At 33.4% G+C, this 270,337-nt stretch overlaps 8 protein-coding genes across 17 annotated transcripts; 4 read left to right on the forward strand and 4 right to left on the reverse strand.

Annotated features, from left to right (window-relative positions):
• Positions 1-9,114: 9,114 nt before the first annotated feature.
• On the forward strand, positions 9,115-159,187 carry sim (bHLH transcription factor single-minded). 10 transcript variants are annotated; one of them, XM_072530537.1, is made up of 9 exons: positions 87,344-87,439; positions 92,632-92,765; positions 137,598-137,798; positions 144,487-144,662; positions 145,435-145,632; positions 148,924-149,126; positions 151,969-152,075; positions 152,689-152,836; positions 153,094-159,187. In XM_072530537.1, the coding sequence occupies exons 2-9, from the start codon at positions 92,690-92,692 to the stop codon at positions 153,701-153,703; spliced, it is 1,719 nt and encodes a 572-aa protein (XP_072386638.1). In that variant the 5' UTR covers positions 87,344-87,439; positions 92,632-92,689; the 3' UTR covers positions 153,704-159,187. The 10 variants fall into 10 exon arrangements, with proteins under 10 accessions (XP_072386645.1, XP_072386643.1, XP_072386644.1 ...); XM_072530539.1 differs by having other exon boundaries at positions 137,601-137,798; XM_072530538.1 differs by lacking the exon at positions 87,344-87,439 and adding an exon at positions 87,449-87,663.
• A 16,215-nt stretch (positions 159,188-175,402) lies between these two features.
• Positions 175,403-189,667, reverse strand: Paics (PAICS bifunctional enzyme). Its single transcript, XM_072530549.1, has 5 exons — positions 189,508-189,667; positions 188,623-188,826; positions 188,270-188,527; positions 180,622-180,747; positions 175,403-176,137 (listed from the first exon to the last, which is right to left on the reverse strand). Exons 1-5 carry the CDS (start codon positions 189,524-189,526, stop codon positions 175,473-175,475), a joined length of 1,272 nt encoding a protein of 423 aa, XP_072386650.1. The 5' UTR covers positions 189,527-189,667; the 3' UTR covers positions 175,403-175,472.
• A 219-nt stretch (positions 189,668-189,886) lies between these two features.
• LOC140440204 (amidophosphoribosyltransferase-like) lies at positions 189,887-202,268 on the forward strand. The gene is made up of 9 exons (XM_072530548.1): positions 189,887-190,024; positions 190,238-190,463; positions 195,819-196,089; positions 196,209-196,458; positions 196,520-196,739; positions 196,914-197,061; positions 197,774-197,879; positions 199,275-199,511; positions 201,240-202,268. Coding segments are annotated over exons 1-9 (1,623 nt in total). The 5' UTR covers positions 189,887-190,023; the 3' UTR covers positions 201,404-202,268.
• A 978-nt stretch (positions 202,269-203,246) lies between these two features.
• On the reverse strand, positions 203,247-210,114 carry LOC140440206 (xaa-Pro aminopeptidase 3). The gene is made up of 8 exons (XM_072530550.1): positions 209,956-210,114; positions 209,678-209,904; positions 209,307-209,623; positions 208,609-208,817; positions 206,411-206,581; positions 205,896-206,137; positions 205,428-205,548; positions 203,247-203,486 (listed from the first exon to the last, which is right to left on the reverse strand). Exons 1-8 carry the CDS (start codon positions 209,996-209,998, stop codon positions 203,320-203,322), a joined length of 1,497 nt encoding a protein of 498 aa, XP_072386651.1. The 5' UTR covers positions 209,999-210,114; the 3' UTR covers positions 203,247-203,319.
• Positions 210,115-215,653: 5,539 nt separating this feature from the next.
• Positions 215,654-216,931, reverse strand: Fdx2 (Adrenodoxin-like protein 2, mitochondrial Ferredoxin 2). Its single transcript, XM_072528168.1, has 2 exons — positions 216,504-216,931; positions 215,654-216,108 (listed from the first exon to the last, which is right to left on the reverse strand). The coding sequence occupies exons 1-2, from the start codon at positions 216,620-216,622 to the stop codon at positions 215,772-215,774; spliced, it is 456 nt and encodes a 151-aa protein (XP_072384269.1). The 5' UTR covers positions 216,623-216,931; the 3' UTR covers positions 215,654-215,771.
• A 720-nt stretch (positions 216,932-217,651) lies between these two features.
• Positions 217,652-218,209, forward strand: RpL37A (ribosomal protein L37A). Its single transcript, XM_072528169.1, has 2 exons — positions 217,652-217,785; positions 217,868-218,209. Exon 2 carries the CDS (start codon positions 217,891-217,893, stop codon positions 218,167-218,169), a length of 279 nt encoding a protein of 92 aa, XP_072384270.1. The 5' UTR covers positions 217,652-217,785; positions 217,868-217,890; the 3' UTR covers positions 218,170-218,209.
• A 23,195-nt stretch (positions 218,210-241,404) lies between these two features.
• On the forward strand, positions 241,405-241,995 carry LOC140439006 (protein mono-ADP-ribosyltransferase PARP12-like). Its single transcript, XM_072528638.1, has one exon. It carries the CDS (start codon positions 241,405-241,407, stop codon positions 241,993-241,995), a length of 591 nt encoding a protein of 196 aa, XP_072384739.1.
• A 21,872-nt stretch (positions 241,996-263,867) lies between these two features.
• On the reverse strand, positions 263,868-267,252 carry LOC140438510 (uncharacterized). The gene is made up of 4 exons (XM_072528170.1): positions 267,057-267,252; positions 266,638-267,001; positions 265,259-265,420; positions 263,868-264,159 (listed from the first exon to the last, which is right to left on the reverse strand). Exons 1-4 carry the CDS (start codon positions 267,131-267,133, stop codon positions 263,917-263,919), a joined length of 846 nt encoding a protein of 281 aa, XP_072384271.1. The 5' UTR covers positions 267,134-267,252; the 3' UTR covers positions 263,868-263,916.
• Between the last annotated feature and the right edge of the window lie 3,085 nt (positions 267,253-270,337).

Genomic DNA, 270,337 nt, shown 5'->3' on the forward strand with positions numbered 1-270,337 from the left:
ACGGGTTCATGATATTGCCAAAAAAGGTGTAAAATAGAAATTAAAAAAAAGTAGGTGCAGATACTTTTATCTTATATAATGTATCTACTATTTCTGGGGTGCCAAGAAATCGACCAAAATTTATCAAAAGCAGTTCCGTAAATAAATTAATAATAAAAAAAAAGACTCAACTTACCACCAGTATTTACTTACTGCTGATTTACTTGAAGTTTGTTATTACGGTTTAGTCTCTAAAGTCAATTTACAAAATTATAAGAATAACACTATTCCAGTATTTAACACACGCACAAAGTTGTTTAATATCACTTTTAAAGTTTCCGATATATGAAGTCCATCATTCTTTCTTTTTTGTTTGAAAAGTTTTCAATCACTTTATTATTAAAATTATCAATGCCATTTATTTACAAAATGATATGATATCAAAGACTTGTATTATATTTTAAGCGCCTTGTTCAAATTCAAAATAGCGCGCGATTTAGTACGATGCGATGCGATGCTAGTAGGGGCTAGTATGCGCTTCGGTTTGGTTTTCAAGTATGTTTAATTCCATCGCCAGTAGTCGCATGTCTCGCATGTTTCATGGATGTGAAAAAATTAACAAACAATGTTAGAATTCGTCTGGCCCTATGGGATTAAAGATCAAAAGACTATCACAATATTTTCTTTTTTGATATGTTAGTGTTCGTTACTTTCCCCTCTCCAAGTGATTCTGTTGCTGCATGAATTATGTTATTTTTGTTTGTTTATTCTTTTCCTGTATAAGTATTCGTATAAAATTTAATGAGCAGAAATCAGTTCATATTAACATTACTAACAAGAAAATCAATTAGCTTAACAGCATTGTTTCTCATAAAAAAACAGCGAAATACCTGGGTTCAAATCTGAACGTCAAACTCAAATGGAAGGAGCATGTTAAAAAAAAACTGACCAGTTGAAGATACTGTACAAAAATATGTATTGGCTGATAGATAGGTACTCTCAACTTTCCATCCAGAAAAAAGTACTTACTGATTTAAAAAAAACTGACCAGTTGAAGATACTGTACAAAAATATGTATTGGCTGATAGATAGGTACTCTCAACTTTCCATCCAGAAAAAAGTACTTACTGATTTACAAACAGATATTGAAACCGGTATGGACCGGCAATGTGGAAAAGCAATTATTGAAATGTAGAAACGCTCCAGAACCAACTAAGGAATATTGTAGGTGCTCCTTGGTATATTCGAAATGACGAATACGAAGTACTTTAGCTTCTTGTCAACCAACCCCAGATGCGAAGGCTCAAGAGGACTAAACTGTAAACGAGCTGTGCTGTGCTCTGTAACCACAACAAAGAAGTGGGCATTTCGTGTCAAAAAAGCTAGAGGTGACATCTAGTTTACAAACAATCTTAGGAAAATTAGATTAAAGAAAAAATGCTGATTAATCTTGTAGAGTAGGTGTATTATTGTTAAAAATAAAAAAAAAATATCATAGAAACGTTAGGTAAGATTTAAATATAATTTTCCATGGATCGGTCAAAGAAAAGTAATTTAGTGACCAGCCAGATCACACGACTTGACACCACTTTGTTTTTTTCTCTGTGATTACCTGAAAACTCATGTTTATATTAACAAACCAACTAAATTTGTCAACTATATAGTGAACCAAACTGCTCGAAAGTAGCCTCAGAACACTAATACACTTTTGTCCTTTGAAATCTCCATTTTCCATAGAAGTTTACAACTATGAAAGTCAGGGAGTTATTTCTAATGGTAACAAATTGAAAAAAAACTCGAATTTGTTCCCAAACAGAATTAATTTTTTTTTGTAACTTACTTAAGTTAAAATATATAGTCTGACAACTTTTTTTTTTTGTTTTTTTTTTGTTTTTTTGTTTTTTTTTTTGTTTTTTTTGTTTTGAACCTATTCTGTATCCTTCCATTGTTGGATGTAGGTCTCCCCCAGTTCTCTCCATCTTTCCCTATCTTGAGCTGTTCTCTGCCATGTGGGACCTCCTTGTTTCCTGATGTCATCTTTCCACCTCATCTGTGGTCTGCCTCTTGATCTCTTTGCATTGTATGGACGCCACTTTCCGATGGCATTGTTCCATCGTCCTTCTTGGAGACGTTCATTGTGTCCAGCCTATTTCCATTTCAGTTTTGTTGCTTGTTCTATCGCGTCTACTGTCTTTGTTCTGGTTCTGATCCACTGGTTACGTTTTCTATCTTTAAGTGATATACACAACATTTGTCTCTCCATCGCTCTTTGTGCCTTCCTTATCCTATCCAAATTGGCCTGTGTAAATGTCCATGTCTGTGCTCCGTAGGTGAGCACCGGTATTATACAGGAGTTATATACCTTGCTTCGTAAGTATAGAGGGACTGTTTGATTTTTTAGAACGTAAGAAAGTTTGCCGAACGCTGCCCGTCTGACAACTTATTAATTACAAAAAAACATTAAAATAATTTTATTTTGGTTTAATTTCGGCCTAACCCAAATTTAGCCTTGATTTGATTTGATGATTTAGATTTGATTTTTTTTTTCTAGAATCTTGGTCAGAACTAAAAAGCATAAACGAATGCAAAGAAAAAAATATTCACAATAGCTACTGGATCCGGCCCTAAATCACATGAAAAATGGCATGTCCGCCTATAAAGCATCCAAGATGTATGGTATACCAAAAAGTGCATTGAAAGTTGAAAGATGTGAATGCAAAAGTATGTGTACGAAAATATTTGATGACAACCAGTTTTAATTAGTGATGAGGAAAAACTAATCGTAAAATGGATATTTTTTTGGCTGTCGTGGGTTTTCCGCGACACGCTATCAGCTTATTAACACCGTAGCAGCGGTAAAAATCTAAAGACTTAAGAATGGAATTTCTGGAAAGAGATGGTACCAACATTTCCTAACCCGGCATCCGGAAGTAAGACCTCATGTATCGCAAAATCTGACGGCTAGTCGTTCCTTCGTTACAGAGGAAAGGATAAGAAATTGGTCCAAGAAAGGATATGATTATTTGAGTCAAAATGGCATCACAGATGTGTTGGAAGATCCAAGCCGAATATTCAACTGTGACGAGATAGTTTTTTTTCATGGCTTTACACGACAAACAAGCGTTAGTTAAAAGAGGGTCTAAAACTGTATATAACAGAACTGCTTACGAGTGGAGATATCCCACCACCAATGGGATATCCCCATACAAGGCTACCAAAACATTTAGTTCCAATTATGCCAGGTTGTTGTTGCTAGGTTGGGGAATCGGATACAATGAAAGTGGATGGATGAATACAGAAACGTTTTATGTAGAAAAGTATGTCGCAAACTGTTTTAATAAATGGTTAAATGAAAAAACATTAAGAGACCTGTTGTGTTATTTTTGAATGAATACCTATGTAGCCATATATATTTGGCATTGAGCGAGTTTTGTCGTGAAAATGGAATTAGTTTGGTAGCACTGGTTCCAAATTTCATACATATCATGCAGCCGCTTAATGTCACTCCTCCAAAATTTCCAACGCCATTTAAAAATGCATTTTATTTCCCCAGAAAAATATCTTAAACGTCCAAAAGAAAGGCTACACAAAAATTAACACCTGTAGTAACGATTGCTGATGATTTTATGGAGCCTACCAGAGAAGAGCAGAAGCTGATAAAAATGAAAAGGAAGCAAGGAAAAAACAAAAGCTTGAAGAAAAAAAAGCACCTAACATCACGAAGGAAAATGCAGAATCTGATGGCAAGAAAACAGAAAAAATTAAAATTTCAAAAGCTGTCAAATTAAACCTAAACATTGAGAAGGAAGAAAAACAAAGAGGAGAGATAGATGAAGCAAATAAAAAAGAAAACGTAATTTTAAACAAAAATGTTGGTTCTGACAGGTGAAAGAACTAGAAAGCCGAAAGCTCAATTCTATGGATTTAGAGGTGGGCGACTACGAACTAGGTGACTACGTTATTGTAGTTTACGAAGAGAAACATTTTCCAGGACTAACAGAAGTAATAACAGAAGATAAATTAAAAATCAAAGCTTTTAAAAAAATAGGATATCATTGGAGATGGCCAGAGACAGATTATATTATTGTTCTGAAGCTATTTTCTTGTGGCATTTTAAATTAATTACTATTTAAATGGGAATAAGCCACAATTAAAGGTTAAAATACGTTTATTGACGTTTCAATTTCCACTTCGGAAATCGTTCTCAAAATACAAATATTAGTAAATTTTAAATTTTTTAATTTTGGCTTATTCCCATTTAAATAGTAATTAACAGATTATATTACATATTTGGTATGATCCAGAGGAAATTGTTTCTTTAATTGCACCGCCTCAGCAAACTGAAAAAAGGTGTCTTTTTTCTGTACCTGGGTAATAAAAGGGGTCTTTTTCTGTACCTGAGATAAAAATGTTGTGGATCTTTCATAGCTCTTTGCTCTTATGCAATCCTAAATGGAAAAAAAGACTTGTTAAGTAACTTAGGGTAAATCCGGGAGAGATGGACCACTGGGAGAGATGGACCAGTCCATTATTTCCGAACTGTGACGCTCGAGCGCTACCATCGTTTGTTGTGAGTATGCTTCAGTTACAGTGAAGACATGCTGTTAGTTGTGTGGTGTTGTTGTTAATATTTGTTGAGAAAAACGCCATTGTCTGTTTTGGTAAGTCCAAAAGTTTTTTAACGTAGTAGCATAGTTTTAGTTTTCAGTTTAAGTTTACGTGATATCGACGTAGGATTCTTGTAGCGATGTCAATAAACATGTAGGTAGTAACCTAACCTAAAAAGGCCGCCATGTGTACGTTAAAAATGCGAATTATGAGGTGGTCCATCTCACCCGGACTTTTGGGAGAGATGGACCAGTACGTTTTGGTAGAGATAGACCACGTATGGTTCAATACGGGAGAGATGGACCAGTACTAACGTTTTTAAATGTTACTTTTATTAAAACGACTTATAGTGTAATTACTAACTAAGTAGCTGGTATTTTTCTGTTTCAGAAAAGTGCCAACTAACTGCATAAGAAGGGATATCAGTAGAGGAGCGTGGACGGAAGATGCATTAATACAAGCGGTTAATGCGGTGGAAAATAAAGAAATGGGTGTCAATGCTGCTGCTAAAGCTTATCAAATTCCTAAGACCACTCTTAAAAGAAGGATTAAAAAACAACAGTTTACGAAGGACAGCTTAGGGATTTCTTCCATTTTAGGAAGAGTAAATAAACAGAAGATTGTAGGCCACATAAAAAAGATACAATCTCATGGGTTTACTCCTTGCAGGGATTCAGTGAGAAGCATGGCATTTGAACTTGCTGAAGAGCTAAAACTACCTCACAAATTCAACAAGAAAACTAGAAAAGCTGGTTATGATTGGCTAAACTCTTTTCTTTTAAGAAATCCTACTCTTCCTATTAGAAAATCAGAAGGTGTATCTATATCCCGATCTAAGGGAATGAACACGAGGTGTGTGGAAGAGTACTTTAAGTTACTCGAAAGTGTTATTTTGGAAAACAATTTGGTTGAAAAGCCTGGGCACATTTTTAACATGGACAAAACCGAGCTTCAACTGAACAACAAGCCAGGAAATGTTGTTGCCATTAAAGGTTCCAAAAATGTAACTTCCATTACGTCAGGAGAAAAGGTGAAACTGTTTCTTTTCTAGCTTGTGCTAGCGCTGAAGGTACATTTCTTCCCTCATACTGCATATTGAAGGGCAAAACTTGAAAGTTGAATTCATGGACGGGATGCCTCCTGGCTCAGTTGTAAAAATGTCACAAAAATCTTCTTATGTCACTAGTGAAATTTTTCTGCACTGGTTAAAAAGTCATTTCCAACCTAGAAATCCTCCCGGGAAAGTACTTCTCTTATTTGATGGTCACACTTCACACACCAGTTCCTTGGAAATCCTAGTATACACGGAGCAAGAAGGAATCATTTTAATGAGCATTCCACCCCATACTTCGCACTGGCTACAACCTTTAGACCGATCCTTTTTCAAATCACTTAAGTCCTACTTTTATAGTGCTTGTAATTATTTCATTACAAACAATCCATTCAGAAAGATCAATCGTCTGCAGTTTGGAAAACTTCTCAACTCTGCTTGGACCAAAGCTGCAGGTGTACAAAACGGTGTGAGTGGATTTCAAGCTTGTGGCATAGTCCCTCTAGATATGTCTGTATTACCAGCCTACGCCTACCTAGAGCCCGATTCCTCCGGTGCAGTGACCATTGTCCAAGTATTGGCGCACACTCTCGCTAGTGCACCAACCGGCGAGGTTGATCCTGTTGCCTCCAATGCAGAACTTATCGGCCAACACGTCAATGCTGTAACTAGTGTGCCAACAAGTGACACTGTTGATTCTTCTGTCTCCTGTGCAGTACCAAGAACTCAATTTGATCTTGCTAGTATCCCCAGTACTTTTAGTAGCCTTACACCGTCAAAAATGACTCCTTCTAAACTTCTAGAACATATATCACCCGTCCCTTCTCTCACGCAGAAAGTAACCGTTAAGGGATGTTTGACGACTGTTTCAAAAGTATTAAATTCAGCTCAGAACATTGCTGTTGTAAAAAGGAAGGCAGTTGAGCAAGCAATGAAAGATAAACAAAAAAAGAAAAAGAAACAAGATCAACTGAGAAAAAAATTGAATCAAAAAAAAAGTTTCTCAAGCCAAAAAAGGAACCATCTGGCAAAGTGACACAGTTTGAAAGTTCATACTCAGAAAGCTATGATTTTGCAGATCTAGTCCAAGATCTGCAGAATCATAGCTTTCTACGTCCCAGACACGTCCGTATGAGAGGGACCATACAAACTTTTGGAAAAAATGCAATGTAGCCTTTATTAATAATATTCAATTAGAAAGTAAACTCTTAAGGGTATAAAACTAAATTCTTTACCAAACGCTTAAATAATAATGTTAATAAGTTGACAAATATAATTTTATTGAGCGTCCAAAGAAATATGGTCCAACTCTCCCGGACTTATCCTATGCAAGTATTTTTTGTTGTTTTTGTTTAGGTTCAAAATGTATTACGTATATACATCTTTTTATTGTATTTAGTTTTTCTATGCATCTTCTATATAAAAATTATGTTTTTATGCTTCTCTATTTTTATTTTTTATACCTATTTTGAAAATATTAAAGTTGTAACGATAAGACTACCAAAGAGAATTGAAGTACTATTGTAAAAATAATACCTCAATCAACCATGGGAGCTTATCGTCTATACCTTGTCTAGCTCAGTATCTCAAGGGTGAGTTCGTCTTGTCTTAAACTAGGGATAGAACCTGAGTTCTTAGTTGATAGCAAATAAGACAAATTTTAACCAAACATATTTATTAAAAAGAATTAAAAAAAAAAAAACAATAATTAACCCTGCCAAAGCTTAACAGTTAATAAGTGCTACTTATTGTTTCGATGGGCTACTTGTGTGTTCTAGCTGTTAGGTCCTCCAATTAAAAGTTGTGGTTTCTGGAGAGCTGCAGTCACATGTGGTTGTATGTCCTGATTAGGTTGTTAAATCCAATAAAGTCAATAAAGCCAATAAGGTTGTCGATATGCCAATAAACTAAAATATAAGGAACAGCTTGCATTAGAAACACATCAAAAAGAAAGGTTTAACTTATAAAATGAAATATGATTGTTATTACTTACTTAAATTCTGTTAAAGAGTCCTAATGCATATATCAGAAAAAAATGTGCTTTTGAAAGAAAGTAAGGTTAAAAATATTGGAAATGCGGTCAGAATTATAGAATAAATATCACAATGAAAGTACTTACCCCAAGAGAATTTGTAGACCATAAAATGAGTATTATAATAATTTTTGCCTTCTTTGATAAATTTCAAAAAGAGGCAAAAAATAATCCCACTACCTTAGAAAAGTTGTTTTGGCAGAAAGTGAGAGACTAAATGAAGTTAGTCTCCCACTAACCAAAAAGAGAGAGGGCGAATATTTATTCTACGGGACAGAAAGAGAGAGAAAATAAAGACAGAGAAAGAAAAGAAAAACAGAGGGCACCAACTACTTTTTAAATAAAAAATAGTAAAAATTAAACTGAAGATAAAGAAATTAATAAATTAATAAAGAAATTAAAATGAAATAATTATTTACATATAAATTAATAGAGATGTGACGTTTATAACGTTACAAAGTAAATATTTACATTTTTTGATATGCAGGCCAGAATTTGATCACCATTAGACCGGAATTACCACTGATTTGTCAACATAGGCCGGAATTAAAGTTTTTTTTTTGCATTTCAGTGAAAATATTTTTTTTGCGAATAAAAAACACATTTTTTATTTTTTAATAAACATTTTGATAAAGAAAACCTCAAGCTATCAAATATACTTTAAATTCATTTTCCCCATTATTTCGTTTCCTTAATATTTACATCTAAAGTCAAATATTCCTTAACTGGGCCGTTATTATGCCAGTTTACCTTATAATGGTTTTGAATGATTCGAGTATTTATTTGGAGTAATATTAATCTATCCGAGACGACTGGTACGAAGTTAGTCACATATTTACTTAGTTCTGATGTTACTAACATAACTACACCGTTTTTGTGATGCGGGTCTTCTGGGCTGAATCCTGTCGAGCTCAAATAAAAAATCAAGTAGCGAGGGAAAATTTAACTTTTTTTTTAAACGTACTCTTTTTTCCACTGGTCAGCGTTCATGTTTTATTAGATACTTTAAAAAGTCCATTATTCTATGATTATTTTACTGTATGTGAATTATTAATACAGAAGTTTATAAATTATCTATAATTACAACCTGGCAACAGTGTTAATGTTAAAACTCAATAATCATTTCTCAGAATTTAGTGAATAAAAGTTAAATTAGGTAGTGGTCTTTACGGCCGCTTTGCATATAGCTTGATTGTTCTTCTTTCTTTATAAAAATAAAATAATTGTCAACTGATTGGTCCCACAATCTTGTAATAAATATAGTAGTAGTAGATATGTCCAGTTGCACGCCTATTATATCCCTTACCCCTTTTGTTTGTCCCACCATGCTTCGGCTGTTTGTCAAATCACCGTACCACTTCAGACAGTGTATGTAGGTATACATCATAACGACCCATCATATTATCCTCATTATATAGACACACATGCTTACATCCGCCCATATACCATATCGCCCATGCCCGTCCCATCGGGGTGCACCCATCCGACCCGCCTATTCCATCGCTGCTGTCGATTGTTTCGCGCCTCGCGATCGCAGCATCCTAGATTTCAAAAGGTCCACGCAGCTCGTGCCACTAGCGACGGTTCGCGGATTACTTGTCTTCGCAACAAAAACAAAGTTTTTTTTCCAAAGAAAAGGTTATTCAAAGTAGAGTATGCTGAGGTTATAGTAGTTTATAGTGTCGGTTTTGTGACTGACGTTTTTTGTTTTTTGGTGTGTGCACCGTTCGCATAGGTTTTATTTCAAAGGGGTGAGTAATATTGTTTTCATGATTTTATCAATTATGGTGTACCTATATCCGGGATTTACGCTTAATAAGCTGTTCAGTTTAAAAATGGGTTTATATTTTACTTTAAAGGCATTTAACAACAGATGTTGGTAATTTGTTTCACTATCTGCTAAGCTGACAAGCTTAGGATTGAAAAACTTAAATTCTTTTCGATTTCTTATGTTTAATCTCTTTCAGGTTTTACCTAAAGTTTTATTTTTTTTTACAAAATAAAAGCTGGTGACAATTTTTAGTATAATACAGTCGAGATATTTAATTAACAATTTTTTGCCAGATATATATTTACCAATGTGAAATTATCTTACTTTTTAACTATTTAGTATAGTTTAAGTATTTTATATTTATCACTTAGTGTGTTATGCTACGTTTACACTTTACGACAATTCTTGTCAAACAATATTTATAATAATTTATAATAATTTTTGACAAATTTTGACACTATCAATTTTAAAGTATATTTATAATATTAAAGAGGTAAAATCAAAACTTCCAATGATTTACTTTCTATACTTTAGATTTCTCATAAAAAAAGAAGAAAATTTTCTATTAGAAATTTATGTTTTTTGTCAGAATATTTATAAATAGAAAACTTCTTTCAACACCAACAGATGTGATAGGAGCATATTTTAGATTGGCTAGAAAGGCATCGGTCCACATTGGTTTCTTTCGAAAATTTTCCTCAGAAGATATTTGTCACTTGAAGAATCGTGGCAAATCTTACATTTTTGTCAATGTCAGTATTAAAAATTGTTTCACAGGAAGAAATAAATGTTTCCACTAAAGCAGCGGTCGGGGAACTTTTTTAATCATTACACCAAAATATTTTTGTTTACGTTTTATTACCCCATGGCGAAGAGAAAAAAAACGCCTCTTTTTAGCATCTTTCGTATTATAGCCCTCATGATAGTTTTGAAAAGAAAACAATAACTAAAAATTTAATTTAAACATCATTTATTCAATTTATCAATGATCAATGTAATACCTAGTAATACATAACGGTAATAATAGTAATATATTTATGTGATATACAGTTGAGGAAAAACAAATTCGTCGCCACAGAAAATATAACTAAATGATAATTTCTTGTTACTTTGTAATTCATATGATATTTTTCTGGTATTATTAGACTCTAATAATACAAGAAAAATATCATATCAATTACAAAATAACAAGAAATTATCATTTACTTATATTTTCTGTGGGGCGAATTTTTTTTCCTCAACTGTATATAACAAATTGAAACCCATTGGGGTACAATTGAGGGTTGACAATTTGGGTTACTGTAACAAATTATAATAATAATAATGGTAATACAAACAAAAATTAGAAAAAAAAAAGAATAATTGAAAACATTCTTCCTTCACGTTTTAAGGAAGGAAGCGAATTAAGAGCGATTTGAATACATTCTTCGGCGTTTAATCGATTTCTGTTCTTTCTTTTTATGTTTATTAGAGTGGAAAAGCCTTGTTCGCACAAATATGTTGTTCAAAATGGCAACATTTTTTTAACCGCCTCTTCATATGCAACTTTGAAAGCCTTTGCAGCTTTTGACATCCAAAAAGACGACAGATTTGGTTTAGTCAAATTGAATACGTGCTTCAGAATTGGATCAAAGTTCAAGAATTGCTTCTGCCAAACCTGAAGGTTATTCTGATAGCATAGCAATTTGGCATTTAAAAGGATCTGCAATCCAACTGACAGTACGTGTATCAAGATTTTTAAAGTAATCTGAAAACCGCTTTCTGAGTTTGATAACATGTCTTACAATTTTATGCTTGATGTCAGCAAAAGTAATATTTTCACAATCTTCCAAAAACAAAGTTAACTTTGAAAAAGAAACTATCTTGTTCTGTTCTACTTTCTGTCTCCAATATTGTAACTTTAATCGAAACGCTGACCCCATTAAAGTGTTGCTATAACAACTGTTTTGAGTAGATAAAGTATCACTTTAACCGCAAGGGTAGATAAAGTGACACTTTAACAGTAAGAGTAGATAAAATGTTTTAACTTTTTTTTATTCAATAAAATTTACAAATTCAAACACATTAAGGATTAAAAACAACTGAAATTTTACAATTAACATTATTAGAAATATCTATTTTTGGAGCATCACAACTTGTACTCGTTTGCATAAACACTTGATTCGAGGTACTGGATTGATTTTATATTGGATACTGAGCAATTCATATCCCTAGCAACGGAGCAACACAATTGCAATTTTTGTGCTAAAAATTACAATTTTCTTTGAAATTCTATTTTTTACCTGAGCTTGAAGTCTTGCTATAGAAAAAAATGTTGTATTGCACACGACGATAAAATCACATTATCTTCTCGCTAATTATGCTAATTAGCGTCTCGACTGACGTCTCGACGCTAAAAAACGCTCTCGAAGATAAAGTACAATTTTATCGTCTTGTACAATAAATAACTATTATGCTCTCAAAAATGTTCGCTTAATATGCGAATTATGCAACCCAGGTTTTTAAACTTATCTGCGAGAATATTTTTTTGATCAACCATAAAAATTTCGACCTCAGTTTTAAGAGTCCATACTCGATTTAGTACATTTCCGCGAGAGAACCACCTTACTCCTGTATAATAAAGTAGGTCCATTATATTCAGCTTCACCGTCCTGACATAATTCACGAAATAGCCGCGTGTTTAGTGCATGTCCCTTGATAAAATTTACAATCATGATGATATCAGGCATGACGGCTTCCAGTGTAGGTTCTAAATATTTGACCATAAGGGCCTGGCGATGGATCATACAGTGAGTAAGTTCAATATTTGGATTATTTTTTTTACGAAAGCCGAAAATTAAAAATATATACTTTTTACTCACAAAAGTTTCATTTTTACCCCCAAAAATTGCATTTTTACCCCCAAAAATTGCATTTTTACCCTATTTGGGGTAATTTACCCCGGTTCCCAGACCGCTGCATTAAAGCAACACTTTCTGAATTGTGGTTTTGAGTATGTTGTTTAACGTTTTTAAATGTTGGTTGAGCAGAAGAAATTGATAGATTGTTGTCATCAGAAAATTCAAAAACTAAATGATAAAAAGGTTGCTGGTGTGAGCACATCACAGATTCGAAATGTAAAACGTGGTCACCAATATAAAATATGAATTAACATAAAATTGGTCTAAAAATCTAAAAATAGTAAAAGTAATTATAGCAATATAACGTGCAGTGTGTTTCAAAAGAACCAGCTTCAGTTAAAAGACTTTATTTTACTTGCAATTTTGCTGCAAATGGAACGTAAACCTTGTCAGAGTCCATATAAATCTCCTTGTATGGCTTAATCCAATTAAGAGCACAGTTAATTTTAGACATTTTTTATGAATTTTAAAACACACCTATTCAAGCACGAACTACGAATACAACTAATACTCCTCTGTCTATTTTCTAATGTTTCTAAAATGCCGAATATTATTTATACCTTTTAAAATATACAACAACACATTTGTATTTCCCCATTTCATTAAAAGGACTTCATCAAAGATATTAAAGAGATTATATTGTTATAGAGTGAAATATCAACAATATTTAAATGGACTGCATAAAAATACGGACATTAATGATTTTATGCATTTAGAGAGGAACCTTGATTATCCGTCAGGGCACCGGACCAAGTGTATGACGGATAATCGAAAAGACAGTTAACAGAACAAAAAAAAATCATAGTATAACTCTCAAATTTTATTTGTATGTTTTATTTGACAATAATTTGACACAGCATTGTCGACTGCGTGTTTTAAATTGTATGCTTTCCAGTATTCTGGCAAAGAATATTCCTCTTCCATAACTAGATTTTGAATACATTTTTTTCTATATCTTCTTTTGAATGTTTTAATGACCGATTGATCCATTGGCTGTATCAATGATATTGTATTCGCAGGCAGAAAAGAGTACGTGATATTTTCATCGTCACTTTGCAGCATACCGGCTTCAGGATGGGCAGGTGCATTGTCCAAAATGAGAAGCGCCTTTGGTGGCAAATTTTTTGCTTGCAAGTATTGTCGAACGTCCGGTATAAAAACTTTAAAAACAAGATGTTAGAAAAAGAGATAAACAAATTTTGGTTTGCAGTACATACCTTTTTGAACCAGTCAGCGAATATTTCCTGGGGCATCCATGCATTATGTTGCGCGTAGTAGTTAACGGAAAGCGCGTTCATATTCACCACTTTCATTTGAATATATCATTGCTGTGATTCGTTGCTTTTGCGTTTTAAATCCTGGTTTATATTTTTCAGACAGTGCAGCGAGTGTTTTCGTGTAGTCTAAACCAGTTTCATCTTTGAATGAAGGATCGCCATTCAATTTTATGTTGAAAAACAACGCTTTTTCGCCAACAATTGGTCCAGACAAAGAAACACCTTCGCTTATTTTTTGAACGAACCACAAATACAGAGTGTCGTGTCATGCCGTGTCGAGTGATTCATTTGTGGCTTTTTTTTCATTGTCTAACTATGTTTCATCCGGCCATCCAACGATTCCATTTGCGAAGCATACTTTTCAATTCCATCAGCATTTTTCTTTAAAACATTGATTGTCGTTCTCGGAACGTCATACTTTTTGCTCAATGCGACTAAGTGACACAATCAATGTTCGAATTTGAATCAAACTGAATACCTATTGACACACAGATATTGACTGTAATAATTATTGTGCTCTGCGTTTTTATTTGCGATTCTAAAAATGAAACTCTAAAAGAACGGTATCACTTATCATTACCTATTTAAATTGAAGTTTAATCCAGAGCCCTTAAATAAGAACAATAATTATTTACATAAAAAAATGCGGTGGTGGCATAACTTCACGTACACATTTCAACGAATTTCGTTTGGCTTATCCGCACTGCTCAAATTTTTAATTTTTACTTATGTTGGTAATATAACTTATGTATGGACCCTGGCGGTTAACAGAGGTGACGGTTAATAGAGAGACGGATAATCGAGGTCCCACGTACTTTTTATGTATATAAAAATATTCAAAAAGTTTACTAATTGGCTAAAATGTGCAAATTTATGCCAAAAACGGTGTGTATAAAGCAGCAAAAGTATTAGAAAGAAAATTAAAAATATTTCAAGTACAATTTCAAAATACCAAGTTTTTGGTGGTCATTTTGAATATTAGTTTCGAATAAATATTTTTCTGCAAATTTTCGCTGTTCTTATTCATAATAAAATATATTGTTATTCATAATAATTCATAATAAAAAATCACTGCAATGTTATTATTTTACCAATTTAGATTAAATAGTGGTATTCTTCGAGCTCTCTCAATTCACATAATTTCAGAATCTAAATTCAAACTTTGACCAGATAAAACATTTGGCCGACAATTCAAAGTATACCACTAAATTTAGTTTTTCATCCCCTTTTCAACTGAACCAACTTCAACCTTGTTACTGGTTGTTTTTGTGTCGGAATATTTTTCCAATATTTTTTAATTCGGACCAAGATTTCTTATAATTATAAATAAATTAATCAATTGTACAACTGTACAAACAGTGACGTAACATTTTAAATTTTTCAAGTTAATTTTCAACAAAAAAAAAACTAAAAAAAAGTTTAAACAATTTATTAATTTATAAAAAGTACACTAGAATGTTTTAAGACCTATTATATAAAAAAGAATAAGCAGAAACTTAAACCAAAAAACAAAAATAACCATATACAAAACTCTTATACAACCAGTGTTGACCTATGAGTCGGAGACATGGACCATTTCCAAGGCAGATGAAAATCTCCTGCTTATATTTGAACAAAGGATCCTGAGAAGAATATTCGGTGGCATCTGTAAAAATGGTGTTTGGAAAAGGAGGTACAACTACGAGATATATCACAGATATAAACATATATTTAGTGGTAAAGACGTAGTATCCTTTATAAAAATAGGAAGACTAAGATGGGCAGGACATCTGCCAAGATCACAGCAGAACAACCCTCCTAGAAGAATCCTTATGTCACAACCTGTGGGAAGTAGAAGTAGGGGTAGGCCAAAGCTCAGATGGAGGGATGGTGTAGATGAGGATGGTAGAAAAATAGGCGCAGCAAACTGGCAACAGTTGGCACTGGATAGAACTGACTGGCGTAATAGACTTGGGAAGGTCGAGGCTCTTTTATAGGGCTGTAGTACCAATGATGATGATGATATAAAAAAGAATTATATCAATATTTGCCATAGTTTCTGCGGTATTTTATTTAAATTTTTACATTGGAATTTAGCTATGCACAGAATGCCGAGGAACGGCCTTAAGTATGGGTTTTTGAGATCCCCAAAGTGTCTCCTTTTTCAGTTAACGTATGTTACTTTCCTAAAGAAAAATCGTCTATGATAAATTATATGAATTCAGAATTCAGTATTATATGTTTCTATTTTACAAACCACGCATTCTTTGCAATATTGTACAATATTATTATTAAAAATTAAAAAAGTATCATGCTCATTTTCTATATTAGTTACGATACTTCAATATTACTGATATCTCGACTGTAATTGCTTGAAGATCAGGTCTAATCAAATGCGCACAACTCGTTGCTACTGACAACTTTATGAATTTGTTCACATGAGTGACCGTATTACCAACATTATTCCGCTTGCTTTATTACCATAACAATATTATCTTCTCGTCAGCTTATGAACTATTTTAATGAATGAAAAGCTGTAAAGTTTAACAAAGGTTCAATAAAATTTATTCCTATAAATTTACGATCGATTTTATAAAAGTTTATTGACCTACACTAGTCGTAAAATAAAATATACCCACCTGTAGGAAGTAGTAAAATAAAAAATAATACACTGTAACTAATGCCAAAAACAATAATTCTGTTGATTAGGTTTTAAAGACTAATAACGGTGTTGGTACTTACTAAATGATGCTAAAAATTTCTTATTAGGGACTTCTTTCAGTTTTTTCCATTTCATGACATTTACTTCTTAACATGATCATCACTACATTAGTCACTTCAAAAATCAATTATAATTGATTTTATTGATTCTTCTATTATTAAAGAGTTTTCAGAATTTTTCTTCCTCTGCTATGACATGTCTTCTAGCAGATATTAAGTCATTTAGTAGTTGATGAATAGCTTCATTTTTGTGTCTTCTAAATATTTTTTCTCTCTACATAACGCCCCATTTTACGCCAGATTAGCTCAATGATTCGCAATAATAAGGTGGTAATTGGAAAGTACATCGCAATTCCACGTTCTTTTGCTACTGCAGCTACATCAGACTTTTTAATTTTTGATAAATATAATTTTAATAATTGTAAAAGCTCTTTTTTTTAAATTTTGGGCTACGCCCAGTTCGGGGACTCGGTGCTCGAGGATGTGGGCCCTTTGTGAACAGGTTTTGGGTATTGTTAATTTTTTTGGTTGGCTTTCACCTTTTTATTATAAAATTTTTTGGTGAGCGAAGCCGTTTTCTATGTGTTTTGTAACTCTTTTTTGAAGGTTGTCCTGAAAATAAACTTGTGTTTGCTTAACTAGACTTTGTGTTTGCCAGGATTTGCTGTTTTGGTCTTTTGTGCTTCCATCAATGGAACGTGTCATATCTTATTATCTCTTGCAGGATCGAGCTTGGGTGATTCTTTAATTCTGCAAACTTAATTTTTTCTGTCATTTAGCTATTACCCTTACTTGTTGCAGTTCTCTGAAAAGAAAGCATTCAGTGAATTTTAGCGAAAGAATTGTTTATGTGTCCCCATGCGAGAGATGCATATGTGATTATTAGAAGTATGATGCTGTTTATCAGTCTAATTTTCGTCTTTATGCGCAGTCTATTTTTTTTCCTATAAGAGTCCTCTTATTGCTGCTCTAGCTGTTGCTGTTTTCTGGTTGGTTGTGCCAACGTGTTTCGTGAGTGTTAAGCTTTGATCCATAATAACTCTTCGGTATTTCGCTTCTTTTTTCTATTCGATGGGATTATTTTATACCAGCAGTTGTTTCTCTGGGGTTTCTCTTTTCTTTTTGAACATGTTTGCTTGTGTCTTCTCTCAATTTATTGCTATTTTTCATTGGATACACCATTCTTCAATGTTATTCAATGCTATCTGTAGATTGTTGATCACTACTTCTGCGTTTCAGTGTTTGGCCGCAATCGCTGTGTCTTCTGCATAAACTCTGAGTAGTATTCCTGGTGTTCTTGGAAGATCTGCGGTGTATATTGTGTATAGTAGGAGTGACAGGACTGCTCCCTGTGGCACTCCAGTCTCCGGAGCTCCGTGCTCGGACAGGACTTGTCCTATCCAAACCCTAATTTTTGGTTGCTCAAGTACGAAGAGATCAGTCTCGTCATGGCCCCACTGTATCAGTAGCCTCTCATTTTATATATTAGTCCTTTATGCCAGACTCTGTCGAAGGCTTTGCTTACATCCGGGAAGGCTGCTCCTGTATACTGTGTGTAGGTATTCTGTTAGTCTAAGTACTTGTAATTCGCATGAGTGTTCTGCTCTAAACCCAAACTGAGGTTCTGAAATTAGTCCTAGTTCGGATCATTTAGCTTGTAGTCTTCTTAGTATTACTCTTTCTACGATCTTGCTGGCTGCTGGAAATAAGCTTATCGGCCTGCAGTTTTGCGGAAACGTGATATTCTTTCCTGGCTTTGGAATGAAAGAGCCTGTACATCCTGATCATTTATTTCTATGTTCCGCAATACGTTTGAAGCGTCTTGTGTTATATTTTGTCGAAAACTTTCTCAAAATTAACTAGACTATGAATACGGCACAGTTGACATCTCGACATCGTTTTAATAGTTTTATACAGTAAATAATGCCTTTCTAGTGCCAGAGTCTTTTCCAGTGGTTTCCTGTTGTTCTATCGTCTAGTTTTTTGTAGACACGTTTATGTATCACTCACAACAATAATTTTAAAACACAGTTCATTAAGTTCATCATCATCATCATTTGGCTCTACAAATATATGTGAGTCTTGGCCGCGTTTACTATTTTCCTCCATTGTTGTCAGTTCTGAGCAGCTATTTCCCATTGCTGTATTCCCATTTTGCGTATATCACTGGCTACTGCGTCCTTCTATCTCTTTCTTGGGCGACCAATTGACCTTCTGCCATCGGGATTTCCCAGAATGTGGCGTTCAGGAGTCCTTCGTCACTTGATCTTGGTACGAATAAACCGAATAAGATGGGCACGCCACGTACGAAGTTCATTAAGTTGATCTTTCTATATTCTTCATATTTCATTGCGTTGGGTTTTTTGGATATTTGTTGGAGATATTAGCCATTCTTTCGGATTTTTTCCAATATCGTAGATTTCATTAAACAATCAGTGTGGTTCTTTGTTAACAGTGTTGAGATTTCTGTAGGTATTTTTTCCAGTCCCATGGCTTTATCTTTTTGTATACGTTTTAGCGCTTTTCCAATTTCCTTTTTGGTAATTGTAGGACCATTTAGTCCTCATTATTTCCAGGGGCCGTTCAAGTATTACGTAAGCAGATTTATTACAATTATTTATGTACCCCCCAAATCAAGACAAAAGATATTAAGAGTCTATAATTACAAATTAAAAAGGCGACAGACAACAGTAAGGTCCAGGGTGAACTTGTTGCCAAACAGAATATTTAATATCTAAAATAATGTGGACCGAGACACCATATTGGCAACTAATAGTGATAACATATTTAAAAATAGACTTGGTAGTTCTATATTTGACTTATAGGATTGCATTATTTAGGACCGTATTGTTTTACAATTTTGTTTGATGTACTTAATTGTAACTTTATAATTGTTATAAGGTTTATAAGGATATTTTTCTTCGTTTTTGGGTATAATAATAATCAGAATAGTGTGCGCCATATGGCTAAATCTGGATAATCATAATAAAATTTGTTAGAGGCATTAAATACGTACGCCTGTTCCGAGCTTAGCTACTCATTTGGTGGTCAAAAACCGATATCGAGAGTCTCCAGCGGAAAGTAAGAACACTTCTCACAGAGGCGCAAAAACACCATCCACCAATGAGATCAGCGAAGAATATGTCGACAATACAGCGTCGAACTCTGGGTTGACATCAGGAAAGATGTTTCCCGAGACTGAGGGTTTCCTGCTTGCCATTTAGGATCAGGTTATTCCAACTAAAATTTACCTGCAATATATTATTCCTACTAAAGATCCTCAAGTCCAAAATGACAAATGCCGATATGGATGCCAAGCCCATGAAACTATCCAACATCTTACCGGGGTTGGCATGCGTTTGTCTTTAGGCTGCCAAGCTTTACTGGGACTGCACTGTGGTCACAGACCAACCAGTGGCACATAATAGACCGGATCTCATACTAGTTAATAAACTTACTAGGCAAACAACATTTATTGATGTGGCGATACCCAACACCCAATAGTTTGCGTGTTAAATACAACGAAAAGGTCGTCTAGTACAGAGATCTAGAAATACAGATCAGGAGATAATGGACAATTGAAAGTACCCAGACAGTATCTATTATTCTATCTACTACTGGTGTTATTACCGAAAACCTCCTAGAGAACATAAAACTGGGTCTGAATGAACATCTAAGGCCATGAAGAACGCTGTACTCCTCGTGACGTCCAGAGGTGTACGAAAATTTTTCCAGCTGTTGGATATTCCAGCATATCCAACTCACCTAGAGCTTGATAACACGGTAGAAGTCCCACCAGAGCTCAATCCTTTTGATACCGTAGGTATCTGGGATGAGTGAATTTTCCCCTTAGAGGTAGTGTGAGCCGTATAACTAAACCTAAATAATAATACTTTGTTGAAATATTTGATACGACATATTCTGCAAGAAGTCATCCCAAAAAAAGTAAAAAAATCTATACTAAATTGTCGCGAAAGGTCATCAATAATTTTATAAAAAAGAATCAGCGATGTATGTTAGTGCCCTGATCAGCTCTTTTAGAACGGTCTCGATATATATTTTAAAACTATATACTTCTATTTTGTTTTTTTTTCTGTAGAAAGACGTGAAATCATCCGGTTAATTACTAGGAGTAGTAGTTTGCAAAAGGGTGAAAATAGTAACTTAATTCATTCCGGATGCATCCCCTGAATGACAAGCTGGATTTAAAAGCATCAAAGGATGAATGACTTCATCCTAAGCATTTTTCAAATATCCGTTAACAGATTCGTTTAAATTATTTTTGAAGTAGTGAGATCTCGAATAAAATTTTACGATGCGAACATGCGACTAGCTATACCACCTGTATAATACCACGACTACTATTTATTTATTTCCATTCAAGCATTCTTCGGAGATTTAATTGCACATTCTGGCAATGATTTTGAATATAGCAAAGGTCAATATTCGATCTCTATAAATAAAATTTTAGGATTAAATGCATAAATGACATTTTAACGTAGCACAATTAGAGTACGTTTCGCATTAGACGCAGAAAAGTGATTTTTTTGTACATAATAAAATTATTTTGGTATATTTTTTTTTTGTGTGGGAGCCGTCTGTTATTAATAGGTGATAAACATTTATTCAGATCATCATTATCATGCAGCCTCAAACGTCCACGGCTAAATATCGCTCTAATCCAGTTTGCCTGGAACCATGTACCAGCTTGTACAGGTCTACCGGATGAGTACCACATATTTTTGGAGTCACTTGGTAATCTCCAAAAAGTGTTTCTAGGGATCTCGTGTCAAGATTGGTATGGTATTTAGGGTGGCAGTGAATAAAATTAAGAAGAAGAAAATCTAGTATCTCACAGTCAGGCAAGATATGGTTTATTGTTCAGTCCAACGTTTTTATAATTTTTCGATGCCGCCCTTGTAAAACGATTTGTCTTTGCCTTCAAAATATACTTCAGTTTCGGTGATTACTTCCTTATCAGAGCGATGTCTCTGGCCACGGAGCATTTTTTTTAGATCCAAAAAAGGTGTTAGTTGCTAGGGGCCAGATTTAGACTATACCATGGGTGCAAAAGCAATTGAAAGCCCAGTTCGTGCATTTTTGATATTTTTTGCATTGACTATTCAACAAATGAGGGCTTTTCTTTTCGATTTCCATCTTTAAACGTTCCAATAAACCAAATGTAGTAGTCAATGATTGTTTCTCCATGTTTCAAATAGTCAATGAAACTAATTCCTTGCAAGTCCCAAAATACAAAAGCCGTAACCTTTCCGGCAGTTTATTGCGTCTTTGGTCGCTTTGGATTATTTTTTCGGGTGCAGTCTAATCAGATAACTGCTGATTTAAATCTAGAGTAAAGTTATGGATGCATATTTAATCCATTGTGAAATACCAATGCAAAAACTACGACTTATTTCGATTACATAATATGTCCAAATGGCGACCAGACTCAAAAATTTTGTTGTTCTTGTTGTTGCTTTGGTGTGAGAAAATGCGACACCCATTGGGAAACATCTTTCTAATGGCGCACCATACTTTGCTATGTGTTATTCGTTATGCGCTATATTCGGCTGCATAAGAGAAGTGTGGAGGGTACCGGCTTCAATTATTTGCTTTATTGGTACACATAAGTAAATACCTGAAATCAGTTCACTTGTCGGTTTTTTGACACACTTTAAAGGACACGAATAAGCCGAATGTATATATGTGTCGACTGCCCACACTTCTCTCGAACCGGTGGTTGTTTCGCTGTTTATCTTAACTTAACTTTATTGTAATTCTCGTTATTCTTGAACCATTAATTCGACAAATTTGTGTGTTTATATACTACTATCGTACCTATTACGCTTTGATTTGTGGTGTATCTACTGTGAAATGGAATGGACGAACGAAAAGGGAATGAGATTTCTGGATTTAAGTAAAAATAAGTTACAGCGACCGTCTATACGTCCACGTCCATTTTGGTTCTGCCAAACACGCATGACGCAAATATTTGGAATTTTTGGACCGCCGGCGCAAATGTGGAGTAGCGTATTTGTTATTCGCTGAATAATAACGAATATTTGAACAAAAATGTCATAAAATCTAAACGGTAATTACAGTTTGTCAATGCACACGCGTCGAAGACAGGAATGGACGATTCGGAGAAATAGAGATAGAACGGGCCGATCAAAACTCGGTCCGGCGAGCAGCGGAGAGCGACTAATCAATACTTAGTCACGGGAAAAAATAGGTCTGTCTCAGATCAATACTGCAAGACCTCGTACGGAACAGCCACTAGATCAACACCCTAGCAGAAGCGGTTGGCCTTCAGCCAATACCCTAGGGCCAGTGAAGTTGTTATCAGATCAACACTCTGACGGAACTCCGGATAGTCGGCCTCCAGTCAATACTCAGAGGCCCGGTGTAGCTCCCACTAGATCAGCATTCTAGCGGAACTCTAATCACTAGCGCGCGTCGATGGAAGAGGAACTTTTGGTGGGAGTGCGTGTGAAACCATAATTATTTGAGCATTTTTCAATGTTTTCGTAAATAACTGTCTCATTTGGCCTTCCAGAGCGCTCAGCATCATTAATATCGGTACAAACGCGTTTGAATTTACCAAACCATGAAATCGATCGAGCAGAGTCCCAGAAACATTTTTTGAGCCATTGCTTAGTTTGTAAGCCATTTTTTCCCATCAAATTACAGTGATAAGTTAACACACGAAATTTCTTTCCATTGTTTATAAAAATCATACAAGAACCTCACTTCAAGCACTGGATCTGAAGACGACGTGATGAAAGACAAATTTAACGGTTTTTTGTCGAACGTCACGTGCTGCGAAACATTGCGGTTATACTGTGAGCCAAGATCACCTCAATATTCGTCAGAGGGAACATGATATCTCAGCGATAAGCAGAAGAAATTCTGGAACATTTATCCCCAATTGAACACGTGTGGGACATGATGCGGCTTCTTAACTTAGGACTTCCTCCTCAAACTCTGGGAGTACTTCGGGAGGAATTAATTAGTGCATAGAACAAGATATCCTAGGAGGATATTGATCAACTAATCAAAAGCGAGCCCAGGCGATCCAAGAGTGTATTGCCCAGTGAGGTGCATCAACACATTATTAATTGATTTTCGTTTGGATTCTTCTTCTTCCCGTGCCATATCAGAACTATCCGACGTTGGCGATCACCATTGCGAAGGCTTCTCGATCGTCTGCAATATGGAATAATTGTCCTGCATTTAATATCTGTGTCCATTCACGAATGCTTTTAACCAAGAAACTTGTTTTCTTCCTACACCTCTGCGGCCCTCTATTTTGCCTTTAAGGATCAGTTATAATATTTTATATCGACTTCCCCTTACTATATGTCCCAGATAAGACATTTTTCGATGTTTAATAGTCTTTAGCAGTTCTCTATCTTTGTTGACGCTCCTTAGTACTTCTTCATTAGTTTTCCTAGCTGTCCAAGGTATCTTCAGCATTCATTTATGAACCCATATTTGCCATGCTTCAATTTTGTTCATGATCGATACTTTTAGCGTCCACACTTCTGCACTATACAAAAGTACGGACCAAACATAGCACTTAACCATCTTTGGATAATTGTACAAAATATTGTCAAACTATTAATAGTTTATAATAGGTGATGGGATTTCTATGTCACTTAGTACCTCTTCTTCTTCTTAAAGTGCCTATCCGTTCCGGACGTTGGCGATCATCACGGCTATCTTCACTTTGCTAACTTAGTACCTAGATATACATTTTGCCATATGCGTGTCCGGTAGATATAAGTATATTTTTAATGTATTTATGGTAGTTGGTTCAGAAGAGCAGCTATGAGCTGGGCCTCGGATAATTAAAATAAAGCCCTATTTTTATTATTATATTTCTTATTACATCGCCCCACCAAATCTTAAATTGCCGACGGTAGCATCACATCTCTAAATTTTCGATATTTTTTTTGTTATAATTGAGAGTCCAATTCACATAATAGGGCGCTACATAGTAACATCAACAGTCTTGATACTAGAGGGATGATTATATCTCGGCCGCAGAAGAATTTTTTTATCTTAATTAAAGTGACATTGGTGTTACGTATTAAAACTAGTGATCGAGGTTGACTACCTTATTGAACATAGTTGACGGCTTGTACTGTTCCAACATTTTCTGAAGCTGAACAAGCACAACTGGTTCATATGTATTTTACCGTTTGCTCTTCCTTCCATTTAATGAACTTGTCCTATTCTTTTTTACAAGCGTCTTCCGATTTTTAAGGTATTAACCGCGATTCTGCTTTACTATTTAAGTAATCAATGTAAGAAGTCATTTTTAAGCAATATACAACCAGTAATAACAATTAATCTGATGTGACAGATTGCAAATTAATTTTTGTTTTTCTCATTTCCATAACGAAAGGTATACTGATCGTATTTTTCATATAAAAATGCGTGCACGTCACAATTTATATAAAGTGACGTCACTTATATTTAAAATTTCCAGAACGTCAACCTTGGAGTTCAAATTTTCCTAACACATCTAATAATACGAAAACCATTCGGAACTGCTCGATCTTTCATAGGCATCAACATGGTATAATAATCAGAAAAATGTTATCATCATTATATTGGGAATTTTAGAATTATATTGATTAAATAACCAAAAACATGTGTTATTATTAAGAATATAAATTTTATGAAATAACTCTTTAAGTCTAATATTCCACAAAATAATAATTATAATTAAATATATTAGACAATTGTACGCAACTGATACAGGAATACTTCAAAATTGTTTAAAGTGTTGCCGCTTTTTTAGAGTAAGAATTTTGTTTATGTTTTGATTTCTTACACAATTTGATCATAATATATTATATATTATTAAATGGTATTTATAAATACATATTAAATTTAGACTAATAGCTTTAAAAACTAATTATTGTTGTGTAGTGTGATTGTGCTATGCCAAAACAACTAAATAGTCTGTAGAAAGCTCATAGGCTTTTATATAAGATAGATTATTTTGAACAAGAAATAATGGCGGGACGTTTTTACTATTAATGCTCTAAAAGAGGTAAGTTTAAAATTTAGAATATATAATTTTGTATTAAAATGTTTTCTTATGTATTTTAGTGTGTTGCGGTAGTCTTAAAACTAAGTGTATTTACTGCTATAATATTTTGACATATAGTTGACATTATAAAAATTCCTCACTTATTCTGATGTTTTGGCAACGCTGTGGGGTTCTGACGTCGTAAATCTTGAATGACGTGCACCCATTTTTATATGAAAAATACTATACATCACAAATTCAACCATTTTACATTATTAGCTCCTATTTCAATTTTTTGTAGTAATATACCATTATTTCAAAGTGTACCAATAAAAAAAATAGCGTAAAATATTCGTGGATAACGTGGATAACTCAATATCTACTTATACTTTAATATACTATTTATATCAATACAAAACACAAGATGGACTATATAAACATGACATCCTTGCTGAGATGACAGTATTCTGCTACTTATGGTATTTTCTTGACATCCCCAAAAAGTATGCATTTTAGATTATTGGGGTATGTTCCGAAATGCCATAATTTGTTGTTGTTTGTTTGGGTTTATAAGATGCCAAAACTTAAATAAATAAATATTCAACAACTGGCAATTTCGATACGTCTGGATATTTCCTTTTTTACTTTCGTCTGTTTATTGATGTTCCCGAATACCAGTTGTTTATTACTTTTTCGATTTGAGTGCCATTTATACCCATATGCGTGGGCTGTATTGAGGACGACGCATTTTCTTTTCTTGGCATTAATTTTTATCTCATACTGTTACAGATAATATTCATATTGCAAGTAATCGCTGCCAATCTGCTCTTCACGCAAATAACAGCATATCGACTGTTGGTCGAATATTATTTATTTACTCGACATTATATCCCATATGATTAAAATCAAAAGTTCTTCCCTCAATCTGTATATTATAACCACCACCGTGAATTGAAGGCATATTAATTTTTTGTTGATTTCAAAACGTGACTTGGCTCTTAACCAACTCGGAAAGAAAAGGCCAGGAGGTCACGTTCCGGATGAAAATGTACATGTTGGTATAAAGGACATTCCAGTTTCACTTTATTCCCGGGAATACGTAATTCGACACGTTCAGTTTTAGTCACATTATTTCCCTATGTTTCTGGCCGTCTTCGCGTTTAGTTTAACTTTGAGTCTGGAATGGATTGCTGCTTTGGCTTCATAGTCAAGAAGCGGATCTGGAGTTAGTAACAATTTGTTGTGCGATGTGTGAATTTAACTCAATGGTTTTAGTGCGGGAATACTATATAAAGTTTAGTGAGAGTGGAAAAGTAAAAACATGGATAAAATGAAGATATTTAGCTAGTAAGTTCATTTTCATTTTTAAATAATACAGTTAAAAGTTCTTACATGTGATATTTATTATTATAACTGTACAGAGACTTCCGTAAGTTGCTATTATTTATGGGAGGAAAAGTTATTTACGACTGGAATAATATACTTCATTTATTAGTCCATTGTTTCACAACTTTTGCTCAGAATTATAAAGATCTGCTTCAATTGTCATGAAATTTGAAATACACATAGGAAACATGTCAAACAAAAAAAGTTATATAGTGGCGATGTGTGCTTTTACCCTAGGGGTGAGTACCACCCCTTCTTGGGGGTGAAAATATTTAACTTCCGGAAATCGATAGAGAATTCAATTTATGGGAAAAAATGCTAGTTTTGCTTTTTTCTTTTCTCGCTAAGTTAATATTTTATAAGTTATTCACTCTTGAAATTCCTCCTCAAAATTCCCAACAATAGAAACTTTGGTTCAATTAAATATCTTTAAAATTAAAGAAGTTATAGTACGAGAGGAGAAAAAAATGTTCACTGGGTAGTGTATTCTTCATAAACTTTTGAAATTGATCATCCAGACAGTACAGAATTCATCATTTTCTCACATTGTTTTACTTGGTGCGATATAGCTTCAGCATTTTATAGTAAAGGTAAAATTAAATTTTTTAATAAACATCAGATATCCCAGATAGGGCAAAAATATTTAACAATAGTAATGCAAAGTTAGAATTAACTTTAGAAGCTGGAAGATACTGTACGATATTTTATTTGGCCTTGAAAAAGATATACAGTTAAAAAAATTGGGCAGTGTGCAAGATTTATCAGCTTTCTTGAGCAGATGCACTACAAGCTAATACAAAAAATGCTGCTGTGAAACTCTCATCGCTTGTTTCATTAGTTGATTACTCTCCATGATGATTTTAAAAGAGTTTATGTGTAATCTCAAATTTGGCTTGGAAACAAAAATATTTGCCCTACTGATTGGGGATGGATAAATTTCGAAGGTTGCAATTGTACACAAGGATGTGGTACAACGTTCAGCTGTCAAAAAGTTGAACTTTTGACACTCACATCACACATTATATTACTCTGTAATTAATGCAGACTGTGGAACTTGCTCTGGTGATAATTATCAAAACTGTCCTCCAATTACAGATCAAGAAGAGGAAACTATGATTTTTTCTGATTTTTTCTGACGGATATTCTCAAGTTAAAGTTGATTTCATGTAATCGAATGAACTATTTTACAATAAAGTCGTCCCAGGAACGCAACTCAACAATATTGGCAATATCATTTTAAAGTCGTCTACTTTAAAATGTATAATGTATAACTAATTGTCAATATAAATGAGTCAGATAAAATTAAATTATTAGAAGAATTTTTCACCAAGTAACAAAAAAACAAAATTTGTTTAATTTACTAATGTTTGTATTTTGAGAACGATTTCTGAAGTGGAAATTGAAACGTCAATAAACTTACTTTAACCTTTAATTGGGGCTTATTCCCATTTAAATAGTAATTAAAATACTATATGTATTAAACATTTATTACACAGAAATACTTAACTCTTTTATTTTTTACCTTTATAGACACTTTACAGTTTTTAATTATAATACACAAAATATACATTTTTTAAATTTTATCTAGTAGTTTATTTTTTTTTGTCTATAATATTTTGTAAGAAAGAGTGATAGAAAGGGAAATAGTTTAATAATACTAAGGAGGTTTTGAATGAATGCACTCACAATATTGTTCAATTTGAAATTATAGTAAACAATTTTTATACATTACTCTATAAAGGGTGGTTTTTAAGGTTTGAACAAATGCTTTACATAACAAAAACAATTTTTAAATAGCAAAAAAAAATTTTCTATCATACGTAGACCATTTCAAAGTTTGAAGCATGGAATTTTTATGAATTTTAGTGTCTGGGATGGTTTATAAGGGTTGAAAATATTATTGCGACATAAAACTATAAAAATTCAATTGAATTTTCAGTTCACTATAAAATGCATTATTAGATAATTTTCCTTGTGAATTTTGTCTTAAAGGGTAGTTTTTAAGGGTTGAAAAACAATTATATATTATACAATGTATTTCCATATAATAAACAAATCTTTATTTTAAACATGATTAATATTTAAATGAAGATTAAATCTACAGTTTTATATTTCTGGTAAAAAAGGGTAGCTTTCACCCCTTAAAAACAACAACCGCACATTTTAATTATATAGCTTTTAAAGAAAATTTTGAGGCTTTACAATATTTTACCGTGAAATATTGGACTATATGGCCATTAAATGAAGTGATAATTTGTTTTATATTTAACATTATTGTGAATTATAAGTCTGGAAGTATTTTATTGATATTTAGACCTTTAAGTTCGAAATTTATTTCAAAATTTTACAAGAAAAAACAATTTTTTTGTTTTATCAGCGTTAGAAGACAGTATTAGTTCTTCTTCGTTTGAATTGTTATGCCTTTCACCGTCGGATCGCTTATTTTACGCTATCTTCCAGTTTTTTCGACTACCCCCATTGCACTCAATCCTTCGCTCTTCTCTCTGTTTTTTTTGTCCAATTTCATTTACTCCGTCCATCTTTTTTGTCCTTGGTCTGCGTTTTTTCCTTTATTCTCTTTGCTTCTATTATCCTTTTAGTTGAATTGGTTTGGGTTTTACTCATTAGCAGCCCAACGGTTTCCTCTTAGTTTTTTCTAGTAGAGATCCATGTTGGTCTTTTCACAATCCTTATTAGATATTTTTATTCCATAGCTGTTATGTTGAGGTAATAGGCTGAGTCGACCTGAGGCCTGTGGATATTTATCTTTTTTCTGTGTAAGTCCATCTCTTCATCGTTAGAAATTATGACTTCTAAGTAATCGTATGTTTCTACCATCTCCAATTCTTTCTCTTTGATTTTTATTGTTTTATTCGTCGTTTATTTCTGTCTTTACGTTTTCCATCTTTCCCGTTCAAATTTTTGTCAATCAAAACGTACTAACAACTTGTTGGTTATATATTTTCCGGTAATTTTAAAAATAATCTTTTTTTGAAACCGATTTCCGGAGTGGAAACGTCAAATGTCAAACGTCAAACAATCAATTTTGGCTTAACCCGATATAGACATAATAATATTATTTAACCATATATAAACCATATTTAAATATTATTTAACCATAATATTCACATTATAATATTATCACTGTATAAAATTACAGTAATTGAAAACAATTTCTAGATTGGATGCTAAAAGGTGAAAAATAAAAAAATATGTAGTTTTAATTAAAATTATTGTGATTTATTCCAGAAAATTTTAAATACATATTCAATTAAAATTTAGTAATAAAAATGGTGAATGCGCTAAGTCATTTACAAGTTTTGTTTGAAATGTGAAAAATCACTAAATATATATGTAATTTGAATTCTAAACCAAAAATCAAAAATGTTTACGTCTGCGAATTGGGACTTCCTAGCCAGGTAGTAGTATTTACTTTATGAGCTTACCTGTTCTTTGTCAACACCAATATTTCTTTATTACTAGCTGTGCACTAATCCTCGTAATAACCACTAAAATTTCCCAACATCTGGCTATATCCGAGGGAAGTGTTTAGAAGTATTACAGAATGGTTTTTCCCTAATGTAGAGAAGCACTTTCGATTCAATTACGTTTACAACCGAAATAAAATATAACAATGATCAAAATTTCTGTATTGAAATTATTTATTGAATGAACTTCTGTGACTCAAACGAGATAAGAATAAACAATACGTTCTTTATTCAAAAGATTCAACATAAGTACACGTTTTAAAATATGGTAATATGGAACGACAAAGATCATTAATAGATTATTAATGATGGATTCGACCGTTACTTAATGAAAATTCGTTCGGTCTTTCCAGCCAAAGAATGTAAATTCGTTTCAGAGTGACTCAAAATTAAAATAAATTTTGTGGAAGTTTTGAAAACAAAAGTTTTCAGTATTTTATTGTTAGATAATAGATTATTATTCACAAATAGAGCAATAAACGATAACCTATATTATAATGGAAGAGGGAAGACTGATCTCACATAGTAGTAAGTATCAGAAGATTTGGCATTGATTTTGAACTACTCGTCGCAGAGATAGACACCAGTTCTGAATAGTGTTTGGTAGCATTCTTAACGCTAACCATGCTCCAGCTAGTTCCACTTTAAGTTAACTTGATAATAGTTTTCAAAACACATGTTACCATGGAGAAAAATGGTATGAGTTGGTTTCTTCCATTGGCATACGTGTTTTTGTTTATAAAAATAATCCGACAGCGATCTTTTTTCTTTTTAGATTGTTAATGTAGAAGTGCGCCTTCCTCTTATTTAGATTCCGATTCTGATTCTTTGTCATCTTGCCCTGAATTTGGTTCCTACATTTTATAGAATAGAAATATGCTTTATTCTCATTGAAAATTGTACAATTTTATGGACAAAGCTTACAAAATGTCAAAACATAACAATAACAATTAAAATTTACTAAAATTACATAAATCGTCAATATCACAAAAAAGTTGTTGCATGTGATACCCAAATATATATAAAAAATACTTTAGTTGCTTGTACCTAAACGTACTCTAATTTCTTAGTTATTCCTTCCACTGAATAATATGGTCTTTCAGATAGATAGGCTTCCGTATTGCTCTACCGTATTGCTCTTTTTTGTAATTTAAAAATAACATCAGATTGGGCAGCTGTACTAGAACAATGTACTCAATGTTTTGTCTAGTCACTCCCATGTTTAATTTAGATTGAAATCAACAAGAATCTGTTCAAGTGCGCTATGAAAGTTGTCAGTGTCGGGATGTTAGTAAAAATCTAACGCGGTACTGATTACGTAGTTCCGAATTTTGAATTATATTAAAATATTTTTTGTGTGCTAGATTAAATTTGCACTCTGTTGTTGTTTGTGATGAAGTCGATCAATCGGACACAGATGTTTCAGAGACAGCTTTCTCGAAATAGATAAAGAGAATGTACAAGGCCCTGCCTCTACACACTCAAATTTAGAAAGATCTGAAAGAAGTGGTCCCTATTATACTGGTAAAGATGGAACTAAATGGTTAGTGTACCAAAATCAAAACAAAGTTGGAAAAACCAACCCTCAAAATATTGTTACACGGATACCAGGTGTAAAAGGTGATGCAAAAGGAACCAAAAAAATATTGGAGTTTTGAAAACTTTTTTTCTCGGATGAAATCATTCAGTATATTACAGATTGTACCAACGAGAAACTTAGACACAAGAAACGCAAAACATTAGAGTCCTACAGATTTTGACGAAACGAGTGCATTTGTCGGGCTTTTATATCTTGCTGGTGTAAAAACCCAACATTTAAATACTTCAGAACTTTGGAGCACGAACGGAAAGGCCCCAGAATACTTTGCTGCTACTATATCACAACGCCCTTTTCACTCTTTGGTACAAGCTATTAGGTTTGATGATATTGAATCTAGAGTAAAAAGAGTCCAAGAACATCATTTGGCGCCTGTGCGATACGTTTTGGATAACTTTGTTGGGAAGTGTTTACAACATTACTCGGTGGGTAGTTACATAACAGGGGATGAGATGCTTGACTGTTTCAGAGGGAGATGCAAGTTCCGCCAGTATATTGCAAATAAACCTGCGAAATATGGCATAAAAATCTACGCTGTTGTAGACTCTCGAATGTTTTATACACATAACATTGAAATTTATGCAGGTAAACAATCAACTGGTCCATATTAACTAAAGAACGATGCCCATAGTGATGTAACAAGACTTTTAAAATATTGTAATGGTACTGAACGCAATATAACTATGGACAATTACTTTACATCTGTAGGTATCTTTGGCTAATGACTTGGTACACAACCACCGTATAACGTTAGTTAGCACATTACGTAACACCAAGCGAGAGGTTCCCCCAATTTTTTTAGATACTAAATAACAAAAAAGAAATAGCAGCATGTTTGCTTGGGGAGTCAATCCCAATAAATGCGTTCTTACCTCATATGTACCAAAACCTAATAGAAATGTGCTGATGCTGTCGACGTTTCACAAAGATGGTGAAATTGATCCAGAGAGTGGCGATGCAATGGAACCTTCAGTCATAACATTCTATAATCTAACAAAAGGAACTGTTGATGTGGTGGACAGGATGAAGGTAGAATATTCGACTACAAGAGTGAGCTACCGTTGGCCTTTAACTGTTTTTTGTTCTTAACTCAATATTGCTGGCATAAATTCATAAATTGTTTACTATAGCAATACAGACATAAAGCTCAAACGAAGAATATATCTGACAGATCTTGCTAAGCAACTTAAGAAGCTTCATATTGTTCGTCGGTCAAGATTACATCACTGTCAATTCCACTAAGGCAAAAAATTATAAATATTCTAGGAAATAAATCCATTCCAGTTGATGCTGCCGAACTTCGTTGTTTCTTTTGCCCGAAGAGAAAAACTGATTTACTCAGCACCGATGTCATACATGTTTAAAATCCGTATGTAGATTTGTAAATAGAGATAGTAAATCCGATATGTAAACAGAGAAGAAGATTCTTAAATTAATAACTTGGTTTTTTTTGTTGTTAATTTTTTTGGTTGTAAACAGTTGTTCTTTAATAAAACCGTTAAAAAAATTACATAAAGTTGTCATTTGCAACAGTTATACTAAATTATATTTTATCATGCCAGTCGTTCAATTTTCCAATAAATATATTAAATACATAAATAAAATAACAATATTAAGCTATGAAAAATACTGCCAAGTACCAAATACCTTCTTCTTCATGTGCCTTGTCCGTTCCGAACGTTGGCAATCAACATGGCTATTCTGACTTTGTTTACGGCAGATCTGAATAGTTCAGCAGATGACAATCCGAACCATTGCCGCAAGTTTTGGAGCCACGAGTGTCTTCTCCTCCCTGGACCCCTTCTTCTGTCTATTTTCCCTTGAACGATCAGCTGTAGTACTCTATATTTTTTATGTCTCATAACGTGACCCAAGTATTCCAACTTTCTTTTCTTTATACTTATTCCTACCTCTCTCTCTTTACCTATCCGGCGTAGTACCTCTTCGTTGGTCACGTGCTCAGTCCAGGATATACGTAATATACGTCGGTAAGCCCACATTTCGAAGGCCTCTACTTTTTTCATCAATGTTGCGGTCATTGTCCACGCCTGCATTCCATATAACAAAACCGGGAATACATAACATTTCAGAAGTCGAATTTTGAGAGGTAGGGTGAGGCTTTTAGAGGTGAAAATTTGCTTCATGCTAGTGAACGATGCTCTTGCCTTTTCTACTCTTATACGTATTTCCTTCGCTTGATCCCAATTTGAGTTAACTGTTGTTCCCAAGTAGATGTACGAATCCACGTGTTCAATTCTTTCATTGTCTAATATCAGTTGCTGTGGTGGTTGTTGGGTTTTGCTTACATCCATTTGGTTTTTGTGATATTTAGTCTGAGTCCGTATTGTGCACTTGTTTTTTGTATCTTACTCATTAGGCAACTCAGTTCCTCCATGCTACTTTCTAAAATCACAGTGTCATCAGCATACCTTATGTTATTAATTATTTCTCCATTTATCTTCATGCCTTCTGTGCTTTTCTCGAGCGCTGTCTTAAATACTTCTTCTGAGTATATATTAAAGAGAATAAGAGACAAGATACAGCCCTGTCGTACCCCTTTCTTGATCTCAATTTTATTGGTCAATGTAGATCCTACTTTCACTTTAGCTGTTTGACCCCAATAGAGACTCGCTATTGTTCGAATGTCTCTGTAGTCGACTCCGATCTTATGGAGAACTTCAATTATCTTTTCGTGCTTTACGTTATCGAATGCTTTTGCGTAGTCTATAAAGCATATGTACACGTCTTTGTTCATATCTCTGCAGCGCTGGATGAGTACCTGTAGACTAAAAAGTGCTTCTCTTGTCCCAAAAGAATTCCGAAACCCAAACTGCGAATCTCCAATGTTATCCTCGCATTTTTTGCTTATTCTGTTGTAAATAACCTTGGTGTATGCCTTCGAAATGTGGTTAATTAGACTTATCATCCGATGTTGATCACAAGACTTTGCTTTTGGTTTTTTCGGTATGGCAACAAAAGTTGACTCTAGCCAGTCTTCAGGAAACTCCCCGCTGTTATAAATATTGTTAAAGAGTCTGACGAGTGAGTCTAGAAATTGACTATTTGTTTCGCACAGCATTTCGCACCAAATACCTTAAAAAAGGAAACAACGTTATTATGTTAGATAAAATCTAACACGGAACCTACGGCGGGAGATTCATAAGCAGTACCGATCGCGGGTTAATTAGATCTCTGAAATGTTGTATGATAAGATTAGGGTTGGTGCTATTTTTTTGGAATTGTAGTAGATTGCAATTGACTTGGAATTTTTACACTCCAAGGTGGAGATGAAGATATATTTTTGTATTGATATAATGGTGAAAATTGGTTCCAGTTAACTGGATTCTGCGGGGATATAAGACATTGAACTTTGAAGAATCATTAGTCATGGGTACGTCTAAAATGTTATTTATTGGAATTCTTTTATTTGCAGTTATGCTAGAAGTGTAATTAAGGGTTAATAGCTGCATATGAAGCTTTAGCGAGGTTCACCTATTTCAGCTATATTCACTTCATTTCAGCCATATTTATGTAACTTATCTAAAGGATTTAACGTTGTTGTGTTGTGCCAGCAGATGCAGATGCATATGCGACACATCAAATAGAAGGAGATTTGTATACCATAAAGCTACTAGATATGCTAAACTTCCTACGAGGAAGAGGTTTTCGTCAGCTATTCTAATTAAATACTGATAAATTATCAGCGAAGACAAGGGAAGACGGACACAAAAGATCGGAATAACAATGTAACTATGATAAAATTAAAATTTTATTGGAAAAAGAGGAATAATAGTGGTGTTCCATAGAGATTTTGCATTATGTTAAAATCGAAAATAAATTATATGTATAAGAATAATAATTGGATTTTTTATATAAATCAAAAAGCGTCCCCCCTATAATCGCTATTTAGGTACATTCTTTTTCTTATAAAAATGTTTTATTAGTATTTTATTGTAGTGATATCAAATATTTAACGTAACTAGACGACGCTATTAGTAATAGTTAATAACAAATTAGTCATACATTTAAAATTACGTCGAAACTTTGATTGTTCTACTTTTATTATTTATACGACAGAAATTGCACGTGTTTATCACCGATTCTGATTACTTGGAAAAGAAACTATCAGGTGTAATTTTAACCTCTTTTTACTAATATATTATGAATTTTCTGACGATTCAACCTACTAAAGTTTCCAAGATTTGATAAAATTGTAAAATATTAAAAAAATACTGTGAGAGCGGATTGTTTATATGAACTCTTTTAGGAAGATTGATATATTTTTTTTATTATACACAATGTTTATGGATATTACAATCTGATCAACGTTGAAAAATTTTTCTCTAACCAAAACTATTAGTCTCTCGATCCCCCCCCCCTCTCTCTCTCTCTCTCTCTCTCGCTCTCTCTATCTCTCTCTCTCTATCTCTCTCTCTCTCTCTCTAGCTCACAACCCATGTACCTTTACTGCCCATACGGCCATCTTCACTCTATCATATCTTCTCTCACATCTTGCATTACCAGGACATTTAAATATATATTTTAAGTTATTATCCCTTCGTATGAGTCTAGATCTAAGGGCCGACTGGATTATCCCATATTTCGTTGAATTATCCGTTTATTATGGGCTCTTTGCACGTTTTCTGCTCACCTAAGCCTTTAGGCTTGTATCATCTTGATTATGGCTTGCCCCGACAGCTGTACGCGCCCTGTGAAGCACGGTGGCGGCTCAGTTAAATTAGAAATTGAAAATTTTTTGGTGTAACAGGATCAAACCCAGGCCGTCTGACTTGTTAAAATAGTAAAGTTAAACCAGTTAAGCTACTGAGCTTACAAGCCGCCACAAGTGGCGGCTTGTAAGTGTTGATACCACCCGGATAACTTACTATAGTGTATTTTTATGTATGAGAGAGTAATAAAACAATAAATTATGTATGCAAATCACTAAACTGTTGATACAGGTGACTCAATGAAAAACAGATATTTGTCAACAAGTTTACAGAAGTATATAGGAAAACAATTTTAAATTGAGTATGACCACCAGGTATAAAGGTTGGAGCAGAATAGAATACAATAGTTGTGAGGGTTACTAATCCCTAAATAAGGTTGCCAGTGTCGGAGTGATGGAGGTTAACAGGTACTAATGAATTTGCAAGAAATGTAAGATGTTTATTTTATTGGTTATATATAACCAATAAAAGTTTAATAAGTACCTACCTATTTGCAAAATAAAGTTTAATTCTTTAGATAAAATAAAACGTTTTATTTTATCTATTTGCAAAATAAAGTTTAATTCTTTGCCTATTTGCAAAATAAAGTTTAATTCTTTAGATAAAATAAAACGTTTTATTTTATCTGAAATGAGTGCATTCCACGAAGTAAGGGTTTCAACAATCAAACATTTAATTCTTTAATTCCAGGAATCTACGACAGTAATTGACTAGATAATTACCTTCTAAACTTATTCCACAGAAAATGTGATAGTGGGTTTTTCCATTTTGTATATAGGAAGGTCCAAGTGGCGTATTCAAAATTCTTAACAGTTCACTAAAAGTAGGTACTTCAGTTGCAAGGTGCAGTTTATTGTGTATACTAGTGTTATGGAAAATTTGGAAGTGCCGTGTAAACGCCGAAAAATTGGTCCTCTAACAGTTAATGAAAAAACATATTAATATTTAATTGTTTTAAATCATTTACAGACAAACGTTTATGTGAAAGTGTTGATGAGACCGTTGAGTTAGTTAGCAGTACACTTGGTGTTGGGAAATCTACGATTTACAGAGTTATTAAAGAAGAGAAATGTGGTAGTTTTCAAATGCCACGTAATGCTCCAGGGAAACCAAAATTTCAAATAGAATATCATTTTAAAGAAGGACTTCGACGGAAAGTGCATGAATTCTTCTTTAGACAAGAATTTCCAACATTGGATAAAGTTCTTGTCTCAGTTCGAGATGATAAGGATTACCCAGAAATGAGTCGAAGTACGTTATGGAAACTTTTAAAAGAAATCGGCTTCCGCTGGAAAAAGAATCCCAGAAAGTCTATTTTATTAGAAAGAAGCGATATTGTCATATGGAGAAGACATTTTCTAAGAACCATAAAGGAAATGAGAAACCAAAAAAGAAAAATATTTTATCTTGATGAAACATGGATCAACGAGGGTCATACACCAAATAAATTTTGGCAGGATGAAACTGTTACAAGTCAAAGGCACGCTTTTGTAAATAACTTATCTACTGGTTTAAACCCACCATCAGGAAAGGGACGCAGGCTGATAATAGTACACATTGGCAGTTCAGACGGTTTTGTTGAAGGTGGTTTATTAACTTTTGAATCAACTCGTACCGGTGACTACCATGAAGACATGAACGCTGATGTCTTTCAAGAATGGTTCGAACAAATGATAGATCTTCTTCCTAAGAACTGTGTAATAGTAATGGATAATGCAAGTTATCACTCCAGACTTATAGAAGGACTGCCCACAACCAAGTGGTTAAAAAAAGACTTGCAGAATTGGTTGAGTTCAAAAAATATTACGTACCATCCCGGATCTATAAGAAAGGAACTTTATTCGTTGTGTGCCCTTCATAAAGAAAAATTTAAAAAATACGAAATTGATGAAATTGCCAAAAATCGTGGAATGACAGTACTTAGATCCCCACCATATCATTGTGAATTAAACCCGATTGAACTGGTATGGGCACAGATAAAGAGTGAAGTTTTAAGAAAAAATACCACTTTTAAAATTCATGATGTTAAACAGTTGTTTTTGGAGGCCGTAAATAATGTAAAACCTGAAAACTGGGAAAAAGCAGTAAATCACACTATTAAAGAAGAGGAAAAAATGTGGAAGCTGGACAATATTACTGATAAAATGATCGAGCCAGTTATTATAAATCTTGGTTCTGAAAGTTCATCTTCTGAATCTGATTTGGATTTGTAACAAGTAGCTGTAAGTTTTATATTAATATTTTTATTCATCTATTTAACATACCTTAGACGGTTTTAAAAACTCTTTTTCTCTTTTGTAATTTTTAAAAATTAAAAAAAATGTGAATTTTTTAAAACCCTTTTTAATGTAGGCCAGTCAGTTCTAATATAGTGTGTGATAAAAGAGGTCACTTTTGTTTACATACACATAACACTTTATAACACTGAAATAATTCATTTATTTTTTACAATTATTCAAAGTAATTTTTCAATTAATCTTGAGCACGCCCATGGAGTGGTCGGAGCTACCAGTTAAAATTATGCTAATTACTCTCTCGTTCATAAAAATAAACTATAGAAAGAAATTGAAAACTCTTAACAATTTATTACCAAAATATTAACATGTACCATTACTGACTGCACTGCTTTTCACTAATTCTAACCAATCAATAATATATCTATAGGTATATAAACAAGTACACAAGGTGAAAACTAGGAATGACTTTTGAAAAGCAAGCATTTTAATCGAACCCAGCCTGTGAGACTTGTTCACCCTTTAGAATTACGTTCGGGTGTAACAATTCATTGGAGCGAGGTGTATTAATTCGAGTGTACCCAGGAATGACTCCACCGCGCTCCTATGGTTTCTGTTGACGTTTCGCCTGTTGTTCAGGCAAAACGGTGTCTTCAGGTTGTTGTTGACTACTAGCATTGTAGCCAGTGCCCATGTCTTCATTTGATTATGGATTTGAAGGGTGCGGCAAAGCTTACGCGATGTCGTCTTGTTAAATCTGAGGTTTCCTGAGGTAAGGCCGGGAATTCGTCCTGGGTCTTCTATTCATTTTTTGATATTTGGCTCCTCGGTGGGAGGGCATTTTTTGGCTGCTTTTCTTCCGTTTTCGAAGTCTGTTTTTCCGCTGTTTTTCGTGGCTGTTTTCCGCTGCTTTTGGGGATTGGGGATCTTAGAAAATCCTACAATGGGCAGTAAAATTATGGACACAATTTTAGAAGGAGAAGGAAACTCGATCTGTAAACTACGTACCGGCGTATTCCAACTCTTTGTCGTGGGGATTTCTTGTATTTTGTCATGTTCTTCTAGCTTTTAGTTTGTTTAAAACTAGTTCTTGGGTACAATGTTGATTTTTGGTTATATGTAGGGGTTTCCTTCTTGTACAAGCAAAGTAAAGTCCTTTAAGTCCTATCTTAACGTTTATATTTAGATTTCTATATTCTTAAAACGTTTCCCAATATGAGTGGTTAGTGCACAAGCGCGGAATAGGTACAATATGCAAGATTTCTGTAAGTACAGTTATGGTTAGGGAATGTGATCAGAGCTAAGATCAATGCTGGATTTTATTTCGCAATTTATTAATAAGAATTCTCTTTATAATTGTAGAGTCAAGTAAATCTGGTATCTTGTTCCTAACAGTCGACCAATATGTTGACTCTCCAATTGATAGATGTTGTAGGTTACCTTTTTGTGTATGGGGCTTAGGGCTTAGCAGACGTTTTCCTATCTTTGTTATGTTATTTTTGATCCCCACGAGGTATTTTTGGCATTCCAGTCACCACAAATTTGGAAATGTGATCCTAGCGAGTTAAAGTAATTACATCATTCTTATGTTGAAATCGTATGTCAAGAAAGGACGCGGATAGCTGCTATAGTTATTGGTCACCTTATGTATGACTCTAGACCGTTGTTTCATTGAATTTTTAATAATTACGAAAATTACCTTTTTAAAAATATTTTTTTTTCAAATTTTACAGTTATAGTCTATATATATATATATATATATATATATATATATATATATATATATATATGTATATATATATATGTATATATATATATATATATGTATATATATATATATATATATATATATATATATATATATATATATATATATATATTTTCATATCATAAATCATTTCCACATTGTATATCAACGTATTTATCTGTTTTATCTTACAGTTTTTTACAAAAAGTTTAGTTCTTTATTTTTTAATACTGTATATTCCTCAACAAAAACATCCCTTTGTTTTTCAAACATTTTTTTATTTCACAACACGACGGTAACGTGAAAAACGATGTTTAAAGGTGGTATTAAGTTACTTCATTTAAGAAGGAAACATAAAGACCACCTATCTAGCATAAGGGCTTAGGGATTCCCTTTCTAACGACCGATACACAAATGTCTATACACGTGGGGCACATAATTTGTACTAGATGTCTGCTAAAATCATCTCGAGCGGAACTTACAGATTAGCGGATTAAAAATCGATTTGTGGGACAACCCATCGGGTATAAATTTTATAGATTGTGTAAACATTTAAATGGATGTTATATGCCATTCATAACTTGTATCTATGACTAAATTCATTCTAAATTAAATACGATGGAAATGGTTTATAAAATTTACTATTTTTAAGAAATTTTAACTGTATATTTATGAGCCCCGTAAGTAGTTGCATGCATAAATTTCTTGGTCATAAAACTGCTTAGGCAAAGGCTGAAAATATGGAAGAGACTATAGCCCAGTCAAGATAGAATTCCAGTTTAAAAAAATTCGTTAAAAAAAAAGAGTTCGGATTTAAAAGCATAAAGAAACGCAAAAAAGCGATTAAAAAATATAACGATTTTATGAAAAAAAGCTGGTATCAACTTTTGTGATGACCAAGACCATTGAAACAATGAGAGAAATGTTTCTCTTTAATTATTTTACCGGGGTGAAAATTATGCAACTGACATCGTAATGTGTCCCTTGCTGAGTTCTATAGATATCGAGGTTGATTTCACATACTTTATTTATTTCATGATGTTTTATGTTACTTCTAATAATTAACGTAGTTACACCATGACCTTTTTTCATTGGATGTGGTGTCATATGGATGCAGAAATCTGGCATACTAAAATGGCTCTTGTTTGTCATATGAGCTTCAGAGACCATGATATCAAGATTATTTAGCTTTATAAATGTCTTAATCCCTTGACTATGGTTTGTAGGGCCGTTTGCGTTCTAATATCCAATTTTAATTAGGGTTGATAGCATCGTTTGAGAAGGTCGAACATTTTATCCATTCTCTCGTATGTTTTTGGTACATTAATTCTAAATTTTTACTTGTTTCTGTTGTATTCAATTTTTCCTGTGTAATATTTGGGACAGATACGGTGGCATGATTTTGTCCCTCCACAGCGTTTGCATATGTAATGGACGACGATTGAATAATTTGTCGGGTAATGAGATTGTATTTTTTCCCTCCTTTAACTTTGGAAATTGTTTCCTTTGGAGCTCTTTGTAGACCAAACAGAGGACTCGGTAGTTAACAGGATGGTTTTCTTGAGGATTTGTACACTTGACATCTCTAATTCATGTAGTGTCTTCGAAATGTTGACACCTGTGTCATCGCGAAATTTATCTGTTGGGATGTAATCGATCAACTTATAATTGAGTTATCGACTTTATAAATATGTTTATTATTTGCATTAGCAACCAATTCAATTTATTTTTTAGATATTTTTGATTGAATGTCCTAGTTATTCGAGTGCTCTTTTAATATCATTAATTTCTATCGAAGGGTGAATATTTAAATTTTATCCTTTAAAAGGATAACGAAACGCAAAAAAGCGCTCAAAAAGCATAACGATTTTATGAAAAAAGCATTTTATTATACAAAAAAGTATGAAAATAATATATAAATTTTGACAAACCAAAACATTTTTTTTACGAAAATTAGCCTAAATCGTATTATATAATAATTTCTAAGCTTAGCTTAAAAACTAGTAAGTACCTATTATAAATTTAAAAATAAAATACAATAAAAAAAATAGATAACTGAAACAAAAATGCTTTAATCTAATTTTTATAGACACACGTTAGATAAAGAAAAATATTTTATTTTTGTTTAAATCATGAAATAACTAAATACTCATTAAAACGTTCCAACATAAAATTTCAGCGCCTCTCACTCAAAACATTTTTATAAATCGAAAAGATTCAGAAGAAGCCTCAGCACACAGCACTGGAAATTTTAATAATTGATGTTTATTTTCAGGACAACCTTAAAAAAAATAAATAAATAAGGCTTTGGTCACAAAAAAAAATTAAAAAATACTAACAAAAAGGCGACAGCCATCCAAAAAATTAACAAAACCTCAAAACCTGGGCATGAAGGGCCCACATCCTCGGGCACCGAGTCGCCGAACTGGGCGCTGCCCAGAGAGGAGACTCGAGACTCGAGTACACAATTTCAGTTCGATGATACGTCACTAAAGAAAGCAGGAAAAGAGCGCCTTACGCTAGCCTACATTGATCGGGTTAGGATATCGTGTTATAGTTGTTGTACCCAGGATTTTTACAGGAAAAGCATTTGGCTGATAGTGAGCTCCTATGTCACCCGAATGTCATGTGTGCACGTCTCTCAGACTGGGTTAATTAAATTGCTTACTTCTTTCAACTGGTTAACTCACTGGTTATCGGTGCATACTTAAGGCCACTACTGCCGGATCCATATTTATCTTTAACGAGTTCTCCATTCAAAATTCAAAATATTTTCTTCATCTTTTGAAATCCTTCTTTTTTGTAAATACCTCTTTGAGTTTTGTTAATACTATCTGACCAATTTTTCCAGGAATACCTTTTATCTTTTTTTCAAAACTAATGATTATTTGGATCGACTCAACTAATGAATGCCATTTGCTGTTTCTCTAGATATTTTATTGTGTTACTCACAAAACAAAATTTGCTCTTGATAAAAGCAAGATTGTTTTGTAATTCTGTTTCCTAGACAACTTCCTGGCAATCTTTTACAGATTTGCTAGCAATGTCTTGAAGTTCCAATCGAAGCTTTTATAAGTTTCGATATAATCGGCGTAGTATAAATCTAACCATGTACCCACCGAGTTAACGCTGGTTTAGGTGGCGATGTAGTGTTAGACAATCTTTCTCTAAAAAGTTGCACCCTTAAGGAGCTCTAATGAAATATTTTTTACCATTTGTTATCAATTCATTAAGGTTGATTTATACATATTCGTGCAGTTTCCATTCCGTGTCAGTGCCGAGTCCGCGTATTTTTAATGTTATATTTACATATAACCGCGTTGTAGCAGAATGCGTACCAGGCCGAATAGAGAAGAAAACGTTATTACATATTTTTGTGTAAGAGAGAGTTAAAAATGTGGAGGCTTGAATAGAAGATCTCACCGTGTTGGTATTATTACTTGATGAAGAGGAAGAGCAAGAGCAGAAAAGGCAGAAACAAAGAAGATGGAGTGTGCATCCTATGTGGAAAAAAAAACAAACCGAAGGAGAATTTAAAATATACAAAGAATTTTTGGACGTTTAAATAAAATTTCAGAATGTCCAGTACTTCTTTTTCTTTTTTCTTTAATACATATAAAAAACCATAACAGACTAACTGCACAACAACTCCTGCTTGTCTGTTTACCAGTACTCGCGTTCGCGTTCACAAAACTAAAGAAAAAAGAAAAATATCGTTTGAGATTAATTTCAGGCCGGGCACGGACGGGACCGTCCAGAAAACGCCATAAATATACTCATAAGTTATTGTTTTTTTTTTGCCGGTCATAACACGGAACGGACACGGCACGGATATGTATAAATCAACCTTTAACAAGTGGAAATTGCAGCTGTGTAGTCTCAGCAACACGATTCAGGCCGTGTGCTAGACACGTACAGTAAATTAGATTTGGATAAAACACTTTGACTTGATGCTCGGAAAGCATTAATACTATTTTCTTGGTGGGCACAACCTCGGGAAGATAAAAATTTGTTAAAGCTTCATTTATGAATCTTGAAACTGTATTGTTATATATTGCTTCCAGTTGTTTTGAGCACACTAAATAACCCTTCGTCAAAATTTCTTCGTGAAGTACGCTTCTTCTTCTTCTTTTTATGTAGACACGACTCTGTCTGTTTTTCAATGTGCCTCCAGTAAGTTGTCGTCCTATCGTTTTCGTGGTCTTTTTACTGATCCTCTTCCTATTGGGGAACCGTCTGTTGCCGTCTTTACTACTAACTCTATTTGTTGTTATTCAGCTTATATGATCGTTCCATTCTACTCTTCTATTTCTTACCCAGTTCTTGATGTTCTCCACCTTGCATCTATAGTTTGTCTTTTTTGGGGAAATTCACGTGTTAAATTTTCTAGCGGTTATATTAAATTGGTGCAGCATACGTTGTAATCTTCACTTTGAGAGAGTAGTATTGCGTCGTCTGCATAGCAGATTATTTTGAGTTGTTTTTTCCCATTTGGTATCCTTTTTTAGGTTTTACTTTTTTTTATTATTTCATCCATAATCAGGTTGAACAATAGAGGACTCAGGGAATCTGCCTGTCTTATCTCACTGCCAGCTTCAATAGGTCGGTTATTTCTTCTTCTACTTTTACTATATTGTTTTGGTAGATATTTTCGATCGTTTTGATTATTCCTAGAGGTATCTCTCTTGCCTACAATAAGTGGATAACATCCTTTTATTTAACCCGGTGAAATGTCTCCTTAAGGTCCACGAAACATAGATATGCCAGTTTGTTGTATTCTAATGATTTCTCTTGCACTTGCCTCGTTATAAATATAGCGTCGGTGCATGATCTTCCTGGCCTAAACCTTGTTGTTCTTCTGCTAGTGTTATAATTTGATTCGGTTTATTTGTTATCACTTTGGTTGTTAATTTAAGTGTTGTGTTTAATAAATTATTTCCTCCGTAATTTTCTGGGTACGATTTGTCTCCCTTATTTAAAAAGGGGTATTAGGATGCTTGATCTTCATTCTTCTGTTTCTGTTTTATTATTTTTTGAATTCGTTTTAATAGTTGATTGGTAAGATCTGGTCCTCCGTTTTATGAGTTCGTTCGGTATTCTGTCCTCTACTAGGGATTTTCTATTTTTTTAATTTCCTTAATGCTTCCTTTGCCTCTTCCTTCTCAATATATCGGATGTTGGTGGTTCAGTATCGTCACCTTTAGCAAATAAGGATCGAAAGTAGTCTACCCATGTTTCCTTCTGAATGTGTTTCGTTTTTATTATGTAGTTTGTTCATCTCTTTTCTTTGTCCTCTGATCATTCTCCATATGTCTTTTTGTGTTGTGCAGAAGTCGTATTCCATCTGTATTGAGAAGCTTTGCCAGTGTTTCCTTTTTATTTATCTAAAATTAAAGTATACGAATACTTTGGTGAAGTACGTCTGTCATTAAATTATCGACGTACCTTCCACAACTTACGTAGGTAAAGTTTGTTTCACGAAAATTGGTTGAGTGCTTAATGGTTACCTGAGTTAATCCTATTGTGTATACAAGAGTCTCTCAATAAACTACCGAAGTACACAGGGTCGCACTTCAAAAAGTTTGTTATATAATATATTTCATTGGTAGCTGTGTAATACACGATTATAAAAATTTATTTTTCAAAACTATTTCATATGGTATTTTCAGGTTGTTCAAGTGAATATACTTGATAATTGAACAATTTTTAACATGAAGAAAGTAGTTTTTTTGTTCTACGTGAATAATTGTAGTATATGGATCTAAATTCAGAAAGGTACTTTCCTTCACACTTTTTACAGGCTTAGGACTGTCAGCAAACAACTGGCGTGTTTAAAAGTTTTTGCTCTTCCTAATCGGATATCGTTAAAAATGTACAGTAATAATAGTTCTATTTACAGTATATACATACAAACGAATACATAATGTACAAAAAATAGATGGATTGAAAAAAAATATAGGAAAATATATACAAGTTAATATTTACAACAAAAAAATACCCAAAATAACCAAAATATATTTATGAATTCCTAAATACCAAATTCTGTTTCGCTGTCACTATCCTCTTCAAGATTAATAACAATTGGTTTAATTATGTGATTCAAAGCAACATATGAATTTTCTACGTTCATTACATGGCGTACTGAATTTTTCCAACTTTCTGGGGAGATATCATCAACACATTTCCTTATTAATTCGACTACACTACCACTTAAAGTCGGAGAAACATTTTGTGACCTAACATTTGACTTTAGTTGGTGCCACATAAATATGCTCTATAGGTTTAAATAAACAATAGTAGAGCGGAAGCCGTAACACTGTATGTCCCATGTCCTCGGCCAATGCGTCACAAACATATACTTTTTTAATAGAAAATGATTTGAACACTTCTAACAGTTCATTTTTTAAATAACTTTCTTCAAAATATATATCGTTTTCTAACAGGTAGTTTTGAATTTCAATTTTCGTGTTACATATTTGCACTTGGAGACTTATGTAATTGACGACTGTGGTAACTTGCATTGTCCATTACTATCACACTATTTTGAGGAAGGTTAGGTGTAAGACAATTCTTAAACCATTGCTCAAAAAGCTCTGCCGTTGTATTCTCATGGTAGTCCACGCAGGAGTCTTTAATGTTTTTTGCAGAAAGCCATAAGACATTTGGGACCAACCATTTTCTGATCCTGCATGTAAAATTGTTATTCTTTTCCCTTTGTTTAATGGAGCTTTTGTTTGACACCTGTTGGAAGAATCGGACCATCCTTTGGATGGTGTTTCATGAGTGTCAAACCATGTCTCGTCCAGATAAATTATTGGTCGATCTTCTCTACGGTACTTTCTTATGGAAGTTATATATTCAGTACGTCACTTTTGTAAACGATGGGACTCCATAAGCACTTGCCTTTTGTCAATTGTACGATATCTAAAGCCCATTTTAGACAAATTCCTCTAAAGACTAATGCGGCTACAGTTTATTTGTGTATCATCATTAGTAAACCGTTGTTTTAAAGCATCTAATGTAGGTATCCGTTGCTCTTCGTACATTGTGTACATTTTTCATTAAGTCCTTATCACTTTCGTCAATACATTTGGTAGAACCGGCATCCTTACGCTTCCTTCTTAACTTAGTGGGATTTGATGTAATTCTTTTCACTGTGGTTAGAGGTATTTTCGTTAAATCAGATATTTCACTGGCAGCAGTATTAGCAGTAAATCCTCTTGTAAGTAAAGAACTATATATTGTTTTTACGATTTTTCTAGCGTCAGCAGATAAATGCTTTTTCTTTGCTGGAACACTGGAAGAAGCACCATCAATGTTTTTCCACGGACGCCACATAATGCTGTTTTATAGGTATAAATAGGTATAACACTGGTAACACTTGTAACATTTTCAACTAAATGAAACAAAATGTATATTTAAAAATTTCTCATCGGTTTTATATACTTTTACAAATTATACAGAATAGAGGGAACCTGTATAATTATTCCAGGAAATACTTAACGATCAACAAATTTATTGTGGTCATTAAAAAATCAACTGTTAATAGTGAAACTCACTGTTAAAATGTTTACAACTTCATGAAATAAAATGTATTCTAATCATTTTTATAATTTTATACGATTTTTTAATCGTTTTTATATTACCAGGAATTTATTATACAAATGATTTACAATTTTACCTGAATACTTACCTGCTCAACTAATGTTGACTAAGCTGGGGTACTTGCGGTCGTGTTTTATTGCAATCATTAAGCACGCAACCATTTTTCATGAAATAAACTATAACTATCGTGGGTTTTATCATTGGTAACTCATCCCTCCCCCCTGGCTCCAATGTAAGACTACTAATAATGATGAATCAAATTATTGTTTAATTCCATATAAAATTTCTTTTTTGTACTGCTTTCTTTTTGTATTCTTTCTTTTTGTTTTTGTTTTTAGAAATAAATAAAAACTAAGACTGTTAGTTGTCGAACAAATATGTCTGCTTGTAATTTATTTATTTTATTTTGTAAGAACTGATTATCTTAAAAGCTGTCATTCTGGGTTTAACTAATTTTAACTCAGAGGAAACTAAAAACTTAATGGCGTAATGCAGAAAATGTTATATATACTCGAACAATACCAACAATACTCCGTATGTATTTTTATCGTGAGGTATACGTTTACAAATCTTGCAGTGTAGTGACCTGTGTATGTACAATAAATCTTAAGTTAATGTTCTTCAGAAAACGAAACAATATCCTCACTTGGAGTTGCAGAATTTAATCTACACACCTGCGAAAGTCGACCGAGTTCTTAAAATAAAACCAATGATATTTTAGATGCCAGACATGAATAACTATAAAAAAAGAATAAGTGTCCAATGGACCGTTGTAGTTTGAACGATTGTTGACACAACCATAAAGCAAACATTGCTGCAGACATGACTGTTGTGTGTGCGTGTGTGTGTTTATCAACATCGGTTTTGGTTTCTTTGCCTTCGTTTTGTTATAAAATACTTGTTACCTACTAGGCATCTATCTGAACGTTATTTGTGTTAATATGAAACATTTTTTAAATCACGCAAAATTAACCATCAAATGTTTTGCATTTATAATTTTATAGTTTTTGGGAATGAACGACAATCATTGTAATTAAAATTACATGTTTTTGACGTTTCGGCATGCAGTCCGGAAATCGCTTTCAGAGGGTGGTTTTAGGGATACCATTTGATGCCATAATGATTAAGCATAGGTTAAGATGGTTATGGCATGTTCAACACCGAAATAATAATCCTCCAATAGGTACAAAGAAGTGCTAAATACCGAAAAACCATTTCACTTCGAACAGCTAGAAGAAGTGGAACTTCTTTAACGTGAAACGTCGTTAAAATAATGCTTTTTCTAAAAACAAGTTATTCAATAAAAGAGGTTTTGAGGTCAAACCCGGAAAATTTTGGTAAAGGGTTTGTGATGCGGCCGATACTATGTACGTAGATCTTCCGTTTTTCTAGAAATGTAATGAACATTCTTATTTCAAATGAAACATCCTGTATATTTTTTGCCTTTTGAAGTCCTTGAGAAATACTGATTATTTTTCATATAATGTTCCCTTTATCTTAATGCCATAATTTCGGAGTTATCGCAGAGTTATTCATTTAGATGAATAAACTCGTTTAATTTGAATCATTTTCAATAATTTATATCCTAATATCATAACCAGGTCTACTGTCAATAAATTAAGACAAAGCTTAACTAAACAGTGAAAGATTTATCCAAATCATAGGGCAAAAAAGCTACAGCGGCTGAAAACAAATGTTACCATATATCACAAAAGTTTTATTTAAAAATCCTTTATAAAAGGTATATCATTAAAAAGACCCTTTCGGGCTACATCACAACAGAACATTTTCGGACGTGCATCTACCAGGTGTACATGAGTCAAGCCACTAAAATCTGAAACATTCATTTGTTTCACTTTTACAGATTTTCTTGAAGTCTTTCTTAAAGATTGTTTGATGGAAGCTATCTGCTAACATAATTGTATGGCCAGCTCCAAACTAGTTGAGGGTGATAGTCTCAGCATTAATTTCAGGAAAATTTACAATCATTACAAGAAAGCTGTACAAACTCCAGTTTTTATTTTGACTGGAATAATTATCAAGCCAGATAACTATTTTCTTAACATTTCTATGAATTTTTAAAAAAGCATGAAAAGTACTCACAAGATCCTTCTTTTTTGGACCACTGATTGCCTCATGCCATATAACGGCAAACGGTTTTGACGTACTTTACATCCTAATGGAACAAAACTTTCCTCATCATCATCATCAGTGGCATTAGAGCTCAATATGAGCCAAAGCCTTCAGAAAAATCTTCCATTTGCCCCTGTCTCTGGCAACTCTTCTCCATGCTTTAACTCCGATATATTTTAGATCATCGTCTATGTTATCTTGATACCTAAGTTTTGGTCTTCCTCTGGCTCGTCTTCCCACTGGTCCTCTTCGGTCGAAAATGTTTCTGATCGTTGCATCTTCATCTCGCCTAATTACATGTCCTATCCATTGAAGGCGTGCTAATTTAATACATTTTACATCGTCAGGTTCCCCAAAACTTCTGTATAACTCAAAGTGGTAGCGCCCACGCCACAAACCCTTTTCTTGGACTCCTCCATATATTTTCCTTAGAATTTTTCTCTTGAAACGTTTAAGCAATTCTTGGTCGTTCTGTGTAAGTGACCACGTTTCTGACCCGTATGTTAACACTGGCCTTATTAGTGTTTTATATGTGGTAACTTTAATTTTTCTGTGTAGTTTTGGGGCCATCTGTTTCCTCAAACCATAATAGCACTTATTGGCAAGCACTATTCTTCTTTTAATTTCTTCGTTGACATTATTGTCTTTGGTCAGCAGCGAGCCCAGGTAGACGAAGGTGTCTACACCTTCCAGTTCCAGATTATCAATTAATAGTCTAGGTATCTGGTTGCCTGATGTAGTACAATACATATACTTGGTTTTCTGTGCGTTTATTTTTAATCCCATTCTCAGCGCAGACGCCCTTAGTGATCGAAATGCTTCGATCAGAGATTCTGTGGACCTAGCAATAATGTCTATGTCATCTGCATATCCGACCACTTGTACAGATTTATTATAGATGGTGCCATTCGTATTAATATGGCACTCTCGAATTACTTTTTCTAGTGCAAGGTTAAATAAGAGACACGACAGTCCATCTCCCTGTCTCAGTCCAATTTTACAATGGAAGGGTCTTGAAAAGTCGTTTTGGATTCTGACTACACTCTTTACGCCTGTAAGTCTAAGTTTCGTTAGTTGAACAAGATGAAGCGGCATTTGAAATTCCACCATAGCCTGTAGAAGTTTTTGTCTGTTGACTGAATCGTATGCGGCTTTGAAATCCACGAATATGTGGTGGGTGTCGACTCCGAACTCAAGCGTTTTCTCAAGAATCTATCTAATTTAATCTAATCAGCATAGGGGATCAATCTTCTGTACAATACGTTGGACAATACTTTATATGCCACGTTAAGTAGGGTGATGCCTCTATAATTATCAAGCACCATCATATCTCCCTTTTTGTGAAGAGGGTGCACTACACCTAATTTCCAGTCCGCGGGCGTTTCGTTCCCTTTCCAGATTTCGGTTACTAATTTATGCATGTGTTTAAAAAGGGTGTCACCACCGTTTTTAAAGAGTTCGACAGGAAGATTGTCCAAACCGGGGGCTTTGTTATTTTTCAGTTTTGAAATGACTTCTCTAATTTCTTCTTTGGTGGGGGCGGCTCTTGAGCGTTTTCATCCATTTCAGGCAAAGTAATTTCTATTTGGTCTTCTTCGCGACTGTCGCTAAGCAGTTATTCAAAATGATTTGCCCAACTGTTTAGTATCTGTCCTTTGTCACTAATTATGGAACCATCTCTGTCTTTACATGCTTATTCTGGGTTTGAATTCTTTTCTGCAGCTGTTTATCTTCTGGTAGAAACGTCATAAACGTCCTTTTTTCTTCTCGTCTAAGATTTTCATAGTCTTCCAGGTTTAATCTCGTTCTGCGCTGCTGAAGTCTCTTATATCCTTCATTTTTCTGTTGGTTAATGGATCTACATTCTTCGTCAAACCAATTTTCGTTTATTTTAGCCTGGTTAGGTTTTAAAAAGCCTTTAGCCGCTGTATGGATAGCTTCCTTGCATTTGGTCCAGTGTTCTTCTATACTTAAATTTTCGTCAATTCTTGTCAGCTCTTCATTTAAAATTTTCCTGTAGTTATCCGTAGCGTCTTCAGATTTTAGCACATCAGGTGTGTTGTAAACCTCTGCGTAAACAAGACCTTTTTAAACATTTCCAAACGTAGCAACATTAATATCTTTTGCAAGTCTGTAGAAACGAATACTGTGTTTTTTCTGGGTTAGAGCTCTGATTTTGGTAAAGTTGTCTAGACACATCTGTACATTTATATGTTTTTTCCATGCACAACAGTTTTCGCAATCTTCCTGAAAACTTTTCGAATGTTCGTGTATTTTAAAACCTTCACACGGTTCGCATTCTTTATTTCCAACCTTACCAAATGAAATGTTTTTTACCTATACTTCATAGTCGTTGTACGATACTGGAATGTGAGAATACTTTTCTATGAAATCTTGATATGTCGCTCGGTAGATACAATCGATTAGGAGTATGTTCCATGCGATAATTAGCAATTTCAAAATGAAAGCTTTAGCTAATGTATGCGATTAGTTACACTTAAAACACTAAAAAAACAAAACCACAGGGTTATAATCTGTCTGCCATGATGTCTAAAAACACAAGAAATAGAAATATTTATTAGACTCAAACAACAGCCACTTAAATGTAAAGAATAATCTGATAATCGTAAGGCGAGTAGATACCACAAACAGAACAGCTGATGTTATCATTGTACTTAATAAAACTGGAGTATCTACATAGAGCTTAGGAAAATGTGTGTGTGTATGTGTGTATACGTTTTCTTTTTTTGTTACATAATCTTTATTTGTTCTAAAAATTCAAACTATAAAAGATTCTGAAGGCAATAAATCGGTACGACCGTAGCTAATTAGGGTTAATCTATTCCGTCTGGACGGAGAGCCAAGAATCTTTTTCGATATTTTTAGGCATAAGTGGATGTTGACGTACTAATAATTTAATAATAATATGATAATTTACTATTTTTGTTCAAATAAAATTGGAATATTTAATCTTTTTATTGATTTTTATATATAAACCCTTGTGAATAGTTAAACATCATTTTGTTTCAATTCTCAACAATACTAAATGAATCTCAAAACCAGGTAAACGATATGTAAAAAAAATTATTTATTCTCTTGAACTGAAAAACTTACAATGTACAACTTACATTTAAAAATAAATTAGTATAGAAAAAAATAATTTTTAATAAAACTAATAATTAGTATTTCCTCCATTGGCATGTATGCATGCCTGTAGGCGATCTATCATGCTGCCGATTAACTGGTCGAGCTGGGCTTACGGAATTCTCTCTCATTCTTCACGAGCAGCATCTTTTAGTTCTCGAAGTGTAATAGGGCGATTGTTTCGCTTCTTAATGCATGTTTTGAGAATGTCCCAAGCATGTTCAACAACGTTCATATCAGGGGAACTCGAGGGCCACTGTAATGTAGATATTCCTTCTTCCAGAAAATTTTGCACTGCTGCTGTTCGATGAGGAGGTGCGTTGTCATGCATAAACACAAATTCATCACCTACTGCCCCTCGGAATAGACGTACGACAGGATTTAAAACTTCCTCGATGTACACAGCACCAGTGACTCTTCTCTCCAGAACCAGCAGTGGCGTCCGTGTAACACTTATAATACCACCCTAAACCATAATACTGCCACCTACAAATGGGACACGCGGTTGGGCGGTTTCTAGTCGGGTTTGTCATCCTGGGGCCCTCCAAACCAGTGTTCTTTGCGAATCAGATACCAAGCCAATTTTTTACTCATTAGTTAAAAGCTTTTGTGAAGAAATGAAGACGTTCATCAGACGCCCAATTCACTCCATAGTGTTTCGTTAACAAAGTTGATATACTTTTTATTTTATCTGGTTTTAAACGTCTCCTTACACCCATTGGTTGTAACTGAATTTGAGTAATATTCTTTCCTTTCTTGCATATGCTCTTGGGCTTAGAAAGCACATTTTTATTAAACGGTTCGTCTGTGACATAAACACACGTTTTCTTGTTTTTTGAAAATAATAATCGTTTAGATGATTGAAAACGAAAATGCCAGGGTCCAGGACTTTAAGAACTTTTTGCACCTCACCTTTCCAGTCAAAAACTGTGTAATTATCTCCCATCTTCAGCACTGTAGAATAATCTTTAATAAAATTAATATACGTTTCTGTGTCAATTATGGTGGCACATTTTTTAACTTTTCTTTCTATTTGAGCATCAATCAGGGGGAAGGAAAGAATGACCGACTACCGGATATACGAGTTCTATACACTTTATATGAAGTGAAGCACAGCCTTGTAGCCAGTATCGAACCATTTCAATCATTGTGATATTATGATATTGGCGATCATTCTCTGTCCATATAAATGATTTTACTGATTAAGTGGGGACTTTAAATTTCAAGATACAACTGTGAAATTGTACAAATTTATTTGCATATTAAAATAGCAGGCCTGGTCTGGAATCTTTGGTAGTGGTAGATTCTTTTGGCATATTACTACTGTGCGATTGTCTTCTCTTAACTCACAAAACGCTTTACTACGCAGTTTGTGTACAACGCTGTTCTGTCATTATCTTTATTTTTTTAGTGGGTTTGTGATTTTTTTCATTTTTTCTGAAAATTGTGAACATACATCAACTTTTGGTGGTGATCCAAAACCAATGTTGTATTGTCGTACAAAAATATTTCTGAAGAAGCACTGTCTTACTTTTAGATGTTCCTTTTTCTTCTTCTTCTTCTATTTCTTGGAGATCTTTCGATCTGTTTAATTCTGAAGCTGCCTCTGGTTAATTTCCTGGGAGGTAGATTGCCAACTATCCTTCCATCTTTTAAAATTTAATACAAGCAAAAGATGCGGAGACGGCTGGATTTTTAAATTTTTTTCTGCTTTCATTTTGGATATCCATGACATCACCCATTTGTTTTTTTAAATTGAAACCTATTTTTTTCCTTCAGTATAATATTAAACACAATGTATTTTGAGAACGGCAATGTATATCACTATTGTCTTAAAGTTATCAGTTTTTGAGATAAAAGGCAATTCAAAAAATTAGTTGGAGAGTTTCAAGAAACTCTGTTTAATTTTGAAAGGCAGACACAATATTTATTGGTTATTTAAATAAAAAAATAGTTTAAACAAATGCTCAAATTAAGATCACTTCTTGGCAATAAGCCAAGGGTTACTTGTATATCGTTATATTTTTGAAAGTACTTAAATTTTATCACCTAATTTGTCTAAAATTACCACTTGCAACATAAATTAAAACTGCCAACAGTTATATTACAATCTAAGTGGATTCTAAAGAGTTCTTTTAATTGCCTCATTTGGAAAACTGATGAAAAATGTAAATGTCATAAATTATCGATAATTCGAAACATCTTGATTTTTCAGTCTTTTCAGTGTTTATAATACAGCTACGTTCCACTTCAAACATTTGTATTTGGTATAAATTATAGGTACTTAAACAAGGAACCTTAACGTAGATAACATATTTGTTAATGACGCCATAAAATATAATTTATTGTGAAGTAGGTACATCAAAAGCGTTTTTTCAACATTCAGCAATTATTTGAAAACAAAACCCAAATTGTTCATTGTAGTTCGTTAAAAAAGGTCACGTGGCGCTAGAGAAAAATAATGAGTGTAATGACGGGTGAAGCGCACAACGGAGGAAGTAAAAGGCAGCAGCATCGCTTAGCTTTTGTTCTAATAATTGACTCTAAAGCAGTTCCTGGAGCGTTTTGTTTGGCGGGGGGTGTAATTGAGACTATATTCGCTAATAATTCTTCCTTTTTAGTTGTTTTTTTTAGAGGATAGCTACCATGAACATATTATTTTTCAATTATCTTCAGTGTTTTGTTGATCTTCCTTGCATAAATCCTAACAGATTTTCGGATATGTCAGTTTCTTCACTTATCCGATCAATTATTGTCCTTTCATGTATTCATATTTTCATGGTGCGAAGAAATATTTAGGTATTTGGCCCTGTAATTTGTGCATAGTTAAAATTCTTTCCCAGGATTGTTGTTTCGCATCTCTCACTGCCTTTTTGTCAATATTATTTGTATTGTGCCAAATTTATGAAACTGCCAAATTGTTATTCTTTGCTACTTTATTGTATCTTTTCCATCCTTCTTTTTTTATCAGAAATAGCGACTTTTACTGAGTTTGTCCACCATCTGGTTCGTTTTTGGTTTTTCATTATTTTCTTAACTCCACAGGATGTCATCAAAACATAAATGTAAATTTCCAACTTTGTTTTCTGAACAGAAGAATACGTTCCAAGCCTGTTTACTGCAAAATGATTATGAGAGTATTCTAGATTATTAGGTTTGGGTTGGTCAGGATCGAAGTCAGGATCGAAGTCTACATCTTGAACAAATTCCAGTGAATCTGAATGTTAATTTTCATTATTATAATAAACTCTCAAAATAAACATTATTAACTACAGTATTCACTATTATAACATCAACTTTTAGTAAGGTAGTTGTGAAAGCACTCACACAATTTCCAATAATAAGTCACTAAAAACACTTGAATTGAAACTCATTCACCTTTTTCACTGACTAAAATGATATTAAGTTTTTCAGTCATTAATGATCGAAATGGCACAGCAAATAGTGAATTACTTCACTTTCATTGTCAACAAAACAAATGTTTTGTAGAGCAAGGGCACATCCAGAATCATCGACATAAAAAAAATTTTGTAAGTGATATGTAGTATTTTACTTCCGGGAGTTCTACCACCGTTGAACAAACTACTTATTTCAATCCATAAACTTTTATAATAGTTAATGCGTATTAACGCCCTTTAAAAATATTTGTTTATATTTTCTTTTCACTTTCTATCCCAAAATATATACAAAATATGTAAATCACTGACCATTTTTCATGTACCGTAAATTCAGAGTGAAGTAAGTAAACAACCACATCCACTATCTAGCACTGGTTCATGGCCACTAATAAATCAGATTATGCAGAGCGAGAGCAAAGCAAATAGCCAACACGAAAATAGAGATCTGCTTTTAGTGAAATAACTCCACAATTCAACTGCCTCGCCAAATAAATCAACAACTTACGGCCGTTATTTAGATTGGTACAATTGCTAAATATATCTGTGTGACCTTGAAAAGGGATGAAGGAAGTATACAGCATGTCTAGCTAAAACTATTACTTGTATATAAATTTGGAATGACTGAAGTTTCAGGGAAAGGGTATTTCTAATGCATGGAGAGATAAGAGGAGGATGGAGTATAGGAAGAAGGAGAGTGTCAGGGTGGAAAAATTTAAGGGACGGATAGAGTAAAGACAATTACTATTTTAATGGAAATAAGCCACAATTGAAGTATAAATTAAGTTTTTGACGTTTCAATTTCCACTTCGTAAATCGTTCTCAAAATACAAACATTAGTAAATTAAACAAATTTTGTTTTTTTTGTTACTTGGTGAAAACTTCTTTTAATAATTTAATTTTATCTGACTCATTTATATTGACAATTCAGACATAAATTATACTTCAGACTTTAAAATGATATTGCCAATATTGTTGAGTTGCGTTCCTGGGACGACTTTATTGTAAGATAGTTCATTCGATAACATGAAATCAACTTTAACTTGAGAATATCAGTCAGAAAAATCATAGCATGTATCTTTAAAAAGACAACCACACGCTATGATGACAGTACAATTCTCCTGTTAGTGATTCCATAGTAAATCATGAGGAAAAAACCAGGAAAAAAACCTCATAATACATCCCGACATGGTAAGTATTTGGTTTTACATTTAGTTTACTCTCAATAAACACCAAATTATGATTTTATATGTTTGTTATTTAAAAAACATAAATGATGTATCCTCTATATGTGTAACCAGATCCTACTACATTCTGCCGAGGAATTTGCGACACAATTGGATTCATTTAGCATAATTAGAGCCGCTTCTTTAATTTTTATCTTTTTGACAAAGTTGATGGTTGTGAGTAAAAGCCAATACAATAGTGGTAAAAACTGTAGAACATCTGGAGAAAACCAACATTAGCACTGATATTGGTTGTAATCTAAATGAGAACGGGAACATGAGCAAACAAATGAGGGGTGTAAAATCAAAGCCGGCAATCTCCCATTTCCATAATTTTTTTAAAACCGCCAAAAACTGTAGAAAGAAAATTAAATTAAAACAATAAAACTGATAAAAAATGATATAAAATTTGGTTTGTGATCGGATGTCCAGAAAGAGGAGATTAAAAAATAATTTCTTTATCTTTTTTTTTATATTTTAGTTTGGAGATTGCCGTTTTTGTTTGCAATGCTTGGAGATTGACGGATATGAAAATGATCCATAAGGATATTGCCAGTTTTGAAACTAATAAAAGATCACTGTGTCGGTTACTCATTGAAAAAAAATTTATTTTTTTGTATTGAACAATAATATAATACCTATGTAAACAATTTATATACATAGATATCACTTAAGCTAAAATATCCGGAAGTTCGGGTATATATTCACAGGTTTCGACAGACTCTTATCTCTGGAACAGGATTCTCCAAGTAGTTCGTTCTCGTTTGCTTCTTGTTTATAACTTTGAAAAAGTTATAGTAGTTAAGCTGATCCGAGTTGTGTCCAGTCTAAACCAAAATGTTTGGTCAAAAGATTTCTCAAATCAGTTTTAAATTATTTACTTTGTGAGTATCGGGAATAAGTTTTTCTGGATTTATGATGCTAATCTGTTTGCCTTTTCGTGTGATATTGACAAAAGATCCGAAATCGTTTTTGTAATGATGTTCACCTCGTATTAAAACATTTCCTGTTCTACATCGTTTTTCTTACATTCCTTAAACTGAATGAACTGAAGCCATGCTCGTACTGGTTTAAGAACCTCTTGAACAGCAGACTTCCAATCGTAGATACAGTTTTTATATCAACGACCGTAGAAAATTCGGAAATAATTTCCTTGTATTCGCCAGGTGCCGTTACTACCTCTCCTTTTCGTAAATTCTTCTCAATTTGGCCGAAAACTCTATCGGATGGTAAGAATCAGTGAGCAACTGCAGGAAAAACTAACTAACTTACTAAGTAATTTAACATTTGGTGGTGCGCTCTCGGCTAGCCATTTGTAACACATACCGATCATTATCGAGTTTTTATTTTGGCCACTGCATCCATCGGCGATCAGTCGGACGTTCTTTGACATGTTGCCAAAATCAGTGTCATTGAGTCGATAAAAGACTCCAGAGGAAACTTCATTTGATCCTTTTCCAAACATGAAACATCCAACAATATGAAAATACATTTTTCTTTGAAATTGGAGACTTTGAGAAACCTTCAACAACGGTAAAGTTATAAAAATAAAGCTGCCTTGAATAGTAAGCACTTTAATTAAGAACTTTGGGGAGGACCAAATTTTTTTGGCAGTCAAATCACAAATGGACTGATTTCTTGAAGAAATTGGAAAAATGCTTTCGCTCGAAGTTTGTGGAGCCGTTTTTCAGTCATTAGTTTAATTTTAGATTGCTCATTTTTCTCGTATTTAATGCGTTCACTTAGCTCTAAACATTTTGAGCAAACGTCTGTTCTTGGAGTTTTAAGGCTCAAATTATATTTTCTGTTAAATATATAGCGAAAATACGATCTCTTCACAGTCTCCGATAGAATTGTCTGAGCAGTGTACATTAAATAAAATTTTGAGACGCAAGTTCAGATGGAAGATACATTCTTTTTTCATCACTAAACGGTAGTAATAGGATTCAGCACATTTTAATTGGTTTATAAACTTTTGCACTCCTTCCAGCTTATCCGGATATTTCGTAGTTTTTCGATCACTACCACTGCGTTCAATCGGTACTTGGCCTGTTTCATTAAATCGTTTTATCACATAGGAAAGCCTTTGTTTTGTTATCCCTAGCACGTTGAAAAAGCTGCTTGACACACTAAAACTTTCTCCTTGGATAAAAAATTACGGATGAAACATTTTACCTGCTGCTTCTTATTAGGAGAATACTTTTCATTTTTCGGCCGACGACGGACAGTACGATTCACAGTGCAGTATTTCAACATAAGGGCATCGTTTGGCCTCATAGAATAAGCTATGAAATTTCTGTATATAGTTCATTTTCAGCAAGCAGCACTTACATGTTTTTGAATTGTGAGCACATGTTGGGTATTCTGGCATATTCTTGGCAGAATATATACAACAAAAAATGATTATGAACTTAAGTACTGAAATGGGTTCAAATTGTAACAAAATTTTAACAAAAACGAAAAACAAAATATCAAAATTCAACAACGGCTTTGAAATGGAATCGTAACATTCACAAAAGTACTCACCTTAGACGTTTTGCAACGTTTTTCTTCAATTTTTCAGGTTTTCACACCAACAAAGGCTTCCTTGCCTTTTGTTGGTGAGACAGGAGACGCATTAACTAACCATGAAAATAAAAACTTTTTTTTATATAAAACTAATTTATTAGACACAAATATAGTTTAAGAAAAGCACAAAAGAAATGTAACGACTCCCACAACTAAAACAAATTATAATAGCACGATGTAACGGCAAATCTAACCATGGGATCTGACAGATAAAAAAACGCAACAGATGGCGTCCCTAACTCAAAACAAGAAAAAGTGAAGATTAACGCCTTTGATTTTACACCCCTCAAATTATAATATGTATAGGGAAGGCCAGAGCTTTTTTAAGATAAAGAAAATCTTATGGGAAAGCAATATTACTTTGAGACTGAAAATTAGATTAGTAAGATGGTATGTGTCCTCTATGTTTTTATATGGTGTCGAAGGTTGGTTAACTGCTACATATTCACAGTTCTGCTCTACGGAATGGAAGCATGGACACTGACTGTTGCATCTATGAATCGACTCGAAGCTTTCGAAATGTGGTGTTATAGGCGCATCTTACGTATATCCTGGGTTGACAGAGTTACTAATGTGGAGGTCCTGCGTAGAATGGGGAAAGAATGTGAAATTCTCATGACCGTCAAAACTAAAAAGTTGGAATATCTAGGACATGTAATGAGAAATCCAGAACGTTACGGCCTTCTCCAGCTGATTCTCCAAGGGAAAGTAAATGGTAAGAGAGGACCGGGAAGAAGACGCATTTCCTGGCTTCAAAATTTACGAAAGTGGTATAACACGACTACCACTGAACTGTTCCGCGCTGCAATAAATAAAGTAAAGATAGCCGTGATGATCGCCAACATCCGGAACGGATATGCACTTTAAGAAGAAGAAGAAAAGTCGAAGGTTGGACTTTTAGAAAACTTAAAGCCTTTGAATGCTCGGTGTATCGGAGAATAATTTGGGTAGATAGAGTTGGGTGGGATGGGAAAAGTTAGGGAAGTGGTCAGAGCAGTAAAAAATCGCAAACTAGAATATTTTGGCAACGTCATGCGTCACCCAGAGAGACATAATATACTTCATTTAATAATACAAGGCAAGATAAATGAAAGAAGATCCCTTTTCCGAGCAACAAAATTAGTATAACCGAGCAGGGCACAGGAAGAATTCTTTTTAAGAAAAGTACACAGAAAATATTAAAATGGAGACACTGTAAAATGTTTCTTAGTATATGATAAAAAGTTGAGGAATACATCAAGAGGCGTCATATTGTTTACTTTTTTATCACCCTACCTAACGTAACTTAGCATCTTGCCATCATAGGATTGGTAGTTAAAATCTAACGATCTGAGATTTTCGAACGCAATTATCTTGTACGCTGTTTTTCTTTGTGTCCACGGCAACTATTGATGTTAAAAACTATCTAAGACTAATGAAATTTAAACATGTAATATCTATTAGTAGTAAAACATACATACACTCTTACATTCTCTGAAATCTATAGACAAAACAACGGTCATAAAACAAAACAAACGTCCCTGCATAACAAAGCAGCTAATAAAATATTTCGAACCCAACAGAAAACAAAACAAACTCGGACGAACTGAACAGAAACTCTGACATACGATACCAGAACATTAAGTGTGAACTTTTGAAGTTAATAAATCCTGAAAAACGAAACACATTTATTTTATTTTTCAATAACTAAAAATAAGAACAGAGAACTGGTTGTTTGGAGAAACTCAATAATAATAATCGTAAAAAATAATAAAAAAAAAAGTTATGACCGATGGCTAGACGAATTTATGACCCAATACGTTCACTGAAGTATATAAGAAGTGTACACGATTTTTATGAAGATAAACGCATTTGTTGTGGCTACAGCTATTTTTCTTTCGAACGTTTTTAAATTCTTAAGCTTAGCACAGTGGTTTCCAAACTTTTAAGAGACTACTGCAAGGTGAGGAAACAGTTGCTACCATATATTCTTCTCAAATACAAACAATAAAAGTCAGCATCTGTTGTGAACTAGTAACGTATACAGGGCGTCCAAAAACTCTCCTGACAAACGAAGACTGGAGATTCCTCTGATAATTTAACCCAATTCACCTCGTCCGAAAATGCTTTCTAAGAGAGCTAGGGCTCTTTGAATATGGCGCCTTGTAACTAGTTTTTTTTTAATACCTCCAGAACGCTTCTATTTAGAAAAACAAAAACTGTTACGATTATTGATTCTCCATCAATAGTACCGGTCATAGGCGTCTGTTTTGAGTAGGTCAACGGTTATTTTAACCGAAATATGGGCTGAATATATCTATTCTATTCTATCTATAAATATATATATTAATAATCGAAAGATGGGCTGAATACTTTGAAAGTCTTCTAAATGTCCAGGTAGACGCGGATGGAAATAAAGCAAATTGTGAGTACCAAACGGCCGAGATAGAAGTACCCCCGCCAAGCCTGGAAGAAATTATCACGGCGATAGAAACCCTAAAAAATGACAAATCTCCGGGACTAGACAATATTGATGCAGAACTGATTAAAAAAGGAGGGCATAAACTTAGAACTAAAATACACCAATTAATGAAAGAAGCCTGGGAACAAGAAATAATGCCAAAAGAATGGAGTGGCTGTATTATCGTGCCAATACATAAAAAAGGCAGAAAGGATACATGTGGCAACTACAGGGGAATCTCACTAATCGGTACTACATATAAGATATTAGCTTCAGTTGTACTAAAACGATTACTGCCATATACAGAGGAAATTATTGGCGATTACCAATGCGGCTTTAGGCCTGGAAGATCAACAATCGACCAAATATTTACTATCAGACAAATGCTAGAAAAGTATTGGGAATATAATAAAGAAGTACACCAGATCTTCATAGATATCAAACAAGCATATGATTCCATAGATCGCTTAAAACTGTGGAGTGCAATGATGGAGTTAGGCGTACCAAAGAAGCTGACCATGATTGCGCGAATGTGTGTCAACAATTCCTTTGCACAAATTAGAATAGGAGGCAAAACTTCAAAGGTTTCGGCATAAACACCGGACTCAGACAGGAAGACCCGCTGTCCCCATTACTATTTAACCTAGCATTGGAATATGCAATGCGAAAAATCTATACCAGAGTCAAACCAGACATAACTGCCAGAGGAGTAAAGATTATTCTCGCATTTGCAGATGATGTAGATGCAGTAGCACAGACAACACTGCAAGTTAAGGATATAGTATCGAACTTTGAAGAAGCAACACTAAGCATAGGCCTGAAAATAAACGAAGAAAAAACTAAATACATGGTCGTATCAAAAAAGGAACGACAGCGAATAAGACAAAACATTACCATAAACGATCATAATTTTGAGGTGGTCAAAGAATTCAAATACCTAGGAGCAACAATTACCAGTGAAAACGCAGGAGAACGGGAGGTTGAAATACGAATACTGGCGGGGAATAAATCATTCTTTGCCATTCAACATCTAATGAGGTCAAAGCTTTTCTCAAGGCGTGCCAAAATCCAAATGTACAAAACCATAATACGACCAGCAGTGACATATGGAAGTGAAACATGGACATTGAGAAAGAAAGAAATCAATAAGCTATTAGTATGGGAACGCAAAATCCTGCGAATTATATATGGTCCTTGCAGGGACAGCGTGACAAATGAATGGAGGAGCAGATACAACAATGAAATAGAGACTCTCTTCGGGAAAGGAAACATCGTAAGATACATAAAAGCCAATAGATTAAGATGGGCAGGCCACGTGGTACGGAGTGATGACGACAGACTGATTAGCAATGTGTTTTGGGAAAGACCAGATGGTAGAAGATCGACAGGAAGGCCTAGAAAAAGGTGGAAAGACGCAGTCAGGGAAGACCTGGAGAAGATGGAAGTAAGGCCATGGGAAATAATAGCACAGGATCGGAATCAATGGAAGGCAATAGTAAACGCGGCAAAAACTCACGAAGAGTTGTAAAAGCCAATGATGATGATGAACGGTTATTTTAACGCATAATTTTTTTGTCTTTGACTTTTAGGCATTCGTAATACTAGATTATTAAATTTAAGTTAGTCTAGTACTAAAAGGTAGGTACTCTTACTTTAAGTCGGTAGAATACTCCGTTGTCTAGAAATATTAATTTTAAAATTTTTCGTTTTTTCTTCATCAAAGTTAAATTAATATTTTTTGCACTAGTTGGCTTTGAACTGTCAACAGAAGTATAACCTACGTTGTTCATTGTTAAATTGTTCTCAAACACAACAATTTCAATTAAAAAAACATGGTTTTTACTAATGAGGAATACGCGGCATTTAGTTTATGGCGAAATGAGGTGTAACGCACGAGCAGCACAACGTAGATACCCTGAAAAATTTCCCAATCATTCAACATTTACAGCTCTTCATCAAGGATTATCAACGATTAAGAGAAACAGATTCTGTGGTCCCAAAAAATAATGAAACAGGGCAATATAATGATGTAACAGCAGCACATGAAGATGATGTTTTAATGTTGAAGTTGAATGAAGTTGAGTTAAATCTAGAAATTATCAAAGATTAGAAAATGCGATCTAAATGAAGATTTTTGCAGATACATTTGCTTTTGCAACGAAGCTACATTCACAAAAAAATGGAATTTTTATTGTAATTAATGTCATATATAAGACAAAAAAAACCCAACCTACACAAAAGACATAATAGGTTTACTTTAATTTTGGACCCTCTTTTAGAGGAGGACTTTCCCTATTTTCACTCCCCATGTATCCGCCCCTGGGTAGATGCATAACGATATTGCATGGCCTGGATCTAATACCTATTGGATGATTTCGCCGGATGTTTTCTCCATATTGTTTTACCATCTTTAGCAACAAAATAAACTTTATCAACATGCTCACTCCAATCTTCAGACTGCGAATCGTCAACTTTGTGTCCAGAATTTGACTCGCTCATATTTTCTTCAATATGATCTTCCTCGTCATGGTCGCTATTGTCATCTGGTAAATTATTATCATCTGATCTCAAATAGTAAAGTAGTTAGGCGCACGAGTGACGAGCGTCCACCAATAACGTTTATTCTGCAGCAAATACTAATTCACGGCTGATCTCAAATTACTGAGGCAATGAGTTTACTTATTCAACCTTAATATGAAGGTACATGATAATGCTCAATCGTGACAGTTGAGTACAATGAGCGTAAATATAGGCGTGGTTGACCCCTGGCACCCACGCGACTAACGGAGGGTTAAGAGCCTAAAAATAAAAAAGAGCTTTAATCTTAGGAATGTTCAATTATTTGACGCAATAGATAACTAATATACCTGCAATGTGCGGCCCTTTGGGTACACGTAAACTCATCACCAATTAGCATAATTAACCTCGTAGATAGTACAAACTCTTCACTGCAGTGATTTTAAACTAGACCCGAAGAGATTTGCAAACTGTTCACTGGTCTATCTTCACTCCGTAGCAGGTAAATGGTTGCAAACGGCTAAGGTTTGATAATTCAAAAGAGTAATATAATTCTGAATGCAAATAAAATACCGAAGTTAGGCACTATTTCAGATATAACCGGAAATAGCACATACTTACAAATATTTTCATTAAAAGATTCACGATTAAAAATCTATACAGCTGAATTTCCAGATTTCAAATCCGTTTAGATTGGCATATACGTCTAATAGGCCACTGACCGGAAGACACACGATTATAAATATATCAGTTAAATTTTATAGATTACCAAGTAAACAAGAAATGTAACAGGTAACATGTAATCTTCCGCATTAGAAGCCAGCTCCTTTAGGCAAAAATGCTGGTGATGAGTTTACCTATCTGCAATGATGAGTTTACCGATCTCCAAAGGATGCCGGTGATGTTTGCTATATCTCGGAGGGTTTAATAATTTAATGGGGGGATATAAAGTGATGAGTTCGTAGACGTCCCGGCTCTTTAAGAGAACGGCTTCAAAAAAATACTGCTTGATTTTGGACAAATAAACATAGAGAATCGGTCAATATACTTAAAACAGGCCAAAGCTCATATTAAAATTTATTGTGATGCATCAAAACATAGATTAGCCTGTTGCTTAATTCAAAATAAATTACCTTTTTCTTCTTCTTCAGTGCCTTATCCGGTCCGGATGTTGGCGATCACCAATACTATCATGGTTTTGTTGACTGCTCTGCGAAATAGCTCCGCGGAGGTGATCCCAAACCATTGTCGGGGGTTTTTCAACCACGAGATACGACGGCGTCCCGGTCATCTCCTGTCAAATACTTTACCCTGCATAACGAGTTGAAGAATTCGATATTTTTCTTCGTTCCGAATCACGTGGCTGAGGTACTCAGGCTTACGTCGTTTCACTAAATTAAGCACTTCTTTTTCTTTTGTCATGCGCTGTAGGACCTAAACGTTGGTGATATGGTCCACATACGATATTTTTAGTATTCTCCTGTAGATCCACATCTCGAAGGCTTCAATCGGCTTTTCAGTAGCTTGCGTCCAAAGCCCTTGCGTTCAGTAGCTTAGTTCCAAACTGAGATCTCTGCAGCACAGCAAGGATCTGAACTTAATAAATGTAGACCGTGCCATTTCAATTCTGGATATAATCTCTTGAGCGTAGTTCCATTGCAAGTTGAGGGTAGTTCCGAGGTAAGTGAATCTGTCGACTCTCTGGATCACTTCGCTACCTGCCATTACTGCCCGGGATCTAAATTTGCACGGCTGACAACCATGAATTTAATTTTCTTAATATTAAGGTCTAGTCCGTATATTACGCTCACAGTTCTCACTCGGTCTAGTAAGGCTTGTAGATCATTTAGGCTGGTTGCTAATCATCGGAATCATGGAAAGTATCATCGGCGTAGCGGATATTATTGATGTATTCACCGTTTACTCGGATTCCCATCTCTAGGTTTGTGAGGGCGTCAGTAAAAATTTCCTCAGAGTATATATTGAAAAGAGTCGGCGAGAGCACACGGCCTTGCCTTACTACTCGCATGATCTTCACTTGGTCGGTTACCTGTTACATCCTAATCTTATTCATAAATTGAAAAAGAAATGTAAAGTTTACTATTTTGCTAAGTTTGTCGTAACTGTGTCAATAAGCATGTTGTCGAGACGTATTAAACCTAAATAAAAAATTTCCTCTTGTGGTCCAACTGTGCGATACTTATATGATATTTAAACTCTCTACACATATTTTGCTATATATTAACCCTTTTTCCACACTAGCACTATTTAGCAGCCCTAGTGAATATAATTCCTATCTGTTCTCATATTTTATCATACATAATCGTTAGTTAAGGCAAAAATACCTATTTTCATAAGCACACATTCCGTTTCCCTAAATAGAAATCACAGTTTAATCCCTTTCAAAATTAAACAAACAATCTTCAACCCTCCGCAAAATCAACATCCTACAATTTGTAAACGTCCGCTTTCGTCCGTGCGACCCTTCGATGCGAAAATCGAGACAAAATCCCTGGATCATCGGCACCAATTAAAAAAACATCCGGAACGTCCAAAGCCCACTCTGTATCTGAAGTGCCGAAGCGTGTTAAATTGGCCTAATTTTGATGGTGGATACGCCGTTTGCCTTTCCCTTGCTAGCGAGGCTGATTCAACCCCTACACAGCCTCTTAAGGGGATTTAACAGAAGGGATCGAATTCGATATTGTCTTGGAAAAGTAAGGAAATCGTTTTTGAAATGTACAATTCAATCACGAAGCTATATTGTTTCTATATCTCTTGCGCATTGTACGTAATTCGGGTCGAATTATTCGGCAAGAATAAATATGGAGACTTTATATTTATATCCAAGAATATTTCTTCCTTATGATCCTCTCTTTCCTTTAGGAGCTTTTACGTTTTTGTCGCAGAAGTTCCTGCGATATTAATTGGACTGCTTAAGTTTATACAATAATTACGCAGAGTTGTATTTATTCTATGAAAGTATAAATGCCACTGATAGAAATGCTAAAAATCCAATTACAGATCCTGAGCGGAGGTTATGTGGGTTAAATTAGGAACAAATATAATCCAAAAACCAGTGGCGGCTGGTGTGCTAAAATTTTGGGTAGGCCAAGCCAGCAAATTACATATATACATGTATAATCAGTGATGGATCCAGAGAGAGGGGTCATGGGGTCATGACTCCCCCTAACTAATTTTTTAATGATTCCTCTGTTTATTTTAACTTCTGCGTTGTATCTAATTTTTGCGATTTTTGATTTTTCATCTAGAAAATCGCGAACAGAAAACGCCCTCTTCTGTACACCCTTAAAGGACAGGAAATTACTTAAATGTTCCTTGCAACTGGAATGTTTTTTAAGGAGGCAGACATATTTTTTAAATTAAAGTATCCTTCACAATTCCATACACATTTCTTATTAGAAAATAACAAACACGGCCAACAATGTAGTCTGTTTTTCGTAATACTTCCAGACAACCATTTGTAGACATCATACCAAGAGCAATTAAAAGTACGCACCTTTTTCCCATCTTTTTGGTCAATACGTAATGTTGGAGTAGGCCTTTCATTCATAATAATTTTTTTTTCTATCAATTTGAGTTCTTCTAGTAATGGCGATTCCAATAGTGAAACAACAATGTCCAAACACTCACTATCAACATTAATATTACTGCAACCTGGTAAAGCGTCATAAAAACTCATTTTTATCTATCAGTTATAAAACAATCTCACATATAAGTTGCATACAATCAGGCGATATAGAAATCATGCAAATGTGATTTTTTTTATTCGAATTTTACGAAATTTTTTAAATTTATTTGGGCAACCGTGCACTTCTTTGCAATTGTGTTGTTTGTTTAAAAATATGTTACAATTATAGATTATGTTACATATTTTTTTATCATAATTTAAAACAAAATTTATATTACAATTCGATAATTACGTTACAAGTGACAACGATGGTCGTCGTAGGCCCGATCGTCTGGTGCCTAAACAGCAAGCATAAACACTACAATATAAATCGTTGTCCGCCAAACTGCTTAACTTCAAACGCGTTTTGTACGAGGATCTTATGTGAGCTGGGTCGGCCAGTTCCGATCGGGCCTATTAATGATATTTAAAATGCCTGAATACGATTCGATGCTTTCTGCGGTAATATAATATCATAGTTGTTTTAACGGACGCTAATGTATTGAGTGATTTAGTACATTTAAAAGTTATTTACATGCATTAACATAATTTTTGAATATATGTTTTTCAATTTTAAAGCTCTTAAAATTATTGGGTGGGCCCGGCCTATCTTGCCTACCCCCAAAAGCCGCCACTGCCAAAAACTAATATAATTACTTTAAAACATTAAAAATTTTGAATAAGAAGATGATAGTTTAGTCGTCAGAGAGTTGACCCCTAAAAATCATACGAACAAGCTGAATTTTCGCGAGAATATTAATTTTTGGCATCCCAAAAAGATGCAAAAAATTGTACCACTTTTACCCGCGGGGTTCCCCCTAAAACCTCCCTTGTAGGGGGGTAAAACGCAAAAATATCAATTTACCAAGATTATGTACGCCGGAGAAAAAAATGTTTCAAATAAAAAATGTAGCTAAGATCATTTTAAATAAAAATGTTTATTAGCACTTTTTGTGTAGAATGAACCGTTCTCTCAGAAACAACGCTTACAGTGACCGTCGATTTTGAATGCCACGCGCGCTAAATCAATGTTCAATAAAATTTGTATCAGCTCGACGGTAAAAATTCGATATCTTTTGATTCAAGGGTTCTATCGTATATATATATATATATATATATATATATATATATATATATATATATATATATACATAACTGATTGATCGAATGTCCATAATCTTATTGGGTAGATATAGTTCTTTTGTCAGGAAGAGTCTTGGTAGTCTGAAGATTTTTTTATAGCTGTATTTTAATGTATTTTGAAGCTTTTGATGTGTGGCTTTTTCCCAAATTAGAATTTAATTTCTACATAGATTGCCGCTGTTCCAAATACCCCTATTGCAGGTGAGATTCTTTTGCATAAATGTTATAAGTGATACTTCCAAGAAAGTCTATGGTCAATGTACAGTTATTTAATACATTCAACTCTTTGTAAAGGCCTTGATCCAAGTGCTATCGTTAATTGTTGGCACTCTTCTTTCCTTGTTATCACCATATAACTTAGTTGGGGTTTTTGCTAAAGTATACAATGCAGGTATCATCGGCATAGATTTGTAGTGTACATTTTAATGCAATATTCAAATTGAATTAGCATAAATCAAACAGCGTTAGTCCAAGTATCGACCTTTGACAAACTCCATACTCAATATTGGGCAATTGACTATTCACTCCGTTTACAAAGGTAAGTTGTGTTCTTGCTGATAGGTAATCATGCACTTCAACAAATTACAATACAAATCCAATAAATTAGTCACATTCTGTTTAGCTCAGCGTATCTACCAACATGGTTTTCAAAGAATATCATAGAGTCTCAACAGAAAGGATGCGCTAAGGGTTCCGTGGGCTGAAAAGAACAACTTATAATCTACTCAGAGTTTCTGAAAAGAAGCAAACCAGAAAAAACCTTTTTACTGCCTTCATTGACTAAAAGAATGACTCTCGGTCATCTGATGATCGAGAATCATTCTCTTGGTGACCTGGTAAAAATATTTGTGTTACAAAAATATATCAATAAGAAAAGCTATTTAAAAAAAACGAAAAAAATCAACAAAAAAAATCGGTTGCCTGTAAAGTCGGTTTTACGGGCGAAGATTTTACGTGACAACGTCTTTTTCTCGGTAGAATATTTATTGATATGAATATTATTAAATTGCACAATAGGAACAAGGAATTGAATGAAAATAAGAATTGCACACATTTTAACTATACAAATATATTTTGTTTACTAAAACATTGTACATGTAAACTTAAACTTAACTAATTTCTATTTGAGTGATTTTCACCGATTCAACGCGCCTAATTCTCTAGTGCTGCGCGCGCAGCGGACCGATCATGTTTGAGTGGGAGAGAGACGCAAGGCATTCGCCGGTCTGGCGGGCCTCTCTCTCGTTCGGTGACTCATCGTAACAGACGTGAGCGGGCGTTACACTTTTTCATGAGTGACTCCGAGCCACAACCTAATTTAAGACGTTGTCACGTCAAAAAAATCAACTTTATCAATAATATTTGTTAAAAGATCAGCTGTTATTGTTTTGCTGCTTCTTCTTCTTCTTCAAGCTTCTGTTTTGCTGCTACCATGTCTAAATCCGTATTGACCTTTATATACGAACTTTTCCTTGTCTAAATAGCGCATGATTCTATAATTTACACAAGTTTTCAGAATATTCGATACAGTAGGATAAAAGTGAAATGGTCAATGATTACTAGACATTGAGTAGTCATCTCCTTTATATACTGGAACAACTTTTTGCCATTTTTAGGACACTGGTAACACTTCCTGTGGTGAATGTTTAATTTACTAGAGTACTTAAAAGAGTTGATATCTCATTCTTGAATTCTTCAATAGTTCTCCAACTGATAACTTGTCTAGTTCATACGCAGTTTTATCCTTAAATGTATCTATTATATCTTCAATTTCCTCCTTTGTTGTGAAGAAAATATGTTGTTTATTAATGGTGGTCCTGGTGGAACATATTCAAACGGTTGAATGGCCTGAGCAAGTTCTGAACCAACTGTAGCAAAGTAGTTGTTGAGCTTATTCGAAATGAGGTTAGAATCATCCTGAGCTTCTTCGAAATGAGGTCAGAACTAGATTGTCTTCTTCTTATTATGTATTATGGTTTTGAGTATACTCCAATTTTTTTTGGATCATTTTTAGCTGCTGTTATCTCCATTTGATAACATTCTCTTTTTCTCTGTTCAATGTTTTCTGTGAGTGTCTTCTGGGATGTTTTATAAAGTTGAAGTAAATAGGGGTACCTACATCATAGATTGCTTGTAATGATAGTTTCTTTCTTGTACCAATTTTATTATGTCAACGACGAAATACCTACCATGTCGGGACAGTATTATGAGGTTTTTTTCCTGATTTTTCTTTATGATTTACTATGGTATCAATAACAGGAGAATTTTTACTGTCATTGCATGTGGTTGTCCTTTTAATGAGAAATCATAGGCTATGATTTTTCTGACGCGGTTTCACGTACTTAGTAATCGAATGAACTATCTTCCAATAAAATAGTCCCAGGAACACAACTCAAAAATATTGAGAATATCATTTTAAATTCATCTACTTTAAAATGTCTAATATATGTCCAAATTGTCAATATGAATGAGTCAGATGAAATTAAATTAATACAAGAATTTGTTTTCAAGAACAAAATTTGTTTAATTTATCAATGTGTTGTATTTTGTGAACGATTTCCGAAGCGGAAACTTATTTTAAAGTAAAATTGTGGCTTATTCCCAATAAAAATAGCAAATTTTATTAAGATGGCATAACAAAATAGCTTCAGGACAATCTAGAGATAAAGATGAGCCCATGGCTAATCCGAAACCTTGTTAATAAAAACCTAAAACCTAATTAACCCTTAAAACCCTTAAAATTAACTACTTTAATGTGTGAGACAAAAACCAAACTGAATGTATCAGATTTCATGGAGCTATTAACACTTTGCACAGACAATAAGCTTTGAGCAGTTACTTCGAATTGTCAGCCTCCGTAACGGAGATGGCACTTATAGAAGATTATTCACGCTTCATTAAACTCAAATCTTTTTAAAAAGGGAATCTGATTTCACGTATAGTGCGTCCGTATATCCGCTTATACGTATTTCACCCTAAAATGGATCATCAGAGACGGCTATTTACAGACGCTCTGAACGTGAAAACAAATCTTTCCTGTCTTGGGAAGCAACTCTAACATGGCTTCGTATGGACGCAAATAACGACATCAGACAATAAATCCGTAAACTAATTTTCGAAACCAAATTCAGATTTATGCTTTAATCTGTGCCTTCTAAGAATTGCAAGGCAAAACAGACGTTGATAAAGATGTTATTAGAGACATGGGGAATCTAAAATTGCATTCCACAACATATCTCCTCAACTAAGCAAAAATCCTTAGCGAATTGGTTTCTAGTACTCATAAAGAGTAAACCGGAATAAAATCAAATTTTTTTCTGCAATGATGTCAATCTGAAGTTACGACCACCATATTGGAAATGTGTGCTATATATTAAACATAATATCAGATTAACATAAATACTCCACCTCTTAACTGTGAAAAAATATCTTCTAATCCACTCTGTATATGAAAGAATACACTGAAGCTGAAGTTACAGGTGTGGAGTCCTAAAGTCTGGGTGTCCACAATAGTTACCTACATAAAAATAGCAGTAAAATTCTCCCTTAATGACAACGGCCATATTTACTTACAGAAGATTTCGTGAGAGAATGCTGATTGGTGACGAGGATGAGTTGAACCCTCTTGCATAACTAAACACACCGGTTTTCTAGGGGTTATAGGCTCGAACGTTTGTTTTTGTTCAAATACAGTATTAAAATAACTGGAAAAGGGTGAAAAATATATGAAGTTGAAGTTTTTAGAACTACACGCATACCTTTTTGTAAAGATAACATTAAATATATTCTGACAAGTTATTCATTTGATTTCAAAACATTTTTATATTATAATAAATAAAATAAAAATGATAAATTTTGTGAATCGTTACAAATTGCTGTTATATAAAAACTTGGACTTGCATAATTTGAGATCATCAGCTATCATCGTCAAAAATATATACAGGGTGAGTCGTAACTATTGGGACATAGACTAAGGACAGGTTATTTGGACCAAAATATGGCTATTGGGCCAAATATGCCTTAATAAAATATTGCTGAGAAAAAAGATACAGGATGTTAAAGTTAATTTTTGTTTTTCGTTTTTTGCTAATAGTTTCCCTGTATATTTATAAATTGATATCAAAATTGGCAAAGAGGCATAATCTTAGACAAGAAATAGTATTTTATTTACAATTCCACTATCAAATACCAAACTAATAAACAAAGTTGCAACTAACGTAAGGTTTCCGTTTTGACGATAAATCAAAACTAAACACACTTTAACTTAAAAGAACTCACAAAAACTCAAACTAAATGTTATTGTCTCCTCCGATTTCTATGCCATTTCTAATTCTTTTTATAAAGAATTTTTAGACGTTAAAAAAATATTATTCTGTCCCCTTATAAGATTAGCTGCATTTTGAATGTATCTCCAAAGTTCGTCTCGTGTATTAATTTCATTGGCATAAACTAAGGACTTCATATGTCCCCAAAAATAAAAATCTAGCGGGTTGTACTCAGGACTTCTTGGTAGCCATTGAAAATCACTGCCTCTGCCATTCCGGCCGGGTTAAAATCCCAAAGTTTAGAAGACAAAAAAGGATACAGAATATTAGATACAGAATACAGAATATCAATAAACAGTTAAAAGAATGGAAAATTATATTTCTGAACTATTTGAAGTTCACGATGAAGTTGTGTCGATACTTGTCTGGATGGGAAGTGGGGGAACAAAAGAGAATAGGAAATCCAGGTGGAAGTATGTTCACCTTGCAAACCGGCGCTCAGGTTTGAACGACACAACGGTGAGTTATAGGACGTGGGTCTATATATAGATCTGGAATGGGGGTACATTTATAAAAAATGGGGAATTGAAATGTACCAATGAAAATGACGAGACAGAATTTGGTACTAAAAGAAAGGAGAAAAATAAAGGGCGCTGCCTAGTCCTATCTAAAAAAAACCTATAAATTAGCTGAACAAATGTAATACTGAACATACAAACTTTCATTTTGTACTCAAAAAAAAAAACAAAGATTAATACAAAATACAAAAAAATTGAGGTACATAGCCTATACAGAAAAAACGTGGCACTGCACTGCAATATATATAAAGGTAATAAAAGTTACAAATGAATGAATTGAAGGTTTATTTTTTTTGATTCACCAGGCAGAAAACATCTGCAATCATATCGTCAAGCATTATGACATGTTTCAAATTTAAATTGAACTTACATACGGCTTCTGTGGGCACCGACTTTAATATTTTAACTTAATTAAAATTCAGCACTTTATTTCATCTTTGTTTAGCTGTTGTACTTATCTCGAAATGAGATATACCCAGACACTAGTAGTACTGCACTATATTATCAATTCTACCATTTTTATGAGTCATATACTCAACTGTGGCATAAAAAAACAAAAAGCCCTTCTCAGCTGAAGTTTGCATCATATCTCCACGATCTTCCACATGGAATTGAAAATCAAGACGAAATTTACACTCTCGTGAGTGGGGTCGGAAAAAATTCCTATTTATTTCATGCGTAATTACATAGGTGGAACCGAGATCAAAGGAAAGAACAATTTGGTTTATTATAAACAAGCTCCAAAATGTTTAGATTATTAATCTCAGAAACGCAAAAGATTAAGAATCTTTCTGGGCTCCCACGTCCAAATTCTTGAAATACATTATTAAAGAAGTATCTGCCGATCGCGAAAAATATGGAATGACACCCTTTCAAAGAGGTGTTGATTTGCCAATGAACAATAAGTTTTGGTTTTGGTTTATGTTATCATACTGCCTAAATCTATATTAATTTAAATGATTATTGAACAAAAAAATATACTGAGTGAACGAACTATTTATCTCTGTCCCTATTAATTTTTAAAACCTTAAATAATAAAAGGCAATCCATGTACACTAAAAATTTTCCTCTTATCATTCGGTTAATTTCACATGCTTATTCAAATATAAAACAAACAATTAAATAACCTCTGTGATAATATTCTCAAGGCACTCATAACCGAACAAAAGCCAGAAGCGAATGCTCGATTTGGAAACAGGTCTAACAATAATAGAAGCAATAAGCGTAAGTGTCGAATGCCCTTCGCTTGATTTGAAATGTGTTCACCCCCTAAAGAACACAAAATCAGAATGCGAGAAGGGCGCAAATCAAAACTAAGAACGTCGCTAAATGATAATCCTCTTCAAACGGCCACTGGTGGCGATAAAAGAGGGATTTCCTCAAAGATCAAAAGATTAAATTATTTGGAGCGAACTACAATTTCTAATAAAGTGAATTTTGTAGACGGTCATTACAAACAAATTATTTTTATTGAATTACCTTATATGTTGTGATGACATTGTAGTATTCATTAATAATTGTGGAATAACTTATATTAATTTATATTAAGCTGAACTAATTGTGATCTTCAATCCAGAAATACCGGTAAATAAATTAGAATCATATATGCCAATATCATTATTACCAACTATCTCCACATTGAGAAGATACTGCTAACAACAATGCAAACTATATTTCATCAAAAAGAAACTATTCCTCCCATCAGGTTGGTTTCTGAAACATTAAACAATAGAGGAAGTACATCTACCCCAATTAATCTGGGAAAAAATCGTCGACCTAATGGAAAAATCTGATACAGGTTTTCCAAGGTTCTTATAGTCTAGGCTAGAATAGAATAGAATAGAATTTATTTAGTCAATATACAAAAATAGTTTTGTTTTTGACAAGTCAAAGGAATAGTAACAATTACAAACAGATATTTAATATTAACAATTTAAGAAACAACAAACACACTAAAGACAAATATAAAACCATAAAATGTCATCATAATAGCCAAATACATATGGCTCAAGAAAAGGAATAGATGATAGTCAGTTTGGGTTCAGAAACGGACTAGGAACTAGAGAAGCGTTCTTTGCTTTTAATGTGTTAGCTCAAAGATGCATGGATATGAATGTTGATGTGCATGTTACGTTGATTTTGGAAAAGCATTTGACAAAGTAAGACATGAAAAATTAGTCCAAATTCTAAAGACAAAAAACATAGACCATACGGACTTACGAATAATAACAAACCTCTACTGGAATCAAAGAGCACAAATCGTAATAGATAACGAACCCAGTCCAGAAATTGAAATCAGGAGAGGAGTTAAGCAGGGATGTATTATGTTCCCATTACTATTTAATATATACAGTGAAGCCATTTTTGAAGAAGCATTACTATCTCAAAGTGAAGGAATAATAATTAACGGAAGATCTATTAACAACATAAGATATGCAGATGACACCGTGATTATGGCAAGCTCTGCTGAACAACTCCAATTACTGCTAAACAAAACAAACAGTTTCTGTGAAAAATATGGACTAAAAATGAATATAAAAAAGACTAAATACATGATAATAACAAAGAAAACAAATATACCAACAAACATACATTTGGGAAATGTACCGATAGAAAGGGTTGATAAATACAAATACCTAGGAACCTGGATTTCAGACAATAATGATCAAACAACCGAAATAAGAGCAAGGATAGAAATAACAAGAAATGCGTTTGTAAAAATGAAAACAATTCTCTGCAACAAAGACCTTAGATTAGAACTGAGAGTAAGAGCACTGAGATGCTATACTGCAATATGGACTTGAAAGCTGGACATTAAAGCAAGAACACATAAATAAGTTACAGTCCTTTAAGATGTGGTGTTACAGGAGGATGCTTAGAATAGCATGGACACAGAAGAAAACTAACACGGAAGTATTGCGAGAAATGGGCAAAGAATGCGAAATAATAAACACAATAAAAATAAGAAAGTTACAATATCTGGGACACGTAATGAGGGGACAGCGATATGAACTGCTAAGGCTGATAATACAGGAAAAGATAAGAGGAGGAAGGCGTATAGGAAGAAGGAGAGTGTCATGGTTAAAGAATTTAAGATACTGGTTTAAATGCAGTTCTATATAACTCTTCAGAGCAGCAGTAGATAGAGTAAAGATAGTGATGATGATATCCAACCTCCGATCGGGAGACGGCACTTAAAGAAGAAGATATTCCTTTATAACATCAGCAATTATCTTGACTGTGGAAAGATTTTCTCGCATTACTATTAGTTCATAATCAAACCAAGAAATTATGTATGTCGTTTGTTTGTATTGGCGCCATGACTTTTTTCAGATTTTATTTTTAAGTAGAGAAATTGAGCAGGATGATCAGAAATACATGGATCCACAATTCCACAACCAACTATCTCACTGCTTATGTTTGTTAAGATGTTATCTAAACAAGTTGCTTATCTAGTTGTGATTCTAGTAAATTCATTAATATTTATGGTTAAGCCAAAAGTAGAAATTAGATCACGGAAACTGTTTAGTTCATTAGAAGCTGTTTTGAAATCAATGTTGAAATCTCCAATTATTATTATTTCTAAAAAAAAATAGCAGAGCAAAACACAAATAACTTTTCAGATAGGTCTAGAAAAACTTTATATAGTTTTGACGGTATATAGGATATGACGGTTTGCTGCTCAGAATTATTTTTATATGCATGGACTTGCTTGACATTTTTACAGTAGGTAGAAAATAGTTCAAAGATGCGAATATGTGCTTTTCTTCTGGGGGTGGTTATTATCCCAACTCGGGGGTGGAAAAAGTTTATACTAAAAAACATGGTAGTCGCTAGAATAGTGCATTTTAAGACAAACACGTTCCTTAACACGTTCGCACCTGACTACCACTATACTAGTAGTTCGAGTTTTCCGTAATATACTGACTACCACTTTACTGGCTCACAGCTCTACTAATTTCAATGCTTTATATATTCACACAGACCAGGAGTAAAGGAACGAGATGTAGACGCCGTATATGTATGTAGTCTCTAATATTGTAATCTTTGCCAGTATACTGGTAGTTCGTTCCTAAACAATTTTATTGACACATTTAGAGCACGTGATAATTTTAAGGTTATATGGTGATATTGGTGAATTTTATTGATGAAATATGGATAATACAAATATTCCAGGGTAAGAAATATTAAATATCATTTATAGAATAAGTCATAATAGTGCTAGTAATAAAACAAAATAATTTTGGTCTAATATTTTAGTGTTATTTAGTTACTGATTAATTAAAAGCACTTGTGCAACTAATTCCACTTTTGACAATTTTTTTATTATTTTTTTAGATGATTTTACTTTAAATGTAGTTGATTGTATGAACTTAAACCTCTCACTTTTAAGTTAAATTTAGCATTCTTAAATTTTGTTCACTTTATTTAGTTACAAGATTTTTTTTATTGCCCCATTATAAACACTTGAATTTTTCTTGGACGAATAAATAATATTGAAATGTTTTAATTGTTCTTAAAAGTATTATAAAATTTAGATGAAAAATAAAGTTATGTACAGAGTGGTTCAATAGTTTGTGCATTATTAATTGTTTTCTTTTTGTTTTAGCCCAAGTGGTATGAAAAAACCTAGACTTTCAAAGTATGCTAGCAATCGCCCGTTAACAGAACAAGAATTACAGATTGAAGCAAATAAAATAGAGGCAGAATGTTTCGATAGTCTCCCAGAAAATCTTAATGAGTTCGAAGACGATTTTTCTGACGATGATTCTGTAGTTGATAAAACTTATCTTAGCGAAACTAGTGTAAATAGTTCTGAAGATACAGAGTCCGATCAAAGTGAATCTGGGGATGAACAACATTTTGATCTAACAGATGAACCAAATATTTGCCATAATAAGACAACAAATACCACTATGACACAGAAAAAATCTACAAAATACATTTCAGATGAACATTATGGTTAGGAAGGGTTAGGGCGAAGTAGAAGAAGATGTAACAGAATTTGATTTTACTGGAATACCGTCTATCAATGTAAATCTTCCGGCCAATGCAAAACCCATAGATTATTTTAATGTGCTTTTCGACAACGATATAATCAACACAATTGTATGTGAAACTAATAGACGACCCACTGTATCCACATCTACAACACTTCAACGAAAAAGAAGTGTATGGAAAGAAGTTTCTAATGAGGAAATCAAAAAATTCCTAGGTTTGTGTGTTTTGGGAGGCATCGTAAAATTTCCTTCCCTTGCCAAAGACTGGAGCAGGGAAAGTATTTACTACCACCCTGTTTTTGGAAAAACTATGGCCCGCGATAGATTTCTAGGGATTTTAAAAATGCTACGATTCGTAGACCATACTGATGTTAATACTGAGGACCGTCTTTACAAGATTCGGACTATTTTGGACGCAGTTGTAAAAAATATACAAAATTGTTTATACCCTAATAGAGAGCTCTCTATTGATGAGGCCATGATCTTGTGGCGTGGTCGTCTCATCTTTCGACAATACATAGCCAGTAAACGTCACAAGTATGGGATTAAATTATACGAACTCACTACACACGATGGATATATATTAAATATTATTGTATATACCGGAAGAGGTACCTTGAAAACGGCGGATATTGTCAAAGAGTTGACGAAGGATTATTTCGGAAAAGGTCATATTTTATACATGGATAATTTCTACAACAGCGTAGGATTGGCGGAAGCCCTATTCAAGGAAAAGACACACGTTGTTGGAACTCTACGAGAAGACAGAACTGGAAACCCCAAGGACATGTTAAAAAAGAAGCTAAAGAAAGGAGATGCTGTATGGAAACGTAAAGGGCCCGTATTGGTTACTAAATGGAAAGATAAGCGTGATGTCAGAATGATCAGCACAAAGCATAAGCACGTTATGACTGAGGTTGTTTGTAAACGAGGTGCTACGAAAATTAAACCCGATTGTGTGCTTGACTACAATAAGCACATGTCTGGGATAGATCGAGCAGACCAGATGTTGTCATATTACTCGGTACCAAGAAAAACACTTCGGTGGTATAGAAAATTGTTTTTCCATCTATTAGACATATGCATTTGGAACAGCTTTTACATCTACAAGAGAGCATCGAATAAGAAAACTTCTTTTTTGCAATTTCGTGAGAGCATAGTAATGGACCTTATCAACAATAACAAGGCTATTCAGGTACAAACAACTGCAAACAATATGCATTACCCAGAACAAGTTCCTGTCACGGAAAAAAATAAAAGTGGTATGTTACGGTGCCGATATTGCACTAAGCAAAATGCCCGAAAAAGGTCCCGTTATTATTGTCCCAGCTGCCCCGACTCACCAGGACTATGCATAGTTCCTTGCTACAAATTGTTCCATACACAAGTCAAACAATAAATTTATTTCTTATAGTTTTAAGTTTAGAATGATAATTATGTTTCTTTTGTAATAAAAAAAAATGATAAAATTGATAAGAGAAATTTTTTTCCCAATTATACAGCGATTATTGTTGTATATTTTGTCTAAATTAGCCTGCCAGTATACTGGTATTTAGTATATAGTTAAAAACGTACATCATCTATATCCTGACTACCAGTATACTGACAGGCTAAGTAAACCAAAAAAAATGTTTTAATATCTATATACTAATCCATGTGTCCGAGTTTTAATCCAATATTCCTGTTTTTTACCTAAAAACCCATATCCGTTTCTGAGGAACGTCTAGTATCAATAGGTTAGGTGCGAACGTGTTAAACGGGTTTTTGCGAATAATTGCAAAAGTTTAGATTTTATCGGTAAAATTGTTTGGATATAAAATGAAGCTAATTTAATTTAATTTAATTTAATTTAATTTAATTTAATTTAATTTAAGAGATTTGTTTTTTTTTTATTATTACTGTAAAGTTAATATGTAGTAAGTTATGGCTGTTATGAGATTTTTTCAGCTGTTTTTTTTTTCTGAACTGGCCTAATAAAATATGTTATCTCTATCATCAAAACAACCTATAATAATCAGTTTAAACAGAGAGTACCTGAAAATGTGCATATTGAAAAATATATATTATTTTATGTTAAAATATTCAAGATTTAGTTCAGCTTCCCACCACAACATAAACGTTATACTGAAAACAAAAGATCTCTGAATAAAAACTGCGGGTAATTTCAACCCTTGCAAAATGCAAAGAGAATACAAGAGATATTGATTATTGATTAAATGATAATTGGTGATCGGTTTTCTTTATTACAGACACTAGAAAGTTCGTGAGAACGCAAAAATTTCGATTGCTATCTTTTTTTCTCCCTGCTTCGGTTGTTTTTGTATTGAATGCCGATGTAGATAGGGCAAAAACGCGCCTAAGTGCATTTTAAAAGGTAAAGAAAATCAATGCGATGAAATTATGCGGGGGTATTTGTTATTGCCGAGTTTGAATTCCTTGTTATTATTCTGTAAGTTAGCAATATGTACAATAGGTAAAAACATCATTAGAAAAATAATTACCCTGAATGACGTGATAAAGTCTTCATTCCAGAGCTTAAGCTTTTGTTGTCTGTTCCTGCAACAAATTTCGCTCCATCTTGTCAAGAGACATCCTATACTTCTTTATTTCGGTTTAAAGTTTAGTATTTGAAAAGCATTTTCGCATCTTCAATGGAATTAAAAAAATCGGTTGCCTGTAAAGTCGGTTTTACGGGCGAAGATTTTACGTGACAACGTTTTTTTCTCGGTAGAATATTTATTTATATGAATATTATTAAATTGCACAATAGGAACAAGGAATTGAATGAAAATAAGAATTGCACAAATTTTAACTATAGAAATATATTTTGTTTACTAAAACATTGTACATGTAAACTTAAACTTAACTAATTTCTATTTGAGTGATTTTGTTGAGGATAGGACGATGATAGGAGAAATATGAAATGAAAGGAAGTTTCTGCTGTAATGTGATTCAACGCGCCTAATTCTCTAGTGCTGCGCGCGCAGCGGACCGATCATGTTTGAGTGGGAGAGAGACGCAAGGCATTCGCCGGTCCGGCGGGCCTCTCTCTCGTTCGGTGACTCACCGTAACAGACGTGAGCGGGCGTTACACTTTTTCATGAATGACTCCGAGCCACAACCTAATTTAAGACGTTGTCACGTCAAAATGATAGCTTGCCGTTTTGACGGAAATTTTTGTTGTGTTAGTGCGGTAGAGTAACTTCTTTGTGTAGAATTATCCATTTGAGAATTGCCTGGTAAATTTATTTCATTGATTTGCGACATATTTGTTGATGTTTAAACATTCCTAAAGACGGACCTGTCCGCCGCCAGAAAAAAACCTGCCGGAGATACAGGTCAATGGTAATTAAATGTTTTTGTTTATCGTCAAGCAAATATGGATATGAAAATTTTCAATGATGTTAAATACGTACTAATTATATATTTTCGGTGAAATTTACAGTAAAACTGTACTTACAGACAAGCAAAAGTGAGTTCAGTTGATCACCAATAACTTCACAAAGCGTAGTTAAATTTTGAAAACTTGTTCTCACTTAATTTAAACTATTTTGGAGAGCCAAAAATAAACACACCGTTCCGATATACTATCAGGATCGGAAATCCAGCTTAAGCTTTTGTTGTCTGTTACTGCAACCAATTTCGGGTCATCTTGTCAAGAGGCGTTGTATACTTCTTCATTTCGGTTTATTTAGTATTTGAAAAGCATATTAAAAGAAGAAATATAAAATGCAATATAAAAATACTAACCTTATTGATGTAGAATTGGAAATACATGAGGCTTTCGCAATCAAACAACATTGTATTGGAATATTTTTCGACATTAGTAAAGCCTACGATTCAGTTTGGAAATATTCAATTTTAAAAAAGCTCAGCGAATGGAAAATAAGAGGTAATATATCAAACTTATTAAAAAATAGACAATTTCAAGTCAGAGTAGACGGCGTATATTCCTCAACAAAAAATCAAGAAAATGGTATACCACAAGGCTCGAACCTTAGCACTACTCTGTTTCTTATAGCTATGAATTCTATTACCGCAAAAATTAAACATCCTGTAAAAGCTAGGCTATATGCAGATGATTTAGTTATACTTTGTAGAGGAAAGAACATAACAACCATTCATAACCATGTACAAAAAGCCATAAATCATATTGAAGAATGGTCATTCACAAGTGGTCTCCAGTTTAGTACCCTCAAAACCAAAGCAGTATGTTTTACTAAAAGTCACCAAATACAACCCAAGAAGTTATATTTAAATGGAGGACAGCTTAAATATGTAGACGAAGTTAGATTTCTTGGTATGATCTTTAAGCAATAACTAACTTGGAAGATCCATTTAGAATATTTAAAAAAGACATGTCAGCCTGGAATAAATTTGTTACGATCACTCGCAAAAAATGGGGTGCCGACTCTTCTACATACATAACTACATATCTACAAGGCCCTAGTACGCTCCAAACTGGACTACGGCTCAATTGTTTACAACTCCTCCAAAAAAACGTACTTAAAAACAATAGATTTTATTCAAAATATAGGTCTTCGAATTTCCTTAGGAGCACACCACACAAGTCTAATACAAACCCTATACTGGGAAACTGGAGAGATTCCACTCGCGTTTAGAAGACAATATCTAAGTCTTTGTTATGCCGCGGCAGTATCGTCTAATCAAGATAATCCAGTTATGCACAACGTATTCGCTGACCGCTTCAAAAGTTGTTACCAAACTTCAAATCGATCTGATCACCCTTTCTATTACCGTCTACATACCTACTTGTTAACAATGGGTATCCATTTTCCAGACACCTACGATATCTCCTCAATTCAAAGCCCTCCTCCTTGGACAATTCGACTTCCCTCTACTGACACCAGCTTATTGCGCCTAAATTAATCAGAAACGCCAGCAAGTCAAATTAATCAAGAATTTCTTAAAATATTAAGCAAATATGGTAGCTGTTTCAAAGTTTACACCGATGCCTCCAAAAACGAAGACGAAACTGGGGCAGCAATCTACTCATCAGATTATACAGAAGCTTACAAATTACCTTCATATACAACAACGTTCTCAGCTGAACTGTATGCGATACTAAAAGCACTAGTTCTGATAGTTAACAAAAATAAAAAGAGAAATATCATTATTACAGATTCTCTCAGCTCAATAATGGCATTAAACCAACTCTACTGCAATCATCCACTACTCCTTCTCATTAAAAAGGAACTAAAACATGCAGAAAATATGAACATTAAAGTTAATTTTATATGGGTACCGTCACATACTGGAATCGAAGGAAACGAGGTTGTAGACAAAATAGCAAAGTATGACGTGAGCTGGGTTTAGACCGTCGTGAGACAGGTTAGTTTTACCCTACTGATGACTCGTCGTCGCGATAGTAATCCTGCTCAGTACGAGAGGAACCTCAGGTTCGGACATTTGGTTGACGCACTTACTCGAGCGGGTAATGGTGCGAAGCTACCATCAGTGGGATAATGCCTGAACGCCTCTAAGGCCGTATCCTTTCTAGTCAAAGGTGGCAACGATATCTCTTGGAGTTCCGAGAGTCGAAAGGCTCAAAACAATGTGACTTTACTAGGCACGATGTTGGAACTCGGAATTGTCTGTAGACGACTTACGTACCTGGCAGGGTGTTGTACCTGGTAGAGCAGTTTCCACGTTGCGATCTATTGAGACTCAGCCCTCAGCTTGGGGATTCGTCTTGTCGGTTAGACGAGACCCCTGGTATTAAAAAATAAAGAAAGCCGTTTTGGCTTGGGTGGTTTATAATCAATGCTCAAACGCAGAAGAGAATACGAAATCTCTTCAGACCGACCTGAAAGCATTCTTTAAAGAAAAGATTAATTCAATATGGCAGGATACATGGAAGAACTCCTCCACCAAACTGTACGAGGTTGGTATTAATCATAAAAAATTCCCAAAATTTAACAATAGAAGACAACAAGTAACCTTCATTCACCTCCGGATTGGTCATACTCGGTTAACACACGACTACCTACTAATAACTACTAATACACGTGCTGATAAACCTGTGTGTGACATGTGTAAAAGTATCTTAACGGTAAAACATTGTTTACTGCAGTGCCCCAAGTACGATGTGCAACGCAAAATGTATAACATACCATCAACATTAAATAGTGCTCTTGGAAAAGAGTGATACTAAAAATATTTTCGCCTTTCTCAAAAGACTGCAAGCTGTTATCAAAAATTTAATATTTTACTTTGTATAGATTTAGGTTTATTTCTATTTATGTACTGCTATGGTTAATATATTGATATCGAAATATTGATATTAAAAGAATAGCCGGAACAAATTGGAAATATGTTCTCAGGATAGAGACGGAGTTGGGAGAGGCCTATGTCCAAACATGGACGACAGAAGGATAAGAAGAAGAAGAATAATGGTTAATATTCTATTGTTAAGTTCTAACTCTGTATTACAAGCCATACACGCTAATAACTCTGCGTGGTTGATGTGTCATGTAAGGAAAAAAAAATATACTAAAAGTGGAAAAGTAAATGGACCCGACGAAATCCCTTCAGAATTATTAAACCTCATGAAAGAAAAGTTCATAACATCATAACTATAATATTACATAGTTTAACAGTACATACAATAGTGGTATTTTTCTGGTTCCTCTAAATGTACTCACTTTTGTAAATATATTGATGATAAAGAATTGAGAATAATCCTTAATTTTTATTATACTAAAATGAGAGAGTGATATAAGATATAAGGTCAGGTATATCTTATATCACTCTCTCATTTTAATATAATATAAATTAAGGATTATTCTCAATTAAGGATAATATAAGAATATAAGGTCAGATACCAGACGAAATAAGCTTTTTATCATTATATCATCGCCTTTACAAATATTTTTCCTTTTTTGAAATCAAGGCGGGTTTCAAACATCTTATTAAGTTTCTTAAACGTTTATACCATAATAAGTATTCTTTGTATGGAAACTGATTTAATAATAATAAACTAAAATCTCGGAACCTTCTATGACACATGCCGTGTCAGCAGTGACGGTATATTTAAAAACATTTACTAACATTGTTATACATTTTTATAAACAAGGTCTTCAAAGAGTGTTAAATCAGCAATTTTCGTTGGCCATGGGAAAACATCAGTTTAAGTTTCTTTATAGGTTTAGTTTCTTGTGAAAGTTTAATGTGAGTGGTGTTACAGATATTTTATACCAGTAATTAGTTAGATTTTTAATACAAGATCCTGTAAGAGTGTTTTAGTTTTTGCTTCTATATACACGCCGAAAACGTACAACAGTTGTTTGTATTTTAACACGTAACACAAATTGTTTAGTATTATGTTTATTGTTTACAAGGTCTTTTGTCGTGATTAAGCTTGTATTGAAATTTTGTTGTTTTAAACAATTTAGGTAAGATATTTTTTTTATTTTGTTCATAATTGATTTTAATCAAAATATCGAAATATTTGAGAACTAGTAACATTCTATTATTCGTCTTCTTCTTATATTAGACCCTAGGCATGTACTTGTGCAACTGCCAGCCTTCACGCCATCTTTTCAAGAGTCTTCATAATGAACTAGTTCCTGTTGATCTTAAATCCCTTGCTATTGAGGCTAGTCTCTTATATCCCTTCGTGTAACATGCTGGTTCCATTTCTGTCTTATATCAATACCTGATATAAAAAACATTGTAACTCATCTTTGCTTCGTTTAGAGGAGAGCGATTTAAAAAAAAATCCACAAAAATTTTATTTTTTTACTTCTTCACTTTTAATATAGCCCAGTCTGGTTAAAAAAAAGGTCGAAAAATTGTTCGCAGATATCTGAAGCTTTTAAAACATAGGTGGGGTTTTTACCTTTCGTTTTTTTTAAACAGTAACTTATGGTCACAATTTGATTTTTTGTCTATAAGTTTTTTCCCTTATATTTTACATAAACAATATTTATACTTTTTTTTTTCATATCAAAAATATAAATATCTTTATTTTCCCGTTTTTTAAATTAAAATTGATAAATAATTTACGAAGATATTTGCAAAAAAACAGTTTTTTTGCACTAATTTATAAATTTTATTTATTTTTTTATAAACAAAATAAAATGTTGTTAATACATTTGAACATCGAGGAATTACTATCTTTTACATTTGTGCAAAATTTTCCCAGATCGGTCAAATAGTTTAAAAGTTATTTAATTTATTTATCCCTGAGGCTAAATAGGTATTTAAACTATTTAACTTGCTCTATTAATGATGCATTAAAGCAAATTTCATAGGATTCTTTTTTCATCGAAATTATTTACAAAATAAACGTTTGAAAAAGGCGTATGTTTTTTACTTATAAACAATTCTAATAACTTCTATATTTTTCAAGCCACAGACTTTTACGTACAACCATTGGATAGCTTGTAAAAAACTCACATTAAAAAAAACCTTCTATGGCCAACATGAACGAAGTTAGGGACTATTTTTTTAAAAATCATATCTCCATTGTTTATAAACATTAAGAAGTAAAATTTGCACAAATTTTGAATGAAAATCTAAACTTTATATTGAAACTTAAAGGTATAAAATTCATCCAATTTTTCGAAACTTACAGCCCTTCGAAACGAAAGTACTTTCGAAAGATCGACATAGGAAAGTGGAGGGGACAACTGTTTCAACTCCGTTTTTTTTTCGACATCGGAACTTCAAATTAAAACACGTTGGAAAAATTTTCATTATCTCGGCTTCCATTGCAGCTAGAAGCCTCTTTTTTTTTAATCTGGGATAGCTCGTCGAAATATGAATACATAGTTTTCACTGGCCGGGAAATATGGTAAACCTCGGAAAAATTGAGTCCATTTGAAATTGTAAAAACTTACTGCTAAATGTTTAAGGAATTTGGTTTACGAGGAATACAAAAAAATGTAATAACAATAATTGATATCATATACACCAAGATTGTTGCGATGGGAAGAAGCTGCCCTAGAACCACTTTACGTAGACGGCTGAAAAAACTTGTGTTCAAATATAAAATCGTTGATAAATAGAAAGTAAGAGGATAGTACACTGAGTAAGAGAGCTCGTCTGCAGGAGAAATATTTCAGGAGATCACTTCTTTAAACGCTTCCCTATATTTTGCAACGTGAAATATATGTTCAGCACTGAGGTTAGTGAAGTTCAATCTCTGATATTCCTTAGCCAAGATTTCTTCCCTCTACTCTTTCTTGCATACTAACGTGTAGAAGAAAGTATTTATCGTTTCGAACTATGTGGCCCAGATACGATGTTTTTCGTATTTAAATTGTGTTCATAAGCTTTCTGCTATGTGTAATTCCTCTTAACACTGCTTCGTTTGAGACTTTTACAGTCCAAAGAATTTTTAGAATACGCAAAAAAATTACTTCCTATTATACAAAAAAGACAAAAAAAGAATCTTAGTGTATTGTGGACTGAAATTCCAAGCTCCTTTTTTATTCATGGCAATATTTCATTTGTCGTTCGTTTTAACAAACATTATAGAGACAATATTTGCATACTTTCATGTTTGTGTATGCTTTTTAAATCCTAACATCATAAACTTTACTAGACAGACTAATATTAAAATAAGTTAAGCAAGTACTCACACTCTATACTATTTGCTGACTCGGTTTGCTCAGCATTACTGTTCATTTTGTACTCCAGTAATAATTAATATTGTCAGTAGTGTTGTATGTCTGTTAATCAACTTCTTTGACTGTTTATTTTACTTAAAGTAATGTATTTCCAACAAAAGAAAGTTTAAGTGACGTACTAATAAACTAGAACATAGATTTTTGCGATTAAAAAACAAATAATGTTTTCTATTTTTTGTATAAATTTGTTTTTTCTTTTAGTATGATATTTTGTATTACATTATTAAAACTCGTATCGTGTTTTTATATAATAGTTTTAAAATGCATGTTGGACCCAATACGCTGACTTGCAAATACTTGTTGAAAAAAGAAAATTTTTCAAAAATTTTGACAAAATACAAATACCAATTCACACACTTACAGGATTTTTAGATTTTGGCTTCAAAAATAATCAAGAGGCCGAATATACTACTAAAGCATAGGGCACACCTATCATAAAATCTTTCGATCCTACTCCATACATCTATTCATCTTATGTAAAATGAGATGTGGAACTACAAGAAGTTATAGGCGCAAACATAGACTCAGGATCATTGCCTAGTGATCTTAATATTGAGGGCTAGAATTTCAAACACCAGTAAAGAAAATAAAATGGATAGAAAAAATGGAATGTGCAAAAGCTGAGAGATGCGATAATTGCAAAACGGTACTCGGAAAACATCACAAACAGACTAAGGAATCAAAATCTAAATGAAGAAGGTCAGACAGATATAGACTTCTACTAGGACCAGAATAAAGGAATAAAGGAAGACATTGAGGCAGCCGTGAAAGATGAAATAGGAACAGAAATTTGTGCCCATAAAAATCATTGGTTTAACGATGAATGCAAAAATGTAACAAAACAAAATAATGAAGCCTACCGAAAGATGATTACCCGAAGAACTAGAACAACTGTAGAGAATTACTAGACAAAGAGAAGAGAAGAAAAGAGGATACACAAAAGAAAAAACGACACTAAGGAACCTTAAACTAATCAATCTTAGATAAGGAACTTAAATATATAGAAAACCTGAACAGAGAGAAATAATTCAGAGAAGAATTAGACTATAAGAAAGGTAACATCAACAGAAAAAAATTCAAGGCAACCACAAGACAATGCAGAAGCCAGAATGGGAACCTATTAACAACAAGGAAAGATGTATTAAATAGATGGGTGGAATACTTTAACCAGGCACTTAATATAGAGAAAGAAGAAGAAAACATGGAAGACGAAAGTGATGAGGTAAGGCGAACAGACGAGAGGGAAGAGGAACCACCAACAATTCTTGACGTTAAAGATGCAATTAAAAAAACAAAAACAAAAGGGAAAGATGAATTAAATCACAACTATTGGTTCAATATATAATAAATCAGTGCAAATCCTTGCCTATGCTGGTGATATCAATATTGTTGGGAGAACGGAAAACGCTGTACGATAGGCGTATGTAGTTTTAAAAGAATTAGCTACAAAAATGGTGTTCACGCCACTATCTATTTTAAGTTTATTTCATGCATTTTTTCCGATGCGGCAACGCAGCACTCTATGCAGATATAATATGTCATATGTAAAGTAAAGAGCCGAAAAGAGTCACTAAAGAAATCTCCAGGCGACAACACGAGAAAGAGAATCGAGGCCGGCGGATAACGAGCGGACATAATACTTATTAGCGTTCATATATTCATGTATTGTGTTAATTCTAATAAAGTCTTTTTTCACACGGAGTTTGACTCTTTACCAGCGGCACATTCGAAGTGCAAATCAAGTTACAAATGGGTTTAATAATAAACACCAACAAAAAACGAAGTATGTAAAAACTAGCAAGCATCGATGAAGACAGGAGAAATATGGAAATAGGTACTTGGCGGAGGAAGGCGATGGACAGGGACGACTGGAGAGAAATTCTTGAGGAGGCTAGGACGCGCGCAGTTACTTATGCGTTTTTATTCATATCTCGAGTTCGACAAAAGTTATCAACATGCGGTTTGCGCGATTTTGTTACGAATTTAATCTAGTTCCATTATAATTTACAATAAATAGGTGTTTCCATTAAACATTTTGAAGAAAAATAAATTTTAATTTTTTCTATTCGAAAATACCCTCTATCCATGACAATTAAAACTAAATGCAATTGTTTTATAGTAGATGTAAATTAAATCATCCACACTCTTTCTAATGACAATAATTTCGTTAAAATCGGTTGATCCAAACCAAAGTTATAGGTATTTATCCACAAATACTTTCCCACTCTCCCCCATCCTTTATTTGAAAAAATAAAAAAAAGTACTTTAATAACTTTGTGCGGAATTTAGGCCTCTTTCTAGTTTACTTATTTAACACTTGGTATAATTGGGGATATTTCACAAAAAACTGGTTTTCAAATTTTTCTTCGCAGGTTACGTCCCCTAGCGGTTAACCCAGAAACTTAAAAGTTATTTCCAGCGATTTCTCTTGGCCGCTTTTACTAAGCAATTTTTATATAGTTCTGATATATAGATAGCCGAGAGATCGGCTTATTGGACCACCCGGTATATACATATTCGTATTCAGCGAAAAAATTTAGTTATTATTTAGTTGTCATTTTAAATCTATTTAAACTAATTTATTTCTACAGGATCTTGTATGGAATCATCTAAAAATTAGTACAATAACTAAGCAATATAATTAAAAATAGAAGACAGCTTCTATTTGGTATCACTATAATTTCATAGTGAGTTATTGGTTCTGATTTTTTGATTCTACGGTTTTAGATAAATTAAAAAATATAACTGTGAAGTGGTTAAAGATATGTGATGATATTTTTGTGTGATGGATCTGACTATTATGGATATATTAAAGGCAGAAGAGATTAAAATTGAAGAGGGAGTTGTAGAAGATTTATCAGGTATGGAAAAATGTTTATAGTTACAATTTTAGGTACATAGTTATGTATTAGGTCTCAAATTTTCATAATATAAGTCTAAATCAATTTTATCAAAGTTAATAGCAGTATCAGTATTTTCTTCTTCGAGATTAATTATTGCGTTAAAATTGAAAAAAAAAGTACTTGCTATATCAAACAAATAAACATTTTTAAGTCAATTCTATAAATTAAATCTAATAACATAAAATTATATTATTATGAAGGTAATTTTTGTTAATGTATCATAAAAATATTGTTAACAAAATTAATTTGTTTAAACAAAGATTTTTTAAATAATTATACAGTTTTCAAATGAGAATATTTGTATTTAGTGCGTTAGAAGTTGTTCTAAAAAAAGTCTACAACACGGGAATAAATATATGTAGTTTTAGTTTGTTAAAAAATAAATGAAGAAGAGCTCCATTGAAAGCAGAGAAAATACATTTTTTGTACGTATATCGAATTTGCGTTTTGAAATTTAATTTTCTTCTACCTACATTTTACATGTACTTCATAATCTTATAAATTTTTGGTGTAATTCCCAGAGAATTTAGTCAGTAAAATACCAATGACAAGTAAAAACAAAAATAAATGTACCTACTGACTAATAACCGTAAAAAAATAATTTTCGAAAATATTTACGAACAGCATCCTGTGAATTGCAAAAGCAAAAATTCCCATGGCATCAGGTGATAGACACCTGTCGACAATGACGATTATTGAACCTACTTCCGAAAATTTTATGATTTACCGTACTACCTCCTTCCTTCCTCATTTGAATTTTATCATTTGGGAACCTCCAAGTAACAGGTTCTCACAGTACCCGAACAGCAAGTGATTCTTTATTCTTTTATTGTAGGCCGAAGGATAATAATGTCTCAATGGGTAATGCCGAAAAGTATAAAGGGCTATAAAAGTCGTATTTATTCTGCAGGGTCAATGTTTACTGTTTACTTTTTAACAATGTCGTGTATTTACGATAATGTCAAATAAAACAATAATAATTACCATGAAACATGCGCCCAACAGTTTCATCATAATATTTTGAGCAAATTATTTGAGCTTATTAATGCTCTTGATTTAAATGCTCTTCTTTATGTGTATATAATTTTTTTTTAGATCTGTTTTTCGCTTTAGATCGCCTATTCTTTAGATCTTTTGTTGACAACATAAACTGTTTGATAGTTGTTTTCCTTTTCAGTAGTAGGGTGCGTGAAGTCAATCTCAATGAACGAGTGGATACTATCTTAGAACTTATGTTCAGTTACGGGTATTTTCAAGGTTATCTGAACAAGGTATAAAATGTGCAAAAATTTATTTCCCTTTCTGACCTTCATATGTATAAAACAACACAGTAATTATATCAGTATTTTCTTAAAAAAAAAATCCTAACCTTCGTTATATAGCAAATTTTACGTATCTTCGAGAGTTTTGTACTTATTTTGAAAAATGTGGTATTTTTAAAAATGTCAAATATTTTTTTAAAAATTGTTCATTTTAAATTATTTAAATTTGGGATCCCATTACTGATGCTTAACAAGTTAAGTACCATGAGAGACCAACACAGACACATATAAAAGTTATATACGGGCCGTGTGATGCCGACGTGGACTCACGCGCTAGGTCGTCAGGAAATCCTGTGTAGCTCAACACCGTCTTTTTGAACTCATTTAAAATACACGGGGATATTTCGAACCCGGCCAGATGGCCTAGGAAGCATACTTGGCCTATGCTTCGGAGATGTCAACGAAGACTCGCATGGCCAATAATATTTATAAGTAACAATTGCGTAATTATATATTTTTTTGCTATATATTCATAACAAGAAAGATTAGATTAGATTAGATAGGTAAAATAAGCTTTATTTTCATAAAACAAAACGTAATAACAATATATCAAAATTGTGTCTAAAGCACTTATTTAATTTTTTGTCACGGAATGTATGACAAAAAAAAAACAGCCAAGGCAATAGAATTTTTACAGCAATCACTTGTCATCACATCATTGAGGTGTTGGTAGCTTTCCTCTGTGCTGCTTGCCTTCCTTCCTCTTTATCCATTTCTGCGTAACACGTTGTACATTGTCTTCTGCCTACACGACCAACATCGGTGAGTTCTGACTATTTTCCATAATGGCTGGTGTGCCAATAAAATCTTCTAATAGGCCCCGAACTCTTCCTTGAATTTGGTAATCGTCATACTTTCATTGGTAATGCTTTAATGCGCGACATAGGCATTTATAAGTGCTGTATCAGTGAAGAGTTCCATCGATAATATTCTGTACCATTTAATTCCTTTACGTAAAGGCGAATTATAGCTGTTAATTCGATCTGATATATCAATCAAGCTTTTATATTTTTTATTATATTCGAGAATAATAATAATTCGAGAGATCTAGAGAATAAAATAAAAAGATGGACAGAAGACGATAGAAACAACTGCAATGCAACTGGGCCAGACATATTGAAAGAAGAAGTAGAATACGCAATAAGAAACGCTAAAAATAGAAAAGCAAATGGACCTGATGAAATTCCTACAGAACTGTTGAAGCTTTTAAATGATAAATCCGTAACCATAAATTACATCTATTCAATACAATATACAGTACTGGTATAATACCTCAAGAATGGTTGCTGTCTACGTTTGTCACCATACCGAAGAAAACTAAGGCAATGCAATGTTCAGATCATCGAACAATCTCCTTGATGAGTCATCTGCTTAAAATTATTTCTTAGAGTCATCCACAACCGAATCTATCAAAAGTTAGATATCGATATTAACGATACACAGATGGGATTCAGAAAATGATTAGGTACAAGAGAAGCTCTCTTTGCCTTAAACGTCCTAACACAGAGATGTCTAGATGTTAACCAAGAGGTACACACCTGCTTTTTAGACTTTGAAATGGACTTTGACAAAGTACGCCACAATAAACTCAAAGAAATCCTGGAGGGTAAGAACATCGACACCAGAGACATACAAATAATATTAAATCTGTACTGGAATCAGCGAGCTAATATAAAAATAGAAGACAAAATATCGGACGAAATAGAAATACGTAGAGGAGTACGACAGGGTTGTATATTGTCACCGCTCTTGTTTAATCTCTACAGCGAACAAATATGCCAAGAAGCTCTCTCACATGCAAACGAAGGAATAATAGTCAATGGAGAAGTTATCAATAACATTCGATATGCTGACGATACTGTGATAATGGTAAGAACAGCAGAAGATCTGCAATATCTAGTTGAAAGTATGAATGAGATATGTAATAACTACGGCATAAGGATGAACGTCAAAAAAACCAAATATATGACCTTCAGTAAAAATCCAATACATAACAATAGAATCGCAATAAACGGTACCCAACTCGAAAAAGTAAGCGAATACAAATACTTGGGAACGCTCATCAATGAAACAGATGATTAAAATCACGAGATAAAAAGACGTATTGAAATTGCCAGGTCTACCTTTATAAAAATGAAAAAAAAAATTATTTTGTAATCGTGATATTAGTATTCAACTACGAACTAGAATGTTAAAATGCTATGTATTCAGTACTTTGCTTTACGGTGTTGAAGCATGGACTCTTAAAAAACAGAGGAATGTTTAAAATCTTGAAAGCTTTGAGATGTGGTGCTACCGCCGTATACTAAAAATAAGTTGGGTGGATAAAATTACAAATGAAGAGGTAATACGCAGAATAAATAACGATCCAGAAGTTATACTGAATATAAAAAAGAGAAAACTTAAATACTTAGACCACCTGATGAGAGGACAAAAGTACACATTCCTACAAAATATAATGCAAGGAAAAATCCAAGGTCGCAGAAATCCAGGCCGTAGAAGAATGTCCTGGATGAGAAATTTAAGGGAGTTGTTTGGCTGTACCACTAACGAATTATTCAAAACATCAGTAAATAAAATTAGAATCGCCCTAATAATATCCAATCTCCGATAGAAGAGACAATCAAAGAAGATATTAATTTAAAATCGTATTGTATTGTTTTGACGGAATTAAATTTATTGAAATATATAAATATCTTCAAACACTTTATAACATACGAGTTTTTAAAAATGTTTAAGATTGTTAGTTAATTTTTTCCTGTTTTAATTTAATTTATTACACGCCTATGTCATATTGTCACTCGCAGATTTCCTCTCACTCGCACTCAAAGATAGCGATATATGTTGATATTTCTTTTATTGACAATACCGTTGTTAGATACCTGGAATATGTGATAAAAACGACGTTTTTATATTTCTTAGTTAATATAGTGTTGGACGACACTGACCTCTCTCATAGAGCAATTAAAACCACAGCAACACTTCTTTTCAAAAGCTGCGAGATTGATTCGACGAGGACTATAAATTGTTTTGTTACTTCTTTTGTTTTTATTGTTCGTTTCCTTTTAAACCTGTACACATGATACGCGGAGATTCCGGGAAGAGAAGTCAACACAAACGTCGAATGCATATGGTTTCTCTGAAAAATTGCAAATAAAATTGTACATTTCAAACATTTAAAAGTAGAGGATTGTATACACGAGGCTTTGTCCATGACTTTTACAATTTTACAGTAATAATTAATTTGTGCAAGGCTTTTCACAAATGCCATCTGCCGCGGATTTCTCAGAATGAATATTATCCCTTCGGAATTTCGAGTGACTGATTTGACATAGAAGTAATCGATTTTGTAATTATTTAGTTATTTATTTTGAATGTTGGCCAAACAATAAAAATATTTTTCTTTCTCTATGTCCCGAATGCTCTTCTCAGGATGTTTAAGGCCATTAACTCCAACGAATAACCTCTAACGAATTAGTATGTATATCCATGTGATAGGTGCATTTATGTCTTAGGTTTTTTATTGCATTTGTTATGTTTCCGTATATTATTAGAAAATAGATTATTGCTCTAAAAAATGTGGATCAAATTATCGGCGCAACTTAACTGGCTCCCCAACTCTATAAAACTACTACACGAATTGGCCTACACGAATTGGCTCTCAAACCCATGCATGAACTGGCTCCCGCCCATTACGAAATTTCCAGAAATTGAATCTTCTGAAACTTGGATTATAAGGAAAATATGTATAATATACACCAGAAATTAGAAGTGTAGTCGTACACAATTTATTTATTAAAAAAACTGCAAGTTACAGATTATACAAGTTGATGCCTTCTTGACATATTTTTTACAAATTCAAAACTAGTTATACGTTTTTCCTGTAAAAGACGTATTTGATGTTCAATTAAAGTATTGCTTTTCAGTATACTCTTTTAGGGACACTACTACTTCTTCCTTTAATATAGGTATAGTATTTATAAAGTCAGTTGAAACACCCAAAAAACTGGTTGCGGACAAACATTAAAAGAATAATATCATATTACCAGACATGGGCGCATCATTTATTTTTATATTCAAATATAGATTAATGAAGAACAGAATAAGGACAGTTTTAATTTACTTAAAACTGTCGTAAAGTACATAAGTGTATAAAAAAGTTTTTAAAATGTCATATTTAGCAACTAAAAATAATTTATATACAAGCAATAGGCCATATTGACAGTATAATGATTTAAAACAGTTACTTCGTAAAATAATAAACATTTTAGCTGTACAGCACTGGCATGAATCAACAGCGTTTCTTATCTGTACACCATCGCCGCCGGCTGGAAGCGAAGCTCCAAGTAGTTTGTTAAATATTGGTGATTTTGAATAACATATCAATGTCCAATATTTATTTGATGGGATGTATCTTTCATTCTTTCTCTCTTCTATCTCTTTCCTACAAAGTACGGGGATTGTTCAAATACGTTTGAAACATTGACGCGTGTTATTTATACTTTAACTTGATTACTGGTAAATGTAATATTGAACTGCCCTTATAAATCTCGTCGGAGTGAAATGTTTCAACTGACTTTATAAATACTATATCTATGTGAACATTTTTTAAAACCTCCAAAAACTGGAAAATGTTCGGATGGCAAGTATAAAACAAAGAATTGAGTGTTGAATGGAAACTCTCGCATGCATTCGTCGTTCTTTGTAGAGACGTACTATCTTCGGCCCACATGGTAGGTGGAAATTTGGGACTTAAGCGATGTAGTTCTCCACCTAGAAATCTGCTAATTTTTAAATGTCCGAAAATAATAAACACGTATTTTAAGTAACACGAAATGTCTGATTCTTTCGAATATTCCGTTGCAAAGCCCAGTTTCTGAATCTTTCGCCACCTGTTTCATATAATTAAAGTTAAATTCACATAGACTTCTTCTTCTTTGAGTGGGCGATCATTAGGGCGATTTTAATTTTATTTACTGCTGTTTTGAATAATTCGTTAGTGGTACAGCTAAAACCACTCTCTTAAATTTCTCATCCAGGACATTCCTCTACGGCCTTGATTTCTGCGTCCTTGGGTTTTTCCTTGCATTATATTTTGTAGGAATGTGTACTTTTGTCCTCTCATAAGGTGGCCTAAGTATTCAAGTTTTCTCTTTTTTATATTCAGTATAACTTCTGGATCGTTATTTATTCTGCGTATTACCTCTTCATTTGTAATTTTATCCACCAACTTATTTTTAGTATACGGCGGTAGCACCACATCTCAAAGCTATCAAGATTTTTAACATTCCTCTGTTTTTTAAGAATCCATGCTTCAACACCGTAAGGCAAAGTACTAAATACATAGCATTTTAACATTCTAGTTCGTAGCTGAATACTAAGATCCGATTACAAAATAATTTTTTTTTTCATTTTTATAAAGGTAGACCTGGTAATTTCAATACGTCTTTTTATCTCGTGATTTTGGTCACCTGTTTCATTGATGAGGGTTCCCAAGTATTTGTATTCGCTTACTTTTTCGAGTTGGGTACTGTTTATTGCCATACTAGTGTCGTGTATTGGATTCTTACTGAAGGTCATATATTTGGTGTTTTTGACGTTCATCCTTATGCCGTAGTTATTACATATCTCATTCATACTTTCAACTAGATATTGTAGATTCCGCTGTTCTTGCCATTATCACAGTATCGTCAGCATATCGAATGTTATTGATAACTTCTCCATTGACTATTATCCCTTCGTTTGCATGTGAGAGAGCTTCTTGGTATATTTGTTCGCTGTAGATATTAAACAAGAGCGGTGAAATTATACAACCCTGTCGTACTCCTCTACGTATTTCTATTTCGTCCGATGTTTTGTCTTCTATTTTTGTATTAGCTCGCTGATTCCAGTACAGATTTAATATTATTTGTATGTCTCTGGTGTCGATGTTCTTATCCTCCAGGATTTCTTTGAGTTTATTGTGGCGTACTTTGTCAAAGTCCATTTCAAAGTCTAAAAAGCAGGCGTGTACCTCTTGGTTAACATCTAGACATCTCTGTGTTAGGACGTTTAAGGCAAAGAGAGCTTCTCTTGTACCTAATCCTTTTCTGATTCCCATCTGTGTATCGTTAATATCGATATCTAACTTTTGATATATTCGGTTGTGGATGACTCTAAGAAATAATTTTAAGCAGATGACTCATCAAGGAGATTATTCGATTATCTGAACATTGCATTGCCTTAGTTTTCTTCGGTATGGTGACAAACGTAGACAGCAGCCATTCTTGAGGTATTATACCAGTACTGTATATTGTATTGAATATATGTAATATTATGGTTACGGATTTATCATTCAAAAGCTTCAACAGTTCTGTAGGAATTTGATCAGGTCCATTTGCTTTTCCATTTTTAACGTTTCTTATTTCGTATTCTACTTCTTTCAATATGCCTGGCCCAGTTGCATTGATTATCTGAGTTAAGTTGTTTGTATCGTCTTCAAATAATTCATTCAGGTATTCTGTCCATATTTTTATTTTATTCTCTAGATCTACAATAAGATTTCCATCTTTGTCTTTAAGTTTACCTATTTGGCATTTCTTTATGCTTATCACATAGACTAACAATCGTTGAATGATAACATAAAACTATAACACATCTTTTAACTTCCAATATATGAAAGTCGTAATACCAAAGGAACGGCTTAACTTAAAATTCATGGCTATATTAGCTTAATGAGTCACTAACTAAAAATATTCTTAAAGATCCTACAGAATCGAATTTATAACAAATATAAAATAGACATAAGTGGTTCTCATTTCGGATTTAGAAAGGCCTTGGTAACAAAAGAGTTGCGTTATTTGCGACTCAAACACATTCAAAAATGCTTTGATTGTCAGAAAAAAGTATATCTCTGTTTCATCGACTACCAGAACGCTTTTGATAGAGTCCACCATGAAAAATTTTTCTATGAACTACAGAAAATGAAGCTAGATGGAAAAAATCTGGTGTCCGACAAGGCTGTATCATGTCTGCATTGCTCTTTGACTTGAACTCTGAATGTCTATTCAAACAAGACCCCCAGACGACCCATGGTCATGGAGAAATAAATGTTTGTTTTATTAGGAGAGCTATTACTTTACGCAATAAAGCAATAAGCATTTCTGAATCTGAATCTGAGAGAATAGATTTTCGTCTTACCTACATTAACTATCTATTAACGATAATTTTAGAATTATTTTAAACTAGATACAACATATTCTCGATCAAATATGATTTATAGAAAAAGTTTAGTAAGCAAAATCAATAATTTACATTAAATATCATTACAAAATATTCAATTTATGAGAATTAAATCAAACTGTTGAATTCAAGTGTATGGTCTACGTGAGAATGAATTAGAGGTTAGAATATTAATCAAAGCTTATATTATTCTCGAAGAAAAAATATTCGTAACCAGCACTAGACCCCGCCGAAATTGGTATAAAAATAAACAGTAAATATATTAACAATATCAAATAATACAGACGATACCGTTCTGATAGCAGAAAAAATAGAAGACTTACAAAATATACTAGACAGAGTTAGTAATGCAAGTGAAGCAATGGGACTTACAATAAATCTTAAAAAGACTAAAGTAATGGTGATTAGTAAAACCGATGAAAATTGTCGCATTGACCTAAATAACACTCAATTAGCTTTTCCAGACTGCTGCTCTCATGGTTGCGCTCGCCACCAAAGTCGAGCACAGTGTACGGTGCGGAAGTTTCCGTTTTCACATACGCCATACATCCTCGGCATGCACACTGCCAACGCTTCAATTCTTCCGACAATATTTTGTGGAAATTATATTTGAAACTGTTCGCCACTAGCATGGGTTTTCCACGTTCGCTTAACATTTCAGTAGCTTGCATTTTCCACAACTTTCCTCTTTATATAATAAGAAACAAGGGTACAATTTTTTCTAAAAGAAAAAATACTTGACCTTTCAGGGCGATTTTCTTGTACAAATAAAACAGGCAATTCTCTTTTATTCTTACGTTGAGTTCCTACAACGCTTAGTCTATGATTTTCCAATAGCTTTTCCACTAAGGGTATACTCATGAACCAGTTATCTAGCGTAATATCTCTCCTGAATTCAAAATTGGTTGAATAAGTCGCTCAACAACAGAAGAAGCTGAAGTATCTACAAAAAACGGCCCTTTTGACTGACGCCCAACGTAAACTTCTAAATTCGCATTATAAAACATCTTGGCATCGCTTAAAGCAAACAATTTAATGCCATATTTGTTTGGCTGGCTGTGTATATATTGTCGAAAAGAACATCGCCCCCTGAAGGGGCGATTCTAATTTTTCGTCAATTCGGACAGGTTATACCCAGCTTTGCAATTGTCAACGAATAAATCGAAAATCTGTCGAATTTCTGCTACTTTATTCAACTTTTTTCTCTGCTCACGGTCATTTTTTTTATCAAATCTGATACATCTGAGAAGAAACTTCTTCAAAGGGAATATCTTCAAGGAAAATTGTGGATTTTTCGACTAAAAAACTAAAAAGAGGGTCTAATAATTTTATGGTGGGCTATAAAGTGATGAGCTCCTACACGTCTCCTACCATTTTACCCCTGACCTTTATTGCTTAGAGGTAATTCCAAATCCCGTTTAACTTCAATCCGGAATTCCAACAAACTTGGTACACTAGATTGAATAGGGAGCATACTAAGTGTTGTCTTATTATCATGAAAATATTAATTTTAAACGTCATATTATGTTTTAAATATCTGGAATGATTTTTTTCTCTAGTAAATATGTCAAAGGCGCCTCTAGGCATGAAATTAGAGTTCCAATGTTGATTCATGACATTTATTGAAAAAAAAAATCTGGATATAGATGCAATATAATACACTCATATATCCATCATCCATTTGTTCCTCATCAAACACACAGCATCCAACAATACAAACATTGTAATATTCATCTGTAACGCGATAATCTCCGAAACGTGTCTCCAAACAAGCAATTAGCACCGAATAATTACACATTTAACACATGTACTTGCTATGGTATTTGCTAGGTGTGCATTTAGTGCACATACAGCACAGATCGCCATTAACCAGTGATATATTGTATCCCTCTCTGCTACAGTTCGCCTTCGTGTTTACTGAAACGTGACCCTAAAATCGAGAAAAAGCACGTTTGGTCAATCGAGTAAACGGCTATTTCTATTAAAACGGTCGATTATTTGGGCCAATTGTCAAACAAATGTAAGGTGAACAGACTCAAATATCGATAAAGTTTAAGATAAAGATATTTTTTTATTATGGTGATATTTTCGTATTTTTTTACAAAATAATTTCTTACTTTAAACTATTGCTTATATCCGTAAAAAATATGTTATGTAATACATTTACAAAAGGAAGTTTTCATACTATTTTTTTTAATATTATGGGATACACCCAACCATTTTTTCAGTAATGATGTCAATATAAATAATAAATTAATTTTATTTATAAAATAAGGTTAGGTTCTTGTTACAAAGTTTCTTCTAATCTGTTATTTTTCTTTTTTTTTTAATCAAGTTTCGACTTCTTTTGTGTTAATACAATTTTTATGGTTATATTCTTTTTCATTTTTTCCAAGTAATTCAACCATCTTCTTTTTTAAATTAAGCGAGATACTGCTTGTCTCTGGCATTTGATTGTGAGACATTTGTATCAAACACCGTCCTTTCGTGAAAGTTTTAAACTCTACCAAGAAGTGTACGCACATGCGCACAGTAGTAATTGCGCCCTGAAAGAGACTTGCATACCCATAAGGACATTCGGGCAAAACAATCCATTATGGTGAAGAGAATTGATCCAAGTAGAGCAGGGACGAATCCTCTTAGAACTAATGCTCTCCAGGCTCTCCATCAAATCCCTCCCATAGTACGCTGATGCGCTATGAAAAGAATATCATAATAATTATTCATTATTATATTAATTACGTCTTCGCCGCGAGGTTTTCTTTGTCTTGTCGTCTTTATGTGTTTTGTTTGTCACGAGCATCGAGCTTTCCTAAGTCTACATGAGCCTTTCAGCTAAGCAAATTCCAAAGTCTCAACACTCGGATGGGAAAATAGGCTTGGTTTTTTAATGTTTTGCTAGTATGTTTTTTTTTGGGTAAGGCCCTTTTTGTGCTTTTCTTCTTTGATTTTTTGTAGAGTTTGGGATGAAGCTCGTCTTAGAGTGGCTGTTAGCCGAGCGTTGCAAAGCTATTTACATGCTACCTCTTCTTAGTCATTACCAGACTGTTGCTGTTTGGGTTTTCTGTGTCTCCATTGGTAGAAGACATCGTACTTCATTTGGAAAAGGTCCCAATTTGAGGACATGTAAGAACTCATCACCTTCCTACCAATCGTCTTCATATTCTATTCAATTCAAAAAATTATTTTCAACAGATTGCTTTAAAATTTTTTGCTTTAAAAATTGATATATTTATATCGGATGTCTGTCCAATAAGTTCTCTTTAGCTTTCCTCTTGCAGGAGATGCCTGATGACTTGGCGGCTTAGTTTTCGGAGGTCGTTTGTGTGATTTTATTCCAAGTTCTGGTCCACAATGTTTCACCCACTAATTACAGAAATATAAACAGAGTCTGGTCATTTTCATTTCAATAGTTTTAGAATTTTTATAATTTTTTTGCTTTATTTAACTATAAAAAATGATACACTTACACTGATCATTTAGTCCAAAAAAAGATTTGGTTCTTCAGCTATTATTGCAAAACTTTTATTAGATTAATAAAAGTGAAATTCTATAAATAAATTTTTTATTTAACTAAATGATTTTCTAATCATATCACTTTGTATTTTTATAAAAAAAATATATGCAACAGAAAGGTAGATCTATTCATTTCTAAACAAACTTTAAAAAATAATATTGGCCTACATTTGTGTTTAGATTTAAACTCTTAAATATGCAGGTTATTTCGCTCTATCGTTCGCGGACATGGAAATTGTGTCAAATATGACTTTTAGAGAACTTCACTATTTTTTCTATCACCATTTTCATTGTATCCATACAAGGTTTTGCGTGTGGCGTGATTTAGGTTGTTAACTAATGATGAGATCCATGAAACTCTTGTTTACGAAAACTGAGCTCTTCACTTTTAGTGCCAAGAATAAATAATATTTTACTGAATTAAAAGTGAACGAAATGCCAGCTATACTCCATTCGCTTAGCTCGGGCATATTTTGACAGATTCATTGTCGGAAACCTACAACACAACAATTCCTACTTCTCAGTATTAATAGCTCAAGTATCTTACTATTGCAGACTTCTTTCTTTTTAAAAGGGAGAATTATTCTAAATAGTGGAAGTGTATACTAAACCCATCAAATTTTGGGTAGTATATATTTAAAAAACATATTTTAGTTGTTATAATTTAACATAACTATTTATTATATGGTGCAGATAAATAAATTATGATTCTCGGTAATTCGCAAAGTTCTATTTTATTTACTATTTAGTTTGTTTACTATTAATATTGGCTATGAGTACGTGTGCTTGGTTGTATAGTAATTTCCAGCCACTTTTAGTCTGTCAAAAAGTAACTAACTTCGCAAAAAAATAATTACTAAATTCACTAGACAGATCGGACTCGGAATAGCGAACCGAGTATGTCCATGTATTGGTTTTATAGGTTTCAATTAACTTTGTTATAAATGATAGTTTATCTTTACATATATTATCACTCCGCCAGTATGAGTGCTGTGTGAATATGAACACACACTGCAGTAACCATTTAATATATATTTCACTAATATGTGTGTTTCTAAAATGCAGACAATTAATGCTTTGTGGTAGTTAATATACCGTTCCAGTTGAGGTTTATTTGTTGGCAAGCTCTGAATATTTGCATACAATATTTTGTAGTTTTCTAATATGTTCCCAACTGGCTCAACATATTAAACCTTATCTTGTATTCTATTGAATACTCTTTTTTTATGCACTACAGTTCTTGTTATATGCTGTATGGTGATAGTCAATGTTGGGTATTTTTAAGGTATAGGTATCTTAATTTTTGGATTTTTTTTCCGGTTCCTTTATCAAGTACTCATTGTCCAACTGCTCTTCAACTTGTCGAATTTTCTGAATGTATGTACAGTTTTGACATCCTATGATGATACATCATAGGATGTATCATCATAGGATGTTAAAACATTATGTCATACATCATTTAGAACTTGTTATACTCTACAAATCCCATCTCCAAAGGACTGAGGTCTATATTTTGTTCTACTACTTATTGTGTTTGTGTACCTGATTGGGTTTGGTTTTTCGGTTGAATGATGATTACATGTTCTTTCTTTTGCTTTAAAACTTGACTGTAGGATTTGATTTGTTGACTTCTCGATGTTTGAAGGGTACAGGGAAAAAACCAGATATGTCTTTTACTTTCAAAACTGAGTAAATGACAAAATTGAATTTTAATGTTCAAAACCAATTATTTTTATTTCGAAAAGGGATTATAAACAGTAGTTTACATAAAACAGAAGTTAACATTATTATAAAGTACCTATTATAAATACAGTTTTTTGGTTTACAAAAACTAAAGTCGGCTTTATTGCAAAAAAATCTGTATCAGTCATGGTTTTGGAGGAACAAAAGCAGCAATATCACCTAAAACAGACAAAAACCAGCCGTTTTATTTTTGAACTAAAAAAGAAAATTAATGTATTTCTTAATGTTTATTTATTTATCAACATATAAATAATTTAAGCTTACTGTTAGAGATGAACCAGGTTCTGGAAAAATGTCACTGCTTTTGGACTGCAAAACCGCATAAGACTCATTAGGTCATTAAACTTAGCCTTTGGAATTGGTAAAGGACCTGTAGCAAAAATTAAAAAAAAAATAAAGCTCATTTTTATTTAAAAGTTTCTTATAACTTACCGTCGTATACCGGAACAGGCAGCAAAAATTCTCCACATCTTAAAGCTGAGTTTTGGTCAAAGCGTTTTCGTATTAGCCCAGATAGTACTGGTCCATTGTATATTAAACGGTAGAATATAAGGCGGCTATGATCAGATGATGCCACTATTTCCTTCAAACTCTGAGTTTTATACAGGCATTTTTGTTGATTTCCAATCCAGTACCATTTTTTGTGACACACTCACTATAAGAAACGGCGATGGTTTGAAATGGGAATGCCTAATGATTTCTTCAAACTCTTGCGGGACCTTAAAGTGGCTCTTCAAATCCCACAATTCTACGTTTTTGTCACTATCCAAATAGGAATGTCCTCTTACAGGGAATGTGATATCTATTTCTTTCAGATTATGAATTTTGTTGTTTACTATAACATGAATAAATCGAAAAATAGTAAAGTTTTTATTTTGTCCTCCGGCAGAGTCACAGAAGATTTGCAGTTCTTCAACATGGTCTTGTAAGTAATTATTGATAAAATTGGGAAGAAAGATGCAACTTCGTTTGATCCTTTTTTAGCCATTCGTTCATAATAGGTATAAAAAGTAGACTGCCCAGAAGAGAGGACATGTACATTAAAGGCATACATTAAACAATTGGCGTTTATAGTACACATCGTTAGTGGCAATTTTCGTAATTGAAACATTTTTAGAAAAATCAATGCAGATGGCTTCCTTTTTGTTGCTGTTTTTTTGCAGATTCTGGCTTGCTTTTTTCTTGAATAGATTGCTTCAGCCTTTCTTTTATGCAAATCGTTTATAACAGTTTATTGTCTTCAGTATCAGTCAAACTTTTAAGATTAATTTGAAATTCATCACACGTTGCGCATGCGTCATTTCTGGGGTATCTAAAAGCAATATTAAATTCCTTGTTAAAAATTGTTCTGTACGTTTCATATGAGACTTTAGCATTTAGATGCTTCTCCTTAAAGAGGTTAAACATTTTTTTGATTAAGAGCTCTTCTGGTAAATAAGACTTTTTTGTATCTTTCAGACCATAGTGGCTCTGACGACCCTTTAAACTTTTGATTTGGTCACATACCAAACCTTTTGTTAAATCGTACAGCTTCCTATGTGTTGCACTATGCTTCCTACGTCTATCCTTAGGAACTGCACCACTTGGTTTGAGGCTTTCCTTAATATAATTTATTTTTTTTTGTAATCCCATGAATGGAATAAAAAGCTTTGATACACACCGGCATATCACAATCGCGAACTCGATACCCGTAACTTGCATCATGGAAACTGATAGTATTCTCGTTTTGACGAGACCTTCTATGCTGGACAGGAAATACCGTAATTAAATTAGCCAAATAATATTTTTGCTCATCGTGAGAGCGCAGAGCATTAAAATTTCTCAATATTTCTTTTGTTTCCGCCTCATTAATTACCACAAAGCACTTCACCCTTAAGCAACTACAAAGCTGTCCAGCTTCATGAGTCGATAACTTCAAAATTTTAGAGACCTCTCATCCATCCGGCCGGTAGCCTTTTTTTTTTGGAGGCATAATTTTGTTCTCAACGGACTCCTCCGAATCATTATTAGCCATAATCGTTTATTAATAATCACACAAACAAACAAGAACTTACACTTTTGCGGTTACAATAATATGGGTACGTTTCTTAAAAATGAATATGGCATCAGCAGGTTTGTTTACATGACATCACTGGTTTCCCCTGGACGTTTGGACTAAGCTAGTTTTTATTCGGTACGCTATATTTTAGACATTGTTTTACGCCATACTACGGTAGTTTTTTCCCAATTTTAGTACTCTAAAATATAGGTCATCATTAGAAGAATTTAATGGCGCCTCTACCGAGATTTTTAATAAAAAGTGACATTTCTGGTTTTTTCCCGGTACTCATCATTGGAACATCTGTTTTTCTTGCCCTTTTTAAGTCTTCTAAGTCTTGTTTAAGCGTCTCAATAATTTTTGATTTATCTAAAAGTGTGTTCTCCTTGCTTTCAGTTAACGCATATTTTGTTTCTATTACCTCTCTCATTAGGTCTAGAGACTGATGTGAGCGACACTGACGACAGTAGAATTTCATAACTCTTACGACTAGTTGGAGAACTTTTACTTCCACCACAATACATATTCTATCTTTACAGCTATCACAATTAAATACTTTTTTTTTGTCTCAATTTTCTTTACAAATATGTATCACATTACACATATTGAGGTTATGTTGCATCAAAAACAAACATTTTAGGCTAATTTTTGCTATTAACATAGTATTTTTAATATTCATTACATATACCTCTTTACTTTGAACTAAATTAACAACTATTTAAGATTTTTATTGTTTTAAATACAGAATTATTTATTTTTCACATGTCAACAATGACATAACATCTGAATCTAATCTAATCTCTAATCCATTAATCGGTAGAGCTTGGATTGAGTTACTTATTTATCAATACATATTTATATTTTAATTTTCGCTACTTGTTTCTCCTTAAGATTGAATATTGGAATATTCATTAAATGTTTCTTTATCGTCTTTTTCATCTCGAAGCTTTCTTTAATCGTTTTATCACGCATATTACGAACTGTAGCAAAATACATGGATAGTACCATTCTTACCCACATTCTTTCACGTATGTATATATTTTAAAATTATATCAAAGAAAAATATTTGAACAATACAAGGTGACTCGCCTAATCACCTGTACAACTAAACAGTTTCGACTTGTTTATTTTCTTCGTATTTATTGGCAATGGAAATGTAGTTGTTTGTTATTTTTGTTTAGTCACGTTTCTAGAGGTGTAATTGATCTTCCTTACACCTTTGTGTTGTACAACCGTGAGAGAGAATTTGTGGATTGCTCAGGTGATAGAATTATTAGAAAATATTGCACTACCAGAGGCGTATCTTTAAGTAGATACTAGTAAAATTACTTTTATTGGAATAACGGTAGTTTTTTGTTGTAATGTTTATTCTATTTCTTTGCAAATTGTTTATATTAGGTTTGTCAAACATTCGTAAAGGAAAAATAAGATTAAAATCTAACCTACCTGATGAAGAAGCTCTAGCTCGTTATGTCACTTCCTCATCTGGTCTCTCAGCCTTATTCCGAGTATTTTACATTTTCCATTCCTTTCCATTTTTTTATCATTTTTCTATGTTGGTTTTTGCAGATCAGGTTTTTGTGGGGAGGACGCATTACTCGAATAATTTTGATTTTTGTTGTATGAAACTGCCCCCAAAGGGCGATTTTAACTTACCGATTGCTATCCATGGTATTCTTCGTTTGTTTTCCTTGGATAGTGTTGGTACCTTTAGGGTGACTTTTTTTGACCTAAATATTAGGTGACTTTTCTTATATTTTCTTTCCCTACTTGTGTTTGTATTACAGCTTAGCAGTTTCCATCACTTTTATTTACGATATGTTCCTTCTAGTCCCATTTCTTTGCACTTTGTAAAGTAATTTTCTCCAGTTCATTCCTATAGTTTTAGTACTTAATATTATAACTTCTGTAAACCTCATATTTGTCTTCAAGCTATTATGTTGATATGTATCTTTGTTATTTTCTGTTGCATACTTTTATTTCTTTTTCTATTATTTCAATTATCAGTCTTGTTTTGTATGCTCTCAGATCGATCCATATTCTTTGCTTAATTAATTTCATTTCATTTTTTGAAATTTGGTTGTTTCTATATCTGGCTTTCTTCGTATTTCTATCAGAGTTATGCTTTCGGTAGTCAATCTGGCATTTTCTCTCTTTACATATACTTTTCGTTTTAATATGTATGCTCTTTATGATTCTTTCAATTCTGTAGCTGATCTCTTGGTCTTTTTTTTTCAGCTGTGTTTGATATTTTAATTCAGTGAGGAGAACTTTTATTGAACAGTTTTTTTTTCTATCTTTGCACACTTTGCACAAAAGTATTAAAACAGTAGAGTTTTTGCTATTAAGCAAGTTTAGCACTACTGACCATGACACAGCAGTGGCGCACCTAGAATTTTCCTGTGGGGGGGTTTTGGTTGGGCACCGAAATTTTTTTTATGCTACCTCCATTTTGAGTCCTTAAAATTTGTGAGTAAGAGTGTCGAAATATTGCCCTGGAGGGAAGGTTTAACCCCTAAACCTCCCCCTCCTTGGGTGCCCCACTGTGACACAGTACTACATTGGATCTTATCGAAGACCTTCTTCTTAAAGTTGCTATCAGCAAATTGCTGAGTTGCTATCAACAAGTCCTCATAGACACTTCGTCTCAGTGGAGTCTTACGTTGCTACGTAATCAATTCCTATTGTAACTTAAACATTCTAATTTTTGTCACTGATGATGGAACAGTTATTCCCAAGTTTATTCCTTCATCCATGGTTTTTTAGCCTCTGACCTGTGTTTTGTCAAACTTTCTTGAGCTGGTTTCAGTAATATGTTTTTTATATTATTCCACTTTTTTATTTATTTACGTCTTTAATTTTTGGTTCTTTTATTTTCACGACAGCAACTAACTGATTTTGGTCTGAGTTAACATCTGCTCCAGGATAAGTTTTAATTAACTGAGGTTATAGAGTTTTTATATCTGGTGTTTACCAGTACAAAATCTGTCTGAAACCTGGCAATGTGGTTGCCTGTATGTGAAGGAGACGTATATATTCAGTAGCGGATGTAAACATTTGCCTTTTTGAAGGAGAACTTTTAACTTGGGGGGGGGGGAACTTCCAATGAAACACCAACCAAAAGACATAAAAAAGATAAACCCAAACTACACAAAGGACATAAATAATAGGATTTTTTTATTTTGGACCTCCTGGAGTAAAGGGGGGGAAATACCCTATTTTCTCCCCCCTGCATCCGCCCCTGTATATATCAGTGTTCTCTTAGGAAGCCAAAACCAAATATTACCATATTCTTTTTTTGGCAGAATTCTAGACAAATTCAGAATACTATACCTGCTACAATTTTTGCATTAAAGTCTCCTAAAATTTACGTAATACCTCTAGACTTTGTTAGCTTCAGTGTATTATGCAATTCTGAATAAAACTTTTCGATCTCATCTTCGGTCTTATCAGCTGTGGGAGCTTAGACTTAACTATTGGACATTATAACAATCTCTTGTACCCCGATTTTTTTTTGTCCAAATTTGAAATCTTCCAAATGTATAAAGTTTCTTCTAGAAGGATGCTTGGACTACTTTGGATGCTGCTTTTACCTAGACTTCCTAAGTTCAAGGTCAATTCACTCCTAACTCAATGATTGGTGCTGTTTTAAAGTTGTTTTACATCTAGGCCATGCAAGTCCTTTTTGTCGTGTCCCTTGCAAGTCCCTTGCCTCTCTCTTCTTCGCGTACCATATCAGAAATATCCGACGTTGGCGATCACCATTGCGAAGGCTTCTCGATTTTCTGCAATATGGAATAATTGTCCCGCATTTGATATCCGAGTCCATTCTCGAATGTTTCTCAACCAAGAAACCAGTTTCCTTTGCCTTTAAGGATCAATTGTAATATTTTATATCGACTTCCCCTGATTATATGTCCCAGATACAACAGTCCAGCCCCAATTTAACAGTCTTTAGTAGTTCTCTATCTTTGTTGACGCTCCTTAGTACTTCTTCATTAGTTTTCCTTGCTGTCCAAGGTATGAACCCACTAAAAATTTGGTTTTGTTTGAGTTTATTTTTATGCCCATTTCCTCTCCTAACTCGTGAATACGATCAAGCAGTCTCCCTTGCCTACCTGATCTGTTTTACATCACAGCTATTTTTGTGCAATTTTGAGATACTACTTTCACTGTTGCCAACATAAGAAATATATTAAACATTAACATTATTAAATATATTCAAATATAAATCACAAATCATTACATCTAATAAATAACATTTACACTTACATATTTAACGTTTTATTCCAAACTATAAATTTTGTTATATTGGCAACATGAGCTTTGACAACAAATTGCAACAAAATAGAACATGTTCTAATTTTTCGTCTAGCACAGATATTGCATAAAAATATGCAGTGGACATGCGCAATTGCATAATTGTACCTCTTGCATAACATTAAACAGCTTTCGAGCCATTTGTGTACAACTTGTTGACAATTTTAGCTTATAAATACAAAAAAAAAGTCATCGATAGTTTTCAAAAACCATTATTTGTGAAAAACAATTTTTTATATAAACGGTTAACATAAATAGAATTTGATATCGATATTGAAAGACGAACAAATATTAAACCAATTATTAACTGTATCGGGATTTTTCATCATGATTTAAAAGAGAATTGTTAACACTGAGTTTTGCAGTGACGAAAGGATAATTTGTGGAATTAAAAACGTGTATTTTGAAAATATTGCGGTAAACGAATCAAATGTAGTAAACAGAATGTGGTTTATTCCCAAAAAGGTATTTGATAAAACAATAAAAATGCATTTTATTAATAAACTATATTTGATTACTCAAATACATTTAATTAAAATCTAGTTTCTAAACCTAACCTAACTTCATAGGAAGTAATAAAAAAATAACAGAATGTATTTTTGACAGTCCCCGAAATTGTGCATTGTCCTATTCTACGCCCCTGCCAAAAGTTCCAAAAAGTAACAGGGAGGTTGTAAATATCGCACGGTAGGAAAACGTGTCAGAATGAATGGGATGCCCAGTACGCGCGCACAGAGCATCCGCAAGGATTAAGAAACCAAATGTAGGGCCAATTGCAGATCAAGGTAGCGTAGGGTGTGAAAAATGATAAAGATCCCTGTCGTAAATATCTTTACGCTTTTTAAAATACAAATAAAAATGATATATTTTCTTTTTTTTTCAAGTGCAGGTGTAGAAATCACGAATTTAGTCAGTATGATTCATCACAACTTGTGGGTATACGAGAGTTAATCTTCTTAACTACAACAGGAAAATTCAAAAGCTCTACGTTGAAAGAGGACCGCCATAATTGTTGAAAATACCATTGAAAAAGTCGATCGTTAACTTAACGTGAGTTTTTTTAATACCAAAGCGTAGAAAACCTAAACCATATGATGAATACAGATTAATAAGCCTTATGAACCACGTCTTGAAAATACATATAAAATTATACAAAATCAACAAAAAGTACGACGATTCATTCAGGAGAACAATAATTTAGAGTCGCCGAGATAAAAGAAAACATAACTGAAGAAATAGAAATAGAGAGAGGGAGTTCTTCATGCTTGTGTATTTTAGCCAATTCTTTTCAATGTGTATTCGGAAGATAATATTATGAATAAACCATTGGCTGATCAGCTATATGGCAATAAAAGATTTTAGGTCCAGATATAGCCGTTTTTCTGCTCTATTAAATATTACAGATGATATTTTTAGAGCCTATGACCAAAATAAAATATCAATTTTTAGCAAAAAGATTCAAAGCCTAGGGGTTTGGTTCGACGAAAATTTAAGGTTTACATATTACGTAAGTATTTGTTTACAAAGAGCTTACGTAGTTTTAAAATTACTGTATCAAAGCCGTAATTTATTAAGTAGCGCCACCAAGTCATTATTATGTAATGCTCTGGTTTGTAACGTGCTTTACAATGCGTGTCTCACTGAATTTGATTCATGGAGAATACAGAAATTGCAAAATTTTTGTTTACGTTTGATTTTTGGCATCAGGAAATTTCAAAGGATAAGTGATGTCTTTACCGTAGTCAAGTAGATAAATATGAAAAATCGTCGAAAACTACATGCTTTGTTTTTACCATAAAATCATTCAAGAGAGAGTTCCACCATACCTGTACAATAGGATTGACGTTCATAATCTTAATCTTAGACACAAGAATGCCCCCACTTTACCTAAACATAAAACATATGTTTTTAGATGTTCATTTTCATACTCTATTGCTTGGAATATGAACAGTTTGTCCTACAATAGCGTAGGAAGAAGACGCGTTTCCTGGTTGAAGAACCTGAGAGAGTCGTTTGGTTGTAGCTCGAGGCAATTGTTCAGAGCAGCTGCCTGGAAGGTCAGAATAGCCATGATGATTGCCAACCTTCGTCGCGGAGATGGCACTTAAAGAAGAATAAGTCCTACAATATTAGAAATTTGTCTAGCGTCAAGATCAAGAGATTAATATTTATGAGCAGTTTTTAGCTGAACAATAACAAAATATATAAAAATAAAAGTAACAATTCATGAGTTACATCATAATTATACATTCAATAGAGCTGGGGACATATCTAATCAATTAAATCAATACTTTGTACATGTAGGAAACTCTAGCAAATACACCTCCATCAAAATCTCCTGTAAATGTGGTCAAGAAATTATATTAGAGAGGTCATAAGAAAACTAAAAAAAGAAAAATCTTCAGGCAAGATGGCTTTAGTGTGGATATTATTGGAGAGTTTTCAGAGGAGCTGCTACCAAATACATATAACTAAATTAGTTAACCTCTCTCTTATTATAGGATTAATCGCAAACACTATGAAAATGGCGATAGTGGTATCACTGTATAAAGGAGGAGACTAAAAGCAACCTGGAAGTTATTGGTCAATATCTCGTTAACAGCTATGTCAAAGATCTTGGAGTCATGTGTAAATAACCCAATTGTACAATTCTTTGATTCAAACAGTTACTGGCTTAACATTCAGTATGGTTTTAAGCTTAATTCAAGCACAATCTCTGCTGCTACTGAGTTAATTACAGACATATACAACAAATTAGACAAAGGGTTAAGTTGTGTATTTGTATAATTGGATTTTCAAAAAGTTTTCGATACAGTTGACCATGACATACTTATTTTAGTGCTTGAACAATATAGGACAACTGGAATGGCTTTAGTTTGGTTGATGGACTATTTGAGTGGCAGAATATGCAACAATGTGCTAAGCACAGCAGAAGATATTTCATGTGCTATTCCTCAATGTTCTATATTGGGATCAACAATTTACCGCCTGAAGTCCATGTTGTATCTGTATGCTGATGACGCTGCCAATAAAGAACGAGTTCCCTCTGTTGTACTAGTTGACAATAACAACAAAATTATTGTAAATGAGAACGAAATAATAAGAGAATGGCAACTGTATATATCAGAGTTGTTTGAAGACGATAGAAATAATATTACCGACTCCTACCAAAATTGTATTAACTACCAGAAATTATGAAATCAGAGGTAGAACACGCTGTAAAAAATGCTAAAGTTAGGAAAGCTTGTGGTCCAGATGATAGACCAAAAGCTGAACTGAGTTGCTGAAGCTAAGAGATGAATATAACATAAAAATACTAGTAAAACTTTTTAATACAATATATAACACTGGAGTGATTCCCGCAGACTGGCTTAAGTCCATCTTTGTTACAATACCTAAAAGGTATTGTACATTACCAAAATAATGCTAGAAAATGCTCAGAATTACGATTAATTAGCCCAATGAACCACACTCTTAAGATTTTCCTAAGAATACTCCACAACAGAATTAGACTCAAATGTGAAGAAGAACTTAAAGATACCCAATTTGGTTTTAGAAATGCTATGGAAACTAGGAAGGTACTTTTTGCGCTAAATATCATATTCCTACTTAAAAAATACCGTGATGATAAAATAATCAATATTGAATTAATTTATACTATGCAAGTTTGTGTATTGGTACATAAATGTAAACTTCTTCAGTATTTACAAATATTGCCATAACACTGACCGAAGATGTACATGACTATCAAACTAGATAAAGGGGTACTTTCCTTACAGAAAGAATGCGAACTTCTGGAGCGCAAAGAAGCATATACCCCAAATATCCTGATCTTGTATAATAAGCTGCCCAGTAATATGAAAAAAAGTCAACTAGGAAGATTTAAATTTGAACTAAAACTAACTACTTTAAGACCAATCAGAAAGACTAAAATATCTTATTAAAACTTTATAAAATCATTGTTAATGTAGTACTTATAAAACCAACATCGCTACAGCTATTGTTCTATAAATGTGTATTTGAATTAAACTTGTATAATATCGAAAAATAATAAACTGGAAAGTAAACGCTTTTGACTGGATGGTCAGGAGAATGTAAGTTTGGCAAACTAATGCGTATTTTATTTAAATAAAGTAAAATAAACTTTTATACTTTTTATTGTATAATCTTCTGTATAATAGAGAAGTTCCATGCTCTTCAATTTGATCATGGTTGGGAAACATGGATGGGATCATGGGAAACAAGGAGATCAAAATACTCTGTTACGCAGACGACGCAATATTGATAGCCCAAGATGATAATAGTTTGCAAAGACTGGTCCACAGATTTAACATAAGAGCAAAAGAATATAATATGACAATCTCATCTCAGAAAACTAATACAATAGTAGGCAGTAAAGAACCAACCAGATGTAAAATAGAAATTGATGGCATCAGTATTGAACAAGTAATGGAAATAAAATACATGGGAATTACACTGTCTAGTTATGGAGACCTGGACAAAGAAGTGAGAGATCCAGTACAAAAAGCAAATAGACTAGCAGGATGCCTTAATAACACTATATAGCGAAATAGACAGATTGACACTGAGATAAAGTCAAGAATTTATAAAGCCAGTGTAAGACCAATAATGACATACGCCTCAGAAACAAGACCCGACACAGCCACAACTCAAAGGCTACTGGAAACGGCAGAGATGAGAATACTGAGAAGAATTACAGGAAATATGCTGAGAGATCGAAAGAGAAGTGAAGATATTAGAAGAAAATGTAACATACAGTGTATAAATGAATGGACACAAAATAGAAAAAAAAGAATGGAATAACCACAAAAGCAGAATGGAGGAGACCCGTGTCGTCAAAATAGCAAGAGATAAGTCACCAATCGGCAGAAGAAGTATCGGACAACCTTACAAAAGATGGAGTGACCTTCCATAGATGTATTAATACGCCAATGAACAAGCAGAATTGCTTATAAAGAGCAAGAAGAAGAAAACAAACTTTTGAATACAGGGAATACGAATACAGTATAATGATACAAAATGTTATCTGAATTTAACTAAAAATTGGAGAATGTGAATTTTGCAGTTAGACCTGCCAATTAGTCTTACATAGGAAATGAAAGATTTCTTGTCATTATAACCAAAAGTGCAAATATCAGATGAAACCAAAATACTAATATTGAATTTTTTAATTTATTTTTGTGGTGTTTTTTAATTTTTATGATGTAATTCTTATTTTCATCATTTTTTCTTGGTGCAATTTTTAATTTTATCATTTACTTGATACGGTATGTTGGAACGGGATGGGAAAATAATTATTTGAAATAAAAAGAAAAAAGAGTAAGATGCACAATCTAAATCAACGAATAAAAACGAAGAATTCTATGTAAACAATAAGATAAAAGATTTTTAATAATGTGTAGTAATTTATGGACCTGACTTTTGTGCACATATGAGTTTTTGCTTTGTTTTTCTTGTATATTTCAAAATATCCTAGTAACTTCAAATTTGTTTATTTTTATATTCAAAAATATAAAAGTAACTTTATTTTTCTTACTAAATTGGTAATTTAGCGTGTTTTCCCAGCGTAATAGTACCAACAATGCCTTAATCCAACTATCAAGACAATCCCAATTATCTAGAATGACACTCATTGTACCTCTAATCTTCTTTAGACCTCCAACAGTGATTCTTGAAAGAGAGGGCGTTTCGTCAAACACCTCTCATTCTTTAAAGGTAACACCACCATATAGTACCCCAATGAAATTATCGCTTTCTTTTTCCGGTTTTACCTGAAAACGCTACAGGTCTACTGGCATCGACTACAGTTGGGTAAGAAGCACCTTTATTACTTATGTAGGGCTTTTCCAAAATTTGTAGACCAGATGGTGGCAACATTCACCTATCGTAAAATGTTATTGGCGTCAGTCGCAACAAGTGCTGGGCGCAGGTGACTTTGATTATGTCTATGTGTGAAATATTGTGATCGTGTATACCGGTTTTTTGTTTGTAAATAATTTGTGATTATGAGATTCGTCGCACAAGAAACTATCGGAAGTAGTTGGATGGCTAGTGGCAAAACAGGTGTGTATCAATTAAAACGCATTGGATGTAGAATATATTTTGTTTCTACTTTATTTTTTTAATTATATTTTTTAGACTAATGTTGGTATGTTTCAAGTTTATGTCCTACGATTTATAATTAGGTTATTTCTGATTTAGTACTTATATATATATATATATATATATATATATATATATATATATATATATATATATATATATATATATATATATATATATATAGTGTGTCCGTAAAGTATGGAATAAATTCGATATTTTACAATAAAATTTCATTATACAAGGTGAAACACATTACAGTGAAGACATCATCGGCTCTTTTTTTAAATGTAACATCCTGTAGGACATTTTTAGATCGATAAAAATGAGCTGATTCCAAAAAAGTATAATACTGGGGGTCTAACGGATATAATTTTAAAGATATGCGCTTAGACAATTAATTTTTATTGATTTATAACATTAATAAATTATAAAAAAAATTATAATAAATAACTTGAAAGTAATCCAGTAATTAATACATGACTTAATCTTAAATGTTCGAATTGTAGCCCTTGTTGTATTTCACAATAACCCAAACGTTGTACAAATTCTTGTAGAACCTTGTTTATGCTTTCTTGAGAAATATTGTTTATTTCTTTACGAATTCTTGTTTTTAAGTCTCCAATATTTGCAGGTTTCGTTTTATAAACAACATTCTTTAAATGACCCCACTTAAAATAATTCAAAGGATTGAGGTCTGGCGACCTCGCTGGCCATTCAATATGTCCACGTTTTCCAATCCACCTGTTGAAACCATAAACTTTTATCAAAACCTCCAAGATTAATTGTACTGGGGAATAAATTAACTAAAGTAGGTACGAGATACCCACTTAAAAACTGAAGGTATGCTGGCCCCTTTAAATTACCTTCGAAATAGTAGGGTCCAATGATTTTATTTCTTACAATGCCAGCCCATACGTTTACTTTTTGCGGGTATTGTGTATGATGTTCCCGCATCCAGTTGGAGTTTTCTTTTGCCCAGTATCTACAATTCTAAGGGGTTGACCTCGCCATTTAATTTAAATGTAACCTCATCAGAAAAAATAATATTTTGAACCAAGAGAGGGTTTCGGTGGCTGTTGTCCATCATTATTTCGCAAAATTGTATTCTTTTATCTGGATCATCCTCGTTTAATTCCTGTACAACTGTACATTTTACTTACTTTTACGTACTTTGTGTATCGTTGTTTTGTTAACATCGAGATCACTACTAACCTTACGAACAGAAGTGTGCGCATCTTCCCCAAAAGCAAGTAGAACATCTAATGTTGTAACAAAATTTACAGAGGAACGACCTGATTTGAGTGCATTTTCAACCGTATCAGTTTCTCGAAATTTCTTTTCAATCTTACTTACTGTTGACTGCGTGATGGGTATTTCTGGATATTTATCATTAAATAAATTACACACTTCCATCTGAGTTCGCGATTTGTCTCCATACCCAATCATCATAAGTATTTCAATTCTTTGCTTTACACTCAAATTCGTTTCTACTTACAATTAATTCTAAGCAATAATACAGACCATTCACGAATTAATACAATTATTGTACTACTTAATTGTTATTGAATGTTACTAAAAATAATTACAGTTTACCAAAAACTACAAGTAGGCTACTTTTTTGCAATTGATAATAAATAATTTATTTTCTAAGCGCATATCTTTCAAATTATATCCATTAGACCCGAGTATTATACTTTTTTGAAATCAGCTCATTTTTATCGATCTAAAAATGTCCTAAAATACAGGGTGTTACTTTTAAAAAAAGAGCCGATGACGTCATCAGTGTAATGTGTATCACCTTGTATAATGAAATTTTATTGTAAAATGTAGAACATTAAATTTAAAAATCGACGTGTTTTCGATTTTTTTAAAAAGGCTTCCTAAAGCTTCCTAACTTATTTATTTAATATATATATATATATATATATATATATATATATATATATATATATATATATATATAAATACATACAGGGTGAGTTTTTTAGTGCGACATCGTTGTTCGATAATTCCATTGTGGTACAAGATATTCAAATTTATATTCCTCTCATAATTCTTGTTCTTATAATATTGGGCTTTGCATTACTATACAGAGTATTTAACAAGTTATGACCATTTTTATTTCGAAATCCTTATGAAATCAACACCATGTATATAAAGAAGTAATGCATAAGCAATTATTTATTTTATATAATAAACAATATACTGTAGTTTTTAAATTAAGTTTAATTGAAATTCTTGACTAAAATTTGTATACAGGGTGAACTACAAAACAAAATTACGATTTTCTCAATTTTTTAAACGGATCACCCTGTATTTTATTTTTTAGAACTATTGTATTTTTTATATAGCATTCTGCATACCTAAACTAATTGTTTTCCGAGATATTTTTAGTTTTCTTCAAATTTCGGGAATACATTCAATTTTTTTAAGTAGAAGTAAGTCAAAAAAATTTTATCATCAAATTTTATCATCAAATTTTAAGTTGAGCAATTATAAATATAAATAAATATAAGGTTGAATGCTCGAATAAATGAACTTTGATCAGATAAAAGGCATATATCGAGCACAGTTTAATTCCTGAAGATGATCTAGGGATCGAAAGTACTTTTTTTTTTTTTTTATTAAATTTGTAAATTTACAATCTGCTATTACAAGCTATTAGTAAATGTGAGTATTGCAAATACATGAGAGGAGAAATTATCCACTGATAACACTCCCAATACTAACACTAACAAATAAAATCAGTGTAGGATTATAATTTGAAACTAGAATTGAAATGGAAATTAAAATTAAAGTTAAAATTAGTGAATAAAGTCTGTTGGCCACTGTCTCTTCAATCTTCGTCTGACTTCTGGTTGTAGGTGTAGTTGTCTTGCTTCCTCGTTGGGGTGGGCTGGCAGATGTTCTAAATAATTTCTTGTTAGTCTGCTGATTTCGTCTTCAACGAACGGTATTCCAGAGTCATCATGTAGTGTTTTATTACTAACGTACCACGGCGCATTGAAAATCATTCTGAGTATTTTGGATTGGATCCTCTGAATGATTTTGGTATTAGAAGGCTTTGCACAGCCCCATAGTTGCACCCCATATGTCCATATAGGCTTTATTATGCACTTATACAAGAGAAGTTTATTATCTGTGGATAACTGTGATTTTCGGCCTATTAACCAATTCATTTGACGTATTTTCATGTTGATTTGGATTTTTTTTGCCAAGATGTGTGCTTTCCAAGTGAGCTTTTGATCAAGTGTCATTCCCAGGTATTTGACTTCTGTTTTTACTGGTAGTAATATGTTGTTCAGTCTAATTCTTGGACATATGATGTTCCTGTTGGTGAATGTAATTTGATTAGACTTAGTATGGTTAACTTTGATTTTCCATCTATTCATCCAGTCTTGTAGTAGGTTCATGTGTATTTGAAGGTTTCCTGATGCTACTTGGGGGTCATCATCGATGGATATTATGGCGGTGTCATCTGCGAACATGGCTACTGTGGTCGTATTTGTTGTTGGAATATCAGCAGTGTATATGAGGTACAGGAGGGGACCCAGGACACTTCCTTGAGGGACACCGGATTTTATGGGATAGTAATGAGAGGTTTCTGTAAGGAATCTGACTTGAAAGTGACGTTCTGTGAGGTATGATTTTAAGAGTAGATAGTGAGGAGTGGGAAAGGATGACTTAAGTTTATACAGGAGACCATCATGCCAAACACGGTCGAAGGCTTGTTCTATATCCAGGAAGGCAGCAGTGCAAATTTTTTTCTCTTCGAGGCATACATTAATGTTTTTAACAATCCTATGACACTGTTGTAGAGTTGAATGGGCTTCGCGGAAACCAAATTGGTGTGTGGGGATCACTGAATTAATTCCGATGTCTTCTGAGAATCTTTGGAGCAGAAGTCTTTCTAAGATTTTTGACATTATTGGAAGTAAGCTGATTGGTCTATATGAAGTAGTAATATTTGGTGGTTTATTTGGTTTACTAATCATAATTATTTGTGCGAACTTCCAATTAATCGGGTAGTAGGCTAATCTTATGATACTATTATATATCATTGTTAGTAGGACAATTGCTTTTCTCGGTAATTTTTTTAATATTAGCCCAGTGATCATGTCAAAGCCTGGTGCTTTGTAGTTATTGCATCTAGAAATTTGTTCTTTGACATTATTAGGAGTAAAGTATTTGATTGGTAGCATCATTGGGCATGGAGCGTCTAAGAAGTTTTTAACTTGTTCTTCGTTATTATTGTTATTAAGTTCAGGTGCACCAAAAACGTGTGAGAGATGTTCAGCAAATATTGATGCCTTTTCTTGTTCAGTTTTTCCCCAGCTTCCATCGGCTTTCCTTAGAGGTGGTATGTGCTGTATAGGTCTCTTGAATGATTTCGTTGCTTTCCAGATGCTGTGGTCTTCTTTTGACAGGCTGTTGATGAATAGTTCAAATGTATCATTCCTCGCGTCTTGTAGAGCAGTTTTAAGTTGCCGTGTTAATCTATTGTATTCATTTTTATCTATAGGATTGCGACTTCTTTGCCATATGCGCCTGGCTCTTCTTTTTTGTGCAACAAGACGTTTTATATATACGGGTATGTTGGTGTCACTTGGTTCTTTGTCATTCTGAGGGGGTGTAGCTATTTCAGCGGCTGCATGTATAGTTTGGGTGAGAAGAAGCACAGCATTATCGATATCGTCTGGTTGCTTTAATCTTATATTTAAATTTAAATTTTCATTTATGTAAGACTCGAATATATTCCAGTTGGTTTTTGATGTTGTCAACTTAGGGATATTCGGACGTTTTATAATTTGCGTAGATAGTGTCACAATTATGGGAGTATGGTCGGTGGACAGATCCCAGGATGCTTGTATGTCAAAATAATTTAAGGCCATGTTATGGAGGATAAAGAAGTCGAGTAGATCTGGGATTTTGTTTGGATCTGATGGCCAGTAGGTGGGTTGCCCTGTAGATAAGTAAGAGCTGTTTGTGTTAGCTATGGCTTGTCTGAGATTTTTTCCCTTTGTCGTACATAGTCTTGATCCCCAGTCTGTATGCTTGGCATTCCAGTCACCTCCAATTACGAATTTGTTTGATAGATGTTTGAAGAAGTCTTCATATTCTGCTGTGGTGATATTATGCCTTGGAGGGCTGTACATTGCCGCAATGTCAAAAGACCATGATTGAGAACTGATACAGATTATTGCAGCTTGTATTTTTTCCGTCTGATACATTATTTCCTCATAGTGTGGTATAGTGTTACGTACAATAATAGCAGCGCCACCGTGTGCTGTTCCATCAGGATGGTTGGTATTGTAAATAGAATAATGAGGGATCTTGAACATCGTTCTGTCAGTGAAATGGGTTTCCGATATGAGTAGAACATCAATTTTGTTATGTTTAAGAAAGTTAGTAACTTCTGTGTTATGGTTGCCTAGGCCGTTGGCATTCCATTGTGCAATTCGTAGTGACTTAAGTTCCATTACTAATTTTATTTATTACTGTGGAAAGCATGTTTAAGATCACGCTATTTTGATTAATTAGTTGTAAAAACATAGCTTTGAATTCGTTAAGGAAACTCTTCATCATCTCTCCAATGTCACTGTTTGTATTACTTACATGTGTTCCACTTGTCATTTGAGCGTAAGTTGCATGATTCTGGTTGTATGAGTTCGTATTTTTATGGACATTATTTACATTTATTCCACCCGTTGCTTGTGTGTAAGTCGCGTGATTTTGATTGTTTAAGTGCGGATTATTCTGTACTGTATTTCTGTTATATTGTAGTTGATTGTTCGCTGGAGTGTGCGATGATACTCCTCTTGCTCTGTTTCTACTGCTAATTAACTCTTTATATACCATGCATCCTTTGTAATTTGCGGTGTGTGCTCCATTGCAGAGAGCACATATGGCGGGTGTGTCTCTAGGTTTTTTACAATCAGCTGACATATGGTTGCCTCCACATTTGACACAGTGATAAGGTCTATTACAGTATGTCTTAGAGTGTCCATACAATTGGCATCTGGTACACTGGACAATGTTATTCTTTTTATACGGTGGCTCAATAACTATTTTCGCATTGTTTATAAATTGAATTTCATATATTTTTTTATTATTTCGATTAGGTTCTATATCGACGTAGAACATCATTAGAGGGTCCTTACTTACTCTGTGTTTTATATTTACAATATTGCGTACTAAATGCCCATGTTTTTCTATTTCGCTTTTTATTATATTAATGGGCACTGTATGATGTAGATTACGAATTACAACTCTGTATGCTCTATCCTCTTTCATTTGGTACGTATGATGCACAATTTTTTTGCTGTTTAAATGTCTTACCAGTTTTCGGTATGTTTCTGAGTCACGGGAATTTATTTTTATTGTGTTGTTCTTTAATGCTGTACAATAGAATGTCTCTGTTTGTGTTACTTCCGATAGGCTATTAACCATTTTATTGTATTCAGTAACACCATATATAAAAATTGGTGGGGGTTTAGAGGTTGCTGGAGTTTCGTTGGTATTTTCTGTACTGTTATTGTTGTCGTTTTCGTTTTCATTTTGTAGAATCTGAAATTTATTGCTAGTTACTACTGTGTCTTCGTTTTCTGTTGGTGTCGGAGGATTAATTTTGCGTTTTTTGTTACTATGTTGTATAGTTTGCCATTCGTGGATGTCCGATGACTCAATGTCGCTGATTTCCCCTGAAGATTCTTCGCTTTGTAATGTACGTGTCATCTCAATCGAATCGTAAGCTCCATTTTGAGGTGAAGATAATGTGGGATTTATTTTAGGATTGTATTGACAGTTTGAGGAAGATTGTGATAGTACTTGGTTAGGAACATAATATATTGTTGTTGGTGGGTTATTTAAAATTTGTGCTGAATTTGGTTGTAAATTTTGTGGAAAAAGGACATTTGGGCATTCTGGTTGAATTTGCTGTTGCTGATATTGAGTATTTATTATTTGACCATTAACAGTAGCAGTATAAAAAGGAACACTCACCGATAAATCTGGTGGAGCACTCATTTTAATTGTTAAAACTGTATATTTTAATTTTTAAATAGTTTATAAATAGTATATCCACTTGAACGATAATGACGGTAAAAACGCGGCCGGAGCCCGTTTTTAATCACCACTATAAACTTTCGCCTAATTCGTATCGATGTTTACAGGTCGAGAGTCAAATGAATACTTCGAAAGTACTTGGGCAAGATTTAATTAAACTGTGCTCGATATATGCCTTTTATCTGATCAAAATTATAAATATATATGATTATTTCCTCCTACTTCCCGCATACACTTCTCTTGAATGAGACTCCATTTTAAAAATACAAATTACAAAAAAAAAAAAACCGAAATAAGTAGAGACCGAATACCGCTCGAGCACTGGCGAAAACATCTCGCTGATGTCTTTTTTTCCCAACGGTATGCAAATTTTCAAGAGCTCTCCTCGTATTTGGACACTCAAAAGGCTTTCAAATAAATTTATTCATTTCGTCTTTAATTAAAATCAAGAGACAACAAGGTGCTCTCGTGAAAGTAACGTTTTTAAGTGGATGTGCTTATGAAAATAATTATTTCTCTTTTTATAGCATAATAAAATGTGGTTTATTGACTAAAAAACAACAAATTTCTATTGTAAGTGCATCATTACAGGTTTTATTTACGGTTATATCACAATATAGCAAAAATATTGCGCTAAAAAATTTACTATAACTAATGATTTATTGATCTTAAACTAAAAGTTCTTTACGTACAGTATCTAAGAATTAAAAATATATTGTAATATAAAAAACACTTTTTATTCCGACAAAATATAGTTAGCTTCGTGTGCTTTGCTAAAACATTAACATCTTTCGAAGTTTCTTCTTGATTATCATTCTTCTGAAGTAACTAATGTTTCAGCGACACATGCCAAATTTACTAGATTTTGTGGAATGTACTGGATTGTGCAGTGATATATAATTTTGGAAACTCATCATGTCCTTTCTTTAAAATCTACACAACTCTTAACAGAAGAAAAATTAACCAAGTCATGGCTACTGAGAGAAAAATTCATAGGAGAATTAAGGGCAAAAAACGTGATTATCCGTCAGCGTTATTACATCAATTATTAGTAAACATTCCTCCTATTCAAGATAGGATGCAAAACCTCAGCAAGAGATACGTTTTATCTACTATAGAAAAGCTCGAACAACAGAGCAAAGGAGGTTTTTAAAAAGACATGCCACCGACGAGGACAAGTCCTCACCAGGCTTCCTAAAACTAAAAGTTCGATTCCTGTCAGCTAAACTTCTACAAGATAGCGGGCAACGAACTTCCTGATGAGTACTGGAATATCTTTGAAACAATCACACTGAAATATCGCCGACAATAAATAGCCTGCAATAAAGATATGCCGTTTCTAATAACATAGACATGTACAAATAGTAACTGCAGGAATGTAAATAAATGGTAACAATGAATATGAGCGAGAACTGAAAGCTAATCCATACACACAACCTAGCTTCTACCACAACTTTCAGTCCAACACAATAAATGTTTAAAAATCCCCTATTCAGTCCCCCCATAAAAAAGGGTGAAAGTCATTCCTTGAAGAGGAGAAAGCCTTACAACGAGATCTTCATAACGTTTGCTACCGGCTATATCATGTCTTTTTATTGCTTCCTTTTGTCCTTTAAATTTACAAAATCTATATTTGTAGCATACGGAGACAATAAAATCAACAATAACGATAAACTATTACTTGAATTCTGTTTAGACAATAACATGGTGATCATGAATACACATTTCCAACATAAAAAGATACAAAAGATCACAAGAGAATAATAATCATCACAGTCAAGAAACAAACAATTAGTTATTGACTATGCTACAGTGGAAAAAACAGAGGAGCTGGATAAGAGGCATAAGAGTGAGATGAAAGTTATGAAATAGGCAGTGAATACTATCTACTGAACACTACATTTTAATAACAAATGAATAGGAATAAAAAGCACAGAAGACCAGGATAAAAAATACAAGGAAATAATGAAGAGAAAGACCATATTTATAGTCACCATGCAACAGGTAACCAAGAAAGGCTTAAAGTATGCAAACAATTTAATTAAAAAAAAAAAAAATTTACTAATGTTTGTATTTTGAGAACGATTTCCGAAGTGGAAATTGAAACGTCAATAAACGTATTTTAACCTTTAATTGTGGCTTATTCCCATTTAAATATTAATTATCCCAGCCTGTGAGACTTGTGCACACCTTAGAATGACACTTGGGTCTTACAATTCATTGGAGCGAGGAGAATTAAATCTTGTACTCTGAAGTCACAGTCCACCGCGCTCTAATGCTCCAGTCCATCCCTCACTTTAATGCGCGATAGGGGCTCTCTTTCAGCAAAGTGCTTGTCGTGTGGAAGCCTTGGGTACATGAACTCCAACACTATATCCTATCCGGATCAAAAGGAAGTTAGCGCAAGGCGCTCTTTTCCCTCTATCTCCATTCTCCGGTGACTTATCATCGAATCTGAAATTACTTGCTCGGGCCCCAAGTCCCCGCTCCGTATTCGGCGACTTGGCGCTCGAGGATGTGGGCCTCTCGTGCCCGGGTTTAGGGTTTTTTGTTAATTTTTTTGATGGCTTTCACCTTTTTGTTAGTAGTTTTGTAATTTTTTTGGTGGCCGAAGCCGTTTTTTAAGTTTTTTGTAATTTTTTTGAGAGATGTCTGAAAAGAGCTACGATTTTCTAGACTTAATATGTTGTCCAGGATTAGCTGTTTTGGTCTTTTGTGATTCCATCGATGGAACTCATCATATGTTATTATCTCTCGCAGTATCGGACTTGGGTGGTTCTCTAGCTCAGCAAACTTTGTTCTGGCTTTTTCTTCCATCATGTCTGTCATCCTTACTTGTTGAAAGAAAAACTATACGGGAGAGCCTGAAAAAGAAAAAAGTAAGCGAAGAAAGTTTAATTTACAAACAAGAGAAAAAGCCAATAAATAATGCAAAGCAAGAGTAAATATTGTATTTATATGTATAAAAATGTATTTGAAATACATAGTAAAAAAATAGGAAATGAAACAGTAAAAATATGAAGAGCGCCCTCATCAAAAGCGGTGGAACAAATAGATTTTCTGGAGTGTTATTTTCTTCTTCTTCTTCCCGTGCAATCTCCTCATTGGACGTTGGCGATAATTCTGGCCAACTTACGTTTGCTTACAGCGGTTCTAAACAAGTCTAACGCTGTTTTACTCGTATCCCTTCTCTGTCTCAGATTTTTCAGCCAGGAGATCCATCTGCTTCCATGACCAAAATGACCAAAATATGAGAGTTTTCTATGTTGTACTGTGCAGATTAGCTTTAGATCTTGACCTCGTTGGTAACACGATGCGTCCACGTATCATCCTTCTGCAATACCACAGTTCGAATTCTGATATATGTGGGATTTATGGTGTAGCAAAGTATAAACTTTTTTTTTTTACAAGATCAGACCTTAGTCTACAGCTTAGAATCCGAATGATCAGATGTTACGTTTTTTCTGTCTTACTGTATGGCTGTGAAAGTTGGACAATGGACTCTGAAATAGAAAAAAGAATAGATGCCTTTGAGATGTATATATACAGACGAATGTTGAGGATTCCATGGATACAAAGAGTTACTAATGTTGAGGTACTTCGTCGCATGTGTAAACAAAAAGAATTACTAAGAATAATCAAAGAGAGGAAAATGCAATACTTGAGTCATGTGCTGAGAGGCGAAAGATATGAATTACTTCAAGTTATACTGGAAGGAAAAGTACAGGGCAAAAGATCAGTAGGAAGACGCCAGAACTCGTGGCTGAAAGACCTAAGAAGATGGTTCGACCGCTCATCCGCAGAGATCTTTCGCGCAGCAGTTCCCAAAACTACAATTGCCATTTGGATCGCCAACCTTCGAAAGGAGACGGCGCAATGAGAAGAAGAAGAGTATAAACAGAATAATGATAAATTTGCAAACAAATATCTTACAGAAAATGTTATACTTCAGTCGTCAAAGACGAAAATGCCATTGAACCTCTAAAAATTATACGAAGAAGCGAAATTTTTCTGAGAATGTTAATTTTGAGACCTCAAAAAATTTTCAAAAAAGTTTTACCCCTCTAAAAGCCCGTCTTGTAATGGGGGAAAACGAAAAAAACCGTTATCAAGGATCTGTAGGCCGTAGAAAAAAAATTTTCTAATAAAAAATGTAGCTGAGATAATTTTGAACAAAAATATTTATTAGCACTTAAACCGTTCTATCAGAATAAGTAACGCGCGCGAAATCAATTTTGAATAACAATTGTATCAACTAGTATTTTGCCACAAATTAAATAAGTTTGCAGTTTTTATAAAGGTGTTAAAGATATCCATTGCGCGATTTTTGCCATTTTCACGATTCTCATGAGATCAATAAAATGTATCACTTTCATTGACCGTTCACTATGGAATTTTTATTCTTCTTCTTAGAGTGCCATATCCCTACGGAACGTCGGCGACTACCATGCTTATAATATTTTTATACTGATCTCGGTCTTGCGCTACGTGTAGCAATTGGTCCGCTGTCAAACCTGTCCACTGCCGCAAATTCCTCAACCAAGAGAGTTTCTTCCGTCCTATCCATTTCTTTCCTTCGATTTTACCGTTGATAATTAGCCGAAGGAACTCATATCTTGGTCCTCTGATTATATGTCCAAGATATTCTAGTTTACGCCTCTTAATAATATTTAATAGAGTTCGTTGATGTCCCATTCTTCGAAGAACTTCTTCGTTTCTAGTTCTGCTAGTCCATGGAATTTTTAGCATCCTTCGATACAACCACATCTCAAACGCCTCGATTTTATTCATGATATCGGCGTTTAAAGTCCAAGTTTCACATCCATACAAAAGTACAGACCACACGTAACATCTTGTAAACTTTTCACAGATTTCCAAATTTTAAAATTTTAAATCAATTTATTTTTTTATTACTAGAGCCTAATCTTCAAAACCTGTAGCATGAAATTTCGGTTTTTGAATTTTGATAACAAATGTGAGGCATTTGTTGCCAAATCTTGTTGTACAAACGATCTAAAACGTTTAAAACTGCTTCTTTTCGATTACATAAGTACGCTTTTCCAAACTACACAACTGCAGCTACGAATTCCACCCAATACCATCTTCGTGGAGACATTTCCCGTAACGTGTGATTGTTTGTAATGTTAAATTCTGCGGCATAAATTTTTAGGCATATTTCAATTGCTTCATATTTGTTGCCAAAACACAATATCGAAATTTCATATTATAAGTTTAGAAGATTAAACCATAAAAATGGAAATTTCTCTACGACCGGTCAATGGAAGTGATAAAGTTTATTGATCTCATGAGAAATGTGACAAAAATAGCGCAGGGTGTATTTATTGAAGAGATAAAACTGACTTCACTTGCGGCAAAATGTAAAAATCGCATACAAAAGCTGCAATATTTACCTTTAAAACGCATTTTGATTTTTGTCGATAGGGCACTTTGATCAAAAGATGTTGAGTTGATACAAATTTTATTTAAAATTGATTTTGCGTGCGTAACTGACATTCAAAATCACCGTTTGCTTCAAGCGCCGTCAAGATTTTTCCGTTCCCCCTAATGAGGTTTGGCTTTTAGGGGATGTCCGGGGGGGTAAAGCTGGTAAACGTTTTTGCATATTGTTTGGAGTCCCAAAAATGCATTCTCTGCAAAATTGAAGACAACTGGACTATTATTTGAGGTTAAAAGGAAAACAGAAAATACATATGCCTCTACTAAAGAAAAGGGGATAGAAATTTGAACTGAGTTCTACGAAAAATACGTAATTTGCTAGAGAAGATATCAAAATATAAGAAGATATGAACACAACAGTAGACAAGGAGAAAAGCCATTGGACATTTTAACCGTTTCACGTCAAAAGACCCAGTGTTTTTTCGTCCAGCAGTGTATTTTTGAAGAAAATATTGATTTAAAATTTTCCTTTGCACCTCTGTATCTGCAGATTTTTCAGAAAAACTACTTAAAATACAGGAGATATTTGAAAAAATTATTTGCCAACTCAGAGGTTAGCAAATGCTACAAAATACAAGTTTGGACGTGTACAGTGTATTAATTGAAGATGGCAATGAAATTGTTAAATATCAGTAATTACTCAGAGAAAGTTCAAACCGTAATTTCTTTTCAACGCTTAACGATGTATTGTGTAGGCGTCCAAGTGGCCGTTAGGTTTTTCCTAATTAGACCCAAAAATTACACATTTTACTAAACTAACTAAATTCTAAGGGGAAAGACTTTGATAAGAAACTTTGATATCACAACAAAAATGTTTTATGCTTAATGTATTTGATGTCTGATAATAATTCATTATTGATAACACGAGTTTACGTTTAGATGAATAGAAAAATGTCAATATAGGTCATTAGGTTTTTACTCGACACAATTTCAACATAACTTTTCAGAAAAAAAAATACACAAAATGAAATATGCTAAATTAAAATCAGTTGAAAATGAACAACAAAATCGCCGTTTTTGCATATTGTTAATAACTTTTTTATTCTTCTTCTTCTTCCTACTTTATAAATAGGCAAAATGACTGTTTTACTTCGGTTTTTAGCCTCAATTGACGTTGTCTGACCATCTTTATCTCGGTCGTCCCAATGATCTTCTTCCATTTGGCGATCTGTCTCTTGCTATTCGTACTATTCTATTTTCTGTCATTCTTTCGATGTGTTGATTCCATTCCACTTTTCTTCTTTTTGTCCACGCGTTTATTTCCTCTATACCACATCTCGCTCGTATTTTCTCACTTCTTACTCTGTCTCTTAGAGTTTGGTTTGTTATTTTTCGTAAGACTTTCATTTCTGTTGTTTCCAGTAGTCTTGTGTTTTCGCCGTATCTGCTCTTGTTTCCGCTGTGTACGTCATTATCGGTCTTATTGTTGATTTATATATCCTGGTTTTCGTTTCCGTTGTGAGGTATTTGTTTCTTATGATTGTGTTGTTGAGATATCCTGCTGCTCTGTTTGTCATGTTCACTTGTTTTTGTACTTCTTCTTCCACTTTTCCGTAGCTTGACAGTTTTATTCCCAAGTATTCAGTTTCCATCACTTGTTCTATTATTTTGTTATTTACGACTAGTTTACATCTTCTCGGTTCCGCTGATATCACTATCGCTTTAGTTTTCTCTGTTGAGATCCCCATGTTGAATATGAGCGCCGTATCTTCGAATTCTTTAATTAATCTTTGTAGGTCATCTTCATTTTCGGCTGTTATTATGGCGTCGTCGGCGTAGCATATTATCCTTATTTCCTTTTCTCCCACTCTATATCCTCTTCTTTTTTTAACTTTCTTTATGATTTCATCCATTATCAGATTAAATATTACTGGGCTCAGCGAATCTCCTTGTCTAATGCCAGTTACATATTTGATAGGTTGCGATAGTTTTCCTTTACATCTTACCATAGCTATGTTATCTTTATATTATATATTCTCAATGGTTTTTACTAAATCCAGTGATATTCCCTTTTCATATAATAAATGTATCGCGTCCCGAATTCTCACTCTATCATACGCTTTCTTCAAATCTATCAGACACATATATGCTGATTTGTTGTATTCCAGCGACTTTTCTTTTATTTGTCTTATTACAAAAACTGCATCCGTGCATGATGCATAATCTTCTGTCCGAAATCCTTGCTGTTCCTCTTGCAGAAATATTCGTTCGTTTATTTTTGTCGCTATTATTCTTATTGTCAATTTGAGTGTTGTATTTAATAGATTTATTGCTCGATAACACTGGTAAACACACAGTTTGCTGCCGGAAATTTTTTGACTAATTTTAAGTAATTTGGGTCTGCTGAATCCAAAAATGCTATCAGATTTGCTCCATCAGATCGTTTTTAGGAAATACAACAGATCACATTTCTAACATATAGGGTAATTTAACGCAGCACTAGCTACATATATGTAGTGCTGCTACCAATTAAATAAACAAAACACTAATAAAAAGTAAGATATTTATTGTACAATAATGTACTTACAAAAATCATCACAAATATCTGTCAAAAAAACTTAAATTTTCATCTAACCTAACCAGCATTGTAGCACAAATCTGCTATTCAGAGTCACCTTAAAACTTCCTTTTATATGATTTTCTTGCAAAGGCTTTAAAAGGACGGTCCCTTTAAAGACTCCAGCAGTAATCCGCCATCATGTGAGTGTCCCATCTCCCCTGATACCTCTCTTCCATCGTTTTGATATCTTGGTGGAAGCGTTCCCCTTGTTCTTTACTAAGGTCACCAAAATTTTCTGGGAAACGGTCTAAGTGGCTGTGGAGGTAATGAATTTTAATACTCATATGACAACCGTTTTTGTTAAAATCGACCTTTAGGATCTAGGACCTTTACAAATTGTTTCATCACCCCTAGTTTAATATATAACTGAGGTAATATTATTTTCTCTCGGTCGACCACTGCTTCGTTAACTACATTAGCTTCTCTTTGAACTAAAGCATCTCTGGGATGTCATTTTCTTCTACTCTAGTGTTGGTCCTTAGCCCTGCTTCTCAAAGACACAGGAAACAAGAATATTTTGTATTTTAGCACCAGCGAAATTGTTTTATATTCTTCTTTCATTTTTGTAGAATGCCCAATTGGTATACTTCCATATTTGTTGCCATTATGTAAACACTTTAAACCTTGTTTGGAACTGTCGATAAAAAGACGTCAGTGATCTGGTGTATATTTCGATATACCCATTTTGTCTAACAGTCCTTTAATATTATTACAAAAAACCATATCATTTTGCTGAGAAAAAAAAGGCAAAATATCTTTTTCTTTATTACGGTAGTATGTAATTTTGGTGTCTGGGTTATGAAGATTCTTTTGCTTTAGTCTGGAGGCAAGCAACTCGGAAGAATCCTTTGGAAGGTTCAAATCTCTGATAAGATCACTCAGCTCTTTCTGAGTAAAGAGTTCAGGACATGTTGACTTCTCTTCAAAATCACTGTCGTCTTCCTCAAATCTATTAGTCTGTAGTTCATCAGATAACGTTTCGACATTATCCTCTGGTAACGTAGGTAGACAGCTAAATATTAGAATGGGTATCTGTTCAAGCTGATGTGGAATTGGTCTTATTGCTGAATCCAGGTTAGGATGTATAGGTTATGTCCACGTATGTCGATTGTTACGATTAATGCTCTTTATATTCACAAAACAGAAATAGCAATCGTCAAAATGATTTTTTGGTTCCCTCCATACCACCAAACATTAAACATTTTCGTTGTCCTTTCGTCTACTGTCGCAAGTTTTCCAGACAAGTTTTGCACACTACATGTGGAGCCCAGGATTTATCTTGATCTTCTAAATGAACACCAAAATAGCCTTGATATGACCTTTTTTAAAAATCAGAAACTGGTTTTCTACCTTTCTTTACAATGTACTCGCCACATTTGTAGCAAAAAACGTCCGGGTTATTCACACAACAACGCCTGCTTGTAGAAGCCATGGTTTTCAGTTGTCTAAAACAAACTCTTGCAACGAAACTCAGGTTCAAACTATATTTTACAAAAGAACGCAGTTGACTTTATAGGAATTTATTAAGGCCGTTTCAGAGAAAATACTATTTACTTATCGGACAACAGTTAAAAGCAATTAGCGCTAATTTCAAGTTATGGGCATTTCCAAAAAGAACACTTTAATTAGAAGTCATTAGTATGTATTTGTATTAGAATTTGTTAAGTTGGTTTATAAACATATTGCAGTTATAGTGGTGGAATATACAGAAATGTAACAATATTTAAGTATTTGATGAGTATGTTATATCTCGAAAACTAGAGCTGATACAAAGAAAAGGTTTGTATTTTTGGAATCAGCACAGATGAATTAACCAAAATCAGTTGATTTTTTTTCGGCAGCAAGACAAAAATTTTTTTTTGTTGAGCTGTGTAATTATTGGGGTCTTTCTTATCTCCTGTTTTATAAAACATCACCATGATCGCTCTCCTCCATTCATCTGGTATTCTGTTCGTGGTGATTATTTTATTAATAAGAAGTTGCAGTTGTTGTACAAGATGATCACCACCATATTTTAAGAGTTCATTTGGTATTTGATCTTCTCCTGGTGACTTTCTGATTTTTAATTTGTTTATTCCTTCTTTCACATCGTTTTGGGAGATTTCGGTCTTTTCCTCAGTTATTATATTTGGCGTTTCTGGTAAAGGTTCTTCGTTTTGTTTTTTAAACATTTCTGTCAGGAAGGCCACCCATGTATCCTCTTGTATGTGTTCTATTTCAACTAGTTCTTTCATTTCGCTTCTTTGTTGTCTTATGAAGCGCCATACTTGTTTCTGTTGTCCATAGAAATCCATCTCTAGTCCTTTTGTGAACTTTTTTATTATTTATTAAAATTTATTTAAATGTACCTAAACTTGAAAGTTTTACTGTGTTTGAACTGTGTGCAAAAGATGGGCTAGATTACTTAAATAGTTTTGCGAAATTTAATTTGTTTATAGGATTTTTTTAAAAATGGGCTAATTTCTAATGCTGTTCTACATAATTTGCCTGTATGGATCTCAATAATCCGGGGCTTTTTCTTTATTAAGAGGTATACTACTAACCTATGGAAAAAAAATTACATTTATGTACACAAAATGATTTAATAATAACTAGCACTTGTTAATATTATAAATAATTCTAATAATCATAGAATTGAGTTCAAATTAAATGGCAAGAAAATATTCGAAAAACTGGTTAAAAAACTCAACTTTTTAAAAAAGAAAAAAGGTTCTACGACTATTCGGAGCCAAGATAGCTCTTTTTTTAATCACTTTAACAAAACTAAGGGCTGAAATTAACCAATTTTTTATAACAAAAGTCAATGTTTTTAACAAAAATGCGTTTCGACTAGAGTACAAGGAGATACGGTAGCCACTGTCAGAAGATACAGCTCTCGAAAAAAAAATGACTTATTTCGTTATCTACTTGACTAAATTTGCTCGTTCTTTTTTTAAACCGGGTACAACGTTAAAATAATAATATTTATCGTATTTTCGTTACAAAATTATGCAAAACAAAGCAGCTAATGACTACGGGATGAACAAACCTTTTCTTAAGTCGTCTTTTTATTACTATTTTTTATGTATTTGTTTAAAATATAATTATGTTCAATATATATTATTTATCAACAACTTTTCCATATACTCTTATTAAATTTAAATAAATCAATTTTTTAGTATCTAGTTAATCTTATAAGAAATTATTAACTTCTTAAATATCTTGAACATAAATGAATGGGCACACCTAAGGGAGGCATACATTCAACAGTGGAATAGAAGATCTGTTAATGATGATCCTAGTACCATAGCATTTAATCCCAAAATCTCACTCTTATTAAGCCAAAAAAATTGTATTTGTTGGTAAAACAGTAACCATATAATTGCCTTAGTGACTTTATTTTTAATCATCAAATATAGCATATTAAAATCGTTGTTTTGTTTCAGCAGGAGTGCTTGGCACTAAGGGTGCCATGAAGGAAAAAAGTAAAAATGCAGCTAGGAGTAGAAGAGAAAAGGAAAACGCCGAATTTTTGGAGCTAGCAAAATTACTGCCACTTCCAGCTGCGATCACATCACAACTTGATAAAGCATCAGTTATTCGGTTGACTACTTCGTACCTTAAAATGAGACAAGTCTTTCCTGACGGTGAGTATTTATTTAATGTAGACTAAACACATAAATTTCCTTGCACGTCAGATTTCTCTTGTTAGCACAGTTAAAATTTTAAAGTATAACCTTATATAAATCAGGGTTTATGTTAATTTCTTTATGAGTCGTCTTCTACCGGAGGTTGGAACCATCATACGATATTTTCTTTGTGCCGCATGTATTGTGTTTGCAGCTTCTGGTATTTGGAACCATTCACTTAAGTCTGTCAACCGGAATATTTTCTTTCTTCTTAACCCTTTTCTACCCTCAATCTACCACTGTCTCTTCCACTATAAGCTATAGTAGACTGTACTTATCATTACGACACACATTGCCCAGATATGCCGCTTTCCTCCTTTTAACAGTTGTTAACAATGCCATCTCTTTACCAAATCGTCTCAATACCTCTGTATTGGTCACTCTGTCTGTCCAAGTTATTCTCAGTATACGCCGGAACAGCCACATTTCTAAACGCCCCAATTTTTTTATAGTTGCTACTTTTAATACTCCGTAGAGGTGTGAAACATAGAGAGTAGGTTACATTTTGACATACGTATGGGATATCTCGAATGTTCTTTTTAATATTCACCATAAATTTAGTTTTCTTTCTGTTTATCTTAAGTTCAAATTGGTTACCTGTAGCATTTACTTTGTTGAGCATCATCTGTAAATCTTTGATATTATCGGCCAGTACAACAGTTTTATCTGCGAGTCTTTTAATATTATCTGCCAGTATAACAGTACCTTAACCTTAATTGTACTCTTCCAGTGCCTCTAGAATTATTTGTTCCGCGTACAGGTTGAATATTAGCACCTAAAGGATGCAGCCCTGTCTAACCATCTTAGAAAAGGGTTATGTTTTCACACACCAAATGTCCATACTTGATGTGGACTTTTTGATTGCAATATAAATTTTTAATAATCTAGACGTCCTTAGTGTCAAGTCCTGAAAGATGTAATAATTCTATAAGTTTGTCATGTTTGATGGTGACGAATGCTTTCTTATAGTCAATAAAGCAGGCCTAAATATCTTTTTGTTGGTCCAGGTATTTTTGAAACAAGACTTGTATTGCAAAAAAGCTCTCGCGTTCCAAAACCGTATCTAAAGCCGAACTGCGTTTTACCAATATTTTGTTCTAATTTTGTTCGTCTGGAATGGATAATACGCAAGAAGATTTTAAGGGCGTGGCTCATTAAACGTCTTAGAACTTGATTCATTCGAAAGTGTCACAAACGTAGACTTACGCCAGTCCGGTGGAATTTGACCAGTGTCCTATATCTTATTGAATACATAGTTTCAGCATTACATTCAGGTTGTTCTCGTTGAAAACTTTCAAAAATTCAACTGGTATTTCATCCTACTCCGTTGCTATCTTCATTTAGCAAAAGAAAAAGAATTTTTTAAACAAGGTTACGTTATTTGAATTAAATCTATCTTTCAGGAACAAAATTCTGTAATTTGCTTTATAGAGGGCAACATATTAAGTAATCGAAGAAATACAGGAGAAAAGCAGATTGGTTTTCTGTGGTTTCCAATCTCATTGCACAATGACATCTGCCCTAGGTGAGGTGGTGAGGTGTGACTCTCCACAAGGGCTGTTGATGAGTCCTGGGATTCTGAAAAGGTCCATTTTTTATGATACATTCTGACTTTAAGTTATGACTTTACCTGAGCGACCCTGAAGAAACCCCCCAACACTACTTCTCAGAACTAATCTAAAAGAAACCGTGTGCTGCCCAGTGTTTACAAATCAATTGTCTCCATACACTTTGGGATCCCTTTTTTAAATACAAACCAATGACGTAATGTCCGACAAATATATAGCAATTGAGGGCCATTCAAAAATAATCAATTTATTCCATACTTTTGTATTATACTGTATATAAATATGTGTGTATAATAAAAATATCTATTAAATATTGCAATGGGTAGTCACAAATATTCCACATTAATTCCAAATTTAAAACTTCGATTTTTTTTTCTTTCATTATCATTCAAGGCATTCATATGCATTAAAATTCAATGTTATCTTTTCTAATCTACAGTTTCCTATATTAGTTTTGATATGTAAATGTATCTTAGTACATTGTATCACAAAATCTTTCGACACCATTCATCCACTGTTTTCAGTCGCATACTATCGTTGAATAAAATCTTTTCTCTTACTGTAGAAAGCGTCTGAGGAACCTTAAAAGAGATCTTATGAATAAAAGGGTGACAATGCTAATAGAGATTCTGATCTTGTAGGAATAAAGAACAAGATTTGACAGGGTTTTGTGCGAAATAAAACTTTACTTATTAAAATATGCCAGTTAAATATTATATAAGAAAGATAAAATATCAGCAAACAATATTGTAATACTTGATCACATCTTTAACTGAACTGATAGAACATTCTAGGTTTTTAATAGTTCTTCATTCTCGTCAAGGAACTTTTTCTATATGAAACGTGTCGTATTACTGCTTCTTACTTTATAGTTATTTTCCTCGAATAACTGGTCTATCAGAGACTGACTGAAGCCAACAGGGTGGATAATTTCCATGGTATGGAGTTAATCTCTCGATATGAACTACCTTGAGTTTACTTCTAGCCGAAAACGGCACGCGGTTGATTAGATCGTTTATTTTTTACAGGACGGTGTACCCAGTTTCGTTAAAGTTTCGGACAAAATCCTTTTTTACGTTTTTGATTGTATAACTATACTGGGTCACCTCTCTCGAAAGTTGTCCATGGAGCATGAATGCCTTGGCTTCATCACTTTGAAGCTTAAAATTTTTACGAGCAAATTTATAGACTTTTTTCAATTTTTCTTTCAAATTTTTGATGTACGTCAGTGATTAACGTTCTTCTTCGCAGGGAGACAATCTTTAAAAAATTAGATCTTGAGAAGCTTTATTTTTCTTCCGGTGACCATATGTATATTATGTTCGGATCTTCTATAGGCTAGAAGCAATAGAGAAATTAAAGTATCCAAATCCTTTTGATTATCAGCGACGAACATTGAAAGGTATTGACAAACAGTTCTAATATGATTGATGGATTCGACCGTTACTTGATGGAAATTCATTTTATGTAACAATAAAACACTGAAAACTTTGTTTTCAAAACTTCCACAAAATTTATTATAAAATCTTATCACTACAGCTGTTTCGGCAGAGTGCCTTTCTCAAGTCTAGTTCTATTATGTCAAGTTCTATTATGTCTTAAGACCATTCCGTCTGATTGCGGATGAAGAGGCGTAGTGCTACTCTTCTTTTTTAGTCACAAAATTTTCATTAATTCTTGCCACAATTCTGATTCAACATTTCGTCCTTGATCAGAATGTAACTCTAGAGGAATTCCATGTCTTGATATGACGTGTGTTGTGAATGCTTCTGCTACTGTGGTCGCTTCTTGATTAGGAAGGGGTGCAATTTTAAACCATTTTGAAACTTAATCCATTGCGACAATTAAGTACTTGTTTCCTCTCTTCGTGATCGAAAGTGGACTCTATAGAATATCTACTGCGAGTCGTTCAAAAGATTTTCCTGAAAGATATTGTGCCATTTTACCACAACTTCGTGGGTCCTCAAGAATTTCTCTCCAGTCGTCCCTATCCATCGCCTTTCTCCGCCAAGCACGTATTCCCATATTTCTCATATCTTCATCGATGTTATCAAGGAACCTTGTTCTGAGTGTTCCTCTTCTTCTCTGACCAATGGGTCTCTCAAGGAGCGTTTCTCTAGCTGGGTAATTTTGTTCCATCCGCATTACATGCCCTATGCACCTCAGACATCCTATCTTAATATGTTTTACGATATCAGGTTCCTGGCATATTCCGTAAAGTTCGAAGTTGTATTGTCTTCTCCACACTCCATTGTCATTCACTGCTCCATGATTCAGCTTAGTACTTTTCTTTCGAAACTTCCTACCATGTTTTCATTATTTTTTGTTCCAGATCTCTGAACCATATGTTAAGACTGGGCGTATTATTGTTTTGTAGAGTTTTATTTCTGTATTTCTCGATATATTGGTGGATTTAAGGAGAAGGTTGAGCCCAAAATAATAGCATCTGTTGGCCGTGCAAATTCTGCGCTTTATCTCTGCGGTAGTATTATTTTTCAGTGTTAAGGAGCGCTCCCAGGTGTACAAATTATTCTTTCACTGCTTCGATGACTTCGTTTTCTATGACAAGTGGTCGTAGGATTTGTGGTTGCGTGTTTATTTTCATATACTTTGTTTTGTTGGTGTTTATTATTAAATCCATTTTTGTAGAAGCTTTTCTACCGTTACATAAATCGTATTTTTTGCACCAATCTTCTACACATCGGCGACAATTTATCCACTAAAATCTTGCAAGTGCTCTTTTGATTCGAAAATTTCCTCTAGAAAGACTGCTATGACGTTCTTGCAACACACTTTTATTGTGTGATTTTAGCAGTACCAATCTTTGAACTGTACTCCATAGGGACTTTCCCACTTCTGATAGAAGATAATGACCTACAAGTCATAAGAGAATGGCTTAAAAATGGATTCAGACTTATCTAGCAGGAAATAACTAAATATAGTGGAACAGTAAGGACGTACTGGGCTCAATGGAAATGCAATGGTGGGAATACCAAACTAGATACATCGTTTGATTCTTGACATTTAGATTGAACGAGCAGTTTTTACAATACATAAGTTTGGATTGCAACAACAATTAAACCGTTGTACAGTGTGAAAACGGGAAATTAATGCAGCTTTATTCTTCCTTCTTGTATATTTCTTCTTCAATATTAGCCTCCTAAACTGTTTAAATTATCGCACCATCTTTTTCTTGGTCTGCCAGTATTTCTTCGTCCATTTGGTGATCTCGTGCTATTCGTACTATACTATCTCCTGCCGTTCTACTAACTTGTTCGTTCAACTCCTGTTTCCGTTTTGTCACCCATCCATTTATGTCTTCTATATTGCATGCTCTTCTTATAATTTCACTTCTCTTCCTATCCAACAGACTTTTCCATGATATTCGTCGGAGTATTTTCATCTCCGTTGTTTCTAGTAGTCATCTCGTTTTAGATATTCTTGTTTTTGTGTCGTGTCTGAGGGGTTTGTTCTTTTAGATTGTGTCATCAAGAGATCTCGCCGCTTTACTTGCTTTTAAGATCTGTTGTCGTACTTCTTCTTCAACATCTCCGTAACTAGTTATATCTATACCTTGCTTCCTGCTTTATTATTTTCCCATCAATTTTGATTTTATATCGTAGTGGGTATTTAGATGTTGTCATATATTTGGTTTTTCTGCTGATATTATCATATTCTATTTGTTGGCTGTTGTATTGAAGATGTGTGAATCTTTGGAGCTCGTTTTCTGTCTCGGCGATTAATGCGGCGTCGTCTGCATAATATATTTGGATTTCTTTGTTCCCCATTCTGTAACCATGACATTTATGTACTGCTTGTATTATTTCGTCCATTATTATATTAAAGAGAAGTGGGTGTGTTTCTTTAATACAGTAGATGTAAGACATTTTCGACTTGAATGTGCGATCGAAAGCCTTTGTCAGATCTATAAAACATAGATATGCTGGTTTATTGTACTCGATGTACAGAATCTTCCGGATCTGAATCCTGGTTGTTGTTCTGATAAAGTTGTTAGTTTATTGATTTTGTTGATTAGGACTTTTGTGGTAAATTTAAGTGCGGTGTTCAGTAGATTTATACCTCTATAATTGTTGGGGTCTTCTTTGTCTCCTTTCTTGAACATTGGTATCATTATGCTGTTTGTCCATGCGTCTGGTATCTTGCAGTGCTATATTAATTTTTGTATAAGTTTTGTCATTTCTAGGGTTATACTTTCCCTCCGTATTTTAGAAGCTCGTTGGTTATTCCGTCCGGTCCTGGTCTTTTTTTTTGACTGAATTTATGGCTATCTCTATTTCCTGAAAACTATTTTTCTTTCCTTTAAACAGTTCCGTCAGGTATCTTTCCCATTCGTTTGCTGGTATGTTATTCCTTCAATTCTGCCATTTCTTTCCGTTGGTTTCTTATGAATCTATATATTTGTTTTTGTGTAAGGTCGCTTTCATTCCTTTTTGTAAACTGTTCCCAGTATTCATTTTTGTTCTTCTTACCAACTGCTTTGTTTCATTTCGTATTCTTCTATAGGTGTCTCGGGATTCTGGAGTATTTGATGTTTTGTACTTCGTGTAGGTCTTTTTTTTCTCTTTACATTTTTCTTTCATTTCTTTTCTGAACCATGGTGTATTGTTGTTGTTTCTTTTGTTCAGTATGACTTTGCGTTTTCTCAGAGCTTCTGTTGCTGCTTCTTCAATGTTGTTGTTAATTTTCCCTCAGCTAGCGTTTACATCTTTGATGTCGTATATTTGTTTCAGCCGTTCCACAGGGATTCTACATTAAATGTTTCCTCGCTGATTTCCTGTAGAAAATGTTTTGGTGTTATTTTTTTTTTTTTCTTATTTTTGCTAGTACTAGTTTGTGTTCACCGCGTGCGTCTGCTGAGTTTAAAGTTCGGATATCTAGAATCTGCTTTCGGTGGATTTTTTTATTAGTGACTACTACATTCTCCAAATATAAGTTTATAGATAATTAAATTTAATTATAGATTCCAAATAAACTTGGAAAACTTGCACGAAACACTAAACATAAGATAATCATATCAATTATATCAAGCAAAAGTTTTACTGGAAATTTAATTTTAGGTTTGGGAGATGCTTGGGGAGCCACGCCAGTTATTCCAAACCCCAGGGAGGCACCGATCAAGGAACTAGGATCGTATCTGTTGCAGACCTTGGATGGTTTTATTTTTGTAGTAGCTCACGACGGGAAAATCATGTACATATCAGAAACAGCGTCTGTTCATTTAGGATTATCACAGGTAAGAGACACATACAATGTACCTAGATAGTACTTTGTATTAAGAATGGATTCTAGAGTTATTACTTTCCATCATCATACAGCTTTTGATGTAAAAAATGGGACTATACGAAATTTACCAAAAGCTTTAAAGTAATTTAATTGAACAAATTCAAATTTTTTTTAAGTTTTCTTGAAGTTTCAATTATTAATTTTTAAATAATACTTATAAGGATAGGAAATGAGGCGGAAATAATATTAACTATCAAAAGACGAAAACTTGAGTACTTAGGACATGTGATGAGAGGGCAAAAATACGCATTATTGCAACTTATTATGCAAGGCAAAATCCGAGGAAAGCGAAATGTGGGAAGACAAAGAATATCCTGGCTTAAGAACTTAAGGGAATGGTTTGAATGCAGTAGTGCAGAACTTTTTAGAGCGGCAGTCAACAGAGTCCGCATAGCCATGATGATTTCCAACCTTCGATAGAAGATGGAACTTAGAAAAGAAGAATTAATATTAAAATTATATATAAAAAAAAATCAGTCGAAGATTCGAACTCTGATTGTCCAGGTGCAAAAGTGACACTTGTGTTTGGTAGTGGGAAGGCCACGTGGTCATTAAACCCCGCCCATTAGAACTTTATACTCGATTGAATGATAATGCTGTATGGTAGTACCAAAATACAAAAATCACTTATTAATAGCTTGCCCCATTTTTTACTTATTACACATTTAAAAAATTATAAAGTAACTATGTTTTCTGGACTTTCTTCACGTCTTTTTTCCCAGGTAGAACTGACGGGGAACAGTATATACGAATACATCCACCCAGCAGACCACGACGAGATGACAGCTGTACTAACACCCACGCTTTACCCTCCAGGGATCGCCCCCCTACAAGAACACGAAAGTGAGCGAGCCTTTTTCCTGAGGATGAAGTGTGTCTTAGCCAAACGAAACGCAGGGTTGACGAATAGTGGTTATAAAGTAAGACATATTTATATACTTAAAACTCTTAATTCTTTAGAACAGGAATGTAGAAATAGTGACCCGATTTTTTTAGTGATATGGTTTAGTTTCAGAATATTTTATTTAGAAACGGTACAAATAAAACTTATCAATCGTTTATCATTTCTAAATGACTTAGCTGAACTAACTCTATTCAATAAAACTCAATATATAAACCAATATATTTTACAGAAGCAAATAATAAATCTTTAAAACCATATTATCTTAATGCCAAATCCACTAAATTAATTCATACGAGCTAAAACGTGACTATAACAAAAGAATGCAATGGCCCTCTTTGCAAAGCTGACAAACTATCGATAATGGGGTAGGTTAGTAGTATTTTACATGAATTATCACTTTCTTTCTATACCAGGGAGCAACTTACATCGCATTAACTATGAACTGTCACATCGTATTGCAATATTGCATATAATATGCAAACGTTGATCGAAAAAGAAAAAAACAAAAAAGGAGAAATATCGGTAAAAATGTAGTTAACGCGAATAATTACTACTAAAGAGGTTCTGAAACTGTTTTCTTTTCAAGTTAAATATTGTATTTATACTGGATTAAATCTCAATTGATTTCAATCGTAGTAGGAATCACTTGGATAGAAACTTGTCCATCCACCACGGCAAATATCCTTTGCGAACTAGATTCTAGTACTCGAAAATAAATAAAGCAGAAAGAGGTTTGAGATTTAATTTCAATACAAGGCTCCTGCCATCTGTTTATACGTATTTCGAACTTATTACAAAGAGATCTTATTATAGATCTTCTCAGAGCGACTTATACAAGATTGTTGTGGAATGCAAATTGTAGGTTCCCCTTGTCGGTTAATTTACAAATCTCAAACGTCTTTCTAACTTAGCCTCGATTTTGTAGGCAAATAGCCATGTTTTGAGTTGAAATTCTGAGGCTGATGTACCTTGATTGATGTCAAATTCTGATTTTTTACTCTTCTATTAATTCATTATTGATGGTACATCCTTGTTGCTGACTTCTTCTTTTAATATTGATAACTGGCGACATTCTGTTGATGGGTTTGCTACACATTTTTAATCATTAAGTAGAATGAGAGCAACACATTGTGTACAAACATGACGAAAAATCCACAGTATGATGGAGATATGTAGACAATGTGTTTTTCATTTGGCCTCATGAACCATAAGCACCAAATAAATTTTTGATGGACATCAACAGTATAGTAGAATCAATCAAATTCACTATGGAAAAATAAAACAATAACTAACCTTGTCTGGATGTGTTAATCACAAAAATGAATATAGAATGCGTAGCTAAAGTCTACCATAAAGACATAAAAAGGGAGCTAAAGACCAATGTGACAACTACCGAGGAATAGCAGTTGTAGGTACTATCTTAGAGTTTACGGAAAATTAATAAAAAAGGGAATAGAGTGAGAATACAGTGATATGGAGGCCGAAGAACAGGCTGGCTTCAGAGCAGATATATCGACTATTAACCATCATTTTACGGTTACCCAACTTATAGAAAAAAAAAACGGCACAAAACCAAGCAATACACCTTCTATACATAGATCTTCACAAAGCATACGACAGTGTCTCTCAACAAAAACTATGGGAAGCTTTAGACAAAACAAACATCAACGTAGTTTAATCAATGCAGTGCAAGAACTTTATAAAAACAACACGAGCAAAATAAAGATAGGTCAGGAGATGTCCAAAGGATTTGTAATAGACAAAGAACTCAAACAAGGATGCTGTCTGTCCCCGACTTTGTTTAAGATCTACTTGGAGCAAGCGCTGAAGACATGGAAAAGGAAATGTAGTGGTATGGGAATTCCTTTTAAACGACACCACATTGTACATACCATACTTTGCAGACGACCAAATAGTCTAGACCAGAATTCAAGAATGTCAGAAAAACAGAATACATGTGTTTAGGAGGAGAAAAACAAAATCTAATTTTGTAAAAGCATCACCAACAAATAAATCAGAGTAAAATGTATAAATATCTAGGCATACACATAATCAATGACTGCAATTTTAATGAAGAGATTAAATACATAAATAACTAGGGAAGGTGAGTTATTCGGCAATGGAATAGCATTCTGAATTAACCAATTAACCAAAAGTATTATACTTACCGCAGGGAGGACGAAGGAAGGAGATGCCGAGAATAAGTTGGAGAGAAGTCGACAAGGATATAAAAACGAGAGGAATACAAGAGTACCTTCTGAATGAATGAGACAAATGGAAAACTGGAAATCAGAAAACGACGAAGAAAATTATAAATAACTTTTTTCCTACTCTTCCATTAAAACCGCCTTCAACTAATATTTTGTCTTCGGCTTTTTGTATTGTTAAAAACAGTTCTTCCCAAATAGGATATTCTTTTATTTCTTGTTCATCTTCGTCCATATATTGCGAACATGTGATTAATATTTATATTTCAAGGCCAGCCCTAATTACTTTTTTGCGATGGCCATTTATATGCCTGAGGATCAAGTAGGTATTTATATAGTAAATAAATTCGTTACATGAACTATGCACGGTATACACTTATCACTTATTGACTTACTGCTGTAATCCCAAATAAAGACAGTAAACGGTCCCCGGTTATACAGATAAATACTGACTGCCACTGCAGTCACAAATTCGTGTACTGAATAAAAAGAGTAAGAAAACCCACATCTCAATTGCAGATTCATCTCAACAATACCATGAATATGCTACACAAACAAAATCACGTGTGTATTCCTCTTGATTTCACAAATACTAATAACTAGACCCTAATTGAATTATAATTAACAAAAATTACCATTCTGTCTTTACAAAATTGCCCATTACTAATTGCTAATTGCCTTTCATGTCCCACATGAAAGGAATGGGGTATTGTCGCATGCGGAAAGCATATGTGAAGTGTTGCCGAGTAACATGGATGCATATTCACAGCTCATTATTGTTAATAGGCGTGCATAGATGTGATTAATGCTGCTGAACGGAGGAATTGTTAGGTTTTTCGATGTTTTTCTTTGTGTTGCAATTTTCGCGAAACAATTACAAATAAAAGTACATAAATCAATTATATTTCGCAACGATCACATAATTTTTATCTTTCACTTCAATTGTAAAAAAGTAGGTTTATATTCTTTTCAATCATGTCTAATATTTGCTGAAGATCCTCTAAATTTGGTACTACAAGTAACCAGCAATCAGGTTTAATTAATTGAAGAAGAAATAAAACCCATCTTTACATTTTTTTACCTTTTACTTTTTTTTATAGGTTATCCATTGTTCAGGCTATTTAAAGGTGAAACCTTTGACGGCAGGTTCAGGTCCATATGACACCAGCTATTGCCAAATCATGGGACTCGTCGCAGTAGGTCATTCCTTACCTCCCAGCTCCATCACAGAAATCAAATTACACACTAACATGTTTATGTTTAGGGCTAGTTTAGATTTAAAGCTGATTTTTCTGGATGCAAGGTAAGTGGATTTAACGTTCACAATGTTGTAGAGTACATAATACTTTTTATAAATGTACATAAGGCATTTAAAACTGTTTTGATATTTATTTAAGATATAAAGAATGAAAGATAATTTAGATTTAAAGTCAGTAGAGGAAATTACTCTCGACCCAATAAGACTTTAGTGCTTTGAGTCATATCCAGTTTCAATTTCTTCTCATTTTGTTATGATTATGTGTATATCATGAAATAATAATATTATTCCACACACAAATAGTATCTAATACTATTAATCTGTTGGATTATTGATATCGGTCATTGCAAATGAGGAACATTGATGAACTGAGCGTACCTGGGAAATTCAGGAAGGCATCGCCGAGAATACCTAAAAAAGTAAAATGATATAATCCGATCAGTTGTTAAACAAAAACTTCAATGTGAACATACCTTTGTTTTTTTTGGTAATTCTCGTTTCCACTTATCCTTATTTACCAATGGTTTTCGCCCCGTTACCAACTGGACTTGGTTTAATAATAATGCTATTCATGTCAACAAAGTTGAATTATTGTTTATTTTCATGAGCATTACAATTCATAACGTATGTTTACCACGTATGGTCTTAATATGAGTACAAAGTATGAACAAAATACAAGTTTAATAACAAACAGCGCAAACACGACATCACGTGACTAAGAAGTCGCACCCGGATTGGTAAATGTCTGCAAATGTCTGCCTTTGCACGTAACAAGTGTACACAAATGTCTGCTTTTGCATCTAAGGCTAAACTTCAACTGTGAATAATGTCATTCAAATATCTGTTTATGAACATAAGGTTAAGAAAATGATTCTTATCAATGTTTACATATGGAATCCATGTATAACTCATTTAAAAAAAATGTCAAATGTCTGGTTTTGCTTTTATAAGCTTCACATAAAAACATAAGGTACACAAAAATCATCTACGATATGAGCGATATTTCGCCTTTGAATATTGAGTTCCCTATTTTTCAATCCGAACATTTTCTACTTCTATTGAAATCCAATTTTTGTTATTGGACCAGGTGTTCGGTTCACATCTAGCAATTTCGATCTTGAAACTAAAAACTTTATACAGTATCGTGTTGCTCCGCTCCCTATAAATAAACTTAAAAAGCGTATATACCACCATCATCAAACTAAAGTGGTGATTTGATATTATCGGTTCTAAAAAACAGAGTATTCAATTTCTCTGCCAAACAATACAACTTTGTAACTAAAAACAAAGGGAATATATATATATATATATATATATATATATATATATATATATATATATATATATATATATATATATATATATATATATATATATATATATATATATGTATATATACTCTATACATACCTTATGCTTGGCCTACTCTACCCAGCAAATTTATTTGCCCACGATATTTATACGTTTTGCATTTTATTTTTTAATAAAAACTAGAACAAAAAAGCTCTATTTTTTGAAAACTTTTATTACAAAAATACAAGAAAAATGATTATACTTTTATAAAAAAAAAACATAAGAAAAATTATAATTGAAAATAACTTAAATTTTCTTTAAAAAAAAATATCCTCTTCTAGTTTTGGAAGGTTCATGTTTGGATAAACAAAACCATTTATATTTTTTCTTAAAAATTTTACGGTGTAGTATGTATTGTCGTCATTTACTTCTGCTATAATCCCCATCCCCAAATACAAAACAAAAATTAGATACAAATGACAACATTGCCCACTTTGATTTTGTTTTTTTAAAGAAAAAAACATGTGATTCCCGATAAACGTTCTATCGCAAATTTAGATCGTTTGATTTCCCTGTTTGTTTTTAGATGGCGTAGTTACGTCCGTATATAGTTATTTTGATAACTATTGTCTAGGACGGGAAAGATTTTTGTTTTGGTTCAGAGTAGTGGCTATACCGCTCTGAGGAGACCTAAAGAGGTCGAAATACGTATAAGCGGCTGTCGCTGCCCTGTACCAAAACAAAAATCTAATACCGTCATTATGTTTTATTACTTTACTTCGGTTGGAGTACCAGAAACTGAATTCACTACGAATTTTGACCATGATGAACGGCATGTGGAATGCAATTTTAGATTCCCTTGCCGAGTAATTTATTAAGCTGTTTGCTTCGCAAGTTTTAGGAAGCACAGTTGGTAAAAATTTGAATTCGGTTTCGCCAGGTAGAAATCGTTTGATTTCTCTTTTTGTTTTTAGATGGCGTAGTTACGTCCGTATATAGTTATTTTGATAACTATTGTCTAGGACGGGAAAGATTTTTGTTTTGGTTCAGAGTAGTGGCTATACCGCTCTGAGGAGACCTAAAGAGGTCGAAATACGTATAAGCGGCTGTCGCTGCCCTGTATCAAAACAAAAATCTAATACCGTCATTATGTTTTATGTTTTCAAATTTCTTACCTTACTACCAGCGTTACACTTCAGTCAGGCAGACACACTGGCCTTAATTTCTGCATGTTTCTTAGTGCGCGCTTAAACGTATGTGGCACTTTGCTATGTTCTTAAGTATTTTTTTTACATATATTATAACCTTTACAGTGGGCAAAGTTGAACCCACTGGGCAAAGTAGGCCATGTTTATGGTACTTTAAAATAGATTATCAGCGTTTCTGTTATATAATTTTTAAGAGGTATTTCTTGAGAAACTAGTTAAGTGTGCCTGGAAAACTTTTTTAGATAAAAAATGTCAAGACGTTCAGACGTTGACGTGTCTTTGAATCTGTCTTCTGGTCCAAATTCATATTTAAAGGCATATTTGTATAACTATTTACTGTATATTAAACTGTTTGTATTTTATCATCCAAAATATCATTGTTACAGAGTGGGCCAGTTGACTGGATATGAACCTCAAGATCTTATAGAAAAAACCCTGTACCATTACGTCCACGGCAGCGATATCTTAGCGCTTAGGCTCTCACATCATCAATGTAAGTATTTTTTTGATAAATAATAGAAGTAATGTTACAATTATTGTATAAACGTGGTAAGAGAATAGTATTTAAGTATTCTGGTGGTTATCGCGTATAATCATTATGTTAGGAAACAAGTTTCAATATTATTGAACTTGTAGTTTATTTTTGGTTAACGGGAATAAAAAGTCATTTAATACAAAATCATGATTAAATGGAGGATAAAAGACCGATCATCTCCTTACCCGCAATTCAGTTTTATTGGATTATTTTGAATATAATTGACTGAGTTGTAGTTTCGAAAAGATTCGTAATATTCATAATTTTTTACCTCGCAATTGAGTTTTCAACATTTCCTTATAATAATCTATTAAAGCTTTTTTGCAATTATTATCAAATTGCTTTTATTCCTTTTATTATCAAATTGTGCAATATGTAAAAAAATAACTAAAAAAATCTGCTAGTTGTATATATGTATATAAAGTAGCGAAATAATAATGGATACCATTACACCAAAATTGTAATATCTGATGACTTACTGATGTACTCACATTTATTTTGCATCTACTTTGCAATAACCTTTTTTGTTTCAAATTTAAACCAACCTTATTATATTTTTTTCTTTTTTCAGTGCTTTGTAAGGGTCAAGTTACCACAAAATATTACCGGTTTCTTTGCAAAGGAGGTGGATGGGTTTGGATGCAAAGTTACGCGACGATAGTACATAATTCCAGATCTTCCAGACCACACTGTATTGTTTCCGTTAATTACGTTTTAAGGTAAGTTGCATATATTCATCTACTAAATCAGTCTTACCTCGTTACAAATAGTGGTAAAGGGCACATAAAGCTATCGGTCCCGGATACGTAAACAGTCGTTAACACTAAAACCTGAGCCCTAAACTGCGTTATAAAACGAACGGCTTCCAAAAAAATGTTATATAATTACTGTTGGTTCACAAGATTTTCTCAACTATTTTATTTTTGTTTTATGTTTATTTTAAATTTATTTTATAGCATGATTGTTTTTCTTGCAGTGATTTTGAAGCCAAAGATCTAACCCTAAACCTTGCGCAAGGTACACCGAGAGAGGATATTCCCGCCTCTCCACGAAGTCCGATACACCCCCCTACCAGGAGCATTTCATCACAACCTAAATACACTCCTACACATCGCATTCCTGCCAACATTATTCCTTCACACCCACCTTCCATACCGGACGACGAATTCAGCGATTCCAATGGTGCGATTACGTATCCTTCGCTCGAATACTCATCAGGTTTTATCCATTACCACACAGAAGATCCATATTATCAACACCAAGATATGTTTTACCCTTACTCCGACCCGGAGATCAGCCAACACATGTTAGGAACACCACAACAGCGGCCTTTTAGTGCCTCCAGTTCGTCTTGCAGTTCCTCCGAAAGCGAACTTCATTTACAGAACTTGAACAGCAATAATTTTTGCCCGGAAGCCCATAGTTTTAGCATCAACTGTTTCAATAACAATCCAGCGAGCCAAGCGGCGCAAAACTGGCAGGGGCACGAGTTCAAGCCTTTGATCGGCCAGGGACACGGTGCAGGATACACCAGTGTGATTGTGGATGCTCAGCAGTATCAGTTAGCGAACGAGTACGTTCATTAATGACGGCCAATCAATAAAAAGCTGCCTCAACTGTGACAAAAATATTCCGTACTTCATGCTTAATATAATTGTAAAGAAGTTGCATTGACTGGTTCTCTGTAACGGCTTAAGGAAAATGGATAATTATGTATCAATAATTCAGTTTTGATAATTTCAGATTTAAATTTCAAAAGCTTTTTATGTACGTTAAGTTCAAAACTGACATGGTCTTAAACTCTATCTATCCATAATATCTTATAATATCCATTTTTGGACAAAGAGAAATTTCAATTTAGTGCTATTTTCATCCGTCTGCTTTCAGAGAGTTCCTCTAGATTTTCACTTGATATAATCAAACTAATCATATGTCTCTCTTGTATTTCTCTTCTTACAAAAATATTACAGTAAGGTCTCGTTTTATGCGGTGGATACGTTCCACAAAAAAGCGCATATAAAAAAATGCATAAAAAAAGACATTACTTACCTTGAAAAAGTAGGGATATGTCCGTAGCCTTCTAAAATTAAATAAAACCAAGACAAAAACAAAAAAAGTTTGCAGAAATTAAAAGAAATGGACCCCATGATAAATTGCTTCGAATGTATGAAAGAAATTCATACAAAAGTTTTTAAAAAACTGGTCCATATTTCTATTCGTTTATGTGACTATTTATATGTATTCATATTGTGTCAATAAACAGTAAAACAAGGGAACCTGTTTATTTTACTAGTATTGTTGTTGAAAGTAAACTAATTATTTATCAACTTCGTCTGCAGGTGGATTTAAAATATTTTAATTCTTGAATACTCTTCCAGTTTCAATCATAATGTTTTTTTTTTATCAATTTTCTAACTTCAACTACATTTTCTTGTTTTACTTGTAAAGTAAATCTTTGCCTTTTAAAGCACGTGGTCTAAAAAATTTATTTATTAAGAGCGGTTTCAACACCCTATCTCCTGATGTATTGCTACAAAGTATGTAATAATGTTACTCGATCTTTACTTGCTTTATGATCACTTGCAGTTTTTTCATCCTTTGCGATATAAGTACGGTTAAGCATTTTTTTCCAATACAGTCCCGTTTCATCAGCGTTAAATATTTGATCGGCACAATAGTCCCCATCTTCAAGAATTTTCGCTAGGTTTTGTGGAAATATTTTTGCTGCTGCTTTATCTGCTGTAGCACTCTCTCCTGTGATCTTGATATTATGAAGATTATCTTGATATTTCATTTCTTTTTATAAACCCAATTAGACATCCTTTGCTAGCCGAAAATTTTTTACCAGCTTGGGAAGTAAAAGTTGGTGGCTCTGACTGTTTCATTAACTCATAAAACTGAAGAGCTGAATTAAATAGCCACTTACAGGAATCATTCTTCACATTAGTTCCTCAATCCAAATTGCGATGGCTCTTTCTGTGCTTTCTAATAATACATCCCTTGCGTAATATGAAAATTTGGCGCTTAATTTTGTACTAGAAATTATAGATTTTCTTATGGCAACTTCATTCTTCTTAATTGCTCTTACAGTTGATTCGCCTAAATTAAAATGTTTTCCAATTGCCGTAGATCCTTCTTCTTTTCCTAAGCAATCTAAAATTCCAATTTTTTGTTTCCAACGAAATTGATTGTCTTTGATATTTTTGTTTCTTCTATTGGACTAAATAAAATCTTAAAAACGAAATAAAATAAATAGACTTACGATATTGAGATGGCAAAAACCTCTTCTAATGAAAAATAAAACTTGAAAAGACACTCACTTGAAATCTTTCAATCTCAAAATTGTGCTACTTATCATACTGCAACTTGGAATCAGCAAAATTTTAAACAACTTATTATAAAACAAGGTACCGCTAAGAGAAAAATTATTTTAAAACAATAACAGGTTATACCTTTCAATGCGAAACTCGCAATGATGTAATATGGACATCATGTGACAAGGGAATCCCCGAATTGCAAAGGCTCGCTTTACTAACATCTGGATGTGAATAGTTAATATTTCATTATAATAGTTAATAATAGAAATTTTGGGATGAAATACAAACCGCACAATTTTAAAATCGCCTAAAATGAGACTTTACTGTGTCTGGTTATTTTCTGTTTCATCTTTTTATCGAACGATATGACTTGTCAATTTTTTGTTAGTTCTCTAATTTATTCTACGCTTTTTCGATTGTGACGTTTTGTACACTAGCACAAGATAGCGCGAAGTGCGCAGATGATAGAAAAGGAAGTAGATAGTAGACGGAAATGCACGTCTTTGGCAAATTCAGAACATTGTTGCCAAGTCTCGTTCGATAGTTTCTGACCTTCTTTTCTACAGACCAGGCTTCCTAAAAATATGTAACACATTTCGACTAAGAAGTTTAAATATGATTTTATTATTTCTGCTGTTTATATTTAATACAAAAGTATTTATGTGAAAGTTCAGAAGTATTTTTATTTGTCAAGTGCTAACCAAAATATCCATTGTAACATGTTGGCGACATGAAAAATTATGCTGTTCAAAAACATACGACTGAAAATTTGATGATCCTGTCAAATCATTTTTTCTCCAACTTTATATTGTATAATATTATTTAAAGAGGGTAATTTATCGTATATTTTAGTGATATCATTTAGAAAGATAAAAGTTTTCTTTTTTAATGCTAGTCCAAGATTTGGTGCAGTTATTATTACAATAGATTGGGCTGGTTCCCAAAATATGGTTTCATTATTAATCTAGTTTGTGTTTTTTCTGAGATGTTCTACAAACTTTGTAACAACAATCTAGATGATATTTTTATTGAAGAAAAAGTCGCATTTACTAAATAGTTATTAATAATAATTAAAAACCGGTAACTGGTAGGTACATTACATATTTCACATAAACATGGATCACTACTAACAAATATATTTGATGGGTTAAGTCTCGTATGACCAATTAGTAATCGAGGTATTGCCAACTGTTTTCTTCTGTTTCGAGTTAAAAATTTTTGGCAATACTACTATAAATTTTTTTCTCACTGAACTAGATTCTAATATTCATTTGCTGAAGAAACCTTGTATCAAGCATACCTCTTAGATCTCCGATAACACTTCATACCATCGTTTACTGGGTTGCTCTTTCTTTCTTTTCCATATTAGTCGTCTGCTCACGACCATTTTTGGCATAATTATCATTTGCACGTACCCTAAACGTCGCAGTTGTGTGCTCTTACGAAATGAGACCCATTTCTAGTCATTTTTTTCCTCTAGATTCCTCTCAATTAATTTCTCTTCCACTTCCCTAATAGGATTTCGCCTGGCATTCATCTTTCACAGCCATAAATTACTGTTGGTCTTATATTATAACAGTTTTACAGTCTTATTTTTGTTCTTTTAGGATACTGTCACGTTGGTCCTTAAGGGACAAAAAGGGCCAACTCTCGAACAGGAAAATCACCGACTTTCCAATAATCCAATAATAAATCTCTTTCACGTTTCATATATTCTCTCAGGGTTACCCTATCGGACTTTGAATCTACGTGATATAAGGCAAGGTCAAGACTTCTTCTGGCAAGACAGTGTATAGAATTTTTCATATAAAAATGATTGCACGTCATTCAAGATTTACGACGTCAGAACCCCACAGCGTTGCCAAAACATCAGAATAGTTAGTAAGTGAGGAATTTTTAAAATGTCAACTATTTGTCAAACTGTTATATTAACAGTAAATACACTTAGTTTTAAGACTACTGCAACACACTAAAATACATAAAAAAACATTTTAATATAACATTATATATTCTAAATTTTAAACTTACCTCTTTTAAAGCATTAATAGTAAAAACGGCCCGCCATTATTTCTTGTTTAAAATAATACATCTTATATGAAAGCTTATCAGCTTTCTACAGACTATTTAGTTGTTTTGGCATAGCACAATCAGAATACACAACAATGATTAGTTTTTAAAGCGATTAATTTAAATTTAATCATCATTCAATCTTCGCTTATCCACTGCTGGACATAGATCTCCCTCATAATTTTCCATCTATTTCGATCTTGTGCCTCTTGCATCTCTTGCCTCTTTCTTAAATTTAATATGTATTTATAAATACAATTTATTAATATACAATATATTATGATCAAATTTTATCGAGATTCTGTACGCCGTAAAAAAAAACATTTCCTTTAGGGCGTACAGAATTTTAATAAATCGATGGATTATTTCCCTTGTCCCACCCTACAAGGGTAGGTTTTAAGGGAAAGTCCGGGGTAGGAAAACTTTTTTATGTCCAAAAACTTACCTTCTCAGCAAAATTCAACTTGTCCGTATGATTTTTAGATGTTAAATCTCTGATGACTGGACTATATTATGAATTTTGTTTGCCTCTACTTGCCATACTTCCAGATCTTCTTTTGTAAAGATGTGATGTTGCAGTTTGTAAATAATGAAAGGGTTGTTTATCCTCATAGACCTTTCCACACTGAGATCTGAAAAATCTTGTATATACTCTACCCTGTACTCTATGTTTACGACTTTCGAAAAAATATAACGCCTACAATCGAGCCCCTTTTGAATCAAGACCTATTTTCAGTCGTTGCTGAGCTCCATCACCATTTTTTGTTTGTTTGTTCTTTGTCCATTCTTATCCCAAGAGAATCTCGGAAATAAATGATAACTCCTCGAGGAGCTCCATACACTGAGAGAAGAATTCCATAACTCTAGATTCCCGTCCAGTGGCGAATGGACTAGTAGAACGATTCTAGTATTAAATGCTAAAAATTGTATATTTCTCCTCGTAATATGAGCCTTAAGTACGAAGTCGTCTTAATAAACGGAGGGCATAGGTTTCTTAAAAAGAAGACCTCTTTTGATGATATCACTTAAATATTTGGTTTATTTTCAATGTAATATACGTAACTCATTTGAGACTATACATATATTCCTTATTTTTATGTATCATATTTATTATATATTCTTATACCCTGAATATCGTGCCATGATATGTTCGGTAAATATTTTATTTTTTTATTTACGTATTTTTATCAATACAACTCTGTCATATATGTTTTTAAGTAAGAGCAACTTTTATACTTTTATTGTAGCGTATAAATTCGTGGACAAGTAATAATATACACCCTTGTCATCTATAATCATCTATCTTTTCTATTTATTTTTGGTGTCACATTACTACTATGTTTATTTTTGCGTACACTCTCTCTTCTTTTTGGAAACTCTTCCCAGAGCTACTAATTGTTTTTCAAAATAAATAATTAACATGCTGAATATTTCACATTTAATACATTTTATTTCAGTATAAATTTTCCCGTTATCTTCTAACTAAGGGTGTATATCTTGCATTGGCCACGCGAAATATTTAATGGTTTATATATTTATATAGATATGACAATAATTTTTGACTGTGAATAGATTGTACATAGAAAAGATTGTAAAGTAATTTTTAAGCAACTATATATTATTGTATTATTATATTATTATTATTATTATGTATTTAATAACTGTCTTATCCAACCAAATATAAGTTTTATGTTATTTTAAAAAGTGTTTTATTTTTTATTCGTATTAATTTAGAGTTAACAGGCAACTCAGTGAAGCAATAAACCTACCAAATTTTTGCAGTTGTATGGTTCTGAATAAATTCGATTCGTAAGAGCGTTAGAAAATTTTGTGAACTAAAGTGATGACGTCGAAAGGAAAATTGAATTATTGAGCAAATAAATACATTTTCAAAAGTGTATTTTGAAGTGAATGAAAATTGATATACCTATTTGTAATTCGAAAGTAATTGACGGAAATACGTTCAATATAGCTCGGGGGTTTTTGGGGTCGCTGAACACGAATAACATAAAGGCGATAGTTTCTGAGGCTCCAGATACCACGGAGATCATCGCTGTTATGGTATTCGTGTTCAACGACTCCAAAAACCTCCCGAGTAACGAGTTTGCACTCGCTGATTTTGTTTCGATTTTCTATAAAACTCTAGGAGGCGAGGCCGTACTGGTCACCGGGTACCTCAGGGATCATCACTATTATAATATTCGTGTTCAGAGACCCCGAAAACCCCCGAGTATTACTATTGAACTTACTTCCATCAATTATTTTCAAATTACAAATTTATCATTTTTTATCACTTCAAAATGCACTTTGAAAAATGCATTTTCCTTGTTCAATAATGTACAACTCAATTGCAACAATTTTTATTGAGATCCATCCAACTGCAAAAAATTGTAGGTTTTGTCCTATTCACTGCTTCATTGCCTCGCCTATGTGGCAACCCCTCCATCAGATTTAATGGTAATCTGTACTGGGAAAATTACATGTTGTACTCTGAAGCAAATCATGACAAACCATGCAAGATAAGGATGAACGAGTTGGAATAACGGATATATTAAATATACATCCATGTCCAAAAGTTTGGAATACGTACAAATAATATATCTAAGCCTATCGTGGTTTCAGAACTATATAATAAAAAAAATGTATCCATTTTGTATCATTTTGGTCACATTCAACTGATTCGTGTATTTAAACTCAGTTTTTATATTTTCATATTTTCAGTCTTTGTTTAAATTTGATTTGAACCGTTTAAAAATGCCTAGAAATGACGTTAAGAATCGCCCCAGAAGTGACAGAAGAAAATGTGCAACAGCAGCACAAGACTGACGGATAACACTCATAGCTCGAAGAAATCGTCGGGAATCTGTAAGTGGTATATCCAGAGGCTAAGCTTCAAGGCTAAATATTTCATGACAAACAATAATACGCAGACTAAATGCGTAAATTTGTATCTTAGAAGACCCTTACGTGTTCCCAAACTAACCTACCAACACAAAATGGTAAGGTTGCAATGCACTAGAGAAATTGTGCATTGTAGTCACTACCTGGAATAACGTGATGTTCTCTGATGAATCAAAAACTGACTTGGTTTCTGATTCGCGAAGAATACTGGTTTGAAGGGCCCCAGGACAACAAGCCAGACTAGAAACAGTTTAACTGCGTGTCCCATTTGAAGGTGGCAGTATTATGGTTTGGGGTGGTATTATGAGTGGTACACGAAAGCCACTACGGGTTCTGGAGAGAAGAGTCACTGGTGCTGTATACATCGAGGAAGTTTTAAATGCTGTCGTGCGTCTATTCAGAGGGACAGTACCTGATGGATTTGGGTTTATGCACGACAACGCACCTTCACCCAACAGCAGTAATACAAAATTTTCTGAAAGAAGAAGGAATATACACATTACAGTGGACCTCGAATTCCCCCGACATGAATGTCATTGAACATGCTTGGGATATTCTTAAAACACGCATCAAGAAGCGAAACAATCCCTTATTACACTTCGAGAATTAAAAGATGCTGCTCGTGAAGAATGGGAGAGAATTCCGCAAGCCCAGCTCGACCAGTTAATCGGTAGCATGCCAAATTACCTACAGGCATGCATACAGGCCAATGGAGGAAATACTGATTATTAGTTTTATTAAAAATTATTTTTATCTACACTAATTTATTTCTGAATTTAAGTGGTATATTGTAAGTTTTTCACTCTCAAGAGAGAGTGAACCAATCTCAAGAGATTAAATTATTTTTTTGCCTATTGTTTATCTGGCTTTGAGATTTTTTAGTATTGATGACAATTTAAGCGAAATAATTTAACTTTCCACAAAAGTTTATATATGAAAATCAATAAAAAGATGAAATATTCCAAACTTTTGGACATCTGTGTAGCTACTTGGAGGATTATATACCGTATAAAGTTGCCTTCTTCATTATACAGGGTGCTGTCAAAATTGGAATAAAACCGGCATCCTAAATTTTCGCCTAATTCTTTTTTTTTCAAATGGGACACCCTGTATGTGATTAATTATTTTAGAAAAATATGTTGTTTACTATCGATCTGTATTAGTATTCCCTATACCTATCTCTTGCAGTTTTCAAATAAATTAACTTTATACATTTTTGTCAAAAAAAATTTTTTTTTCGTAGAACAACTTTCACATTGTAAGTTAAATATTGAACAATTAAAAAGATGTTATCAAAGAAAATAGACCTTATTAATGTAATAAATGTTCAAAATGTTACCCATCTACATCCAATCATTTATGAACTCTTTTAATCAGATTTTCATTAGTAGGTCTTGATATTGATTTATCTATTTCATTAAGAACTTGAAGAACTTTATTTATTATAGCTTCTTCAGTAGTAACAGATTCAGAGAACACCTTCTTTTCAACATATCTACAATCTAACGGTGACAACGGGATCTTGGTGGCCAGAGAAACGGATCTTTATTAGCTATCCGTCTATCGCTAAATATTTCATCAAGCAATGTGCCGAATCCTCGAATATTGTGAGCCGGTACTCCATCTTGTTGAAACCAAGCCTCGTTAGCCTTATTATTATGAAAAGCGTGCAGTGCTAGTACAATTACTTGTCGTAAAATGTTGCAGTAACGCTCTCTCTTTAAATTTTCGTCATATATCATAAGAGCGTTTATCTTATTATTTTTCACAGCACAAAAAACATTGAACGAAAAGAATGCTTGAAATTTAATATCCCACTATCTCTCCAGAAGTGACTGTTATGGCGGTTAAACATACCATTTTTTGTAAACTTCGATTCATCACACCAAATATTTTTTATGTAAAATCTTGATCTTGGCATTTCATTAAAACCCATGCACAAAATTCTACACGTCTTACATAATATCCAGGATGTAAATGTTGAGCTTGTGTATACAAAAAAAGGGTCCAATGATGTTTTTTAAAATCCTGTGAATTATTCGAGTCGATACCTGTAACAATGGCTCACGTTACCGTAAAGTTGAATTTGGATTAGCAACAAAATATCACAGGATATCTATTTGTAAATCTTCATTATCGACGTGGGTCGATTAAATTAAAGTTCTGAATACTATTCTGTTACACTCACAGTAAATTATAATTAAATTTGAAAAATCATCGTTTGTATATCCTAAATGAGCCATTATTATTTTGTGAATAAAATTAGGCAAATTATTATTATGACTGTCACCCAATGGCGTACAAGAAGGTTACTATTAAACATTAACAATAACTAATATTTTTGTCAGAATATTCCATATGTTACTTGATAAATAAATTTTTTGTGGCAAAAATGTATAAAGTTAATTTATTTGAAAACTGCAAGAGATGTGTATAGGGAATACTAATACAGATCGATAGGGAAAAACATATTTTTCTAAAATAATGAATCACAGAATCACATAAAGGGTGTTCCATTTGAAAAAAAAAGGAATTAGGTGAAAATTTAGATTGCCGTATTTATACAAATTTTGACAGCACCCTGTGTAATGAAAAAGGCATCTTTACACTTCAAACGATAATGCTGTATCTGGTTAATAAGTTTCTAGGGAATTTAAACTTTTATATAGGTACATATTCAAGAGAATTGGTAAATCACAGCAAACTAAAAACGCTAAAATCATTATTATATGAAAAAAGAGGTTAATCTTTGTATATGGATATATTTTATAAAAACCCTAAAAGGGCTACATTAAAAACACGAACGTTTTCGGAACAACAGTTCCATCATCAGGTTAAAATACAGGTTACCATGCCTGAGCCACCAAAATATTTGGGTAAAAACCCTTTAAAATATATTGTGTTACCGAAGATAGTACATAATGTTGATAATATTATTTGATGTTTAATATTTTAATTAAATTTTACTTCAGGTAACATACACCCATGCTTTAAGTGAGTTCCAGTGTCCGGAGAGTAAACCTCTTCAAACGGACTTCAGCTGGTAACTATATATATGGTATATACAAAGATTAACCTCTTTTTTGTGATACGTGGTATACAGCCAGCTGCAGGAATTATTTTCCTTGTGGATATTATTATATGACCCGTTGGGCTTGTCGTTCGGAGACAGTCTCCGTTGTACATGAACAGCTTCAAGCTATAATGGAATCGACTGAAAAAGTATTGAAAATGCGTATGATCAAAAACGAAAGTGAAAGGAATTTTATTCCTAATAAAGTCTTTTCACGTACACTATTCTATAACTCGTCGTAATGGTGACTAAAACGCTTCAGTTATAGAAAATCGATTTGTGTCAGGCTATGGATGAAGTTTAAAGCTTAGCTCGCGCTTTGGAAGCGTTAAGAATAGAATATTATAGAAAATGTGGAATAATATAGAAAATATGATTCAGATTAATTTAATTTAAACTCCTCAGAACTCGAGCTAAAAGTTGGAATTTTAAAAATATAAAAAGGGAAAGTTTTTCTTTTTCATCAGCTGTTGAATGGTTAAATTGGTTATCATTTCATGACAGACGAACAACTTTTAACAATTTTAAACAATTATTGATGATAAAATTTACCACAACTCCGACTTCAATCTGCATTTGCAAACGATGCTTCTCCAAGTTAAGCATTGTAAAAAAAAAAAATTCGGTCGACAACGAAATAAGACTGATAAGAAAATCTTGGTGCCATTCATAGAGCACGAACTTGCTGGTAATTTTGTTGCTTGCTTTTCAAGAGAAGAAAGTCATTATAACTTTATTATTCAGGATTATGATGTTTTATCGTCATATTTGAAGATTTTTTTATACTTCTGAATAAAATAAAATGTTAACATTTTTATGAATTTATTTATTTAGAAAAACATATATTTTGGAAAAAATCCTAAACACGTCTATGCTCACAATTACAAGTATGTACTTCTATTCTTTTTGAAAAATAACTGATGGTAAAAAAATTATAATTTACATTTTTCAATTACAAAAAAGACATATCAAAGATATCTTTGACTTACAGAAAATTAGCCACGAATTTCTTTCCTACAATCTCTTTTTCCAATCAACCCTCTTACATGCACTACTGTGTTATTATTTTAACGAAGATGTTTAGTGGAACAAAAAATGTTCTCATATCGAAGCTCTCAAAAGAGGGTGACAAGTTAACAATGCCAATAGAATTGACTCCCGGTGTTATTTCCGTTTAACAATAGTGGCGCGCGTTGGCCATTAAAGACGTCATGGTCCTAGGGGGTGGTTTGTGCAACGTACGACTTATTTGTACCTATTAAATAAACCTGCTATTATTTTGAGGCACGTGAACAACCAAATCGGAACGTATGTGGGAAAATATGCTTATAATGGGTATTCTGACGCTTTTGTTTTTGTAAAAAAAATTTAAGCGGGAGTAAGGCCGCGTTTACATTGGATGCGAGTTCGTACGAAACTTTATTCGTACGAATTCGTATTAATTTAAGTCTTACGTATATGTAAGACAGATTGGTTACATTAGATGTGACCTCAGGCGAAAAAACGCAGTAGATATATAAGAGTTTTCACATTTTGGTTTATGGTTATTAACAGTAAATGACGCGAAGAAAGCAGCTTTATTATTAGAAAACTCCAAAGTTTGGATTGATGACTTTTTTTATCAAAGAGTGTAGTTTGAGTATACAAGAATGACACCAACTACATTCAATTACATACTAAACTCTGTTGAAACTCAACTTCGCACATACTCGAATTTTCGAGAATGTATATGTGTAACTTCAAGAAAAATTAATTGTAACGTTAAGACGTTAACTGTCGATCTATTCTGGCTAGGTTTTCACCAAGAGTTTTTGATACATACGAGTAGACGTTTATTTATTAGTTTTTGGAAAAGTTCGAATAAAGTAAGTATTTTTAAACTAAATACACATATATACAATAAGGGTTGGTGGTGAACGCGCCAGCGCTCTAGTATTTGTGTACAGATAGTTTGCAGGGCCGCCGCTACCATGTGTGCATCGCACATGGGCGGCCAACAATAGGGGCGGCCAAAAGCAGTCCACTGATTATAATACTTTTTTAAAACGAAAATAATTAAATAGTAATGATTCAGATAATTCTGTGAACTCTAATATTCCAAACAATAATAATTATTCAGTACGCGATAATACTTAAATGCGTTTCATTTATCATGTATACTTTTTTTTCATCCTAATTTAAAAAAAATATCAGAAAATATTATTTATTGTATGAACTGCCACCCTTTTTTGCAGGTACAGTCATAAAGCAGTTTCGGGAATAATTTTTAATTCAAAGCGGCTGGCGGCTTTCGGACTTCAGTTAATTGAGATTTCACACGTAGATACTTTACAAGAATTTAGGCAAGTGGTTGTAAAGTTTCTGTTATAATATTGTTCCTATGGTGATGTTTATAGATGGGTTATTATGTCTTATGTTCAGTCTTAGTTGAGAATTCGATGAATTTAGACACCCTTTTGATAAAAGATTTTGTTTGTAAAATATAGTAGTGTATAGTATTTATAAAGTCAGTTGAAACACCCAAAAAACTGGTTGCCGACAAACATTAAAAGAATAATATCATATTACCAGACATGGGCGCATCATTTATTTTTATATTCAAATATAGATTAATGAAGAGAATAAGGACAATTTTAATTTTCTTAAAACGGTCATAAAGTACATAAGTGTATAAAAAAGATTTTAACATGTCATATTTAGCAACAAAAATAATTTATATATAATGGCAATAGGCCATATTGGCAGTATAATCATTTAAAACAGTTATTATACTTTGTAAAATAATGAACATTTTAGCTGTACAGCACTGGCATGAATCAACAGCGTTCTTATCTGTACACCATCGCCGCCGGCTGGAAGCGAAACTCCAAGTAGCCTGTTAAATATTGGTGATTTTGAATAACATATCAATGTCCAATATTTATTTGATGGGATGTATCTTTCATTCTCTCTTTCTTCTATCTCTTTCCTACGAAGTACAGGGATTGTTCAAATGCGTTTGAAACATTGACGCGTGTTATTTATACTTTAACTTGATTACCGGTAAATGTAATATTGAACTGCCCTTATAAATCTCGTCGGAGTGAAATGTTTCAACTGACTTTATAAATACTATACCCGTTTCTTTTGCACAGTAGGTACTGTATTTCGAAGTAACGTCGAGATCAGAGCAATTTTATTCGTATATGCGTTACGGCTACATATTATTTGGAGAAACATTATTTGGACAACTTATCTACAGTGTTTTTGGATTTATTTTGTTAAATTCGCCCGGCTTCGTTCTTAAGTGATAATTTCAAACTGTCCGAAAGAAAAAGAAAACGACTTTCAGGTTTTTAATATAGAAAAATAAAAGAGGCAAAAACTGAGGAGAAAAAAAAACTTAGCGGTGCACTGGAATTATTTTTAATGAAAACATACACGAAAATATAGAAGACTCGGATATAAATTTAGGACCTTCAACTTCAAGCGAAGTCCAAATCATAGAAAAAATACCAAACAATTGAATATTTCTGCGAATAGAGACGGATGATTTGATGACAATAATAGCGATAGTGCGAGTGCGGATGCTGAAACGCCTGAACCTGAAACCACCAACCAAGACAGAACAATTAATGTTCCAGTTAATCTGGATTGCAGTGTAGGAAGCTCCAGCATATACTTGGTTTCAGATGATCCCGGAAAATGGCCTGAAAATATGAATCCAAGTGAAGTTCAATTTGTTGTTGAAAATTTTTCCTCAGCAAATTACAAAAATTAACTTCCCCAGAGATACAAATAATAGGAAATTTTCAGAAACTTATTATTATCGCACATTACCTAATCAAGACCAAATTCATCGCCCGTGGTTACTTTACTCATTATCACTAAATAATGTTTTTTGTGCATCTTGTAAACTGTTTTGTTGTGATGAAAGCAGCCGACAATTACTTAGTGGAATTAATGGGGTAAGTGACTGGCAACATTTAGCTATTATTTTAAAAAGACATGAATCCGGTGCAGCTTATATAAAATATTCTCAAAAACTGTTTAAACTATCTACAACATTAAAAAACGGATTAACAGTTGACTCTGCTCTTCAAAAATTATATGAAATGGAGAAAAAACATTGGGGCGCATGTAGAACAAATAACAATTGTAGTAAGATGTGTTTCTGCTTTCTGCAATGTTATCTATAGAATATGAAGTGTGTGCGAGATTGGACATTAAAGATATTGTCAAAAAGTTTTCCGAGACGAAAGCCCGAAAAGTGGGTTTTTAGTTTTTTTATGTGTTTATGTTTGTATTTACGGTTTATTTTAATTAAATGGACGTTTAAATTAGGATATTAGGGTATACATATTCTGGACGTTGGATCATGGTTATTAAATTAGGATAATGGACGTTTAAATTAGGATATTAGGATGGGATATTAGGATATACATTAGGATAATATATGGACGTTGGATCCTAGAGATTAGTCTAAAAGTTCAAGTAAGTATTTAGCTATTTACAAATTATTATTGTTATATTATGCATCTTCTGCACATTTCTTTAAATAATAGTATGTATGTCTAAAGTGTTCGAAGGGGGGCGGCAAATATTAAGTTGCACACGGGCGGCCAATACCTCAGCGGCGGCCCTGATAGTTTGTAATACAAAATAAAACAAGAAATACAAAATAACATAAAATTTAGATATATAAAACAAAACTAAGGTTAAAATATGGGATATTTGACAGCAATCCAGACAAAATCCAGGGGTATGGGGCAGATTTTGCATTCGTAAATTGTATCTTTACGGATATTTCGTTCTCTGCAAATTTTGCAGCGTTTTCTCATAATTTGTCCCTTTAGATCTTTTACCTCTCGTTTAACAAAGATCTAAGTGATATTTTGTACCATGTTTGGTTTGAGAATTATTAATTTTTAAAAATAATCTAACGAGTTCTAAACGAAACTCATGAAGACCAATATTTTTTCCAGAATCCTTGTTGTATAGTATGTGGACATTTATAACCATCATCTGCATAGTATGTATAAACATTTTTGTTAACCGTTGTACAGTTTTTCGTTGACACGGATAATAGGCAAGCATCTGGTCTTGTCGGTTAATACCAGACATATTTTTATTATATCTTATAATAGGCTCTGGTTTCATTACATGCTGACCTCTTCTTGATGTAACTTGCTGTAAAGTGTTTTGATATTCTGTTGTCATATAATAAACGTCCCTCTTATCCTTCCATTTGCCAATTAATATCCATTTTCGGCAATGGGCAATTGTTGCACCTTTAGCAAGTTTTTCTTGTTTTACTTCTGTATGATTATTTCTACGGTCAATTCGAAGAGTTCCTGTGCAGTAAGTTGCAAGTTAAGCGAATTTTTGGCGAAATCAAAGCTGTTGTAAAAATTGTCCATTTACATGCAATGACCTACATTTAGTTTCCCTTCTAAAAGGTGCAAAACCACTTTATTGGCATGTTCCATCATTGTTATTCTTTTGAGTTCCAGGTATTCATCTCTATCTTTTTGTTGTTTACTGCTCAGCCATCTGATATACGCTTGCTTTTTCTCTTCTACGAGTGCTTCTATTTCTTTGTTCCACCATAGTTTTTCACTTTGTCTTTGAGTGTTAGAGCTGAGTGCTTCTTCTGCAGCTTTTTTAACGCTAACGACTACGTTTTTATATACCTTCTCTACCGTTGATGTTTCAGTTATATTCATTAGTTTGCCATCCAGTCTTTTGTATTTCCCACCGTAATACCCAACTTCTGATCATGCCTGTCTTCCCTACCAGGTCATGGTATGTAACAGTAGTAATGTTTATACCTTAACTGTTGCATAATTTTTCATATTTTCCAATAAAAGTTGTAACGAATACACATAAAATTTACATTTATTTCCGATATTAATCTTCCATCATTTTCTCCTAGTTTATTAGTCTGTTCTATAAATAACCGATGATAAACACATCATCTTGCATAATCCACTCTGTATATTTGACGTCGAGTGGGACAGCTAAACCGTCGCTAATGACAATCCGATGGGGGAATGGGGGCTCGGTCGGCGAAACCACCCCCACCGTTTCCACGGAGACGGCACACACCCGCTTTAGTTTCCCGTCGTAATATCTGATTCATGTTTGTAGAAAGATTTTCTACCAATTATAATACAGTTTGCAGATAGACAATGCCCTTTTCCTAAGTCTGGCTTATTTCTTTAGCCGTACAGTGTGTCTCTTTCAGTTTAGAGAAAGTTTTGTAGAATCTTTAAGTAATTTATTCAGTTAGGAAAGCGTTCGTTGCCTCCATTTGTATTCCAAATATCGACTATGTTAATATTTCCAGATTTAAATATCTAAGAGCTCAAATCTGAAGGCCTTACCGGTTTACTGGTTACATTATCAACAAATTTTGTTATACCACTCTATAAATTAGAATTAAATACAATCTTCAAAAAACCTAATCAGATTCACATAAAATAAATAACAAGTTGTTGAACTCCATATTGAGTGAATGTACTAATAAAACTATAATTTACACCGATGGCTCTAAACAGAACGATGGGAAGGTAGGTTCTGCAGTGTACATTCCTTTCAATAACAAATCATTTAAAATAAAACTTTTTTTCATTGCTCTATTTTGCAGGAGCAGTAGCTATTAGGAAAGCTCTGGATTGGCTAGAGCACGAAAAGGTGGATGCTAATGGTGGATAATTTTTAATTTTCCAATAATTGTTTACTAGATTTTGTATGGATAATTCATATAGCTACTTGTTCTGGTTTAATTCTAATACATATTATTTAGTTGTCAATAAATTGCTACGATTTTCTAATGGTATTTCATTACCTTCAGCAACTAACAGAGGGCATGGTGTTGATTTTATAGCACCCAGTAATAATGCGTATTGCTTACTAATCCGTGTAACATACATCCTTAATCCAAAATTGATCACATCTCCTGCAAGTAGCAGATTTTCAGCATCAGTTCATCAACAGAAGATTGATGTCTTTCTCGCACCTTTTTTACATATTGGATGTGTTTGGACCATAGTAATTTAGGGTTTAAGATCATACCAAGATATACTGACAAACAACAGGCATAATATATCCTGACAGGTTTAGACTATCAGGCGTATGTATCCTATGTCTTGTAAATATCATAATGGCAAATTTTTTGAGCATATAATTAGTTCATGGTTTTTAGTCCAATTATCCACTAGTTTCAAGATGTGTTTCAGTTTCCTCACACAATCGTCATTTAAATCATGGATGGAATAAATACATATATATATATATATATATATATATATATATATATATATATATATATATATATATATATATATAATCTTACTACAGATCCATGTGATAATCATGCATTCTTAAGTTTTTCTTGGACCAAGTAATGATTCCTATGATCTCTGATATATAAAGTTCGGTTGCTAAAAATATTTACTGTATTAGCGGATAAATTTGTGGACAACCCTACAACTTGTAGTTGGCATAACTTTGAATGCATTACTGTTAAGTTAACACAGTCGTAAGCCTTTAAGGTCTAGAAAAAAACATGCTAAATATTTATTTTTAGAAAAATTCAGTTGGATATATGTTGTTAAGTGACTTGTTGCATCTAGTGTAGGTACCAAGACTGGATCGAAATCCATACTGACTGAGTGCTTGGCAAAAGATTATAATGTTCGACTGTCCAGTTAAGACGATTTTTAATAATGATTTCGAAAGTTTTTGTTATACAAGGCAATAGAGAAATGGGTGGGTAAGACGATGAGAGTTTTGTCTTGATGACGATGAGAGAATTTTAATCAAAATTAACATCAAATAATTATTTCGTCAAAATTATAATTAATAGTGTAGTTTGAATTTGTAATATGTTTAATTTTTATGTTATTTCAATTCTTCATGTTTATCGAAGGTAATGTATCAATTAGTTAATACGAGCAACAATTGTATTGAGAAATGAAATAAAATTTCCGAAAGCTTAACAAAGCTCAAAGAGTTTTACTATTATTAGCCAAAATAAATTGACTGCATTGCCTAATACATAACTATATATAGATATATTAGTGATCAGTTGCAGTAGTGTCTGGGGGCTCGGGAGACTGAGACCTCGGGAGCCCTGAAGAAGACTTCAAAGCGGATGTCGAAAGTTCGGCGCAATGATACGGTTCAACCCGGAAAACTTCTGAGTTTAATATTAATTCTTGTAATAGTATTAATCTTAGCTCTAGATTTAATTGTACTAACCGAGGAAATCTTTCGGAACATTTTATTCGCCTCTACGGCGAGGAATTTTACCAGCTCACTAAAGTCCGAGACCATAAAGTCATTCCCAAATTTCTAAAACTTAAACACCATAAGTACTTCTTCTTCTCCTATCTCCCAAATTCTTAGAAAGATCAGTTTTGCGCTTCTCCGTCTATTCATTATACTAAACGAAAACTAGATGTCACAAATATGAATGTTTTCAATATCTGGTCATCTATTCATTCTTTCAACGTACATCCTATATTATGGGACAGTTTCGACCGTATTAACACACAGACAGCCCTTAACACTTTCGAATATAAGACTGGAACTCAGAAGCGCAAAACCACAACGTTGAAATCAATTACAGTGGTTCATAACTTTGATTTGAACTTCTCTGACACTCCTATTTTGACCATTGCCACTCAAGCATTAGCAAAAGGTTTCAATTACTCTGTTACCCCTAGTTACATTCCAATTGAGACAATCATCTGTCAAACTGAAGAAGCCATCTCCAGTTTACCTTCCGAAGATGCTGAAATAACTAGACAAGACATCGCTAGAGTTCTTAGAAACTCAAGCCTCCTACTCCGAACATTAACCAATCCGAGAAAAAAGCCCAGAAAGAACCTCAGTCAAATCCAAATCTAGTCACTCTTCGCATCGATAAAGATCATGCTACTGTGATCATAAACACTTCTTCTTACATTATTAAACTCTCAAATCACATCCAGACTACAGACCAATTCCTAATAGTCCAACAACCTATCTGGAGAAAACAACAAAAGCCATTATCAATAAAACTTCCCTTTCTGTTGACATAAAACAATCCCTAATTCCTCGTGAAAAGTCTTCCAGAACACCTCGAATATTATGGATTATGGCCTACCCAAAATTCACAAACCTGATATTCCTCTACGTCCCATTGTCAGTGCATACAACTGCCCTACACAACCATTGGCCAAGTACTTGGCGAAAACTCTACAACCTCTTATCGAAAATGCTTCATCCTTCGTCAAAAATTATTTTCATTTCATCGAACATCCCATATCTCACCATCAGACATTCTAGTAAGTTTCGATATCGTTTCACTATTTACAAACATTCCTATTTGATTACAATTAAATCCAAAATTTAGGTACAGTTTTTTGTTTATATTTAAGTGAATAATAAAAACAACCTGTTTATATTAAAGTGATAAACCTATTTTACTAATTTTTAGTTTTTTGTATACACCTATCTATATTTTAAAGTACAATCTTTGATTGAAATATTTCCCCTATGATATTTCAATCCGCCAACGGTACAGCAATGGTATAACATAACCTATGTATTTTAAAAATGTTTAATTCTAAATAAAGTTATTTCATGTGATGTATTGTGTTCTGCCATCTATTTGCTAACTGGCGAATCACAGTGTGTAAAGTAAACTCGGTCATCGAGTTTCCTTCTTTTATTTGAACTCTGTATTAAGCAAAAGCATTTGAACTCTGTATTTTTCTTACACAAAATTTTATTTTGTTAGATTTTATTAACCTATTGAGTTTTTTAAGATATTTTTCTACTCTACTAAGTATAAGTAGTATTTTTATTAGACTATACGTATTAGCGATAAATAAGTAAATGAAAAAATTCGGCAATTTTTTGATTTTATTAAAAAACTGTATAAAAGAAGAAATACTTATGTTGTCGTAGTGAAATTAACAATAGCACAATATTTAATCGACGAACAATATGAGGCTTTGTAAGTTGCTTGGCAAGATCTGTTAGATATGTTCTTCGTTCGAGCATGGTGTTTATATAGCTGTAGTCAATAATTTGTGAATGAATGTCAGTAATATTAAGTACTTATAGACCAAAAAATAGTTAAAGGTCATCACTCTTGTAATAGAATTTCCTGCCTTTGTCCTATCCATCACATCAACAGCTTCTTTTATGAGATTGTAGAAAGTTATTATTGAAGGTTTCTTTGCATCAGCTCTTTCCGGATTGATATTATCATCTTTGTAATATTTTAACAATAGGAAAACATTTTTATTATTAGGTTTTTGGTATCTATAAAGGAAGACGTCATTTGTTGGAACCTACGACGCCCCCAGCAAACATGGTACTCACTTATAGTAATCTGGTATCTAAAAAAGTATGGAAAAAAAGCGTTTTTTATTACGTAATGTGCTCACTAACGTATTACGGTGCGTACGTACCAAATTATTAGCCAAACTCACATAGTAAAGTAGTTGTCCGAAGTTTTATCCAGTACCACTAAAATTGCAATACTATGAGCAAAATTTTTTAGTTCCTATGTACCAGAGGGTTGTATATCTGCATAAATTTCAATGTTAAGTGTATAAAACATTCTTGAATCAATAACAGAGTACATTTTTATGCCACATTTAGCAGGATTATTAGCTTCTTCTTCTTCTTCCTCTTTATAAGCAATTCTACTTGTTCATTGACGGTTTAATACCTCTATGAAAGGTTATCACTCCATCTTTTGCGCGGTCGTCCGATACTTCTTCTGCCGGTGACTTATCTCTTGCTATTTTGACGACACGGGTCTCCTCCATTCTTCTTATGTGGTTATTCTATTATTTTTTTTATTTTGTGTCCATTCATTTATACACTGTACATTTTCTTCTAATGTCTTCACTTCTCTTTCGATCTCTCAGAGCATTTCCTGTAATTCGTCTCAGTACTCACATCTCTACCGTTTCCAATAGTCTTTGCGTTGTGGCTGTGTCAGGTCTTGTTTCTGAGCCATATGTCATTATTGGTCTTACACTGGCTTTATAAATTCTTGATTTCATCTCAGTGTTAATGTGTTTGTTTCGCCATATAGTGTTATTAAGGCATCCTGCTAGTCTATTTGCTTTTTGTACTTGATTTCTCACTTTTTTGTCCAGGTTTCCGTAGCTAGACAGTGTAATTCCCAGGTATTTTATTTCCATTACTTGTTCAATACTAATGCCATCAACTTCTATTTTACATCTGGTTGGTTCTTTGCTGACTACTATTGTTTTAGTTTTCTGAGCCTGCAGTTTTGTTGGGTGAATCGAGTAGCTTGTCAGAACTGTTGAAGGTCCCAAGCCCAGATAATGGAGGAGGGGGTCTACGGCCAGGTTAGCACCCTACTGATAGACTTTAAAACCATACAGCTCATAGAAACAGGATTATGCCTGGGAACAGGTTTATTAGCAATGTACTGAAATCTGTCCCTGAATCAACATCTCATCTACTGATCTGTACTTATCAATCTTAGTAGTATTATGAGCACTTCTTTACAAAGTCATCTAATAAGTATCGCACGTGCACCAACTAATCTTCCTGTACTCTAGATTCTATCAAATTATTATCAAACTTGCACTAGAGAGTGAAAACAACGATCTGACATAGTAGCAACAAAGTATTCTACAAGTGTTCAGTATGTGCTCCAGTTTTGACGAATTTAAATGTTGGACTTTTTTTAAAGGATATAAAAAACTTACAAATGCACTACAATTTCTTTAAAATCTCTGCAATTCTTGTTACTATTGCATGCCAGTTTTACATTTTACCTTTTTTGTATACGTTTTTGTATATGGGCGACCTCTTCTTCTTTCTCCTACATACTTTCAGTTTCATCAGTAATCCTATTTTTTTGTCTGTATTTTCTTAAGGATATGCGGGTAAATAAAATAAAATACTACATACAAAAGGATATATTCAAAAGTAAAAATTTAACGTAATAAAGATATCAAAACAAAAGCCTTAAAATTAACTTCTCATTGCCTTATCGGCCTTTGGCAAGGACTCGAAATATCCCAGCCTTCTAAGACGCAATCTGCTCCAGACAATATAGTTAGTCATAGCGATGTTAGTCGCTGCACAAAGAGCTGCAGTTTCTGGGTAGATGACTGTACTACATCCCAAACCCGAAGGTACATTAACGCTAGACCAAATGTCCCTGGACAAATCATCTCGTGATCCAGGTGGACAGTTAATAACGGGATAGTCGGTGTTTCCAGAGAGAACTGGGCCCAAACCGTTTGATCGTCCAGCTACAGCGATGAAGATAAGAGGAATGTTTAAGCCTTCGTAATAACTCACTATTTCAAGAGCATAATCAGTAGTTTTGTGTGCTGACGCTACTCTAATCTCAACATTAAGACCTAGATCTTCGCAGTGTTGCTTGATTTTGTTGCAATGATCTTTATCTGCGGGGCTGCCCATAATAATGACCACAAGATGGTTGTTGGGAGGAATTAGATGATCCAACTGATCGACAATCCATTCAAAGTTCCTTTTTACTGTGTCCAGATCCTTGTCTGTTACTGTTGTTAGATTTCTGTAGACCTGTTTGTCTACCATCAGACGTTTGTCTCCAGAAGGCCAAAGACGCCAGGAGTCAGAGTCTATAACGTCAGCTACCAGTAAGTTTCCTGCAAATAAAAATTTTCAATTTGAAACTAACCACAATAAAGAATTTGCACGTGATGGAATTTAGGAATGGGAGATTCGGATGTGTACAGACCTCCGGATAGCTGGACAATATGGTTGTTGGAATGAAATTTAAATGGTTTTGAATGGCGAGGATTGATCTTGCGGAGTTTAACATAAACATAAGGGAAACATTTTAACTATTTAAGCTTCATATCATTTTTATATTCCCTGTATCTTTTCTTAGGACTTTTATTTTCATAAATATATCTCTTTGTTCTGGTTGCACACCGGTTTTATTTTATGAATATCATTTTATTTATGTCATACTTGAACCACGTGACTTAAATGACCAATGAGAAGGTCACGTGGTCGATAAACCCGGACCATTAGAAAGATATGCAGGGACAGCTTTGCGTCAGTTTTCTCTGTCGTACTGAGGAAACGGGCTGGTATTCCAACGATCAGCCTATCTTGTATTCTATGTCTATGCTGAGGAAAAGAAAAGATTCAATGTGCGAGCGTTATTAAGTGACTTGGTTTGATTCAGTGAGGAGGCGGAACTAACTCTTAAATGAGATAAGAAAAAGACGAGTAAGAACGGGAAGGAATTTGGATGCTTTACCGAAATTAAGCCCAAACTAGGACGGCCCGGACGATAGTACATGGCCCAAGGAGGTGCTTTTAGTAGGTCTCTGACATCGATGACAATGGTGACCGATAATCCAAACGAGATATTTCTGGCGAAAAAGAATGTAAAATTCGAATGTTCAGAAATGTTAATGGACATTCGCATATTTTTGTGTTCAGATAACATATTCTCGGGTATTAAATATTTTTTTATATTCTGGGTTTTCTGTAATCTTTCATCGATACGATTATACAAGGAAAAAAGAGGGAATGCTTGAATTACATTATGAGAGGGCAAAAATACCTAAGATTTTGTAGCTCACAATTGCAAGGCACACTGCTTTACACTAGAACAGCGGTAAATATAGTGAACATACCCTTAACGATTTCCAACCTGTCACAGGAGAAATTTATATAATTTTGAGTTTTTATTTTAATTAATTTTTGTGTTATGCTTGTGTGTATTTGAAGTTTCCAATGCTGCGTTATAGAATTGAATTTGTATACGTGAGAGCCAGTGCGTCCCTGTCTTATACGTGCGGTTCAAAGCGCGCGAAACTATCAAATAACAACTCAGCCTGCCATTAGGATAACACTGAAATGTTCTCGTGAATTTTACTATAGATAGATAATAACATGGGAAAAGTACAAAACAAATTCGAACATGCGAGTAAGAAACGAGATATGTTATCAATGTTTAAAAAAATCAATGTATCCCCCTGCTAGCAACTGGATAAAAAGCAGTTGATAAAAGCTTAAAAATAATTTTATGAACTCAAACATATCAGCTGATATTGTAAATAAATTTTGAAATCTTGTTATTAGTGGATAATCAATTTCAAAAATAGCACATTAATCGGTGTAACTTTCTGACGTAACTACGAACACTTTTAAGTTAAGACTTTACTGCAATAGTTCAATAGGTCACTGGTAGATATGTCACAATTTTGTTTTCTCTCGGACCTAATTAAATTTAGAAAATATTTACAGGATTATCGTTAGAGGTTTCGTAATGAATTGTTTACTATTTTTTCTTTCTCTAATCACGGCACTGCTATTTTTCCTTTGAAACTAATTCGGTAATTCCAATACAAAATTTGATATCATTTGCAGTAAGGTCATATTATGGTAAAAATGTCATATTTGATTGACCTTCGTAAAGGATCTTGGAATAGGGATAATTAAAGGAACATATTACGTCAAAAGCATTAGATACACGTTTTAGATTAAAAATTAAAGATATAAGTGTGCAGGTTTTTTTAAGATTAGAGGTAGAAGAAATGAAAAACTTATTAATGTATCCCAATCGCAACTTAATTTATAAAAAACACATCTTCGCAAAAAGGAAACTATAGGGTCTCCAACTACATAAGCTGTATTTTTATTGTTACATAATATATGTTATTTAAGTTTTTTTCAAATTCCCCAGAATCTCTCTCGCTGTAACACATTGTCTCTTATGGAAAGCGATGTTGCCAGTTGTTGCAAAATGCTTAGTTTTTCAGAACATCTGGGGAAAAAGTAATATTATGGGCCAGCGAGCACATAGCCTAATTACTTTAGTGCATTGGTATTGTTACGCAACCTATTAATGAACTTGATCCCGCTACCCATAATGTATCATCTACATTACAAGAAATAAGTGACCTATTATAAATGAATGTTTTTCCTACTTATAAAATTAAGAACTCCCATGAACAAGCTTAGTATGTGAAGTTAGATTTTTAACATTTTGTCTTTCCAATTATAAAAAAATACACCTTTACACCTTCCAAAACTCAGCTCTAATTTGCGTTCCGTTACTATGAAAAATGAAAAAGTATGTTTGTAAGTAAAATCGAGTGATAAGGCACAATGGGCACAATGATAAACTTTTTGAAGTTATACTTCTATACGCACGGTCGGCGTTGGAAATTTGCACGGGAGTGAATGTGTGAAACCATTACATATGTAAGATAATGAGTAAGAGAGAGACATAAGATATATTTTCTCTCTCTTCCTCTCTCGAGAATAAAAATGTTCCTTTTGTATATATATTTAATATTATAAATATATTATATTATATATAATATTATAATATAATATATATTAATATTATTATTTATGTGATATGTTTTGTATTATTTATTACTACTACTACTACTAAGGATTTCCACAGTTTTCACTGTCTTCCTTCACTCAACCGTTTTCTCCAATTTTCCCTGTCATTCCAGTCTCCATCTCGCAGGGTTCTTTTCTCCATAGCCTCGTCGATTTCGTCTCTGAATGACCTTCGGGGTCTTCCTCTCTTTCTTCTTCCAATCGGGCTCCATTCTGTGATTTTGTTTATCCAGCGTCCTCTGTCCGCTCTTTTGACGTGGCCGTACCAGGATAGTCTCTTCTCCTCTATATAGTCGATTATGTCTGATTGCACTCCCATTCTCCGCTTAATCTCTGCGTTTTCAATTCTGTCTCTTTTTGTAAGTCTACAGCTTCTCCTCAGGAACTCCATTTCTACTGCTCTTATTCTACCTCTATTTCTCTTGTTTATTGTCCAGTTTTCGGACCCATATGTCAGGATACTTCTTGTCAGAGTATTATATATTCTCTTTTTTGTGTTTATCGTAATGTTCTTATCCCACAACACTGAGTTTAGTTGTCTTATACAGTTTCTTGTTTGTCTCAGTCTGTTGTTTATATCTTCTTCTGTTGTTCCCTGGTTCGATATTATGGTTCCTAAATACTTGAATTTATCTGTTCCATTTATTTGTCTTCCCTCGTCTATCTCTAGGTTTCTCATATCCTTGTTTTCTGTTGTTAGGTATTCGGTTTTCTCTAAGTTTATTTCCATTCCGTTGTTTTTATATTCTTCTTCTAGTTTTCTGAGCATAAAGCTGAGATCTTCTTCATCTTGTGCGATGACTACTTGATCGTCGGCAAAACTTAAGGTGTATAGGTATTCGTCTCTTACTGGTATGCCCATTCCTTCGCACTTTCCACATTTAATAGCTACTTTGTTTTCTTTGTATAGTGCTTTAACTGCTTTTATTAGTGTTTGTCGGATTCCGAGATCATTCATTGCTTTTCATTGCTTTATTAAATGTTCATAATTATTTTAGGCTTTTGTATTTCAAAATAATCACTGTATGACAGACAACTGTCAGTTTTGAAATCCGTTAGTATCATGTCTAATTGGCATATCTTTTACGTGTTTGGTTCATACGCTGGTGTACGTGAGTTCGAATTCCAATATGAATTTTATTTTTTATTTTTGATATATTTAAAAACTTTAACGTTATTAAATATATGTAATATACGCAAAAATGCTAAATTTTAAAATAAAATGAAAATTTACAACATAATCCGAGTTGTTGCTTTTTTATTTTTATCTTCGTAAAGTAAGTTATGTATATTGGCAGTTTTAAATACTTATGAATATTGCATTTTAATTTGTATTGTATTATTATATTGAATTATGTTGCAGTGTATTGTATTGTAATTTTTATATTAATAACAAAATAAACAATGAATTTTACTGCAGAGTATGTTTAAAAAATTTTTTGCATTCAACGCCTTTTATACATACATGAAAATAAAAATATATATTTTCATTAAAATATTGATACAATCCTTCATTTACTACTCCTATTACAGGTCAAATGTTTATATACAGCAAACGATGCACCATATACCTATATACCTAATTCTTTTTCTCTTTCTGCTCTCTCTTACCTATAGCATTAAATATGTAATGATTGTGCAGATTGACTCCCATATAAATTTGTAACGGCTAACGCGTGTATAGAAGTATAACTTCTACCGTCAGTCCCACTGGACTGCCACACCCGTTTTTTTTTTAAACTTACGAATTTCTTACCTTGATCATCAACTCCAAATTCTATCTTCATATCTATAAGTGCACAATTTCTTGTTGCCCATACTTTTTCGAGAATTTCGAAAACTAGGATTGATGTTTTAGTCATTAGGTCTACTTCGTGTTTTCCTAAAAGTTCAAATTTACGATAAAAAACATTGTTTATGGACAATCTAATTATTAATAATAAGTAGCTACAGTACAACAAATTATATATTATTACATAATTTATTTCTTCTCTGACCGTCAAGCGGAAGAGATCGAGCTCCTAACGTTAAATTCACTGCAGTGTTGTCATGTTTTTAAAGATTACTTAAAGCGGAACGGATACATTTTTGAATCAAAATGGAAAGTTCAGTGAACAATAAATGTTTATGTTAGCCTAAATAATAAATTAAGTTGGTAAACCTGGTAACTTTTATTTTGATATATTGACAGATTGTCACTATTATTGATTATGTGAACCTTGTGATAAAATAAGTTTTGTTAATTTAATTTTAATAGATGTTAATAATACCTCTAAACCACTGCTTTCCCCAATTATTTAACATTGGTTATGGGCACAGATGGAGGAGGTATGATAGTTAAAGAGAATTTCCAAAAAGGTCAGTAAAGACCCACGTATATTGTTGGAGGTTATATCAGGTTTTTGGGTTGTAAAAACATCATCATCATCATTTGGCTCTACAACTCTATGTGAGTCTTGGCCTCGTTTACTATTTGCCTCCATTGTTGTCGGTCCTAAGCAGCTATTTCCAATTGCTGTATTCCCGTTTTGCGTAGATCACTGGCTACTGCGTCCTTCCATCTCTTTCTTGGGCGACCAACTGACCTTCTGCCATCGGGCCTTTCACAGAATATGGCGTTCAGGAGTCTTTCGTCACTCGATCTTAGTACGTGGCCCGCCCATCTTATTCGGTTTGCTTTAATGTAGCGTACTATGTTTTCATCTCCATATACTGTCTGGAGTTCATCATTGTGTCTTCTTCTCCATTCTCCTGTTGTCCCTTCTATGCAAGGCCCATAGATAGTCCGCAGTATCTTTCTTTCCAGTACCAGCAATTTTGTCGTTTCCTGCTGATTCAGAGTCCATGTCTCGCTTCCATACGTTATTGTGGGACGAATTATTGTATTATACACTCTTATTGTTGCTGGTATTAAGAGTATGTATTTTTGATTTAAGTACGATCATTAATGAGTAATATGCCCTGTTTCCTGCAATGATCCTGGCTGCCACGTCCTTTTCATATTTATTTTCAGATGTTATGATCGCTCCCAGGTACTTAAATTCTAACCCTTGGCCTTGGGTTCTTCGTAACCACCATGTACTTGGTCTTGTCCTCGTTGACCTTCAGACCAACTTCCTTGACTCCGTTTTCGAATAGGGTGAAAACTTCTTTTGCATCTCTGTAGTAAAAACACCTATGTAAATTGATCACGTTGTGGAAATAAACATGGTATTATTCCATTTAATGGAAATGGATTCGATAATTGGAAATTTAGAGTATATTCAGTATTGAAAGATATGGAATTAAGTGATGTATTGCAAACAGTAGCAGAACCAGAGATAAGTGGAAATTGGTCAAAGAACAATAATAAAACATGTATGGTAAGTATACAGAGTGTAGAAGACTACCATTTACAGCATATAAGACATATGCTTGTGACATAATTAGTCAGTTGGAGAAAAAATTCAGTAAAAAGATGTTCAAGTTTTATCTAAAAACTAATTAACCTGGAATATTGTTGCAATATGAACATTCAAAACCATTTTACTAAATGCGATGGATTTGGAGAATTAAAATGACTAATGGGAAGGTCACATCGTCGATAAACCCGGTCCATTAGAAAGAGATGTAGTTTTGCGTCTGTTTTCTGTGTCGCATTGAGGAAACGGGCCTGTATTGCGACATTCAGTCTATTTGGATTATATGTCTATGTTTCAAAATAGATCAAATCAAGGTTTTTTATTGGTTGTATATAATTCAAGTAATTGAGTCCCTTAGGATATTCAAAAATTTGACGAAACGCCATCTTTTTCGGGGTTTTTAAGGGGTTTTGCGAGGTCAATAATATTTTTTGAGATCGATACAACCTGAATCAATGCGTCTCCAATTTAGATTCAAAAAATATATGAAAGAGAATATTTTCAGGCTTCAAAAGCAAATACAATCATCTTTTATGCGAAAAAACAGGTTTTCAAGGGTTATTCGAGAGATTTACTCAACTTTTTTACCTTTCTACATCATTAAACAGCATGTTTTCAAAAATTTTATAGAATAACATATAACATGAGACGATGTATCTCCCATATTCAGGAAAGCTAGAGATTTCTTAAAATATGCGAAAAACCCGGTTTTCAAATGTTTTTGGGGATTTTACTGGATTTTCCTCCCACAGTTCGACTGAATTAAAGGCCTTGCCATAGTCAACAAAGGATAAGTGTAGTGAGTCATTGTATTCGTTGCATTTCTCTATCAATATTCGGAAGTTCTGAATCTGGTCTATAGTGCTATAATCTTTGCGGGAACCTGCCTGTTCTGGAGGTTGATAGCTGTCGAATTTATTAGATATCCTGTTAATAATAATTTTTGTAAGAACTTTGACTGGATGCAGGACAGGCTTCATCATCATCATCAGTGGTGCTACAGCTCTAGTTGAGCCTTGACCTTCCCCAGTCTATTTCGCCAGTCGTTTCTGTTCATCGCCAACCGTTGCCAATTTGCCGCGCCGATTTTCCTTGCGTCCTCGTCCACACCGTCCCTCCATCTCAGTCGTCGTCTGCCTCTACTCCTATTTCCCACTGGGACCGATAATAGAGTTCGTCTGGGTGGGTAATTTTCATTTGCTCTTGACACATGTCCAGCCCATCTAAGCCTACCTATTTTTATGAAGGATATTACATCTCTACCATTTACTATTTTTTTATACTTCTCGTACAATTCGAAATTATATCGCCTTCTCCAAATACCATTCTCACAGAATGCGCCCATTATTCTTCTTAGTATCTTCCTTTCGAAGACGAGCAGAAGATTTGCGTCTGTTTTGGAGATGGTCCATGTTTCTGACCCATATGTCAGTACTGGTAGGATGAGTGTTCTATATATTATTAGTTTGGTTTTCTGGCTTAAATTTCTGTTTTTTAGCTGCTTGCTTAGTCCAAAATAACATTTGTTTGCTAGCAGTACCCTCCGTTTTACTTCTTCAGATGTGTCATTATCGTTTGTTATGAGAGAACCCAAATATGTAAACTTATTTACTACCTCAAAATTATATTGGTCTATACTGAAGTTTTCTTCGGCGTTTCTAGCTCTATCTCTGTTATTTGGAATAGATGCTAACATTTTGGTTTTTTCCTCGTTTATTTTAAGGCCCATATTTTGTGCGGCTGTCAAGAAGGTGGAAGTCATCTCTTTAAGTCCTCGTGTAGTACGTGCGATCAAATCCAGATCGTCAGCGTAAGCCATAATCTGCGTTGATTTATTAAAGATTGTTCCCCTATTGTGTAACTCGGCATCTCTTATAGTCTTTTCTAACGCTATATTAAAGAGAAGGCACGCCAGCGCGTCTCCCTGCCTTAACCCTGCATATGTTTCAAACGCTTGTGACATATCGCCTTGTATTTGCACTCTGCAGATCACTTTACTCATAGTTGTTTTTACGAGCCTTATTAATTTATGGGGAATGTGCAGGACAGGCTAAAGGGTCGATAATTTTTTATGTTTTGTTTATCGCTTCTTTTGGTGACTTGGGCATTTTGCCAGCTATCTATGATTATCTCTCATCTGCTAAACATATATTTAGAAGAAAACTCAAGTAAAATTTAAAGTTCAAATGTTTGTACATCGACAATATGTGACTTATTGATATCTAATATAGACTCGGTAACTGAACTAATGGAATTTTTTATGAACATCAGCAATCCATCGTAATAATTGTCATTTGGAAATACCCAGCATAACAACTGTTTAAACAAAAAATAGTCTACTAGTACTTTGTTCCAGATAGGCCTTTGTTTACAAAATCTAAAAAATACCACATTAACAATCATTGATTTAAAAAATAAAAAGTTCAATAAAACGGAGAAAAACGTTGAAAAATTCCACCGATAAAAGCTGACCGATGTGTTAACAATGTGTTAGTGATCTTGAACTTTGTGGAGATAAATATTCTTTGGTACATCGAACGTTTATTGCGTAAGAAATATCTAGTGTAATTGAAAAATGATGAAATAATTTCTCTTGTTAATAAGTCAAACAAATATACTTTTTTAAATGTAATCCAGTGATTGTAATTTTGTATTATTTTTAAATATATTTTTATTATTATAATATTGTTCATCAAATATCCAGTTGAAACTGAACCAAAATTATAAAATAAATTTCGAATACAAGCTTTTGTGTCTATTTGAACTCTGCCTGGGGGTTATGAGCACGAGGACTGGGTGGATTGAGTAGCTCAGAAGCCGCGTTTATGCCCACAGCCGGTCCCAAGCCCGGATAAAAGAGGAGGGTTGATGGGCCAAGTTAGCATCCTACCCATTGTAAAAGAACACAAGGCTCAAAGAACCGATATAAAGCCTCGGGAACCAGACGGAACCTAAGATGACGAACCACGCAAAGAAAAGGAAAACGAGAAGGAAAAATAAGCACACAATTAGATTAGCAACATGGAACATTGCTTCTCAACAACAAAGACCAAGAGATAATAGAAGACCTGATAAATAAAAACATAGACATTTGTGCAATCCAAGAAACCAAGAAGAAAGGAAAAGGCCAAAGAGACTATAACCAATATTTTCTAGCATACAGTGGAGTGAAGAAAGAAGAACGAGCACGAGCAGGTGTAGGTATACTTGTCCATAAAAAATTTAAAGACAACACAAATGACTGCCGTTATATCTCCGAAAGAATAATACATATGAACATCACAATGGACTACCAACAATTAAATGCCGTATCTATTTATAGCCCCAAGCCTACAAGCAGTACGTAAAGGTCATGATTACAGAATGGGGAACAAAGAAATCCAAATATTATGTTATGCAGACGACGCCACATTAATCGCCGAGACAAAAGACGAGCTTCAAAGATTAACACATATCTTCAATACAACAGCCAAGAAATACAATATGATAATATCAGCAGAAAAAACCAAATGTATGACAATATCTAAATACCCACTACGATGTAAAATCGAAATTGATGGGAAAATAATAAAGCAGGAAGCAAGGTTTAGATATATGGGAATAGATATATAACTAGTTACAGAGATGTTGAAGAAGAAGTACGACAACAAAGCTTAAAAGCAAGTAAGCAGCAATTAGACTAATAACATACACGGCGGAGACAAGACTTGATACATCTAAAACGAGACAACTACTGGAAACAACAGAGATTAAAATACTCCGACGAATATCAGGGAAAAGCCTGTTGGATAGGAAGAGAAACGAAAACATAAGAAGAGCATGCAATATAAAAGACATAAATGGATGGGTGACAAAACGGAAATAGGAGTGGAACGATCACATTAGTAGAATGGCAGAAGATAGGATAGTATGAATAACACAAGATACGTCACCAAATGGACGAAGAAGTATTGACAGACCAAGAAAAATATGGTGAGATAATTTAAACAATTTAGGGTGCTAATATTGAAAAATAAACAGGCTTTAAAGCCTACATACAAGAAAGAAGAATATGTTGGCATGACAGCTCTTCAGTATATGCTTAGAAAAGACCATTCGAGCCTGTATTTAACCAGCCACATTCTCATCTTCAGTCACACCAATTAGTTCTGGGAATATTGATGCAAATCTCACTAATAATGACCAAAACTTCAAAATTGTGAGAGACTTCAACTACCAACAAAGGAGTACAACCAATAAAGTATATATACATTTAGGGATTCTACAGTATTCACTGCCTTCCCTCGCTCAACCGTTTCCATCTCTCTCTGTTGTTCCATTCTCCATCGTTTAGTCCTCTCTTACTCATGGCGTCGTCTACTTCGTTCCTCCAGGATTTTCGGGGTCGTCCTCTTTTCCTCCTTCCTATGGGGCTCCATTCGGTTATTATTTTTATCCATCTGCTGTCGCTAGCTCTTCTTACATGTCCATACCACTTTAGTCTTTTTTGTTCTATATATGTTAGTATGTCTGTTTCTATTGATGTTCTTTGCTTTATTTCGTCATTACTTCTCCTATCCATTCTTGTTACTCTGCAGCATCTTCGCAGGCATTCCATCTCTGTTGCTATTATCTTACTGCTGTTTTTCTTGTTTATGGTCCAATTTTCGGCCCCATATGTCATAATACTTCGCACTAATGTTTTATAAATCTGCGTTTTTGTCTTCATATTTAGGTGTCTATCCCACCATACTGGGTTAAGTTGTCGGATTGCTGTTCTTGTTTGTCCTAATCTTTGTGTAATTTCTTCCTCTGTTGTTGCCTTTTTCGTGATTATAAACCCCAGGTATTTGAATTTATCCTTTCCTTTGATTGTTACGTTGTCATCAATCTGTAGATCTTCTATGTCTTCTTCACTTGTAGATAGGTACTCTGTTTTCGCTAGGTTAATATCTAGGCCAGCCTTGGTATATTCTTCTTGTAGTTTCTTCATCATGTAGCTGAGGTCGTCTTGGTCTTGTGCAATCACTACTTGATCGTCTGCAAAACTTAACGTATATAGGTATTCGTTCCGTACCGGTACTCCCATGCCTTCGCATTTTCTTTTCCATGTAGTCAAGGCTTTCTCTAAGTAAAGTAATAATAATTAAATTAAATTTTTTTTTTAATTAAAAAAATACAAGCTAGCCCAATTCCACCACCCAAACCCCTTCCCTCCTGCCCCTAACCTTAAAGACTTTTTCCAGATTTTTCCGTAAGGTGCATCACCTTCAAAAACATGAAAAACCGGTTTTTTGGTGGGTTTGGGAATTTTTCTCATTTTATAGACTTCAAAATGGATCAAATTAAGGTTTTTTTAATTCCTCAAAAAATTAGGCGAAACAGCTTTAAACCCAAAAAAGACCCTGTCATATTTGAGTTTTTTCCACTTTCTAGCATTAAAACAGCATTTATATGTTACAAAAAATATGTAGCATAAACATTTTCCGGTTTTAGGTAAGAAAAATTTACAACATATATGGACTTACATACACTGAATGAGAAAAATCACATTTTTTGTTATTTGAGGTCTTGTTTTCAACCTTTTATTATGCATCTTTGTAAATACTGTTATTTGAACAAAACCTCTTATTAAGTACATATCTGTTACTCAGTGTGTACTTCGTAGTCTCCATCCAAATATTATTTTTGCCAAATATCTTCCAAGCGATAAATAGTATATTAAGGCAGCCACATGTGAACAACAACCTATGGGTCTGTTGCCGGTTGTGCAACTACAGCAGTATTATTTTAATACTTTCCAAACCATCTACATTTGGCTCATAATGCAAATAATATTTATAGGTTTTGCTGTTAGTATAAGATGCTACTGCAGGATCACTACATTCATAGCGTAGTTTATCAAACTCACATTTTTACATACATTTAAAATTAAGAGAATATATTGATAATAGGTTGCCAGTCAAAAAGTGGCCTCAAATATGTTTAATTCAATTAATAGCTCAAAACTTATTAGGTACTTACCAATCAAAAGACCATTAACTTTGAATTCAGCAGAAATGATCTGTTCTTCAGACCATTGGGGATCGTGGTTGGCATCATCCTTAAAGAAAGTTTCATGTTTGACTGGAGTAAAGCGAAATCCTTCCTTAACACCTGGATGCCTGCGTAAGAATGATCCTGTAGCCAGACGTCTAGTAACCCATTCAATGGGAATCATGTCACATTTTTTGGAAAGGAAGGCATTGTCAGCTACTGATTTTACATAGGCAGTCTTCATACCTTGAATAAAATTTAAGATGTGAGTAGGTTAAATAGCAAAATCCTGAGTTTTCTAGTATATACTTTATTGCTTATTTGAATTAATCTATACTTACCAACTTTTGTCAAGATTTCGAAAACTTTTCCATTGGTTTTATTTGAGATAACAGATTTTCCAGCCAAGTCATGAGCCTTGACACCATCTCCAGCAGTGATTCTGTCTTTGCTTAATAAAATACAGTGACCAGGCACAGAGGGTACATCAAAAACCTGTTTGGTTTTTCCTTCAATAATTAGGTTGCCTAATTTGTAGCCTCCAACTAAAAATATAAACAAATGTAAGAAATAATGAGAGGCAATTAAATCTTTTAATAGGTAGAATGTTTTTTTTTTTATATAAGGAATATAGGATGAAGTGATCTGTTAAAAAGTAGGCTTTGTAAATTAATTCTTTATTAATAAATGTGCATTAATAAATGTGCTTTGTAAAAAGCACATTTCATTTTTTTTATTTGATTTTACATTAATTATTCTTTGGTCCAGAGTCCTTTAATATCTTCGTCTTAGTTACTGAAATGCCTTATTTAGCAGGTTTTATGACATATTTTCTTAAACTGCTTTGCTTTTATACTTAACCCTCTTTTTTATATCAAATCTATCAATTATCTGTCTCAGCATTCACTGTTCATCCTTTTATATGCTTTTAAATTATTTTTATTCTATACTTGAAAATATTTTATTCCTTACTGGACCGGCACCCGGTTCCATAACCACTACCTATTTTCCCTAAATTTTAGGTTATAAGAAAGGAAATTATTTAAAGGATTAAAAATTACGAATATATATTGAAATTAGTCTAAAATGTGTCTCTTAGTGGACATTAAACAATTAAAAAAAAAAAATAAAAACCTGGGTTATCAAATCATAATTTTTGTTAAATTAGCAATACAAAACTTTTCTAAAAGTTCAAATAAACGAAACTAAGTTAGGTAGGTACTTACTTTCTTTCACTGAAGCCATTTCTACCGGGTAACGAATTATTTAATAAAATAAACTAAAGTAGCAACCAAATTCTAAAATACTAAAAGGTATTTTATTGAAAGTGAACTCCAAAGCGCGGTACCTCGTTAAGCTTTTTATTAGTTCAATAATTTATCAACGCATGCGTCATCATTATTGTTGATTAGAAATAATTGTTAATGTCGTAAGATGTTTGTTCTTAATTTAACCCAATATTACACAAAAAATGTTGTTACTAAGTTGTTTGTTGATATTGATCAAGAATCGGAGAATAAGAAACCAAAAACAATTTTTACAATTTGTTTTCAATTTGAAATCAACAAGTGGCTCTTAGTGGTCGTGAATAGTGTGACGTAAGGAGGAGATATAAGACTTTTAGTTGGAAGGGGTAATAAGATAAAGCGCAAGACATGTGCTAATATAAAACTGAAAGAAAGTTGTGCTTTTCAAAAGATTGTTATAATTCCAATTGATATAGTTAGTTTTTAAATTGAAAAAGTAAGTAAAACCATACCTATGAGTGTAGATAGTGTCGAATTTTTTAGAATACTTTCCTTAAGCTGCATAATAGTTGAATGTAAAATATTTAACTTATTTTTCTTTCTCTTATCTTATGTACTTTCTTGCCTAGGTAGGAAAACTTACCTTTAAGTATTTTCCCCATTTTTCTTTAATATTGAAGAATAATTGCTTAATTATGTACATTTTTAGTGTCAGAAGATAAAAAACCGTGCGGATTTGAACACCAAAGCGAAGAAGATGATTTGGCGTGCGCATTGGAAAGTGTAGGAATGAGTAAAAGAAAGGGAAGAGGACGTGTAACTTCTGGATTAACTCACGAATGCGGAGTTTTTGGTGCAATAGGATGCGGAGAATGGCCTACGAATCTAGAGATTTCACAAATCATTTGCTGGGGATTGGTTGCGTTACAACACAGGTAAGTGTTGTTAAAACCGTATAACTGGTGAAAACTTAGACTTAGTTTTAGTGTAAAATGGTAAAAGTTGTCGATAAAACTGAAGAAAATAGGAATGTTTAAATAAATGGATAAATTTTTTGTTTTCATTATTTTTAATCCACTTTTACCATTTTATCTTTATCCGCTAGTGCGTTATTTGATTTCAACTAATTTTTCTTTTAAGGCATCTCAGAACTAAAACTTTCACACAATCATATTGCATTATGATTTGAAAGTAGTGCTAGTTTTCGTGTTAAGATTTTATTAGACTTATTTTCAACGTTTTTAAGATTCAAGATATGCTAGAATTTATAAAATGGAATGTGTTAGCTCATTCATAGGTCAATGTGTTAGGACATCCATAATATAGTCCCAACTCGTCATCGTGTGATTTTATGCATTTGGCTAATAAAAACATCATCGCTAATATAGTGGGAATTCACTTCGAGGTAGAATCAAATTCACTTCCTTGTAGTTCTTGAATATACTGCTGTTCTGAGGTTTTTGTTAAAAAGATAAAAAGCATTGTGACTTTGAACACTAAACCGAAAAATATGAATTGTCGTGTGTATTGACAAGTATAGAAATGAGCAAAAAAAGAATAGCTAAGATATGTAAGTCCTGGATTAACTCAAGAATGTGGAGTTTTTGGCGCAATATGATGCGGACAATGGCCTACCAATCTAGAAACATGCCTTTGTCCCTTCCTTATCATTATAAACTTACTTTAACCTTTAATTGTGACTTATTCCCATTTAAATAGTAATACTTTAAAATGCCACAAGAAAATAGCTTCAGAACAATCCTTATCATTATTGTTATAGTATACAACATCAATGGAAATTGATGAGTATTACAGTGCCGTATATTACCTATTTACATTTATTTTTACACGGATTTTCTTAGATTATACCTTCATGTGCACTTCTTCTTCCCAATGGCGATTTGTCGCTTTCTACCCTGACTACTATATCATCTGTCATTTTGTCTATATGATCTCTATTTACTATTCCTATTCAGTATCCACTCGCCTATCTTTTCGTCCTTCAGCATTACTCTGTCAAAAGCTTTTTTATGTCAATGAAGTAAAGTAACGCTTGACAATTGTATTCTAGTGCATTTTATGTAATATGTCGTATAACAAATACTGCGTCTGTGCATGATCTTCCGCTTCGGAAACCTTATTGTTCATCCTCAAGTTATATTCTCTCGTTTATTAATTTGGTTAAAAATGTTCCGTTAGTTTCAGCGTGATGTTTAATATATTGATCCCTCCATTGTTTGGGTAGTTTGTTGCCAATCTATACTCCTCTTCTTCCTTTTTGTATATGTAGGCTTTAAAGCCTGTTTCTTCTTCAATTCATTCGTGTAGGCCTCTCGTTTCTCTTTACATTTCTCTTTTATTTCTTTTCTGAACCATGGTGTATTGTTGTTGTTTCTTTTATTCAGTATGACATTGCGTTTTCCTAGAGCTTCTCTTGCTGCTTCTTCAATGTTCTTTTTAATTTTTCCCCAGCTCGCGTTTCTATCTTCGATGTCGTTTATTTGTTGTAGCTGTATCTTCTGTGCTAGTCTCCTTTGGTACATTTCTCTTGTAGAGTCGTTCCGTAGTAATTCTACATTGAATTTTTCCTCGGTGATTTCCTGTAGAAAATGTTTGCTAATCTATCACAAGTAACAAATACATTTCAAGGTTTTTTAGGAGCTTGAAATGAAGGATCTTTCAGAACCTTTTGTATGAACTGGAATGTCCATGGGATGCCGTGCGATATTTTTGCGCTTGGCCTATTAAAACAATCATTTAAAAGCAGTAAAAAATATGTATAAGCAGATATCGTAGTGATGGTTATACTGGAAAAGAATTTGTCGAAACCAATTGCGTACGAAAGACACATTAGACAAAGAGATTCCTCTTGAGTTTGTTAATATTCAATATGACAAGGACGAATTTATAAAAGTTAACAAAGAAAAAAATTCAGAAGGAGACGAAAGCAAATCCAGATAATATGTTACTTTGACTTTAACTTTGACATTAATACAATTGATATTTTGTTTATTTTCCATAGCCATCTTTCAGAATTAGAAATTAATTTTTAAGCAATGGAAACGTACATGAAAAGTACAAATAGATTTTTTTCGAAAATGGTACGTCATATGGGCTTTATGTAGGAACATCCTTATAAAAAAAATCGAAATTTCTTAAATGTTATGCCAAAATGAAGAAATTTTGAAAGGCAAAAAAGTTATGAATAAAAATGGCCAATGCCCCGTCTAAACGAACCGCTTATGACTGCAATTAAAAAACCATACTCACGCCAAACGATTGGGTACTTTCCTCTAAATAAATAATATACAGAATTTAAAAGATACCCAGTTTGAAAATATTTGAATTAAACTCATGTTAGAGTACCATCTTTAAAGAGCTCTAGCTCCCTTAGGCGATTTACGTCAAATCAACATGAAATCAGTTCCAGAATTTGTAGTTTTCCTTTATGAAGACACAATATGTATATGTGTATAAATCCATATTTGCAAGTACAATATTACTCAATGATAAACATTACAACACTAATAGATATGTATTTTAAGAAGGTTAAATATGTCGAAATAAAATTTTTTGAAACTGTAATTGGAACTGTTTTGTTTTGAACTAAAAATACACGCAACCAGTGTCATCAGCTCACCCCCGTGACGCAAAAGAGATACGAATTGGTGACATAAACATTTTTGCAACTAAATTTTGAAATTGCATCATTGGAATAAGAATTAAACACTTCCCCGCCAGAGTTTATCACTATGTGTTTAATTTATTATTGAAAATCTTCCACGGTGACTTTGATGTCAGCCGTTCAGTACAGGTCATTTTTAGTGTTAGCGCGATAATGATATTTTATCGTATTTCTTTTCATTTTCCACGGAAAATTTCGTTGTTTGTTAGAATCATTACTGGCGTGTTATGTTGATTGCGTAATAATTTAGATTTATTTTGTTTTTTTTATTTAAATACATATAAAAATAAATGAAATATCTTATCGATGGTTTGTTCCTATATTTCACTTTTCAGAAGGTGAAAGCCGTAGCTCAGCGGCTATGTTACTGGCTTTAATAAGATGGAAGGCTTGTTGTTGCTGAAATCCGTCTGTCCCGGCTACAAAAGTGGTCGTTAAGACATATTATGGGCCCTTGCGCGACCTAAAAATAAAAACCCTAACACTAGATTTAAGCCAGAATGGTTACACGAACTTTACTTTTCAGAAGTACTTTTGTTATTTGTAGACAATATTTAAATATTGAAAATCATTCCACGATAACATCACTTATCACTAAGTAAAAACTAGAACAATACCTTCTGTATTTATTTGACTTTCTCTATCACCAGTTATATCTGTATCCAATTACCACTTAGTCTTTTACCACACCCATACAAGTTATCAACAAAAATTAGAACAAATAGATTTTTTTTGTGTGACAGTGTTAATCTTTTAAACATATTGTACCAGGTCTCTCGCGCGCGCAGGCACAGCTTCCCTTGTCTTTCCTTCTTTTATCTCTGTTACTTGTTACTTATGTTTACTTCTGTTGTCTGTCTCTCTCCAAAATCTGCTAACTTTTACGATTTTTGTCATAGCCTCCAGCACTTACTTAAACTCATCTTTTTCTATTCCAAATAAGGTCATAAAATTATGTATTTATTCAGCGTATCATCAGTATCATTTATTCGACCATTCAACCCTATATCACTTTATAAAATTATGTGCTCCAAAGATGCCTACCTTTGAGCACACAGTGTTCTGCTGTGTCGCTTATTCCGCAGTTCTCACAGCTACCATCGATTGCCTTGCCTACGGTATGCTCTAAATGACCCATGTCCCGTAAGGAATTGCGTAAAAAAGTAGTTCGAGCTTTTATATTTGTACTCGACCCACTCCTCCACGCTCGGGATTAGAGCCCTTGTCCATGCAGCCTTCCGCTCGTTTATTCACTCTTCCTGCCATTTTGTGATGGTTTCTCTTCTTTCTTCTCTTGATTCTCTTTTAGCGCAGGTGTATTGGTGGTACTTCGGCTATAACTTGTAGGGCTACCGTTGAGGTCATTCTATAGGCACATACGACCCTTAAGAGCGTAGGTGCAAAATTTCGGGCCAATGCTTTTTAAATGCATTAATTTTTTTCGAATCCTGAGAAAACTAATTAGTATTTTTGAAAAATTTAAACACAGAATGAAAGATGAAAAAGAAGAGAAAATTTAGTGTGATTTTTAATTTCAAATATCTCATTCAAAAAAACTTTTTGTTTATTCTAAGGAACTTTCGGCCCTCGGTAATAATATAATCTTTCATTATGCGTTTAAATTTTTCAAAAATATTTGTTAGTTTTCTCAGGATTCGAAAAAAATGAATGCATTTAAAAAGCATTGGCCCCAAAATTTGCGCCTACGGTCTTAATAGGGCATACTCTAACTCTAGTATTTATTTGTATATAACTTTTATCAGAGTCTTTCTTTTTTTCAGTAACTGGACCTGCTATATTTGGCATAATTTTTGCCAAAGTTGTTATTCTCTGTTGGGCCTCGTTTGCAACATATTTAACATGCTCGCCAAATATCTGTTTACTGTCCAGCATCACTCCCAAGTATTTAACCTTTTTGCTTGAAATTATTCTCTCTTCTTCAAAGGTTATCTGCCTCTAGATCCTTTTGGTATCAGAGCTTCCGTTTTTTTGCGTAGCGAGTGTCAACTCTCGGTCTTTCAGCCACGTTTTCATCCTTTCTAGAGTAGCATTGGCTATGTTCATTATAAGCTCGCTTTGGTTGTGCTCTAATAGAACGACCAGGTCATCCACGTAAGCTACAGCCTGGGTTCCTTTTCCTAGATCTTCCCTTAGTATATCATTGTAAAGAATGTTCCAGAGCAATGGTCCTAAGACCGAGCCCTATGGCACCCCCGACTACGTCTACATAGTTTGTCTACTTGAAAAGTATTTCTTTACTATGTTTTATAGGTATGGGGATAATTCCAATTTCTACAATACCTATTTCAGTTATTACTCTCCAGCCCGCGCAGTTAAAGGCATGGCATTTTTTTTCCAGAAAGAAGGCTACCAACCACCTACTCCTACATGTGGCAGTTACTTCCCTGATCCTACTGACTGCTTTTTTTTATTTTTATTTCCTAAATCCATATTAGTGTTAAGCCATCATCATCATCCAGTATCAACATCTAGCCTCAATTGCCGAATTCAGTGTTATATAATATTACAATAGAGCAAGATTCACCTTGTTTTATTTAAAGCTGTGATGTCTTGTTTATCATTAACCAGGTATTTTTGCTTTTAGAGGCCAAGAGTCCGCCGGTATAGTTACAAGCGAAGGTCGCTGCTCAAAATACTTCAACGTCGTCAAAGGTATGGGCATGATCAGTAATATTTTTAATGACGAAGCCATAAAAAAGTTAAAGGGAAGCGTAGGAATCGGCCATACCAGATATTCGACCTCTGCAGCTTCGGAGGAAGTCAACTGCCAACCTTTTGTAGTCCATACCGCACACGGAGCACTTGCCGTAGCACACAACGGAGAATTAGTCAACTGTGATAGTTTAAGAAGACAAGTAAGTGATTATTATTATGTAGTACAGAAATTTGAATGTTTCTGTAAACCGTGTATGTTTTTGGGTTGGAATATTTTTCCAATTAAATTCGCCTTCTTTCATGAAAATATCTTTTTCAGGTTTTGGAACATGGTGTTGGTTTATCCACTCACTCAGACAGCGAACTGATTACGCAAGCTCTATGCTTGAATCCACCAGAGGGCGAGCCCAATGGTGAACCAGACTGGCCAGCTAGAATAAAGCATTTGATGGATTTAGCACCTTTAAGTTATTCTTTAGTAATTATGTTGAAAAATAAGATTTATGCTATTAGAGATCCGTACGGAAACCGACCTCTGTGTTTGGGAAAGATTTTACCTTTTAATGAACGTAAGTTTCCTTTGAATGTTTGTATCTGCAAAATGTATTAACTTAAATTTATTGATTTCAGCTCTCGATGGAGAATGTGATGACAGTCGAGAGGCAGAGGGATGGGTGGTATCTTCAGAATCTTGTGGATTTTTGTCCATTGGTGCACAATATGTACGAGAAGTATTCCCTGGAGAAATAATAGAAATGACCAGACATGGTATCCGCACTATCGATGTAGTTGCAAGGCCCGAAGACAAAACTCAAGCCTTCTGTATTTTCGAATATGTATATTTTGCCAGGTAATTAATAAAATTTCTTTATATACAATCTATACACATATAACATATCAGCCAAGATATCTGCTATATTAAAATTGGGATAAATATTAAAAATTATTGAAGACAGTAATGTCTTGTAGGTATTAACCTATAGTACTTCTGTTGTTAAAACTTCAACATAATATTTTGTTTCAGAGCTGACAGTATTTTTGAAGGTCAGATGGTGTACGCCGTCAGAATGCAGTGCGGTAGACAATTGGCTATAGAACATCCCGTAGAAGCCGACATTGTTAGTGCTGTTCCAGAATCTGGTAATGCAGCAGCTCATGGTTTTTCACGACAGGTAAACCACTGTGTTTTTATATAATTTCCTTAATTTGGAATCAGCAACATTACATATTGTTAGTTATTTTAGATTTTCGTTGATTTGATAAACAAATCATAAATATTTGTAATATTTTATATGTAGTGTTTTGAAATTGCTTCTCTTTTAAAATAGGCTCTAAAAAGGATCTTAATGACTGGATTTTGACTTTATTGTAGCGTTAAAATTGTCTTTAAACTTTCATATTGTGTCAAATTTTAATATTCCTAGCGTATTTTATCCATTTTTGATTATATTTACACATTCCCTTGTCTGTTCAATTGTTTTGAAATATATTAATGATGATCTTTTATTCCCTTTTTTGTATTTTACAATCACGCCTTCCTGTCAATGTGCTTATTATTTTTTTTTAAATTTTTTTCGACCCAATCTAAATTTCCAATGCCTTTTTGAGTCGGTAGCTGTCTCTTAACGTTTCTTTGGAACTAACTTTATTCAGTATATTATGCCTACTGCCGAATCGGTAGAGCTGGCGTCGCTGTGCACATTTACGGTAACACTACGCCGTTGGACAAGCACCATCCCTGTCTCGTGCCATGCATAATACTCAATTAAAACACAATTTCTTCAAAACCTGTTTGGTTTCACTTTCGCAGCGTCATTATTTTGTTTTAGTTTATATTTTTGTCAAGTTGTTTTTATTTATCTCAAATATTTTTTTTTTTTTCAGAGTGGTATAAGGTTCGCAGAGGTTTTATGCAAGAATCGATATGTAGGACGATCTTTCATCCAGCCAAGTAATCGTCTAAGACAACTCAGTATTGCAAAGAAATTCGGTAAGTCCCGTAATTATTTAGACGTTTTTATTGTTGTATGACATTTGTTATAAAATATCCAGTGTGGAATGAGTTGTGTGACACGGAACGTCGTCCTGTTAAAACCACATGCCATTGGTGTCTATATCATCCAATTCAGGCTAAAATAAGTTAGTAAATATCGACCTATAGGGTTCGCCTTTGACGGTGATGACTCAAAGAAATATGGACCGATGACGTCAGCATCGCCAGTCCAAAATCCGTACGAAACAGTGACTTTTTCGAGATGCATTGGACTCTCTTGGTTCTGATCTAAATGGTATCGTCCCAAATTCGACAATTCTGTTGGTTGACGTACCCATTTGTCCAAAAATCAGCCTCATCGCTGAAGATGATTTTTTTATGAAAACTTTGCCCAAGCAGAACAACTATTTTGATACACCAATTTTATCATTTCCATGAGTTGTTGTACCCTATATCCATCCATGATAATTTGACAAACATTAAATAAATGACAGTCAATTTGACAGAAGTAGTTTCAATAATATGGCCGCTACCAACTGTCAAAGTTCGGAATTCCCTATAGGCTTTTTTACCATGTGATGAGCGAATGCGGATCCGCCATGTTGAAGCAATATATTTCATCATTTCTTTACTTACTCGGTAAGGCTAAAGGCATTCGTTGCTCGCTCATGAGGCAGCGACTGTTAAGGTATTCTTGAGCCAAGGGCACGGAGTGACATTTAGTTACGTTGTGCCGTTCGTCCGTTTCGTGGTTCCGATAAGGCTTGCCTTTCGGATACCCGGCTAGCGTTCGTTTGCATCGTTTCGAGCGTCAACTTAACTCCAGCCTGATTCGATTCGAGGACATTGCCAGGCGGGAAATTTGACTTGGGCGGTACATCTGCCAAAGAATAACGCAGGTGTCCTAAGGTCCGTTCAGAGAGGACAGAAATCTCGCGTAGGGCAAATGGGCAAAATCTGGCTTGAACCTGATATCAGGGATAACTGACGTGGCGACCAAGCGTTCATAGCGACGTCGCTTTTATATCATCTTCCTATCATTGCAAAGCAGAATTCGTCAAGCGTTGGATTGTTCACCCATAGCCAGGGAACGTGAGCTGGGTTTAGACCGGCGTGAGACAGGTTAGTGTTACCCTACTGATGACTCGTCATTGCGATAGTAATCCAGCTCAGTACGGGAGGAACCGCAGATTCGGACATTTGCGGAATATACTTGATGCAGAATCTCTGATTGGGCTGCTTTTTTAGATCTGGTGCAAACTAATATACTCAGCTTTATCTGTAAAAAATCGGTGCAGAAAATCTGAATGAGTTCCATTTTTCTGGACGTTCCATCAATTGTTATTGATTCTTTAATATTCACAAAACCTAAGCATTTACGTTTTATTTTAGGTGCCTTGGCAGGAAACGTTAAAGGAAAGAAAGTTCTCTTAATCGACGATTCCATAGTAAGAGGAAATACAATCGGTCCCATCATCAAACTGTTGAAAAACGCAGGAGCCAAAGAAGTCCATATTAGAGTTGCTAGTCCACCCTTAAAATATCCCTGCTACATGGGAATCAATATTCCTACCAGGGAAGAACTTATAGCCAACAAAATGAACTCGTCAGAACTAGCAAAAAAAGTCGGTAAGTAAATGACATATTTAAAGTAATAATTTGTAATAATAGTCTACTTTAAACATCGCTGTATAGTATTTTCATTTTTAAACCACTCCAATGACCGACATCACGAAACGAAATTTTGTTAAAAATATCACACACCAACTATTTCTTGGCAGCATTTAAAGACTTCTTTCGAGGAATCGTGTATAACTGAGCCCTTTATGCAAGATTTCTTTTAAGATGAAGGCCTCAAGAGCATCATCGCTGATGGTGCCTGCTAAAAAAACTCTCCTCGCTCATAAGCCTCGCGCTTATTTGTGCTGAACCTCGGTATGGCGGTGTCTATCTTCGTTTACGCTCTCACACATATCTCGTTCCTATGTCACTCCTCCCCCTTATGGCTACTTTAATCTCTTTCCGACTTTCTATTCTATACTTTCGCATTTCCTTTCAGCGTTTATATACTTTTTGGTTCATTCCTCATTCTAAACGTAATGTCGCAGCTCCGGTTGTCTTTCCTGTTCCTTCTTCTTAAGTATCTTTGTCATATAATTGTGTATCTTTCACCACCACTTTGCTGAATTTACCACTCCTTCAACCAAATCTACAGCCGTTCTAAATCTCTCAAAAGGCATCTGTATCCAGTGAGCACTAAGGAAATAATCCAGACACTGGTGCCACAGTCCATCCATCTTGTCAGGTTCTGAATCAGCGACTTAGTCCACTCTGCCACACTCTGTATCTAGTTGCATTCGTTTTGCAACACCAATATTGACCTTCCAGTCTGCTTCTTTCTCTCTCTCACGTCAACCCTCATTCCTCCTGTCGTATACTCTCTCCCACTTTCCCTTCTTCACTAACACTTGTATGATACGTAACTGGTAACAATGCTCAAGGCGATACAGTCTTATAAGCACACACACCACCTGCAACAGACTTGTCTATCTACCTGAGTAAGGTGCTTCTTGTACATTGATGTAAGAGCCGTCCCATACCAGACTTGTGCCGCATATAGTACGACCTATTGAATAACAGGTAGGGCTTCCCGTCTCTCAGGTTTGGGCCCCATTGCAAGTAATTACAACCCGCACATGCTCCTCCTAACTGGGACTCTGATATAATCGTCCGTCCAAGGTATTTCACGCTCTTCGTCAGCTCTATTCCTACTCCTGAATACTTAAACGCTACTCCTCCACTATTCCGCGTCCCACTATTTTTCTTTTAGACAGATATTCCGAGGCCATCGTGAATATAACATTAAATTGATACATTTATAAGACGGCCACTGGACTGTGACATAAATAGTGTGTAAATTGACGTTTTTTCTAAATATAAAGGTAGTGACCTACCTAATTTTTAAAATAGGCATCTACTTTGCATATAATTATGTTTTGCATCCCTTAACTTCGAATCCGACTAGCGACTAAGTGAACAGAAGCTGTATTGGAGTGTAGTGGAGTTCGAACTCACACCATTCGATACTAAGGGCAGATACACTTACCTCTGAGCTACTTAGACCGCAATTGACCTAAAACGAGCTTTAGACAGCAATGATGTCTTTGCTTGACATTTTCCTTTTGACTTTAACCTTCTTGTCTGTCATAACAAAGCGAAATGGCTACTTAGAGACAAATTTTAGGGTTTGATAGTTTTATATGATAGTACTATTCACTGAGTAAACGATTAACTTATAGTTTTTGATATGTACTTATTACTTTCTGAATTTGACTCACGAATTAATTTTTGTTGCAGGCGCCGACAGCTTAGAATATTTATCTTTGGAAGGTTTGATCAAAGCTGTGAGATCAGACATAAAAACTAAAAACGCCCACTCTAAAGTAGGACATTGCACGGCATGTTTGTCTGGAATTTATCCAGGAGGTGTGCCAAATACGAACTCTGACTATGACTGGTAGTGAATAAAGTGAAAAATAATTCTGTAGGTTTTATGTTGTGTAATTTATGATTGGGGATGTAAATTAACAGGAGAGTACGTAATTCGGCAAGATCGAGTAGTGATTTGATTTACAGTCATGAATTCACTCATGATTTGTTATAGCCCAATGCAGGTTTTTAATTATTAGGTACACGTTATTTATACAAATATACAATTTTAGGCTCTCTTTAGACATGTACTGGATTAGTAAATCGGTTTATTTCATTTGAATATTTGTATCTAATAGACACCTCTTTATTGAAGTAGCACAAACGTCTTTAAAATTTATATATAATATATAAGTTATTTTAATTTTTACAGTTAGTTTAGATAAAATGTAAACAATTTATATAATACACACTATTAATTGTTGAATTAGACCTACAAATGACAACGGTGTACAATGTTTCAGTCGCCACCGACGCCATATCGCTGCAACTTACATTACAGCAAATCTAGGACGCATTTTTCTGCGAACTTGAGTTTATATAAATATGTATTGTAGAATTGTTGGTACAGCAGTTGGGTTGAAAGCGTATGAGGTCTTTAAGCGACAGAGAATATGACAATGTATGACTTAACTGAAGATAAGCCTTTGTGCTTTGAGTATCTTACAAATTTTAACATTTAATGCTAATAACATTACTCACCTAAATCAACAATTAAATTGAAGTAGATGTGCTAAAAGTATCGTTTAAGCTAAGCATATAGACAATGTACAAAGCTTTCTAACGTTTCCTTGTAAATTGTAAACGTGAATCTTTTGATAAAAGAACATAATTTATTTTCCGTATATTTATACGTTTTTGTATATTTATTTTTTAAATAAATATTTATATTTTTGACACTTTATTTTTTCTTTATCCTTTCACTCGATCGAGGTCGGTATCGCATGGGGTGCAGATAAAAGTCCGCACGCGGTTTCCAAAAGACACACAAATATATTACCTTAAATCACGCATGCAATAATCAGTATGTTACACAGCATATACAATAAAAGCAATGTAAGATGTATAGGAAAAATAGGGAGAGTATTATGCATAGTCCGGAGGATACGACTGAATTGTTGAAACATCATTTTCCGGAACTTACATGTACATCTTTGTCTTCCAAACATCCAAATCTTTACGCATCATTTAAGCTAAGTATCTTTGTTTAATCACGTCAAAGATGCTATGGATTCTAACAAATAGCCGCATGGTGCTTATCTACTTCTAAAGGTGCCAATCATATAGTGATGTTGACGACAACATTGACCCATCTTATTCTATTCACAGCAGCTCGAAATTGAACAGGTGACGTTCCAAATTGACTTACTTGACCTCGATTTTGTATACTTCTAGTTGATAATTCTGAGGATGATGTTTGTACCCTCAGGATGATATCAAATACTGATTGTTTTGTGTGTTGTATATGTATATTTGTAGATAATGTGTCTCTGACTTTTGACAGGCCATGTATTTAGGACGGACGAAACAGACTTCCAAAAAACTGTCGAATGCAGGGGAAGTGATCTATTTGGAGGCCGAGAAAGCGATGGGAGGATGAGAACGAAAGAAATCTCCTTGGCAGTCGATCGTGGAGGAGATTGGCTACATACTGTAACGAATGGAGAGGTATGTTGAGGGAGGTCAGGGCTCGAATTGAGCTGCGGGACTGTAGGATGGATGGGTTTTCAGAAATAATAATTTTATAGACTAACACCAGGAAATGAATATGTCTTTGTTCTAAGTTTATTTCAGCTACTACACCTTCTCCTTGGTTAGACGGGAGTTTATTGAAATTTTACATTGTAAGCATAAGTATAAATAAATACACATAAAAAAATCAACAAAAATATATTTCCACAAAGTACAAATATATTCAATTACAAAAATCATAAAACATTACAAAAATTCACTGGTTTTCGCTTGCTAGCCTTTCTATTTCATCTATATGCTTCGGACATTTTCGGCTTAATACAACAGGACCATTTTCTGTGATTAAAATGTCATCCTCTATCCTTATACCAATGCCCCTGTACTTTTTTGGCAGCAATTTGTTATTTTCATTTACGTAAATTCCTAAAAATAAGCCCATTATTAATCGAGATCTTATCGCTCAATGGAAGTTCTTTGTTTGGTATCCACATCTTTCTAGACGTGGATAGCCTATTCTAAAAACTAGAGCTCTGCAATTTAGGTCGAAAAAAACTCAAAAACAGAAAGCTACTGTACTCCCTAGTGAGAAAATGGGTGAGAATTTCAGACATTCCCCCAATTCCCAGGTTTTCTCTCTGTATAGTAGAATTTGCTTTATAGAAATTACGTAGATCATCTAAGTATCTCTGGCTTGTGTCGCCTGTTTCACCCCGTTATAAAACACAGTTTTTTGTCCTATGTCTTTCGATTTTTTGGAAGCATAGCTTTCTTATCACGGGCTACGGACGGAGCGGTGGATCGCGCAGACGTATGAAAAAATAAAACCGACTGAAACGAAAAAATGTAACGACAGGTCGCGCGACCACGTTCTACGGGGATTAATAAACAGTCTGTAAAATAAAATAAATTAAAGTAAAGTACAATAAAATAAATTAAATTAAAACAAATAAATATAAAATAAAATAAATTAAAATGAAGTAAAAATAAACTAAAATAAATTAAAATGGAAAACAAAAAAATAACATAAATTACAACGAAATAAAATGAATTAAAATAAACTTAAGAAATTATGGGTAATCACGGAAGAGACTACCACAAGTCATAAGAAACTCCAATGGAAATCTCCAATTATCAGAAGAGGAATATATCAAAAACTTATTTACAGGCAATAGGGAAGAAATAAATGAAATATTACTAACTGATGAAAATATACAAATTCTAATATCAGGGGTGAAACTTCTTCTTCTTCTAGTGCCGTCTCCAATAATGAAGTTTGGCTATAACCATTGCAAATTCATCTCTATCTTCTGCTTTTCTTAAGAGCGTCTGTATGTTTAACCCGGTCCAGTCGCGAATGTTTTTCAGCCAGGATATTTGTCGTTTACTAAGACCTCTTTTTCCTTCGATTTTACTCTTCATAATCAGCTGCAACAACTCATACTTATCATTTCTAAGTGTGTGCCCCAAATATGCTGTTTTTCGCCTTTTAATGGTGGTCAAAAGTTCTCTGTCTCTTCTCATTCTGTGCAACACCATTTCGTTCGTAATATGATCGGTCCATGGTATCTTCAAAATTCTCCTAAAAAGTCACATCTCAAAAGCTTCCAGTTTTCTCATTAAGTCAACACTAACAGTCCAGGCTTCGACACCATAAAGAAAAATAGAATGGATATAACATTTTACCATCCGATATCGGATTTGCAGATTGAGTCTTTTGTTACTCAGAAATTTCCTCATCTGTAAAAAGGCTGCTCTTGATTGTTCTATTCTTGAGCGAATTTCTGATTTCGGATTCAGATCTTCCGTAATCCAGACTCCTAAGTATTTCATTTTGTCCACTTGCTCAATATCTTCATTTTTTATCTGGATCCTTGTAATGACTTTGCCCCTCTTACTGATAAGCATGGTTTTTGTTTTCTTTACGTTTATTGTTAAACCAAACTGTTCCCCAGTATCACAAATTGTGTTTAGTAGCGTCCGCAGGGCTGTCTCACTTTCAACGATAATGACTGTATCGTCAGCATAACGGATGTTATTTATATTTTCACCATTTATTTTGACCCCTTCTGTACAGTTTTTAAGTGCTTGCGTAAATAACTCTTCGGAATACATATATATTAAATTGTATATGTTGTTCTTGGCTGAAAAATATCAGAGATTGGACTAACTTCAGTGTTGAACAGATATTTCACGTTGCAAAAGATAGGGAAGCGTTTAAAGAAGTGGTCGATAAAAAAGCTATGCTTTCTCTCCTCGGTCATTCCCGGAGTGCACATCCCGCTTTTTTTTTGTTTTGTTTTATTTGTTCAAGACTCGATTTGTTTTTTGTGCGTACAAGTACTTCAGGAGTGTTGAATTACTTACCTGGTTCTATCGTAATGATCATACCAGGCTCGATTTGAACATTTCTCGTCACTGTAGGAGTATCATGAATATCCATTCCTAAATAATGGGAGACGTGATGAGGGCACAATTGGTACGCCGCCTAGAAAAATGTATTTATTTATTAAACAGAAAAATCCTTTTACAATTACAATAGGTGCTTAGAAGTCCAATTAAACTGCTATTGAACTGGAGATTTCAATAAAGGTACAATATACAGGGTGTTATATTTTAAAAGTCAAAGTGACTAATGATATCAGGAAAATGTTAAATCTGGCAACATCGCAAACATTAAATTTAAAATCTCCATATTGCAGAATATGCGTATTCCGGTTTTTGTATGATTAGCACCATCCATTTATGAGATAATTAGGTGTTTTCAAACTTTTGGCCCACTCTGTATACACATATATTACAAGAAAATAAAAATCATTATCAATGATGTCTTACTTTCATCAAAAACGAATCTGATGGCTGAGCTCCTAATAATCCTACTTCCTGTAATCGTTTTCCCAATAAATAACACATACTTTCAAACAACGCATCGAGAGATGGAAACTTATTGCACATTGTTATTAGTTCGTTATTTACGTCATAAACTACTTCGTATATCTGACGCTGTTCTTTTGAAAATTTCCCACTGATCGGCCAAGTTCTTGTAACGTCACTTGAGTATCCATGATATTCACAACCTAAAACAACGATTTTATACTATATTTAATGGTATTAAACGACAATTTTAATTGAATTGAATAGGTTATAATTGATCTTTCATTTTACACCTCTGAAACAATTCTTAAAATATAAATTAAATTGGTCTAAAGCAGTAAATGACCATGATGACAAACTAATTTCTGTTTTAAATTAATATTACAGAAAAATGTAGCTTTAAGTACAATCTTTCTTTTTGCTAAGTACATAAACATGAGTGTGATGTTGATGAAAGCACAATAACTAATCCTTACCTCCATCCATAAGTACCATCTCACCCGGATCTACTATTTGATTGTTATTGATATAGTGAATAGTTGTAGCTCTATTTCCCCCGGCTACAACCGGAGGGTAAGCTAGATAATCTGCTCCCCTGCTACGACATTCATAGTCAAATTTTGCAAACAGTTGATTTTCGCCAATACCTATACATATGATAAAAACATTAAAATATGAATAAAAATTCCTCCTTATACAGTATCTTGAAATATTTTACTGACAGCATTCTACATTATCATTTGACTACTTGAGTCCCTGTTGGAGCATAGATAGGACATAATTTAAAAATATTTAGTAAGTAGTTAAGATTCTTGATGTGTAAAATATTAATAAAAACATACAATATTCTCAAAGAACTCAAATGAAAACAAACGGACCTCAATACAAAAGGTATCCTTGGGTGTATTGCTTGGTTTTCTTGTAAAATTTTCTAGTCTCTCTTCTGTTATTATAATCTGTAATTTGTTGTATTTTTCTATTCAACATTTCTCTTTTTCCTTCTACATATTTTCTTTGCATCTCTTCTGAGTTCTTCATATGCCCTTCCATTCAATAGGGAATACCTTTGTAGACATTTCTGTCTAGCTATATTTTTGTTATTTATTACTTGTTGGCAATCTTGGTCAAACCATTCCTCGTTTCTTTTGCTTGAGGTTTCACCTAATGTTTCCTTTGCCAGATTTGTAATTGTCGTTTGGATGACATTCCATTCTTCTTCAACGTTGTTTTGTTCTCCTCTTTCATTTGTCGATGGGACATTTGGATCAAAATTTGGTATCAAATTTTTACCGTCGAGCTGATACAAATTTTATTAAGCATTGATTTCGCTCGCGTAACTGAATGGTTCACTCAACACAAAAAATGCTTATAAACTTTTTTGTTTAAAATTATCTCAGCTACATTTTTTATTTGAAACATTTTTTTTATGTTGTACAGATTCTTGATAAATTGATTTTTTTGCGTTTTTACCCCTTGTGGGCAAGCCCGGGGGTAAAAGTGTTAAACTTTTTTGCATCTTTTTTGGGGTTCCAAAATTAATATTCTTTACAAAATTCAGCTTGTTCATATGATTTTTAGAGGTCAACTCTCTGACGACTGGACTATTATCATGTATTTAATATTAAAGCCTTTACTAAATATGTTTAAAGTAGTTGTTTTCCAAGTATATATACATTGTACATTTATTTATTGGAACATACTGTTAACATTTTGAATGCAGTTGCAGAAAAAACAATACTGTATTGAATAGAATAATAATAAATTTAATATGACGATGTGCTGAGTTTACAGTTCCTAGGAGGAATAAAAAAAGGAGTACCCACAAAAAATCACATGGTGGAGAAGAGTTAGAAGAGTTAGGGGGACAAATGATAAAACAAATTATACATTAATGTTACAACACATCTACATGCACAAATTACTGTCATTACTCAAAACAATAGTACATATTTTTAATTTTATGTATTTAGTGTATATATCTAAATGCTTCACTTGTTCTTTTGGATTCTTAACCTGTTTTTAACAGTATGGAAAGTTTAGTATGACATGCTCTGAAATGATAAGTGCTGTAACTTTCAAAATGAAAATGTTTAGGTTTTGATTAATTCTAACATATTAGCTACTATTTTTGTCAACGAAACAATAGAATAACAACCACCTCTTTTTGTTTAAGTGTTACTGAGACAATTACAATTTACACACTTCAAAAATATGCACTTGAAATGAATACTGAATTTAGTGGGTTATTTTCTATAAAAGTGAGATGGCTGGGACTTATGACACATAGAGAGAAAGAATGGAAGCCAGAAACTGAAAGACAGAAAGGTATACAACAAAATTTGACAGTACACAAGAAGAATGTGGAATGATTCACCACAATAAATGAGTCAAAGAATTTTAAGTAAGATAGACAAACATTCCATCAGAAATGAAATGTCTTGATGATGATAATTTTCTATATAAAAATGCTGTTTTTGTGGTTGAATGATTTTTTTGTTCTCTAGTTCATGTTTTGGATTGTTCTAAATTGAGAAAACACCATGTTGTAAAGAAAGTACATGATTCTACAAAGATTCAGTGTTATTATAACGTTTGGTGACAATTAGTAGGTATTAGTGTATTATTTAGAGAAATTTGAATGTAAATAAAAGTTTGCAAGCATTTCTTATTTTACCTGGTTTTGAAACTGATATTGTGTCCATAAAAGCAATTGCTGTGATGTCACATGCCTTCTGCATCAAAGCTATTTCTGCAGGACTCTTAAACAACCTCAATTTTTGTAGAAGTGGTTTAGGATTTTCCCACTGTTTATTACTCGTATCTTGCATGAAATTTTTTATAGAAGAATGAATATTTTTCTGTACTGGTGTTAAAAAATCATACCTAAAAAGCACCAAACTATTAAAAAGGGCATTCAAACAGAGGAAAATAAAATTTAATTTTGTTTTTTATTGTAGCACACTGCTTTGTTGTTGTGAAACATAAAAGCAAATACTATATGTACTCCTCACATACTAAATAAATATCTATGGTTAGGTTAGGTTAGGCGCAGCGTGAGGATATTTTGATAGAATCACTTTTGGAAAGATATAAGACAAAAAATTCCTACCATACTTAATTAATAGCTAAAATAAACTTACTTTACAGTCAACCAAAATAAACATAAATTTCATCCACAAAAAAAGATTGCATGAATAAGAGTTGAAATGGATTAAAAAGATGAAACATACTTATACAGATAACTGTGAAAGCTATCAAGCTTCTCACTAGCAACCCCACCAATTTACTATGACAGTCATAGTAACCAATTGGATAGATCATGCTCTTATTTAATTAGATTACTTTCTATTTTACATGAAACAAACAGCTTACCATAAATTTAGCTGTTTCTGAGATTTCTGGTAAGAATATATATACTTTTCAAACTCATTAATGGGTAGACTTTCACTGACACCAAAAAAATTAGTAGCATCTTCTGGATGTGTTCTAGGCCCATCCCAGAGTTCTGCATGATCATCTTTGTCCCTGGTAAATAGTACTGTGGAAAACTTTCCTCTTTCATCAATAGTTATTACTAAACAACAGTCAGGTTCCAAGCAGCCAGTCAAATAGAGGAATTCTGTATTTTGGCGGAAAACATATGGTATTTTATCAGACATGTACTGTTTTGAAGCAGCTGGTATAATCACCTACAATGCAATTTTACAGTTGTTGACACAAAATAAATTTACCCAATAATTTACCATATGATTCTTTGTTTTTAAACTATTATTTAATGAAAACTTTGTTAGGGAATCTATAAACTTAGATCTTCTAGTTTGGTACTCATATTTGGTGATCATTGGAGTTACTTCTCCTTCATTCATAATATGTGGATGGGTATCATATGTTGGTTGTCCCAGTACTTTTTTGGTACATTTATTAACATCTTTACCTAATCTTGTAGCCTGGTTGCAGAAGCTTCTAAGACCTGAAATATAAATTAATAATAAAAGAAAATATAGATCAAATATAGACTTACCGTTTTTTAAGGACAACGATGATAATGAAAGCAATACACACATAGTTTAATTTAATATCACAGCACAGTTTTAGAAAAAAATGTTATGTTTATGATTTTTTATACATTTTAGGTTAGGTTAGATATTTGCGACATTTTCCATTTCCATCACAGATTGAGGTAGACAACACAAACCGCATTACAGTCATAAAACATAAAATATATTTGTTTTTTATGTTTAAAATGTTATTATAAAAAAAAATTCGATTGTGTACCATTTGGTAAACGTACAAAAAAAAAGATAAAAGCTTTTCACAAGGTGGGATTTTAAATTATGTAAATATTCACTCAGTTTTGAAACAACACATTAGCACCAATAATGAGTATTCTTTAAAATGGGGTACATCTCTCTAGTTTATACAGTTGTGTCTAAAAGAATATAGGAGGATGGAAATACTAACGAATCAAAACATTTCCATGCTGGGACCGAAAGGGAATTCATTCAGGAGGAAGAAATGCCATACGGACAATAATCTGAACATCTAAAAAATTAAGGGACCAAGTTTTAAAGTTGGAACCTGTTACTTTTTATAGATCTGGCCTATGTAGTCAGGAGCAATCCTTACACTCTCCATAAGAAATTTATTGGTTTTATGTAGAGCTCAGGACTTTTTGGAGTTTAATGAAAATACAAGGTTTTGTACTATAAACGTCTCCCGATCTAGTACCAAAGACAAGCAGTGTCTTGTCTTAGGTAACGCGAAGGTTTTCCCGATGGTATCTATTCGTGTGCCAAATAATAGAAGATGAGATCATAAAGTAATTCATGAAATGAAACAAAATATGAGAGAAAAGAAAGACGGAGAACAGACTTTGACAAATTTGGAGAACAGCGAAATTAATATATCTCTGTTACCGCATTATTGAGTACCGTGATTTTCTCTAATAAACTACAAGCCCATAGGAGATCATTTGACCCAACATTAATCACATATAAATCAATACTACAATATGTAATAACAACTTAATAAACTATATGCCGCCAATTCTTATCGGTACTCAAAGCATCGGGGTTCAAATTAAGGGTTGCGCCTTTGATTTCTCACCCCTGTCCCACCCCAAAATGTACGGCATTGCAAAAAAAGTAATCTACATACCGATCCGAAACTTTGTCTATGAATTCCGTAGCTACTGTATCAAATTATCGAAAATGGGGAAAAAATTTTTCGAAAATCAAAGATTGTCCTTTCTACTGGTACCAATAATTTTGTACTGCATTAGGGATCATATTTATAAGGATAGGTCAATGATTTTGCCAACTAACGCCACCAAATTCATTTTAATAGTCTGCGAAACATATTGGCTCCTGAAATTATCTAGACTTTTCGATAAATTCTCGCAGGTTCAGTATTTGTTTTGTATTTTTACTTTTACAAAACCTTATTCAAGCTTACTCAGTACTCATCTACTTATTATTTTAGTCGATCACTTGAAAAACCAGGTGTTTAATGATAACGTGAAACTAAATATTGGGTGTAAACAATAACCACTTAAAGATACTTCCTAAATCATTAGGAAAAACAGATTAATTAGAATAGATTAGGTACCTGCGTAATGATCTACTAATCGGATTGAATTAATTCTCCCGTATTACTTATTTTTCGTTAAAATTACGTATAGAAGTAATTAGGTCTTTCCAATATCTGTAAAAATATATTAAGATGCAATTGAAAACAATTTTACAGAACATCAAAATAATAATATTAGTAAAAATTATTTGTAAATTTTTTTCAACGACAAATAATTTAATAAAAATGAAAATCATCATCATAAGTAGCTCGACAATTCGTTGTGGATCTTGGCCTGCTCACAAATAAGTCGCTACTCCTGTGGATTCCTGGCAACTCCCCTCCATCTTCTGACCCTTAGAATCTGTAGGTCTTCTTCCACATCATCAATCCATCTCCTTCGTGGTGGTTCTCTACTTCATGTGTCCTCTGGTTTTGAAAATGTTAATCTCTTCATGTATTCGTGATCTGACATCTAAGTCTCTGCACTTTAAAGAATTTCACAATATCTGGATCGGTGTATAACTGATTTAGTTCAAAGTTGTATCTTCGACGCCATATCCCATTTTCATTTACGGCTCCAAAAATCTTTCTAAGAAGTTTTCTCTCAAAAATACCAAGAACTCTTTTATCATTTTGAGATAAGGTTCACCTTTCAGCCCCATATATTAAAACTGGTCTTATTAAGATCTTGTATATATTGAGCTTTACTGCACCTTTTACATTTTTATTTTTTAAATGTTTCTGAAGACCGTGAACAGTTCTGTTTGCTATTGATATGCGTCTTTTTTTTCGTCGCTTGTCGTGTTTGTTGGGTTTACTAGCGATCCAAGATATGTGAATTCTTTGACTTGCTCAAAGGTACCTATGGTTGTTAATTTGAATTCTCTGTTGGATATTTCGGAGGTTTTTAGAAACCAATATATATTTGGTTTTTTCCTTGTTTACCGCAAGTCCTAATTTACTTGCCTCGTCCGCAAGCCTTGTAAAACACTACTGCACCATGTCTCTCATACTTCTACCCACTATAACTATATCGTCAGCGAATGCGAGAATTTGCGTCGATCTATTAAAAATAGTTCCATTCATTCTAATATTTAATTGTCTGATTGCCTTTTCCAAGGCAATATTAAAGATGAGACACGCCAAAGCGTCCCCCTGTCTTAGACCATTATTAATGTCAAAGAACGTAGAGTTTTCTCCTTCAATTCTAACGCATGAGTTTACGTTTTGCATTGTTAGTTGGGTCAACTTAATTAACTTAGGTGGGATCCCAAAGTCTATCATTGCATTATATAATACAGTTCTTTTCACACTGTCATAGGCTGCTTTAAAGTCGACGAAGAGATAGTGTGTATCTATGATATTATAGTGACTTTTCTAGAATCTGCCTATGTGCTTGAATTTGATGTTTAGTTTACTTTCCAGCAGTAAATCCGCATTGATATTGACCAACAATATCCTTTGTAAAATGTTTAAGTCTTTCAAACAATACATTGCCGAAGATTTTATACGCAGATGCTAACAGAGTAATGCCTCTATAGTTCTTACACTCCAGTTGATCACCCTTTTTATGCAACGGACATATTCCTTTTAGCCACTTTTCTGGTACCAATTCATTCTGCCATATAAGTACTATTAGTTTATGGATTGCTGCAAAAAGTTGATCACCACCTTTTTTATACATATCCGAACAGATTTCATCGATTCCTGGGGTTTTATTATCTTTGAGTTTTAGGATGGCATTTGACACTTCTTTCTCTTGTTGGGTCTTCACTGTGTAGTTAACGTTGTAGATTTTATTGATTGTCTATGTTGTAACCTCCTTCAATATCGTTTTTATCATTTATTATAATTTCACCGTTAGTGTCTTTACAAATTTTTAATCGCGGTTTAAATTCTCGACGGCTATTATTTAAGGATTTATAGTATTTCCTCGTTTCATTTTTATCGAATAAACTTTGTAGCTTATTGAGAGTGTTCTGTTCGTATTCCCTCTTCTTACGTCGGTGGATACGTTTTTACTCTCTTCTAAGACGTCTATATTATTCTTTTTCTATTTGTGTACAACCTGTGTCAATGGTTTTTTTGATAGGCTGCGTTCTTTCTATTTGTGGCCATTTCGCACTCATGATCAAACCAATGATTTCTTTTTACTGACTTGGTTTTGCCCAATTTTTCAACTAATTTCTGTAACACAATATCTCGTATATTTGCATATAGTTGGTTAATGTCTTCTTCTTCTTCCAAGTTTTCTGTCCTTACTTGATTTTCTATTTGCTGTCTGTGTACATTTGCAATGTCGGGATCTTTTAGTTTATTAATGTCGATTTTTTCTCTCCTTTTCCATTCAAGTTTCCTGCTATTATTTTGATGTCATTTTTTGGGCACTCATCGTACTCTCAGTCTAGTGTCTCATAGAACATGTCTTTTTCATCATCCTCTTTTTCTTCCGTTGGAGCATGGATGCTAATAATACTAATATTAGCGGACTTCCCTTTAAGTCTTATTCAACATAGCCTATGATCAATAGCTTTGGAATCAATTACACTGTTTGACCTTTCTGCTTACAATAAATCCGGTACCAAATTCGTGTCGTCAAAAATGAAAATAAATAATATAAAAATTACACAATTGCCTGTATTTCGATATTTTTTATGTAAAAAGAAGTTCATCAGGCTGGCATCAGTAGATGAAGAATTTGACTCCGCATAGGCATCTAGCTCCACAAACTCATCAAGACTATACAAATCCTTATCAGCTACTTGACAATTGGATGAACCAGGTGCTGTGAAATATTCTATGGAAACACTTCCTCCAGGTGTAACAGGCACTTTTTTCTTTATTGTCAGGGTTGGCTTGCAAGCATTTCTTCCTGAATTCAACAAATCCACAAAAGATGCCAGGAATAATACCAGTTCCAGAAAAACAGTTTGATTACTTTGTAAGAGTGGTGACTGCACAAGTTGTCGCATATGAGAACTCTTGGTGCTGGCTATTTCATTACATAAGGAAAAGCATCACTTTAAAACCAGTTCTCAAAAAGAGGCTGCTCATACCAACCACTCGAGTTTCTGTTTAATCTGTGCAAAAGATTTAATGATATAATCATATATTTAATAAAATCATTAGGATATGTTACAGAAAAAAAAGTTAAAAGTTTTTGAATTGAAAATTCTAAAGATCTTTAAACCTAGCCATGAAATTTACCAACTGTTCAAAGAATTCACTAGGCTCCAAACTTCAATGGCTTGGTCATGTAGTGAGGATGGATGATGACAATTTGCCAAGAGGGGCCTTAAGCAATATAATACTAGGCAAAAGACTAAATGGGAGGCCACAAAGAAGAGTGAAGAGACAAGTGGTAGTGAATGCACAAAAGCTGATGGGTATCAAAACTATGAGGGGGAACTACAGGCTTATGTTGTAGGTGAAAATTGAATAATTGGAATATTTAGCTATCATCAAGTACCTATATTTCAACAGGTTAGGTGTTAAACATGTTTACGAAGATTATATTATGCTTAATACCCTTGACAATCAATTTCATTCATATGCAACCTGGAAAATTAGATTATAAGCTTGAAACAAAGTAAAATGTTTTTATTTATTATGTGTATAATTATACACTAAAATAAATATATTTGTATATAATTATCTGTGTATATTTATAAATAATACACTAAATTTGTAAACACAAAATACACATTTATCTTGTTTGCTATTTTAATTGTTTTCAAGGTTAACTTGACAAACAAAAACAATAAAACTTTTCTTTTTATTAAATAGCCTACGATAAAATAAAGAAAACTAATACATATATGATATAAATCTCACAGTTATTATAGTTTTATTTCCACATTTATTTGGCTACATTTTAAACTATGTTTCATTGATTTATCATGTTCCTACAATGCACTTTTTGTGGGTGAAACATTTTTATGATAATGATGATAGTGATAATTGTGAATAGTGATAGTGATAGTGAAAAATTTTTATGATAGTGATAATTTAAACTCACCTGAAACAGGTGAGTTTAAATTATCTTTGTAATTGCTCCAAAATTGGTCTTCAGGAGAAAGTTGTATTTTTAAAATGCATTATAATGAATATTAAATTACACATTATTGAAACAAAAAAAAGGCCAACTATGTGATCAAAACAATTTTAATAATCTCAATAATATAACTATTGACACCATAAATCATTTACAAATTAAACATATAAAAATATATCTATATAAAATAACTTTAGAACTGTGTGAAAATTTTAGCTTCTTGCATCATTAACAGTACTCGGAACTCTTACTTCTAAACCATCTAGACTTTCTGTTAATATAATTTGACAACCTAATCTGGAAGTATCTGTTAGGTCGTAAGCTAAGTCCAGCATATCTAGCTCCTCATCAGTTGCTTTTTTTGGTAGGGAATCAAAGTCTTCTTGCTTAAAAATAAGGTGGCAAGTTGAACAGGTCAAGGTACCTTCACATGCTCCAAAACCATCTATATCTATATTATTATTTAATACAACATCCAGTAGGTTATCACCCACCTTTCCCTTGGCTTTTATCTTATCTCCATTAGCTTTTACAAATGTAACCTCCACTCTGAAATTAAAAAAAGATTATCAATTAAAATTATCTACAGCATTTTAATTACATGCATTCCTATACTATCAGATAAAGATTGGTTGATAACATTACCTGAGTTTACTTTGTAATAATTTTAGTATTAAATATATTATCTGAATATTTTGCATATAAATCAAAAGTCATAAAATTCTGGCCCTTCTTATGTATTTATTTTACCATGCTGAAATTTATTTACCACCCTTTTTAACATAAAACATTACAAATAAAACATGATACAATACACACATGAAACTTTTGGGATAAACTAGTAAACTTCTAAAGAAGACATTAAAATAATTAGATACAGATCACTGCAATATATAGCAGAATTAAGTAATTTGGGTAAAAACATAATAGAAATGTGTACTTACTGTTTTTTACTTAATTCTGGTTGTCCTACAGATAACAGCCTTATATTGTTTTTAATTACATGTCTATTTAAATATCTTGTCAAGGTCGCACTTTTCTTTAAAAACGCATTAAGAGCCATTTGGGTAGATGTATATTATTTTACTGAATTATAACAAATCTCAAACAATTAGGTGGAACATAATAACACTACTGTTATGTAACTATATTTGTAAATTATGACGCTATAATATGTTGTAACCACAAAATAAAAGTAAAATTACTTAATACTCTCACCAAATTAACTTTCTCTTACTTTGAAGATTCACGGAGATAAACTGAATGAAACTGACGAGACGAGTATTACATTCTTTTCTATTTATAATTTATTTTGATTTAATTTAAATGACATCACCTCTGTGTTTGAGTTCTGTGTCAGTTTGAGTGGCCATTTTTTCTTGTCAACAGTTACAGAACACCAAAGATTTTTTTATTAACATGGACTTTTCATATTCATCATCTGCCATGTTTTTCGTACAGACAGATTTGACAATGACGTATAATATACGAGACTTTCTTTTGTATTTTTTATATTAAAATTATTATTATATTAATTATTAATTTTATATTATTTATATTACTAACCTAACCTGTTTGTTAACAAAATGTCTGTTCGAAAAAAATGGCTGATACTATTTTTTGGTATATGTTTCCCACGCTATGTACTCTGATCGATGATGTTTTGGCGTTTATAATATAAAAATGCGGTTATTGTCGTAAATTATAAGAAACAAATCACTGATAAATACACGTAAATATTTTGTAAATACACATATTAAGTATATATTAACAATTATTGAATATATACGTCTATGGAAATATTAGATGTATTTGTTTTGACGTTTCGGTTTTCAATCCAATTACAAAGTAAAGTGACATTAAAATTTTAAATATTGTGTTAACAGCCACAGTTGATTGTAGTGAAAATTGCAGTTTATATTTTATTGTTATTTGACGTTGTGATTTCCACTGCGGAAATCGTTTTTTTTTAATGATTTCCGAAGTAGGGCTTAATCCCATATAAACACAATATTTAACTTAAATATATCACAAGAAAACTGTCTATAAACTAAATTTTTATGCGAAGTGGCATAACAGGAACACATCCGGATATTGATAGTCTTCAGTATTGGTATCACTGAATAAAAATGTCAATTGTCGATTCAGTTGGCAAAATTACAAAGTGTCAACTGTCACTCTTTTTCTCAAGACAGCGAGTGCAGTGCACGTGTTGACTAAAACTTGGTATGTTTTTTTGATTAAATATATTATAATCTATTAATTTAAAGCAGAACATTTTAATAATTTCGTGCCTTATTTATTAAAGGTTCCAATAAGTAACCCACAACAATGGCCAAGCGTACAAAGAAGGTCGGAATCACTGGTAAATACGGTACCCGTTATGGTGCTTCCTTGCGTAAAATGGTGAAAAAAATGGAAATCACCCAACACGCAAAATACTCCTGCAGTTTTTGCGGCAAAGAAGCCATGAAGAGGAGTTGTGTTGGAATCTGGTCCTGCAAAAGGTGTAAGAGGGTTGTTGCTGGAGGTGCATGGGTGTATTCAACGACAGCCGCTGCATCAGTTAGATCTGCTGTAAGGCGTCTTAGGGAAGTTAAAGAACAGTAATTTTGTAAGTTAAATACGTTAATAAAAAAATAAAACCATTTGTTTTAGTTTTATATTGAAAATCTCCTGCCTTGCATACTTTTAGGCCAATTATTAATATTTTTACATATTAGTGGGAAATCCCAAATTGATTCTTCCAGTTCATACAGCTTATAGCATTTCATTGAAATAGTATTGGTGCTTTATTATACTATAGATATATTTTAAAATACATACAAATAAATCATTAGTTTCTATATTTGAGTTCAAATGAAGTTAACAAAGTCAGTCAGAACAAATCTCAATATTGTCTTGCCAAATTGACCTTTTTCAATTAACATAAAATGGCAAATGGCCAATTATATTCACAATACATACACAAAAAACGGCACTATTATACAAGAGATATAAAATAAAAATTACAAGAATATATGAACTGTAGCAAATAAAGTATACTAATCCAAGGATATATTGATAGTTCTAAGTGTTTCTTTGTGATACCCTCGTGTTTCAGGATATCTTATAAGTGAATTATATATTTCGTGGTTTGATTTCTAAATCAGACGCCTATTCAAACCCGAATTGTATATAATCTATTATGTTTGAAACAAAAACCAATTTTTATCTAATAATTTAATATTAACTGTCCCTCATGCACAGATATCTTTGGTTTTGCCTGTATACAGGTAGACGTGTTGATTATATTTCTCCATATATTTGGATCCTACAAATATTCTATACCTCAGAAATTCTGTAAAAACCCAGGTGAAGAAGATGGCTGGATGATGTAGATGATATATCGTCGGTATACTGCGAAAACCAGGTAAATGTCGGAATACCGAAATCGAGAAAAAACGTTTTTAAAGTTTAGTTTGTTATTGTGACTTAAGCAGTCAGCTTGTTTTTAATATTAGGTGTTCTAGTGAAAGATGCATATATCTGAAATGATTTTCTATCATTAGTTTGAAAAAGTTGAGACACCTATCTGACTAGTCCTAAATTTAAGTTGGAAATGCTATCACTTACCTGGTTTTACCTGTAAATCTAAATAAATCGGTTACTCTTCAAATAACATATTTAACACAAATATAATAAACCAAGTATATTATTTTCCAGTTTTGTGATCGAGATATGAGGCTTTTACTAGGTAATAGCAATGTTTTAAGGTATTAGTCGATATTTATGACATTTAACTGGTTTTCCCTGAAAATTTTATTAACAGCTGTTTGTAGTTATAGTTATTATTTATATGAATGATAGGCAGTTTTATAGAAAAAACTAATTTATTTCGAATATAATAATAACAATATTATATATTATAAGAATATTATTATGAGGCTTCCTCGTCCGATTTTTCACTGAAAGCAGGCTCTGGCAAGATGTCTGATGTCTGTCACATCATTTCCCGTTTTCAAATTACGATATCACCCGTGATATTCCTCCGGTATCACTCCCTTATCACATAGCTGTACCAAATCTTTCTTTTTTGATATGTTTATTGGCAAATGTGCATCATAAAGTCGCTTAAGTTCTTCAAGATTGCTTGTAGTTGATAACTTGGCGTGTTTTTTTCTTGTTGACTGCCGTTTAGTATCACCAAGGAAATAATTGAAGCTTATTGACATGTCATAATTAAAATAGATTCTGTTTGTCTCTCCTTTCACGAATCTCATTCTTTTTATCTTCAACCACATTATTTTTTCGCCGTTTTGGTCTTTTGTACGGTTTTTAATTAAAGTGTGAGACAAGTTTTTAAAGTCATAAAAGTCGTAGTATTTAAATTCTTTACATTTGTATGGTTCTATACATACTTTTTTATCATCAACCTTGATATTTTTAGTTCCTCTTGCATTTTGAAAAACAAGTAATCTGGCATCCCATAGATAGATCTGTGTTTTTTAGCGGTTTCGATACTACTAATCATAGAGTCAACTCCATATAGGAATGTCCAGACTCCAGACCTTACTCCATTTGTGTAAGTAAGTATCCCATAATAGTAAGGCTGCAATAAGCTGATTACGATTCTGTCCTCTGCAGGTATCAGAAAGTAAATTTATTTCACTTACATATTCTAGAACACTTTTGATAAGTAGTGGAGTATAATGCTTCCTATTTCAGAACTTCCTCGTCTACCGTTAATTTCTGACCAGGCAAAACAGTAAGCTGCATTTAATAATACGGCTTCATATACACACAAATTGTAGACGCATAATTTTTGAGAATAATATAGTTGTCCAGTCAATCCACTTGGAATCTGTAGTACGGCCTGTAGATCGACAGTAATTGAAACAAAATCCCATTGTTCATTAGATCTTTTCTTATCATTTTGTTTTTTAAGATTACATACTTCTTTTCTGATGTTCTCTGTAACTGTCTTCAATTCGATTTGCCAGTTCAATTAGCCCTATCATATTTATTACAAACTAAACATTGATCTTTTTTAGGAACAAAAAAGTCGTTATAGTCGTTAGAAAATATTCTTCGATATGTAATTTCGCTAACACCTTCCAGTTTCTTCTGCCCACAGTCATTATATAAAGTTGGTACATTTTTATTATACTTAAATTTTTGTCCAAATATCTACGCTTTCAACTTTGGCGACTATAATGTGGGCCCATGGTTGGAAAAGACTCAATATGAGCCTTCACGATTTGTCGGGTTTCACTGCTTGTTTTATTTGGCGGTGTATGTTTGCATGGCGTTGCCGTACAAAAAAATTTCTCACATACCTGTATGTCTTGACCATTCAAAGAAAAGTAACACTTTTTGGAAAATGAACGTGGTTTTTTTTTAAACTTCAACAAACTGCAAGGACTCTCTTTTGTGGCTTCATTTTAATACGTGCAAGAAGACAATTTTTCTGGCCTATATAATCTAACTTCCAATAATCACGACATAGTATTTGTCTGTAATCTTCGCTGAAATAACTGGCACATTTGTAAACGCACTCTAAATTTTGCTGGTCTATTCTTTTTTTTTTTATCTCATAAGGCAAACCCTTAGCACGCCTTCCTTTTGCGACATTTATTACCCATTCTTTGGAATTAGCTTTTCTCTAACGTTTTAGTGGATGTACGTCTTTCCATACTTTGTCAAGAAGTAGATTTAATATCCAACTAGCTATTTCAGTTGACACTAAATTGTTCGTGGGTGCACCTATTTCAGTATTTTCTTTCTCATCATTTAGGCTATCAAGATCAGCTGTTTGTAGTTCATACAGACTTCCTAGAGAGAGTGATCTCTCTTCACTTGGCTGATATGTGGGGTCTACATCTGAAAAGTCACTATCAAAAATGGATTTCATCATTGAGACTATATTGTTCTAAGAATCATCAAGAATTGAACTGCTGTCTTCAGTTTCAAAGAAATATAGAAAACACAAGATATTGCACAAGTAACTAATTAATACCTATTAACAAAGTATTTTAAAAGTTTTTTCCTAGCCACTAATATAGAAGACAAGCAATTTTATTTAATAGTCTGCTTAATTTTAGCATAATCTTTTAACTTAACACCATTAAGATCATTTATGGTTTTAGCTTAGTAATCATTTCTAAATTTTAACTCAAACCGTTTTCAGGTAAAATGAAGTAAGTGTACTTAAAGGTTTTTACTAGTGGATATGAAAGAGAAATTTTAATAAATCATGCACGTAAAATATATTAAAGACACTTATCACCTTTTTACTGAATATGGTATGCAGTAGTAGAAATATATTGTTGTCCGGCATAATAATATATGTGGGCTTACTTTGTTTTACATGCAACAGAACTTTTATTTAATGGAAGTAAGAAGCGATATATTGTTTTATTTGAAAACGAAAAATTGGTTAGGTGTAACTTATTTGTTTATTACATAAATTATCTGCTGAATGGTAAGTCGTATCATTTATTGGGTTTTACCTGTATGTAGAGCGGAAAAAGCTGAGAATTTTGGTATACTTAACTCAATATTTTAAAATTTGTCATTTACCTGGTTTTCGCAGTATACCGACGATATATTCTATACCTCAGAAATTCTGTAAAAACCCAGGTGAAGATGGCTGGATGGTGTAGATGATATAAGAACAATGGTTTTTAAAGACTGGAAAGTTCTGTGCAAGGACAGGAAAAAAGTCACGACAGCAGCAAAGACACACAACAAGCTATAAAAAACGTAGCGGAATAATCTACCTTACCCAAGAATAGGATTTTAAATGCCATGGTGTTAGTTATACTCCCTAGGGATTGTAAAGCTTAATATAAGAATGAACAACAGCCACCACTGTGCTTCAGAGGGTATATCAAGTTGTTTGTCCTAGCTATGTAAGTAGTGGTTAACAGTTAACACTCAAACCTGAGCCACAAGGCTACATGAATGGAATTATGTACTATAAACCAATTGGCTACAGTGCAACCAGTTATAACAAAAAGCTTCTGAATTATGAAAAAAAAGGTATAGTAATATTAGTCATAGGACAGGTCCAGAGGATGTGTAATTTCATGTGAGATTATGATTAAATTAAGGACTTGGAATATAAAACTGTGATTTTTAAGTGTTTTGTAGCTAATGCTCCTATGGCAAGTTTATCAGCTTATTCATTGCTGTGTATTACCCAGTTACACTGTTATGTTCCTCTCGATATTTCCACACTAGCCTAGATTCCATTTAGAGCCCTCATGGCTGCTTGGTTATCTGTACATATATTGATCTGCATCAGTTTGAAGCTCTCATGTTAATTTCTCTTGCACAGTGCAAATAACAGGAAAGTTTCAAAGAGATAATCTAGTATAAATAAAGAAATTTTAGCAAAGACCATGGAGGTAAGATCTTAAAGGCAAAGATTGAAAACTTAAGATATAAATAAATATCCATTCGTTTCAAGATGAATTACTTTAATGTATGTCTTACTCAACTAGATGTTGCCTGTTCTCTGTTAATACTCTTCTATCATTCCTTCCCTCCACAGCCCTGGAGGTCTACCTATTTTTCTTGGTCCTAGAGGCATTATAGCCATAAGAAATATGAACCTTTAAGAGCCTGATCGATGATCCTGGATTACTTAAGAAACTCAGTAATTAGAGTCTCTATCATTTGGATATTTACTTATAGAACTACCATATATAAACTTCATTGTCAATGATTAAAAAGATACTGGAAGTTTACAAAGTGTAACCTTAGTGTCTTGAAGGGACATTTAGTTAGGTAAAAAAAATTCTGGGTATACTAATTCTTCCCACAATAAAATAGGTACTTAAAAATTAACATTTTCTAAGGAAGGTGATAGATCATGTCTAGGCAGTTTCCAGAACTGGGTTAGTGTAAATATCTGGATTATTGTTGAATCATCCACCACTGGAGTCTATCTAAATATTTCATGTTGCCATGTTTGTCCAAGTCCAAACTATTTTGGATCTCTGACTTCAATCCAGTGTTGCCAACCTCAGGAAAGCAAAAAGCAGCAAATGGAACTTAACCCTCCTTTCTACGGGTGACTTTCTTGTGACACAAATCCACGGGTGGGGTCTATCAGGACCAAATTTTTTAACATCTTATTTCTCATTAAAAAAATTTTTTTAAATATTTTTAAGGAAACTTACTGATATAACGTTGTACTACCTACATGTACATATAATATGTGTATCAATATGTATTGGTATAGTTTACTGCGAAATAACTAACACCATTATTTTTTTACAAGAGTTTATTAAAAAAATTATGAACGACAAAATACAAAAGAAAAATATAAAAAAAGACGACATTATTACTCTATATACTTACAGTAATACAAGTAAAAACTAAATATCCAAAATTAAAATTTGAAACAGAAAATAGAGGGGGTTAAATAATGTTAATTTTGTTTCTACACAGTCAGCACAACACGCTTTTATATGTTCCATACATAACCAGTTTTTACACAATTCTAACGGCAAAAATATCTAGTTTTGCTTTTTTTACAATACTTACACATCCCCGTTTTCCTGTGGCTGGGTCATCCCTCGTCGTTTGCTCAATTCCAGAAAATTTTGCAGCAAGTAACCGTGATGTTCTCGGTATACGCATATTTGGTGCTCGTATTTTCATTTTATTCTGGACTACCGCAATTCCTAAAGACTTCAGAAACAGTCGACAAGAAGACCGAAATTCTGCATTCGTATTATTGAATCTTAGTAATATATATATATATATATATATATATATATATATATATATATATATATATATATATATATATATATATATATATATATATATATATATATATATATATAATTCTAAACCCATTTACCCTAAGGTGTTGGGTGTAATGTCTTTAGTTAGTTGCATGTACAATTTTTCTCCATTGCTTCCTATTCTTTGCTTGGTTTCTTGCTTGTTCTTTGCTGATTCCTCGTGTCTCTAGGATTGAGGTTACATTATCATCCCATGTCTTCATTGGCCTGCCCCTTGGTCTCTTGGTTTGTCTTCTGGCTTCCCATATTTTTTTTACTGCTCTTTCTTGATTCATTCTAACCATGTGTCCATACCATCTCAGTTGGGCATTATTTTCTTAATAATTGGTTGGACCTTAAGATGTTCTCTGGCTGCCTCATTTTTAATCGTGTCTAACCTGGTTATACCCATCATTCTTCTAAGAAACTTCATTTCTGTGCTCTGTATTTTCGATTTTAATTTATCAGTACGCGTCCAACTTTCACTACCAAAAGTTAAAATCGGCACAAACACCGTCTTGTATATATGGTCACTTTGGCTTTTTGGGATACTTCTTTTTTCGACAAAAACGTACTTTTAATTGCGTGGTACATCCGAGCAGCACTTTCTATTCTGGAACTTATTTCAGTTCCTCTGTTCTCTATTTGTACTGCCAAATATTTGTAAGTATCGACTTGTTTAAGTGTATTTCCGTTAAGTATTATCTTCATTTGTTTTTAATTTTTTCCACATACCATTACTTTCGTCTTCTCATTATTGATCCTCAAATTTCGTTTAATTAGTGCAGCGTTCCATAGTAAAGCGTAAATTTCGATTAAGTGCTTCTTCATTTATCCTAAATATCACTAGGTCATCTGCGTATGCACACTCTGAGATCCACACTGCTTCTAGATTTCTATGTCCGGCATATAATTTCAATGTTTCTGCTCGAGTTTCTTTAATTATGTCAACCAAGACAATGTTAAACAGTATGGGGCCTAGGACTCCTCATTGGCGTAGACCCTCATTTACTATGAACTCTTCGGATTCCATATTATCGGTTCTGATTCTGTTCCTTGTATGTCTATATATACTCATAATGGCTTGCCTGAGTTTGATTTTCACACCTTTCTTTTTTAAACATATGTCAATCATCTTCCTTGGAGTACTATCAAATGCCTTTTCTAAGTCTATAAAGGCTTGGTATAACTCAGCTTACTTCTGCTTTTTCTAAATCCACTCTGTGATTTTTCCATTTTAGAATCAACTTCTTATAAAAGACGTTTTTCTAGTATTCTCTCATATACTTTAAATGGGATGCTCAGTAGTATTATTCCTTTGTAGTTACTACATTCGCGTCTGTCTCCCTTTTTGAAAATTAGTAGAATAACTCCCACTTCCCAATCTTTTGGTATTTGGCTCTCACTCCATGCCCTATTACATACTTTTGTTAGCAGTTCAATGCCCTTGTCGCCCATGTTTTTAAGCATTTCTGCTGTGATTTTATCAAATCCAGCCGCCTTACCTTTCTTAAGCTTTTGTATAATTTCTTTTGTTTCTGCTATAGTTATTACGTCTTGAATTTGGTCTTCTTGCTCTACCTCTTCTGGTTCTTCTGTGATAATGTCTACTTCGTTTTGGATATTCAGTAGATCCTCGAAATATTGCTTCCATCTATCTAGGATGTGGTCATTGTCATGCAGTAAGTGTCCTTCTTTGTCCCTTATTTGCTTTGGTTTGATGTGTAGCTTTTTCGGTTCTTAAATTCTTCAGGGTTTTAAAGAATAACTTTTCGTTAGAGTGGTAGTTTTATTCCATCTTGTTTCCGAATTCTTCCCAACTTTTCCGTTTCGCTGCTAGTACCATATCTTTGACTTTGATTCTTTGCAGTTTGTATATTTGGTAGTTGTCTGCGGTTCCGTTCGTTAAATAATTTTTCCAAGCTCCAAATTCGAGAGTTACAGCGAAAAATAATTTAGTTCAATAAGCCGATGTGTATAACTAAAATAATACGTTAATGACAGTGATAAGGATTGGTCGTAAAACATTAAAAACATTTGAGTGAATTAAAAACAAATAAACAAGGTTAACTGATAATTAGTGAAGTATAAACAATTCATTATATTTACGGCTGAAAAATGCCTTTTGATGACACTGCTGCTCTAGGGTAGACAGCAGGTTTTTTACCATGTTGCATTATATTGGAATGTTTGCGAACCATCTCAATTCTTCATTTGAAAAAAGTGTTTCCAAAATAGGTGAATTTGTGGGATTTTGTTGTTAAAGGTCAATTCCATATGCTTTAACTTTCAACATTCTCTATAAAGTTTAGTCTCATTATGTGCTGCACAAAGGAAAAAGTAAAGCATGTCACCAATGGAGGAAAATATTCTTTCTCATTTTAGGGTCAACAATTGCTCCAGGATTTAGCATCCTCAGGCACTTCGAGGTTTGGTGATCTCTGCCATCTTATATAAAAATCTACACTAGGCATAGAATTGTGTAGCTTTTCCTCATCCAGATCTCCTGTTTCACGTTTAGTTCTCATCAAGTTAAGTACCATTCCCCTGATGTATACTTATTTTATGTATTGGTAAATGGTTTTCCACATCTGCGAAATCTAGACTCAATATATTTCGCTTCTTTCATACCATCTCTGCATTTCCTGTTTCACGTTTTTCTGTTTCAGTAAGATCTAAATATTTACTTTAACAAAGCACCCCAACAGTATTGTATAGGCGGTCAGTACTTTGTCATAATTTTGGTGTTTCAGACTGTATTTCTTTATTGAGCTCTGTAAAAATAGGTAACGAAAATTTCAAAAATTCTAGAAACAGTTCTGTCGTTGGTTCAAGGTCCTTATTGAGAATTGTTTGAGCAGAAAGTAAGCGATCAACATTAATTATGGCTTCAAAATATGATTTTAAAGATGGTAATTGTTCCAGAACCCTCTTGACCACTTCAATGAGTGACATTCATATTGTTTGGCAAAGATAAAGTAGTTGTAGTAGCTTGACGTTTGTGGAAACTGCACCAATATGTTGTGGTTAAATACTTCTCTGTGGAAATCTTATATAACTCTTGGCAATTCTCTGCATGCATATGAGGCGCCTAGACTGAAGTATGATATATGCTGGAGGTGACATATGCCGAAGGAAACATATGCACGTTATTGTAAAAGAGTATGGTATGTCACTTTTCAATAGTGTGACCAATGATTAGGTCCGAACACAAGGTTGGCACCATCAGATGCAAACCCTAACATGTTGTGTTTGTAGGGTATGCCTTTCTCTGTAAAATATTCAATGATTTTACCATGTAATGCCGTGGCCCTACCGTCTTCGACAGGTGTCAGTCTCAGAAATATATCTATTTAAAATTTGAGTTTAGAGTTTTAACGACGAGAGCCAATTGTTTGATAGTAGATTTATCTGTGCCTTCTTCAACAAGTATTGAAAAGTTATTGTTAAATGTGATTTCTTTAATTTGTATGCAGATGACACCCTACTTGCATGTTTTGATTCAAACTTAGAAAATGCTGTATCTAAAATGAATTCAGCATTGCAGTCTATTAATAAATATTTAAAGATCAACAAACGAAGTTAAATGTGTTAATATTGGTAATAACAACTAAATATAAATACTCAAATATTGATATAAATAAATATTCAAATTAACAATGATAAAAATAGAAATTATCACAATTAAGTACCTTGGTTTACAATTGGATAATTTATTGTCTTTTAATGACCATTTGAATTATATATTAAAAAAGATTTCTAAAAAATTATACTTTTTTTCAAGAATATCTAAAAATTTGTCAACTTCAAAGTAAAATTACAGTGTTTAATGCAATGATTCAACCTCACTTTGATTTTTGATCATCGGTTATTTTTCCTTAACTTAATAAATTTAGGCATTAAGGTGAACGGCATACCAATTAGCAACCTACGCTATGCGGACGACACAGTGATTATAACTGATAATTTGGAAGATCAGCAGTTATTACTTGATAGGGTGAATAGCATAGGTAAAAAATATGGCCTGAAAATCAACATTTTGAAAACGAAATATATGGTCATTAGCAGAAACCCTCCAGAAAACCCGATAATATGCATAGGTGACTATCACATAAAACGCGTGAAAACTTTTAAATACCTTGGCACCACAATCAATGACCAATCGGATCCACAACAAGAGATAAAAACCCGAATACAAATGGCAAGGCAAGCTTTTGTGAAATTCAGACCGCTCCTATGTAATCAAAACATAAATTTCGAAATACGCTACAGAATGGTCAAGTGCTACATATGGTCCATCTTGCTTTATGGCATGGAAACGTGGACTTTGAAAAAAATATCTATCAACAAACTTGAAGCATTTGAATTGTGGTCATTGAGAATGATGCGCATACCTTGGGTGGATAGAGTTCGAAACGATGACGTCCTTAAGAGAGCCGGCGTGGAAAGAGAACTCTTTGAATTAATTAAAAAACGCAAGATTGGTTACCTTGGGCACATATTGAGAGGAGCAAAATATGAAATACCACAGTTAATCCTACAAGGGAAGATCGAAGGTAGGAGAGGAGCCGGCCGCAAACAATTATCCTGGTTAAGGAATATTAAAGAATGGACAGGAATACACAATACAGGCGAGCTGTGTCACGCCGTCAAGAACAGAATTCTAGTAATGAGATAATAATAATTCTACGCACTTTGGTGTATGGCATGTTAAGAAGAAGAAGGTTATTTTTCTCTTCAATTTAAATCAATCGGCCCAGTTGCAAAAATTACAAAATCGTGGAAATCTGATTACTTTTGTTGAGTTTATTACGCGGAATTGTGATATTCACAATTACCCTATTCGATGTAATTGCAATTTACACATTGTGAAAACAAAAAGGCCGGATTCAAGAAATTCTTTGTTGTTTAAGGGTTTTGATCTTTTTAATAAGCTTCCTCAAACGGTTAAAAGTTGTTCATCTGTACAAATGTTTAAAAGAAAATTAATGGACCATATTAAAAGCACCAATAGTTAGGTAGTTGTTTTTTAGTCTTGTTTTATGTTATATATTATTGTTTTATATTTTTAATGACTGTATAAGTGTAATTGTTATTTTTATCTTATTATGTATTAATGTTATAAATTGATTACTTGTGTGTATATTAGGGCTTTCCCTATTTTTGAATAAATAAACTCCTTCTTTGTAGCTTCTCTACCAGGTTTTCTTCCGCTGTTTCTCCTGTTAGGTTTACAATAATCGCTCTAGCTTTTGTTCTACTCATCGATAGTTCCTCCATAGGCGGATCCAAGGTCGATCGCCCCCCCCCTCTCAAATCAAGTGATTTATTTTTTTTAAACTTTAAAAAAAGCAACTTTAGATGATAAGTATTACATAGGCTTGACTACAGATGGCTGATCTGTAATGATTTCTATTACTATTGGCGCAGTTAAGCTATTAATGCTGTTTATTCACTATTCTTCAATCATATTTTAAATCTTTCAATTGGTAAATCTTCATCAGTTCAATTTGTGAAAAATGCAATTGGAGTAATTTCTTTTTTTAAAGCTTCGTCAAAACGCAATGATGCGTTTAACGTTCTTAAAAATATGATGGTGGATGGTGATCAGCTTAGTGGTTTGTATGAGACGAGATGGGTTGATGGTCACAACAGAGTTCTTCAATTTCGGCAATCTCTGCCAAAAATGCACGAATGTTTTGATGCTATATCCTCATGGAGTGACCTATAGACTGCTGCAAAAGCACAGATATTATATATATATATATATATATATATATATATATATATATATATATATATATATATATATATATATATATATATATATATCTGAGACTGACTTTCTTCTGACGGCTATTTGCTTATCAGTAGTACTTTCTTGCACTTTGCCATTAGTCGTATTTTTCAAAAATTTTAAAATCAGCACGTGATAGGCCTAATGTATGATGAAATTTGTGGCATTGCGGATGAACTTGGTAGGTATAGAAATAAAACTTCCTCGATTAGCGCAAAAACAGCCAAATCGTGCAAATATATCCATATGAAAATCCTAAAGACTATTTTTGATCTATAGGTATACATTCCGATAATTGATAACATTATCAAATATTTAAAATCTCGCTTTCCTGAAGCTTATTATACAAATCTGATGTAGAGTCAATAAAAAATATTACTCATATTCTAGCTGATAAATATTGTGTTTTCTATATATAAAACTCAAGAACAGAATTGGAATTGTGAGAAGCAAATTGGCGCTACAACGTTTCTTACGATAGTGTGGAACTATTAGAGTTTTGTGATATTGATATATATCCTACAATTCATAGTTTGTTGAAAATGTTTGTGATATTATCTTTGAGTGCATCTTTTGCTGAAAGAACATTCTCATAAACTTGGCTACGGTCAACTATCGATAAACTAGAGGCCTTCGAAATGTGGATATATAGATGAATTTTGAAAATACCTTGGACAGACAAAATAACAAATACTTAGTGTAGTTCTTCGAAGAATGAACAAAAAACGGGAGCTGTTGATCACCATCAAGAGAAGAAAGTTGGAATATCTTGGTCATGTGATGAGAGGGAAAAGTACCGATTGCTCCAGTTAATTATCCAAGGAAAGATTCAGGGCAAACGAAGCGTGAGGAGACGACGTATATCTTGACTGGTTCCAGTGCACATCTAACCAATTATTTAGAGCAACAGCTTCAAAGATACGAATAGCAATGATGATTGTCAAACTCCGTAGCGGAGAGGGCACTTGAAGAAGAAGAAGACGGTCAACTATGAGTGCAGAGAGACTGGTTGGCTTGGCATTGATGAATATTCTTTATACTACTCATATTGATCTCGATAAAGGCATCGATCGTTACGCCTATACAAGAACACAACATTTAGATTTTGTTATTGTAATTCTTTTTACGTGCTTACCAATTAAATATTACTTTTAGTTTTTTATCTATTATCAATATTTTATTCTAAACTAAGTAGATAAAATATGAAATGATCTCTAAGGGAAAACTTTACTCATCTCAGATACCTACAGTATCAAAAAGATTGAGCTCTGGTGGAACTCTCCGTGTTATCAAACCCTAGGTCACTTGGTATGCTGGAGTGTCTCCCAAAAATGTTTGTACACATCCGGACGTCGAGAGTAGTAAAGCTTTCTGCATGGTTTTATAGAGATGTTCATTCGGACCCAGCTTTTTTATGTTATTTAGGAGGTTCTTCGGAATGACCCCAATAGTAGAGAGAATAATAGGTATTGTGTAGGTACTTTCCATTCTGCATTGTTGTTTTCCTATTTGAATTTCCAGATCTCTGTAGTTCGTGATCTTTTCATTGTATTTAACACGTATATTATGGTTGTTAGGTATTAGCACATCAATTATTATTATCCAGATTTAGCCATGAGGCTCATACTCCCTCTAAGGGAAAAATTATACGAGGCGTGTTTTTTAAGTAAGTACCGTTTTGAAAATAAAAAAAGACGTGCAAAGATATGGCAATAATTTTATTTTTACATGAAAGCCTGTACCTTAATCTACTTTTCTACATAATTTCCGTGAATATTGAGGCACTTGTCATAACGTGGCACCAGTTTTTGAATACCCTCCTGATAAAATTCTGCCGCCTGACTTGTTAACCACTGCATCACAAATGTTTTGACTTCGTTATCGTCTTGAAGACGCTGACCGCCCAGGTGTTTCTTCAAGTGCTGGAACAAATGGTAGTCGCTGGGCGCCAGATCAGGGCTGTAAGGAGGATGATCTAGAGTTTCCCATTTAAATGATTTGATGAGATCTTTGGTCTGATTAGCCACATGTGGACGGGCATTGTCATGCAGCAAAACGATACCCTTACTCAACTTGCCACGTCTTTTGTTTTGGATTGCACGACGCAGATTTTTCAATGTCTCACAATAAGACGCTGCATTGATTGTCTCATTACGAGGCAGAAACTCCACTAGCAATACTCCTTTTCTGTCCAAAAAACTGTGCACATGATTTTCCGGTCAGAAATTGTTTGCTTAACCTTCACTCTTTTGGTTGATGATGAATGTCGCCATTCCATGGATTGTTGTTTCGATTCTGGTGTGACGTAGGCCACCCACGTTTCGTCACCAGTAACAATTTGGTCTAAAAAATCTTCACCTTCACTGTGGTACCGCTCAAGGAAAATCAATGCACTGCCTAAACGTTGGGTTTTGTGCAAATCCGTCAACAATTTTGGAACCCAACGTGAACACAATTTCCGGTAATTCAAGTTCTCGGTAACAATGCGATACAAAACACTACGAGAATACTGAGGAAAGCAGTCGGACAATGATGAAATTGTAAAGCGTCTGTTTTCTCTCACCTTTTCGTCCACTTTCTGCACCAAATTTTCATTAACGACCGAAGGACGCCCACTCCGTTCTTCATCATGCACATTTGTGCGGCCATCTTTAAATGCTCTCACCCATTTCCTTACCATTCCATCACTCATAATGTTTTGTCCGTAAACTTCAACTTCATCTCACGATGAATATCGATCGGTTTTACGCCTTTAGCACTAAGAAATCATATAACAGCCCGTACTTCACAATCAGCGTGACTCACGATTCTTGGAGGCATCTTAAACACTGGAGTAAACAAGTATACAATGAAAAATCAGACTGTAATGGCGTCAGTGCGTAGACAAGAGATGTAGGTAACCAGCGCTCATGCGCGGAACGCCGACCGTAGCGCTGCGGCAGCGGAATCGCAAAACGGTACTTACTTAAAAAACATGCCTCGTGTTACTAATTATTATAAAATTAATTATAAAAAAAATTAAAAATACACTGAGGTGCAAAATTAACCGGACACCTAAATTGTTTGTAAAAACTGGTGTTTAAAAAAGTTTAAAATATTCCCAATTGAGTATTTAATCATAAACAAAATTTAAAAGTCAAATTTATTACAGCTCAAGAATGTTACACAGAAAAAACAATAAACATTTCAAAAGATTTGTAAATCTGCAAAGAAACAATTTTTTTTTTAATATAAACAAGTTTTCTTCAACAAATGGGGAAATGGTACTACATGATCTTCCAAATATTGCTGAATATACCGTTCAAATTGCCCCCTTGAATTGTAACAAGTTCTGTATGAGCCTCTAGGAAAATGCCTGCCAAGACCATTATACCACCCCCACCAAATTGAACTCTCGGAGTAAAACAACATTGCTGATAACGTTCACTAGGTCTTTTCCATACTAGGCCACCCATCTGATGAGTGTTCCGTGAAAATCACAGCACACTAATCGTCGACACCCGTCTACAACAATTAAGATGTTCGCGAGCGAAATGTAAACGTTGCCTCCGATCATCTGCTGTTAATAGAGGTCCTGTGACAGGTATTCTGGACCTTATCCATAATTATTTAAGCGTCTTCGAACGGTATAAACGGAAACTGTGTTTCTATCATCATCATCATCATTGGCTTTTACAACTCTTCGTGAGTTTTTGCCGCGTTTACTATTGCCTTCCATTGATTCCGATCCTGTGCTATTATTTCCCATGGCCTTACTTCCATCTTCTCCAGGTCTTCCCTGACTGCGTCTTTCCACCTTTTTCTAGGCCTTCCTGTCGATCTTCTACCATCTGGTCTTTCCCAAAAAACACATTGCTAATCAGTCTGTCGTCATCACTCCGTACCACGTGGCCTGCCCATCTTAATCTATTGGCTTTTATGTATCTTACGATGTTTCCTTTCCCGAAGAGAGTCGCTATTTCATTGTTGTATCTGCTCCTCCATTCATTTGTCACGCTGTCCCTACAAGGACCATATATAATTCGCAGGATTTTGCGTTCCCACTGTGTTTCTATGGACATCATTTTTTATTCGTTGAACAAGTACTGGTGCTGATAATGTACGATCGCGTAACGCTTGTAACCCAACTTGACTTGTGGTTCTTCGTCTACCTTGACCTTGCCTCCTGGTGTATTGTCCTGTTTCCCGAAATCTTTGTATTGCATCAAACGCTGTACTTCGAGAAATTCCTAAAGCATTTGCGATGTAACGAATGATCCGCCCATCATCCTGTAAAGCAACAGCTTGTGCTACTTCTGTTTAAAATTTGCATTACAATAATTATGACACCTGTTTAAAACTTGCATTAAAAAAATTTTGACACCAAAAGGAGACAATACAGAAAATTTACAATCGAACTTATAATCAGGTACAGTATCACAATAAACTTAAATTAATACTAAGCTGCTATTTCACATTAACAACAAAACGTATGGGTAAAAAGTTGTTGTTCACACAAAACATCTAAGCAGGTTCAAACAAGAAAAAAAACGTTATCGCTAATAAGGTATAAAATACAATTCAAAAAAATTAAACAAGTTTTGTTCTAAACACCAACAAAAAACAAAAAAATCTGAGTGTCCGGTTAATTTTGCACCCCAGTGTAAATTAATTTAAGTATTTAATTTTAAAAATTGATTAGAAAAAAATAATATTACAAAAAATAATAGCTAGCTATTATCTAGAAATTTAGCCGATCGACCCCTCTCCTAACTACCTGGATCCGCCGCTGTCTTTAAGTTAAGTTAATTGTAGAATATACCTGGCTGGGATGAAGGTGATATTTATTATTTTATTTTATAGTAGGGTACATCGGAGGTAATACGTTGCTCGATGGTAATACCACGTAATACACTTCTATTCTTTGTCATTTCGGAACTTCCAAGTCATAAACATTATAATCTCTAATTTATTTACTGACAATACAGTAATGCCACCCAGATGCTTATCTATTATAGGTATAATGCTTAATTGTCTGGGTTGGGGTGGCTTCTCACTTTCTCAGCATCCGGTATTACTAACATATTATAGTGTGACCAACTTCAATTCAATCGAATTCGGGACAAGGCTAAAAAAAATATCTGAAATCCGGGACTTTTTAATGAAAATCGGACCATTTTTTATTATTTTTTTTAAACAAGGACTGTAATAGCATCATTTTATTGATTATTATGATATTTTTGATGGGATTGAGCCATAATTGGTTATAATAATTATATTTTTGTTAGTTTTTGACGTTTCGACTTCCAATCCTGAAATCATTTTCAAAAAAGAAAAAATTAGAAAATCAACTGATGTTGGATATCCATGTTAATGTAACCTTAGGTTAACATAAGAATATAATTATCATTACAACCAATTGTGGCATAATCCCATAAAAAATACAATTGTTAAACATGCCACAAGAAAACAGCTTAAAAAACATTTAAAAATCAATCCATTCATATTTTAAACTGACCTCAAGGAACAAAATATATACATGTATATTCTTTGCACTGCTTATGTTTTAAAATTATATTTGTCTTGCGATTAAATTTGCTTTAACAACGACGGCGACTCTTTTAAAAACTTATAAAAATCAACACATTCATATTTCAAATTAAATTTTACGAACAAAATATTTTTTAAGGTTTCAATGCCAAGTTGCGATTTTTCGGCTGTCCATATTTTTGTAATCAATGAAAAAACGCGCTCGACTTTCGCAGAAGTCGCTGGTAAACAAAAGATGAATTAAACTACGCTAATCCAATTATTCTCTGCCATGAATTTATTCGTTGCCTCGACTGTTTTTCCAATTCAGCTCGGTAGCGAGTGTAGCCCATCCAAATATGAGTACATCTTTAAACTGTGATTTCCACTGCTCGAGATAATCGATGCAAGATTGATAAAAAAGAAGGGCTGTTTGCAATACTGTTTGTTTATCCATACGGAGGTCAGCGCCTGCTTTGATTACTTCGTTCAATAGAGCTGACGACAGGAACTGTGAATCCACTCTTGTTTCATAATGTGAATAAATTTTCACCATAATTAATTCCACGTCAAATGGTAACATATTGCAGCCACATTGCAAAGTTTTGTGAATAATGTGAGCCGCACAACCGATTCCCATCAAATTTGGATTCACCTGTGATTTTAGTTTGTAGTAAACCTTGTTTTGCTTACCTCGGTTTTTACTACCAACATTAGTATTATCGCCGCAGAATAAAACTAACTTTCTTGAGATGTTGTACTTTTCAAGAGTGTTCCTCAAGAGCTGCACAATAATATCAAATGTTTCCCCATCTTCAGCCGTAAAATTCAATATTTTTGTCTTCATGCCTTCTAATGGAACGAAATATCTCACCACAACCGGGAACGTCTTTACGTTTCAATTGTTAGATGCATCGGTAATTATACTGACGTATATTGCGTTGTTCATTGCAGCAACCAATTGATTTTCGATGTATGGACCAAAGACATCTTTAACCATTGCCTCACATTTAGTACAAGCTGACTGAAATTTGGTCAATCCAAAGCAATTCTGAAATATTTTCGATGAGCAATCAGCTGAGCGAAAGTTTTCATTTTCCTTAATCATGTGATACGTCCAAACACTTTCTCGAGCTGCTGTCTCTAAATTAATATTGCTCGATGTTGCTGTTGCCCTGAAAAATTCAGTCAATTTTTTGCTGCTTGCCGCGGAGCTAATACCTCTTTGGTGTTTTTCACTTTTGATGTGACTCCGACATCCGCTCTACCACTGTAGGCGATCAAAAATTCGGATCCACAAGTATCACATTTTACGTCGCTGTTACTTTTTTTTCAAAAATGGGAATTCTTGCAATGTTTTATTAAAAGTGCAATGGCGTTTTCTCTTTTTACTTTCCTGTTCTGGTTCCATATTAACAATAGAATGGAATGAAAATGTAAAGTCAACTAAACAATGCTTCGGACCTTCGTAGATGATCACTAATATATTTGAGGCTTCAAACTGATTAGTGACATAAAATAGATGTTTACATAAAATCATATTGCAACGCAGCAGATTTGATCTTGGTTCAAAGCACGTAACGGTTTGGAAATGAATAATTTATTCTTCACGAATATAGCGCGAATGAAATCAAGAAGTTTGTTTACTTAGAATGGTTGAAAAAACCGAAAAAAAAACATTTATCAGCAATCATTACATCGTTGAATGCCGCACACCTCGGTCGGCATAATTGATGTGTATACAATACATGAATTGTTATCGTTTTTGAATAATCTTCTCGGAAGAGGATAATTAATACAGAAACGAAAAAAAGTGCATAGTTTGAGTTTTCTTATAACATAAAAAGGTACTGAAAATCTCGGCAATGTAGATTATTTATTTTAAAGAAAATAACGTTTTACGTCGTAGACTTGGCCTGACAGACCACCGTCGTCGAACGGAGTGTTAACCGATGACTTGGGGCTGGTTTTGCAAATGCTTTTTTTGAGTGAACCAAATTTTGAAGATGATGATTTGTTTTCACCATCTTTAATTACCCTCTTCACCGTACTGTCTGAGATACCAGTTGCTTAAACTGCTTGCTCTATTAGAGATAAAGGAGTTATGCAATATCCCAATTTTTTTTCCCGTTTCATAAATAAATAAACGTTAAAGATAATTTACCTTCATTGTCTATGTAACCACTTTTTTATTGTTACTTTTCTTGTAAAACCACTTGATTTTAGATCATAGATAAGATATTAAATATCCAGCTATGTTTAATAAAAAAGAAATTTACAAAACAATATTAAAATAAACATAATTTAACATTTTTAGTATCTCAATATAAAGTATTAAAAACGACTGTTGGCAGAAAAACTATAAAATTTATTCGCTATATGGAATACAGGAAAATGGCCAAGTAACTGATGTCATGTTCTTCTTCCTCAGCTTTTCTATTTTCCGAGGTCCGCTGTTCTTCGCCACTCATTTCTGTCCATCGGGTCTTCTTCACCTAAGGCTCACTCTCTTAAGTCTTCTGTTATACAGTCCTGCCATCTTATCCTCGGGTCGGGTTTCCTCTACCTCTCCTTCCATCAACTTCTAACAGCTCTATCCTTCGTCCCACAATTTCAATTGGAAGGTTGTCACTCCATCTTTTGCGCGCTCGTCCGATACTTCTTTTGCCAATTGGGGACTTCTTCTTACTATTTTGACGACACAGGTCTCCTCCATTCTGCTATTTTGTGTTCATTCATTTATACACTGTACGTTACATGTCTTCGCCTCTTTCGATCTCTTAGCGCATTTCCTGTAATTCTTCTGAGTACCACTATCTCTGCCGTTTCCAGTAACCTTTGCGTTGTGGCTGTGTCGGGTCTTGTTCCTGAGGCATATGTCATTATTGGTCTTACACTGGCTTTATAAATTCTTGACTTCATCTCAGTGTTAATGTGTCTGTTTCGCCATATAGTGTTATTAATGCATCCTGCCAGTCTATTTGCTTTTTGTACTTGATCTCTCACTTCCATAGCTGGACAGTGTAATTCCCAGGTATTTTATTTCCATTACTTGTTCAATACTGATACCATCAATTTCTATTTTACATCTGGTTGGTTCTTTGCTGACTATTGTTTTAGTTTTCTGAGATGAGATTGTCATATTAAATTTTTTTGCTCTTATTTTACATTTGTGGACCAGCCTTTGCAGACTATCTTTATCTTAGGCTATCAATATTGCGTCATCTGCGTAACAGAGTATTTCTATTTCTTTGTTTCCCATTCTGTATCCTCTTCCTTTGTTAACGCTTTTGATGATTTCATCCATGATTAAATTTAAGAGCATGGGGCTCAATGAATCCCCTTGTCTTATTACGCTGCCTATTTCTATAGGTTCTGTAAGTTGTCCATCTATTCTGACTTCCATTTTGTTGTTTTGGTAGATGTTTCGATAGATTTTATAATATTTAGGGGAACTTCTCTATTATACAGAAGATGGATTACATCTTTGAGTCTTACTCTGTCAAACGCTTTCTTTAGGTTAATCAGATACAAAAATGCTGGTCTATTATACTCTAGGGATTTATCAGTAGAAATTATCATGGATAAGCGTCACAGCAGAACACTGTGTGTTCGATGCAATAAGTTCAATAACGAAAGAGTGGAGCTATATGCAAGAGTGAGTATCTTAGGAGCACACAATTTTATGACCGTAATAAGAAAGGAGGAAAATGAATTTAAAGAGAGAGATTTTAGAGAGAGAGGCAACAGGGATAGAAAGAATAAGTAACAGAGAGAAAAGGAAAAGAAGAGAAAGGATGGCTGCGCGTACGAGAGAACGATCTGGAAAAACGTTAACGCGTAAGCCGAGAGTGGTTTTAGTTGGTAGGTATTATACCATGGATGCATCCGAGTGCAAAACCCCCAAAAGGGGAATTGCGATCGGATGTACTCTGTCTACTCTGAATCCAACTTACGCCAGGTACGTTTCACCTGGTATGGTATTTAGAAGATTCCCACCCAAACACAAAAAGAATCTTCCTCTATACTGTTGTAGTTATTTTTTTGAAATTTCTTGTTTATTCTATTTTTATATATATACTTGTCCTCGTTTAAGTAATATATTTTATAAGGAAGCTTCTGTTTTGAATTTGTCGTGTGGGTGGTTTAATTTCATTTATTTTTCCTTATCTGTCTGCATAGAAAATTGTTTTACTAATTACTAGATAGTGATATTATTCACAACAGGTAATATAGAGTCATAACTCTTTTAGCTCTAATATCAACCTCAGAGCACCTAATACAACATTTTTATTTTTGAGTAAATTTAACTTTTATATGCAAATAATAGTAGTTAATAGATTTACTGATTTGTTACATTTGCATAAAATTTTATTAAAGTTGAAATTATTATTAAAAATAAATTTTATGAAAATACATACTGTAGAATACCGACTGATTTTCCCGCCCTGTATAGATTTATATTTTTTCAAAAACGAAAAAGAAGAATCTCGAATTTGTAAGTACTTCAGTTCAATCGAGTTGACATTAAAAACCAGTGATGCCACTCCTCACGATTTATCGTGAGATCTTACGAATTGAAAACATCTCACGATTGACGTCTTATATCTTACGATTTTTAAAATTTTTAGGCTGTTACTAAATCTCAAGATGAATAATGCCTACCTAATAAAATGTATACGAGAAAATCAGCGTTTTTAAAGTGCTCTTAGATTGTCACCTTGAAATATTCATAAACCGACCGTATTTTGATTTAAAAGTGCTTGCACTACTCCAATTAATATACACAAAATAATATAAACAAAGCTTAAAAGGTTATTTATTGCTTTGAAAGTGTAAATATCGGTCCATAAACAACTGAAGTTTATAGCCGGAATTTTGTAGTAAAGGATCAACAGACCAAAATGATTTAAGTGTGTGTTTGAGATATGAAACAAATCGGCAATTTTATATAACAATGACTTGTATTTCATCCTCAATAACTTTGAAATCCTACAAGTGCCGATAAAATGTTAAATCCTCAGAAAACAAAGTTAGATTTATGTATAATATATTATACTTAATATTCTTTTGTAAAATAGGTTAATAATTTTCATTGAAGTTTAAACCATAAAGAATGTTTATAATCATTGCCTAATATTGAATCGATAAATCCATAGCTTGCAGTATATAGGTAGGTAGGTAATTTCTTAAAATTATATCTGATACTGGTGGTTTCCCTAAAATAGGCCCTCTTTTATTACACTAATTTTTAAATATGTACTTATATACTAATTAATATATAACAATATAACGTATTTAAAATAGTTTTGTATAATTATATATCATTTAAAAACTCCCATTTCCTTCAAAATTCAACTGTAGCGAAGTCTCACGATTTATTTCTTCCAATCTCACGATTTCTCTTCGACTTCATGTGGCATCACTGTTATAAGCTTATAAAAGTCAACAATTTGGAATTTGGCAGAGTATATTTTTTGGCGCAATTAAGTAAATGAAGTCAACTATGGAACAGAACTTTTTTAAAAATAAGAGTTAAAGAATTTTATCCATAAATAAAAGATACTGTGTTGGGCAATATATCCAAGTCAAGTGTATAACAAAAATACCGGGGTTTTATGGTGCGTGGTGCTGTGCTAAGTTAAAGTCTTGTACTTTTTCTTTTTGTACATTGTATAAACAAGTTTGTGTTTTTTATAAAAATTAAATTTGACTGTTGAAAACTTAATCATAATCTCTAGTGAACATTTCAATTTAAAAATGATTGTCGAGGACATGGAATGTTTTCTTCCAAACGACTGGGAACCCATGAATTTAAGAAATGAGAAATACAGAATTGTATGTCTCAATCCTAAAAGCAAGGAATACAACATGGTGCATTGTCACTTTATAGAAAATACTTCAGAGCGTTTTTATAGAGCAATACAAGGTATTTATAGAATACAAAATCCATTTTTATATACAAAGTTTATACTAAAGGCACATGAATATGAACAAAGAGGTAGCTATGTTGCTGAAAGATTATTCCATGATACTGCTCAGGAGAATAATGAGTCTATAGCAAGTTATAATTTTGACTGGCGTTACGGTGAACGTTTTAAGTTTGGTCCAGGTGTTTATTTTTCAAAAGATGCTCATTTGGCGAACAAACATTCATCTAAGAACAATGGTAAATTTAGATCTGTATTCATAGCAAAAGTGCTGATACAGAATGTCCAGGATGTTGACGGGGATATATTTTTACCTGATTTTGGGTATGATACTGTTCTTTGTCACAACAGAGAAACCTATGTGAAATATTTTGATGGGGATTATTATCCTGAGTATATGATTGACTATGTCTGTCGTTAAGTTTATTTTTTACTTCTATTACAAACCAATGAAGAGTATATTTTAGATATTTTGCTAAATTTTCTAGCTTTAGAACAGTATTGGTAGGTATAGTCAGTTAAGAAAACTTTGGGTACTATCACTCAACAAACAAAAAATTATAAAAGTATACTTTTCAGTGATTTGTTTATTAGTAATGTACACTGCATATTTTTATTACTATGTTTTTTATAAGTTTAAACTGTTTATGTTGATTTTCTTTGTTTGAATTTTATTTTTTAAGTTTCTTAAACCTTTTCTTTTAGTGAAGTTCATCAATACTATTTTTTATCTACAGTTACATAATATGCTCTAAATAAGGAAAAAGATCTTGCCAAATATCAGTTTGCTTGGGGGGATGGCAAGAACTAAAAGAATTGAGATCTTTTTATTTGATTTATGTAGACAAAAAATGTAGGTGAACTAAATAAATAAATATTAAAAAGTAGTAAATCAATAAGTAAATTAAAATATAATTAATTGATGTGATAAATTTGGAAATATTTTCTAAATTTTCATTTTGTGAACAACAGCAATATCATAAGTCAGACAATTTTAAAAAAAGTGAATTTGAATGGTTGAAATCTGCTAGACTTGTATAGCTTACATTTATGCAAGGAATGTGCGCAAGCCTACATTTCTTGATCTTTAAAAATGTTTCTAAATACTAATTTATATTATTCCTCATGGGCAAACTGAATTGTAGTCCAAGCGGGATCTGTAGAAAAGAGGACCATAATGTTAATTGACCATTGTGCTTAATTAATTTTTGCTTTTTGTACCCACAACAACACCCCAAAAAGTGCCAAAAAATGGAGTTTTTCCTTTAAATTTTTTGACCTTTAAACGTAACTTACAATCTTTATATTTTGCCTAAAAAAACTTTATAATACAACTGAAATGTGTTCTAAATTTCGTTAGGATCAGTTTAATAGTTTTTGTGCTATAATTTTGCTATTCAGGGTTTGCCAAAAATTACAAATTTGCAAAATTTTGCTGGGTCCAAAATAAGCCAAATAATGAATTTTTTTATTTATAAAGAAAGGCTCAAGTTTTCAAAGGCATTTTGAAAAATTTAAGTCAGTCAGATAGGGGTGCGTAGCGAATTTTTTAAAGTTATGAACAATTTTGTGGCTTATAAATAAATAAAATAACTTTATAATATAAAATAACGTGAGTTTTACACATATAAATTTTTCAAAATTTGTACATTTGTAGAACTTTGAAAGATATTTCTTAAAAAAAATAATGCATTCAGTTTATTGCTTGCTGAGATATCAAAGCTTAATTTACTTGCAGCAAAAGAGTTTTAGTCATACATTTTTTCAGATTTTTTCTCATTTTCTGGCTTTCCAGAAAAATATCTTTTTATTTGTTTTTGCACAATTATAACTAGAATATCAAAATTCTCTGCAATAATAAAAACTAACTTGTTATCTAAAGACAAAATAATGGCTGTGTTGACTATATAAGTCAACTTTTGCCTTAAAATAGTAATAAATTGTTTTTTATTATACTTACATTTTCTGAGTATCCATCAAAAATAATATAGCTGCCGTTTGCATAATGTCTTAATACAAAATCTACATAACTCTTTAAGATACTTCCAAAGTCCTTTACTTGAGCCAAACCACCTTATGCAGCAAGAATCCACCGTCAATCACATGAATGCAATTTTCAATTGATGGGTTTTCGTTTAGAGCAATATAATTTTCATAAAATTTTGATTTTTCAGCTTTGCATAAAAGCCCATCATTAAAAATTGATACAGGATATGATGCTAATCCGTATGACAAATTATCTTCCAATTCTGCTTGTTTGACATACATTGTTGCAGCTATTCTATGAAAGATTAAGGTAGGATCAGTCGGTATTTGCTTAAAAACGAGTCCTTTATCACTTATGGTTAGGTGACAAAGGCATGCCAATTTTAAACTTTGATATCTCTGCAATCAATAAACTGAATGCATGGTTTTTTCTAATTTTCCTTAAAAATTCTATAAGTGTACAAATTTTGAAATTGATATGTGTAAAACTCATAAGTTATTTTATTTATTTGTAGCCAAAAAAATTTTTATATCTTTAAAAAATTTTGTAGATTATTATTATTCTAGTTATCGAATTGCAAAATTATTATGCAAAAGTCATCAAACCGATCCTAACGAAATTTACCACATGTTTCAGTCATATTAAAAAGTTTTTCTAGGCGTCATACAAAGACTGTAAGTTATGTTTAAGGAGTCAAAAAATTTAAAGGAAAAACTCCATTTCTTTGCACATGTTTTTCATAATTATTGCTAATTTTAAACAATAAACATTAAATTTTCAATGTTTATCTAGTCAAACATTAAAAAGCAACAATTTTAGATTTTTTTCAGATTTTGTTCAATAAAAAATTAAGCACAAGGTTTGTGACTGGCATATATCGCGATTATTGATACAAGGTACATCCCGAAGTGATTCCAGCAAAAAATAGACTCCTATGGAAAATGTCGAATTCAAAACAGATCCCGCCTGGACTACTGAGCAACTAGTGTTAGATAAGTTTATTATTATATTCCTTAGCATTGTTTTAATCATTTTTGACCAAAAATTGATGAAAGTTCTTGACATAAAAATAACTTTGATTATTAGAGAGATGTTTCATTAACAATCTGTTAGTATTCTGTACTGCTAAACATAGATCTCTTTGATCACTTTTAAATTTCTATCATTCTACAAGTTTATTCATTAATATTATCATAAGAGCCTCGATCTTCACTTTATTTGTTTTTTGCACTACAATTCCTGGATTTTTTATCTGTGGATCTAGGACAGTAATGTCTTTCAATCCCTTTTTGTTTATTTTCATTACAGGTTGATTTGCTAGAAGTGAAGTTTTTTGTTTTTCTAAAAGAACATGAAAATTTTGTATTTTAATATAATTGGAATAAAATCACTAGCTGATCTTTGGATTTTTCGCTTCATTGGTTCTAGTCCGATAGCATAAAGAAATGTTTTCTGACAATATTCTCATTTGAATGCCATTTTGTAGACAATTAATGCATTTATGCATTAAGTTAATTTTCAGCCCCAGCCATTTCTTCGGCTTCCTGTTCTAAATTCAGAATAATTTTGTCTTATCTGAACTACATTACCCTCGTCTTCATTTTTATCAAACTGATCCAACACCTCATCTCCATTATCTTCTAACTCTTTCAACCATCTTTCCCAAACTTTTATTTTCTATTTGCCATTAAGTATATGGTGACTAGAATTCACAAAAAATATAAACCTACACAATACAAGAAAAATTACTTAGCTAATTACTAGGCTACTCAGTATTCTTCAGCATTTCTAATGAACTGACAATGAGGAACATATGCAGTCTTATGAAGCAACCATGCAAAAAAGCATTGCAAACACAGTTTAATAATGTTTGGAATACTATGAGACATTCATAGTTGTAACTCCTGTGTCACAATTTTTGCTCTTTCACGTCCCCAATATATTTTTAAATTCTCAACTAGAAAACATTAAGGAATTCTTGATCATTTGCTGTAAATGTCTACGTTTCTTTTCAATATGTTAACAGTGACCCTATTAGCTTTTTATAGCTAGTCATTTTTCTTTTATTTTCTTCGTTGTCGTTACCCCCTAGTGATCACTCATAGCTGTATGAAAGTATCATATATTCATGTATTCTAGATACATGAAAGTATCCACATCTAATTCCATATCATCAAATATTAATCTAGATGAGACATATTTTTCATTTTTTTTTTTTGATGACATTTATTTCAATCTCATTTTCACTACAAATACCCTTAATGATGAAAAGCTTCACTCAACGACTCATATAGACCTTGCAATGATGTTGATTTCATCTGTGTATCCGATCACTTTTTCGGATATATTAAAGATTGTGTTATTTTTATTAATCTGGGTCTGCCAAATTACTTTTTCCAGTGCAAGGTTGAATCAAAGACAGGATACCCCCCTGTTTTAGTTCATTTTTGCACTAAAAGGGCATTGAAATGTCATTTTGGATTCTCTATGGACTTTTTGAGTGTTGACCCTTCGAAATCAACAAATATATGGTGGATAACAATATTGAACTCTAGGCTGTTCTCAAGAATGTGTCTGACTACAAAGGTTTAGTTGGTTGTTACTTTATTAAGCTGAATGTCACTCAATTTGTTCTGTAAAATCAAGTATTCCATTGCATAATACTTCGTGCAGACACATTATCATGGAGATTATCACAATCTTGTTATTTTTCTATTTTAGAATGACTTCTTTAATTTCTTCTTCAGTCGGAAGCAGATATTGAGCATTTACAGCATTAAAAGTATAAAAACCTATAGTTTGTCTTCCTCATTATTGGCTCATATCAGTCCTTCAACATGTTCTGCCCATCTGTTTAATATGTTGTCATTGTCACTATTTATGGAGCCCTTCTTATCTTTGCAGGCTGTTATTCTAGTTTTGAACTCTTTTTTATAACTTTATTTGTTTGTGAAATTTTGGAGGGATGTGTAAAATTTTCATAATCTTTCAGGGTTGATGGCGTTTTTGCTAACTAGTCCTTATTTTTCAAAATATCTTATGGCCCTGTGTTTATTACATTATTGCATTTAGCCCAGTGTTCTCCTATATTTAGGTTTCCACAAATTTATGGCAAAGTAGCTTTAATATTTGTGTCAATGTGCTTCAAAAATTCTTGTAATTATCTATTTGAAACTAGACTGTTCATGAGCAGTGATTAAGACACTGTATAGGTCAAAATCTTTAAAACAATTTTTCTCAAATATTTATCTGACACATGTTTTAATATTAAAATTAGATTCTTTAATTATAACTAAATAGGAGAGAGATTTTCAAATATTTTTGTATTCTAGTAGTAAGATGTTATTTAGTATAAGTGTTAAGAAGACTGTTAAATTTAATATCTACATAGATGTCTCAATAATGTAATTTGATTTTATCTAAAATATTATCTGGGTCTGGAATATAATACTTTTTGATTGAAAGATTTATTAATTGTGCTCAAAGTTACCTTAAATTTGTAAAAATGATTATGGGAATTGGAAAAATATATAATTTTCAGATTAGCTTTATTATAGTAAGTATTTACTATAAAAATTGCAATATTAGTATTTATTAGTTTGCCATTATCATATACAGTCAACTCTCATTTATCCGTAGATTGATTGGTACAGTTGCCATGAATAACGAAAATCACAGATAAGCCAAAAAAATAGTGAATACCTAGATCATACATCAAAATCTCCTAAGCCAAATGCACCGAAAAGCTGTTGTAGCAATTATTGGACATTATATGGTTGTACCATGATGGTTTGTAGGGTTGTTTAAAGGAATAAGACATGGGAATTTGCTAGAGACCGACCGAATGTGATTTTTTTGGCCGAAGCCGAAGCCGATGCCGAAGTTCGGCCTGTAGGTTACCTTCGGCCGAAGCCGAAGCCGAAGCCGAAGGTGACTAAAAATATACCTATTATATGTTAAAAATTTAAATAATGTGCTTTATTTTTTTATTACCTGATAAGTGGTAAACAAAAATATGAAAGTATGAGATAAAAAGTCAAACACTTATACATTATTTGGTAATAGAAGCGATAATAAAAATAAATAACATTATAAAACATTAAAGTCGAATAATTTATAGTCAATAGTCTTTGTTTTGCCATTTAGGTATCTAGTCAAAACACCAGTAATCGTGAGTTTTAACAAATACAATAAAATTATTATTATCAGAATTTTACTACGTGAGAAATATTCAAATGATGATCTTTGAGACATCTTGGCCTATTGTTAAAATTTATATCCTACCTAATACCTGACCTAAAAGTTTGTAAAACGTTTTAGTTAAGGGTATAAAATAGGGTGTAAATATTATTTAAATTATCAAAGACTCGCCGAAGCATATTGTTCAGAGATTGTTTCATTTCTATAGTATAGTAGTATAGTATACTGACAGAGCATTTTATTATTCCACCTTCGGCGAAACCTTCGGCTTTGTTTCGGCCGAAGCCGAATTTAGGCCGAAGGTTTAAATATTGGCCGAAGGTGGCCGAAGCCGATTAATCGGTCGGTCTCTAGAATTTGCATTCCCATGTTTGGTTTTTATGTTTTATAACCATTCTTTTAAAATTTCTTTTTTGATTGCAGTATTGATTTTAATTTTATTTATATTTGGCTTGTCTGCAAGGGTTCATCTCTTGATTTCATTATTCATATAATTTGTTGTATCAACAAGAGAACCAAGATAAAAATTTTTTGAACAGATTTGATGGTTTATCAATTACAAGTAGCTGTTAAAATGCTTCTTTAACTGCAGATTCTCTTCTTTTTATAATGTCTATGTCATCTTTTTTTTCGTCTTTATAGAGGGAGGGGCCTGGAATCTTCAAAAGACATCTCAGTCCAGGACATCGCCTGACTGACCTTAGTGCAGGATTCGTTCTTCGTACTCCCGCCGATAGTTCTTGAGGTACTTTAAAATGCCCTCTCGTCGCCGAGCCTACCCCGAACGCCTACCTGCTAAACCAGAACCTCCTGTGTCATCCAGCGATCGGGAAGCAGAATGGCTGCTGTAAGGCTGGCATCACTTCTGAACCACTACCTTCATTCATTCATTCTCCATTCATCCACATCAACACTCTATTCATCAGCAAGGAGGCTCCCTATGCCATCTGCATATGCAAGAAGTTGGATGCTCTTATTAAATATTGTGCCATTGGTGTTGATTTCATGACTTCTTCCCGTAAGTGCACATTTATACTTTTCTTGTCGTGCATCATCTCTTGTTTCTGGAAATATTTTCTTTGTTTTGTCGAAATGTTGTCAATGTGGAATGTTTTCAAGGATCATATATTCAGTTATCATCTTTCTTTAGTTATTTGGTCCTATTTTATTTTGAATTTTTAATTTTCAAATTAAACTTATGACTACCCTGACTATACACTATGACAAATGTCAAAGCAATTCAAAATCGTGGTAAAAAAAGCATTATAATTTATGACAATGGGAGGGTCGCCAGAGCATCATATCTATGTTATGGGAGCATCATATCTACATTTCTGTTGATCGAAGCATGTTGACCTACTTCCCTCGCCGCCATTGCTTCTTGGACCTTAACATTCCAAGTCTTCTTTGGCCTTCCTTACAACGGATACCTCCTCTTTTCTTTTCGACCATGTATTCTCTTCCATTCTCTGAAGGTGTCCATATCACAGCAGCTGCTGCCTATTAATGATATCAACAATGTTGCCTTCTACTGGCATCCTCCATCTGATCTCATAATTCCTTATGTGCTCTATGTTATGGGACTCTTATATACTCTAAAGCTAGTATATAGGATATTCCAATTGCCATTCATTCAGGCAAATCTTTTGTAATTGAAAATATGCTTGAAAGTTGTAATCTGAAACTTGTATCATTTACCATTTTCACATAATAAATACATCACTCTTTGCAGTCTAAGTTATAAAAAAATATGACTATATGAAGAATTTTTTAGTTATATTGCACAAATATTCGTTTTTTTTTTGTTTTGACATGTCCAGATCCGGAAGACCTTTTTATCAAGAACACAGACCTGCACAATTTAAATGTTAATAATTTTTTTCATTTAACACCAATTTTGTTTACCACAAATATCTAATACCACAGATCACTACAAGATCTAATACCACAATTTTGTTGCATTGCCAATTACGAATACCAACTCTATTTGTTGCCATTACGCAAGTACCTATCATGCAGAAAAAATTTTAAAAATATAATTTAACTTGAACAAACTGCTATTTATATAGTTTTTTCAATGTATATTAACAAACATTTTCATCAATCCAAAACACGAGTAGTAAGCGAGAGTGAGCGACAGAAAAATAAAACCTTATATTGCCCTAATAATATAGTGCTGACTAGAACTGCATCCTATTCGAGTACCTGCTGAGCTCCTGCTTTTTCGGCGCTGTATGTACATCTCTGCTTGGTTGTCTTCATCAACCACCTGGCTAGACCCTGACTAGATGGAATCAGTCTATGTTTCTATCTGTAAAATAGCTGCATCCTGTTTTTGACGAAGATGTCTCTGGTCTTAAGGATCTTCTTTAGCCTGGTGGTAGAAAGTGCTTATCCTCTTCACGGTCACCTCCCCTAGTTGTATGTACTGGAGTCTTTCTTGAATGGTTGCATTATTACCATGATGAGCATGGAGTCTCTGTTCTTACCAGCATCTTCCAGTTGGTTTCTGACTTGGAATTCCCTATTGATGTAGACCACTCTAATGTAGACCTGTTATAACTAGATCTTAGGGTTGGATTAATCTCTTCTCCAGTGATGCCTTTCTTTTGATTTTGTGAGTGATTCTAGTGAAGTTGAATTTTTGTCGAAGTGGACTAGGTATTTGACATTTTCTTCTCCTTGGATCCTGTTACCTTTCGTCCTTATTTCTGCTCTTTATGGTTGGACTTTTTGGCTGAAAATGATGAACTGGGTCTTCTACGCGTTGATTTTGATATTACATTTGTCTGTGCAATCTCTCCTATCATTATCTCTAGGTGGGTTTCCAAGTTTTCGATGATTCTTGTGTTGTCCTTTGCTGCTGTGTATATTCTGTATGAAGTGCATAGAGGTCTCTGTTCATACTAGCATCAGTGAGCAAATCTGAAATAAAAATATATAATCACGGCTATAAAATACTTCCATGAGGCATACCTTCTTGAACTACTTGCATCCTATACATCTTTTGATCCAGTGATACTTGAAAAAGTTCTTTTATTCAAATATATGTCGCATATGTTGACTAGTATTATAATGTATAGACTATTAAGTATGATGACTGATGACAGATTTACAGCTTTTTTCAAACTGGGTAGTAGGCTTTTTTATATCTAATATGGGCTTTTTTGTTCTTTTGCCTGTTCAATATTTTTCCTAGATGTTGTAGTAGGGATATTGGTCTGTAGCTTTTTGGTCTTCTTCCGTCTTTGGTTTCAGTAGAGGAAAAAATTTCCAGTTGTTCGGAAAGTTTGCATTCCTCAGACAGTATCTATTTATATATGATGCTTCATTTCTGAAGCTCTTCATCCTTTGGGTTTTTTATTGTTCTTGGCACTTCTTCTGGACCTAAACGTCTTCTTACTCTAATGTAAATCCCTTTCTGGACTTATTTTTTCTTAGCATTCTCCAGACGCTGTCATGGTTTTCTTTTGCTCTTAATATATTGTTTGTATATTTTCTTAGTTTTTTTGATTTACTCTTCTTGTTATATTCCTTTCTTTTATTAATTCTTTCAGTTCTTCTGTCACAATTAAAACTGTGTTGTTAATTTTTTTTCTGGGTATGCTATTCTCCATTGCTTGTTGTATTTTTCTTGCGATTACTTATACTTTTCTTTCTACATTTTCGTTGCAGTTTGCTTCTTTCCATTTCCGTCTTCCCGCATTGCGGAGAATATATCAGGCATCATCCAATTTTATTTTTATTTACGCCAATTTGTAAATAAATCAGTAGAATTGTATTAATGATTGTACAATAAGGGCTTTTATTACAAAGGGTTGACGTGTGGTTATAGCAGATGTAACATTTTTTGTAAAAAAATTATAGGTGATGGAATATTTTAATTATTTTTAATGTTATTGAAAATCTATCGAATTCTACTGTTTATTTAAAGACAGCCATTTTGTAAAAGGTCTGTGTTATTAGTTTGAACAACGCCTATACTACTACTTAATTTTATTTCCATGCAGTTCTTTTGACTGATGATCTATAACTTAGATCTTAGGCGTTATGTATATTGTACAGGAGTCAAATGAAAAGCTTCAAATTGTGATTAAACTGAAATTATATAATTAGTATATAAGTAGTATCACCTATAACATTACATCTATTTTGTTTCGAAACAAATTGATTATATTCATCCCAACAGTCGATATTTTTGTATGTAAATACACACCAAGTGTTACAGCCTAAGCTGTTTCTCGCTCCCTTTGCGCCTGCCGACATACATTTCTGTTGATCGAAGCATGTTGACCTACTTCCCTCGTCACCATTGCTTCTTGGACCTTAACATTCCAAGTCTTCTTTGGCCTTCCTTACAACGGATACCTCCTCTTTTCTTTTCGACCATGTATTCTCTTCCATTCTCTGAAGGTGTCCATATCACAGAAGCTGCTGCCTATTAATGATATCGACAATGTTGCCTTCTACTGGCATCCTCCATCTGATCTCATAATTCCTTATGTGCTCTAGCTTGGAAATCCTACAGCTTTTTCTCTAATAATCCATTTTCTCATCCAAATGAATTTCTACAGTATCAATAAATTTCAGATCGTTTTTCATACACTGAATGACGGTATTTTAAGTGGCATGATGGATGTATTAAATTCTGGACATGAATTCGAAAGCTTAAGTCGTTCATATGTTGCACTATTGTTGTCTAGGTCTCTTCTACATATAAAATGCCGATACTGTCTCAAAACTCATGTTCTTTCAGGTACATATTACCTGAGATCTTCCTGGGGCGGTTGAGGACAGTTCTCGTCTTTTCTAGGAGACATCTAATCTCTTGTAAATTATCCACTCCCTATAGACCTCAATATAGATCTTGAATTTTGTCTACTACTTCCAAATTCATGATATTTATGTATTTTATTGTTTTTTTTCCACGATAAGCTTATTAATCTTTTTACCGTCGGTGAAAGAATGCAGCCTTGGCGAACTCCCCATTGTGTAAATTTTTGTTAGGCTTCGTAACTACATGTACTGGCACTCTTTGTTGTAAGTATATTTGTGATTAGGTGCAAATTTTTGCCATTGATATCAGATTCTTTCAATATAGTTCTGACAGGCTTTCGATGCTGCCTTTCAAACAGGAGTTGATTTGTGTTAAAAGATAGAAACCACGTGGTGTTAAACCCGGCGAATAGAGTTGATGCTCCATGACTGTGACCTGATTTTTGGCCAAATATTCCTTGAAAGAGTGCGCGTTGTCGTGATGAAGGATCCAAGAGTTCTCTTTCCAGATTTCGGGTCTAATTTTGCAAATTTTTTCTATGAGTCTTCGTAAAACCTTCATTTTTTTTATACGTTATGTCTATGACCTGTGTTTACAACTAATATTTAGTCTTATTTGTGATTCCGAAGACCAGCTGTCTTGCCATCTCTTTGGTGACCTTCCTTGGAACATTCTTCTATTATGCTTCTCATCTCTTACAATTTTTGCAATTCTATCCTCTTTCATTTTGCAATGCATTCCAATTTCGTTGTCATTCTTTGGTGGCTTTCCTAGGAACATTCTTCTGTTTGGTTTCCAATCTCTTATAATTTTTGCAATTATATCTTCTTCCATTCATTCCAATTTCTTTTTCATTCTGTCCTCTATCTCACTACATCTTGGACATCACATCTGTGTCTGGTTTTTCTTACTATACGGACCTGTTTTGTTTTCTTTGTATCAATTCTTGTTTCTATCGCTTATACTATATCTGTTGATGCACCTACAGTGGTTGCCATTTTTTTGACTCGGTTGGCTATTTCTTTGTGCATATATGGGTGGCTTTTTATATCCACTTACAATAGAGAATGACATAACTTGTCTTATTTCTCTTTTAAGTATGCTCCGATTTTCGCAAAGCAGGCTGTTGTGTTCAGCATTGTATCATTTCTTCGTGTGCTAGTTTGATGGCTTGTTGATGGTTTGAACTTTTCGAAGAAAGTTTTGCAAATTAGGTTAAATAAATTCTCAGAACTCGAAACGTGTAATCCAGTTTTTATTTTACCACATTATAAGGTATTTGTTTCATAAACAATTGTACGATTTGTAAAATATTTTACAATAAAAAACTTTAAAAATACACATTTCGAAAATAATAGATGTGATTGGCATTCTTTTGTAGCGGTATGGCAATAGTTGATATGTATGTCGAAATTAACTTTTTATATGTATCAATCTTTCTCGTCACTAGCAAACTTGTTTTATCTATTTTTGTCAGAAGAAGGATTTGATTTTTGTCAACCGGAAATAATATAAATAAAAAAAACATTTTAAAAAAATGGACATATTTACCATTGCCAAACCAATACAGAAATATATACAAGTCAGGTACAGAATTATATATATTTATGTATGTATCATTGATTTAATTTGGAAAAGTATGGAAGCTTTCATTTGGTTTTGTCTTAGTGAAATTTTACAATGTGATATTAGATTTACTATTGCGATATCATTTTATACATTAATATTGGACTTGAGACCGTTTTTTCGAAGATTAAACAAACATTTCTTTAATATGTCTATTTTTTATAACCGTCCAAAATATACCACTGTATATACAGTATACTCCCTCTATAACGAACACGGTTATTACGAGGTTTCGCTTATAACGAGGTACATAGATGCCCTGTGAAATTTCTATTGAACTATAACTCTCTATAGCGAGGCAAATTTGGTTATAACGAGAGAAAATAAGATCGAAAAACGTGTTTTTTACGTTTTTGGCCCGGCCGTGGCTATAAATAAATACCATTTGTAACTGCCGCCCGCAATAAACTTTTTCGGAAATTTACAATTTATGATTCACAAGTGTCATTGTAGGGGGTTGACCATTCTCATTTTACGTTTTGTTTATTTTTTATTGATATTGACATAGTATTCAGAATTTTAAAAGACTGTATTAAGTAGAACATTGGCTTTTTTTCTTACACAATTAAGTAGTGGATTTTATCATAACTCGTTATGAATTATACTTGAAACAGAGAGAAACATATTTTAGCAATGGAAATTATTCTAGATCTCTCCTTAAAAAAATGCTTCTATTTAAAAGTGGGAATGACTTTTCTGTAGAGAAGTAATTTGATACACCAGCCGTATATAAAGTTTAAAGTTTACAGGAAGAACAAACAGTAGACATTAGAGGTGTATGTACTTGTAGTCCAGGCACTCCAAGAAAAAGATAAAGCTTTAGAAAAGTACATTTTGTTTTATATTATGAATTCTTCAATTTTTGATTTATATAAAACAAGAATGAGTAAATATTTGTTTCTTTGGAGATTAATTGCAGTTAATTATTAGAAATTTTTTTTGGCAATCGTCAAATCAGCAGTTGCCAGATTGCAATAGATGTTTGCAATTAATCTTGAAAGAGAAAAATATTTGCTCGTTATTGTTTCATATAAATTAAGAATTGCAGAATTCATAAAATAGTATAATCAAAATGTACTTTTTAAAAGCTTTTTCTCTTATATGTGTTCGTTGGAGAATTAAATAACGTAACTCTGAATGAAATGCACAAATTTATTTAGATGTTAACAGTTTAGGGTATATAAGACTATACTAACTTAAGAATTACAAACTATCCTAAAATCCTCTCATAGTTCTTGATAATATCGTAAACACCTCGAGATACTCAGCGTGGATGTTTATCATCTTCTAAGTAGTCTGAATATTGAGATAAAACACACACACACACACACACACACACACACACAGTGGCGTGCTCGCCATAACACCTCCCTCCTGAAGACCGAAGCTGGGGTGTCCAAGAAGGGCTTCTTTTGCAGCTTCGAAGTTTTGACTTGTAGTGAAGAGCCTCTCATACTCCGTACAGGGCAGGTAGGTCCACATGGAACAAAAAAACCAACCGGCAATAACTTATTCTACTTTTGTTGTTATGAGAAAGCCGTAGATGAAGTGTACCACAAGGTAATCGAATTATATATTGCAGTCATTATTGATTAAAATTCCTTTATAATATGGATAATTAAAGCTCATATCTACTACTTGTCGTGTTACACTTCAACTTCGTTTAGTTAATCGCATCATAAAATGGTTTTACATTATTAAAATGGAATTTTCGAAATGATATACATTTCTGTCATTCTCATCGTATAGATATAAAATATTCTTATTGTTAACGTCTAAGATTTGCTCATTAGAGTAGGAGAAATTATTTAAATTTAAGTTAGTTTTAATATTCTCAAATTCGGTATATTCATTTTGTTTTTGATGGGCATGGTTTAATCGAATTCTTGGCAGAGCTTCTAATTTTAGTTTATTTACAATAGTATCGATTTTTTCAGTTAAGTCAGTAACATTATTACTTCGGACTTGATGTTCGTGTATATTATTTACACTAAGTATATTATGTTCCTGATCAGATTGAAACAATGGGATTTCCTCGCGATTAGCAAATAAAGTATTTAAACCAAAGCCAATAACACATTTATTCTTTTCTAAGAAATCATAACCAAGTATTCCATCAAAAGGAGAATTTATGTCTACTATATAGAATTTTTGAACACCCGAAAATAACTTAAAGTTTACGCTCTTTGTAACTTGAATTGGTTCGTTATTAATACCAAATATTTCAAAATTTTCATGATTAAAGTGATAAGAGTCTAAAATTTTACCTGGTTTCAATATTGATATAGCTGCCCCTGAATCAATTAATAATTTTATATTCAAATTTTTAATATGCGCGTATTTTCTGGTGGTGATTTGCTACTTGGTAAACTGTAACGTTGTCAGCGGCACTTGCTCTAAAGAAATCCTGATCAACTTCGATTTCTATTTCTTTTTCTGAACTATCGTTGTCGCAATAGGTATTATGAACAACATTGTGAGATTGTGGTTTACGATAACATTTTTCTGCTTTATGTCCATATTTATGACAAACAGTGCACTTTGGAATGGTTAATTTAATTGGTGGATTTATCGATTGATTTGTTGAACCGGGATCAGAAAATGTTTTTTGCGTACCTGCAGTACTTGAAAAAATTTCATTGTCATTATTTATAATTAATTTAGAAAAATTGTCATTTGTTTGTTTGAAATATTGTTGGTTTTCATAATCATTTAGAATTTGATTAATTTGAAGTAACGAACTAGGATTTAAAGAGCGAAGCATTTGACACAAAGGTTCTTTTATGCCGGTAATAGCGGTCAGAATTGCAGTCTTACTGTGAAAATTATTTAAACATTTTTTCTCAACATTGTTCAAATTTGAATCGTATTTGATAACTGTATTGATTCTTATTAATTGTTTTTCAATTCTATCAACGAAATTTGTAGGTTTTTCATTAGAACGTTGCTTAAAATGACATAACTCAAAATTTAGACACTGCAAATCCAAATTTTCACCAAACTGAGAAAGGAGAGCATTTTTTATCTCTTGCCATGTCGAAAATTCTTTCGTGCCAATGAAATCAAGAGCTTTTCCCACTAACCTGCTTTTTACAATAAAAGGAAAAATTTGCAATTCCGCTGGGTCAAATTTTGCAAAAATGAAATCAACAGAATCTATAAAATAATGTAATTTTGAAGAGGACCCATCAAAAACATTTATAAGCTTGATAGCTTTGTCACAATTAATATAATTATTAGAAGTGGTAGCGGAAATTATTGGCGTAGTTGCTGTTACGTCGTTAGTTGCCATTGTATTATCAAAAATAAATTAAACAATTAAAAAAAATGCAAATACTAGATATGATAGCTTAAAAGTTTGAAAATTGCGAAACAGAGTAAATAAAAAAAATGAAAACAAAAAAATAAAAAATTAATATAATTCGACTAACCTCAAGTATTTCCGTGAGAACGTGGCTTTACACCGGAACTGGTCGAAAACGTTGCAGCGTCTCAGATCAAGTGGATTTACACTGGAACGGGTAGAGAACGGGTGAAGAACGTTGTACCTTCTGGATCAACTGGGTTTACACTGGAACTGGTCGAAATTCTAAACTGTATGTAGTCGGAATGGTAGCCGACATGTTGCTTCTTCTGTGGAAATGCTTCACCATTTCCAGGGTCGAGTGGCTTTTCACTAAAGCTGGTTGAGAAGATTTCACGAAGTTGCTAGTTGCGCCTCCCCAGAACTTCCGAATTACTTTGTGGCTTTACACAACAAGTGGCCTTACACTTGGAATTCTTCGAAGTTGCTTACGGGTTCATTCAGTTTTCCTTCCTCGTGGCCTTACACTCGGAACTCAAATACTAAGTCACTAATTCTCCAATTTTCCAATTAACGATAAAAATCGATTAAAAAAAGGCTTTACTTTTTCTAATTGGAAATTCTACTGACTGCGCTACTTTTATTCTCTATAAAATGATATGTGTTTGTTGGAGAATTAAATAACGTAACTCTGAATGAAATGCACAAATTTATTTAGATGTTAACAGTTTAGGGTATAAGACTATACTAACTTAAGAATTACAAACTATCCTAAAAACCTCTCATAGTTCTTGATAATATCGTAAACACCTCGAGATACTCAGCGTGGATGTTTATCATCTTCTAAGTAGTCTGAATATTGAGATAAAACACACACACACACACTGGCGTGCTCGCCATAACAAACATTCATGTGCTGCAATATTCTCACTTGTAAATGATACAAAAACTGCATACAATTTGGTGTGTATAATTAGCAAGAGGGATAGCTATATATATATAGCTAATGGTATTCGGCCACCACCAGAATGGTTTTGTTCATTGGAAAAGAGTTTAGACAGCAATATTCAAACACTTCCAGAAATATCTGGGACACAAAAATATAATTTATCGCTTGCGGAAGACCATAGATACGATGCTGATTCTGATCAAGAATTAACCCAATTAGAAACTCTCTTTCACTGAAAAAAGAATGGAGCTAAATTCAATCCCACTATATGTACCTGCGATTCAGAAAATGTTATTCAATGCGACTAGTTTCGCAATCACCGAGACAGGTTTGGTTTCTGCTTTCTACACTTTTGTAAGTTACAGTAAAGTAGAGCAAAAAATAAGTGAACTTTACAAGTAAGTGCTGGTCGGTCAGCAGGATCTCGAATTACCATAAAGGCTTTATGGCCACACAACTATACCACTTTCGGACATTTACCTTCCAGGAACAGAAAGGCTCCTCATAATTTAGAAAGTTGTGTATATGGCAATAAATCATTGGGTATAATAAAACAAGCAAAAATGTAATACAAATATAAATTTTGACTATACCTAAATAAAAAGAATATTTAAATTGAGTTTTATTTTTCCCTAGTTGGTATCAACAACAATTCTTTATCTTTTATATATCGCAAACGGGGTCTTCTTCTTCTACTTCTTGGAGATCTTTCGATCTGTTTAATTCTGAAGCTGCCTCTGGTTAATTTCCTGGGAGGTAGATTGCCAACTATCCCTCCATCTTTTGGTGGTTTTCCGGGAGGGTTGTTTTCTAGTGCAATTTTTGGGAGTCTATTCTCATCCATTCGTCTTAAATGATTGTACCACATCCTCTTACGCCGCCTTCCCCATCTTACAATATCTTGAATTTTGCACTGCTCTCTGACATTTGTATTTCTCACCCTCTCTTCTTGTTTTGCGAATTTGACCAGACTATCTCCCGCAGACATCCCGACAATGCGGATGCTTTGTTGATCTGACTCCTTAGGTCTTTTACTGGGTCGTGTGTGCTTGATATATTTATGCCCAGTTATCTAAATTGCATCACCTGTTCTATGGGGTTGTTCTCAACCACTAACTTACATCTGAGCAGATCTTTTGCTATTGTCATAAATTTAGTTTTGTTAGTAGAAATGGTCATATTTAGTTGGCAGCTTGCCAGGCAACTCCGCCTGAGTTGTCTGATGGGTGGATTGAGTAGCTCATCGGATAACACTGCCGGTCCCAAGCCTGGATAAAGGAGGAGGGTCCCTAAGATGAGGTTAGGCACCTATCTGGGGTAAAGAATCCATACTGGCTCACAGAACTGGAACTGAAGATACAGCCTCGGTAAAAGGGGTGCTTAATAATATATTCCCTTTATTTGCGATGTAGCACTGTCAGTACTGTAGGCATCAGAGACTTGGAATTTGCGCAATTCTATGCTCCTTTTCTTTTAATAAACTAAATATGCACAAATTCATGATATTTATGTTTATGTATTTTATTGTTTTTTCCCACGATAAGCTTATTAATCTTTTTAGCGTCGATGAAAGAATGATTTTTTTGTTCTTGTTACACTTATTTTCTAATTAAGAAAAAAAACTTTAAACATTTATATAGTTTTCCAGCAAAATTCAGTGATTAAGATACCTATATTTTTCCAAATTTGATATTTTTCGATATAACATTCGAAAAAAAAAAACATTATTACACAGTTACAGTTTGTTCAATGAACATGGTATTCCCTTCAAATGGCCCAGTTTATCAAAAAATATTTTCTTCTTCTTAAAATGCCCTCTCCTCAATGGAGGTTGGCTACTACAATTTTAAACTCTTCTCTATCTTCAGCTGTTCAAAATTTAGCCCTGTCCATTGTCGGATGTTTCTGAGCCACGATAGTCTTTTCCTTCCTAGGCCTCTCTTTCCCTCGATTTTTCCTTTCACTATAAGTTGGGCATATTGGTACTTATTATTTCTCAGTATGTGGCCTAGGTATGATGTTTTTCTAACTTTTACTGTGTTAAAAAGTTCTCTTTCCTTGCCTATTCTATGTAGCACTTCTTCGTTTGAGGTATGCGATGTCCATGAAATTTTGAGTATTCTCCGGTAGATCCACATTTCAAAGGCCTCCAATTTATTTACGGTTGATGTTTTAAGGGTCCACGTTTCAACTGCATATAGAAGAGTCGACCAGACGTAGCATTTTGATAAACGTAGTCGAATTTCGAGTTTTATTCGAGAATCACAAAGCAGTTTTTTTATTTTTTCGAAAGATTTTCTGGCCTGTTCTATTCTCGATCTTATTTCTAGATCAGGATTTAGGCTGCTATCGATCCAACATCCCAGGTACTTAAATCTATTGACCTGTTCTAAAATGTGCCCATTTATTGTGCAAGGTACGTTTTGGTTTTTTCGGATTGACATCACTTTGGTTTTTTTAATGTTTATTTTCATACCAAATTGCTCACAGGTCGAGTTGGTCTTGTCGATGAATCGTTGTAGACCTAAGTCGGAATCCGCAATTAACACTGTATCATCGGCGTATCTGATACTGTTGATATTTACGCCATTCACCTTGACTCCATCCTTGGAATCCTCCAATGCTTCTTTAAATAGAAACTCGGAGTAAAGATTAAACAGCAGAGGCAACAGAACACATCCTTGTCTAACTCCCCTCCTAATTTCTACTTCTGCGGATGTGGAACCTTCGATCCTAACTCTGGCGTTTTGGTTCCAGTACAAGTTTTTTAAGAATTTGATGTCTTTTCCATCTAAACCGACTTCTTGCAAACGTTCCAATAGTAGGTCGTGTCTTACTCTATCAAATGCTTTTTCGAAGTCTATAAAGCATATAAATATATCTTTCTGTTAGTCGTAGCATTTTTGGGCGAGAACTAGTAAACTGAACAGGGCTTCTCTCGTTCCCATGCCGGCTCTGAATCCAAACTGATCGTCTCCGATGATTGTTTCGCACTTTCTATAGATACGATTATGTACGATTTTTAGTAGGACTTTTACTGCATGACTCATAAGGCTTATCAGACGGAACTCATTGCAGTGTTGTGGGTTTGGCTTTTTTGGTAGTGGGATGAATATTGACTCCAGCCAATCTTGGGGTATTTTACCTGTATCATAAATGCGATTGAATAAAAGGACAAATATTTCGATATTTTCTTCGCTGATTAATTTTAACGTTTCTGGGTATATTCCGTCTGGACCTGGGCTTTTATTTGTTTTAAGATGATTAATTGCATTTATGATTTCAGAATTGTTGGCCCTTCGTTGTTATTTTCCAATCTTGGTTCTTCTCGTATGTCGTGAAAAAGAATTTTAATATAGTTTTCCCATTCTTTCAGTTTGTCTTCCGTTGATTCTAGCAGTTTGCCATCCGTGTTCAGCATGGTGTGAAAAGTCGTTCTCTTGGTAGTCGATGTAAACTCTTTTACCTTTTTATGTAAATTAAGAGAGAGGACCGGGAAGAAGACGCATTTCCTGGCTTCAAAATTTACGAAAGTGGTATAACACGACTACCACTGAACTGTTCCGCGCTGCAATAAATAAAGTAAAGATAGCCGTGATGATCGCCAAGATCCGGAACGGATAGGCACTTTAAGAAGAAGATGTAAATTAAAAAAATCGTGCCTTTGTTGTAGTTCTTCTATTTCCACGCATTTTGTTTCCAGCCATTTCTCTTTTGCTTCGGTTATTCTTTTTTCGAATTATTCTATTTAGTCTTTTGTATTCTCCGTCCTTGTCATTTTTTCCTTTGGATTTTCTTAGTTTGTTCATTAATTGTAAAATCTCTTCTGTCATCCATTCCTGTTTGTTACTTCTAGGTGTTACTTTTAGATGTTTTTCCGTTACATTGTTCATTTGTTCTTTAATAGTTTTCCACAGAACGTTTATGTCATCGTACTCGCTAATTCTATTGTGGTCGATATTTCCTAAATTTTTGTTTAATTCTTTATTTACTGTCTGATGTATGGTGTCGTTTTTCAATAATTGGATGTCTAATAGTTGGTGTTGAGGTTTTTGTTTCTTTATTAGTTTCCATCTTGCGCGAACTTTTGCAACAACGGGATTATGATCGGAATTGATGTCAGTTCCAGGGTATGTTTTTGCACTGATGATTGCATTGTGATATCTTTTGTTGACCAATATGTAATCTATTCGATTACGGATTACTCTGTTTTCATTGTGTTGTGGTAAAGTCCAAGTGAACAATCTGCGAGGGTGTAATTTAAACCATGTATTTGTCGCTACCATGTTGTGTTGTTGGCAGAATTCTGTCATTCTATCTCCCCTGTCGTTCCTTGCTCCAAGTCCGAAGTCTCCGATCAATCCAGAAACTTTTCCTCTACCTAACTTAGCATTAAAGTCACCTAAGATAAATGTTAGGTCTCGTTTTTTGGTCATCTTTATAAGTTTTTCTACGTCAGCATACCACGCTTCTAGCTCTTCTATGGGTTTATCCGCCGTAGGGGCATAAGTTTGAATGATGTTAATATTTACTGGCTTTCCGGATAGTTGAATAAGAAGACATCGGTCCGAAAATGGCACAAAGTTTGTGACGGCATTGTTATATTTGTCTTCTAAAATTACTCCAACCCCGTTACGATGAACCGGATCATTATTACCCGAGTAATAGAAAGTTTTGTTCATGGTTTTAACTTTACCTGAACCTGGCCATCTAACTTCACTCAAACCCAATATCTGCAATCCTAAACGTTTCATTTCGTGGCATGCATTTGCTAGTTTTCCTGATTCGAAAAGACTTCTAACGTTCCATGTTGCAATCTTAAAGTTTGTATTTAAAATATTTAGGCTAATATGTACAAAAAATATCAGATTTGGAAAAAATCCACCCCATACCACTAAATTTTAGGTAAAAAACTATAACAAGAAGATTTTAAATTGATATAAGTGTGATTTTAAATTGAATGCTCGAATAGATGAACTTTGATAAAATAAAAGGCAGATATCGAGCACAGTTTTATTAATTTAATCTTGCCCAAGTACTTTCGCTCCTTAGAGCATCTTCAGGGGCATTTCGTCAATTTTGGCCTATCCAACAATCTGTTGAGAATGTCATAAACATAAAATTGTACATTACACTACACGACACAGAGACAAACAGTTTAAAATTTTTTAAAAATAGGCGAAGCTACATTATGGTTTACATCAGGAGAGAGAATGATATCTCCCTACCGAGACATTAAAAATCAAAATATAGACAAATACGCATTGTGTCTCAAGAACATTGAACTGATGGGATTGAAGGCTGATGTAACTTTTTCTGAGTTTGATGATTTACTTCACTATCTTTAAGTCTCTGTTTCAGCCTACATGATACAGCGCATTACTATCCTAACCTAAACTTCAAACTACAACACACTGGAAATGTTTGATGTATTATGTAAAATAATAAACAAAAAATCTATTACTTTATTTTTAAAATCAATTTTATTTTAATACAATATCACACGTTCATCGCACTATGCGCTGCCCAACCTTGGATACAAGACAATGCAGGTAATGGTAATTTCAAGACGTTTTTCAAGTACAAATAACACTTTTTCGATCCCATATGACGTATTGTAAAAGCGGTAGCCAAATCATCGTCACTCCAAATTGCTTTTTCACCATGTAATAGTTTTATTTGAGCTTCAGAAAACGTTGATCGAAGTATTATATCTTTCATCTTCTTCCTTTTCAAACTTGTCTGAAAAAATATAAAAAAAAAATTATGGTGGGTATTACAAAATTAGCGAGATATCTAACAAAGATACTAACATTATGTTTACACTTAATAGACAAAGATCACAATCGTATTTCCCCTCCACATTGTGCATAAAAAATCATAGCGTTATACCGAAGGATAAAACTGATTGTTCCCGATCCATTCAATATGCGACTGTTCAGAAAACTACAAAAAGAGTACAAATAATAAAATGGTACTTTGAAGGCCATTCTGTACAAGAAATTATTAATTAATTTATTGCAGCTTTTGAAAATAGGCCAATATATGTAGAAAAAACTGTTTATTCCATTATTAATCAATTTGAAAAGTGAGCAAAGTATCTAAGTGAAACATATAGCAACAAATTCCGTCGAGTATAACTCACAACCTGACGAAAATAGTCAACGCCTCATTCAAGCTCTCCTACAAATAGTTGGAAAGTAACCAATACAATCATGCTCCCTAAAAAAGACAAACAACTGACCAATCCCAACTCTTACAGTTGTCTATTTCTCTTTTAAACGTCATTGGTAAAGTATTAGAGAGAATTCTTAAAGAAATACTTCTAGATTTTACCACAGGAAACAGTCCCTCATTCCAATTCGGCTTTCGAGAAGGTCACTCCACCAATACTGCGTTGAATGAAATGGCCACTCACATCACCCAAAATTTAAATGACAGAAAATTTTGTTTACAAAAATAAATTAAAAATGTACGCTCTTATTGCTTTAAACAACCACTGTATAATGACAAATTATTGGCGACGGGGCAACAGAAAGTTTTGTGGAAAGTCAATGGCATGCAGTGTTGCAGTTGTATATCTAATTTACAACTTAACGTATGGTATGTATACACAGAGAACTTTTTTCAGGAACATTTAGAAAAAACATACTGTTAATAGTTTCATACTGATTGCCAGTAATAATGAAAAATTGTTGAAAAATATAATGCAGGTGTTACATATAAAACTAACTTTCATTATTAAACATCAACTTTAAAATTTTTAGAAATTTTTGCAAAATTTAGTTCTTATTTTGAAATTTCTATGATGCTTATAATCTGATCTTTGCTCATTACTTACCTGTATCTTCATTATTGTTCTAGTATTGGATTTGATACAATTTTCAAGTAATTCCCTTTCTTCTTCCAGCTTTGACAATTTGTTCAACAATTCTTTTTTGTGACTAATTACAGCCGAAAGTGGACTTTCTATATCTTCTTTTATTTTGTCTTCCTCTGAACTCTGAAATATAAAATATTTTATTGAGAAACGAAACCACCATCTTTTGCATAGAAATTCCACCACTGTTCCCTAATAATATACACTGTCAGCAGTCAAAGAAGTGTACATGTAATATTAAATATGGGATTAAATACTATGTTTTCAACTGCAACAGACAGAGTATATTTTATATCGGCAATGGTGCTACAGTTCTTCAGTTAACTATGAACAACTAGTACCTATAGACAGGGGGCTGTGGTACATTATACTTTTTTCGGGGTTTGTAGGCCATAGTTTTGAATTATTCCTGGTGAAGCAGATGTTATCAAATATAATGTAGAAGCAGATTTCCTCCTCTTGCTCACTAAATGATATGGTAAATAATTAAAAGCTCTAACATCTAAAGTTAAGCAATTTAATTGAAAATAAGAGATGCCCTGGTCCAAATTGGCATTGGAATTTTAGGTGCATCTGGGTAAAGGTTTTGTATTTCATAGTGTTAAGGCCCATATCCTCTTTAAATGAAGAACATTTTCTTTTTGGTTAAAGTAGATCAGGTACCGTACAATCTTCAAATAAAATTAAAGAGAAAACATATAACAATGGGTATCAATAACATATTGGTTATTGTGTTACTTGTTGTCTTGTTTTTTTTTTAAGGGGATAGTTACATATACTGCCTCATAAAAACAGATAAGATTAGAATATTAGAGTTTAAATCTTTGTGTGTGATATTAAATTAATTATCCAATGCAGTATGCAGATCAATCAGCAAATTGGTTAATTTTAGACTGGATTTTTATCTATTATAACTGTATTGCTACTAATTTCAAATTTGATTAAATATTAACCTGAACCTAATAGATTGGGTAGGAGATTCCACATCCATCTTCGTAAACATTTCTTAACCAATTTTTTTTAAGTATCCCCTCTGGTATCTTACCTTAAGGTTTATATATTGAATATCTTTGAAAAAAATTACCACAAAGTTTACAAATCCTATATATTAAGTATCATGGACTATTTTAAACTAATTTATTGCAATAGTCTGCATAATTTAAAGAAAAGTTTGGTGAAACACACAAAAAAGAAAATTAAAATTACGAAACAATTTGAGATACTGATTGCTACTAGAAGTAGCACTAGAAAAACCAAAAAGTATTATTATGATGGCAACCAACCCTCAAACTTATACCAATATAGTGCAATAAAAGTACTAATTAGTAACACAATCATACCATCCTTAAAGATTTCTCATCTGTTTCAAATTCATCATCACAGCTTCCACTTGTTTCAGCTTTAACCTTACATGGCCCTAAATTTAATTGAGGAACAGCCTTTGCTGACAACTTCCGTTTAAAGTGGGGATTAGAAAATTCTTCTTTATAGTTTCTAATATAATCATCCAAATTAAAATGGTTTGAGCACACCATTAAGTTGTTCAAATCGTCATGTTTCTTCCAACCACACTTAACTTTCCAAAGCTGGCTGAGTTCTATGTTACCAGGAAATCTGTGAAATTTGTAAGGAACTTTTCCACTTTCATTAAACTTGACAAATCTATTGGGACATGATTTTACGGCACATTTAAAAGGAGGGGTGCTAAAAACAGTATATTAGACCAAATAATTTACAAGGATTTAAAAGAGATACTTACAATTTCGTTGCATCGCATCCTACTTTTTCAATATAATCCGGAACATTATTAAGAATATTATATATTTCACTTTCCATTATGAATAGTGTTATTAGTAAATATTTTTCCAATCTTCTCCACTACGATTCAAATTAGGAAACAAATCAGAAGAAACAAATAATATCACAGTACATTTCCACCTAGCAGTGCCAGTCCCGTGTTAACTAGTAAAACGACAATTGGCGCATCGCCTGGTGCCAGGGTGCATAACTATATATACATGTCGGTAAATTCAAAAGACATGTAAAATTAACTGGGATTCTAAACTCATTTTAAAGTAAGGAAAAATCAATATAATCCTAAAATAACAAAAAAAAAAACCCTAATTCTATACGATATCTTTATTTTTAATTACATTAAAATGCCAAAGTGGATAAAAAAACTAAAGAATAAAATATAGAATAAAATCTTGGGCAATGATTAGTTTTTTCCAACTTTGATTATATCCTTATCTTTAAAATGACTAGCGCATATTCTGTCTTCTCTAATTTAGGGCTTTTAACAGCTAGCATTCACCATCGACCCATTTATCAAACATATCAATATAATTTCGTGGAATTGGAAAACAGTATTGCTTGCTAATAGTATCTATGCAATCTGGAATACGTCTTCTTTTTTGTTCAGTTTCCATTGCTATTCCATGTATTGTGTTCAATTCCATAATTAAAAATCGTCGAAAATTGTACCTTTTTACATTATTTATGAACATTTTATGAATGAGAATGAAGGGAAGGAAGACTACTTTAATAAAGTGACAGGTGTTGACAGTGACAACTCATATGGAGGTAAAATCATGGTAAACTCGGTTCGCTAATCCCAGTCCGAACTGTCTAGTGAATTTAGTAATTATTTTTTTGCGAAGTTAGTTACTTTTTGACAGACTAAAAGTGGCTGGAAATTACTATACAACCAAGCACCCGTACTCATAGCCAATATTAATAGTAAACAAACTAAATAGTAAATAAAATAGAACTTTGCGAATTACCGACAATCAATATTTATTTATCTGCACCATATAATAAATAGTTATGTTAAATTATAACAACTAAATATATATTTTTTAAATATATACTACCCAAAATTTGATGGGTTTAGTATACACTTCGACTATTTAGAATAATTCTTCTTTTTTTAAAGAAAGAAGTCTGTAATAGCAGGATACTTGAGCTATTAATACTGAGAAGTAGGAATTGTTGTGTTGTAGGTTTCCGACAATGAATCTGTCAAAATTTGTCCGAGCTAAGCGAATGGAGTTTACATGTGTATTCATTGTACCATGGGTAAAATGGTTTCTTGTCAACATGCAGGAACGAGACTAGCAGTGCCATCAAACGGAAGGGTGCACAAATAAAAACGTGTGTTGACCTTGGCTATCCTTCCAATCTACTGTGAATAAAATTTTGCCAGGTAAATAAAACTCTTCTTTCTGAGTAATCTAATCCAATCCAATACAATTGATGAATTAGGAAATACATTGGTGGGTAAGAATGAGAACTTCGGAAAAATTATATAATTAACAAAGTTTGAATATTTGAAGACTGACTTATATTTTATTTAACTGAGTTGCGGCCATCGACTAACTCGATGGTTGCGGCAAATGTAGGCAACATACAGTTCATTGTTGCAGTATTGCGGGAGGCTCAATATGTATATGCTTAATAATTAGAAAATATAATCGAAATGAAATATAATATCAAAAATAGAAACTGTAGAACCAAATACAAATACGCTCGGTTGCTTCTTAAATGTTTTATTTATTTGTTACACATCGCATATTATAGTGATTATTATTATTTTTATTAGAGTGCACCACAATACGCGCATTTGCGTTTGTAAATCGTAACATCTTACTTTAAATATAATTTCCCGCATTTGTTCGCATTCAAAATTTCCCTTTACATAAAAATGTACAAAATTACTATACACACAATTCCGAATGACACCAAAACCTGTGTTTTAATTTAATCGTATAGGGAATATGCAAAACAAAGAAATAGTTAACAATTGTTTTTTAGTCTTTTTATCCAATACTACTTGTATGTCGTTTGAGTATATTAAGGCCTCCATCTTTACCGGTTATAATAATTGGTTCTCATTAATTAGATCATTACTATTATGAATGGTAATGGGCTAAGACTGTCTTCTTGTTAAATACCTCTTTTCCAATTTATTTTTTCCGTCGTTGCCCCACTATTTGTACTCTTAAAAGGAGATAGAATGTATAAAGAATAGCAAAATTAGGTCTAATACAGATGTTCAAAATTATAAGATAGGCAGTGACGCAGCGAAAATAGAGGTTGGACTACAATCGCATGGGAAAAACGGCATGCTTTGATCTTTGCGGCCAAGGTGCGAGAAGTATCCAGGTGACACGCGACTTTGGTGGCAAAAATATACAGTGTGTAGTTAAAAAATCAACATCGTTATACCTGTAGATATTTCATTTTGAGTCTCATCAATATAATAATAAGTACCTAAATAATAGTAATATATCCGAAGTTGCGCTTGAGTTACATGCTATGATAAACATAGGAGCTGTAGGTATTTAACAAAAATTGGAATTTTGAAGGAAACATTTGATTGATTTATTTCATACGTGGGGGACTTGACTTTGGGTTAAAATCGACAATGATGATCGAATAATCATAAATGTATGCTTTAGTGAAGATCGTTTGTAGACCACAAAAATATGTAACTTCTACAACTTTGAAGGGGAATGAAACGTGGATGCAATTATTGAGTGGTTGTTTATTCTTGGAAGGTTTTTTTACCCATTGTCTGGATTATATAAGGCTGCTTCGACTGAAGTTTTAGTTAATATATTTCCTTTTTGTTGGGTTTTAAACCAGTAATAATATGAATTAATGCAAATCTCATTTTTGTTCTCTACACACAAAAAACTATCAATATTCTGATTTTGTATATAATCATAGTATATTATAATTTCTTTGGTTGGATATTTGAATAAAAAAAACCTTAAGTTATGAGCCATTATTTTGAAATGTTGTGAGACCTTCTTGTGGCATAGTTGGAGAGTCATTGGTTGGTTGAATATGAGCATAAATAGTTGATTTCTGCTAAATACTGGGGTAGTATCAATATTATATAGATGTACAAATCTCTTTTTTAGCTAAGTTATCATTTCTTGTAGATCGCTATTTTAGGAGTATTTAATTTGCTGAATGGGATGGAAATGAGTACTCTCGCATAATTATTCTAATCAGTTGGACTGTTAGGGTAGT

Source organism: Diabrotica undecimpunctata, chromosome 4 (assembly GCF_040954645.1).
Source record: "Diabrotica undecimpunctata isolate CICGRU chromosome 4, icDiaUnde3, whole genome shotgun sequence".
Lineage (NCBI taxonomy): Eukaryota > Metazoa > Arthropoda > Insecta > Coleoptera > Chrysomelidae > Diabrotica > Diabrotica undecimpunctata.

Coding starts and splice junctions, on each gene's coding strand:
- RpL37A (XM_072528169.1), top strand. CDS start 217,891: ATGGCCAAGCGTACAAAGAAGGTCGGAATCACTGGTAAATACGGTACC.
- LOC140439006 (XM_072528638.1), top strand. CDS start 241,405: ATGATTGTCGAGGACATGGAATGTTTTCTTCCAAACGACTGGGAACCC.
- LOC140440204 (XM_072530548.1), top strand. Junction 196,459..196,519: donor GATTTTACCTTTTAATGAAC/GTAAGTTTCCTT, acceptor TATTGATTTCAG/CTCTCGATGGAGAATGTGAT. Junction 196,740..196,913: donor GAATATGTATATTTTGCCAG/GTAATTAATAAA, acceptor ATTTTGTTTCAG/AGCTGACAGTATTTTTGAAG.
- Paics (XM_072530549.1), bottom strand. Junction 180,748..188,269: donor AGTTAATGGTCTTTTGATTG/GTAAGTACCTAA, acceptor TTGAACTTTTAG/GAAAACACGAAGTAGACCTA. Junction 176,138..180,621: donor ATTTGGAGTTGATGATCAAG/GTAAGAAATTCG, acceptor TTTTATTTGCAG/GAAACTTACTGGTAGCTGAC.
- LOC140440206 (XM_072530550.1), bottom strand. CDS start 209,998: ATGTGTGTATTGCTTTCATTATCATCGTTGTCCTTAAAAAACG. Junction 206,582..208,608: donor AATATCAGTTTCAAAACCAG/GTAAAATAAGAA, acceptor TCATATGTATAG/GTATTGGCGAAAATCAACTG. Junction 206,138..206,410: donor GATGGTACTTATGGATGGAG/GTAAGGATTAGT, acceptor TCGTTGTTTTAG/GTTGTGAATATCATGGATAC.
- Fdx2 (XM_072528168.1), bottom strand. CDS start 216,622: ATGGCTCTTAATGCGTTTTTAAAGAAAAGTGCGACCTTGACAAGATAT. Junction 216,109..216,503: donor CCAGAATTAAGTAAAAAACA/GTAAGTACACAT, acceptor TTTTAATTTCAG/AGTGGAGGTTACATTTGTAA.
- sim (XM_072530537.1), top strand. CDS start 92,690: ATGGATCTGACTATTATGGATATATTAAAGGCAGAAGAGATTAAAATT. Junction 137,799..144,486: donor GAGACAAGTCTTTCCTGACG/GTGAGTATTTAT, acceptor ATTTAATTTTAG/GTTTGGGAGATGCTTGGGGA. Junction 145,633..148,923: donor TGACGAATAGTGGTTATAAA/GTAAGACATATT, acceptor TTTTTTTTATAG/GTTATCCATTGTTCAGGCTA.
- LOC140438510 (XM_072528170.1), bottom strand. CDS start 267,133: ATGGAAAGTGAAATATATAATATTCTTAATAATGTTCCGGATTATATT. Junction 267,002..267,056: donor GGATGCGATGCAACGAAATT/GTAAGTATCTCT, acceptor TACTGTTTTTAG/CACCCCTCCTTTTAAATGTG. Junction 264,160..265,258: donor GAACAATAATGAAGATACAG/GTAAGTAATGAG, acceptor ATATTTTTTCAG/ACAAGTTTGAAAAGGAAGAA.